At 33.8% G+C, this 288,358-nt stretch overlaps 2 protein-coding genes and 1 non-coding gene across 4 annotated transcripts; 1 reads left to right on the top strand and 2 right to left on the bottom strand.

Moving 5' to 3' along the window:
- Positions 1-66,505: 66,505 nt before the first annotated feature.
- Positions 66,506-193,566, top strand: Phip (PHIP subunit of CUL4-Ring ligase complex). Its single transcript, XM_076858473.2, has 40 exons — positions 66,506-66,678; positions 66,793-66,851; positions 66,987-67,016; positions 67,209-67,268; positions 83,543-83,693; positions 83,787-83,885; positions 106,943-107,103; positions 119,981-120,202; positions 120,478-120,578; positions 125,314-125,384; positions 127,025-127,125; positions 127,213-127,253; positions 127,988-128,086; positions 128,843-128,996; positions 129,425-129,559; positions 140,646-140,774; positions 142,170-142,395; positions 146,097-146,234; positions 146,923-147,106; positions 150,694-150,811; positions 153,041-153,181; positions 154,799-154,875; positions 156,615-156,846; positions 161,284-161,403; positions 163,446-163,553; positions 164,079-164,203; positions 164,337-164,419; positions 165,984-166,095; positions 166,260-166,321; positions 168,355-168,510; positions 169,854-169,974; positions 172,564-172,689; positions 175,600-175,669; positions 175,976-176,026; positions 176,706-176,855; positions 182,623-182,775; positions 184,162-184,325; positions 184,780-185,042; positions 185,626-185,823; positions 188,176-193,566. Exons 1-40 carry the CDS (start codon positions 66,639-66,641, stop codon positions 188,814-188,816), a joined length of 5,472 nt encoding a protein of 1,823 aa, XP_076714588.1. The 5' UTR covers positions 66,506-66,638; the 3' UTR covers positions 188,817-193,566.
- On the bottom strand, positions 86,261-86,367 carry LOC143402704 (U6 spliceosomal RNA). The gene has a single exon (XR_013091767.1). It is a non-coding gene; the product is annotated as a U6 spliceosomal RNA (small nuclear RNA).
- A 26,979-nt stretch (positions 193,567-220,545) lies between the features above and the next one.
- On the bottom strand, positions 220,546-243,595 carry Irak1bp1 (interleukin 1 receptor associated kinase 1 binding protein 1). 2 transcript variants are annotated; one of them, XM_076859987.2, is made up of 4 exons: positions 243,165-243,594; positions 230,324-230,389; positions 222,019-222,149; positions 220,546-221,914 (listed from the first exon to the last, which is right to left on the bottom strand). In XM_076859987.2, exons 1-4 carry the CDS (start codon positions 243,477-243,479, stop codon positions 221,650-221,652), a joined length of 777 nt encoding a protein of 258 aa, XP_076716102.1. In that variant the 5' UTR covers positions 243,480-243,594; the 3' UTR covers positions 220,546-221,649. The 2 variants fall into 2 exon arrangements, with proteins under 2 accessions (XP_076716102.1, XP_076716103.1); XM_076859988.2 differs by lacking the exon at positions 230,324-230,389 and having other exon boundaries at positions 243,165-243,595.
- Positions 243,596-288,358: the final 44,763 nt, after the last annotated feature.

The raw sequence follows: 288,358 nt of genomic DNA on the forward strand, positions 1-288,358 counted from the left end.
GATAAACAAAAATTAAAAGCAAATCAAGGGGCTGGGTTTGTGGCTCAGTGGTAGAGTGCTTGACTAACATGTGTGAGGCACTGGGTTTAATTCTCAGCACCACATATAAATAAATGAATAAAGTAAAGGTCCATCGATGTCTAAAACAAAATTTTTTAAAAAAGCAAATCAATTCCTCATCCCCTACTCCATGATGATGGCTCAGGTATGTGCTCTTCCACTCCCTTTTAGGAAACATACTTTCTTCTACTCTCATCTGCCCTTAATGGTTCTTCCTTTTTCACAAGATGTCTTGGCCAAAGTGCCTGTGGAGTGACTCACTCACACATAGCCATAGATTTTACTTAATTGCATCTTCTTTCTTCTTCACCTCTGGGCACTGACTAACCTGTGGTTTTTCCTTGATACAAAGTTCCTAAAACTCTTGAGAGGAGAGGTTGTTCATTTTATCATGCCCTCTGAGTCTCAGTGACAAGTTGTGGGGGTATAAAAATGTTCTGGATGCCTAAATTACCATCCTGAAGCTCATGCCATACATCTGCCACTCTTTCACCTAACCTCATGGTCATTCCTTCATGATCTCACTGCAGCAACTGCAGCAGGTCCTACTGGCTCAGAATATTCTCTCTGGCTCTCGTTAGTAGCTTTGAGAATATTCAGTGCCCCATCAATCATCTGCCAAGTACCCACCTTAGAATTCCTTAACTTTTTTCCATCTCCATTACACATCACCAGCCATCCCCATGGATATATAAATCCTATCACTATAATGACTTACCCTTGAGCACATGATGCCAGCCACTATTTTAAGAACTTTATGTGTTATAATTCATTTAGGTCATAACAAAGACCCTTTGGTGTAGGTTAAAATTGTGACTAATTTGTTTGATGCTACACAGCTAGTAAGGGACAGAGTACTCTTAACCACTACATTATATTACTGTCTTTATATGAATTGCTCCTGTTTTTAGCCATTTACATACTCATACTCCTGATAAACTTGTCCTTCAATGCCACCAAAACACCCATTTCTTATAGAATCCTTTGTTCTCCCATCCTCCTGGCTTCACTTTCTTTCTCCGCATTCCAGTCACTTCAACTACACTTTCCCAGATTTTCTTAATTATCTAGAGTTCACCTCCTCATATAGTAACTTATTTTCCGAACTCTACCATATACATAACTATTCATTTTCTACCCCTTTCAGATGGCAATCACTGCTACAGAAAATGACTGATTCTGTTCTAAATTCATGAGCTACAGACCCAGCTGGGCAGGTACCACTGCTTTGCAGTTTTTTTCTATCTAACAGGCTCTTTTCCATTCTGTTCAGTAATGATTGCTCTATAATTCTACTTCTTTCAACAATTGTTCTATAATTCCACCTTCTTCATTCTTCCCACTCATCTTCTCAGCAGAAGTCTTAATGTCTAATATCGTAGAACATCATGAATAAACTTCAACTTCCTCCTTTTCTGTCTCCAAATTTTCCTATATTTTTCCTCCATGAGGAAAAAGTGTCTCCATTTTTCTCTAGGCCTCTTAACTTATGACCTTGAATTCATTTTCTGTCTCTTTTGACTTATATGCTCATTACAAATTGACACATCAATTTATGTTTTAGTTAATATCAGCTATGCTATGCTGAAGTAACAACCACCACCACCATCAAATGCAGTGGCTTAATTTAAAAAAAAATAGTTTTAAACTTGATTCCCTCTACCAAATCCATTATGGATCTAGCTAACTCTTCAAGAAAACTATCTTTGTTGTTACTCATAAATTCTGGCAGCTGTGATCTTGTAGTTCCCCACGTCAGCAAGAAGTCCATTTGGTTCCCAGGAAAGAAAAATAGAGGCTCTAGGAAATCACACTGGAGCTCTTCATGCCTCAGCCCAAAAGTTAACACATTGAATATCTGCCCACAATTTATTAGCCTGAACTATTCATTTTATTTGCTTAACATTGTCAGGGGGCTAGAAATGGAGATTTCTTTGTACATGAGAAGGAAGAATATGAAACAAATTTGAAGATCACGTAGAATAGTTTCTTTTACCTTAGGTATCTCTCTCTCTTTCCTCTCCTTCCCCAGTGTCTATTTGTCTGTCTGTCTCTTTCTCTCTCCCTCCTGAACTTTTTGCCTCTATCACCAATTCTGCTGAGTTTAGAATATCTTGAAAAGTGCCTTTCATAGAACCTGGCTCCACTCCACTTGCCTTTTTGACCTCCCTTTTATACAAAATTGTCAAATCACCACAACCTTATTTCTACTCTCAGACCAAGTGTGTTCCCAGACCCTAGAAAAAAATGACTTAGGCATTTTCTCCCCTTCCTCATCATTTCATCTGTGTACCTTCTCTAACATTCCCCACATTCCAGCCACATTGCTCTGCTTGATGATACCCATGTGCCCCATCGTCTCTTCTCAAATAGAAATATTTCTTCCTACAGTGTGCTTTCTATATCCCTGACCTCTGTAGCATCTCTGTTCACTTTTTTAATCCAGCCCAAATTTTATTTTCTTTCTGTACTTTCCATAAGTATTCCAGACAGAAATAAAGCAATTTGTAAATAACTATTTTAACATATATCAATTTGTATCATCATTATTTGCTTGATTACTTCCACCTAAACTATGAGATTATTAAAAGAATAATTTTATCTTATTTATTATATACTCAGCACCTTGCATCATAGTGCCTGATGCATAGAAGGCTTTCAGTAAAATGTTTGTTAGATAGATGACTGAATAAACCAACAAACAGTAAAAGTTCTGAAAACTGATAGTGGAGGGTGTGTGCTACAATTTTTTAAGTATTAACATATTATTATATGTTAAACTACTGGGGTTTTAAAAAATTTTTCAAATTTGTTTTGATTAGTTATATATGACAGTAGAATGTACTTTGATACATGGTATACAATGGAGTATAATTTCTCATTCTTCTGGTTGTACATGATGTAGAATCACACCAGTTGTATAGTTATATATGTACATAGGGTAATAATGTCTGATTCATTCTACTATCTTTCCTACCCCCATACCCCTTCTCCTCCCTTCACTCCCCTTTACCCAATCTAAAGTAACTTTATTCTTCCCTAACCACCCCATTGTGAATTAGCATCTGCATATCAGAGAAAATATTCTGCTTTTGGTTTTGGGGGATTGGCTTATTTTGCTTAGCATGATATTCTCCAGCTCTATCCATTTACTGGCAAATGCCATAATTTCATTCTTCCTTAAGGTTGAATAATATTCCATCCTATATATGTATATAGCACATTTTTATTATCCATTCGTCTGTTGAAGGGCACCTAGGTTGGTTCCATAGTTTAGCTATTGTGAATTGAGCTGCTATAAACATTAATGTGGCTTCATCAATGTAATATGCTGATTTTAAGTTCTTTGGGTATAAACTGAGAAGTGTGATAGTGGGGTAAAATGATACTGGAGTTTTTTAAAAGAGAACACTATATATAATTATTAACATTTGAAGCTGTAGCAGAGTAGCATGAAAGAAACAATGACTAATACTATTATAATGAGTTATTTATTTAACATTGAATACAAGATGGCACAAAACACATGCTAAACAAACTACCATGCAAGGAGCTGAAATATGTTTCAATATTTGTAATACAGTGTCTTACAATAAAGGTCATTTAGCTCTGTCAAATCTGTGAAAGGTAAAAATTTATAGCATCCATAACATAGAAGTGAATTTTAATAAGCATGCGTGAGATGTTTTGAGTGAATTCCCTCAAATATATAATATTAATGCTGGAAAAGAGTCAGCTAACTAATAATAATAAAATTAACCAAATGTTTAAAAATGGTCATTTTAAATAAGCTGAGGAAGTTTAAAATTATTCATCAAAGTTCTGTAAATTTAAATGTGAATAGATAAAAAGGCTTGGGCTATGAATAAAGCTAAAATACTTAAACATTATTTCAACCTTTAATGTTGGGTGTTTCCATATGATTTTTCATATGATAGTTCATTCTATCATTTGCATTGAATTGCAAGACAAAAATTATTATCTTCTAAGTCTTTCTTTCACTCTAAAATATATTGAAATAGACAAGGGGAACTTGGACAAATAAAATAATGTTTTATTCACTTATTTATCAAGTGTTCATACCACATAAAATTTAGCCAGTGTGAACCTTGTTTTTATTAGAAAACATGTTTTTAAACTAGGAATCTTTTATCACCTGTCCCCAAAATGGAGATTATAGATAGGTTTTTCTTATCCATAAGTAAGCTGGTCCACACTCTGGGACTGTTAGAAGGCAGTTGGAGAGGAGCCAGGGAGCATTCAGAAGGGGCTGCTAAGCATGCAGACACCCAGCCAGGTGTCCTGAAATAAGAGTCAGAAACCAAAAGGAGCCGAGGTGCCCTGGGTGAACACAGGTACAGAAAAATCCAAAAGCCAGAGCCAAGGATCAAAGGCAATTGGGAGCCTAATAGACAGTCATTGAGGGGGAAAAAAGAGAAACAAGAGGAGTCCAGATAGCAAAGGTTGGTAACAAAAAAAAAAAAAACAAGGAAAGCAAACACCCTGTTTGCAATGGATTTGTGCCAAAGGAGCTATTCAGATAGCAAGAGTGCCTATTCAGAATTCTGCTGGACATTTCATTCTGCTTCTACTTTTGTTTAAGTGTAATCTCTCCATCCCAGTGTGTTGATCCCAGGCCTTGAAGGCACAAAGAATGGCTTCTGACATTTTAACTTTTACAAACATTTTCTTTCTCTTTAAGAAAAGGTGCAAAGGTCTTAACATTTCTAAATCTAAAGGTAAAAATATGCATCTGAGATTTTCTTTTTTTTTTTTTAATGAGGGACTCTTTAAAAAAATCCACAGAGTCTTTTTTTCTGTATATGTTGTTTCATATTCCTTTCTACATTGTATGTATTTCTCCCACAGAGACAGTAGCCACTGGCTGTTTAGTCATTATGCACTATTCCCTCTCATTATTAGTTAATTCATCTTTTACTAGTAGAAAAACATGGAAAGTATTTAAATCAACTTTTTGCCATTTTGTTTATTTTGTAAAAGATTTTGGTACATTAGGAGAACTCACATATAAATCTATACAACTAATGGTCACATCTTATAGATACTCATCTTGGCAAACTGAAACTTCAAATTTGTTTCCAGGAGGAAATTAGTACCAAGGAGTCTTCCATTGTAGAGATAAGCTTCAAGAGAATTCCCTCCCTACATAACAAAGAAAAAATATCCCAGGTGAGAACTATAAATGTTTGGAGAGAAGTGCTTATCAGCTTTTCTAGGTGAAGTTGTCAAACTGAAGTTGCAATGAGAGATACCTTCATTGGGCATCTATTCTGTACTAGGAACTGTACTTGACCTCTTGTTTTAATGATCACCATAGGATTCTGATAATTAGGATTCTATCATTTACTACCAGTATGATTTAAAAAAAAAAAAAAACAGAAGCTTGGGAAAATTTAAAAGTTTATCAAAGGAAAAAATTTCATGGAATTTTTTATTATAGTAAGGTTGCAGAACATAAGATTAATATACAAAAATCAATTGCTTTCCTATATACCAATAGTGAAAAAGTAGAATTTGAAATTAAAAACACAATACCATTTACATTAGTACTGCCCCCTTAATGCTTGATTAAATCTAACAAAGTATTACTTAAATGCTTGATTAAATATAACAAAGTATGTACAAGATTTATGTGAGGGAAAACTACCAAACTTGGCTGAAAGAAATTTAAGAAGAGATAAATAATGATGATATATTCTTTGTTCCATGGTTCTGATCTCAATATTGTCAAAATGTCAGCTCTCCCCATTCAATCTAAATATTCAAGTCAATCTCAGACAAAATTCCAGAAGTTCATTTGTGCATGTTGATAAACTGATTCTAAAGTTTATATGGAGAATCACAATACAATGTTGAAGAACAAAGTTGAGATACTGAGACTACCAGACCCCAAAACTCACTACAGTAATCAAGATAGTGTGGTATTAGTAAAAGATTGAACAAATAGATCAATGGACCAGAACAGAGAGCCTAGATATAAACTCATATAAATATGAGCTTTGGTAAAGATGCAAAAGAAATGACAGCATTTTCAACAAATGGTACTGGATAAAGTACACATAATTATATAAAATAAATAATCTAGGCACAGAATCTACACTCCTAACAAATACTCAGTAAAAATGGATTGTAGACAAAAATGTAAAATGTAAAACTATAAAACTCTTAGACTACAACATAAGAGAAAATCTAAATTTCCTCAGGATTTGACAATGAAATTTTAGATATAACACCAAAAGCACAAACCATAAAAGAAAGAATTGATAAGCTGAACTTCATCAGAACTAAAATTTTCTGCTCTGCAAAAGACACTTATCAAGAGAATTTTAAAACTGTACACAGGGAAAAAATATTTGCAAAAGGCTAAAAAAGGATTGTTATCTAATATATATAAAGAATTCCTAAAATTCAACAATAAGAAGATAACCTGATTAAAAATGAGCCAAAGCTTTTTAATAAATACCTCACAAAGAAAGTCATACAGATAGCAAATAGCATATGAAGAGATGCTCTGCATTGTATGTCATCAGGGAAGTATAAATTAAAACTGCAGTGAATACTGCTGCACACATATTAGAATGGGCAAAATGCAGACTACCAATAATACCAATTGCTGGTGAGGATGTGCAGCAGCTGTAACTTTCATTCATTACAAAGGGGAATGCAAAATGATAGACACTTTAGAGAACAATTTGGGTGTTTCTTATAAAACTAAATACACTCCTCTAAAGCACATTTCTTCATATATACCAAAGAGAATTGAAAACTATATCTACTTAAAAACCCACATGCAAGTGTTTAAAGCAGCTATATTTGTAATTGCCAAAATCTGGGAGCAACCAAAATGTCTATGAATAGGTAAATGGATAAATAAACTGTGAGAGATCATTAAAATGGAATATTGCTCAGCATTAAAAAAGAAATGCACTATCAAGCCATGAAGAGACATGGAATAACCTTAAATGCATATTGGTGAGGTAAAGAAGCCATCTTAAAAGGCTGCATACTGTATGCTTCTAACTATATGACATTCTAGAAAAGGCAGCATTACATAGACTATAAAAAGATCAGTGGTTGCCAGGGACTGGGAGGGAGGAAGGGATGAATAAGAGGAGCAAAGACAATTCTTAGAACAGTGAAACTACTCTTTATGATACTATAATGGTGGATACCTGTCATTATACATTTGTCCAAACCCATAGAATGCACAACACCAAGACTGAATCACAATATAAACTATAGATTTTGAGTGGTAATAATGTGTCAACATAGATTCATCAATTATAACAAATGTACCACTCTGGTAGGGGATGCTGATAATGTGGAAGACTAACACATGTGATAGGGATGGGGGTATCTTTGTACTCCTGCTCAGCATTGCTGTGAACCTAAAACTGCTCTAAAAATAAAGTTTATATTTAAAAAAATGTTTAACAAAGGCACTGATGCTAGTGAATAGTGCAAACAGAAGTTAAACTTTGGCTCTAAAAGTCAGTTCTCATATTGGGCAAGATAGACATTTACTCTAAGCTTCAGTTTCTTGGTCAAGAAAAATAGAAATACTTGGTTATTAATTGAATGCAGATGTTGGCACATCCATACAGATTGAGTGTGAAATAACAGAAAATACCAGACAGCCTTTTCCAAAAGTAAAAAGTGCAGTGAACTCCAGCCAATCTTCAGACAGTGGCACTATCTCTCTAAGAAGCATTAAGAAGTCCTGGTTAGCCAGGTGTGATGATACACACCTGTAATCCCAGCAACCCAAGAGGCTGAAGCAGGAAGATGGTGAGTTCAAAGCCAGCCTAAGCAAAAGTGAAATGCTAAGCAACTCAGTGAGATCCTTCTCTAAATAAAATACAAAATAGGGTGAGGGGTGTGGGTCAGTGGTTGACTGTCCCTGAGTTCAATCCGAGAGAGAGAGAGAGAGAGAGAGAGAGAGAGAGAAAGTATTGGTTAAAGGTACAAAGCGTCTATTTTCTCATCAGTAATGTGGAAGACTCAAAGGGTTCTTGTGAGGAGTAAATGAGATGATGTGAGGGAAGTATTCAGCTCAGAGTTTACACATAGCAATCACTCAAATGTGTTATACATTATCAACACCATTATTATTCTCCTGAGCCCTTCTCCATTATATCAACTCTTGAATACCATCATAAGAGTCAATATTGCAGTTAAGGAAAGCACCAACAAAGAACTAGGATATTTTATTTATTGTATGAGTTTCATTTTTAATCACTTGTGGAAACCTCCACAAATCTCAGTTTCACAGATGAGAAATTATACACTGGTTCTTTCAGTAAAGAGCTATGCAGCTTAAATGGCACATCTCTCTGAAAATAGGTTTTAAAAATATAAAACTATTAGGTAACTGTAAAAGTTGCTCTTTAAAAATAATGGTTTGCTTATCCCCAATTACCTGGACTATTTTACTTTGTGGGATCCATTCTTCTAAGTAGAGGCCACTGCAGATTGATGATGATTCTTAAAAATTGTGTCCAAAAAAAAAAAAATTGTGTTCAAGTTTCTTAGATCTGGAAACATGATTGACCAGATTTTTGAGGATCAACTCTTTGTTTAAAGGAGTAGGACTACCTCCAGGCTGAATATGGGAACTGAGAGTGTCCTATTTGGCTCCAATTCCCATTTTTAAAACTCATTGAACTGTGAATATCACAGAGTCTAAGAACACACATTTTTGATTTGTGAATAATTTGGGCCACATAAATTTCCCTAATAAAAACTGAAAACAAAAAGCTCAGTGACAATTCATCTCAGAAAAAAAAGCTCAGTGACAATTCATCTCCCTCCCTCCCTCTCTCTCTCTCTCTGCCTCCCTCCCTCCCTCTCTCTCTCTCTTATTAAAACAAGTTAAAGAGAAGTAATAGGCAAATGATTTGTCTGAAATATATTCAGATGCAATCTAGGCTTTGGTTTTATAATTTGAATTGAGTAAGTATGCCCAAAGTAAAACTAGAAAGAAGAGCATGAGGTATAATTCTAACATTGCTAGTACCATGAACCTCTGTATGTAAATCAAGCTATTGTTGAATTAAATGATCCATTGTTCAGGATTGTATGACCTGAAGTGAGAGTCCAGGTCATATTGTATATGTACAATCAATATTGAAATTTTATGGCTTTAATGAATAAGAAAAAGTGAAATATTTTACTATCTTCATCAAACTTTCAAAAGATCATACTTCTAGTCATATTATTTATTATGATGATGATGCTTTTTATAAAGATCGAGTATGAATAATCTAAAAAAAAGAAAGAAAAAGTAAGCTGTTCCAAAGGGCATAACATTTAGAAACAACATACGGTTCCTGTAGTCGAGAATAAGTTCCATACATCAGCCAAAGACATTCACAGAGAGATGAGAGATGAGGAAATAGGATCATGGGCAGGAGGGAAAAGCTTGCCATCTCTCTTTCCTCTGCTCTTCATCTTCTTTTCCTGGGTGAATATAATTTTCACTTTATACCAATTCTAGATATAAAAAACAGACAATGTTGCCTCAAAATGCAAGGTCTTCTAATGTATTCATTTTATTTAATATTATACTAAATTTTATTAAAATGGAAGGGTACATCGTATCATAAAATGTAAATACTGCCTTAATTCATTCAATAGGCATACATTGGGTGTCTTTCTGCCAGGGCAAAGTTCTAAGTGACAGCACCTATTCTCTAATTCATTATCACAACCTAGTTTCGGGGGAGATGACAGACTGAACCCGGCTCCATTTTTAGTCTTGCTCCCCCTAATCTTTTTAGTAGCCAAAATAATTAGAAGATCACATTATATACCTGCTAAAAGTCCTTTAACAGCTTCTCTATTAGTAAGATAAACTCCAGACTGATTTCTTTGATACAGTCCTTTATGATTGTGGCCCCTACCTTTCCAGGTTAGCTCTTGCCAGCATGGTCCACTAACCTTCTTTCAGACTCTCACATCTGCCTAACTTCTTCCCATCTCAGGGATTTACATATGTCTCTACCCTGGAACAACACACACACACCTTTCTTATTTGTCAGTTTTCAACCTTCACATCACCTCCTGGAGAGACTTTCCCTAAAACTCACGTAAAATACATCACTGCACATTTTTTTTAATCCCTATTGTTTTCTTCATTGTGTTTACTGCAGTTTGTAATCATGTCATTTACTTCTCCATTTTTATGTTTCTCCCACTAGATTATATGTTCTATGAAGGCAGTAATGATAAACAGTATGATATTTATCTTAGCAGATATGCAATAAGTGTTGTTGAATAAACAAAAAAGTAAGAGCTGCAAGTCAGCATTTATACAAGCGCATGAAGGCTTAGTAATCAATCTAGATGTAGATTCTAGGAAAGATTTGATGAGATCTTCCAACCAATGTGAAATAATCTGGCTTGGTAGGCCCTATGTTCCCAGGAGAATTTTCTTCACTGACTTCAATGAAATGAAATTTAAAAAGAAGATACTTTGTGACTTCTATCCTATACCCTCTGAATGCCTATAGAAGAAGCTCTGTGCAAGGAGTTTCAGATAGGCAGGGTGTATTTTATAGGAGGAGTAAATTGAAATTTTCTGTGACAAACATTTTATAACTAAGACCTAGAATCCAGGTTTCCTTCCAATTCCTTCCTGTCCCACTCCTACTACACTACTTCCTGAGAGTAGCAAATCATAGACAATTCACATTTTCCTATGGACTTTCTCACAATATGTTCTTTGATTTTCAGGTAGGGCATCTTATGTATATCTAAGCAGGAGGAGGTATGGTATTTGCTTTTAAATTGTGCATGTTATTTTTAAGCACTTGGAATTGTATTAATTTTTATCAGCAAGATTATCTGTTTTAAAATCTCAGTGTCATTGTCAAGGACTGAATACACTGACCTCGAACCCCATGTACATTCCTCTCACATGTTGGAAAAAGTTATAGAAGTATCTGTGCACTTATCTTCACATCCTTAAATTTCTATGAAACCATTATTTACAGATGGAACATACCTATAAACTACACAAAACCACATATTATTTGTCCTATGTGCTAACAAAATTATTTTTTCATGGTTAAATTTCCAGTAATCATTTTTAATTATAATTCCTAGAAGTAAGTAGGTAACAGAATTATAATACTTTCAAAGAGAATCAGTTGAATTAACTAAGTAAGACACTTGCTTCCCACAAGATTGAATTAGGCCATATGAAAATTTACTTTACATAATCTTTTCATGACTTTGCATTTAATTTCAAAGCTAATACAGCTAACCTCTAATTTTAAAAGAATGTAGACATGAATTTATTATTTTCCCTTTGGAGAACATATATATATATGTCTTTACTATTTAAATCTTATTTTAGCAGTGGTGGGAAGTTCCAATAACAGCTTTCTCCAAGGATTTGAGGTTTGGCATTAACCTTAGTAGGTGTTGATTTACTTTCTAATTAGTTTCCATGTAAGAGATTTGGGGATCATTCTCATCACAAACCTAATAATTATCTAGGCACAATGCCTAGATATATATCTATATATATATAGATATATATATATATATATCTATATATATCATATGGTTGGTGAGAAAAAAATTATTTAACAAATATTTATTAAGGGTTAGTTGTGTGACCACTATTATAATAGGTGTGGAAGAGGCAGAATTAATTAAGAAGGGAAAACAAGCATAGGAATCTCATTATAATGAAGAGATAGCTATAAAACAAGCATGTCAAAGATATAAAGTTGGTGCAAAGCTCTGGAGCCATAGAGGTTTTCTAAAAAAGACATTTAAGTTGGGGTTGGAAGTTAAGTAAGAATTTGCCTAGTGGTATAAAGCTGGAAGGTGGATAGAACAAAATTAGGGGAACTGGCATCCCAAGCAGAAGAGTCAAATAAAAGTCCCAGGCTAAATAACAAATGGCACATTGCTCAGTTTGAATATGTTTGGATGAATGACATGATATGAGAGCTAGTTAGTCGACAGTTGTTTATTGAGAGGTGACTAAGAGCACCCTGCTTGATTTTAAGCATTCCAGAAGTGAAGATGGCAGACCCTCAAAGAGATTGCAAGTAACCCCAGAAGACAGATGTTACACAAAGACTTCCATGTGTGATGTGCTTTGAAGAAGAAACAAAGGGCACTATCAGAAAACTTTAGTAAGTCTGGAAGAATAATAATTTTGAAATATCAATAAAGGTTCCATTCTCTCATGTTTGCCCCTTTCCTTCATAAATGCCTCCGTTTCCTTTCTCCATTCCCAAACTCAGGTAAAATAGCTGATCTCATTACCTAAGAAGAACTCTTTGACAGTATGAAGAAAAGAAAGTCTTTAAGGCTTTCCCTGGCTTCATCATAATTGGTCTAATAATTGAAAACATGGAAATGGATGATTGACCTAGAAAGAGCAGAGGGTGCAAAGTGAAAAGAGTGCAGGACCCAGTACAAAGCTGATAGAAAGGGAAGAGTAAAAGAGGATGTGGGGGGCTGTGGCTGTGGCTCAGTGGTAGAGTGCTTGCCTAGCACATGTGAAGCACTGGGTTCAATCCTCAGCACCACATATAAATAAATAAAGGCAATAAAGTCATGCTTTCCATCTACAACTAAATATATATATGTGTATACATACTTATACTTTTTTAAAAATTTTTTTTAAAGCAGAGTATGAGAAGGAGGGTGGGCAAGTGATAAGGAGAGGTGGGCAAGGCCCAGCTTATGAAGGACCACATGGAGTTTATTCTAAATGACTCTTCATCCTCAATGGTTCCTTGGTTACCCCTTCTTTATTGTCAAAACAAATTCATTCCTCTTACCACTCTTCTATGGACACTTCAGAAAGTCCCAAATTTTCTTTCTTAACCTTTTCTATGCCCACACTCAGATAACTGATATGAATTAGCAAACTTAACTATGGGTCATGTAGAGTCATACTGGAAGGGTTTTCTTCCCCTAGTCTGCTTTTTAAATCTACTTTTCTCATTAAACATTTTTGTCAGTTTTATAGAAGTATAGTTTACATAAATGCAACTAGTGAAGTGCAAGAGTCTATGTCAAAGAGTCTGGACAATTGGATACAGGGTGTAACCACCACCACAAACACAGTGTAGAACTTTAGTCACCATGAAGTTACTGCACAACCCCACTATAGTTAGTTCTTTCCCTCTATTCCCTGGAAAACATTGATTCATTTGCTGACAATAAAGTTTAGCCATTTCTAGAATGTCTTAGGATGAAATAGTACTATATGTAGTCTTTTGTGTGTAACTTCTTTCGCTAGTCATAAAGCTTTTTTAAAAATTTATTTATTTTTTTAAAATTTTTGTAGTTGTAGATAGACAGCATGCCTTTATTCTATTTGTTTATTTTCACGTGGTGCTGAGGATCAAACCCAGTGCCTCACATGTGCAAGGCACACTCTGCCACTGAGCTACAGCCCTAGTCATAAAGCTTTATAGAACCATCAGTGTTGTACGTATCAGTAGTTTGTTTCTCTATTGTTGAGTAGTAGGCCAACATATGGATATATTTCAACCTGTTAACTCATTTGCAACATGATGGTATTTTTATTATTTCCAGTTTAAGACTATTTTGAATAAAGCTCTATAAAACATTCCTGTACAAGTCCTTATGAAGACAGTTTTCATTTCTCTTAGGTAAATGCTGTGAACAGAATTGTTGATTCATTTGAAACTGCATGCTTGATGTTATGAGAAACTGCAAATTCTTTTCCAAAGTAATTATATCCCTTTTCCCATTCAACAGTGTGTGAGAGTTCCAGTTGTTCAACATTCTCAACAATGCTTGTCAGTCTTTAATTTGAGCCATTCAAGCAGATGTGTAGTGGTAGCTCATTGTGGTTTAATTTTCATTTTCCTAATGACTAATGATGTGTAACATTTTATGTGCTTTATGTATTTCTTCTTAGATGAAGCATTTTTCAAATCTTTTGCTTCATTTTTAATTGAGTTTTTTGTCTTATTACTAAGCGATAATAGCTTTATATATTTTGGATATAAGTCCTTTCTCAGATTGCGATTTCTCTTTTTATTTACTTAATAGTGTTTTGAAGAGCAAAGTTTTTAATTCTGATGAAATCTAATTTATTTTTTTGTTTGTTTGTTTTATATTTGGTGCTTTTCATATCCTAGTTAAGACATCCTTGCCAAATCCAAGGACAATAAAAATTTGTCTTAAATTTTCATCCAGAAATTTTATAGTTTTAGCTCTTACACATATGTACATGGTCAAATTTGAATTAATTTTTATATATGCTGTGAGCTAATGACCAAAATTAATTCTCAGATGAATATGCTATATTTGTTTAATGCTTATCCTTTCTCCATTATATTACCTTGACCACTCCACTGAAAATTAATCAATCACTCATTTGTAGGTCTATTTCCTCACTCTTTGTTGTGTTCCATTAATCTCATATTCCATTACCTCTTGATAATTGGGAAATAGAGATCTATAAGTCCTTCTATTAAAAATAGCATACTACAGTGATACAGCCATATCAATGTTTATAACAGCACAATTCACAATAGCCAAACTGTGGAACCAACCTAGATGCCCTTCAGTTGATGAATGAATAAAGAAACTGTGGAATGTATACATAATGATATATTTCTCAGTAATAAAAGAGAATAAAATTATGGCATTTGCAGGTAAATAGATAGAGATAGAGAATATCATGGTAAGTGAAGCAAGCCAATCCCCAAAAACCAAAGGCTGAAGGCTGGGGCTGTAGCTCAGTGGTAGAGTGCTTGCCTAGCACATGTGAGGTTCTGGGTTCTACCCTCAGCACCACATAAAAATGAATACATAAAGGGAAAAAAATCTTAAAAAACAAAAACAAACAAACAAAAAACCACCAAAGGCCAAATGTTTTTTCTGATAAGTGGATGCTAATCCATAATGGAAAGAGAAGCATGGGATGAGTGGAGGAACTTTGGATGGGGCAAAACAGGGAGAGGGGTACGGGGGAGGTGGGCAGTGGTAGGAAAGATGGTACATCATTACCCTAGGTTCATATATGATTGCACGAATGGTGTGACCCTACTTTGGGTACAACAAGAGAAATCAAAAATTGTGCTCCATTTGTATACAGTGAGTCAAAGAGCATTCTGCTGTCATATAAAACTAGAAAATAAATAAATTTTTTAAAAAGATGTTTAAGTCTTTCTACTTTCTAATCCTTTTTTCAAGATTGTTTTGACTTGGTTTTTAAAAATTTTTTTTTTAGTTGTTGGTAGACTTTTATTGTATTTATTTATATGCAGTGCTGAGAATCTAACTCAGTGCCTCATATATGCCAGGCAAGTACGCTATCACTGAGCCACAGCCACAGCCCTGTTTTGACGGTTTTATATATTTACATTTCTAAATACATTTTAGAATAATTTTTATGAATTTCTACAAAAAAATATGCTGGATTTCAATTGCAAATATACTAAATCTATAGATTGATTTGGAGAGAATATACATCTTAACATCCAATCCATATAATTTTTAGTTTCTAATTACTCATTGATAATGTATAGAAATTAAATACATGCTTTAAAATGTTAACTTTTTTACCCTGCATCCTTCCTAAATTCATTTATTAGTTCTTATAGCTTACTTATAGATTCTACTGGATTTGTTATCTACATGATGGTAAATCTGCAATTAACATTTTCTTTATAATCTATATGACTTTTACCCATGCTTATTTGCTTTATTGCATTTATTTAAACCTCTGATACAGTGTTTAATAGGAGTGGTGAGAGTGGATATCCTCACCTTATTCCCAGTCTTAGGAGAAAAGAATGCAAATCTGTCACCATGAAGAATTAAGTTTGCTACAGTTTTTTGTAGTACTCTTTAGCATATTCAGTATGTTTTCTTCACTCCTTTGTTTTCTGGGAATTTTTACAATGACTGGGTTGTTTATGTCAAATATTTTCTTCTGTTTCTAATTTAAAAACTCCTAACATTTTTCTGTTTCTTAATATGATGAATTGCATTAAATTTTCTTTCTGTGCTGAACCAATCTTGCATTCCCAAGATAAATACTACTTGGTCTTGGCACATTGCCTTTTTTTAGTATATGTATTGCTAAATGCAATTTATTGACATTGTGATGAGAATTTTTTTGCACCTATATCTTTAAGAGATACTGGTCTATAAAGAGTTCCTGACCCCTTGTAATGTCTGTGTCATATTTTGTTACCAGGGTAATGAGAGCCTTATAAAATTAGTAGTGTTCTGCCCACTCCTACTTTTTGGTTGGGTTTGTATATAGAGTTTGCATTATTTTATCTCTTTAAATTTTTGCTATAATTTGCTAATTAAGTCATCTGGGCCTGGAGTTTTAGGTGTAATTTTTAACTATAAATTCATTTTCTTAAATAAATAATAGTTATTCCAGTTATTTATTTTTTTCTGGAGTAAGTTTTGAAATTCCTTTAAGGAATTTGTCAATTTCATCTAAGTTCCTAATTAAAACAGGCATTAATCTGTCCATATGTTCTTATTATACCTTAATATTGGTATGATCTGGACTGATGGCTATTTTCTATTCCCGATATTATTAGTTTGTGTTTTCTTTCTTCTTCATCAACCTGACTAGAGGTTATTTAATTGTATTCATTTTCTGAATGATTCAGCTTTTAGAGTCATTGATCAAAAAACATTTTTTTAATTTTCCATATTTCTGTTTATCTTAGCTTTATTATTTCCTTTCTTTACATCACGCCTCTTAAGAACCCTTTGTTTCTTAAGGTGAAGGCTAGATCATTGATTTAAGAATTTTCCTCATTTCTAATTTGAGAATTTAAATTTTCCTTTAAATATTACTTTGACTGTGTTGCACAAATGTTGATGTATGTTTATTTTTACTCAGTTCAAAATATTTACTAATTGCCTGAATGACTTTCTCTTTAATCCACCTTTTATTTATAATTATGTTGTTGAAGTTCCAGGTATTTGAGGGTTTTCCAGATATCTTTATTACTCCATTGTGGTTAGAGAACATAGTTTGCATGACCTCAATTATTTTTAATTTGCAAGGATTTGCTTTATGGTCTAAAATATGGTATATGTTGGTAAACATTTCATGGGCACTTTAAAAGAACAAGTATTTTGCTGTTCAGGGGTAGAGTACTCTAAGGCAAGTTAGTTGATAGTGCTGTTCAAGTCTTTCATACTGATTCAATTCCTAATTTTTCCATCACCAAGAAAAGAGTGTTAACACATCTAAATATAATTGTTGTTTTGTCTATTTCACTTTTCAATTCCACCACTTTGTTTTAGACTTTTCAAGATCCATTATCAGATACATGCATATTATGTTGTCTTTATAGTAAACTGGACTTTATATATCTTATCTTTTATGTTATATAATTTTTCTTTTTCTTAATTAGGAACTTAGATGAAATTGACAAGTCTTTGTTTGAATTTAATATATCTGATCTTTCTGGTGATGAGCATTTTCACAGTACTGTGTTTTCCCATCAGTTTAGTTTTTTTTTTTCTGCTTTTACTTTTAACTTGTCTGTATCTTTGGATTTAAAGAGGATTTCTTGTAAATAGCATTTAGGGAAAAAAAAGTCTCTGGCATGTAATTTCAGTGGTTAGAACTGCACAGAGCAATAAGGTAGCCCCTAACAACATGTGACTCTAGAAACTTGAAAAAAGGATGATCTGAATTGAGATGTATTGTAAGTGTAAAATACACATAGAATTTTGATGAGTTTATATAAAACAGAATGTTAACTGTCTCATTAATAACTTTATGTTGATTATATGTTAAATAGTATTTTTGCATAGTTTCTGTCAAATAAAATATGTTATTAATTTTATTTCTTTCCTTCCTTATTTCCTTCTTTCCTTCCTTCCTTCCTACCTTCCTGGGATTTAACTCAAGGGTGCTTAACCACTGAACCATATCCCCAGTCCTCTTTAATTTTTTTTTTTTTTTTTTAATTTTGAGATAGAGTCTCCTTAAATTGCTTAGAACCTTGAGGCTGTCCTAGGACTTGCTATCCTCTTGCCTCAGCCTCCCACGCCTGGAATTACCAGGGTGTGCCACCATGCCTGGCTTATCTGTTTATTCTCTAATGTGGCTACTAGAGTTTTAAATCACTGCTTGGTGTGGTAGAGCATTCCTATAATCCCAGAGTCTGAACTTCCTTTAATATTTTTTATAACACAAGTCTTCTACAATATTTTCAGTTTTTATTTTTCTGAGAAAAAAGAAAGTGTTTATTTTGTTTTTCTACTTTTCAAAGATATTTTTTTCTGGGTATAAAACCCAAGTGAATTTTTTTCCCTTAAACAATCTAAAGATGTCACACCATTGTATTATTATTTGCATAATTTTTTATGTAGTCAGATTTAATTATCATCTCAATTCTTACATATGTGATAGATTTTTTCCCCCCTTGAGGACTTCAAGATTGTTTCTTTTTAGTTTTACACATTTCGAAATTCCTCATGTGACCTCCAGTGTTGTTCTTCTTTTCAAATAGAACCTTAACACTTTATTGACTCTTATGTTCTCTGCCTGATTTCTAACCTTTAAAAGTCTTCTGAGTCTGATTTTGTAAATTACTTATTTTTTTTACAACAGACTGCTTTTTTCTTATGTTTTTTGTGTCTTTTTAAATTTTTATTGAGTACTAGATACTTTGTTGAAAGCAGCCAGAAATGAGATAAATGTTATTTATGCATGTAAATAAACATAACTCTTCTTCAACTGGACCATGAATGCTGAGGTTGATTCAACCTAGTCAGAAGTTGAACTGGATTTTGGTTTCGTTGTTATGATTAGTCTTCACCAGTTTCAATTTCCTCTAGCCTTACATTGTGGTTAGGGTTTGGGATACTATATTGAATGGTTGTTCTGTTTGGTTTTCAATGTTCCTGATCTTCCTTCAACATTAAGCTTTTCCTGTGCAAGTACCCTCCATTGCAGATCATTCTCCAAAATCTCAACCCTTTTCCAGGGGTAGCCTACTATTGCTTGTTATTCAGAGCTTTCTGTCTGGGAAGGGGCAGAAAGATTTTCTGTTGTGCTGATACAGCTCAGGTTTGGTCATAGCCTGGGAGCCTTTGTCTTTTGGGTAGGGCTTTTTCTTGATCCTGTCCTTATGTCATGACATCTAAACCCTGTCTTGTGTTCTTAATGAGATTTGTTCAGCAGTTTCCTGAACCTCTCTTGTGAGTAAGGGTGGGGTTTTTTGTTTTTGTTTTGTTTTTTTGTACTGTTTTTTTTTTTTTTTTTTAACCTGTGTAGCAGCCACAATAGTACTTTATCTGAGAACTGGGAGAATCAGAGTTTGCTCCTTCCATCCTTAAGTGGCTTAAGACTTTTATTCCATGGGGGTAAAGGATCCAGGATGTGCTCATTTCTTTTCTAGTATCACCTACTCTCCTCTTCAGTGAACCTGCACCACTGAAGGAAGTTCTTTCTGGTCTTGTGTCCTGCCCCTGATGGAAACCCATGATAAAGAGTTTGCAAGTTTGTGGCTCCCAGGGATCTACACTGTCGTGCTAGCCCACACTCAACGTTCTTACAAATTTCTTAAAATTTTAAGTGTTCATCTTTTCCCTATGCTGTGCCACAGATGAGCCAGTGTTTATACATCTTCCCTCTCCTTAGTGGCTAATCTCTTTTTGGCTTTCAAGCCTCTTGGTTGTCCTGTAATCTTAGCTCTCTAATGAGCTCAAGATAATTTGTGAGTTTGTAATTTATTGTTTTTCATTGTCATAGTAAAAACAGCACTCTTTCCAGCTTACTATATCCTAAAAGAATGCAAAACTTCATATTCACTACTGAAAGACACTTTTCTTGGTATGTTAATAAATTAAACATTTTCATGTTCTTTTGGTATTTTGATGAATTTCTTTTGTTATCTTCTGACTTGCATGGTTTCTGATTAGAAGTCTGCTAACAATTTAATCTTCATTCCTCTGAACATAATACTTTTATCTCTGAGTGATTTTTTTCTCTATTTTTTATTGGTGTATTCAAATTATCCATAGTAGGGGGATTCATTGTTATGTATTTGTACATGCACAAAACTGAACAATAAAATTGATCAATATTGTTCCCCAGTCCCTCTCCTTTTCTTCTTTTCTCTCTCCTATTGGTTCCTCCCCAGAATTCTACTGGTTCTTTGTATGCTCATTATTTTCTAAAATATTTTTTATGTTTTGCTCTCCCCTTCAAATATTAAAGCTATGCATATATTATGGTTTGATATCATTTCACAGTTCATTAATTCTATATATTTTTCACTGGTTTCTATTTGATTTTGAATTGCTTCTGTTGCTGTGTCATCAAGTGTGCTAATCTTTTTATTCTGCAGTGTAATATGCTATTAATCTCATTTAGTTTCTTTGTAACAAATTACATATTTTTCATATGTGGTTCAATTTTAAAAATATCTTCCATTTACTTCATCATCAAGATCATATTTCTTTTTAACTTCTTGAACATATACATTACATTTATGTTATACACATTTATAAATCTGTCAAAATGAAACCCACTGTTGCATATAAATACAATGCATTAATTAATACATTTGTAAAAGGCATTTTACCATACTTGCCTACTAGTTACATCGTCGCTCTCATCTTTGGGTCTGTACCTGTTCATCGATTTTTCTCCTAATTATGGGTTGTATTTTCTTGCTTTGTGCATGCTTGCTTTTGAGTGGATGGTGACATTGTTAATTTCATATTGTTAGATGCTAGATTTTGTTGTATTCATTTAAATATTGGGCTTCGTTGCTTGGAATCAGTTTGATCCTTTTAAGATTTGTTTTTAAGCTTAGTGAGGCAGATGTAGAATAGCATTTAGCCAATTTGTTCTCATTATTGAAGCACTGTCCTTCTGAAACTCCAGTTAATGCCCAGGTATTAGAAGGTTGTTACACTCTGGCTAGCTGAAACACAAATTAATACTTGCCTGTTTGAGCTGGAGGACTATTTGGTCTATTCCTTCCCAAAGGTGTTTCAATCCAGCATTAGTTAGTTCCTTCTATGCATTTACAGACCAGTACTCAGCCTCAGAACTTGTGAAGAATCCTTGGAAGACCTCTAAAGCACTCTTTCTCTCACTCTAAACTTTCATCTCTTCAGTATTTGTTTCACAAATTCTAGCCTTCCTCTCTCTTAACTCCAAGCTCTGTCTCTTTAACTGAGCGAGACTGCCAGAATTTGTTTTATTTTCGCCTTACTATGGCCTGGAAACTCTTTAAAGGCAGTGATGTGGAGCAGTCAAAAGGCTCATTTATTAGTTTCTCTTCTCTCAAGGATCAATGTCCTGTACTGCCTTTTGTTTAAGTGTCTGAAAAGCTTTTCTTTCCCATTTTCTAATTGTTTAAAGAAAGTGATTAAATATACTCACTTTTACTCTGTCATTTGCAGAAATAGATGTAGCCTATTTAAAGGTTTTAAAGTAGATAGAAAATAGTAAATTTAGTGGTTAAATCATTCTGAAGGGGCAAATGAAGTATTAATTGGAAGAGAGTGAAACTAGAGACCCAGATCGAGTTAAGGTACTAATAGTTCCAGCAACAAATAGTAAGAGCATGAATTCTTGGCAGTAGACATTGCATGGATAAGAAGTCATGAATATAATAAATATTTATAGCAACAGAATCTAGTGACTGATTGAATCTGGGAAAATCAAATGAGATAATGAACACAAGCTCATTTTCAAACATTCATTTAATAACTATGGTGTGCCCAGTCTGGTAGGTTAGCAGACTACAAATATATATAAGACATAGTAACTGGACTGAGAGAATTAACAGATTTATAAATATATTCATAATCCAGTGCAGGGACTACCCTAATAAAAGTATAAACAAGGTTCTATGTCATATCAACAATAGAGCAATAGCAATTGAGGGAAACCAAGGAAACCCTGAAAGAAGAAGTCATATTTAAGATAGCTCTGGGAGCTCTTCAGGTAGGTAAGAAGGAAAGAAACAACATTTTGGGGGAAAAAAGCAATAATTTGAGAATAGGGATTTCTAAAAACTAAGAATTTTACTGTGAATAAAGATTAGAATAAGTTGTATGATCAAGATGTGTAAATATAAAAGCATAATATTATAAAAGCAAGATAGAATTATTATACTTTCAAGGATTACATCTATATGCATGTGCATGTATCATGAGAAATGTGGAAATAAGTTTTGCTTATGCCATATACTCAAAGTAGACTCTGTCATCAGTAACATAGCACAGAAGAAATCAATATTTATACCTACTTCCAATTCAGGCTACAACAAATGCAATTACTTTAAAATGTCTGCATTCATGTACCAAGACAATGTTCAAACAATCCACGTACTTTAAAACAAATAGAAATAAATATTTGAAATGCTATAAGAAATAAAGAAAATGTTACATAGCATTCATTATTTTAAAGTTCCCTGTGTGTGGGTGAATTCTATTGGCAATCATTGCTACACATCAAAATAATGTGTTTTGCTATTGTTGTTATTTGCTTCATATCCCTTAGAAACATATATAGGTCCTTCTTGATATTTTGGTTTCAAACAATATGATATTGATTTTTACTTAATCTACCTGTTTTTCATTTGTAATTTATTTCCTCATATTCCTGACATCCTTTAGTTCACACCTCCTGCTTAACCCTTTCAGGAAAATAAACCTCTGGTCTGTTGTGTTGAGGTAGGTGTTTAGTCACCTGGCAGAGCAGAGGGGTAGAAGTGTCTGCAGGTGTCACTAATTCTCAAAAAACGTACAGACAAATCTATCATGGCCCAATATTACCTCCACCAGGAGAGATGCCAAACAATAATGCCTGAGCCTTGGAGGTTGGGGTGAGTAGGAAATGGATGTGGGGTTCTGCATTGTCAAGCAGGTTTCATCTCTGCTCTTCCCAATGCAACCCCAGCTTCCCTAGGTCTAGTGAGTCAGCTGCCATCTGTCTTTATTCTTTGTAGAGTCCTCTGTTCTGATGGTATTGTTTGGCTCTTGTTCTTTTTGTCCTTGAGGTTTTAATACTTTGTTTTTAAAAATCCATTTACCATTTCTGGAGTGGTCCTTCAGGAGAGACCTTAAAAATGCATGTGTTCAATACTTCCTCTTTAACTGGAAGACTTTCAGCTCATTCTTTTTTAATATCTATGTCTGTGTATTTCATAATGTACATAATATATTTATACAGTGATACATGTGTATAATTTATAAATCAATAAATACCTACATATTACATTGCTCAGTTTAAATTATTTTTTTCTTCTTCTTACAGTTAATAGTATGATTATAAAAGGTTGAAAAACACTGTTCTGTCTGACCTCTAAATGGTGTTGTTTACCAGGGCTCAGAAGTTGGCATTTTTCTCTCTTTATGTTAATATTCTTCCAAGGTGATCTCATTTAGTTAAAATGCTATTGACTTCAAAACTGATATATTGAGCCCTAATCTCTAATCTCTTCATTTAGCTCCAGGTGTCCAGATTTACACTTGATATCATTACTAGGATAGGTGTAGTAATTTGATATCTCAAATTAGCATTCAAAACCAAATTCTTGATGTCTGTACCCACATATCCATCACAAATTGTATCTCACCCAAGCCTCATTCAGCCTAAAGTTTGTATCAAATTTGATTCCCTTTGATTCCAAAACCTAATAATACTATAGTAAATAAAACCTGAAAAGACTACTGTCATACAGCTTACATTCTGTAAAGAAGAGCAAAGAGACAACAAACTGAAAAAAAAATATCTTATGGTTACATTTATTTATATTTATCTAGGTTAAGTGCTATTGAGAAAAATAAAGCTAGGAAAGAAGAACAGATAGTCACAGGGTGGAATGTGCACACACATGTGAGTGGATGTTTGTGTGTGTGTGTGTGTGTATGTGTGTGTGTGTTATGTCTTCTTTCCAGCTTCTAAAGTTGTGTCATTAGTGTGCTCTCTTTTGTGCTCTTTGTCTTTGTGAGTTAATGAATATTAATTACCACTTATTGGAATCTGAGGAAGGTGTTGAGGGAAAGGTATGTGTTCAGCTCTTCATCTTTACCTGGAAGTTGAAGAGTGTTAAGGAAAGGTCTTTATAATAAGATGATAAACAAGTGAAACCAGAAAGAAGTAAGAAATAAGAAATAAGCCATGTAAATATCCTAAAGGAGGGAATTCCAGACAGAGGGAGTATAAGAGACCCTAAATGAGGAGTGTTCTTGCTGTGTTCAAGGAACAAGTCTAATATTGCTGAAATGGAGTTAAGAAGTGAGATGGAAAGGAGGTTGGAGCAGTGGCAAGGGGCCAGATCATTTATTGGAGTAGACAATGGAACTTAGAATTTTATTCAAAGTGAAATGGGAGACTCTTAGATGATTTTAAACAGACATTATTAAAAATACATTTTAAATAAATACTATTCTATGATATCCTATAGAGAGACAAAATCAGAAACAGGCACATAAATTAGAAGCATATAGGCAAGAGATGATGATGAACTAGAATGGTAGCAACGGATGGCACATACCTGCATTTCTGTGAGGTAGGAGGATTTCAAGTTCAAGGCCAGCCTCAGAAACTTGGTGACAACCTCAGCAACTTAGTGAGATCTTGCTTCAAAATACAAAATAAAAAGGACTGGGGATATAGCTCAGTGATAAAGCATCCCTAGGTTCAATCCCCAGTATAAAAAAAAAATAGACGTGTTAAGAAGTAATGGGATACTGCATATGCTTTGAAATTAGAGCCAATAAGATTTTATTGTTGGATTGAACAATAGAAGAGTCAAGTATATTCCAAGATTTTGACTTGAGCAAAATGTAGTTATATTGTTGTTGAGACGATATACACTGAAGCTGGAAGAGATGTGTTTGGGGCAGGGAGGCACAGGAACTCAGTTGGATGCTAGGTTTGAGATAGCTATAAAGCAGCTAGTCAAGTGGTTGTTGAATATGAGTCTGATGTTTGAAGGGAAAGTAGGTGGAAGATGCTAATGGGAACTCATCAGTGTGTATATAGTACTTACAGTCACAAGATTTGATTGAATAACATGCAAACCCTTTTTGTCTCAGACTGAATAATTTCTTTCTCCCTGTAGCTCGTTACCAGATCACTTTTACTCATTGTTCATGTCTCAGGTCTAGTTGTAACTGCCACAGAGAAGACTTCACTGAGCATGGTATTTAGAGGTGCTTCTCTGGCTGTACACTCTACATCACATCACCTCAATTCTTTTAGCATCCCTAAATAACCTGATCTTACCTTTATTTATCTCTTCATCTGCTTATGCCAACTAGAAAGAGAACATTTCTTTCATTCTTATTTCTGTTTCTAGAGTCACAGGTTCTCAAAGTTAATCATGTCAAGGAGTTCACACTCTTAAAATCACTCAGCCCAGCAGCTCAGGAGGCGGAGGCAGGAGGGTAGCAAGTTCAAAGCTTAATGAAGCCCTAAGCAACTTAATGAGATTCTGTCTCAAAATTAAAAAAAGGAAGAAAGACAGAAAGGAAGAAAGAAAGAAAAAAAGAAAGAAAGAAAGAAAGAAAGAAAGAAAACAGAAAAGGCTGGAGATGTAGCTCAGTGGTTAAATCCCCCTGCGTTCAACCCCTGTTTTTAAAAAAAAAAAAAACACTCAGAACTCAAAGAGGTTTTGTTTATGTCTAATATTATTTGATATTAGCAATTAAAATAAAATTCAAAATATTTATGCATTCCTTCATTTAAAATAATAATAATAAACCAATTACATATTAACATAAATAACATCTTTATGAAGAATATTTTGATTTCTAAAACAAAAGAAATAGAAGAGTGGTATTATTTTTCATTTTACAAATTTCTTTAATGTTTGGTTTGCTGCTTAGCTTTTTGAGTTCTTTTTTTTTAAATATTTATTTTTTTTTTTAGTTTTTGGCAGACATAACGTCTCTGTTTGTGGTGCTGAGGATCGAACCCAGGCAGCACGCATGCCAGGCAAGGGTGCTACCGCTTGAGCCACATCCCCAGCCCGCTTTTTGAGTTGTTTATATACCTTAGAGATTAGTGCTCTATCTGATGTGTGAGGGGTAAAAATTTGCTCCCAGGATGTAGAATCTCTGTTCACCCTACAGATTATTTCTTTTGCTGAGAAGAAACTTTTTAGTTTGATTCCATCCCATTTATTGGTTCTTGTTTTTAATTCTTGTGCTATAGGAATCTTATTAAGGAAGTTGGGGCCTAATCCCACATGATGAAGATTAGGGCCTACTTTTTTTCTGTTAGATACAGAGTCTCTGATTTAATTCCTAGGTCCTTGATCCATTTTGAGTTGAGTTGTGTGCATGGTGAGAGATAGCGGTTTAATTTAATTTTGTTGCATATGGATTTCCAGTTTTCCCAGCACCATTTGTTTAAGATGCTATTTCTCTAATACATGTTTTTGGCACCTTTGTCTAATATAAGATAATTTGTAATTTTGTGAGTTAGTCTCTGTGTCCTCTATTCTGCACCATTGGCCAACCAGTCTGTTTTGGTGTCAATACCATGCTGTTTTTGTTACTATTGCTCTGTAGTATAGTTTAAGGTCTGGTATAGTGATGCCACCTGCTTCACTCTTCCTGCTAAGGATTGCTTTAGCTATTCTGAGTCTCTTATTTTTCCAGATGAATTTCATGACTTCTTTTTCTATTTCTAAGAGGAATGACATTAGGATTTTGATCGGAATTGCATTAAATAGGTATAGCGCTTTTGGTAGTATGGTCATTTTGATAATATTAAGTCTGCCTATCCAAGAGCAATGTAGATCTTTCCATCTTCTGAGGTCTTCTTTGATTTCTTTCTTTAGGGTTCTGTAGTTTTTATTATATAGATCATTCACCTCTTTTGTTGATTCTTATTATTTATTGTGAGTGCATGTCCATGAAGGATATAATCATCATTGGTACAGCTAGGTGCCACTTCCTTAATTTATGCTAAAATACCAGCATCTTGACCACTATTGCTTTTGCACAATCAGTGCAAATGCTAACACAGAGGAAAAAGATAAAAACTTAGAATTGTTATGAATGTTGTTCTTATCTCTCAGATGCCTTGAAAAGGTCTCAGGATCCTAGGCATCCCTCGATTATACATGGTAGCCTGGCCCATGGTAGGAAGTCATAAAACTTCTGTAATATAAATAAGGGACCAGATTATTCTACTACTTATGGCTATTATTATTGATAAGACAATTTCTTGCTCTAGAAGTAACTAACTCTTAGCTTTTATCATTTGGTGAGAAGCATTTTACAAGAGAAAAATAAGGAATTATTTAATCAAAAGTACATATCAATATCCTCCTTCACATGAAGCTGTGTAGATATTGCACAGGTTAAATCAAACAGATTTTTTTTCTCTTGAGAACTTATAAACACTACAGACAGAAAGGGCCTAAACATGGCTAATATTGAACATGTGCTTTAAATTACTGAATAATGTCAACTTGTAGAGTGATAGACATGGGTTAGATGTCATTAGTGTCTCTTTGGAGAAAACTTAAAACCTTACTAAATGACATTAAAGAAGATTTCAATAAATGGAAAACTGCATTTAGATAGAATGACTTAATGTTGAAGATATCAACTATCCCTAAATCACTCTATGAATTCACTGCAGTCCCAATCTAAATGTCAATTGTAATAGACAAATAGATGAATGGAATAGGCATAGAAAAAAATAGTTGCTCTATAGAGGAAACTCCTCAAATCAACAAGACTAAAAACCCTAGAAAGATGGGGAAAATACAAAATTTATGAGTTAACAACAATTATATTATCTTCAGTAAATATAGAAGAAAATCAGTAATGAGATACTACTTTATACAAACCTGATGTAGAAAATTTTCCCAGTTTGATAACATGAAATGCCTATGGGGAAACAAGAATGCCTTCCTTCTTGGCTGCTGCCATTTTGGAGAATAACTTGGCAAAGTAATTGCCCATATCCTGTATGAATATCTGATCCCACTTCTAAAGAGAAAGAGAGAGAAAGAAACCTTACAAAAAGTAGCATGTAAAATAATACATTTTTTCACAACATAGTTTATGGAAGTGAAGAATTTTAAACCATTCTTACTTATTGTCTTCCACTAGAGGAACATGTAAGGAATCTGTGGAACATACCATGAATACTACACAAAAATTAGTAGCAACACAGATCTTGAAAACATAATGCTGGTGAGAGATCAAGATGGCAGATTAGATATCATTAGATATCATGCTGATCCAAAGTGCAGGCAGAACTTTCCAGCTTCTTTGAAGCTCAGTATCAAAACAGCTGGAGAAAGCTTCTCAGTGAAGTGGGTGACTAAGGGAAAGCATTAAAGTTTAATATAGGACAGTCAGACACTGGGAAACACTCAGAGATTCTGGTTATTGGAACAGAGGGCCAGAAAGAGTGCATAAGTGCCAAACCTATGCCAATGGTGCCAAAGCCTCATGGGAGGAGAGATGACACAAAGGGAGAGAGAGACACACAGAAAACAAAACTGGCAGAAAAACAGCTATGGCACAAAGCAGCAATCTGAACTTATCTGATGCTGGAGGTACATAGCAGCCAATGCTTGAGAATTGCTCTGCATTTCACAGTTCATAAGCAAGGTGCTACATCTGGGAATCATCTGGTGAAGGTCTCCCTTGACCTAGCCACTTTGTGTAACATAAATCCCTACATTTTTCATTTCTCTGGTAATTACAGTAAATACTGCCACACTGTCCTGGCCAGCATTTACCTTGTGGCTCAATGTGGCCACAACAGAACATCACTGATGAAGGCCCATAGAAGAATACATACAGTGAGGTCCCTTCCATTGCCAGGCATGTGGCACTTCTCCTGCACCAAGTACTCCCCTGGTACACACAAAGCCACTATCTTCACCAGGGAGGAACCTGACCACTGGGTCAGGGACGCCTCAATGCCACCTGGTAGGTGCTCTCAGAGGGCCATTGGCTCTGAGGCATGCTGCATAGACACCAGAGCCACTTTGATGTGCCAGAGAAGGGCTGGGAAAGGACCATATGAAAGGGCACTGGAGCCTGAGCGCCTCAGGTTTTGTGAAGAAGCAGGATGCTGATCCAAATGTTGGAAAAAATTAAATATACAGCAACCCCCTCTTCCATGTGGATCATGTTGGCTCAGTCACTTATTCCATACTTAGAGGCATTCAGCAGATGTGCCACCACAGTTTGAATATTTGCCACGCCTCCATATCTGACAGATTCCCAAACTGGAAGTTCCAGAAAGAAGGTTCTTAGCAAGCAGGAAGCTTAGTCTTTTTTCATTTGTTTTGCTTTCACTCATATTGTGTTCTATGTTTTTATTTTTTTCTTATTGATTGTTTTTTCACACTTTAATCTAATTTTATGTATTTTAAAAATTCTTTATTAATTTTTTAATTGATTTTTTAAAAATAAACAACAATAGAATGCATTACAATTCTTAATACACATATACAGCACAATTTTTCATATCTCTGGTTGTATATAAAGTATGTTCACGCCAATTCATGTCTTTATACATGTAGTTTTTTTTTGCATTACAATTCTTATTACACATATATACCACAATTTTTCATCTCTGTTTGTATATAAAGTATGCTGACACCCAATTCGTGTCTTCCTACTTGTACTTTGGATAATGATGTCCATCACATTCCACCATCCTTGCTAACCCCCTGCCCCTCCTTTTCCCTCCCACGCCTCTGCCCTATCTAGAGTTCCTCTATTCCTTCCATGTTCCCCATCCCTACTCCACTATGAATCAGCCTCTTATACCAAAGAAAACATTTGGCATGTTTGAAAATCTATTACGAAACAGAAATATTGGAAATGAAAGCTCAGTAGCTGGACATAGTGGAGCATGCCTGTAATCCCAGTGGCTCAGGAGCCTGAGGCAGGAGGATTGCAAATTCAAAACCAGCCTCAGAAACTTAGTAGGAAACTAAGCAACTTATCGAGACCTTCTCTCAAAATAAGAAATAAAAAAGAGCTGGGGATGTGGCTCTGGTACCAAAAAGAAAAAAAAAGAAAAAGAAAAAAAGTTAAATAAATAAAAAAGAAAGCTTAGTAAAATCAAATTTTAAAAACTCAATTGAAAGTCTTTCCAATCTACTAGATCAAGCAGAAAAAAGAATTTCAGGGATCAAAGGCAAGATGAATGAGCTGAAATATTCAGAGAGTAATAGAGAAAAGAAAATAAGAATATAGCATGTAAGATCTGCGAGACTTTAAAAGATCAAACTTAACATATTGAGAAAGGAGTAGAGATAGAGGTTAATGACATAGAAAACATATTCAGTAAAATAAGAACAGATAATTTATCTAATCTGGCTGATGAGATGGACATTTAGATACTGGAGGCATTTTGAACTCTAAATAGACATCAGCAAAAAGAAACTCTCAACAACACATTTTAGTTAAAATAAAATGAAACAAAAAACAAACAAACAAAAAGCAAGGAAAAAATATTAAAAACTGTGAAAGGCACCAACTCATAACGGTAAACGCATCAGAACATCAGCAGATTTCTCAGAATATACTCTAAAATCCAGGAGGGCATGGAATGATGTATTTCAAGCCCTAAAAGAAAACAACTGTCGGTCTAGATTATTATATACAGCAAAGCTATCCTTCAGAATTAAAGAAGAAATAAAGCTGGGTTCAGTGGTGCATGTCCATATTCCCAGCAACTCTGGAGGCTGAGGCAGGAGGATCGCAAGTTCAAAGTCAGCTTCAGCAACTTAGAGATGTCTAAGTAAATTAGTAAGATCCTTTCTCAAATTAAAAAATAAGAAGGGCTGAGGATGTAATTCAGTGCTGCATGCCCCTGGGTTCAATCCCCAGGAACAGAAAACAAAGGCAAAATAAAGACTTTCCAAGTTACCATAAACTAAAGGAATTTATGACCACAAGGCCAGCTTTACAATAAATAGATCCATAAAGAAATCCTATGCACAGAAAAGGAAGATAAACACAACTAGGAGAGCACAAGAAAGGACAAATCTCATTATAAAAGTGAATAAATAAAAGAGAATTAGAAATGAATCAAACATTAGAAAAACTACAGAATGATTAAAAATCAACAACAGACCAATAGAATTAAACTACGCTATAGATCAAATGGACTTAACAGTGATCTATAGAATATTTTCTTCTGAAAAAAGCAGAATGCACACTCTTTTCAATAGTTCATGGAATTTTCTCCAAAAATAGATAAAAAAATTAAGCCATAAACCAAGTCTTAACAAATACAAAAGTAAATGGAACAATTTCTTACATTTTATCAGATTATTATGAATTTAGAAATCAACAACAACAGAAACTATACAAACACATAGATATTGAACAATATGCTTTTGAACAACCAGTGGATAATTGAATAAATCAGGAGTGAAATTTAAAATTTTCTAGAATTAAATTAAAATGGAAGTACAACATACTAGAGTCTGTGAAATGAAGGAAAGACAGTTCTAAGAGAAAAGTTTATAGCAATGAGTGTTTTAAAAAATCAGAGATCTCAAATAATAATAATAATAACTTAATGATGCATCTCAAGGTCTTAGAAAAGCAAGAACAAACCAAACCCAAAACCAGTTAAAGAAAATAAATAATAAATATTAGAGCTAAAATTATTGAAAGAGAAACTAAAAGAACAATACAAAGGATCAATGAAATAAAGAGTTGGTTCTCTGAAAAGATAAAGAAGATTGATAAACACTTCATCAAACTAATCAAAAGAAATAAAGAAAAGACCCAAAATAATAAAATTAAAGATAAAAGAAGGGATATTGTAACAGATCCCATTGAAATCCAGAGGACCATTGGATAGTATTTCTGAACATTTATATTTCAGTAAATTGAAAAATCTAGAAGAAATGGATAATTTCCAGACAAAAACCTACCATAACTGAATCATGCAGATAGGGGGAAAAAAACTTTAAAAATCAATGAAAAACAATGAGATTGAAGCAGTAACAGAAAGCCTGCCAACAAAGAAAAGCCCAGGACTAGACATATTCATGGTTGAATTTGAAAAGAACTTTAAAGAACACCAATGCTCCTCAAACTATTCCATGAAATAGAAAGGGAAGCAATGTTTTCAAACTCATCCTACCCGATTTAAAACTGGAGAGGAACACAACAACAAGGAAACTATAAACCAATATCCTTCCTAAATACAAATTTATAAAATTCTCAGTAAAATACTTGCAAACTGAATCAACATTGAAAGTGTCATACATTATGATGAAGTTAGTTTCACCCTAGGAATACAAGAATGGTTCAACATACGCTAATTGATAAGTATAATACAGTACATAAGTAGAATTGAGGATAAAATCTCATGATAATCTCAATAGATGCAGGAAAAAATTTTGACAAAATTCAAGATCCATTCATGCTAAAAGCCCTGAAGAAATCAGGTGTAAAAAGATGTTACCTCATATAATAAAGGCTATGTACAATAAATCCAAAGCCAATATCATACTAAATGGGAGGAAACTAAAAGTATTTCCTCTAAAACCCTGAACAAAACAAGGATGTCCACTCTCACAACTCCTACTCACTATGGTGCTTGAAATTTTAGTCAGAGCAATTAGGCCAGAGAAAGAAATATAAGAAACGCAAGTAGGAAAGAAAGAAGCCTAATTTTCACTACTTGAAGATGATAAGATGATAGAAGACCCTAAAAACTCCATTAGAAGACTTTTAGATCTAATACCAAATTCAACAAAGTAGCAATATACAAAATCAACATACAAAATGGATAGCTTTTTTCTACACTGATAATGAACCAAGGTGAAAGACCTCTGCAGTGAAAATTACGGTGGAAAAAGAAATTAAAGAAGACACAAGAAGATTGAAAGACTTGGATTGGCAGAATTATATATTGTCAAAATAGCCATATTACCAAAACTGATCTATAGATTCAATGCATTCCCTTGTCAGTGGACATTCTTCACAGAACTAGAATAAATAATCCTAAAATTCACATGGAAGAACAAAATACCAGAGTAGCTAAACCAATCCTGAGTGAAAAGAGCAATGGTGGAGGTATCACATTACCTGATTTCAAAATATACTACAGACTCATAGTAACCAAAACAGAATGGTATTGGCTTAAGAAAAGACACATATACCAATGGATTAAAAGAGAGGACAGAGAAACAAACCTGTGCAGCTATAGCCATCTGATTCTTGAGAAAGGTGTCAAAAACGAATGTTGGGAAAAAAATAATAAATTTTAACAAATGGTGCTAGAAAAACTGGATAGCCCCATGTGGAAGATTGAAACTAGATCCCTATCTTTCACCCTGAACAAAAATCACTTCGAAATTGATCAAACCTTAGCATAAATTCTGAAACTTTGAAAATGCTAGAAGACAACACAGGGGAAACACTTCAAGATAAGCATAGGCAATGTGAACTTCATGAATAGGACTTAGGAAATAATAGCTAGAATCAACAAAAAAGATGGCACAAAATTAAAAGCATCTACACAGCTAAAAAAAAAACATTAATAGAGTGAAGAGAGCCTATAGAATGGAAGGAAATTTCTGCCAATTACTCTTATCACAAAGAATTAATAGACAGAATATACAAATAAGTAAAAAATTTAACACCAAAATAACAATTAACCTAATCATCAAGTGGGCAAATAAACTGAACAGATGGTTCTCAGAAGAAGTACAAATGATCAACAATTATTTGAAAAACTATTCAACATCTTTATCCATCAAGGAAATGCAGGTCAAAACTACATTGAGAGTCTATCAAAATGGCAATCAGTAAGAATACAAATAATAATAAGTGCTGGTAAGGATGCAGGGAAAAAGGAACCCTTAGACACTGTTGGTGGAAATATAAATCAGTACAGCCACTATAGAAATCAGCCTGGAGATTCTTCAGAAACTATGAATAAAATTACCATATGATCTAGCTGTACCATTTCTTAGTATATACCCAAAGGAATTAAAGTCAGTATACTACAGAGATACCTGCATACCCATGTTTATCATAGCATGATTCATAGCCACATTATGGAATCAGCCTAAGTGCCTGTCAACAGATGAGTGGATAAAGAAAATGTGGTACATATACACAATGGAGAATTATTCAGTCATAAAGAAGAATGAAGTACGTCATTTGCAAGAAAATGAACGGAATTAAAGATAATCACATTAAGTGAAACAAGCCAGATTCGGAAAATAAGTATTGCATGTTTTCTCTCATATGTGAAATCCATAAAAAAAAAACACACATAAAAGTAGAAGGGAGACTATAAGTGAGAATAAAGGAGTAATGTAGGTGGTGGAAATTATGAAAATATATTATACATATGTAGGAATACAACACAATGAGATTCACTATTCTATATAATAAATATGTACTAATTTTTTAAAAATACTTTGTGAAAGTGGAAAAAAATGTTTTATCTATGAATTTGAAAATATACACATATGAAATGACACTACATATTTCCAAAGATGCATATAAATTTAAGAATGTACATAAACACACTATAATAGTTATTTGGGGAGGAGTTTTAATAAAAAGACATCAATTTATTTATTTGCTTATTTTTTTTAACTGGGAATTGAACCCAGGGGTTCTTTACCACTGAGCTACATCTCCAGCCCTTCCCACCCACCCCGCCTTTTCATGATAAGTTTGAGACTAGTCTTAAGGTTGTAATCCTCCTGCTTTGGCCTCTTAAATCTCAAGGACTGCAGGCATGTGACACCATGCCTCGCTAGGAAGAAACCAATTCAAAATTTCTTTTTTGCCTCACTCATTCAAAGATACTATACCATAAACCAAAGAGTCTACATATATCGCACCTTACATAAGGAAGGAGCATCACATACATCATAGAATGGTAACATACAAAATATTATTCATGTAGTCTGCATATTTAAACAAGGATAATTGAGTAATTTTACTACTTACCTCAGGGGATTTAGAAAACTGTAGAGTTCTTGAGATATGAAAGAAGATCACAATCATTTAGATTTCCTAGTTCCCTGATTGAAACTGCTCCCTGACTATACCAAATTGATTTGTGTCAATTTTTTTATTTGTTTTTTAAAGGTAAGGAGAGAAGGAGGAAGGAAGAGGGAAAGGAAAGATATTTATTTATATATGTATGTTGCTGGGGATTCGAACCCAGGGTCTTGTGTATGCAAGACACGCACTCTACCAACTGAGTTATATCTCCAGGCCTGTGCCAATTTTTCTTTAAAAGTCATTAGCAAAGTTTCTGGTCTAATTGCTAAGTCTTTGATTCATTTCAATTTGACTTTTGTGCAGAGTGAGAGATAAGGTTCTAGTTTCATTCTTCTACCTATGGATATCTAGTTTTCCTAGTACCATTTGTTTTTAAAAAGCTATCTTTTCTTTAACATACATTTTTGGCACCTTTGTCAAGTAAGTCTGTGGATTTGACTCTGTCTTCTATTCCATTGGTCTTCATGTCTATTTTGGTGCCTGTACCATGATGTTTTTGTTACTGTAGTTCTGAAGTGTAATTTCAGATCAAGTATTGTGATGCCTCTTACTTCGTTGTTCTTGCTTAGTATTGCTTTTGCCATTCTGGGTCTCTTATTATTACAAATGAATTTTAGGACTATTTTTTCTAGTTCTATGAAGAATGTCACTAAAAGATTACATTGAATCTATAGACTGCTTTTGGTAATATGGCCATTTTGACAATATTAATTCTGCCTATCCAACAAGATGGGAGGTCTTTCCATCTTCTAAGGTCTTTTTCAATTCTCCTTTTTCAGTGTTCTATAATTTTCATTGTAGAGATCTTTTCACCTGCTGGTCAGATTAATTCCCAAGTAATTTTTTTGAGGTTATTTTGAATGGGATAGTTTTTCTGATTTCTTTCTCAGAATCACAATTGGAGTACAAGAAATGTCTTGATTTGTGAATGTTGATTTTGTATCCCACTAGTTTGCTGAATTCATTTATCAGTTCTAGAAGTCTCCTGGAGGAGTTTTTTGGGTCTTCTAATTATAGGATCATTTCATCAGAAAGAGATATTTTTAGTTTTTCTTTCTATTTTCATTCCTTTAATTTTCTTCTCTTAACTGATTGCTCTGGCTAGAGTTTCAAAAACTATGTTGAACAGGTTTAGTGAGAGTATACATCCTTGTCTTGTTCCTGATTTTAGAGAAAATGCTGTCAGTTTTTCTCCATTCAGTATGATGTTGCCTCTGGGTCTGCATTTGTAGTCCTCATAATGTTGAGGTAAGTTTCTTCTATCCCTAGTTTCTCCAGTGTTTTTAACATGAATGGGTGCTAGATTTTATGAAAGACCCTTTCTGCATCTATTGAGATGATCATATTATTTTTTCTCTTAATTCTTTTCATGTGATGGATTAACAAGAAACTTTGCAACTGCTAGAAGGAAAGATAGATAGGGTCAACACTTCAACATATTGGGGTAGGCAGTAACTTCCATAACAAGATCCTTAAAGCTTGAGAAATAAAACCAATAATCAATAAATGGAATGACATCAAAATTAAAAGCTTCTGCACAGCGAAGAAAACAATTCAGGACATGAAGGGAGATCCTAGAAAATGTGAAAAAATATTTGTTAGCTACTTCTCTGACATGGAATTAATATCCAGTGTATACAAAGAACTCAAAAAGCTTAACACCAAAAAATCCAATAAACCATTCAAAAATCGGGCAAAGGAATTAAACAGATATTTCTCAAAAGAAGAAATACAAATGACTAACAAATATATAAAAAATGTTCAACTTCCATAGCATTTAGGGAATTTAAATCCAAACTACAATGAAACTTCATCTCACTGTAGTCAGAATGGCACTTATCAGGAATACAATAAATACTGTTGAGATGTGTGTGTATGCAAGGAAGGGACACTCACATATTGTTGGTTGGAATGCAAATTAGTATAACCACTCTGGAAAGCAATATGGAGATTCCCAAAAATACTAGGAATGGAGCCACTATACTATCCAGATATCTCATGGCTCGGTACTTATCCAAAAGAGAAATAAAATCAGCATATTATTATGTTACAGTCACATCAATATTTTTAGCACTGCAAGTCACAACAGCCAAGTCATGGAACCAGCCCAGGTGTCCATCAGTAGATGAATGGATTAAGAAAATGTGCCATATATACACAAGGGAGATTTATTCAGCCATAAAGAAAACTGAAATTATGACATTTGTTAATAAATGAATGGATCTACAGAATATCATGCTAAGTGAAATAAGACATACTCAAAAAATCAAGAGTCAAAGGTTTTTATTTCATAGTATAAACTCAAAATAAGTGGGGAAAGGAGGAGGTCAGATAACACAAGGATATAGGGAAGATTAGTGGAGTAGAAGAGGGAGGAGAGATGGGAAAGGGGAGGAAATGCAGAATAAATTTGACAAAAATTATGCTATGTGCCAGAATAAATTACAACAGTAATTCCAACTTTATGTATATCTATAAAAGCACCAATTAAAAATAAATAAATGGATGAAACGAAAACTAGTACAGTAGAGAAAGTAGATGGGGGAGCATGGAGGGGAGGAAAGTGGGGGATTGGAGAATGAAATGGAATAAATTAATTCCATGCAGGTATGACTATGTAAAAATAAACTCTACTATTATGTATAACTATAATGCACTAATAAAAGCATTTTTAAAAAGTCATCAGCAAAGGAGATGCCACCTCTTCTTTTAACAGACTCTTTTAATATTTAACTAAAAACCTTATCAGTAAATTCTTTCTTATGTTCTTACTGTATTTCTAGTTGTTTTCAAGCCTTTTCTCAGAGGAAATGAATAAAAGTTGGTCTACCTCTTTCTTATGGTAATGTTTCAAGTATTAAGAGACAATTATTGTTTCAATTAATTCCAACTACTTCCATCTTTTCTCATGGGCCTGATTTATTCATCAAGGTGAGGAGACATAAACTAGGTGAAATAATAGCTCCATGATGCCCCAATGTCTGCCTAATTGAAAGAGAAATTATTTCCAACTACTGTTGCAATGAATCCTCAAAAATAACAACTAGTGACTGAGCAATACAGTTTAGATATGAAGTGTTTCCCAAAGACTCATGTGTTGAAGGCTGTGTCCCCAACACAACAGTGTTCAGAGGTGGAGTTTTAGGAAATCTCCTAGAACTATCAAGGCTCTAACTTCATCAGCGGATTAATCCATTTGATGGATTAATAATTTGAATGGATTACTGGGATATGGTGGAAACTGTAGGAGATAGGACCTAGTTGGAGGAAGTGGGTGACTGGGGGCATGCCCTGGAGGGGTATTTCTTGCCTTCTCCCACCCCCAGCTTTTTGGCTGACATAAGCTGAGCAGATTTTCCTTTCCTCTGCTACATTCCTCTGCTATGATGGTCTCAGACCCAAACAATGGAGCCCACCCACCGTGTACCAAAATCTCTGAAAGCATGAGACAAAATAAATCCCTTTCCTTCGTACTGTTCTTGTCAGATATTTTGGTCACAATGACAAAAAGCTGACTAACACATTCACCAACACTTTTCTTTGTGAATTTTAATAGCAATCCTTTATGTATATAAAGGTTACTATTACAAAGCGCTGTCTTATGTAATCTTCCTACAACTCAATAATGACAGGAAGGTTGTCATCATTCTCTTTGCATAAGTGAATAATGTGAAGTTCAAAGAGATTAAGAAAACTCGGCTATGGTCACTGAGTTAACAAGTGCAATAGGTAGGGCTTCCCCATGTAAGCCTGTAGGAGGCAGGTAAAGAGCCTGAATGGGAGGCTATCTAGAATAAGAGCAAGAGCATAATTTGTGGCCAAAGAACTTTGATTTAGACTCTAGTTCTGCCACTGGTCTCAATGTGACCATACCAGGCTAGTAATAGCCTTTATGTGAGATTGTAGCGAAGGTGTAATGAACTCCATAAACTTTGATTTTTATGTTTTTTTTTAATTCTAATGAGTTTCACATGTCTGACTTTAAAATTTATTCTAAAATAATTTTTCCTTTTCTTTTGTGTTCCCACATGACCACTTTATTCTTCTTGATATTATATACCTTGTTATTGTTGTTAGTTGTTTGGTTTTTCTTTCTGTTTCTCCTAGAGCAGTATTTATTATACACTCTAGTTTTTTAGATATCATTAACACAATTAAAAAATGGAACCATCATATGACCCAGCTTTCCCAACTAAAATCAGCGTACCATCATGATATATGCATATGTTTATAGCAGTGCAATTCACAAAAGCCAAGTATGGAACTAGCCTGCGTGCCCATCAACCAATGAATAGATTTTTTTAAGTTTTGCATATAAATACAATGGAGTTTTACTCAGCCATAAAGAGAATGAAATTATGGCATTTGCTGGTAAATGGATGGAACTGGAGAACATTGTACTAAGTGAAATAAGTCAGACTCCAAAGGTCAAGGATCAAATGTTTTCTCTCATATGCAGAAACTAAAGAGGAAGGGGAAGGAATAAAAAAGGGGATCTCACAAAAACAGAAGGGAAACTAACAGCATAGAGGAAGGTGATGAGAGAGATAGAGGAAGGTAATGAGAGAGATGGAGGAAGGCAGGGCATGGAGGAGTACTTGGAAATGAAATGTACCAAATTATGCTATGTCTATGTACAAATATACCACAATGAATCCTGCTCCTGTATACAATTATAATGCACTAATTAATAATAATTATAAATAGATGAGAGATCAGAAGAATTCACAGGAATTCCTTCCTAGGAAAGGAAGGAGACCAGGGGAAGAGAAGTTACTATGGGAATGAGATTGCTCAGATTATGTTATGTGTTCATACAAATATGATACAATGAATCCCACTATTGTGTATAATTATAGTATACCAATAAAAACACAAATACAAATAACTAATAAGTAATAAAAAACAGGATATTCACTCTGACACCTTCATCCTTCCTTTTACCATATGATTAATCTAGTTTCAAAATATTTATAATTGAACTAAAAAATAAAAAGCATAGATTTTTTACTCTCTTAGATTTGTGGGTTTGAAGCAGTGATAGATGGGGCAAATGACCAGAGACCCAGAAAGAAATACTTTAATATCAATGTAATTTTTGCAAGTCTATTGACTTTTTGAACCTTTAAAAGTTAATGGCAGCAAATTTTCAGAATGTGTCAGTGAACCACTGTTATGATATCTTCCTCGATTGAACATAATCATTGTACTCATATCCCAGATTTTTCCACCTGGAAGCCATAAATCTTCATAGATGATAAACAATGCATAACTTTGTTTTTGCTATGTAGGGAACATGTGGAAGTCTCTGCCGAACACTCCTCTTCTAGAATATTCCCTATTTCCATCCACATAACTAGCGTGGGTCCAGGGCCTCTCTCCACATTTCCAAAGTTCCCTGTGACTTAACTAGATTCCTGACTTATGATTCTGTTGTGGTTCATGTCCTTGGGTTACATGAACCTACTTAATTCTCCTGTTGTCTGAATGTGGTAAAATTGATATCTTCTCTTACCCATCCAACTAATATCTGTTAGAACCAAGGTTTGCATGGGTAAGGTAATGTCTGTCAGTTGGGCTGCTGAACTGAGTAGGTCAAGTGGGAAAGCCTAGAGCAGGCATTAATGGCCTGGTAAAACTAATATTAAGCTGGCATAACAAATATCTCTCATCATTGAAAGATATAACAAATTTACCTAGTGAGTATAACAGAGTGCATGGGTAAGGCATTAGCAATGTAGTACTGAAAGAACAACCAAGGGAGCTTTCTCCTAGCTGCCTCTGCTTTATAGATGCTGTGACATATTATTATACAGTTGGAGTTGATTATATTGCAATTATTCAGTGTTTCTTCAAGTCTTTAACCCCTTCCCTGTGCTGCCTTAGTTGTAACATTCAAATTGTGTCAGGAATATAAAAGACTGATATACAAAAGAGAAAAAAATATTGAGACATATTGTATTTTCTCAATTCTAGGTAGTTTCTCTTCAGTTAATGTGTGTAGGTTAGAATATATTTTATGATGATATTTTCTCAAAAATTCATCTGCCATCAAAGAAAATAAGAGTCAGTTGTCACTGTCTATGCATGTGTGAACCTGTGTATAAAAGGAGTCTGTTCAACTTGTTTATATGCTGTTTGAATTTTAAGTTAAATTGGGATCTTGTTTATGTAAAGTGAAAGCCTTTCACTAAAGCATCGAACATCTATCCATCAAAGCTTCCAGTTGGCTTTTTAGAAAAGCAAGTTTTAATTTATAAAAAAGGAAAATAAAAATCTCAAATAGGATGTGCAGGAGTGATAGTCTTCAATATGCCTAGAAATTTTTTTGTTAGGACTAACATACTAAGGAGGTCAAGGTTTGAGCCTGGTTTATGAAATATAGTGAGTTATTATGGTATTATTTATAATTGACAGTAACCTAACATAATTCTAAAAAATTCTTAAATTTCAGACAAAAGATTTACTCTCAAGTTATGATTGCTGAAAGAAAAAAAAATCTATGTAACTATATGGATAAAATAATAATAATGTTAGATTTCCCCTTCAAAATCTACTGTAAAGTGAATGAAGTATGTCAAAACTGCTAGCAACTCATAATTGAGGGATTCATGTATTCTGATTGTGTGCTTCTATCAGATCACTAGTTGAAACTAGAGTATCTGTTTTTCAAATACATGGGTCTAAAAAACATAGTGTTGGATTAACTATACCCAGGACTAATTGAATTGTTTGACAAATATTATTATCCTCTTTACCCTTAAAACACTCTGGGACATGATTAGGTTATACACATTTTGATTGAAGGCTCTGTAAGTTTCTACTGCATATTTTTAAAGTATCTTTTTTAGAAAAAGTATTAAAAGTTTTTATGAGAGGTTTCCCCCAGGAAGTCTATTAAGAATAATTGATGGCATTAAATTAGTTTCATTGATATTTTAGGGGCTCTTTCAAAATTATCCTGCAGATTGGGAATTGATTAAGATCAAAATGAGCAGAAATCTCCACCTTTAATATATTTGAAATGATCCAGCTCTGTAAAACTGGAAAACATTTTTTTTTGAGGCTACTGATAACTAAGATGGTAAGAGTGTCAGTAAGCCAATAGAAAGTTTATCTAGGTATGAACTGGCCCTTATATATCCTTGCTTTTCTTCCAGTATCAATTGACATGACTGAGAATATTTAGGTGATCTTTAGTTCAGTGTTACAACAGTGTTTAAACTTTTTATTTTAGAATCTATAATTTTATTTGATTCCATAGGCTATCTAGAATTTGTGTTCTAGGTTGAATACATAGCTCTTGTATCTTTCATATTTTTGTTTTTACAAATAATTGTGTCATGATATGCTAATGTTAATATGATCTTTTGTAAAGCAAAGTTTCACTATGTAAAAATATTTAATTTTTAAAAAGCAATTGAATATTTTTGTTTATCCAGACCCTAGTAAGAAGCAGTGTAGAGTATTTTAGATCATTACTAACAAAGCAATTGCAATTTCTTTGATCTGCTTAAGTTTCAGAGATGGATCTTAAGATAGTAGTCATATCATGCTAAGATACTGCAACTTGTTATTACCACCTGTGCCACAAGCTGCCTGCCATTGTTCAAGGGAAGCCACACGGAAGTACGATCCCCCTGCTTCATCTTATAATTATTATTGTGGCCCACAAATTAATAGAACACATTTAAAGCATTTCCTACAATCATATACTACTTTTTAGATTTTAATTGCTGGTATTAAATTTAGCTTCATTTAGCTACTCAGAAGCTTGAGGTAATAGGATCACAAGTCAGAGATCAGCTTGGGAAACTTAGCAAGACCTTGTATTAAAATAAAAATGAAAAGGGCTGGAGATGTAGCTAGAACACTTTCCTGGCAAGCACAAAGTCCTGAGTCTGATCTCCAGTATCCCCACCAAAACAAAACAACAACAAAATATTTCCTTTAGTATCCTGACATTTTATATCAATATTGCATAGATATATTTTCTCCTTTCAGGGAGAAAAACCTTCAGTCAACACAAATAATTAATTAAATTCATAAAATAAGTTAAATAGGTTTATAAAAAACATAAAGAGAAAATTTTCACCAAAAGTTATGTTAGAAAAACGCAGGATCTGTAACTTGTATTGCATAATTAACATGTCAAATAATCCCCAAATATTAATAATGTAGTAAAATGCTTCAGTGATCAAAGAAAGTACCTTCTATTGAAATATTTTTTTGTATTTTGGTATATTACTGACTTCCTCTCATGAGAGAACAATTTTCTTTGTGTATTATTTAATTCTTGCATTGAAGAAACTGAAATAAGAAATTGCCAAATGGAAAACAGTGTAATTTGAATCAGAGATATGGCATGAAAAAGAAAGGATATGGGGCCTGGGGACGTGGCTCAAGCGGTAGAGCACTCTCCTGGCATGCGTGCTGCCCGGGTTCGATCCTCAGCACCACATATAAACAAAGATGTTGTGCCCGCCGTAAACTAAAAAATAAATATATAAAAAGAAAAAAAGAAAGGATATGAAGGGATGATGAAAAATTTTAAAAGAATGACTTTTATTGCCATTCTTTTTACCAAAGAAAGATCTCCAGGAATAAAAAATGATACCAAAGGAAACCTCAAATAAAAAGTGCTTACCAAAAATTAACCCATATATACATAGACAAATAATTTTCACAAAGGCACCAAGAATACACAATAAGAAAAGAATAATCTCTTTACTAAATTGTTGGAAAAATTATCTGCATACAATAAATAAATAAATAAATAAATAAATAAATAAATAAAACACAAACAAAACAAATGCAATTGAACTCCTGTATTATACCATACACAAAAAAAAACTCAAAGGGCTGGAGATGTGGCTCATGGTTAAGTGCCCCTAGGGTTCAACCAATAAAAAAAAAAAAAATCAACTCAAACTTGATTAAAGATTTATACATAAGACCTGAAACCATAAAACTCTCAAAAGAAAAGAGAAGGGAGATGTGTATGTGCATATGAAGGTAGGAAGAAAGGAAGGGAAAAACCCAAAAGAAAGGCTCCATGACTTGCAATAATTTTTTGTTTAATATGATACCAAAATACAGGCAAAAAAGCCAAAATAACCAAATGGGATAATATAAAACTAGAAAAATTTCTGCACAGTAAAGAAAAGTATTTTAAATCTGAAAAGGCACCCCACAGAGTGGAAGAAAACATCTGAAATCATATACTCAATAAGGTATTAGTATCCAACATATGTATGGGACTCATATAACTCAATAACAATAACCTAATTAATGGGCAAAGGACCTGAAAAGACATTTTTCCAATGAAGATGTACAAATGGTCAGTAGATATACAAGGAGGGACCAAACACCACTAATTTCCAGGAAAAATGTAAATTGAAACCACAAGAAGATATTGCCTTACTCATATTAGGATACAAAAGTCGAAAAAGTCAAAAGATAGGGGATGAGGATGTGACTCAGTAGTAAAGTGCTAGCTAACCTAGCATGTGTGAGGCCCTGGGTTTGATTCCTAACACTATTAAAAAAAAAAAAGTCAAAAGTTAAGAAGCATTGGCCAGGATGTAGAGAAAAGGGAAACATTTATCTGTATGTTGTTGATGAGATAATAAATTAGTTTACCCATTGTGGAGAACAGTATAGAGGCTCCTCAAAAAAATAAAAATAGAACTCCTATATGATCCACCAATCTCACTTCTGGGTATATAAAAGGGAAATAAAATTACTGTCTCAGAGGTAAAATTATTACCTCAAAAATATATTCATTGCAGAACTATTCATAATAGTTAAGGTATGGAAATAATCTGCAAGTATGTCACAGATGAATGAATAAAGAAAATGTCTCACACACAGGAATATTATTTAGCCATAAAAGAAGAAAATCCTGACATTTGCAATCACATAGATAAAACTAGTACATATGCTAAGTAAAATAAGCAAGACATAGAAAGACAAATACTGCACCATCTTACTTTTACATGAATTCTAAAAAAGTGAATTCACAGAAACAGAAAGTACAGGAGTTATTACCAGGGGATCAGGAGTAGGAGAAATAGGAGCTATTAGATAAGGGGTACAAACTTGCATCTATCTGGAGATTTAATGTACAACATGGTGACTATGGTTAATAATAATGCATATTTGAAGTTGGCTAAGGGAGTAGATCATAAGTATGCTCATTACAAAAAAAAGTAAGTATGTGAGGTGATGTATATATTAATTAACCTTATTTTGATAATAATTTCATAATACAAAAAGCATCACAGTGTATAACTTGAATGTATGTAAATTTTATTAGTAAATTATACATTAAAAAGTGCTTAATAAGAACTCTTCAAAAATAAGAAAGTGGACTTTATCATGAACATAATCTCTTTTAGAGGTTCTGATTTGTTAAAAATGACAGAAATAATGACACTCCCCCATATGAATCATGATAGAGTGAGTTATTATAGAATAGTTTAAATGACTAGCCTACATTCTGAGATATGGTACTGTTGTCCAGAAAGAAAAATAGCAAAGAAACACTCTACTGGGAGAAAGAGTAATGTAAATTTAAAAAAAAAAAAATCATTCAAGTTCTGATATAGAGTACAATTGATCTTATCAACTTGGCTCTGTGATTTAGCATAAATAGCTAGTAAACTAAAACCCAGAGGCTTGCACTTGAATAGCTGATCTTGTGAATGGGCAACTTTGTCTTTTAAAAATAAAATGCCTGGGGTTGGGGTTGGGGTTCAGTGGTATAGCACTTACCTAGCACATGTGAGGTACTGGGTTCAATCCCCAGCACCACATTAAAACAAAACAAAACAAACAAACAAACAAAAAAACACCTAAATAAACAATTAGCTTTAAAAAATGCCCATTTCTTAGAAATGTTTTATAGCCTTAAACCAAAGTTTCACTTGAGTATGTTTTTATTTTTTAATAGGAAAAAAAGAAATAAAAACCAAATTTAAGATAGTTAGATTTTTAAGCCACCAAAAGAGCTTATTATTCTGGGGGTAAATTATTAGCTATAATTTGGAATATGGCAGGAGATCATTGAGTCAAAAATGTTCATTCTGAGACCTGGATGAACTGGATTTACCTTCATAATATAACTGTCTAGGAGTGCCATTCTATAGTATTTTGACAATTAGCCTGGTTGTTCTGTTTCACTACTCTGAAAAGGGATTACTATAGCCATAAAAAATAGTTTTGAGTATTATCAGTTTGAATCCTGCATATTCCACAAAGGCCCACATGTTCAATGTCTGATCTCCAAGGTGGCACTATTGGGAGGTGGTGAAACATCTATGAGGTCGGACTTTCTAGGAGGTCCTTAGTTCATTGGGATGTATTGTTGAAGGGGATGGAGAACCTCTGGTCTCTTCTCTGTTCTCTTGGGCTTTCTGGCTCATGAGTGATTTTGCTCAGTTGTGTGTTCCCATCTTGATATAGTGCCTTGCTGCAGGCCCCAAACAATGAGGCCAATGGATCATAGACTGGAACCTCCAATGCTCTGGGCCAGAATAAACCCTTTCTCTTTATCAGTTAATTATCTCAGTTATTTTGTTAGAGTGATAAGAAACTGATTAATTTGACTAATATCAAATAAAAGCTGTGGATTTCAGTACAGGAAAAAATAACATGTATAGAAACATTTGTGTATAATTTCAAGATATTTGCAGCCTGTCCAAAGTTCCTGTGTACCTGGTTCTGGGTTAACAAACTATTTTACAGTGTCACTATGCACCTGCCGTGAGCTACTAACATTTGTATAACTTTTATAATATGATATTCTTACCTGCCAGCAGGTAAGATCTTGCTGATGGATAGAACAGCAGACAGGAGCTTTGCCAGTCTGAGCAAACCCCAGTTGGAACATATCATTCCACAAAAGGAATGCACAAGCCCTAGGTATTAGAGGGTATGTCTCACTGACAGGTCCTAAAGGAGTCAAACCTAAAATTTGTCTAATGTTCAAATTTTTTGTTACTTGATTTTATACTACTTTTGATAAATATATGCTTTATACAAGTAAATGTAGAAGAATTTCTATGTTTTCTCTTTTAAATGGTTAAAAACATCTTTATGACATTCCAACTCACTCTTGTGGGGGAACAAAAAGAACACAAAAGAAAATATGAAAAGAGGAAGAGAATATGGCTGGTTTCCAAGCTTTTCTGCAAAGAATAGTACAGTGGTGAAGAAGAATTAGGCACAACAGTTAAATCTTTTGCTTAGTTTTTTTTTTTTAAACAATTAAGGAATGCATTCATCACAGAAAGTCTTACTGTCAAACTGATCCCAATAGCTTACACTGAAGATCTTTTATGAAGCTGATGGGTGAAAATTATGAGTCAAGCATTGAGCTGAATAAAACAGTAGAAAGCTTCCTTCCTACCCCTCCCAGAGGAAAGCTGTATTGTTTTAGAGTGTCAAAGTCTTAAAGAATTACTAAGAAAAAATAAGCATAATGTAAGAGTCATTCAATTTTGGGTAAGATAAATATTTTAAAAGTTGAAGAATGGACTGGTGTTTCTAGCCAAGACGAAATGATAGGGACTGAATTTCCTTTCTTTCCTGAAACAAACAAAAAACAAATAAAATGTATAAAGGATAGGTTTTCTAGAAATTGGATATCAGGCAAGGAATTAACAGTGATTCTAAGAGACCAGAAATAAATGAAATGAGCACCAAAATTGCCCTAATTTATTGCCTACAAAAGTTTCCAGACTGTTGTGCAGAACTAAGGAGTCTTAATGGAGACTGGCATTGTCCCCAAGTTCAAAATGGTAGTTGGGAGTTCAGAGAGACCAAAACTATTATAGTTTGAAGGCATGGAACTATAATAAAAAATGCATAAACTAACAAAGCTCACTCAAAAAGAAATATATTTTTTTTCTTGGTGGTACTGGGGATTAAACCCAGGAGTACTATACCACTGAGCTACATCCCTAGTCCTTTTTATTCATTTCAAGACACTAAGTTGCCTAGGCTGGCTTTGAACTCATGATTTTTCTGCCTCAGTCTCTGGAGTGACATCTGTCACCCTTTGCAGCTAAAAAGATTTTATTTTTCTTACTGGTGGTGCTGGGGATTGAACCCAGGATCTTATGCTTGTTAGGCAAGTGCTGTAATGTAGAGATACACCTTAGCCCAGAAATAGATCATATCTATTATATAGATTGATTTTTTTTTTTTGCTAAAAATATTTTCATATAGGAAATACCCAGTTAGATACCTTTACAGGTGAATTCTACCCAAACATTTAAGGGAGATAACAATCTTTTTAAAAAAACTGCCAGAAAACTAAAAAGAATGAAATACTTACCAATTCATTCTATGAGGCCAGCTTTACTCAGTTACAATATCCACCGAGAGGCTCTATAGGAACAAAACTACACACTAATATTTTTGATAAACATATATGGAAAAGTTCTTATAACAAAATTGTGGCAATTTGAATCAAAAAATGGATTTCAATGGATTTTTCAGAAATGTAAGATTGGTGTAACAGTCAAAAATCCTTCAAGGTAATTCACCATATTAATAAACTAAAAAGAAAACCATGTGATCATCTTCAAAGGTACAAAAAAAAAAGCATTGAACAAAATCCATACCCATTCTGATAAAAATTCTCAAACTAGGGACTGGGGATATGGCTCAGTGGTAAAGTGCTTGCCTAGCATGTGTGTGGCCCTGAGTTTTATCCCCAGTACCTCAAAAAAAAAAAAAAAAAAAATCAAACTAGGAAAAGAAGAGAAGCTCTTAACCTGGGAAAGAGCCTCTAAGAGAGTCTTGTACTTGATTTTATACTACTTTTTGATTTTTTTTTCCACAAGAAAAATTGAAGTTTGTTTCCCTGATATCCACAAAAAGGAGAGTGTGTGCTCTCAGTATTTTACTCCATCTTTTTATGGAGCTTAGAGTAAGGAAAATAAATAAAAGCCATGCAGATCAGAAATAAAGAAGTGATCCTGCTTTTATTAACTTGTTTCTCCTGTATGGAACATTTTTTTACATCACAAAAAGCCTGTTAGAACTACTATAGTTTAGCACGTTTGTAGCATATATGATCAGTATACAAAACTTAATTACTTTTCTATATGCTAGTAATTAAGAGTAAAAAATTTATTTTTATTGTGTTTCTTAGAAAAAAGCAAAAGAAATTTACTGGCCTGAGAATGGATGGAACCATGGATACTATTCACTATAAGCCATTCTCAGGTAAGAAAACTCCATGCTTAAATTGGGCACAGTGGCACATGCCTGTAATCCCAGCAGCTCAGGAGGCTGAGGCAGGAGGATCACGAGTTCAAAGCCAGCCTCAGCAAAAGCGAGGTGCTGAGCAACTCAGCAAGACTCTGTCTCTAAATAAAATACAAAATGGGGCTGGGGATGTGATTGAGTGTTCCTGAGTTCAATCCTCCATACCTCCCCACCAAAAAAAGAAAAGCCTATGCTTATGCTAGAATGACATGAAGAATGCTCACCTATACTATTGGGTGAATAGGAGTACCCACTTTTGGCCACTCAATTTTGGGCTTTCATAACAAGGTGAATTCTGAAAAGGAAGTAATCCCTGGAGTGAGCTTTTCAAAAGAATAAAATAGATGCTGAGGGCATTATATGACCTAACCTCAAAAGTTATGTACCACCACTTCTATTATTTGGAGCAGCCAGAGCCTACCTAGATTCAAAAGGAAAGAATGCAAATTCCTGCTTCAATGAGGGAGTAGCAAGGTCACATTGTAGAAAAATATGTGGAATGAAGATCTTGGCAGCTGATCTACATTTCTTTGGAAATGCAACTTGTTACTAAGAACAACAAATAAGTTGTTTTTAAATCAGATATAATAAGAAGTAAAGGATAAATTAATAGAAATGGTGTCTGGTTTCCACTAATTTCCTAGTGGGAAATGAGGCATTTGTGTTTTAAAGCTGATTTTTCCCAAACATGAGATATTTAACCATGCCATACCTTACTTGGAAGCTATCGCATTCATTCTGGCTCATTATTAGCCACAGGCATAGAGTAGAATTCAAATTGCTTGACAGATAGTAATGATCACCAGTTCCACTGGGGGTAGAGTAGAAGCCCTTATTTTGCAGTGTTTCTATTGACAAGTTTCTTGAGATAACCTATGCATTGTTTAAAAGGCTAAAGTAATTTCACTTTTAAATACACAGTGCATCAAATTCTTATTCCTATTAAACTAAAGTGTTTAATCTGATTTATTTTATTCTTAGATTATTTGCTATCCCATAGTGGCTTGATTATTCTTCTTAGTCTATATGCAGGTCTTTTTTTTAACCTTCCTATATTTAAAAAAATGTATTATGTATTTAACTATGAATTAAGTACTTTGCTTATGCTATAGGCATGGCTGACTGTCATACCTTCATTCCTTGTGGAAGACAGGAATCAAACAAATAGTTGGTCACAATATGGTAGAGGCTATGAGGAACTAGAAGATGTGTGCCAAGAGGGGTTGTAATGGGAGGTGCAATCTAGTCTTTGAAGTAGTTTGTGATAATGGGGGAGAACAATGTGTTAGGGAGAGAAGGTACATGTATAGGAAAGATCACAGTACCTTTAAAGAACAGAGAATGAGTGGGCAGGGGTTGTGACTCAGCAGTAGAGCGCTCGCCTAGCATGTGTGAGGCCTTGGGTTCGATCCTCATCACCACATATAAATAAATAAAATAAATGTATTGTGTCCAACTACAACTAAAAAAATAAATATTAAGAAAAAGAACAGAGAATGATATTCAGCACCTTTTATATGCTTATTGGCCGGCCATATGAATAGTGTCTTTTGAAATTTTGTTCAAGTATTTTATACTTTTTTAAATTAGGTTATTTAGTTTTGTTAAAAATTAATTTATAAGAGTTCTTTAATATTATATTCTGGAGCTGGGTGCAGTGGTACATGCCAGTAATCCCAGCAGCTCGGGAGGCTGAGGCAGGAGGATCACAAGTTCAAAGCCAGCCTCAGAAATTTAGCAAGGCCCTAAGCAACTTAGTGAGACCCTATTTCTAAATAAAATATAAAGAGGGCCAGAATATGGCTCAGCAATTAAGCACCCCTGGATTTAATCCCTGGTAACCCCCCCCCAAAAAAAAAAAAAATATATATATATATATATTTTTTTTTTTTTTTCATATTCTGGAGCCAGGCGTGGTGTCGCATGCCTTTAATCCCAATGGCTCAAAATGCTTACAAAGGAGGTTCACAAATTTGAGGCCAGCTTTGTGACTTAGGGAAACCCTGTCTGAAAATAAAAAATTTAAAAGGGCTGGGATGTAGCTCAGTGGTAGATCACCCCTCAGTTCAATCTCTAGTACCACAAAAATAAAATAATAAAAACATATTCTGGATACAAGTCCTTATCAGATGAAGGACTGATAAGTATATTGCAAATACATTCTCCCAGCCTGTATCTTACTTTTTTTTTTTTTTTTTTACTGTTTCATTTTGTTTTGTTGATGAATAAAAGTTCTTAAGTTCAGTCAGTAATATAATTTATCTCTTTTATGGCTGGTGCTCTTTGTGTTCTGTTTTCTCACCTACTTCAAAATCATAAAGATATCTCTCTTTTCAAAGAAGACTTGTGATTTTAGACTTACCATTTAGATCTAACAGTCTATTAAATTAATGTTTAATATGAAGACACAGTAATATCAGAACCATTATTTTAAATTGTTCTAGTTATACCAGAGCCATTTCTCCATTTTATTGAATAATGGGCAAAATAATTGAAAATTGAGCAGCTGCATATGTATAGGTCTACTCTCTGGTCTCTGTTCCTCACTTTGTTCATACTAGTAATTTTATGGTTGGTCTTGAAATCTAGTAGTACAAGTCTTTCAATTTTCATTTTCAGTATCATCTCAAATATTCTAGGTCTTTTGTACTTTCACATAAATTTAGAATTGCCACATGAATTTGTCACTAGGGAAATGCAAATTAGAGCTACAATGAAATTCTACTATCTATCTACTAATATTGCTAAAATTAAAGAATGAAACTAGTAAGTGTTGGTAAGAATGTGAAACAATTGGAACTTATAAATTGTTGGTAGCAGGGCAAAAGGTATATAACCACTTTGAAAATATTTGGGATTATCTACTAATGCTGTCCCCCCAAAGAACTACCTTCTTATTCATCAATTCTATCCCTATGCATCCAAGAGAAAAAAGCACATATTTCCACAAAAGACTTGTACATAATAATCTTTCATATAATTATGGTTATTTATAATAGCCATCTTTTTCATAGTAGCCACCAACTAGAAGCAAACCAAATGTCCCTCTATAGGCAAATGTATAAATAAATTATGGTATAGTCATACAATGAAATACCATACAGTGAAATAAAAGCATAAACTATGAATACATGCAGTAACATGAACAAATCTCTGAACAATACGTTTGGGGAAAGAAACTAGGCACAAAAACTAGGCACAATCATACAATACTGTATGATTCATTAACATAAAATCAAGGACAGGCAAAAGTAAGATAGTGGTTTCCTTGTAAATGGTATTAAGGGTATCTATGTGTGATGTAAATTTGTTATATTTTATTTGGGTGGTATACATTGATAAAGATTCATTAAAGTATAGCATTAATAATTTTGTATTTCACTTTATATGTATTTCTTATATGTTATTCCTTAACATAAAAATAGGGGAAATTGCAATAAGACTGGAGAGAAGTCAAAATGGGAGAATGGAATGACAATAAATTAGAAAACAATATCAAATCACATAGAGCCCTGTGAGTATTCCACCTTCTGATGTGAGAATGATAATGAAAACATCAACCTGATTGTTAAAGGAATTATTAGTACTAGTTGACCATCCTTGATATTAACTGAGCTGGGCACTTATAACCTGACGCTAAATGGTGTGTTAATTTTTTTTTTTTTTTTTTGCTTATAGGTGGCAAAAACTAAACATAATCTTTCTTAAGCAAATAAGATAATTTATCATACAGATATTGGGCTGTTTCACACAACCTAAGGTTGGGAACTTGTGTCAAATAGAATAAGAGACTTGAAGAATGTTTGGTCTGGCATTTTTCACTTGGAGAAAAATTTAGTAAGTAGCAAACATATGAAGTAACTGATTAATTTATACAGAAGAAAGGGTTTGATTGTCCAAGTGAACCATACTGTTCTTGGGTCAAATCAAAGATTTTTTTCTCGCCCATAATTATAAAACCAATACTTTTAAGAATTTATCAGTACTCATAACAATACTGAAAGGTAAATGTTATCATTTCCATTTTACAAATGTGGAAAATATAACTTACAGGAGTTAAATTATTCAAATATAGGCGAGTATCTGGACAGTAGCAATGTTGGGGTTTAAATTCTTTTTGCATCCAAAATCCATATTAATTTTATTATACTTCATTGTCATGAAACAGTAGCAAAAGTTAATTTCAGTTTGGAAATTTTGGAAAAATTAGTGATTTTCTCTATACTGTGTGCATTTATATCTGCCCAAGTTTTAAGGACTTTCAATTGTTATGTTAAAGAACTATACACTGGGGCTGATGTTGTAGCTCAGTGGTAGAGCACTTACCTAGCATGTGCGAGGCACTGGTTTCGATCCTCACCACCATATAAAAATAAATTGTTTAAAAAAAGATATAAAAAATACTTTAAAAAAGAACTATACACTCAAGATCATTAAGAATATAAAATTTAGGAGTAGCCTGTGTTGATATATAAGTCCTCTCAAAGATTTTAAAGTCTTTCCAAATGTATTCTGCAAATACATTTAGAATTAATGTTGCAAATGCCTAGCAGAGTGGGATTTGATTTTGTGTTGAGATAGACATTAGAAAATGCCATTTTTAGTCAAGCTAAAATGAAAAAAAAAATAACACACCATTTAGCGTCAGGTTATAAAAGTCAGCATTCTGTTCTTGACAGTAATGTCAAGAGATCTGTGGAAAGGCATACTCGCCCCTACATGTCGCCTGCAAATAGTTAAAAACATTTTAAAGCATTCCTTGATTTCTTAACAGATTAACTTTTATGGATTAAGGCCTCCCAGTTTAAGTCTTTTGAATGAATGAAAGTACTTCCTTTGACTTCTCTGAAGATACAGTAGGACTTCAACAGTTCTAAATCTCTCCTATTTTAAGTTTTAAGAAGTGCTTGAAGAAAAGGTACACTCATGCATTGATGGTGGGACTGCAAATTAGTACAACCACTCTGGAAAGCAGGATGGAGATTTCTCAAAAAATTAGAAATGAACCATATGACTCAGCTCTCCCAGCCCCTGGTATTTTTCCAAAAGAATCAAAGCAGCATACTATAGTTATATAGACACATCAATGTTTATAGCAACACAATTCATAATGGCCAAATTATGGAACCAGTCCAGATGCCTGTCAATTAATGAATGGATTAAGAAAATGTGGCATATACACACAATGGAGTTTTACTCAGCCATAAAGTATAAAATTATGGCATTTGCTGGTAAATGGGTGGAACTGGAGAACAAAATTCAAGGGTTGAATGTTTTCTCTCATATGTGAAAGTTGAAATTTTAAAAAAGGGAGTAAGCAAGCGGGGCTGAGGATGTGGCTCAAGCGGTAGCGCGCTCGCCTGGCATGTGTGCGGCCCGGGTTCGATCCTCAGCACCACATACAAACAAAGATGTTGTGTCCGCTGAAAAACTAAAAAATAAATATTTAAAAAAAAAGTCTCTCTCTCTCTCTCTCTCTCTCTCTCTCTCTCTCTCTCTCTCTCTCTAAAAAAAAGGGGGGGAGTAAGTGGGAATTGAATATCATAAAGATACAGGGAAGATCAGCGGAGTAGAAGAGGGAGGAGAGGAGAGAGGGGAAAGGGGAGGAAATGCAGAATGAATTTAACAAAATCACATTATAAGCATCTATACATACACTATAGGAAATTTCACCTTTATGTACATGCAGAAAGCACCAATCAAAAATTAACAAATAAATAAATGAAAGGAAGACCAATAGAGGAAGGAGGATGGGGGAGGGAGGAGAATAAGGGAAGATGGGGACTGAAATCAAATTCCATGCATGTTATCATGTTGTCAAAATGAAACCAACTACTATGTATAATGCCCTACATAGTATTCTTGCCAAAAATCTTTAACGTTAATTGAATCATGAAGACACAATTTAGTGAAACTCAAACTGAGCAACATTCTGAAAAATACTTTCCCTGGATTCTTAAAAAAAGACTACCAATGCCATGAAAGATGAAAAAGGCAGGACAACTATTCCAGACTAAGGGGAAATCAAGTTATATCAAGTAAATGTGATGTGAGATAATTCTTCAGTCAATATTAGGTATTCCTTTCTTCTTCCATATGAGAAAGTATAAAAATAGTAAGAGCTAACATTTATTAAGCCCTTATTATGTACTTAGTTCTGCACATGGAAAAGGGTTTGTGCATATTAATAATTAGCCCAAGAGTCAGGAGATTGACTGGCTAAGTGAGGGCTCTGGAGCAAGCACTCCTAGGTTTGGTTCCTGTATTTACAAATTACTAGCTCCATGACACAGGATGTTACTTTACCATTCTATGCCTCAGTTCTCTCATCTTTAAAGTGAGGGGATAATAATGTCTTGGGCAGGGGGTTTGTGAGGATTGAATGAGACTATTAAACACTTAGAAAAGTGTATGCCATGTACTAAGTACCCAATCTATGTTAGCTTTTATTATGAATAATACTATCTCATTCAGACCTTACACCAGCCTTATGACTTAGGTCAAAATACTTTTTTTTTTTTAAGTGGTAAGGGGAACTTAACCAGGGTGTTGAGGGCCACAGTCGGGATGACACATGGCATTCTGCCAGAAGGGAGAGGTTGAGAGGTGATGCCAGCGAGCCATTGATGATGATGGTTATGTTAAGCTGTGTATTCAATTGTATATGGACCCCTACTGTCTGGCAATGAGGTTGCTGGGGGGAGGGGAAATAGGGTGGTTCCCGCTGCCTCGGGTGCCCGCTACTTTGGAGTTCCCGAGTTCTCTCGTGGGGTCCAAGGGGGGGAGGCACGGAGCTGGAGGGGGCGGAGCTGAGAGAGTTCCCAGGGAGTGTGCATGGAGTGCTGGTGGAGTTCGGGCAATAAAGTTTCCTGTTTGAGCATACAAGTGCTTTGTGGCGGCTCAGTGATTTGTGCCCAGCCAGACTGCGGCACCAGGGGTGTTCTACAAACATATTACTTAAATTATTTGTGGAAAAATGATAAAAGCAAGTTGATATAATTTCCCCCCAAGGCCACTAAGAGACAGAATTAGGACTTGATTCTTATCTATTTTATTAACTAGTCAAATTTCCCCCTATTTCTCTCCAAGCTAATTTCTTATGAAGATTGCTTAAATAATCTCTGATATGGAACCTGTCAAAAAGCTTTTTGAAAGTTTAAATATAAACTTGCTCTCCAGAATTACTCAGTCATGCTTATTTATCCCCTGAAACAACTTGAGTGAAACCAACAAACATTTCTCATGCAGAAATCATGTTGACCTCCTTCATGAAGAGTTATTCTCTTTTGATGATTTGGCTCTGCCATTTATACAAAAATCTTGGAAAGATTGCAGAGGCTGTGAGCTTGGACAAATCATCTAACTTATTTGAAAGGGGATTTGGACTAGACAATCTCTAGGTTTGTTTCCAGCTCTATTTAGTGGTCTTATGTGTGGAATTGCTCCAGTGGTAAGCATAATGACCCAGACACTTTTTTCCACCTGCTACACAGGACCATGCTGAAGCACAACGCTATGTATTTGGTATCCTATTTACAGTGTATTTGTTTACCTCTGATTTTTTTTAAAATTTTTTTTGTAGTTGTAGATGGACAGAATGCCTTTATTTTGTTTATTTTTATGTGGTGTTGAGGATCAAACCCAGTACCTCACACATGCTAGGCAAGTACTCTGCCACTAAACTACAGCCCCAGCCCTCTCTTTTTGTTGTTGTTGTTTTTAATACTTTAGTTGTAGATGGACACAATAATTTTATTTTGTTTAGTTTTTTATGTGGTGCTGGGGAATGAACCAAGTGCCTCATGTGTGCTAGGCAAGTTCTCTACACTGTGTCACAACTCCAGCCCTTACCTCTGATTCTTTTTTTTTTTTAAAGAGAATTTTAATATTTATTTTTTAGTTTTCGGCAGACACTACATCTTTGTTTGTATGTGGTGCTGAGGATCGAACCCGGGCCACACGCATGCCAGGCAAGCCCGCTACTGCTTGAGCCACATCCCCAGCCCCTACCTCTGATTCTTAAGAGTTCAAAATATAAGGTGGAGATATAAGATATGTAAGAACATTGTACTAAATATTTAGGCATAGGGGAATTTGAGGTGGGTGCAGGAGAAGTGATGTCCATTACTTTAACTTAGGACCACAAATTTGCCATTATTAGGATGATAGTATGCTATTATTTTGTATTCGGTGACCTTCTTTCATCAATCATAGCATCTCTTTATTTTTATATTCAAATAATAACATTATAAAGACCAAAAGGGTAAATTTAATATCCAAATGTCACATGACTTTCTGTTGCTTCTTTTAAATACCATGCTTTCTTTGTTTCCTTCATTTCAATGAAAAAACTATCAGTGGTTCCATGTGCCATATTAGGAACCACCCTAATATAACTCCAGAAATGATCATGGTTTATTTACTCGACACACACATTCTGAGGAAAAAATATTCCTCTTATATTAAGTGCCTGTTGTATTCTGAATTGTTCCATATCACGGGGATACAGCATTCCAAAATTCAGGAATTGTCCTAAAAATCTCTTAGTTTAGTGAGTCAGAAAAATATAAAGCTAAAATATATCCAAATTCTGTGCTACTGTAGAGACATATAGAAGGTTCTTTGGAAGTACAAAGGATGAATACCTAGTTGTTAGCTCTCTGGGAAGAGAGGGGTAAAGTCAGGTTTTCCAAAGAGATAAAGATCCCAGAAAGAGAGACCAGTATGGGCAAAAAATAAAACAGACATTTGGAATACTAAATATGTTCATGTAGAAGGACTGTAAAGTGACTGTGGTCCAGTAGATAGAATTGAGAGTTTGATGGGGGCAGGTAACTATGGATATCATGAGTCATACTAAAGATTGTCTGGGAGTCATGAAGCATCATGGATTGCTTAAACCCATTTAGTAGCTAGTAATATAATTCCATTGTTAGCAGTTTACATTTCCAATCACCAGAGAACTTCTTAAAAAGGGTTCCAATGACATGACCAAACAATTTTCATGGCTTTAATGCAGGGTCTAGAATATGATACTATACTCAACAAGTGTTTAATATGAGATAGTAAATAAATAACTCCATCAATCAATAAAGGAACTAAGTTAGGAGTTTGCTTCTGGAGTACACATCAAACTTTTTATAGAGGTAACAATGAGATTTACTTTAAACTTTCAATCAAAAAGGGGGTAGATAGATAAAACCATATTGTCAAAATGTGGGTAATTATGAGTACTAGGAATTGGGTGCCTATGGGGAGGGGTTGTTATCTTTCTAGTCTCTTTATTTTTTAAAATGTTTAAACTTTTTCCACAATAACGATTTTAAGGGGCTGGGGTTGTGGCTCAGTGGTAGAGTGCTCGATTAGCATGCATGAGGCACTGGGAACCACAGAACCACATACATGTAAAATAAAGATATTGTGTCCACCTAAAACTAAGAGATAAAATAAATATTTTTAAAAAAGAGTTTTAAAAATTTCTCCTGATTTAATGTAACTTGATTTCTAGAAAGATAAATATCTTAATAAAAGAGAAGTAAACTTTTTTTTTTCTTTTGTAGTGTTGAGGATTGAAATTGGGGCCTCGACCATAAAGCAAATGCTCTACTATTGAGCTACATCCCTAGACCAAGATTAAAAATTTTTTTTTTGAGAATTTTAATATTTATTTTTTAGTATTTGGCGGATACAACATCTTTGTCTGTATGTGGTGCTGAGGATCGAACCCGGGCCGCACGCACGCCAGGCGGGTGCGCTACCGCTTGAGCCACATCCCCAGCCCCCCAAGATTAAATTTTTAAACAACAATATATATTTGTAACTTTTTAAAAGCTAAAAGGAAAGGAAAAAACTCTGTACATCTCACAATTTTCTGAGTCAATGCAACTCAACTCTACTTTGTAAGTTTTAATATAATTGTGGCTTAGAGGACTTCTTATTGTATGACTGACTCTTTAAGTTCATACAACAAAAGCTAACTTTTTGGAAATTAGTTAATTTTGAAAATATGAAAATCATACCCTCATTCCAAAGTGTTTTGAAAAAACTGCATAAATCTATATTATACTCAACTGATTATTTGACAAATTTTATGTTAATTTGCTGAAACTTGGTAGACTTTGTACCAAAATCACTTGGTAGACTTTTGTGCCAAAATCAATTAACATACAAAAACAAAGTCTATATGTAATGAGTACATTCATTGTTTCTATGTTAGGCATGGGAATTCTTTCTAGTTAAATTGAATACTATGTACAGCAATTGACTCATTTCTTGCAGTGCATTCAATAAATTGAGTTATTGTTCCTAAATAAAGTCAGATTTTAATAATTGATTGTTTCTGGAGACTGGCCAGACTATCACTGAAACCTCTGCTTTCCAGGTGTACCTGAAACAATCTGGGAACACTGCTGTCTCAGATTAGCTCTCATACCTTGGATCAACTTTGGGTGAGTTATGTATCTCTCTCTATGTGGAATAAAGTGCATAATGGGGGTCAAACTTCCGCTGACACACAGACAGAAAATAAGAATATTGCCACGAAGATACCATAATATTAAGAATGGTATATGGGCACAGTGACAGATGTTAGAGATTGACTTGATGTTTCTGTCAACTCAGTTTTGCTCATGCAAAAGAAAGGACTTTATAGAAATAATGCAGGTCATTTGAACTGTGATAGGTGTTCTTATTTATTTTTAACATTTAGAAAACAATTTATATTAAAATATTTTAGCATTAAAAAGGGAAACAGGAAGATAAAATAATGAGAAAGAAAATAAATGGGGTGATTGAAAGAGGAAATGACCTTTGTCATTATTATTCTAATAGAAGAATGACTTTTAATAGACATTAGGGGAAAATATCTACACTATCGAGCCATGGAAATTTGCCATCAAGTGTAAAACACAAATTGCTTTTTAATTTTTTTTTTTTTTTAGGTATAATGGGATCTAGTCCTGAAAATTGAGTCAGTTTCCAAATCTGAATATATTAAAGAAGGGAAATTAAGCCATATTAACCATAAAGAGGCTTTAGTCAATATAAGTCCTATAAACTTCACAAATTAGAGTCTGAGAGATGCAAAATAATTTTTACAAATTCAGTATATCCTTTGAGTAAAATCTAACATCTGAAGAGGCCATGTTTACCTTGACTTTAGCAAAAGTGTTGAAATAAGAAAAATTTAGTAATATAAAAATGCATGTACACATTGCACATACACATTGTTTAGCACTTCATTTGTTTTTCCTTACTGAAAAGTAGAGGAAAAAAGGAAGACTTTTTCTCCTTTTGACACCAATTGAATAAATTGTTTCTTATCTTTTGTATAGTAGCCAGGACATCTGAAAATAAGAAATGTTGAAGATTTTAACGTGTGATAGTCCCAACTGTAGGAAGCAAAGAATAAATTCATCTTTGCATTTTTAGAGTTCTTAATATAAATGGAAACCTTTTTAAATTAATGACATCTTATTTTTCACATTTGGTTTACCATTCGAAACTCAAGTTTCAGTGATGAAAGAGAATGAAATTTTATAGACACTTTGAGAAAACTGAAAATGTGGGAATATCAAAGGAAATATGGAAATCTTATATATGCATTTACCAAAAAAACCTAAAATGTTGAATGATAAAAATAAGTATAAAGTATAACATGCAAATCACAGAGGTGAGGATGGTAGAATACAAACATTTCTTCCTTCTTGTATGATACCACTTATTCAACATTGTTAAGAAACACATTCCCTAATGATGGCCAGTAACGTTACTTCTGAGGACTGTTGAGAGGAAATAGCACATATATCCTTATTACAGTATCCCACTTAAAGGCTATCTTAGTTTGTCTGTAAACCATAGTCATTTGGTAAGTTTTGATGAGGCTTTAAAAATCCATTATAATCATTTTTATCTGCACCTATATTTTCATGCACTCAAAAGTAAGCATAAAAGTTATGAGTGCAATGGGATTTTACCTGTAATTTCAAAATGAAATTATAAGCTTTTCTTAAAATTTATCACACATCTCAGCTGAAAGATCTACTTGCTACCAATATTATTTTAAATTCTATAACTCTAAGATAGAACTCATTCTTTGTGTTAGCTAATCATTATTTCAATAAATGTGTATGAGCAAATCCATCAAAGGGACTATAACTGGCTGGGGTTGTGGCTCAGTGGTAGAGCACTTGCCTAGCAAATGTGGGGCGCTGGGTTCAATACTCAGCACCACATAAAAATAAAATAAAATAAAGGTATTGTGTCCAACTACAACTAAAACAAAATATTTTTTTTTTTTTTTTAAAAAAAAGGGACTATAATGACAGTCAAGGTGATCTTTACCAAGTGTGTGCGAGCTCACACGTGTGTATTGATATATATGGGGAGGGAGCAATTTATAAATAAGGTTGTATAATTAGGCATCTTATAAGACTTCTAAAACTGAAAAGAACATTTTTTTTTTTTTTAAATTACAAAGTCAGTTAAATCTAACTTCATTCTCAATTTTGAGTTGGACCTTACCAGTCAGTAAACACCAGTTCAGATATTTTTTCTTTCAAACCATTCTCCTTTTTCACCAATAGTATTTTAACTTTGGTGTCCTTGGTTCCTAGTATCTTTTATTATGCACAGATTCCTCATGACTTGTCAGATAAGTTTCTACCTTATTTTTCCATAATTAAAATTATTTTCCTTTTTTTTTGGATTCTTGAAGGTTATGAATTCAAGCATAAGTAAAGGCAAAAGACTGTTTAAATCAAATCTTAATATCACCTTTATAATAGTATGATTTATTTGAAACACAATCACCAGCAACTTTACAGAGCCTCTGCATTCTCCCTCCCCGCATGTCTACCTTCTCTTCTTCCACTGTTCTTTCAGGTTAGCCCACTCCCTGTCCATCAGCCATCCTCCTATGATAGAACAAGCCTGCAGACTTCTCCTTTATGTTTCCTGCCATCTGGAACAGCTTTTTCTACTTTATCCACTGTGTTGCTCCAAATCTAGGGGAAATATGTTCTAAAATTGTTTTTCTCCTTTAATCTTTGTAATTGTACTGTTAAATTCATGAAGTTAGAAAAAAACATAAATTAATCCATGAAGATGTGTATTTCTTTTGCAGATTAAAATTTATAAAAAAAATCTAAACTACTAGGATTATTTAATTTGGAGGAGGAAAAGGTTGAGTGAATTACTAACAACATGTAAATACAGAAGGGATTATATAATCTTTGGGGACCAGATAATCTTTGTCACAGATTAAAAAAAAATGTGCTCTAATTTAAAAGGTTTCTCAGTGAGATGTCAGGGAAAAATGTTAAATAATGTTGAATAACAACAACAAAAGTTAAATAATGGCCTTTTAAAAGTGGTTACCCTTGTTCTTTCTGTAGGAGTCAAATATTATATCTACTCATGTGCTTCAAATTTGATAAATATTCATACTTTGTGAAGGAAGAGGGATGATGCATATGCTGAGAAAAAGGCAAGCATGGACAGAAACACACAATATTGGGGAGCCATTCACAAGAAGAAGTGTGGTCTATTAAACAAGATTGTATTGACAGCAGTTTTACAGGTATTTTGTGGAAAAGGGTGTCTTTTATTTCTGTATTTCATAGGGTAAAACTTTTGCTAGAGAAAGCAGTATAATATCAAGATAGAAATAAGATTTAACATATATTTAACAAGTTTTATTTGTAGAGATTTTTTTGTTATGTATTATTTCCCATACTATATTTCATAAATGTAATGGAATTTTTCAAATTAAAAAATTCCATCTCATCTTATTCTAGAAAGGATAGAACTAGCAAAATTGTACTGGAATAATGGCTTATCAAGATCAAGACAAAAGTTTTTATTAAATGTTTACCTTGTTTCATATGATGCCAAATGAAATGTAGTGATGAACTTCACAGAAACTTTCTCATTTTAAAAAAGTTTCTAATTCTCTTAAAAAGACAGTATCATATAAAAGTATTAGTTGTTGGTTTTCCAAATTTGAACTATTTTTTTTTTTTTGGCCTTCCTATTTAAAATGTATGAAGATCTTTTTAAGCTGACATTTTATTTTTGAAATACAGAAAAAGTTAAGATAAAATAAACAAAAAGGGTTATTGATGGAATCTGAATTATCTTTATATGCAAAAAAGTTAGTTAAATAAAGAACTGTAAAGGTCATTACTTTGGGATCTACATTGTAGAAATTCCAAATAAGATTTTCTTTCTATTTGATATGTATAAACTTTTTGTGTACATACACATAATAAATTGCTTAATAAACTTTATAGTTAATCTATGACACCAGAATTCAGAAAGGTGTTTTATGTTTAAAGAAATTAAAAGATTGTGTGAATTTTTTTTTTTAAATTACATCTGAAGGACTAGCTAAAGTTCAACTTAATATCTGTTGCTAAAAACAATTAGTTTATTTGGCTGTAGAGAAGTTTTTGTCAGGAAATCTACATTTTCTTATAACAAACTTATAGCAATTAGTTCAAAGGCAGTGTAACAACTGTTTTCAAATAGAATATTTTAAAAAGAAACTAAAAATATTGTCAAAGATTAGTAAAATTGACAGGAATATCATTAAAAAATGAAACTTTTCATGAAAATTTTTTTAGAAGCTACATACTAGTAGCATATTTAGGAAAAAGCTTTCATGGCTTCTCAAATGAAAAACATACATGAGGCAATCATAACAGCTTTCCATATGTATATCACTCCCATAAGATATATATTGAAACTTAGAGTAATCTTATATTCCTTGTCATACTTTGGTTTATTTTCCTTTACAAGGATAAAATATCTATTGGTAAGAATCAAACTAATATCATTTCAAATTAATATCAAAATAATAGCATTTCAAAACCAGAAATCCCCAATTAGAATTTTTAGTTCCTAAAATTGTTAATTTGAAGAACATCACAATAATGTAAGATACCATGATTATTTGAAAAACATACTTTTTTAAAAAGTTAAGATAGCATCAGAGAATAAGTATAACTGCAAAAAAAAAAAAAAAAAGCATGTAAAATATCTCTATTTTTTTTTGGCTAACCATCTAGAAGAGGTTACTTTGCCTATAACAATTAGAATAGAATCAAATGTTTTTAAAGATGCAAATATTTTCAGAAATCTAAGATAGCTATGTCAAGAAATAACAGTTATTCTGATAAATAGCCTGCAATAGGACAAATCATGGTAATTTCCCATTTTTATTTTGTTAAGATAGAGTTGCAAATATAATTTTACATCCTATTATTCCAAAGGGGTTGAGGCTTTTCTCCCTCTTCCTTCCATGTATGATGATTTTTGGATGTTTTAGTACAGGGCATTACAACAGTGCTGTCTTGTAGTGCACAGCCCAAGGCAACAGCAGCAAGTATTTCCCACTAGGAATGTAAGGAGCTAGGAGGGTACAAGGCTTGAGGAAACAATCTAGAAAATCACAATACAGCTTGTTGGTCCTTTCCTCACAAATAACCTTTTAAAACCAAATCCATAATATGCATTTTATCATCTAAAAATTTTAAGGAGAATCTTTTGTTAAATGTTAACAAAAGAATGACTACCCTAATTTCCTTTAAAATGCAAACCTTAAAAAGAATTGAACTCTCAAGTCTTTTTGGAAAGTGCTTAAATCATCCGGAGATAAATATCTTTGGTGTCCTTGTTTTCTAACAAATGTTTTTTTCTATTGTTTCCATTAATTTCACTCATATTCGTTTTTTTTAAAAAAAACAAGGCCCTTATCCTCATCAGCAACATACAGATGTATGATTTAGCATATAAAACCGGTAATTACATACTGATTTACGAAAGATTATTTTTTTTTCTCTTTTCGTCAGTTTTCAAGAAGTCTTTCCGTGATTAACTGTAAACAGGAATGGTTTACACCTCAAATTAGAAGCCATTAATTAGCATGACGAAGTCAACGGCAAGATACAGATAATTTAAATTATTTAATCACTAATCACCTTGGCTAAACTGTGGTATACTCTTTCAGTATCCTTCGGGTAGGTTATCGATCTGTCACTAAATTACCTCTAGATCAGTAAAAGATAAATATTAGCGTCCCTTCCTTTCACTCACGTTAACATTATCCCTTCCTGTAAACATTTTAAAAAGCTTTAAGGTTCTTAAATCCCAAATCCCTCATTAGCCATCACTAGCCTTTTTTTTTGTAATCAGGAAAGAGTATCTGAAGTACAAATCAGGAGTTCGCTTTGCCGTGGTTTAACAATAAAAAAAAAAAAAAAAAAAAAATCTTTAAAAAAACGTACGCTTAAGGCAATGGTAGTAATAAAAGAAATATGCAGAGGTGGCTTCAGCAAATAACGGGTTTCCAAAACGCCAAGTGCTTAACAAAAAGCAGCCCGAACCTCAATTTCAATATACAGCACTCCAATAAATTACACAACACTTGCATAGGCTGCAGAAATAACGCAGGACAAGACTTACACAGATGCCAATCCGCAGCATTTATACACATGCACATGGCAAGAGACAGAAACCAAACACTATCATTCAACTCGGGCAAGACAGTGCGATCCCGAGTTTGCCCAGCGTGAGAGTGCTCTCTGCGTGTGTCTGTATGCGCGCGTGAGAGTGCGACCCATCCTGGGGGCATTTCCCCTCTTTGGGCAGTTTTGCTTCATTTGTTTCCTATTTCTGCTACATAGAAACTAACTTCCATCTCAGCCCCAGCCAGCGCCGCTGAATAGACCCAGTGCTGCGGCACCGTGTGCGTCAGATCCCTCCGCGAATCCTTCCCGGCCCCCTCCCTCCCGCTATCGGCCTCCAAAGAGAAAGCGCCTTCCAGCCAACCGGCGGCTTCGGCTCCGACATCTTCTCCGATTGGAAATAAATAAATAAATCGCGCTCCGGGCCAGGAGGAGGGGCGACGGTCGCGCCGTGGCGGGTGCCGGGCGCTGGGGGCAAGGGGTCGGAGGCACTCCTTTTTTTGTCCCCCGGGTGGGGGGACGGGGGCGCGGGCCGAGGACCCCAGCAACCCCGGGCCGCCAAGGCGGCGGACTCCTTTCTGCTGCGGAGGGATTCACGGCGGAGGCGGCTACGGCCGTAGCCGCTGCCTGAGAGTTGTTGTTTCCTCCTCCTCCTCCTCCGCCTCCGCCGCCGTTGCTTGAATGGTGGAGCCGAGGCTCGGCTCGTGAACACACACTGACAGCTATAGGGCAGGCGGCGGCACCATCCCCGCTTCCCCTCGGCGGCGGGGTGTCCCGCCGGCGGCCCCGAAGTGACCCATAAACATGTCTTGTGAGAGGAAAGGCCTCTCGGAGCTGCGATCGGGTAAGTCGGGGGGCTGCGGGGCCGCTGGCACCGGGCGATTCCGCCCGCGGTCCCCCGCCCCCCGCCGCCCGGCCGCTCAGTCTGTGTGTCTCCCCGTCCCTCTCTCCCGCGCAGAGCTTTACTTCCTCATCGCCCGGTTCTTGGAAGATGGACCTTGTCAGCAGGCGGCTCAGGTACGGCGGCGCGCGGCGCGGGCCGGGCCGGCGCTCGCCGCTCTCCGCTCGCGGGCGTGGGGGAGGGAGGCGGCGGCGGCGACGGGGCCGCGGCCCGGGGCGCGGGGCTTAGCTCTCCCCGCTTTGTTGTTGCAGGTGCTGATCCGCGAGGTGGCCGAGAAGGAGGTAAGGGCGGCGGCGGCCCGGCGCGTCCCGCCGCCGCACGGCTGCCCCTGGGCCGCTGCGCCGCCGCCGCCGCCGCCGCCGGGGCGCGGGGCGCGGGGCGCGGGGTCCCTGGCGGGGCGCGGGGCGGGCGGGGGAGGGGATCGGGCGGGCCGGGGCCGGGGGCCGGGCTCACGGGGCGTCTTCTCCCCGCAGCTGCTGCCCCGGCGCACCGACTGGACCGGGAAGGAGCATCCCAGGACCTACCAGAATCTGGTGAGGCATTCACGTCGCAGAGCAAAGAAACTTTTCCCTGAGTCGAATAAAAATTGAATTTCCCGCAATTTTTTACAGAGACAAAAACTTGGCCCCAGAACGTGAAAGCTCAAAAGGCCACGGGGAGGGTTGGTAGGCCGGCGTGGGGGGGTCAGGGGGCAATGGCTGGGGGGACCCGCACCCCCGGGCCGCAGGGGCTGCGGACAATTTATTTGTGATATTTTGTTAATGTGCTAGAAATAAAGATACGTCATGAGTGTTGTGCAGTGCAAGGCCGGAGGAGGAGGGGCCGGCGCGCGCGTCCGTGCGGTCGCGGCGGCGCGCTCAAGGCGGCGGCGGCGGCGGCGGCGGCGGCGGCGGCAGCGAGAGCAGCGCGAGCTGCGCGAGGAGGGAGGGCGCGCAAGCTCGCTCTCTTTGCACGCGCGGCCGGCTCGGCTTTCTCCTGCCCTACACAATAGCTGGTGACTAACTGCTTCGAAGTGGCATTAGCATTTCACAAGCAGGCTATTCAGCCGCTGCGGAACCTTGGCAAGACTTTTTTTTTTTTTTTTTTTTTTTTTTTTTTAATTTGGTCGTCCCTTTCTTAAATTCAGAGCTGGTTTTTTTGTTGTTGTTGTTTTTAATCGGTGGAGTGCGGTATGTGATGATAGTTGGCTAGCGGCGCGTTTTTGCCGGAACATATTTGCCTAAGTGTAAAACCAGAAGTTTTAACAAGCTTTCTCTAATTTTGTTAATTCTCTTGGTATGCCCCCCACTTTTAGTTAAAAACTATTATTGAAAGACATTGGGGAGTTTTGATAAATCAGATATCTACTGTAGGATGGAACTTGACTGATAAGTTTTTTGTGTTTATATTGCGATATATTTTAATAGATTGGAAATTGGAAAATGCCTGTTTTTTTAGTTTTGTGGGTTTTCAACGTGAATATTTTAGTAATTTCTAAAAATTGCTTCCCACAAGTGACCTTCCGTTTTCAGTATTGTAAGTAGAAAAGTAGTTACTGTAAAGTTTAGTTTAAAAGGAGCTATGCTTTCCGTAGTATTTTCTTTGCCTAAACTGATTTAAGTTGTTTATATGAGTGTGTGTGTAGGACAATTAAAGCAGTCACACCAAGGCTTACCAAGCTTTTGAAATTTAGGCAGTGCATTGAGTTTATGAGAGATTGTAACTCCTTTGAGATACTTATAATTACTGATGTTACCTCATCAGGGCCTCTGTAATGATCAGGAAGTTTCATCTAATTCAGAATGAATGTCTTATGTGAAGTGAAGTCATGAGCATAATTTTGATAGCTTTTATTTTATTTTGGGTATAGTACATCTCCTAGCTTTTGTGTGCTTAAGTCTCTTATTTAATGTCAGTTATAGATGATTGCTCACAGCTGTTAAATACTAAGGGTACTTTAGTTTAATAAATCTAATGGAGACTTAGCAGTGTATTCATTTCCACACTTAAATTGTGTCACTTTTCAAATAGTGATTTAGGGTAGTTTTATATTTAATACTTAGTTAAAATGAATTGAGTTTGAAGTAGTTCAAGATTTACTAACCAATATTTGAAATTTTTATTGTTATAAATATTTGACAAAAATTGTAAGTGGATTTCTAAGTCTTCCATGCTATTTGAGAAAATTATCACAAGGGTGATAATATTCCATTTTAAAGATGGGGGGCAGGTTTTACAAAATATCTTTTAAGTGCAAGTCACTGAGAATTGCTGTTTTCTTGGAGACCTTCGGTAGTGTTACTTTTTTTTTTTTTTTTTTTTTTAAATGAAGCAGCTAATTGTGATTCCTTTTAGGAATCATTTAAAATTTTTGACTTTTGATTTAATTGGGGAAGGGGAGAAGTGTTTCTCATCTTCCACATGTTAGAATTTATATTCCTAGTCTGTTTTTTCAGATTTAAAGTACAGTAAGAATTGTCTAAGTGTGTTACTTATCAAAATCAGCCTATTTTGCATGCAAGTGTTTTTTCTTGCTTTCAGAGTTTTCAGCTTACTAGAACAGTCTTGTTGGCATACTCATAAGGCAGTTAAAAGTTATTATTAAACTCGGGAGTTTGATTCATTTTCTCTTTTTCATTCAGCATATTGCTTACTGTGTATACTGGATGCAAGGCACCATTTAAGGTGCTTTCATATCTCTCCAAATATATATTTATGTATGTGGCTACATGGGTTAACTTCATTTGATTTTTTTTTTTTTTTTTTTGAGACTTAGTTTTAAAAATGTTCTGGATTACCAGGTTTTTGAGCACATTTTGTTTTGTTGTTTGATTGATCCTGAAATTTTGTGTCTAAGTGAGCACATGCTCATTTCTTTTGCAGTATTTCCTATTGTTTTAATTTACTCTTATGACTTAAAACAAGTTTTACTTTGTTGTGTATCAAGTTGAATTTATTTAATAATGGTTTGAAGACCATTCGGTGAGTAAAACTAATTTATGTAACTTCTATTTGTGCCTGGGAATGATTGATAATGTTAACTGATAAACTGAGCAGTATTTTAAATGGGAAAATTCAAATGTCAAATTGCAAGTTCTAGAAAAATTAGAAAATCTTAGCAAGTTAGGAAAGGGTGTATATTTGTACTTATGAGTTAAAAAATGGGCACTGATCAGCATTTTTAGTTAGCCTGCAGATAGAATCACAATGATTGGATTTCAGTTAAGAATATGGAGTTTAAAGATCAGTATTAAAGTTGATAGTTAAAAAAATAAAAAATAAAACCAGTGCATTTATTTCAGGTGTGATTGAAGTAGGAAATATTCATAATCCAAGCATTATTTTTGTTTTTGGTATTATAAAATATGACTAATTGTTACCATCTATGTTGACTTTTAAAACATTCTTAACAAAATGAATGAAATTTGGTAGGATATTAAAGTTTGTTTTGGCACTGATATAATTTTATTCAGATTATATAAATTTTTAAAAACATTAATTTTAAAGCAGAAGGGCATTTTTCAAATATTTGTCAGAATCTTATTTTTTAAATGAAACCAAGTATATAGGTGAACTTTTTATAGAATAAGAAAAAAAACAAAACATTTTTTTGGACAAAGGAAAACTGTTGTCATTTGTTTCTTAGTTTGAGTAATTGAACTAGTTGGTTTATTAAGTGTGCTTTCTAGTTGTCACTTTAGAGATGTCTGCATATTTCTAACATCTTATGGGAGAAATTTTTAGTAGACCCTTTAGTAGGTTGAGAGTCAGGAGACATGTATTGTATCTTAAACACTGCTGACAGATTGCAGGTAATCTTGGGAAAATCTTGGCATTTCTCTTTTCCCTAGTTATCTTATTTGTGAAAGAGTGGATTGAAATTTTTCTAATCTGAAATTCTGTGATTTTGAACTAGAAATAGTAGTGTTGTTTTTAAGTGCTCAATTGTTTCATTCTTGGAGTTTAATTTTCCAAAATTGAAAAGTAGATCTGGAGAAACCTTGCACATTAGAAAATCAAAGAAACACTTTTCATAATGTTATTTTTTGGTTGCATTATGTTTTGTAAAGATGAAAATTTTTGAGGCACTTAACTGTGTTGTAGAATACATCTTTGTTGCTCTGTAATTATTATGTTTTCCACATGGTTTAAGTACTGGTTTTCATAGATTATTGGTAGTCTCAAATTCAGAGTTGAATAGGAACCCTGAATAGGATTTACTTAAGTATGTATCTTAAGTATGCATTTATTTAGAGGATGCTGATTAATGTGGAAGTTAACATATAAAACCTAGGAGATAAGTTTTAGAAAAATAGGTAACATGACACGGTTTTAAAAAACATTCTTTTTATAGTAGATGGACCAAATACCTTTATTTTGTATGTGGTGCTAAGGATCGAACCCAGTACCTTACATGTGCCAGGCAAGCGCTCTACCAACTGAAGCTATAATCCCAGCCCCATGTGACAGGTTTTTGAGTCAGGAATTCCCACCCTTTATTGAGGAACTTTCAGGACTTAGTCTATGTCTTTCTGTTTTGGAAGGGATGGAGCAGCATATGATGAGTTACATGTGGGGTTTTTTGGCTTGTTTTTTAATTATCAGTGAAATAGAAACTTAGACTAAAATAGGGCTTTAATATCTCACAAACATAATGAATAAAATGTTCTGTGGGAGTAGTATATGGGGAGGTGCTGAAGGAACAGAACTAAATAATTTCTTACACATTTAATTATTCTGTTAGTACTTGTACCTTTGAAAAAATTTTGAGGCATTTACAAAAATTTTAAATGAAATAAGTACATTAGATTCTTAATATTTTGACTCCCATTGCAAAGTGGCTGAACATACAGGGGAGTTGAATTGTTCTTACGTAACCACATGATGGTGTTTTATATAATTTTTAGGAGACAACATAGTATTGAAAGGGTCCACTTTTCTGATCTGTAAATTGGGTTAATAGTTCCTACCTTTTAAAGACTCTGAGTAGTAATTGATGGGCATGAATCTTGTGCTATATAATATAAGGGTTGCTTTATAGAATTTTAGTAATAGTTTTACAGAACTTTAGTAATGGTAGTAAAGATTGTTCTAATTATATCTTTAGGGTGTTAAAGTTTTCTTTTAAAGCATTTTTATTTCAGAAACAATTATGTATAATTTTTCAAATATAGCAGTTATAGTATCAATAATACCATTTTAAGAACATCAGAAGGTACTATTAGTATATTTTTTAGGATCAGGGATGAAATGATTAAGCCTCAGAAACAAATAAAAAAAATTGGTAAATATAAAAAATAAATTACTTTTTGAGTAGTAGACCTTTAGAAAAAATATGTTGCTAATTCTAAATGTAACTCTTGGTGTGGAACAGTGAACAATAAGGAATATTTGGGTGATTGAAATATCCTGAATTGATGAAGCTTTTTTCTGTTGGTAGTGATCACAAGACAAAAGTAAGGGAGCTTGGCTCTTTCATCTGGCTCCTTCTATGTATAAATTTGTGGAATTCAAAACCACAATAGCTTGTAATCTTCTTAGAAATTATCAGAGAGGTATTTTGTCAATCTTTTGTTTAAAGAGTATATGTTTTAAACAATTTAATAGAGACTTTGGAATTAATTCTTTAGGTTAGTTTTAGGGTAAATAAATCCAGAGTCAATTTTTTTTTAATTCAGAGTTTTTTGAAAGATGGACCCCAAGTTTTTGATTTTGTTATACTTGTTTTGATCTGGAAATTCCTCTCACCTACTGAAGTCATTTTTTTCTTACCCCAATTTTGTGATTATATATTATATATTATGTCACTGTGCAATTGTGACAAAATTGTAGCCTTTGCAACTTAGGTTGGACAAGTAATACCAAGCAGGTTAATTTCATTCTTCTAGTATTCTAGAAGTCATAGAAAAATAACTGTAATATTAAGCCAGCTATCCTTTAGTTAGCAGAGAGTACTATACCATGTCTATTTTACTTTCTGTTTCAGTGAACTTTTTATTGACTTCAGGAAAATCATGTATTATATAAGTATATTAGAAAAAAATTAGAAACTAGTTATTCTAGGATTTTAAGTTACTCTTCTAATTATATCTAAAAACAATAAAGAACGTTAAATAATAGGAGTCAAATTTACCATTTTAGAAATAAATTTTAAATTTGTGAAGATTTTTAGTTTTGTGAGAGGCTCTTTTGGTGAAATTATGAATAATTTGGTGAAAGTTAATTACTTTGGAATTAATGAATTATTGAGTGTATGGGATACAAAGCAGTGTCAGTTAGTATTCCATAGCAAATTGGTGAAAATTATAATTTTTTTATCTGAATGGAATTTGAGAACGCAGTACTGAAAAATCAACAGTTATAATATTGGAAGCTTTATATGCATATAAAATTGAGCATCTTTGGTTACCACAGAGAAGGTAGTCATCAGTTGCTTACCATCCATACTAAAAGTAGTCTTGGAGCTTCAACATTACTGATAGAAAAGGATGATTGAATCAAAAATTTTGATATTAAGGAAATTTAGGTGGTTGTATAGTCTGGCATAACTTATGCTTAAGTTAAAACTGAATTGTAATGAGACTTGTGTTATAGACCCTAGGTTATCTATGGCAGTGCAGATGTTGGTAGCCTATTCCAGAGGAAGTACTAGAGAATCCATGGATTTTGAATGTTAGTTGGCCTGGCCTGTGGTCATATTGGTTTGACCTACTTGATCTCTTTCACTGATACAAAACAGACACACACTTGTCTGGGCAGAAAGTATGATATAAAAATGCAAAAAAAAATAATGGATATCACTTAACTTTGGTTTATTTCTGGGGTGTGGAAATACCAAATTTTAGGCAATTTGGTGAAACATGCTTGTCTGAAAAAATTTCACTGTCATTGTACATGAAGTAATAGTTATTTTGAGTGCTGAAACTGAAACATTACTAAAAAACGAAACTGGTTGTATTCTTAAGATCTTAAGAATTGAAGGATTTTTCCATCTTTAAATTAGTAGACAGTGATTTTTTTCACCTGATTTAACACTAGTGTTAAATCAAAATGTAATGTACAGGATGTCTTAAAAAGGATTTCTTATTGCACAAATTTTGCTTAGCAAATATGACTTGACTTAAAAACGAAACTTCAAATGTTTTGTCACTCGTGTGTGTGTTTATATGTGTTTTAAGTGAGTTTTAGTAGGGTATTCCTAATTTGGTTTGTGGAAACCTTGATTCTGAATAGGTTTTGGTTTTGATTTATAAGCAAGATGCAATCAGATTGTAATGAATAAAATAAGAGTGTTTTGCATTCTATTCAAATGACAAATTTTTATTGGTATTTGTATTGATAATTTGAACTGAATTACTAAATGAGTTCTTCATGGTTGACTAAATTGTGGAAATAAGACTTTCAAGCTGTTGTTTTTTTTTTTTTTAAATTCACAATTACTTAAGAGTAAATAGACCGCCAAGTTTAATTATGATACTTTAATAAGGTTCTATATTAATTCTCATACATTTCTAGTTATAAAGAAATTATAGGCATTTAACAGTTCTGAAAATAGTTAACTTAAAGGATTTGACTTGACATGTAGGCTCTAATAAGTTTTTAGTGATCAAGCTTGTGTGATGATGAGGGGAGATTAAAGTTCTGAGGAGGAATTAGTAATGTAATAAAAATTATAAACTTGTAATTAGGAAACGTGGGCTTGATTCACTTTTTAATTTTTTAAATGTATGTCCTTCAACAAATTGTGTTACTTTTCAACTTCAGTTTTCTTTACTTATGAGATAGGGAATCCTTCAGTTTATTTGATAATGATGTTTAAACAAGTTTCAAAACAGTGACACAAATTAAGTATATCACTCTGTGGAGAAGCTATTACAGCAAAAAAAAAATATGTCAGAAATATGTATTTAGCTATAAAGGTTATAGATAAAAATTAACCCATACTTTGTTATAATAGTAACAGATTTATAATTGTTGAAGTTTGGAAATTTTGAGAATATGAGGTGCTGTCTTATAGAGTAATTAAATAGTAAATAGTTTGTAATTTTATCATAGACTAGAATAGTCATAAAAATAAGAATTGTATTCCATTATACTAGTGTTAAATCAAAATGTAATGAACAACAGAGGTCTTTAGGTTGGACAGAATTGTGAAAAGAAAGTGAAATGCTGAGCTGGGGATTTAGCCCAGTGGTAGATTGCTTGTTTAGTATGTGTGAGTCCCTGGGTTTGAACTAGCAATGAAAACAACAAGAAAGAAATGGGGGAAAAAAGTCCAAAAAACTGACATTTTATGAGTATTGAAGACGTAAGGATGAAGTGAATAGCCAAGACAAGACAGATTATACTGGTGCCAAACATTAGTTGGATCTTATTTTCATAAAGTCTTAATTGATCTAACCTTATTTTAAACAATTTGTTGAAAAGATATTCAAAACTTTTCTCCCTATTTGAGGGTTTTTTTTTCCCACCAACATAAAGGGTCAACATGTAGTTCATGATATGGAGTATAGCTGACTCTCATGGTCAGGTTCTATGCTAAGAACATCATATGTTGAAAATAATTTAATAAATTATGACTACCTTCTGATGTGATGGCTGTTGCATGCCAATTCATATAGATGAGGGGACCCTGAAGTTTAAAAATATTTTCTCCAGCTGGTTGTGGTGCGTGTCTGTAATCCCAGTAACTAGGGAGGAAGTAATCCCAGTAACTGAGGCAGGAAGATTGAGAGTTCAAACCCAGCCTCAGCAACTTATTGAGGCACTTAGCAACTCAGTGAGACCCCCCTCTCTAAGTAAAATACAAAAAATGGCTGGACATGTGGCTCAGTAGTTAAGCGCCCCTAGGTTCAATATGTGGTAACAAAAGAGTGTTTTCTCCATGCTCCTGGTTAGCAAGTTTAAACCCAGGATGTTTATATCATATTTCCTTCAAAATTGCTAATTTTTCTTTAAAAATTACTAAGGAAAGTTCTTAATGATATTATGTCTGGTGGAAAGCAGTGTCTTTCAGATCCTTTATATTGTATTAACTTTTAACAATACCTTATGATAATGGCAAACTTTTCTTGGCTAGAAAGGATAGCTGTTTATATAAAATAACATACTAAGCCAAAAGAAGTTTGTTTAGATAAAGATGCAGGATAATAAGCCATTCAGCTCAGTTTCTTTCCATTTTCCTTCTAGGCTTCACAGTTCACATACTCAAAAGATGATAGTAGTATTCAAATTCCACTTGAAATTCTAGAAATAGTTTTATGCAAAATGTGAGAAAGGAATGATAAGGGTCTATAATTTGGGACAAGATGGACAAGGGATGACGAGAGTTGCCTCTGTTTCACAGAGTTCTGTAATCTTTTCTCTTAGAAACATAGCTAGAACTTTGGTTATTCTTCAGAGGAATAGTTGGTATACTATAGCTGTTTTGGATAAATTGTTTAAGAAACTTGTTTTGTAAGACCTAAGGTAAGAATGACTTAATACATTTTTAAAGTGTTTTTTTTTTTTTTTTTTTTTAATGTAAATAGTAGGTAGCTCCTGAAACCTAAAATCTGACCCATGCTTGCTGATCTGTACTTTGGATAATGTAGCATGATATTTTAAAAAAGGATACCTTTGTTTAATTCATATTTTAACCATTAATTATAGACAGGTAACCAAAGATTTCTTTTTACCATAGCAAGTAATTCTCAATTGAGAATGGAGTTGGAAGGGATATAAGAAGTTTGAAAAAGTTTCCATGAGCCTCTGGTTAAGCCTGTAGAGTAGTGAATCTCAATGGGGTAGCATCAGGGGTAGCATCCATAAAGCAGGCTCTTCATGGAGGGAAGAGATAAACAGGTGTTTGTTCATCAAAAGGGGCATATGTTAAATTTGAGCACAACTAATAAGTGGTCATTTGAAAATTTTTTATAGTAATCAAATTTTAAGGGATTAGTAACTTTAATCCATTTATAACAAATTTCAAATTAAAAAAATAATCTTACAAATGTTAGGTTCGTCACATTGAATTCTTATGGCCATTTTAGGAGGCTTTTTAGGATTGTCAACATATCACTGTAGTTGTATCTTCTACTTTTACCCTTAGACTTTAAAAGAGAGTATTCCCTTTAGCCTATAAGCATTTGTGCTTTTATTCTAGTTTTTTTTTAGTAGGGAAAGTGAATGGTAAAATATATTTTTTTCTGGCTTAGTTTAATGTGTGTTGATAACTATTCAAAATGTCACTTGTTTTTCTCTTGCCCCTAAGTACATAAATACATTTTGAAGCATCAGGTAATTCATGAGGCAGTATGAATGTAAGTTCTAATGCTAGAATATCTTAATTTGACTACCTCTACTATACAGTTATTGTGTGTAACCATAGAATGGTTGCTGTATTTTTTGGGAAATAATTTCTTTATGGAATAGGAATAGTAACAGTATGTAACCACATTTACTGTAGGGCCTGCCTGGCATTTATAGTGTGGAATCAATATGTTAGCTATGTTAGTGGGTTATTAATCATATATTTATGTATATATATTTAATCAAATATTTATACATAATCATATTTATCATACTTAGTTTTATAATTTGGTCATACCTTTATGTGTTGAATATCTTAAAAGTTTGAAAACAGCTACTATGGTTACAGAAAGTAATGAGTCTTACTAAATAATAGTGTGCAACAGATACTGAGAATCCAAATATAGTCATGTATTAAGGATTTTATTACAATGTGACTTAATGTCTTCCTTTTAATAATTTTCTAATAAAATAAAAAGCTAATTTAAACTAAAAGCCTTAAGTTAAAATTAAAGATGAGGTTCCTACTAATTTGGAAATTAAAAGTCATTTGTAGGGCTGGGGCTATAGATCAGTGGTAGAGTGCTTGCCTCGCATGTGTGGGGCACTGGGTTCAATCCTCAGCATCACATTAAAAAAAAGATATTTTTAAAAAGGTCATTTATAACCATAAACAATTTTAACTGTTAAAAGTTGTTTTACATTTTAAATGGTCATAGTGACATGGTTTAATATTTATGAAGAACATGAGTATAATTCATGTGTTTATAAAGAAGGTTTAGAACAAGGCAGTAGAAAAGTATACTTTTATTTTTTAAAAAGTTTGCTTGCTATATGTGTGTGTACATAAAGTAGTTGAGAACAAAAAAATTCAGGGCCCCAGTTTTGTAGTTTCTGGTAAAATAGAGAAGAAAAGCCCCAGATATATAATCTTAAACTCTAAATGCATAATCACAAACTGATGTGAATTAAAAAGGAATCATGGAAAGTGTGCAACAGAGAAAAGAGTCTTTGTAAAGAACAAAGGAAGTTACATTGGAGGGACTATCTGAAGCATATAGAAGAGTTGTTTGGACAAGAGGGGTGTCAGAAATGCAGAAAGTGTGCCACATGGGAAAAGCCTGACAGGAAAGAGTGTAGGTAAAGAACCTGAAAGAAGTCCATTGTAACTGAATTGTGGAGTGAGAGCTAGAGTGGGGAATGGGAATGTGCCAGATAAGTAGACCATTTTAGGAATTTGGATCTGTATCTAAAAAGAGCAAGGAAAGCCTCTGTAGTGTTTTAAGTTTAGAGGTGACTTGATCAAATGTGTGTTTTGGAAAGAATTTTATTTGCAATATAGAAAATAGAGTTGGATAAGGTGGAAGGCATGAGTAAATATGGGAAAGATAGTTTGTTGCGAAGATGATTTGAACTTTTGGGCAGGCTATTATAATGGAGATAGAGGTAGATAGGTTTAAGAATAAGAAGAAAAAGTCAGGTGGATTTGGTTACAGATTGGATACTGGAGGTGGGATAGGTGGGAGGCCCAAGCAGTGAGAAAAGTTATGACTGCTTGTTCCAGTTTTAAGTTTGGAAAGATAGTGTTGATGTTCATCAAAGTAGGGAACGTTTTGGGGGTCAGTGTTGAATTTTGGGAAGAAAAGAGGGTCTGGATTTGGGTTCTGGGACCTAGAACTTTAAGGAACTTCATTTAATGGCTAGGTAGAAGAGGATAAGCCTATAAAGGACAAAGAAGGAAAAGAGATAGGAGGAAAACCAAGGAGTATGGCAGATGTTAAGAGAACGTAGGGTTTGCAAAGGAATGAATGAATGTTCAACTGGGTTAGAGATACTGAGATAGTATAGATTTGTCAACAATTAAGTAAGGTGAACTTTTAGTAAGAGCCCTTCTAATGTCAGGAAGATGAAAGCTTGTATGGAGTAGGTTGAAGTGAGAGTGAGAGATGAGATGAGACTGACGATAGACTATTTTTTAAAAACCATGTTTCTAAAGAGGAAAAGAAAGGGAAAGTGATAGCTGGGGTATTAATGTTGAGAAGGGATGGGTTAGAGAAGTCAAGTCAGGATTTTTGGTTTTTGCCCAAATTGAAAGCAGAGTGAGCATGTTTAAATGAAGGTGGAGATGTTAAGGAAGGGGGGAACATAAGGATTGTGGAGGACTAATTTATAGTTTAGGATTTCCATTAAGTTAGAGAATTTGGTTGTTGGATAGTCCATATAGGTGTTGGTATAAAATACTTTTGAGTTAGGATTCAAAGCATTAGATTAGGGGGATTAGATCTTAGATATTAATAGGGGCAATTATGATAATAAGATGTAGGATAAATACAGATGCTGGTAGCCTTATAGATTTTATGAGAAAACAGTTTCAGCTTTGCCCTCTTGGATAACATATCTTGAAAAAAATCAGGGTTGGGGAAGAGAACTGACTCAAAAGAGTTATTTCTTGGGAGAGCAATGATAATACAGAACATTTTTAGTCTCTGTTTTCACCATTCTTTCCAGAGATCCATTTGTGATCCTCTTGTGGCAAATACCTCAGAGAGTACTAAGAGGAACCAAGTGTAGAGTCAGGCATTGAGATTTGTATCCCTGATGCTTAAGTAAGAATGCTTTATAACTTTGTTTTGTCTAAAATTTTGTTTGAAAATCTGTTTTGTGGCTTTAAAAAGTGACTAAAACCATTAGAATCATTAGACTATGTAAATATAAATTATTTTTTGCTTTATTTTTATGTGTTAGGATAGGTGTTGAAAATGTTTTGGTTTTTTAGCAGTGAAGTAGTAATTTTTACATTTTCTTTTTTTAAAAAATATTTTTATTAGTTATTGATGGACCTTTATATATTTGTTTATATGTGGTGCTGAGAATTGAACCCAGTGCCTCACACATGCTAGGCAAGTGCTGTACCACTGAGCCACAACCCCAGCCCCAATTTTTACATTTTCTCATGTGTTTATTTATCTAATAGTTTATTAAGCATTTAACTTCAAGTACTACATTAGATACCATGTAGACAGATAAACAAGGTTTAATCCTATATCTTTTATATAGGATATGAACAAGTTAACCAGCAATTTTAGTATTAGTGAAAGGGTCTTTTGAATCCCCAGATTGGGCAAGGACCTGTGTGTTTCTGTGAATGAAAATCATAGTTATTAGATTTCCACTGAAGTTTAAGTATCAAGTTATATTAAGAACAATTCATTTGATAAATACTACAGAATGCCAGGAGATGAAGGAACATTTGAAAAGGAATATAATGTCCTACAGGAATACAAAGAATGTACATAAAGAAGAGGCAGAGTTGTGAATAGGTCATGGAAGTCAGTGAGGCATATAGATTAAAATATGAAAGAGATTGAGGTGTGGAAGTGGGTGTGTAAAAAGAAGATTGCCAGCATAGGAATCAGCTTCTATAAAGTCTCAAAAGCTGGAGAAAATATGAGGAGTTTAAGAACTGAAGTGAAAGTTGATTTTTGAAAAATCAAAATATATTATCAAAGAAAGCTTTAGACATAGTGACTCATAAAAAAGATAGAATTCTGCAGTACAGATTTTCAGGTTCTGTACCTGAAAAGATATTTTTGCCAGCAGTTGATAAAACAGGATCATCACAGAACTGAAGTTAGTAAGTAATGAACTTTATTTTCTTGAAGTATAATTTTGGGGGGTGGTGTGGGTACCAGAGATTGAACTCAAGGGCACTCAACCACTGAGCCACATCCTCAGCCCTATTTTGTATTTTTATATTTTATTTAGAGACAGGGTCTCACTGAATTGCTTAGTGCCTCGCTTTTGCTGAGGCTGGCTTTGAACTCCGGATCCTGCTGCCTCAGCCTCCTGAGCCACTGGGATTACAGGTGTGTGCCACCACACACAGCTGAAGTATAAATTTTTAAAGGAATTTTGAGCATTTAAGAAATTACATTGAAATAATTACCACATATAAGTTTAGAACTGAAAGGTACCTTAAAAATATTCTAGACTTTTTCATTTAAATTTTATCTTTTATAACTTTTAAATTTTGTTTTTAATTGACATATAAATGTTTTTACATATTTATGAGGTACAGTGTATGTTTTTTGTTTTTGTACTAGGGATTGAACCTAGGGTACTTTACCACGGAGCTATATCCCCAGTCTTTTATTTTTTATTTTGAGACAGAATTTGCTAAGTTGCTGAGACTGGCAACTCCTCCTCCTTTAATCCTTCATATTGCTGGGTTCACAGGCGTGCACATCCCACCCAGCCACTGTGTTATTTTGATACATATATACCTTATGTGATGATCAAATTAGGGTATTTAGCATATCTATCACCTCATAAATTTATCATTTCTTTATGCTAAGAACATTTAAAGTCTTCTCTCTAGCTATTGTGAAATATTTTGGTAACCTTAGTCACCTTACTATGCAGTAGAGTTGAAGAACATACTGGAAAAGATCAGAGAAAAGTGTAAATATAGTTTTAAGTTCTCATATTTTGTTATATTTTCTTCTAAATACTTTTTAATGTCAGGTTTTTAAATTTTTTTTTTAAGTTGTTGATAGACCTTTATTTTATTCATTTATTTATGTGTGGTGCTGAGAATCGAACCCAGTGCTTCCCATTGGTCAGGCAAGCGCTCTACCTCTGAGCCACAATCCCAGCCCAAATGTCAGTTTTATTTAATCATACTAGCGGTTTCTGGAAAATGTTCTAAGTGAATATGATATTATGGAAAAAAGGGGTGTTGTAGTTAAAGTTTAGAAAATTGTGGTTGAAATAAAATTAAATAGATGTATCTGAAGATTTCTTAATGTCAGTGAACTTTTAAAATCTCCAACTAGGTATGTAGTGTGAAAATTTGCATTATGCATGTTTTATTAGAACCCCTTTTTGTAAAGTTTTTGATTCTGCCAAGACTTTTTAACTACCTACTGTGTGCCGGACTCTGCAGTTTAAAATGATCAAAGTGTGACAGTATGACTCCATCTTATCCACAGCAGCAGTATGTTATGATGAAGAGTAAGATGGGTTTCCCTTTTTGGCTCCAGCTTAGGAGGAAGTGTAATAACCAACTTTTAAAGAATGTCACTCATGGTCTTGTGCAGTGGTGTGTTACAGATAATACAGGATGGAATGAAATGCTATCTACTCCTCATTAGTCTTATCATAAAAAATTCATCTTAAAAACTCATGAACTGGAGAGCAGTTTTGAAACTGCTTGGTCTCAGAACCCTTTACACTAAATATTATTGAGATCCCTTTATGTGGGTTATAATTTATTGGTATTTACCATAATAGTGACTTACCACTTAACACATTAGAAGCCTAGTGAATACTTTCATGTTAATACAAATAATAGTATAAATTTTATAAAAACTTCTGTGAGGAGAGGTGTTGTTTTACATTTTTGTCGATCTTTAGTGTCTAGATTAATACAGGACTATTAGAATTCCATATCAGTTTCTACATTCAATCTTTGTGATATATCTCAAGTCATATATGTAGTAAAAAAGGAAATGCAGTATCAGTGGTATTCATTTTTTTATCTGTAAAACCTCCAGGGGTTTCTAGAACATGCTTTTGAAAACACCTTTAATGGTGCAGTTAGGTACTTAATTGACATATCTTTTATACCTTGGTAGCTGTATATAAAGTGATAAAATAGTATATTTTTGTTCTAATTTAATTCTGTTTAAATTGTGTGGTACTGCTCATTTCTTTAAAGACAAGAGTATAAACATATCAGCATTTCAAAATTGGTTTCAAATGCTAACAGAAATTAATCAGTGTTTTGGAGTTGTTCCTAAAGTTTTTATGGTAGTTAGGTTTATTTTATATTTGAAACTTGCCTAAAGCAAGAGTTGGAATTTTGCCTTTTATAAAAGATTTTTGGTAAGTTATAAAATTCGGTATAGATATTAAGTGTTCTTAAGTTTTGTAATGAGAATATAAACTTGTCAATTATTTAATTCTCTCTTTTTTTTTTTAGAGAGAGAATTTTAATATTTATTTTTTAGTTATCGGCGGACACAACATCGTTTGTTTGTATGTGGTGCTGAGGATCAAACCTGGGCTGCATGCATGCCAGGCGAGAGTGCTGCCGCTTGAGCCACATCCCCAACCCCAATTATTTAATTCTTAATTATTCTGGAGATTTTCTTTATAATATCAGGGTCTCAAAAACATTTAGTGTCTTTTATAGTTGGATTATTTTTTTCTTTAGTTGTTTCTTAAAGTTCATGAAAAATCCAAGTGATAAACTGAAATATATAATGCTATGTTTTTTATTCTTTAGCATTGGCATTGACTAGCATCTGTTAATTCATATATCTTGATACATTTAGGTTACATTAGTTTTTAGCCTTTTTTTTTGGTCTTCAGCGGACTAAGTGATGGTTAGTGCAGCTATTTTTTATGAAACAAGTGGTTTTACATTCCACTTGAGTAAAACAAAATATTGACTAGCCAAAAGTATATTTTATTTAATGTAAAGAATTATATAATTTTACATAACAAATATTTTTGTTTGTCTTTCACATAATAGGTGAAGTATTACAGACATCTAGCACCTGATCACTTGCTGCAAATATGTCATCGACTAGGACCACTTCTTGAACAAGAAATTCCTCAAAGTGTTCCTGGAGTACAAACTTTATTAGGAGCTGGAAGACAGTCCTTGCTACGTACAAATAAAAGTAAGAAAATTTTCCAGTATAATTTAGACATTCTTTTTCTCACTTTGTTTTGTGTCCTATTTTTGTATTCATAAAAATATGTGTGTTTAATAGGCTGCAAGCATGTTGTATGGAAAGGATCTGCTCTGGCTGCATTGCATTGTGGAAGACCACCTGAGTCACCAATTAACTATGGTAGCCCACCCAGCATTGGTGAGTTGAGTTCGTTTTGTAATTGATATCCTCTTGGTAAATAGTATTTGAAAATAAAAGGTTTTTTATTTACTGTGCTGTCACAGAACCTCATATTATATGCATCAGCAATCAAAGAGGAAAGAACTATCAGATTTTTTCTTACATTAATAGTTTTAATAACAAAGTCATAATAATGTGTAATTATGGAACATATACATTGTTCCTTGTGTAAGCTAATTAGCTCTTTAGTGTTTTATTTCTACAAACCTTTTTTTACTAAACTGGATGTTATTAGATTGAAATTAGTAGTGTCAGTATCACAATTCAGATTTGTTACTGTAGGAAACAAAAGCAGTTTGGTTATCTGTAAGTCCTGTGCATATTTTTGTCTATAAAATTTCAAAGAAGAACTGTTGCATATAGGTCTTCCTCTTGAGTTCAATATTTCTTTCACTTCAACTACTTCTAGATCCTTGTTTTACCTGGGATTGATATAGCATTTTCTGAACTAGACTTAATTGCTTCCATTTTCCACCTTTCTTCCTTCCAGCATACTATGTGACACTGTAATAGTAATCTTATTCAGTTCTCCCTTTACTGTGCTTTCTTTTACTCAAGAACATATGAAGAAGTTGATTATAATATTTTTTCCAGTTTTTTAAAATTTTTATTTATTTTTATTTTTTTATTATTAGTTCAAAACATTACAAAGCTCTTGACATATCATATTTCATACTTTTGATTCAAGTGGATTATGAACTCCCATTTTTACCCCGTATACAGATTGCAGAATCACATTGGTTACATATCCACGTTTTACATACTGCCATACTAGTGTATGTTGTATTCTGCTGCCCTTCCTATCCCCTTTCTATCCCCTTCCTATCCCCCCTACCCTCCCCTCTCTCTACCCCATCTATCGTAACTCATTTCTCTCCCTTGTTTTTTTTTTTCCCTTTCCCCTCACTTCCTCTTATATGTAATTTTGTATAACAATGAGGGTCTCCTTCCATTTCCATGCAGTTTCCCTTCTCTCTCCCTTTCCCTCCCACCTCATGTCTCTGTTTAATGTTAATCTTTTTCTCCTGCTCTTCCTCCCTGCTCTGTTCTTAGTTGCCCTCCTGATATCAAAGAAGACATTTGGCATTTGTTTTTTAGGCATTGGCTAGCTTCACTTAGCATAATCTGTTCTAATGCCATCCATTTCCCTGCAAATGCCATGATTTTGTCATTTTTTAGTGCAGAGCAATACTCCATTGTGTATAAATGTCACATTTTTTTAATCCATTCATCTATTGAAGGGCATCTAGGTTGGTTCCACAGTCTAGCTATTATGAATTGTGCTGCTATGAACATTGATGTAGCTGTATCCCTATAATAGGCTCTTTTAAGGTCTTTGGGGACTAGTGCGAGAAGGGAAATAGCTGGGTCAAATGGTGGCCCCATTCGTAGCTTTCCGAGGAATCTCCATACTGTTTTCCAAATTGGCTGCACCAATTTGCAGTCCCACCAGCAATGTACAAGTGTGCCCTTTTCCCCACATCCTCGCCAGCACTTGTTGTTGTTTGACTTCATAATGGCTGCCATTCTTACTGGAGTGAGATGGTATCTTAGGGTGGTTTTGATTTGCATTTCTCTGACTGCTAGAGATGGTGAGCATTTTTTCATGTACTTGTTGATTGATTGTATGTCCTCCTCTGAGAAGTGTCTGTTCAGGTCCTTGACCCATTTGTTGATTGGGTTATTTGTTATCTTATTGTCTAATTTTTTGAGTTCTTTGTATACCCTGGATATTAGGGCTCTATCTGAAGTGTGAGGAGTAACAATTTGTTCCCAGGATGTAGGCTCCCTGTTTACCTCTCTTATTGTTTCTCTTGCTGAGAAAAATCTTTTTAGTTTGAGTTCAAACCATTTGTTGATTCTTGGTTTTAACTCTTGTGCTATAGGTGTCTAATTGAAGAATTTGGGGCCTGACCCCATGTGATATGGCGATTAGGGCCAATTTTTCTTCTATCAGATGCAGAGTCTCTGATTTGATATCAAGCTCCTTGATCCATTTTGAGTTAACTTTTGTGCATGGCGAGAGAAAGGGATTCAGATTCATTTTGTTGCATATGGATTTCCAGTTTTCCTAGCACCATTTGTTGAAGATGCTATCCTTTCTCCATTGCATGCTTTTAGCACCTTTGTCAAATATAAGATAGTTGTAATTTTGTGGATTGGTCTCTGTGTCCTCTATTCTGTACCATTGGTCCACCTGCCTGTTTTGGTACCAGTACCATGCTGTTTTTGTTACTATTGCTCTAGTATAATTTGAAGTCTGGTATCGCTATACCGCCTGTTTCACTCTTCCTGCTTAGAATTGCTTTTGCTCTTCTGGGTCTTTTATTTTTAAAAATATGGAACGCTTCACGAATTTGTGTGTCATCCTTGCGCAGGGGCCATGCTAATCTTCTCTGTATTGTTCCAATTTTAGTATATGTGCTGCTGAAGAGAGCACGATTATAATATTTTTTAAAAAATATTTTGTTGAAGTTGGACATACCTTTATTTTATCTTTATGTGGTGCTAAGGATGGAGCCCAGGGTCTCGCCTGTGCTAGGCGTGCACTCTACTGCTGAGCCACAATCCACTCCCATAATATTTTTAATAATATTGTATTATGCCGCAGTCTGGCTGGGCACAAAATCACGAGCCACTCACAGCTTTGTAGATTCAAACAGCAATTCTTTATTCCCGATCTCACACCGGCCCTCTACAAACACGTACTGGGGAAATCCACGTTCTCTGCCAAGTTCCACGTTCTGGATCCCAAATACTCTCTGAATCCCATGAGAACTCAACGGGAACTACAGGAGCGGGCACGCCTGAGGCAGCAAGATAAGCCCTATTCCCAGCAGGGTACACCTTAAACCTGGTAACCGCCCTAAACCCAAGGAGAGCCCTAAACCCGGATCCGCCCTGGTCCTTGAGCAAGGTCACCTTACATGCAATGTCACTGCAAAATGTCCAAGGCAAGTCCATTTCCAGGAGTCCTTCCTCTGAGCAACATGGGGTACGCTGGCAAGGAAATTGTCATACCTACTTGGCTAATGGCTCTCAGCAGTATTACATCTACCACTAAGTCAATTCCTGACTTTCAGAGACCTTCATATTTTAATTATATCCTTTCCTTGCACCTCCACCCTCCTGTTATGTTCCATCTTTGTTCCTATCCAACTCTTATTTCTTTTTCTCCTGGATAATTATTTACTGATAATCATTAATACAGTTTCATATTTGATCTTTATATATGTCGTTTTCCACTGTTTTACTTTTTTTAAATCTTATTTTCCTTATCTCTTAAAAATGACATTAAGAAATGGCTTTAAAAATATGACGATCTTTGTACTTTGTGTGGAACATTTAGTCCTTTTCGTGTAATTATTGATGTATTTAAATCTTCTGTTATTACTTTGGAAGTGATACTCTGGTTGCTTTAAATAAAAGATTTTTATTTTTCTTGATTTTTCTGCAGTTTGACTACAGTGTGTTTTGGTGTCAGTATCTTTTATGTATCTTGTTTGAACTTATTAGTCTTTTTTAATTTGTAATGTCTTTTATTGAAACTAACATTCTCAGCCATTATCTTTTAAAATAATAGGCTCCATTTTTCTTTCTCTAAGACTTCAGTTGAACAAATACAAAACTTTCTCATTTTAGCCTCTCTTGTCCTCTTTTATGTGTTTTATATCAGTTTGTTTTTCTGTGATGTGTAAAAACATTAAATACCAAGCTGATCATTGATGTACCTTTATGAATACTATTTGATTGTTATAATTTAAGTTAAAAATATTTTTCTCTTCCATTCATATTTTCAAGAAAATCTTACCTCTTTATATTAAGAAATTCCTCGACTAGAATGCCAGCTTTGCCTACTTTAAAAAAAATTTCTATTCATATATTTCTTTGAAATTGCTTAAGAGATGCTGGACTGGTCAAAATGACTATATAGTCATAAATTATTGTCATGTCTTATCACAGTTCACCTGATGTACAGTTTGACAATCATTGTTATAAGTTTTGAACAGGAAAGTGATAGAAAAAGTCATTGATTTTTTTTTTTTTTTTTTTTTTTAAATTTTGGCTGAGTAGTTTTCCTGCATAGTGATGCAGTAATCATTTCAAGCTGTCCAAGTATAGCTCAAAAGAATTTGTTATAGAAATATGAGTGTTTGTCATATTGACTTATTTCTTTGGTTGATTTCGCTTTGCCATTTTCTGGCTACCTTTTAAAAGTTTTCTTTGCTCTTTCTTCGTTCATAGAAACTTAGCATTTTAGCTTTTCTTATGGTACAGATTTAATTGTTTAATATAGATCCCAGATATGAATTTTGATACATTTGGGATAGTTGGGTTTTTAAAAACAAAATTTTAATTTTGGAATAGGATATTATTTATTGAAAAGCTGCATAGGTATTTCAAAGAGTTCTTGTATTCCCCTCATACAGTTTCCCCTAATGTTATAATTTTACATTATCTAGTATATTTCTCAAAACTACTAAACCGACTTTGGTATATTGCCGCTAACTGAACAACAGGCCTTACTCATATTTCACCAAGTTTTTTCACTAATTTTATTTTCTTGGGTATCATTCCGTACTTAGGGTTTGTTAATTTTTCATTGAACATATTGTTATATTGTAAGGGAATTATTTAAGATGGCCAAATTGGATTTTCTGAAATGTTTTTAAACTATATGATAATTATTGGACCTCCTTATTTGAATATCACACATTTGCCTTAAAATAAATAGAATTTTGCCTGTCTGGTATTCCAAAGTAGAACACTGGAAATCATTTTATTTTTAGGCTTGTTGCCTGGATCACTCATTTATTCAACAAGTAAATGTTGATTCCTTATACCTGGTTCTAGACTAGGATGAGGAGTTGCTGGCTAATAAGAACATAATTCTTGCTCTCTTAGAATTGATATGCTATTTGATCCCCCATGCTTAATCTTATTATATCCTTGAATTTATCTCTAATCAAGGTTTCTTAACCTTGGAAGTGATGACTATTTGGGGGTGAGTTAAATTTTTGTTATAGGCTGATGACCTTTGCACTATAGGATGTATTATCAGCATCTCTAACTCTACCCACTAAATGTTGGTAGCACCCTCTCTGGATGGTAGCATCCAGACTATGCTAGTACCTCTAGGACAAAGTTACCATTTTTCTAAACTTTTTGAAATGCAAATATGATCATGCCTTGTCTCCACTTCTCTCTGCAGTGACTTTAAATAGTCTCAGTTGTTTTAATGGGGCACAGAAAATTGACCTTTCCTCACCTGTACCTTGTGCTCTCCAGCATTGTGCAACTGTTTGGCAGTTCTTAGAGTCAGACATGTTTTGTTTTGTTGTCTCTTTGTCTCTTCACATCTTGTATTTCTCTGTTAATTATCCCTTATTTTTTGTAAATTTTAAATGAGCATCTTTTAAATCTTAGATGCCATTGGGTAGGATTAAGTGATTTTAGATAATTCTTTACTATAGTTTTTGACACATGCTTGCATCTATTTATTTACCTTTCTTTTCTTTAATATACTGTTAGGCCTTACAAAATGAGTGAGTTGTTTTTTACTCTTTCTAGGCTTAACTCCTCAGCATTAGTAAATATTAAAGGCTGTGGGTAATTGGTGTAATTGATGCATTGGGGTGGCACAATAAAAGGTCAGAGGTAGGTACGGGGTTTTAAAAAAAAAAAATGATATAATTGGTAGGAAGAAGAAAGACAGTCCAAGGATAGCTTTACAGTAGGGGGGAAAAAAACCTGATTTTTAAGATATTAAGGTTTATGAGTGAATTAGGTTGTCAGTTTATTACACTTGGAATATTAAAACTATACTAATACAATTTAAGAACTATACTTGTCTCAGTGTTTTATGTCACTTTATTTTATAATCAGCTTATAAATCCTGACTGCTTTATATCTCCAGGTTCTTGATTTAAATTATTAACATCAAATTAGAGTTCAGTCTTAGTGTAGGACCTCCAACGTGGTCAGCTATTTCTAACACCCTAGAATTTCCTTTAATATTATTTTCATAACTAACAAAAACCATAACAACAACAAAAAAACAGCCAAAAGATCCCATCGATCTTTTTTTTTTTTTTTTTGCTTTTACTAACTTTCTATTCATTTACTGTAGAAGAGAGAACATGAGTATGTACTTGGCATAGCAGCATTTACTTTCAAAGATATTAATGAATTGCCAATAGTACCTTTTCTGCTTTCTTCTTATCTACATTATGCCTATTTTTAGCTATAGTTTATTCCATATATTTAATTTTACTTCAGTAATAAAGGAACCATGGGTAGAGAGAAATCATGAAAGAAAAACCTTAAAATTTATATAGATTTTAAAGTTAAATTTGTATATTCATTTAATGCATGTTTATTTTAAGAGAAAGATTATAATACATTAAAACAATCTTTTAATGATTTCTTTGCATTTCTCTTACATTTATCATATTAGTAAAATAAACTTTTACTTTTAGATCTTCCATTTCTCATCTTTTTTTTTTGGCATTTTTACCTATATACTTACTTTTTTTTTTACTTACTTTTCTGTGCAAGATTGCTGTTAAGTTCTCTAGTCTTAGTGGGTGAGAATAATGAGTTTTGGGTAATCTGTTTCTTAGAAATGTTGTAAGGAAACAATAAGGAAATAACTTTGCCTTCAATAATATCATTATTGCCCAAATATCTAATAAGTCTGAAATCCTATCTATGTTTAAAATTCTGAGATTCTCTAATGAAACTAGTTTGAACAAAGGCAGCAAGGGAGTCACTTAAAGCTATATGCAAATCTTTGAAGAGAAAGTTTCTTCTACTTTCTCATTTTGAGTGCTATATTTTGCCATGTTTCCAAAACTGTCTTTAAATTATTCCGCAGTTTGTAGTTTAACATTTATTCAATCAGGAAGGTTTTTCCCCTAGACACTTAGATTTAATTTTTTTTGTTATATATTTCTTATTTGTTGGATTGTTTCATTTATAAATATATAAGGTTTAACATGCAGGATGTAATTTGACATTATTTAACATATCAATAAATTATAAGATTTTAAATGTCTTTGGGTTTTTATTCCTTTATCACTTGTTCTTTTCCTAATATTCTCTATTTATTCTTTTCTTTTATTCAGTTCATACTTAGTTCATACCTAGTTAGATAATCTACTCATTACTTATTTAAATGCATTATTGTTTTTTCAGTATTTATTCTTTCAAAGCATTTTCTTCTGCATTCCTAGTCATAATCCTAGTATAACAGTTCTATAATTTGTGCTTTTTATGTAATTATTTCTGATACAGATATTTTGTTTTATTGTCTTGGTCTTTTAATTATTTCCCTAAATTGTCTTCATATTTCCATTTGGCATGGTTTTAGTTTTCTTAACTTTCTTCTCCCTGCCTTTCTTCTGTAGTCTATTTCTTTTTTTCTTTTCCTTTTAAAAACAGACTTCCAAGATGTATTTGTATTTTTGTTTGGGAGGGGGGTTAGTTTATTTCAGGGAAATTAAGTAATTGTTTATTATGATAAAGTACCAAATATATGAAAGAGATTTTACTTTTATTATGCTTAAATTTCTTTTCAAATTATGGATGACCAAAAGGGTGAAACTTTTGAAGAATGACAGTTTCCCTAAGTGAGTTGGAATTACTACTCTTATAGCTGTGTGTTAATTTTTTGGTAAATAATAAAATCAAATTTGCTTTTAGATTATAGATATGATGAGGAACACTCCATCCCTTGTGATTTATCTGGCTAGCAATTTCAGTAGTAATTAGGAAACACTTGCCATTTCTCCACCATCATATATTTCCCAGAATGATTAAGTTTTATGTTCAATTTTATATCTTCGTAAATGAAACAAATTATTCTGATACAGTCTCTCTTTATTTTTAATTACTTCAGGGATTCTTTGAATTAAAGGATTTGAACATTTTTCTAGATATCTTTTGACACTAGTAAGTTCGTAATCAGTTGTAGATATTTATATAATAGTGTAACAATTTTCAGCTCCTTAAGGAAGCCAGAGGGGGAAAATAGTATCTCTCAAGGCCCCAACTTCCTTAATAAGACGCCTGTAGCACAAGAATTAAAACCAAGAATCAACAAATGGGATGGATTCAAACTAAAAAGTTTTTTTCTCAGCAAAAGAGAATAGGGAGCCTACATCCTGGGAACAAATTTTACCTCTCACACATCAGATAGAGCTCTAATCTCTAGGGTATATAAAGAGCTCAACAAGATAAGCAACAAAAAAACAAATAATCCAATCAATAAATGGGCTGAGAACCTGAGAAGACACTTCTCAGAAAAGGATATACAGTCAATCAACAAATATTCGAAAAAATGCTCATCATCTCTAGCAATCAGAGAAATGGAAATCGAAACTACTCTAAGATACCATCTCACTCCAGTTAAGAGTGACAGCCATTATGAAGACAAATAACAAATGCTGGCAAGGATTGGGGGAAAAAGGTACACTCATACACTGCTGGTGGGACTGCAAATTTGTGCAGCCAATTTGGAAAGCAATATGAAGATTCCTTGGAAAGCTGGGAATGGAACCACCATTTGACCCAGCTATTCCTCTTCTTGGACCCAAAGGACCTAAAAACAGCATATTACAGGGACACAGCCACATCAATGTTTATGGGAACACAGTTCACAATAGCTAAACTGTGGAGCCAACCTAGATGTCCTTCAGTGGATGAATGGATTAAAAAAATGTGGCATATATACAATGGAATATTACTCAGCACTTAAAAAAGAATAGGATCATGGCATTTGCAGGAAAATGGATGGCATTAGAGAAGATTATGCTAAGTGAAGTTAGCCAATCCCCCAAAAAACAAATGCCTAATGTCTTCTCTGTTATAAACGGCGGGGTGGGGAGGGGGGACTCAAAATGGGGTTTGGTGGGAGAGCAAGGGAGGAAGATTACCTCTAGACAGGGAATAGGGGTTGGAGGGAATGGGAGGGAGAAGGGAAATAGCATGGATGATGAAAGGAGACCCTCATAATTATACAAACTACATGTATGAAGATATGTGAATTTGGTGTCAACATACCTTATATATAATCAGAGATATGATAAATTATGGTATAATGGCGTATTAAGAATTGTAATGCAAAAAAAAAAACAAAAACAAAAAACCTAACCAGTTGTTTTCAAAAGTGTCCACATCATAAAAGTCAGGAAACTTTAAGAAACTGTCAGAATTGAGAGGGTAATGACAAATTTCCATGCTGTATCCTGAATTAGATTCAGTAAAAGAAGAAAAAAGACATTGATAGGAAATGTGAAATTCAGATCAAATTTGTAGTTGATTATTGTAACAATAATTTCTTAGCTTTAATATATGTACTACAGTTATAATATGTTAACATCAGAAGAATCTAGCTGAAAGCTTATGGAAACACTATTCCACATTATATTTTTGGAAATCTAAAATCATTTCATAAAGTGATAGTTAATAATCATAGAATACATTAATAAATAACAGATTTTCAATGAAAAAAAAATCTATCTTTTTTTTTTTTGTTTTTTTTGTTACCAGGAATTGAACTCTGGGGCACTCAACATCTGAGCCACATCCCCAGCCCTTTTTCTTTTTTATTTTGAGACAGGGTCTCACTGATTTGTTTAAGGCCTCCAATTGCTGAGGCTGGCTTTGACCTGCTTCAGCCTCCTAAGTAACTGGATTATAGGCATGGGCCAAAATGTCCAGCATGAAAGTCTTTAAGATTAGAAGAAAAACTGTAATCAGGTAGATTTACTTTTATGATACCTAATGATTTGGTTGTTGAGGGTCAGTACTTATAGAATGTTTGTATAAAAATATTGAGTTTGGAAAACATTTTGGTACCGTTTATTTTCATAGCAACTCTGTACCGTACCCCTACTTTATTAATGAGAAAAACCAAAGCTTAGAGAGAGAGTACTTAATTCAGTTAGTTCTTTTGTTATTTTGCTTTAGATCTTACACATTTAACTTTATATATCACATTTATATAGCCCCTTTTCCTTTTGCGAATTTCTTCTTTTAAATATTTTATTAGTTGTCAGTAGACTTTATTATTTATATGTGGTGCTAAAAATTGAACCCAGTGCCTCACACATGCTAGGCAAATACTCTACCACTAAGCTACGACTCCAGCCCCCTTTGTGAATTTCTTCATATGTTAATGTTGAACTAGCTGTATCCTATTGATTTGGGTACAGCAGTCTTTTGAATTGTGCCTCAGTATATGAACTCTAAAAACAATAAAACATGGTATATTCTTTCAAGTATATATTGCCAGATAAATCCTTAAATTTAAAAGAGAGATTTGATTTCTTGAGAGAATTGTAAGAATCTTGGTATCAAACCAATTAATTTTTTTTCTGAAATGAAATTTTATTTTTTGAACCCTTTGGTTTCTTTTACTGAATTGGCTTTTTTTTTTTTTTTAATAGTTATATCCTTTCTGCTCCTTTCTCATTGTGGTCAAGAGAGAAAACTGCAATTAATTATCCCAAAGCAAATCTATATTATCCTATTCTTTTCTCCCAAAAACTCTTCAACATATTATTACTGGAATTTAATCAAATATGTCACACAGCTTAGAAGGCATCTACATTTTTCCTTACCTTCTCAGTCTCTTCAACACTTGACTTCTTTATGTGCTTTAGTACTATTGTGATTCCAGCCTGAGGCCATCCATTGTATATGCTGTTTTTAAACCTGGAACATGCTCCCTTCTTACCAGTATTCTTTAGCTGTTTGTTTTTCAGATCTTAGTTTAAATGTCTGCTTTTTAGAGACATCTGCCTGAACTTTCTGATAAACTGCCTCCCACATGTTAGAACTCTTTTGAACTCTTTTATTTATATTTCAAGATTTTCCTATATCTTCTATTTGATAGTACTTAATCATTGTTGTAAGTCTGTTTCATGTCTTTCTTGCCTGATAGACTGCAATCTCCATGAGGGTAAATACCATGTTTTTTTTTTTTTGTCCCCCGGTTGCACTCTTTAGCCTGTAGTTGGCTCATAGGTGCTCTATAAATATTTGTTGACTCCACATTGAATGATTAAAATGTTTGACATAAAACTACATAACTTAAAATACTTTTTTATTTAAAAGAAAAACGTGGTTTGTTAGGTTTACCTCAATGAGAGCCTATGTTTAACATACATATGAGGCCCTGGGTTTAGTCCTTAGCACCACCAAACTAAAAGGAAATTTAAAAAATGTTGAAGGAAATAACTGCAAAAAAGGTATAATATTGAAAATATTGTACCACTGTAGTATTTTGAGATGGCAACAGACTGGTTTCCAGGAAATAAAAGGGGAAGATAAATAATATTCCTAGTAATTTAATGTCTGCTTTTTATTTATTTATTTATTTTGTGCGAGGGGATTGAACTCAGGGACACTCAACCACTGAGCCACATCCCCAGCCCAGTATTGTATTTATTTAGAGACAGCATCTCACTGAGTTGCTTAGTGCCTTGCTTTTGCTGAGACTGGCTTTGAACTCCCAATCCTGCGCCACAGGGATTACAAGCGTGTGCCATTTCGCCCAGCCTGTCTGCCCTTTTTTGATGTGCTTGTTATATACTTGGTTCATGAAATTTTTGGTTTAATTCTTGAGATCATGATATCATTACTTTCTGTATTTTGCTAGATAGTATTTTAGTTTACCTTTTTATACATTATTCATCTTTAATGTTAGCTGCTAAATCTTAAAAATCTGATATTTTTGAAACAGGTACAAGTAAACATTAAAACTGAAAATATTGGGGCTGGGGTTATGGCTCAGTGGTAGAGCGCTCGCCTCACATGTGCAAGTCCCTGGGTTCGATCCTCAGCACCACATAAAAATAAATAAAAGTTATTGTACAACTACAAAAAATATTTTAAAAAACTGAAAATATGAATATGAATTATTTGGAAAGTAGTTAATTTGTGTACAAATTTTTTTAGTGTAATAAAGAAGAGAGAAACATTTAGTGGGTATTGTGTTGCCTGGTTTTCCTTTACTCTTCTCTTCCCCATTACTTGTTTCTCTTTTTTATGAACAAAAACTAATTAGAGGATTATCCTTTTAATGTTGCTCTCCCTTCCTACTTTGACTGAAGATGTTATTTTGTCTTATTCCTTTGTTGGTCAGTTGCTAGTTGCTGATGAAGTGACTGAATGACTCGTAGAAATAGACCAATATGTGTTGAATTATTTTATAGATTATCTCTGACTCTTGAAATATTATTATTTGGTTGTCATTTCCTGCTAATATATATTAGTAACCTCAGAACTTCTGTGGCAAGCCTTTCCATTGTGGCTCTACAGTGAATTATGTGTTTTTCCTTATATAGTTTTCTCCCAAACTATCTAACATTTTTCTCTTTTTTACTTCAAAGTATCACTAAGCTAAAAGTAGCTTAGTGATAGCTTACTTGCCTAGCATTTATTAGGCCCTGTGTTCAGTCCCCAGTACTTCAATAACAAAACCAAAAAACCCTCAGAGGGAGAGATTTTTAGTGTGTGCATGGTACTAGGGATTAAACCTAGAGGTACAACAAAACTTTAAAACAAAATTGATTATCTTATGGCTTTCTAATCAAAACGTGAATTCTTTCTTTATAGCATCTTGTTTTTCAAGCCAGTGTCAAATTGGCAGTGGTCATTTTCTATAGTATAATACATATTTACATATTTTGTACAGTTTTTAATTTTTAAAAAATATTGTTTAATTTTCACATCATTATCCCTAGGTCTGTTTTTATTAGTCTTTAAATTTAAGTTAATCTCTTCAGACATTTTAGGTTTTTCTTTACTGCCTTTTTAAATTCCTTGAAGTAGATTGATCTGTATTTTATTTAATAATGAATTAGAATGAATACATGTCCAACGAAGAAAGCTTAGAAAACAGAAGAGCTCCAAAATTGTTCTCACTGGTTATCTTCTATTAATACTTTGGAATGTTTCCTTTCAATCTTTCCCCCTAATATTGTGTCCATTGCCACACTGTAATAGTTATTGGTAAGAATAGTCCCATATTGGGGATAATAGTCCTTATCTTCAAGGTTGGTTGAGGATTAAATGAGAATATAGGTGAAGTGGTTTGAATAATTTCTGGTGTATAATACAGCATTCAGAAAATATTAGCCATTGTTTTGCAAATCAGTTGCATACAAGAATTGCTTATGTTCTACATATCTTTTTCCACCCTGCATTGTATTTTGTATTGTATTTTGACATTTACTGACCCTCTTTATAGCATCTAATTAGACTTTCTATCATCACATTCTTGAAATCTCAGTGAGAACCTGTTAGTAAGCTCCATATCAGTTTTTTTCTTTATTCATAGCCATTTTCTCAAGGTATTTGATACCTGGCTTTTGGCATAACTTCTGTGTTAGAGATTTATTATTAGCTATGTTTTGTTGTTGTTGCTTGGTTATTTTATGTTTTTGTGTGTGACTCTCATATTCATATCTCCTTTTCATTAGAATACTTTTGTGATTCTTTAAAGCAAATAACATTTCATGTAATTTTATGCCTTTATAGTACATTTATCTGATAGAAATTCTGAAACCATCAACACCTATGACCTTGCAATGAACTTGGAAGGTCATTTCTATAAAAATTTGCTGTCTGAGTGTCTGGTCATGAATATAACATTATTTCTCTGGGAAATTAATTACCACCTAAATTTGGACATGGCACGTATGGGAAATAAATTCAGTTTGTAATTTATTTTCATGTACTCTTTTATGTACTCTTGTTTTTAATTACTATTTTTGTAGTTCTTTCAAGTTTAGTTTTATCAATTTCTTTGTCTTATAGTAATGTATTATTAGTCTTATATTTAGAAAATCTTTATTAATGCAGATTGTGGAAATTAAAATGAAGCCTAGGTACTGATTATCCAGTGTTGAGAGCCACAGCTGAAGGGGCCCCAGCAAACTTCCAGCTATCCAGAATTCACTCTTGTGTATTTAAATTGAGGAACATTTTCTGTATTTATATATTATACATCATAATTTCATAGTTACTTTTACATTTTACTCAAAGAAACCCTGGGAGCCTTTATTCCAAGCACAGATAGAATAAAATTAGTCAAAATGATATTTTAAAAAATGACTTTAATAAAAATTGTTTCAAACAACCTTCTGGTGAAATGTCCTGATGTTTCTTATTTGAACACCCATATTTTCTATATCAAACAATGCCCAGGTTGTACTGAGATACTTTCTGACTTTAAAGATTTTGTCTCTGTATTGCTTTCTCATCTAATTTTTTTGTTACAAAAATTGTTTCTCCAGGTTTTGAAATCTAAAGCTACATGCTTCTTGAATTCATTCATTAGGTTACTATCAAGGCTGTTTTCATAAGTTGGTAGAAGTTATAGTGACTAGTTCTTCTTGGGTCCTCTAATTCTACTATATAGCTTGTTATTGCCCTTAACAGTCACAAAATAACAATAACAAAATAGTAAACTCTGCATTTTTGTTATTTGATAGTGACTTTAATTTTTCCAAATTATCTTTTAATTTTGATCTTGAATAAGTTATTTTGGTTTTGTGTGCTTTACATAAAGTACATGCAAAAGGAGGAAAAGTCTGCATATTTTGATGATGGTATTTCTGCATTAGTACTTATTTTTATCATGTACTTTTCTAGTATCCTCAAAAAGGTAATTGCTAAGGTTATTATAGATGCTCTTTTATAGTAACTTCTTTCCTTTTTTATGAACTTGTTTCAGTAGTATATATTTGTACTGAGAGAAACTAGGGCAGCTTTGATTATGTTAATCTTTTTATAAAATCATCTGCATTGAAAACTTGGACCCAGCCTATAGAAAGAAAGCATGACCGTGTTACTGGACTTAAAAAAATGTCAGTTCTGTGGCTGGAGTTGAGACTCAGTGGTAGAGTGCTTGCCTAGCATGAGTGAGGTACTGGGTTTGATCCTTAGCACCACATAAAAATAAATATATAAAATAAAGGTATTGTGTCCATCTACAACTAAAAAATAAAAAATACATATTTCAAAAAAAGGCAGTTCTTTGCCAACAAATGATTTTAGACTTAAATTTCCAACAAGTTTTTAAAAAACTTGCACTTATCTGCAAAATTAATTAATCAATAATCAAGAATAAGAAGGTTTTTTAAACAATATTTTTAGTTGTAGATGGATACGTTTATTTTATTTATGTATTTTTATGTGGTGCTGAGGATTGAATCAAGGACCTCACATGTGCTAGGCAAGTTTTCTATCACTGACCTACAACCCCAGCCCTGAGAATAGATATTTTTAAATGGAATCATAATGAAGAGGAATACCCAGATATTAAAACATTATATAAGTATAAAATTGAAATTTTGGTAGTGGCATATAAATAGACTTTAAGGCATGTCATTGGCCTAGTGTGTGTGTATGTATGTGTGTGGGTGTATATAAATATTCTATGTTGTGTATATGTGTACATATATATACATATATATATAAACACACACACACACACACACACACACACACATATATATATATATATATATATATATATATGTAATCACAATATAAAAGAAAATAGGATTAGTAAATGGGAAGGCAGGAACCAAATGATCGATTGTTTGGGGGAGGAAAAATACCCTTAGAGACTCAGTAGTGTGTACTAAAATTGCAGATGTATTAAAAAGTTAAATGAGGGGCTGGGATTGTAGGTCAGTGGTCAAGCACTTGCCTCAGCACTACATATAAATAAATAAAATGAAGGTATTGTATCCATCTACAACTAAAACAATTTTTAAAAAGTTAAATGAGAACTTTAAGCCACACACACAAAAAAATTAAGTGGCTATTTATTGTACTGTTTTCTAGTAGGAAGACTTTTCATATTAAAACTAAAGTAGAAATCACAAAGGAAATGAAAAATATTGATTAAAGTGACTGTGTAAAACTGTGGGATGTCAGATAACAACAGAATATGAAAGCCAAGTGTATTGTGGAAAATGGAAATGTTTCCCTAGTAATATAACTGGAGAAATTGAGGTTTAGAAGAGTAACTTGCATAAAGTCTCCACAGTGTCAGATTATAACAAAAATCTTTCAAACTTAAAACCTCTTTCTCATTAAGGAATATGGCATAGCTATTAAGATGCTGTTCATGAGGAAACAGTTTTTAAAATTTATAAAGTGATTGTTTTGGGCAGTAGAATTAAGGATTCTTTCATTTATGCTGTTATTTTCTAAATTGAGTATGAATTAGTATTGTGATTAGAGAAATAAATCAATTCTTAAAAACCACTAGATGTGGACTAATAAGAAGTGACTTGGGAGTTTGATTTATCATCTTACTACCTAGATAAAAAATAGATAAGAAGCCACTGTCTGGATATACTTATCATTATAGCTAATTATGTTTAAGAAATTGAAGGTCTCTTGTTTATCTTTAGTGAGTATATAGAGTTGTGTATATAGACTTTATTTTAAAGATTGCTCTGAAAGATTTCCTACAAATGACATTTTTCACTATTTTGTTCCTTTTTTACTTTAGACTTTAAACAGATTGATAGTTCAAATGAATAACAGTGATTTCTGAAATTTTTATTTCATTTTCTGATCTATTTTCAGAAAATTGAGTAAATGTGTTGTTCTATGTTTTAGTCAGTTTTTGAAACAATTGACTCCATTCCTCTATTCTCCAGGTGAGGCTGAACATAATGGCAAAAGAGTGTAGTGGAGGGAAGCAGCTCACATCATGATCAGAAAGGAGAGAGAGAGAGAGAGAAAGGAGAGAGAGAGAGAAAAAAAGAGAGAGATAGATAGATAGATACAAAATTCTCCAGATACAAAATATATACCCAAAAGCCATGCCCCGAGTCCCACCAACACCACCCATATCCTACCACTTCATTTACCACTGAAGGGGATTAGTTCACTGATTGGGTTAAGACTCTTATAACCCAATTATATCTCCTCTGAATCTTCTGGCATTGTCTTATATGTGACATTTGGGGGATACCTCACATCCAAACCATAACATGTATTCTCCCCTCCTTTGCAAGTTTATATATATGTAGCAGTTGAAATGAAACAATAGAGACATTTTGGAGTTCTTATCAGATAAAGAAATCCTCCATTTTTGTTTTATTCCTAAATCTAATTGTTTTAGTACTATGTAATTTATCAATTTGCCTGATATACATGGATCATCTATTAAACAACAGCCATAATTTTCATCTCTTATTCTAGTTGAAATAGAAAACAAAACAAGAAAATACTGCCCATGTGTAGTTTGTTATGTTGTAGTGGGAGGAGGTTGGAAACAAGAAAGGTACATAATAAGCAAATAAATTTATAGTATCAGGTGACTAATGATAAAAAACAAATACAGAACTACAGAAAGGTGGGTCAAGGAAGGTGTTAAGGAGTAGGCTGCATTTTCCAGTGGGCTGAGTTTAGGCTTAATTGAGAAAGTAATAAACATCTGAGAGAAGACTTAAAAGTGGTTGGCATTCTAGACAGAGGCAAAAAGCCAATTTCTAAGTTAGTAGCTTGTCTGATGTGTTGGAAGAATGGGGTAGGTTAGAATGGATAGGGCAGACCATGGGGAGAAGAAGCAGAGGAGGTCAGAGAGTAATAGGAGATAAGTTTGTGCAGGGTCATATTAAGTTAATGGATAAGGACATTTGCTCTTATTCTGAATGAAATGAAATGAAAAACACTGCAGTTTTAAGAGAGAAGTGATGTTAGAAGGCAACAAGTTAGGATGCATTTGAAATTCATCAGTCTTATTGCAGGAGGTATCTTTCTGACACTTGAGGATAAGAAAGAATTTGCCAAGTGAAAAGGATTTAGCAGTGCTTTGGCAAGCTTTAAGAATATTTCCAAGGAACTGAACAGACACTTCATAGAAGAAGAAATATAATTCGTCAACAAATATATGAAAAAGTATTCAACATTTCTAGCAATTAGAGAAATGCAAATCAAAACTACTCTAATATTTCATCTCACACCTGTCAGAATGGCAATTATCAAGAATATAGGCAACAATAAATATTGGTGAGGGTGTGGTGAAAAGGGTATACTCACACATTGCTGTTGGATCTGCAAATTGGTGCAACCACTATGGAAAGCAGTATGGAAATTCCTCAGAAAACCGGGAATGGAACCACCATTTTACCCAGCTATTCCACTCTGGTTTATACCCAAAGGACTTAAAATTGGCATACTATAGTAACATAGCCACATGAATATTCATAGCAGCTCAATTCACAATAGCTAGATTATTGAACCAACCTAGGTGTCCCTCGATGGTTGAATCGATAAGGAAAATGTGGTATATATACTCAATGGAAGATTGCTCAGCCTTAAAGAAGAGTGAAATTATGGCATTTGCCAATAAATGGTTGGAGTTGGAGAATGTCATGCTAAGCAAAATAAGCCAATCCCACAAAACCAAAGGCCGGATGTTCTCTCTAATATGTGGATGCTAGTTCACAATAAGGTGGGGGGATACTAGGGAAGAATAGTGTTACCTTAGATTGGGTAGAGGAAAGTGATGGGAGGGGAGGGGAGAAGATGTAGGGATAGTAAAGATAGCAGAATGAAACAGATATTATTACTTTATGTATATATGTGACTACATTAACAATATGATTCTGCAACATGTACACTTTATGTATCTATTTTTATGTGGTGTTGAGGATTAAGCCCAGCACCTCACATCTGTGAGGCGAGTGTTCTACCACCGAGTCACAACCCCAGCCTCAATATATGCACTTCTTTTTTAATATTTATTTTTTAGTTATATGCACACAATATCTTTATTTTTATGTGGTGCTGAGGATCGAACCCAGTGCCTCACGCGTGCTAGGTGAGCGCTCTACCTCTGAGCCACAACCCTAGCCCCCCCAAGTATATGTACTTTTAAAGCAAAGTCATGTGCTACTCAATTTAAGTTTAAAACTGTAAATAATGTCATGTAAAGAACTTAATTCTTTGTGTCCTCTTATATGTTTAATCATGCTCATTTTAAAAATTAACATTCTAGTTCAATAAAATTTAAAGAATTCCTATAATCTGAGACTTTTTTTTTTACTCAAAAATCCAATTGTTACACTTTTATTAGAAAGTGAATAATCACCATTTGCTTTTGTGCCATGCAGCTATAAATTAAATTGAACCATTTTGTGTATCTTAATTAAGATTCATTTATTTAAACAATAAGAAAACAAATAACCCAATCAACAAATGGGCCCAAGGACCTGAACAGACACTTCTCAGAGGAGGACATACAATCAATCAACAAGTACACGAAAAAATGCTCACCATCTCTAGCAGTCAGAGAAATGCAAATCAAAACCACCCTAAGATACCATCTCACTCCAGTAAGATTGGCAGCCATTATGAAGTCAAACAACAACAAGTGCTGGCGAGGATGTGGGGAAAAGGGCACACTTGTACATTGCTGGTGGGACTGCAAATTGGTGCAGCCAGTTTGGAAAACAGTATGGAGATTGCTGGGAAAGCTGGGAATGGAACCACTATTTGACCCAGCTATTCCCCTTCTCGGTCTATTCCCTAAAGACCTAAAAAGAACATACTACAGGGATACTGCTACATTGATGTTCATAGCAGCACAAAACAATAGCTAGACTGTGGAACCAACCTAGATGCCCTTCAATAGATGAATGGATAAAAAAAAATGTGGCATTTATACACAATGGAGTATTGTTCTGCACTAAAAAGTGACAAAATCATGGCATTTTCAGGGAAATGAATGACATTAGAGCAGATTATGCTAAATGAAGCTAGCCAATGCCTAAAAAACAAATGCCAAATGTCTTCTTTGATATAAGGAGAGCAACTAAGAACAGAGCAGGGAGGAAGAGCATGAGAAGAAGATTAACAGTAAACAGGGATGAGAGGTGGGAGGGAAAGGGAGAGAGAAGGGAAATTGCATGGAAATGGAAGGAGACCCTCATTGTTATACAAAATTACATATAAGAGGAAGTGAGGGGAAAAGGAAAAAACAAGGGGGAGAAATGAATTACAGTAGATGGGGTAGAGAGAGAAGATAGGAGGGGAAGGGAGGAGAGGGGGGATAGTAGAGGATAGGAAAGGCAGCAGAACTCATCAGACACTAGTATGGCAATATGTAAAAAAGTGGATGTGTAACCGATGTGATTTTGCAATCTGTATACGGGGTAAAAATGGGAGTTCATAACCCACTTGAATCAAATGTGTGAAATATGATATGTCAAGAACTATGTAATGTTTTGAACAACCAATAATAAAAATTTTAAAAAAAGATTCATTTATATACTTTTTTTGAAAGGTTTTTTACTCAATTGTGAGAAATACAAAACATTTCTTCTTATCTAACACCAATAGTTATAGTTTGAACCACCAACTAATTACCTTGGAACTTTTATATATTATTCTGTCTGTGTGGCATATATTTTAGTGCTGTTGCACAAGTTTGTAAAGTGGTTTAATGCAAGGACTCTGCTAGTTATAGTCTTTAGGACATGTTCATAGTGTAGCTACTAAGTAGCTCAATAGTTAACTGGTTAACTAAGCATTATGAAGGGTAGTGTACAATGTAGTTTAAATTATGTTTCACTTATTTGGTACTGCAGATTGAACCCAGGAGTGCTTAGGCACTGAGCCACATGAACCACATCCCCAGCTCTGTGTGTGTGTGTGTGTGTGTGTGTGTGTGTGTGTGTATTTTTGAGACAGGGTCTCAGTGTTGAAGCTGGTTTTGAACTAGTAATCCTCCTGCCCAAGCCTTCCACAATTTAGGGATTACCGGTGTGTTCCACAGAAGCTGGTCTGTTTCACTTTTAATGGGTTTCTGGAAGGTTTTACTTGAACACTTAACTGTAAAGTGATTTTTTTGAAAGGGATATTCTTTTTTCAATTGACTCCCAAAATAGAAATAGTTAATTTTACCTCAGCTCAAATATTTAGTAAAAAAGTTTAGGACAGTAGTAACATTTTCTTACATGTAAAGGAAGTGGTTTTTTTTGTTTTTTTTTTTTTTTAACCTAGACAATACTTTGTTAGCTCTGATTTTTAGATTATTTATATAAAATTTTAATATGTATACTAGTGACTACCTGATCATTGCAAAATGGTAGTTTTAATTATCTCCAGCATTTTCATACCTTCAGAATTGTGCTAAATATTTTCATAAAATTTGACATTTTGAGAATTTTATAAGTTTTTAATAGAAAGAATTAAACCACATCTTGAAACATGGTCAATGTTTGTGTGGTATGTCATCACTTATTTTCTTACAGAACAGACAGGTGAGTCTGAGATGTCAGTAGTTCTTGATATTTGAATAAGATGATTTGAGTTTTCTTAAGGCAGAACAATTGATGTCTGTGGTATTATGTGATTCTTACATGAAATCAGTTTGGAGTCCAAGCATTGGAGGATGTATTTTACCAGTTCATTTCTGTGCAAAAGGAAAATGTGTCAGAGGCCAAACTGTGATGGAAACTTTCTAAGTCTTTGTAAATTAACTTTCTAAATCTCTGTATAACCAGCTTAAGCATAAACATGCCAGTTAGCAACTGTCAAACCTTGTCTTAGACATTCCCAGTTGTTAGAATAGATTGTTATATAGAATTTATATGCTAACAGAAAGAGAAATACTCTTCAAATATAAAGTGATTGCTTTAGCTAAAGAACATTTAAGCATGATATACGTTTTCTTTGAGATATTCTTGCTTTAGAATGTAATATTTAGCATCCATCTTCATCTCTCTTTACCAGGTCCCAAGATTTTTTTTTTCCTCTTTTGGCTTGCAAATGCAGTGTGAGTCAAAAATGTACTGGATATGGCGGGGGGCCTGGGTGCTGAGACTCTTTTTAATACACCTGAGATATTTATGTTTCATCAGCTTTTAGGGCACAATTGTTAGGTCTAAATCTAGGTTAAGTAGTATTTTGTGTATATATTTATTTTTCTTTGGGACCAAATTCAAGTGAGAAAATATAGTGCTAAGGGGCTGGGGATGTGGCTCAAGCGGTAGCGCGCTCGCCTGGCATGCGTGCGGCCCGGGTTCGATCCTCAGCACCACATACAAACAAAGATGTTGTGTCCGCCGAAAACTGAAAAATAAATATTAAAAAATTTTCTCTCTCTCTCTCTCTCTCTTTAAAAAAAATATATAGTGCTAAATATTCAGTGTAGGTGGTATGTCAGGCACAATACCTTCTATTAAAAGATAATCTATAGGTTGTTGATGTGGCTGCAGATCAGTCAACACATATTTATTGAGCACCTTCTTTGTCCATAAGTTAACAGTATAACAAATAAGTTCATTAGTAATTTAGATAAAAGAGATCATTTTGGGCTAGAGTCAACATATATAGCTTTGAGGAGGAAAATGAGCTTCAGTCAGATCTTGAAAGATGGTTAGAATGAATAAATTCTAATTTATTCACTAGAATAAATGAGCCAATGTATTCCAAAAAAAAGAATCATCATACAAGTGTTTAACAAGTCCCTAATTTAATTATTATTTTTTAATAATGCAAGTGATTTATTTCTGTCTTGTTTCAGAGTTTTCTTAAACATTCTGTGTGGCATATTTAGAATGTTCAAATGTTGGTTGATCCAAAAAAAAAAAATCTCTAATTTGCAGTTTTAACTGCTTTTATAAGAAAAACTATATCTTGGGGATCTTTCTAAAGAAATAATATAACACTGCTTTAAGAGTAAAGAAGTCTGGGTTTTAATCTTACCTCATACCTTAGTATGTGACTTTGGAGAGGCCATTTAATTGTTTGCTAATTTACAAAATGAGAAGATGCCTGGCTAAACTTATTTCAGGTGAAATAATTTGTTTTTATTGACTATTTTTGAGACTCTTAATCAGGAGCCACATATATTAGAAAGCATTTTATTTTTGCAAACATGCAAATTAAAATATGTGAACTCTTAAAACTTGAGAATATAAGAAAATTTAATTCTGTTTTATATTAATTTCTCTCTGTTTTCTTGGTAGCGGATACACTGTTTTCAAGGAAGCTGAATGGGAAATATAGACTTGAGCGACTTGTTCCAACTGCAGTATATCAGCACATGAAGATGCACAAACGAATTCTTGGACACTTGTCATCTGTGTACTGTGTAACTTTTGACCGTACTGGCAGACGTATATTTACTGTAAGTAATTTTTAAAATATTGTTTTTACTTTTATATGGTATTTAAGAAATGTTGCTTATACCAGGTGTGGTGGTGCATACTCATAATCCCAGCAGCTTGGAAGGTTGAGATAGAAGGATTGAAGATTCAAGACCAGCCTCAGCAACTTAGTAAGACCCTATCTCAAAATAAAAAATAGATAAAAAGGTATGGGAATGTGCCTCAATGGTTAAGTACCCCTAGGTTGAATTCCTGGTACTAAAAACATTAAAAAACAAAAAACAAAACAAAAAAAACCCCAAACATTGCTTATAGGTGAATGTAAAAATAACAACTAATGGGAAACTGTAAATCCAGTTAAACTATAACTCAATGTGCAATATACAGACTTTTCTTAAATTTGGACTTCAAGTTTGGAGATTTCCTGAAAGACATGTTGTAGCAGTCACAGTTATATTATGGGCCCACATGATGAATAAATGTAGCTCTTAACATTATATCAAATATGTAGTTTGACATTTTATAAAATGTCATGCAATAATTTTAATTCTAAACGAAGGGCATTTCCCAAGTATGTTAAGCAAATTGTAGGAGATTATTAAATATACCATTTTATATTATCCATAGAAAACCATATGCTAGTCTGGGAAAATTCCCTTTAAATAGTGATAGAAACATTTCTGAGCATATCTAATACTCTTTGCTTATGATCTTCTTATCTTTAACACCTCATTTTTTAAAAATATCTAATGCTGTTTTTTTAAAAGTTCTTTGGATTTGTTATTGTTTCTTTTGAATCCCCTCACTCATTCCTTGGTGCTAGAGACCCAGGAATTTGCACATGCTAGGCACGGACTTTATCACTGAGCCAAACCCATCCCTCTCTTTTAACTCGTTGAATGTACAGAAGTAAAGTACTATAACTTTAAGTGAGAAAATTACTTTTGAATATTTTAATTTATTTTCAGATGCCTTAACTATTAAATCCATTAAAGGTAATACTTACTATTAACCACTACTGTGGTTATACTTATTATTAAACACTACCCTGTGGGCTGAAAATATGCATTCATTCATTCACAAAGTCCTTAATTGCCTTTGAAATAAGAAAATGGGAAATACAAGGTAAAATGGTAATTCCCATTTCTGTCTTTGAAGAGAGCAGCTGTAAACTTTGTAGTAATGATAATTTGCTTGTAAACTGAATATATATACCTACTTTTTCTCTTCTATCTGTACACACAGTGTGTTTCAGTAAAATAGCTAAACAACAGGATGAGGGAAAAATTTTCACATACTTCTTTGTTGTTGACTTTAGTCCATTAGGTATTTGTAGAACACTTTCTCCATTAATATTTTCCCTATTCACTTTCACTTCCCCATTGTTCTCTGTGAAACATAAGTGAAATTTTCTAAACTTTCTGACAAGTTTTTTTTTTTCAGAGTAGAGAGTAGGTATCTCTGTATTCTGCTTGATACAGTAATTTGTTCTCATAGTAAATGAAAATAAGTCATTCAAGTTGAATTCTTTCAAAAGCAGTAATCATGAGAAATAAGCGTTATATTGTTTCCACTTTATTTTGAGTGACTATTAAAGTTATGTGACTGCAGTTATGTGCTTGTTACTATCTTATGAGTTATAAAAATTACATAACTTCTTCAGTTTTTTTATATTTTTAGTTGTAGATGGACACAATACCTTTATTTTTTTTATTAATTTTTATGTGATGCTGAGGATTGAATCCAGTGCCTCACAGTGCAAGGCAAGTTGCTCTATTAATTACTGAGCCACAGCCACTATTCAACTTCTTCAGTTTTGATGTTGGTGGCATACCTTGTAGGAATTCTTTATGTTAGAGCCATGCACAGTGGTGCATGCCTGTAAAACCAGCAACTGGGGAGGCGGAGGCAGGAGCATTGGAAGTTCAAAGTCAGTCTCAACAACTTAACGTGGTCCTAAGCAACTTAGCAAGACCCTGTCTCAAAATTGAAAATAATTTTTTAAAAGACTGGGGATGTTGCTCAGTGGTTAAGTATATCTGGGTTCAATCTCTGGTAGAAAAATAAAAGGGATTCCAAGCATTTATCCTACTTTATGAAGCATTTTGTTTTGAGATGAATCTGATACATAATCTCCAGAATTTTGGGAAGGAAAATGCAATGAAATAATGTGCTTGTTACTATCTTATGAGTCAGTAGTAGGATGATAGGTACATAGTTGGAAGAGCAGTTTGAATCAGGGTTTAATAAACTACTGTCTGTGGGTCATTCTAGCCCATCATCTCTTACAATAAAGTTTTATTGATATATGCACACTCAGCTCATTATGTATTGAGAGGGGGTGCTTTTGCACTATCATAACAGAGTTAAGTAGTTGTGACAGAGACTGTATGGCATGCAAAGCCTAAATTGTTTATTATCTGGCCCTATACAGAAATTTGCAATCCTTTTCTAGATATTAAATTCCTACTTTAAATTTGGGAAACAGGAATAATATGTGAAGAGGAAGCTGCTTTCTGGTTGCTTTCTTTAGTTGAAGGCACATAAATAAAGGGAAGAAAAATAAGTAACAAACACTGTACTTTTCTTGATACTGAGGATTGAATCCAGGAGTGCTTAACCACTGAGCCAATCCTCAGTCCTTTTAAAATATTTTATTTAGAGACAGGGTCTTGCTGAGTTACTTAGGTCTTCAGCTTTCTAAGCTGCTGGGATTACAGGCATGTGCCAATGTGTTCAGCCACTGTACTGTTCTATATGGTTTTACCAAGATTCTGAAAAAATTTTTTATTTTAAGTGTGTGATATTATTTGCTGATTGTGCCAAAATCGTACATCTCATTTAGAATTTTTTACTAGTAATTTGCAGTTACAGGTTCTAAAACAGTACTTCAAACATTACTTAAAAACTTTCTTCCCATTTTTATAATTATCACTATAAATGGCAGTAGATTAGATACGTGCTCATTGTTTATATTTTCTTATAAAATGGAATGGATACTGGGTGTTCTCATTCAATTAGAAGCACATGAGATATAGCTCAGTGCTCTGAAAAATCTTAAAAACTAGTAGTATAAAGCTTTAGAATAATGGATCTTGATTAATCAGTGAAAGATTCATGTGAGAGAACACTATTATTATTTATTGAAATAATAATTCAGTAATGGACTAACTAGTATTTCCTTTTGAAGTCTTTAGTACTTTAACACTTTGCAGATTTATTTCTAAGTTAACTGTATAGATGTATTTGGAAGCGTCTTTGAAAGGATTAATTCTCTTGAGTCTTCTGAATAGTCACAACTAGAAACAGTATAATACTATGATTAAGAGCATCAGATTTGGCATTGGAGGACTCTTAGTCACTTAATTTTTAGTAGTGACACTTTGGCAGTTTACTTTACCCCTTTAATCTCTATTTTTCTCTTAGAGGGGAGTAGGTAATAGTAGTGCCAACTTATCAGAATTTTTGTGGATGTACATGAAATATAATTATGATATAATTAGTACTGATTAAGGTATATAGAAAGCAGTCATTAAATACCTGTTGCTGCTGTTAATTTTATGGATAGATTTAAATTTTATCTTTTTTATATTATATTATTATCTATTTTATATTAAAATTTAAATTTTATCTATTTTTTACCCAATTAAGCCTTTATTTATAGGTGCTGCATAAGGCTTAACAGGAATCATTGTAATTGATAAGTGAAATTATATATTTAAAAATTTATCATCATTTTGTGCTAATATTAAAATTATTAATATTTTAATAAAAATGAATGTTTTCCCAGAAGAATAATGAGAAAAACCTAAGGAGGGAGATAGCATAATCTCATACTTTACTCCCTAATTCTCTCTTAACCTTTTAATTTTTACTTAGTTTCAGAATCATTGCCCCCAATTATGTTTACCAAAGAACAAAGTTAATGAATTCTTAGGACTAAGGGAATAATATAAAAGTTCGCTGAGTATAATATAAAAGGCAGAGGTTTCCCGACCCCTTTTATCAGAATTTAAAAGGGATTTTTTTCCCATTTAGATTAAGGTGAAGGAACATAAAATTTTTCCATCAAGATAATGAATTTATAGTGGACAATATGAGTTTATGTACTCTTTTAGTGAACTTAGGAGTTGTCCTTGTGCCAGTAACTCTTCCAGGCTTTGGAATTACAGAATTGAAAGACTTATTCTCTGTCCTTGAAGAGTTCACAAATGTTAAACAGAAAGTATTAATATCATGTGATAAGAACCTTGATAGAAGGTACAAGATACTGTGTTTAGATCTGTAGTGTCTTGTAGAATATCTGGTGCATATGGTAGGCAAACAACAAAAAAATGAATAAACATAAACACATCTATAAGACAAGTTTTTCCCTCTGGTTTGTACTTCATTTACATTTATACTGTTCATCCCATCTCTGCTCCATACTTCAAACTTGCAAAACCTGTTTTTGGCTAAAGCCTTTCTGCTAGTTATTCCCTTTGCTTGAGATTATTTTCTTCCAAATATTCATCTAGCTGATTCCTTTATTAGCAGGTATAAGATTGGTAAAGAAGTCTTGCAGTGGCATGTTTTCCCACAAGATATCAATTAGTTAAAAGGAAAAATTGAAGGGGAGACAAATGGGAGAAAGTTTGGAAATAAACTTCACTTTCTGTGATGTGGTGCACTGAGAAAAATACAATATCTTACCTACGGCATTTGTGCAAAGACAGTATAAGCTGGATCTGGTCATGAAAAAACATTGTATAGACCCAGATTCTGGGTCTTTATACAGACTATAAATTCTGAATTCTTGGTGTGAGACTGGGGTTAGAGAGGATACTGAGAATTAAACCCAGAACGTCATGTATGCTAGACAAGCACTCTGCCAACTACCGAGCCCCATCCGTAGTCATACTTCTATATTCTTTGTAGACTAGTAAGGACATGGATGAGAAAGTGTTCCAGATTGAAGAAGTGTGAAGAGACAGAACAGTTAAATGTAACATGTTGCTGTATGGAGTCATGTCCCAAAAGGAAAAAAAAAAATATTATCTGGAAAGTTGACAGGCAAAATTTGAATGGGCTCTGTGGATTGAATGATAGTGTTTTCTAATAGTGGTTTCCTAACTTAGTAGGCAATTGTCTTTGCTTTAAAGAAATATACACCGGGATATTTAAAGGTGATGGTCATCTAATCTACAGTCTTGCCCTTAATTGATTTAGAAAAAAATTAATGGTAGTGTGTGTGCTACATTGAGATGGGACAGAAGGAGGTGGTGATGGAAGCAAATGCAGTGAGTGAATTTTTAAGAGTTGATTCCTAGATGACGGGAGGCATTTATATGATACTTGAAACTTTTGTAAGTTTGGAATTTAAAATTATTTTTTTAAAGAACATAGGTTGTTTTTAAGAATCATAATCTCTTCAGTATTTTTTTTTTGTAGTAATGGTAAGAAGAGTCAGAGTGTGGTAATTTAGAGGAAGATAAGTTGTGAAGAAATTGTGTAGGTTAAGGAGAAGGAACTTGAAGATATAAGAGGAGATTATTGATATGCAGTAGTTTTTAAGGAGGATGGATAGATGAGTAAGATGAAGGTGAGATGTATAAAAATGTACTTTATTTGGACTGTTAATTAGATTCATAAGTAACATTCTATTTTACAATGTAAAATATTTCATCTGGTGAGTCCTGGTTAGTGATGGGAAAGTGAGTGATAAAGCCTCACAATAGGAAACACTGTTGAGTAGAAACCAGTTAGGGAAAAGGATTGCTGGTTAGGCTTAGCCTCCCAAATAAATAGGGAATTTATGAATTAGCATGCTTAGATTCTTTACCATGATGGTACTTGGCTTCCTAGCTTTGTAACAGTAGGATCAGAGCTAGTGATGGTTGTTAAATTGATAGAGCATAAGTCATTTTTGGTATAGATGCACAAGAGGGCAAGAAAATTGGGCATATGTTGAAATGATTGACACTGTGGTTTACATTAATTTGTGAGGGCAATGAATAGGGTGATGATAGATTGCTAAGAAAGAAAACAATGACCTCTTCTTAAAAAGTTGAACTAAATTTAAATTATAAGCAGTTTTTAGTGCTACCTGAGAATAAACTGCTTTTTAGCTTGAGCCCCAAAATTAAGTTATATGCATGTTGATATGCACGATGTTTTTTACTTTCTTCTAATAACAGTAATTGATGAGATCTCTGACTTATAAAATATTTGATAATAGCAAGAGAGATTAGAATTTTTTGTGGACTCTGCAAGATAACAGTAGACTTTCAAGAAACACCAAATTTTCTAAGATATTTTAAGTTAAAAACCACATAATTACTTCGTTTTCATGTCACAATAGTAATCTTTGATTGGTCTAAAGATTGAAGCTTCTCTTAGCAGACCTACATTTTAATTTTAAGATCATCTGAGTGAGCAAAAGAAAGCTATTTCTAAATGTATGCAGTCTTCTGTTTGAAAAAAGTGAACCATTCTTTGTCATTTATTGTTACATCCTGTAGTGTATATTTTTATTTAACATTTCACATAACTGTCACCTTTAGTCATCTAGCCCTGTTTTTTAACAATATTGGTAGTTGACTTGAAAATGTATATTATTTATATAGTAGAGTGTCTGCCAAATAAGCTGTAGCAAAAAGAACTCTATCAAGTTGTTCTAAAGCTTAAACTTACTTGAGCAACTCATTATTTATTTAAAATAAAGTTTTTTAAAACTTAACCATCCAGAAACCAAGTTTAACTGAATTTGGGGAAAATCTACTAGAATCTGTTTTGTTTTCTCTATCAGATTTGTGGGACTCATGGCCCTGTATCCAAAGTTGTTTCATGAGATTTTTGTGTCAGTAGATAGGCCATTTTTTTCTAGATTTTGAGGAGAGTTGGAATATCCAGTGCATGACAAAACACAAAGCCTCATCGTTCTGTGGTATGTATCTTCATCAGAACAGCAAGGTCAGATGTGTTTCCAGACCTTGCCTAGGATTTAAGTAAGACTTTTATTTTGAAGAAACATTGCTATTTCCAAAGGAATTCACAAAATTTAAACTTTTTTTGAATAGACAAAAATAAAAATTCTATTCAGTAAGAGATCTACTTGTATGTTAGAAGGCAAGGTCATTGATACCACTACCTACATACTGTATTTAAAAATATTAGAAGAAATAACATTGATTCCACAGCAAATATCTGGTTTTCTTCCTCTGTCCTAAACTTCGAGAGACTATTGACTATTTAAAAGTCTAATTTCTTTATCATAGTATGTGTAGCTTCTTTATGTTATAGCATCAGAATCAGCAAACTTATAGGGTACTTAATTAAAGATGTATTCTTTTATTTTTGTGGATTTATCCTTTATTGACAAGATACTTTGACATTTAAAAAACACTGTAAATTTGGTGTCTTATTTGGGGGGTGATTTAAGTAAGCCAAAAGCTGTATAAACTATATTTTTGTATGCTAGGTTTTATGTCAACAGAGAAATGATAACATCTCAGTCAGCACTCTTTGACAATGATTACATCAATTTTACATTATTGGGGCTGGGGTTGTAGCTCAGTGGTAGAATGCTTGCCTAGCATGGGTGAGGCCCAGGGTTTGATCCTCAGTACCATATAAAAACAAATAAATAAAATAAAGGTTAAATTATTTTTTTAAAAAAATTACATTATTGAAAAGTGAAATTAGTGATCCATTGTTCCTTTGCTTGTTTGGATTAAACTAGTTTAACATTATAATTTGATTTAAAAATGAATTCCAAAAAAAAAAAAACGTTTTTAATTTTCTACACTGCCATATTTCTTAAAACCCATTTGTGGTTTCTCAGTTAAAAATCTGCACTAAATGCTATCTCTTTGCAATCTCATCTACTGTTACTGTTTCAACTACTACCTAAAAGCTAACAATACCCAGCTTCCTATTTCTAGCCTAGACCTTCTTTTGTAGCTTCAGATCTATACTCCACATAAACACTAGAAGGACCTGACTAAAATATTGTGACTTTGTCTTGTCCTCCTAAAACTCTCTAGTAACCACCTCACCAGGTTAAATCTAAGCCCTTCAACAGGCTACTATCTTCCTCAGATAAAAACTGTCCAACTTAATTTATTGTTATTTTCATTTCCTTTGACTGACTTAAGCTTTGTACCTTCCACCTTTTCTTACTTTGCCAGTCCCCAGCCCTAGTGGTATGTAGATGGTACCAAAAAGAAATGAGTACTTTGTTTTCTCCTGGGCATTGGAACTTTGCTGAAAAAAAACTATGCCAGTTGAGGTATTTCTAAAATTAGGCTATCTAAATTTAGCAGGTTTTTTACTGTTGCTTTCAGGGAAAAAAAAAAAAAGAATTTTTTTTTCTTTCTCACTGCTATTATTCTGCATTTGCAAACCTTTTTCACTTTTGGTTCATTCCTTTATTACCCTCACATCCCCTTTTCAAGGAACTAACCCTCTTATTTGTTTTAGCTAAGGGTACAATTATATAATTTCTTTCTGATTTACTTTAAAATTTGTGACTCTGCCCTACTTTTTTCCTCCTTCATACCTCTTTAGAAGACATGTATCCCATATTGTTGATATAACACCTTTTCACCATTTCTGTAACATTGCTTTTAATATCTGTAATACTGCTTTAACATTTTCATTTCCTTTGACTGAAAGACTATAATTACATTTTAGTCTATTATTGAATTAGTAAAATTTATGGAACTGAGATTAGCCATATGGAAAGAAAGTTTGTTTTAAATCTGCTCAACATTTTGGTCTTTTTTTAAAGAATAATTTTTGCTAATTTTTAATTCATCCTACATTCATTTAAAACACATTTACAGTACTTTAAAAAAATGTTTTTCTAGTAAATTTCTTTCAACTTAGTTAAATTTCTGCTTGGGTCATCTCTAGTTTCAGATTTCCTTAAAAATAAATAGAGTGATCATAACTAATAATGGATGAGGTAGAAATTGCTTAAGGATGCTTAGAGTTTTGTTTGAAAGTCTGCTAGGCATTCTGGAGTGTGAGATTGAGGTTGGGGGCAGCAAACTATTCTATAGGTCATGAAAGAGGATAATATAGATTTCCCTGAAAGGATAATGAAAAATTTCTCCTTTATAATTTGATAGATTAATTGGGATAATGCACATTGGAGGGAGAATATGCATTGCTTTTTGTTTTCAGCACTTTATTTGAAGAATTATAAAACAATACTAAATTGGTAAGACTACTAAAGAATAAACACAATGACAATTTGGTGGGACTTGATTGGTGAAGAATTTCTGAAACAATTGCCTCTGTTCCTTTCATTAAAATTGACATTTTGGTCCAGTAGCTGGAATGATTTTTTTAAAAAAATATTTTTTTTAGTTGTAGATGGACACAATACCTTTATTTATTTATCTTTATGTGTGGCTGAGAATCAAACCCAGTGCCTCTCACACGCTAGGTGAGCTCTCTACCACTGAGCCACAACCCCAGGTCCAGCTGGGATGATTTTTGTTGTTAACATAGAAAATGTGAAACACCTAGTAAATGTAAAGCAAACTCTTATTCACATTCATAGGAACATCATTTTGAAGCATAATTAGATAACATGATTTTTCTTTTGTCTACTGATGTTGGTATGCTTAAAATGTCATCTTTGTGCTGAATGCAAGTCAGTTTTTTGTTGATATCTGTGGGAAATTGGTTCCAGAACACCTAGGGATACCAAAAATCCATGGATGTTTAAATCCCTTATATAAAATGGTGGGCTGGGGATGTGGCTCAAGCTGTAATGTGCTAGCCTGGCGTGCGTGCAGCCCGGGTTGGATCCTCAGCACCACATACAAACAAAGATGTTGTGTCCATCAAAAACTAAAAAATAAATATTAAAATTCTCTCTCTTAAAAAAAAAGGTGTATCATTTGCACACTCGCACACATCTTCCCATATACTTTAAATCATTCTACTTATAATATCTTATAAAATAGCTACACAAGTAGCTTTTATGCTTTATGTTTAGAGAATAATAACAATAAAAAGGAGTATGAACATGTTTAATACAGGTGTGGGTTTTTTCCCAAGAGTACTATTACTGAACCACAAATATGTATTGCCTTAAATTTTGGAAGATAAGTAAGTAAAGTGAATAAATTGATTTGGTTATGGAATTTTAGAGAACTTGATTTAAAGGAGTATTTTAAATAAAAGCCTTTTTATTAATCAAAAAATACTTATAATCCCTCCCACATGCCATGTGATGTTGTACACCATCTTTCTGGAAGTCATAGTATGCTACTGTTCTTTCTTTGCTTTCCAGAGATAATCAGTGGTACAATCTTCATTTTATTCCTTATAACCATCTCTTCTGATTTTTCTTTTTTGCTGTAATAACTCAAAAAAAAAAAAAATTTTAACCACTTATTCTTTCCCACTTGTATTTTAGCAACTTTGAATTGTTCTCCTACATTCCTAATTCACAGTGATGACAGGATGCTTTTTTGAAAACTCTGAATTTGATCGTGGTACTCAACTGCTTGTTATTCTTCATTGATCCTCATTACATACCATATTCCTTCATCTTTATGCCTTGCTTCACACTGTGAATTAGCTGGCAGACTATTTGCAGTTCTTTGAACTACCCACCTTGTTTCACAGTTGCTTACTTGGATCATACTCTTTCCTCTAGTTGCTCCTTATAATATTTGTACTTTTAAAAAAATTACTAAAATAAGAATATTACAGTCTGGGGATATGATTTATTGATAGAGCACTTGCCTAACCTGTGCATGGCACTGGGTTTCATCCCCAGTAGTGAGGGGAAAAGAAGCAAAAACAAAGACTAAGAATACTATCAATAGCAAAATTGGTGATATTATTCCATATATATCTTTTACCATGTGCCAAGCATTGTTTTAGCTCTTCTTATTACTTGACTCATTTTGTTTTTACAACTCTATGAGAAAGGTACATATGTGAATATTAAGGCATAGAAAATGTGTATAACATGTCCAGGGTTGTACAAGTAGGCAGTGGTCATGCCAGATCATGAACTCAGACATTTGACTCTGGAGTCTGATCTAAACTACTAGACTATATTGTTTCCATTCATAAGACTGTTGAAGCAGCATTGTTTCTGTGTTCTTTCCTAGGCCTCATCTCTTAGGAAAAGCTGTCTGTTCCTTTGTTTGAATCTCTACTGATTCACAGAATAGCACTTAGAACTTGATATTGCTTATACACTTTTGCTTCTCTAAGGCAGGAATACTATGTCTTTGAATATCATCCTTCTGTTGCCAGTGTTGGCACGTTCTTAATCAAGAGGCAGATGGATAAATGATTGCATGAATCACCAAATTGTAAAGGTACAGGAAATCTTAGAAATTATTAATCTTTTTTTTTTTTTTTTTTTAAAGAGAGAGGGAGAGAGAGAGAGAGAGAGAGAGAGAGAAAGAGAATTTTTTAATATTTTATTTTTTAGTTTTCGGCGAACACAATATCTTTGTATGTGGTGCTGAGGATCGAACCCGGGCCGCACGCATGCCAGGCAAGCGCGCTACCGCTTGAGCCACATCCCCAGCCCCTAATCTTTTTTTTTATAGATGAAAAGCTTGAGACTAAATATATGTAATGAGAATACTAGATTTTAATGTGAGTGGTTTAACAAAGTTAAGTTTCATTACTAGAATTTTAGTGGTTGGTAACCCACTAATTTGCCTGAAAGCTCAATCAGAAGAACTGATTTTATAGCTAATTGGAGAGTGGTTTGTAAGCAGTGTTGTCAGAGTCTAGTTTTATATACCTCATGTAGGATGTACTGTAAGAATTGTGTTTGTGATCATTTATATTTCATATCTGTGTCTTTCAGTATGAAGCAGAAAACTTGTCTGGATCATTTGCCTTTGTAGGTTCTCTGAGCACTCATAAAGTATTTTGTTTGTATCTTTGGTTTTGTTTTAGAATTAGATTGGAAAATCATACAGAATTTTTATGTAAAACCAGTAAAACTGTATCCTATAAAGCATTTGGTAATTTTACAAATGTCTGTGTTTTTTATTTTATCTTGATGTTAAGGACTAGAAAATGTAGAAATACTGATAAATTTTGAACCCGGGGGATTGTTACATGCAAATTAATGACACTATTCTTTCTACTTTGAAAAATATTTGATATTTTTTAATACAAGATAAAAACAAGCCATAGAAGCTCTGATCTCTACTTTGATTGTATGAAATTGGAGTGTTATTTCCAAATATGGGTATTATTGGGAAACTCTATATCCTTTACAGTTTCTTCCTGAATTTATGTTACTATAGCAGAGTTAAATAAGTATTTTATTCATTTTTATTGATTTTATACAGATAAGGGTTATCTTTTTTCTGATAAGTGGTATCATGTTTTATGTTTAGCCAAAGATCAATGATAGGAAACTCAGACAGTATTATGTTTCTACCTTCCTGGGTAAAGCTCCCCCAAATAAGCATACATTTCCTTTTTGTATAACAAGATAACATAGATTATATTAGTTACCAGTGTACGTTATATTTGTTTTGTAATTATAACTTTGTGTTACTACTTCAGAGGTTCACATTTATTCATAAGATTCCAGGTAAAGTTTATCTTGGATTAATAGGTAGAGGACCATGGGTGAATGTCAATTATTGCCAACATCCTACTTCTCTAGTTTGCTTGTGGGCACACAGGGTTTTTTTTGTTGTTGTTGTTGTTTTGTTTTTGTTTTTAAAGTGATTTAATTTAATAAATAAGTAACTTTATGATGAGGAAAATTTCTAACAAAAATATTTACAACTTGAAGTGCTTAAAATATAATTGTTGGAAAATGGGCATAACAGGATTTCTTTATCAGTTTTAAGAATTTGAATTAAAACTTACAGGGTTAATTATGCTAATATTCACTTGTATTTTAAGGGTTCTGATGATTGCCTTGTGAAAATCTGGGCAACAGATGATGGGAGATTATTAGCTACTTTAAGAGGACATGCTGCTGAAATATCAGACATGGCTGTAAACTATGAGAATACCATGATAGCAGCTGGAAGTTGTGATAAAATGATCCGAGTCTGGTGTCTTCGAACCTGTGCACCTTTGGCAGTTCTTCAGGGTCACAGTGCATCTATTACATCACTACAGGTAATTGTTTTAATCTCTTTTAAAAACTTTTTGTTGTAATTTAGAGTAAGCTTTTAGAAACTCAGATTTATAATCCTTATATAAGGTTTACTAAAACTAAAAAATATTTGTTTTCTTTAGAAAATTATATGTATTTTGAATAACATAGTAGTCATGATCTTGTTCTGTTCTGGGTATTTTCTGTATTGTTAGTTGTTAATGGTATGGTAAAAAGTGGTTATTTGTACTATATCACTCTGTGTAAATATTTTTATTTTTCTGTGATTGTTTTTCAGTTCTCACCATTGTGCAGTGGCTCAAAGAGATATCTATCTTCTACTGGGGCAGATGGCACTATTTGTTTTTGGCTCTGGGATGCTGGAACTCTTAAAATAAAGTCAGTTGCTATTTTATTTCATAAAATATATTTAACGATTGAAATTGCAAAAGTCAACAATAGAAATCAGTTTCTTTTACTTCTTGAGGAAATAATAGAAATTCCTTTTGCTTGTTCAATGATCTGTTTTTTTTAAGCCCCCCCCCCTTCTATGCTTCAAAGAAAGTTTTCTAATCATAAATATTTTTTTCCTCTCATATCTGTGTCCTAGTTCTTTCCTTTGGGATATACCTGTTTAAATACTATTCCTTTCTATGTGCCATATACTTGTGTCTCAGTATTTTTGTTTGGTGCTGAGAAATGTTAGAGTTACTAATGCTATTCTTCAGAATAATTTTAATTGTGTTACTGAATCTACACATACTAGATTTTATTATAGATCTAGGGAAAGTTTGGAAAACAAATTTTACTGGATAGATGTACACACATAATCACATTTCCATTTGTGCTTTCACCTATGTTAAAATCTTGGTTTGTCAAAACAAGTTGGCTGACAGTTATCTTTTGATTAAGGACACTGAGGTGAAGAAAGGTTAAATGATTTTCCCATATTTAAAACAAGTTTTTTGTTGTTGTTGTTTGTTTTTGTTTTTTTAATGGAAGATCAAAATTAGAACACTTCTTTACTCTTTAGTCCTATGCTTTATATTCCATTTCTTTTGAGTAGATGGACTGAAGAGAAGTGCTTGTATTTATTTGCTCCAGTGATTCCACAGTGTCTAAAGTGGTCATTTTTGCCACTTTCAGAAAAGAGAGTCATTCAGATTAGAAGGTATATTTCAGCAATTATCTGTTTATAAATTATCAAGTTGAGTTGAGTAATTTAATAATTTATATATACATTCATTATTTTAAATGGTAGTATCACATAATTGTTTCCAATTAGTATAGACACAATGTAAGACTTGTCTTAAACCATGTGTATGAACATTCCTGTACAATGGTTGTTATAGGAGGGCATTAGAACATGCTAACATGAATAACATAATACAAGTGTATTTCATTTGAAGAGAAGATTGTGATACAAAAGATGTCTTTGGACTAAACAAGTTGATTTAACCTTAATTGTATTCTTTATATTTAATGTCTTTCTATAGACATTTAGATAAAGGTTGAACTATTTTACTTATTCATTTGGACAGTCATTATAATTGTTACTATATTTTAACTTCCTGGTATCTGAATGCCCTTTGTTTATTACTGTCTTGTTAGAGAAGAAAAAAGTGATAAGCAGTTTTTAAATTAGGATACAAACAGAACATGCAGTTTTTAAATTAGGATACAAACAGAACATGTTTTACAAAATTTTTATAAAAGTTTTTTTTGAGCATTACAGTGCTAACTACAATAATAACTTAGGTTTCTGTATCCTTGAGAAGTGAGTTTTTTATAATGTAGAATCACATATAACTCACTACCTGAATGTAATTTTTTATGATTGATCTCATATAGGCACAGGAATTATAATATTCTGTTGATTTTTTTTTTTATCATAAACATTTCTGGTATTTTTTATTTATTTTGGCAGATTTGTGTGAGAAATTGAACCCAGGGACCCTCTACCAAGGAGTTGCATCCCCAACCCTTTCTATTTTTAATTTTGAGATAGAGTCTGGCTAAGTTGCTGAAGCTGGCCTTGGACTTATTGTCCTCCTTATCTCAGCCTTTTTGAATCACTGGGATTACAGGCATGTGGTACCATGCGTCACTCTGTTAATTTTAATAGCTGTGTTATGTTCTATTTAGTTGTTCCACACTTTACTTAGTGATTTTTTTTCTGTTTTTGAACATTAAAGTTTTTTCTAGCTATTTCTAAATAGTATGCTTTTCTGTTTGCTATTATAATTATCTCTTTAAAAATTTCAAGCCAGTCTCAGATATAAAAATAAGAGTAATCCCTTTTTCCTTGGCTATAGGCTTTGGGGCACTTCTTTTCTTTTCTGTATTTACATATCATTGATAATTGCCAAAAAATTTGGCAGGATATAATTTTGTTACTGTAGTTATATTAGACTTTAATAATCAAAGGCAGCTGGGTGAGAAAGTGCAATCCTGTAATCCCAGCAGCTCGGGAGGCTGAGGTAGGAGGATCGGGAGTTCAAAACCAGCCTCAGCAAAATCCAGGCCCTAAGCAACTCAGTGAGATTCTGTCTCTATATAAAATACAAAATAGGGCGGTGTTGAGGTTGTAATGCAGTGGTAGAGTGCTTGCCTAGCATGTGTGAGGCATCGGGTTTGATCCTCAGCACTGCATATAAATTAAATGAACAAATATACAAAATAGGGCTGGGGGTGTACCTCAGTGGTTGAGTTCCCCTGAGTTCAATCCCTGGTACCAAATAATGATGATAATAATAAAGGCAAAAATTATATTGTGTGGTGATGTTTGTATAATCTAAAAAAGTAACTTCAGAAATTCATCTGTCTACAGTAGTTGAAAAAAATCATTTGAACTTTGAAAACCAAATCTATTGATTAATTGACTTTTATATAGGGTTTATATGTATATTATCAACTCCCACCAGTAAAGATGCTGTTTCTTAAAATGGTTAAACTGAGTGTCTAGTTGACTTCAAAAGCTAGCTTAAGAGACTCTGGAGCAGGACACCACATCCCTATAATCTTAGTGTTTTAGGAGACTGAGGCAGGAAGAATTCAAGTTCCAAGCCAACCTCAGCAATTTAATGAGGCCCTAAGCAACTTAGTGAGACCCTGCCATAAATAAATAGATAGAGAGACAGACAGACAGACAGACAGACAGATAGATAGATAGATAGGCTGGGGCTGGGGCTCAGTGGTAGAGAGTTCCTGGATTCAAACCACAATACCCTCGCTTCCCCCCCCCCCCAAAAAAAAAAAATCTCTGGGTAGAAGAAACCTGTCTTGAGTACATTTAGACTAGGTATAAGGAGAACAGATATATACGAAATATGCAGATAACAATGATTACAGATTTCTGTTAAGCTCTTAGTCTGCCCAGTGTGTACTAATCATTTTACTTTTATTATCATGTTAGTTCTTATAACAGCCTTTTGGAGGAGGTAGGTTCAGTTGTTATCCCTTGTGCAAAAAAACTGAGACATAGGCAGGTCACACAATTAGCCAGTCGTGGTAGAATAGGATTTAAATACAAATACCATCAGGACCCCCTAAACAACAGTTATTCTTAGATCTAGACTATCTAGAACTGTTGAACAGAATTAAAATATTAATAATACTGACATTTATTGAGTTGTGTACTGTATTAGTACTTTACATGGATTAAACTCATGTAATTACCCTGCAATTATGAGATAGCATCTATTGTTAGTCCCATTTTACAGATAAGGATTAGTCTCCTTATCTTGCTTAATGTCACATACCTGATAAATGTCAGAGCTGGAAAGTTAAAAATGGGAATTCTTGAGTTCAAGACGCTCTTTTAAAATATTTCTTCAAATGTGCATTTAAAAATAAATTTTTTGTATATCTTTATTTTTCCCCTTTAAAAATGTAAAATCTGGTTTATAATGGCAGTATGTAGAATTTTTATTTGCATATTCTGGTTGTGTTTCAACTAAGTGGTAGCTTGGCACTTATATGAATAGTTGTACAAAACAAAAATGTAGAGCTAGGGAAGAGTGAAGCTACAATCCATAAGCTTGTATGAAAGTGGCACATTTAGTTGCTCTGAATAAAGTTTGATTTTTAATAGACATTTATTTGTTTATAAATGGTTTATCTATTTACAAATTTATTTCTGGAATTTAGTAAGCACTTTTTGGTACATTCTGTATCAGTAAGAAAAACTCTCCTCCTTGTTCAGTATATATGATTGATAAATCAGAAATATGTTATCTGTACATCTTTTCCCTAAATGATCACAAAACTGAAATCATTTTATATTTTAATGCTATGGATTGTGAAAGTTAAGTAGTGTACTTAGGTTTAAGGACCTAATTATTTTTTGCATTTTCTCCCCTTATAGTCTGAGAAAAACTCGGTTAAAATGTTTACTAACTATATTTTCAAATATAATCAATGTATTGGCGCATCATATACACATTTGTTAAATATACTGGAGCTATTGTCATTACTTGACTTTATAATGTAATTTTAATATGGGAGAACATTTAATGTCAATAGTATTGATGTAAATACAGTGAAATGTAGTCTGTAGTGGACTAGATCCCTGTTTTGAACCAATTTTATAGTTCACATGACAGTCAGATAGCCTTCAGATTTTCATTAAGATAAGATTCTTGCTTTTTTAGAAAAATATTTTGTCACATTAGAAGGAACCAGAGAACTTAAAAATATCTCATACTAAAAAAGTTTACATTTTGATGTAGCAATACATAACCAAAGAGCACCTATTTGCTCATGTTTATCAATAACTTCCTTTTTTGTGGAGGTTACTGGGTACTGAACTTCCTTATATATGTTACTTTATATGGTTGCTATTCTGCATTCCTGTTCTTAGTATGAATAGCCAAGACTTATTAAATTTGGTTGGAAGTTAGTATAACTAATAACTACATGTCTGGTGTGCTAGAGACTTTGGGAGTTTTCCTGTGCAAGAGGTCTGCAGGATCTGATCATGACACACAATAATTTCAAAGTTGTTTTTAGGAAGATTGTTATCATCTGTTGCTTATTTAATTGTGTCCTTCTGTGATTATTTTTTGAAACAGCTCATTTCTGGTGTTTCTGGTCCCTTTAATATGTTTTTAGTTGTTTATTTTTTGTGTTTTAGCCCAAGACCTGCAAAATTTACAGAGCGCCCTCGACCTGGAGTTCAAATGATCTGTTCTTCTTTTAGTGCTGGTAAGATTGCACCTCCCCTTCCTTTTTCACTAAAAGTTGTACATTAGAAAGCTTCTAGTAAAATACATAAAATTTTGGAAAATATTTACTAATGTATTTTAATCATATCCTCATACATATACAAGAGCTACTTAGTAAACAAGAATGATAAATTGAGTTAGAAATATTTCAGTTTTGCTGGAGCTTAATTCACATAACCACATGACTAATATTATTCTATAAGAAGATCATAATGCTCTAATAGAGAATTAATAGTTTCAAAATTTGCTCTGTTACAAAGATTAAGTCTTTAAATGGTTTTCTTATTGATCATAGGTATTTTAAATCTGGTTTACATTTTTGCAGATTTTAAAGGTGTTCTTTAGCTAAGTAAAATAAATTTGATTAATATTTTTATATGCTCTCTTTACTTTGCTCCAGTTCTATTGCTCTTTAAAAAAAAATAGCAGTATTATACTACTGTGCATGATGACACACTTTTGTAATCCCAGCTACTCAGGAAGCTGAGGCAGGAGGATTGAAAGTTCCAGGCTAACCTGAGCAATCTAGCAAGACTCTTTCTTTATTTAGTAAAGTAATAAGGGCTGGGGATGTAGTTCAGTGGTAGAATACTTGTTTAACATGCTTGAGGGCCTGGGTTCAGTCCCCAGTATTGGGGCGGAGCGGGTAGTGGGGAGAAGAAAAAGCTGAATAGCAGTACTAATATGCTATTACCTTTTGAATTTCTGTAGCAGCATTCTGAATGAATGTTAAGAGTTTTCTGTGATCTAGATAGTTGAAATGAATCAACTATGAATGGATCTACTATCTAATGTCCCTAATACTTATTCCTTCCACCTTTATTTTCTGTTTTACTTTATTTCATAATTGTGGATAGCAGTATTACCTGAGTTCAGGGCTAGTAAACTGAAGTGAATCTGTTTTTGTCTCAGTTTCAGTGCTGCTGCCATAAAGACAGTGTTACTTCTAGTAATAACCCAAATTGGCACAATATATATGTGTTTAGTACTCTGAATTTATGCTTTTCTTCCAAAAATAATTTGATTAAGTTTACAGGTCCATTAAGTGGATCATTTATTAAAAGTACTTAAAAATTTTATTTTGAATGTAAGGACTTGACTCTGTGGGAGAGCTTTGCTTTATAGAGGGGAATAAATTCTGCCAAGTAGAATGTATGTGCTATAAGGCAAAGTCTTAGGTGAGTTTGGAGGAGGGCAGTTTCATTTGATTGCCAGGTTTGGAAAGGTTAGTTTACTGAGGGCATTGGGCCTTAGAAATTTCGTAAGATTTTTGACTGATGAGAAATGGAACAACAGAAGGATATCAGCAATGTCAGAGTTAAATGCTGTGCTATCTAGTGAAGATAACTGATAATTTTAACATGGTGAGATTATGTAATCAGTGAAATTGTTTTTAGAGAAAAGGTTTACTTCTGTAAATATTGAAAAATTCATCCTAGTTCAAGCTATATTAGCAAACTTCTTTTCAAATTGCAGTTAGATGTATTATATATTTATGGTAAGTGTAAATGATTTTAGAGTAAAATTTATTTAATACATCTTGTAGTTGCTTGGCTATTACTTAATTTTCAGAGATTTGAAAGTTGTATTTTCTCATAAATGTTTGCTGTTACTTTATAGGTGGAATGTTTCTGGCCACAGGGAGCACAGATCATATTATTAGAGTTTATTTTTTTGGATCAGGTCAGCCAGAGAAAATATCAGAATTGGAGTTTCATACTGTAAGTATTGGTGAAAGGAATTAGATGAATATAACTTAAATGAGACTGTTTATATTCAGCTTCTGCTTTTTATGTATTTATATATAGGACAAAGTTGACAGTATCCAGTTTTCCAACACTAGTAACAGGTAAAATATCTATATTTCTCTAATTTAATTATGTTTTCAAACTTAAAAAAAATAAAGATAATTCTAGTAATTATATTTAAGTTATATAGAAATTAATCACCTAAAATAAAGATCTTGACCAGATATACTTAAGTGAATAGGGCCTTCATATGCATGTAAACATGTGTCTTATTTTTTAATAATGTTAGTTTATTTGAATGCTTTTAATAATAGAAGCTTTTGTATTATAATTCTATAATCTTTCCTACATGTATGAAAGTGTAGGGAAACTTTTTGGTAGTGCAGTATTCGAGACAGATGTTTACTGATGACACAAAATGATATTTTATAAATTTTTCATGTTTGTATTTTAAAAGTAAATAAAACTCCTTCACACTTTGAATAGAACAAATAAACTTTTTTATCATTAGGAGGAATTTTATCTCACTGAAAAAAAATTCACTCTCTTTCTCTTTGTAGTACTGGGGATGGAACCCTAGACTGCTTACATGCTAGGCAGGTGCTCTACCACTGATCTCTACCCCCAGCCCTTGAATGTTATTTTTGAGACCTAATTGTATTTATTTGTAAAATTTTTAAAGCGCATAGAGTTTCAGAAGTTGTTAGATTTATAGACAGGAATTTCTGTGATATTGGATAAAGATTGACTTTTGTCTTTTTAAAACAGGATTTTGGTGCATTTTGTTAAAGCATGTGTGATTTTGGGGGGGATCTTGGATTTCTTTAAAATACAGGTTTGTAAGTGGTAGTCGGGATGGGACAGCACGTATTTGGCAGTTTAAACGAAGAGAATGGAAGAGCATTTTGTTGGATATGGCAACTCGTCCAGCAGGGTAAGAATCAAATTTGAAATAGTATATCTAGATTATTTAATATATATTCTGCATTTGATGGGACTGTTGTCTAAAGCCTTATATCGTTCACAATGATTAATTTTCTGTAATAACTATAGGTATTATAGGAAATAAACACTGTTGGTTGATTTTTATGAAATATTTCACTGCCATATAACAAGAAGACCTGTTGGATTAATTTTTTAATTGGTTTTTTTAAGGGATTCTAGTTGTCCTGTAAGAATACTTGTAACTTTTAACATTTTTTTTAAGAGACCATATTATAATGTTCCATCTATCCTATTAGGATGATACTTATACCCAGTAGCTTCTGTAGCATATTACATGTTATGACTATTATTTTTTAAAAAAATATTTTATTATTATTTACTAGTAGTTCTGTGTAGTTATCTCAGATGGATGGAGAGTGGTGCAGTAAGGAGGGCATTGACAGCAGCACCCTGGCACAGAATTCCTGATTCTAGATAGATTTATAGCAGTGATATTTACCTAAGAACATCTGTTCCTAATGTCTTATGAGTCCCATAATCCTGAATTCAGGAAATCCTGAATTTTCTGACTAAGTGCAGGAACTTATGCTGTTGTTCTGTTACTTCAAACTATTTTTATTTTCGTTAAAGTGATACATATTCATGTTAATAAATATAAATTATAAGAATTTTTTTATTTTTAGTTTTTGTTACACCAGTATTTTAATAAAAGCAGTGTAAACAAATGCTGCCTCATTCCTTTCAGCCAAAATCTTCAAGGAATAGAAGATAAAATCACAAAAATGAAAGTAACTATGGTTGCTTGGGATCGACATGACAATACAGTTATAACTGCAGTTAATAATATGACTTTGAAAGTTTGGAATTCTTACACTGGTCAACTTATTCATGTCCTGATGGTGAGAAAATGGACTTTCTTTAAATTTTGGTATGACTAAAGCTGACTGTAGACTGTAGTTTTTATTAAAACATAAAATATTTTATGTTAGTTTAAATCTCTAGGGTTTTGTGGGTCATTAGGAATAATTTAAAAATGCAGTTAAAACGGTTTAGTTTGGAAATACATTGTGGATTCTTTTTGTGTTTTGGTGTTTAGGAATATGTTAATACTATTCTCATGTTTTACTTAATGATAGCAAAGCTCTAGCCAGTATTATTAACTCATTTTCATTTTTATTTATATACTGACAGATTTGACAAGTTTTGCCAATTTAATAATTCTTAAAATTCCATTTCTAGAAATGTTACTTTTGTCAGTGTTTCATTAAGCTTTTTTTTTTTCTATCTTTAATATTTATAATCTTTTGACACTTCAAAAATATTTCAGGGTCATGAAGATGAGGTATTTGTTCTTGAGCCACATCCATTTGATCCTAGAGTTCTCTTTTCTGCTGGTCATGACGGAAATGTGATAGTGTGGGATCTAGCAAGAGGAGTCAAAATTCGATCTTATTTCAATATGGTAATTATCAGTCTCTTGTTTTTATACCTGTTAAAGTTTGGGGGACTTTTTGACAAAAGTACTCTGCATATTACAGGGGAAATCCATTTAAAAATTGGTTCATATATTGTTTTGACATTAAGTTTTCGCCAATAAAGAATCATTTATTCTATACCTTAATTGGGATACTAAAATTAACTACACATACTACATTACCTATATAATATAATAAGTGGTTTAGTTTTATTAGATTTAGCAGTGAAATTCACAAATATAAAGTGTAATATAGAAAAATGTTTAGAAAACCATGTGGATAAATTAATAACTAGTATTTGTTGTATTAGTATTTGTTGTATTATTAAATTTATTAGCTTTCTTTTAGAGCAACAAAATTTGGTTCCAATACACTGATTTTAAATTAAAACCAAAGAATCATACAGGTCTTTACTTCTATCATGTTTTAATATACTAAATTTTTATTTGGGCTTATGACCTTTTCTCTCCACGTTTTGTTACTTACATGGATTTTGGCATATTTGGTGGAGTATTTGAATTACAGTGGTTTAATTTATTACACTTAAAGCTTACTCTAAGCAGTGTTTCCCTTCCCTATGACCACTGTATGATATATAACTCAAATACTGCTGTTAGTATAGATACATAGTTTAAAAGTCTACTTTTTATGTATTAGGGATGCCTTTTTATAAAGAAAGGAAAGGAAAAAAATATTTTTACACTATCTCAGCATTTTTAAAAAGTGATAGAAACCCTAAACAATAGGTAAAACAATATGATAAATAGGTGGTCAGAGTTCTTTAGCAAGACATTATTTCACAGTAATAGTCATTTGTGAAATATGGTTTGTGAAAAAAAAATTGCATGAAAGTGATGTTTACTTGATTGATAATCAGTAAATAACTTCTATGTAGTCAATTAATGGAAGAAAAAGTAAAATTAGAAGTAAAATAACTTCTATGTAGTCAATAAACAGAAGAAAGTAAATTATATTAGTGAAGAAATTAACTTTGGCAAACATTATGGCTATGCCTTAGTATTCATAAGATAAGAAATAAGGGTTGTAAAATTATCGTTTTACTGAAAAGATAGTGTTGATTATTTGTTCTTAGTGATAGATGGATTTCCTTTGTGATTGCATAGAGATTTTTTAAAAAAACAAATCCACAGATATGCTGGTACTGAATTTTTTTTCTTTGTGGAACATATCTGTATTCAAGGAAATAGTCATTTCTCAGTTGATTTTTATAGCTTCAAAGGAAAGCAGTTAAGAGCTATACATATATTAGTTGCTTCATTTAGTAATTCAATTCAAAGAGCATTATTATACTGGTAGAGTGTGTGAAGAGAAAGTTCTCTCTTAAAATTGAATACTGCTTTCAGTTACAAAGGTGAATTTTCATCAGGTAAGTTGGTCACACGTATATTCTACCTTTTCAACAGATATAAAAATTTCAACACTTGAGATTTAAGTGATTGCTCTTAAGCCATTACGAATTATGCAACCAGAGGTCAGCCATAATATATGGTTTTAAGAAATTAAGTAAGAAATCAGTATTTTAACTGCTTTAAGATTATTTATTGTTTAGGGTTTTAAATGATAAAATTATTTGATTCTTGGTAAGATAGAAAAATTTCTAAAGGGCAAAAGCAATAGAAATAAATTTATGTACTAAGTAGAATTAGAAATTATCTACAGAATCTTCAAACTGTTAGAAAAACAAAACATAAAATAAAAATATAAAAAATATATCCTGCATTTTAAAAAACAACAAAAAATTATACTTTTCTCACTAAAATAAAGGTATTCTCTTTAATATTTTGAATAGTTTCCAAAATGTTTCCACATTCTTTACTTCATTTGGGTCTCATGAAAGTTATATAATTAGGGTAGATTTTTTTATTCTTGGTTTTATAAATAAACTGTATGTTAAAGAGGTGAAGTGCTTTTTTCAAGTTTACCTAGGTCTCACAGTTATTACATGGGCCCATGGAACTTATTCCCATGATTTTTGTCTGTTGGGAATGTCTCCTTCAGTCTAAATGTAGTCATGGTTAGGTGTTTTTTTGTTTTTTTTTTTAAAGCTGTTTTCAAAGTCACTACATAGCCAACTTCAATTTATACCCAGTTAGTGATCTATGTTGGGGTGGGAACATGAACAATTTTTAGAACTCTGTGTGGATCTTTGAGGTATTAAATGATTTTTTTTCCCTACCTTAATTTATGTCAAGTGAGTGCCCAACTTCTTTTTGCTCTTCACTCCTTTTTTCATTTGATTGCTTGTTTATCTATGGGCAGATTAAACATAAAGCATCCAACACTGCTATTATAAATATAAGGAAAAATAATTTTAGGGAGGAACAGAAATTTGTGTCTATTTATCATGAATTTTGAGCTGTGGCTACAGTTACAGTTATTTCTTGTTATTAGCTAATCATTACATTTTGGAGTTAATAAATACCATAAAACTTTGATTCCAAATTTTATCCCTAATGTTAAGTTTTACTTGTAATCACATACTCAATTTAGAAAATATTTTTTGAGTACCATATGGAGGTTGTAGTCGTTCTTCCTTGGAGGGTTTGAGAATGGATAATTTTCATAGAATGCTTCGTTTTTAGTCTAAAATGTTGTGAAGCTTTAGATGAAGCATTAAGTATATTTCATGGGAATGTTGAAATTGAAGCTTATAAAATAAATAAATTCACCATTTGGTGTATAGCAAGAAAATAAAAAATGTAAGCTATAATTTTAAAAGAATGCAACTTTTAAACATAAATTTTGGTTTTTTTATTAAGCATATTTTGAGAATATTGCTTTAGTATTGATTACTGTTTTTTATAATTGAGTTTTCAATTTGAAATTTATATATTTTTATGAAACATAATAGAATTTACATAACAAATCAATATTCTGGATTAATCAGCATTTTACAAATTTTTCTTACCTATTAGGAAAATTGAAATTCTGTTTTGAAATCTTAGAAATAGTAAAAAATAAAATAAAACCAGAACTATATTTTAGAAAGATTTTAAGTGAAAAGTTGAACTTTTAACTTCTAAGTTATAATAATTATGTTTTAATTAAATTTTTAATGGTTGGTTATGAGATGTTAATATTTTAAATTGTATTGATAGGGATCATTCAGGTAAATATTCTTTTTTCCCACATCAAGCCATGACTTATACTTTAAAAATTAAAAGATATGAAGTTGAGAAGTCAGATAAACATTTTTAGCTCTTTTTATGCTTAAACAGTTTCCTACTTTACTTTGTTTTAAAATCTTATAAATGGATTTTTCAATTTGCTAGTAGTTTTCTTCAGAAAATGAATGGGATTATTTTCTTATTTGTATTGCTAGCATTCCTCTTCATAGAGGATCTGAATGATAAAAGCAGTTGGGAGGTGGGTTATTTTTATTACTAATAAGACATATATGACAAATGAGATGATGTTTGTGAAAAAGGCTAATACAGGACATGAAATTTAATAGTTAATATGTGTTCCTTGTATTCCTCCTCTCTTTCACCGTCTCATCTTTAATTAAAAATAATCTCAAACTTGTAAAAGCCCCTCTCTCTCCCCCTCCCCCTCCTCCTTATTGCTCTCTCTCCGTTTCTGTCTCTCTTTCTTTCCCTGCTCCTCATCTCTTTTTCTGTTTCTCTCTTTCACTGAACCAGGAAAATAATAATAATAACTAAAGAAAATGTCCTAGGAAAAATGGACAACTTTATTCCTGTTTTAAAAAAAACTCATGAATTCTGGGCCTCAAGTTTTTCTTATTTAAATTCTTAAAAAAATTTAAAAAAAAACTAGCATCAGTTATTCATTCATGTTTTAGCTGAATAGTCCTTGCATAACTTGAGAAGTCAGGGGAAAATAGTATATATTTGCATATTTTATTGAAGCCCATAGTGTATAGTAAGAATATTCTAAACTAGTTGGGTTTAGTTTAGCAAGCCCACATTTTGACAAGAGGTAGACATTAGTATAGCTTTGTTTTGATCAGAGTTGTTCTAAGCTGTAAAGGCTTCAAACTCCAATTGAATACTAAGAGGCAGAGAAATTATTCCCAGAAATAACTTGAAAGTGTGTGTAAAGTCTGTGGACTGAACTTGATGACCTTGTATTATTGCTATTCCCTGAAAAGAAGTAAGCACATTTAGAAGTTTACTAAAATCTTATATGTTCCTCAAAACAAAGTTGTTTTAGTTGTTTTTGGCCTTTATTTCCTCCCTTAAATTACCACACAGTATAACTAAGATTTAACAGCAAATTCAGTTGAATCCATGTTAATTTGAAAAGATATGAAAGACCTTCTATTTCTTAATATTCAACTATTTGAATACTAGATAGTAAATAAATAAAAGATGTTTGCAATGAGATTTATAGACTCATGTTAGTAACTTTTCTCACGTCTTTGGCACCTTTGCTTTCTCTCTTGCTGTTTCTTTTCTCTGTAGTCCTAGCTATATCTGATTCTTTCTCCATATCTTTCTCTTTCTGTCATGTTTTTCAAAGATGTAGTTGTTGCCTCCTGTCTGGTTTTAATTTTAATTGAAGAGTATAATATGTCTCTTGTGAGAAAGCGATTTTATTGAATTTGATTTTTGCTTTACTTTTGTTGTTTCATGGGTAAATTCCAAATAACAATTTTTATTTAATTAAAGTTTTCCTTATTTTTATAATTGTTCTCTTAACTTTTCTTTTACTTAAGAGATTAAAAAAAAAAAAAAATGTTCCTGTGTCCACTAATCCAGAACAATATATTTCTCCTTGCAACGTTCCAAATGAGCAGAGGCTGCCAATCTACCACTCAGAATTTTTACACATGCATAATTCTTCTGACATTAACATGTTCTCAGTGTTACCCATACTTTAGCTTTAGACAATCACAGCAGCATATATCTAGGAAAGAAAGAAAAAGAAACTCAAAATAGGTATAGGTTATATTGTGGTATTATTTGTGAATAAAAATTTCAAGTCAGTTTATCTTTCTTCTTTCTCTCATTTGTCATTATCTGATAAGATAGTACTATATCTATATCCTGTGTATTTAAAAGGACTCTGAAGGCTTCTGGTCCTATTTTCATCTTGTCTGGCTAAGGAATTATCTTTAGTCTTCTGATCAAAAAGTTAGGTAATGACACTTTCTGTTTTTTGGGGTTCTTTAGATTCTCTTTTGTCTGTTTCTTGATACCAGAAATATTTAAGATTTGTTGCCATCAGTGTTTGTCTTTACAGCTTGTCATACTGTATGTTATTGATAAATTACTTGGATGTAGCATTTCTTGAACATACTCTGACCCGTTATCACAAGAGTGCTTTGAGATTTGATAGTTACTAAACAATGGGAAAGTATGTCAAATTATATAGAATGTCAACATGCAGGTGAAGACATTTTGACTAGAATGTATTTGAGTTCTTACTTTGTGTTAAGCACAAAATATGTGGACCACAAAGAAGAGAAACATGTGGCTGTTTTCAGTCAGTTAATGGTTAGGTTGGATAGATGAAACATACCTGAAATATTAAATAGTTTCAAATGATAGCATGACAAATGAGAATAGACAATTGCTATATCTAAAGGTGTAAGAATCAGTTCAAGATAGATGGTCAGAGAAAGCCTTATTAAAAAGGAAGAATTATGTTGGGCACAGTGGTGAATACCAGTAATCCCAGCACTCAGGAGGCTGAGGCAGGAGGACTGCAAGTTCAAGGCCAGACTCAGCAACTGTGAGGCCCTAAACAACTTAGTGAAACCCTGTCTCAAAAAATAAAAGGACTGGAGATGTAGTTAAGTGATAAATTGCCCCTGGGTTAAATTCCCAGTAACACCTCCCCAAATAAAAAAAAAAAATTAAAAGAATTTGAACTGTGTCTTGAAAGGTAAAAAGCACATTGTCAGTAACAAAGAGAATGTGTTTTTAAAAGTAGGAAGAACATTATAAACATCAAGGTGAATGTTAAAATATGTTTGAAAAGTAATTTAGCTAGGTAATTTGAAACAGATTTTGGAAGTAATGGATGATAAGATGAAAAACATAAATTGAGGTGGGTTTTTAATCGCCTCAAATAAGGAATAGTGAACAGTGTGGTGGTTTTAGTAAGTTATAGGATATTATAGAAACTAAGAGAATAATAGTTGGGTTGCTAGTCATAGCATCTCAGATAGGAAATTCAGTGTGGATGTGGGGAGAACTACTTTCATCAGTAAAGGAAGAAAAATTATATGGGCAGGTAGTGGGAAATTTTTGAAGGGGGAAAAAACTTTTAAGTTTTGGTATTTTGGGTCTGGCACAAGACTGATCACAAAGTTAGGTAATGACAATTTCTGAATGGTAACAAGGAGAAAAGATTTAATAAATGTATTCAAAGTAGTGCACTTGGGGGACCTTGATAACAAATGTATTTTTAATGGAAAGATTAAAACATTGAGGAAGAATTCATTTGGGGAGTGTGTGGTTAATGAGGATTGAACTAAAGGGCACTTTGCCACTGATCTACATATCCAGCCTTTTTATTTTTTATTTTGAGACAGGGTCTTCCTAAGTTGCTGAGGCAGGCTTTGAACTTATCTTCTTTCCTAAGCCTCCTGAGTCACTGGAATTACAGGTGCATGCCAGTATGCCCAACAAGAATTGATTATTTTATTAGTTCATTTCTAGTATATGTTTATTATGTTGAGCTACCTATGTGAAAATGGCCAGCCAGCAGTTGGAGACAAATTAGAGGGGCTAGGAGTAAATAGAAAGAAATGTTGAAGTGTTCTCATGTTCTCAAATGGTTTTTCCTTCTTTATGAAATTGGGATAGCTTAGAAGGTTTAGAACTAAACTGAAAAATATACTTACTTAGTAGAGAAGAGATAAACAACCAGAAGGAATAGGTTGGGAAGATCTTGTTATATTGTGCTAGAGATATGAAAGGAGAGTAAATTTCAAGGAGACTTGATGAATATAATATCGCTATCTTATCTTCAGTATCAGATTATAGATAAACTAAATGCGATTAAATTTGAAGGTGAATTGTTTTTATAATATTTTCCTTTTGACAACAATCTAGAGCTAATCTACTTATCCTTTTTTAAAAATCAAACCAGGCCTGTAGCATTTTATAGCAGTTTGTTTATCTTGATACCATTGGTTTTAAATAGCTGTCCTTAGTTATATAATAACATTATCATAAAGAATTTTCAATACTAAGTTTATTTAACTCTTAAAATTCTTTACACATAAAGAAGAACTTCTAAGAACAATTCTTAGTATAAATTCCATTACTTAGCTATTTGACTCTTGGTATATGAATCTATCATAAAATTATTAGAGTATATTAAAAGGTGTACAATTTTAAATTTTGAAATGTGTTCTAGATAAGATGTTTTCTTCTAATTAATGTTATATATTTTTTTAAGTGCACAAAACAAGAACAGTGATCATGGTCATAGAATTAAAATAATTCCTTAACAGTGTAATTCTGCCTAATCCCATATTTTAAAATTTTCCTGTTTTGTGTTGAGGCCCTCAAGAAGTACATACTTCTTAATGCTCAGATCTGTTTATCTGTGTATTTCTAATGATTTAAATAATTAAGACCCTGTCACTTTAGCATGAATTGACATGTGTACTTCATTTCCACATTTGTTCAGTTCTTCCAATAAGTCTTCCTTAATATCAAATAGTAGTGCATTAGAAAGGAATCTATAATGATCACTTAAATATTCTCCATCATTCCATGGACAGATGAGATGTTTTTGCCCACTATTGGTGAACAGATCTCTTTGGTCTTAGACCTCATTCCTCTGTCTCCATTAATGATTGATCTTTCTGCTTCACATAAATTATATTAGAAGTTGTACATTCTTAAGTACAGTATTTTGTCATCAGCAAAACTTTCATCTCAGAAATTTTTGTATTGAATTTTTTTAAAGTTCAGTGTGAATAAATCTCCAAACTTTCTAACAAAGGTTATACTACTCATTTCTTGTTAATATTTCTATAATTCCTCAGTCTAATAATTTTCTAATAGGGAAATAATTATTTTAATATGTGATCCTCTCATCTTCTGCTTTAAAATATATATATATATAAAATTACCAAGCATATTTTTGTATTTCTTTCTTTTAATTCCTCTTTTAAATTTTTGCAGTTCTTGGCAAATACTATCTCATGGCTTATTTCAGCTATTTCTTGATATTATTTAATGTATATGAGTTTCTTATTATGTGGTCTTTATTTTTATAGGCCCTGGGTAATGTATAATGAGTATTCTTCATTTTATTACAACAGTAATTTATTTAAAAGTCATTTGGAAATTTGTCGTTATTTTCTGTTTTGTTGGAATTATTTTGCTGTAGCAATGCAGGAAGTACTAGTATAAGCTATATATAATATTAAATTTTATGTTGACACATTATTTTGTTAGGCAGTACATTTACTTTATGATAGATCCATATTCCTTTCATATGAATAGAGAAGGTATTTTTCTTTTGATTTGTGAAGGTTTGCCTCATTGTTTTCTATTTATGCATATATATTCAAATAGTGCTTTTATGATTAAATCTTTCCTTTGAGAATTCTTACTCATAAATACTTGACTGTGGTTTTAAAAGATCAAATTTTTTTCAGAGACAAATGTTTGACTTTTAAATCATAGTACACATCAAAAGAGTAGATTTTTAGTTATATAGCGAAAATAAAATATTTGTCTCCTTTGCATCATCAAGTATTTGGAAAGTCTAATCTGCCTTCTATAAGTAGGGGTGTTCATTATGCAAGGAGCCTTTACTGAAGATAAACTTGGTTTTTTAATTAATGTTTTTAGGTACCCTTTCTAATTTGTTCATGAATAAAGTATTTTCTTATAATGCTTTCTTTAATGAATAGTCATTAATCCAAATAATGTAGTTTACCTTTTTTCTTATATAAAAGTCACTGTAGAGGTAAACAGATGCCTGGAACTAAAAAAAAAAAAAATAGTTCTAGACTGCCATGTTCAAAATGGAATGTGATGCTCAATGATCTTAAATATGATTACTATTTTTTCTTTGTGTTTTTAGACCTTTATAAATTCCATCTCTCCCAAAGTATTCTTGTAGAGATCTGCTAACTATACATGTGACAATATTGATAGCATGGATAAAGAGTTGATTAGGCCCACCTACTCCCTCTAAAAAGAAAAATATATAGCAAAACAGCTTAAATATCACAGGACGCATATCATGCTTATGAAAATCTATTAGATTTCCTTTGGCATCGCTGACTTGGACTACTTTCAAATCTTTTTCTTTCTACTATGGTATACTTAAAATTGTAAACCTAGACTTGTAATAGTATTGTCATTTTGGAAGCATTTACTAGAGTGAATTTATAAAGTAGTTGTTTTTTTGTTTTGTCTCTTGTTTTTGTGAAATTTTGAGTGGACTAAGATCACTTAACAGCATATAGCTAAGGGAATTTCTATAATTTTGAGTTTTTGATGTAAAATTCTACTTAGACATAAACTTTGTTCATGTAGTTATTTAAAACAGTCCTTGTAACTTTAAAAGAAAATCTTGTCTAGAAAAACATTGAAAAGTGAAAATTTGAATCCTGATATTTCTACTTACAGTCTGTCTTTTTTGGCAAATGCTATTTGGCTACTAATGCCCTTACATTAATCCAGAGAAATTGTTCTTTTCCTTCTTGTTTTTGAACTGTTTTAAAGTAGACTTATAATCAGTTACCTTCCTCTGTTATCTTTTCATTCTCTAATTTTCTTCATATCCAATAAATAAATCTATTCACTTATGGTTCATTTTATTTTTGTTATGGTAAGTTTTTATGTGCATTATACATTAGACAAGTTTATTAGCTTTCTTGTATATGTTTATTTTTTAAGGAAAGTTATTCATTCTTTTCCATTGTCACCATCCAAAACAACATTAATAAGAACTATTGTATACATTTCTTCTTTTTCAGTAAGTGAAAAGAAAAGTTAGTTGTCTTTTGAGGCAATTCCTGTTTGCAGTATTAACTTCTTAGGCAGAGCCCTTCTTTTCATAGTGATATTTCATCTTTTGACCAAAGTACAAACTTTCCTTGAGAAACAACTGTTCTTCTTCTGAATTTTAACTCACTTGCGTATTTGATGAACTGTGCATCCATTCTTATGCCAGATTTTTAACTAAAGCAAAAAAGTTACTCTTTCCAAGTATTTCGTGGGATATTACTAATAATACTCAATTTGTTCTAGATCAGTGGATACCGGAACAGAAAGGAGATATTTCTTACCTGATAATGTGTATGTGTTCCGATTCTGCTAATCCAGAAATCCAAATTGCATTTGTCGAAAATCATCTGTAGTTAGGGAGTCAACTCCCTATTTCAGTTGTTTCTGAAATTCAGTCCCTAGATGTGCTTTAGATAGGGTAGAATTTTTACCTCTTTCAGAACACTGCTAAAGAAGTTTTCAACTGGAACATAGTCTGAAGAAGCACTGAGAGCAAAAAATTCAGAGTGGTGATTGGCCACCTCTGTTTGATTGACAGGTTGCAGGGAGAAATCCATTCGTTCTGGATTAATGGAACTGGAAAACAGAAAACAGTTATCAGGTAAAAAAAAACTTTTCTTTAACCTTTGAAATTCACCATTTGAAAAATGAGTCAGACCACCAGGGAATTTATTACCAAAAAAATGAATTTTGTTAGCAGTGATCTCTGTCTCCTAATTCCAAGAGTTATCAAAAAATTGCTACAGTTACTACATTTTGTCAGCCTTTGCAGAAAGGGCATGAATGGATGGAAATAGATGAAATGTATGGCTTATTACATTTTAAGTCTGGATTAAAAATGTGAAGCAGACTTCGATGGGTGGGGGAGATTGGCGTTCTTTTATTTTCTGAATTGTGTATGGTCTGTGGATAAATAGGGTTCTTTGTTTTTCAGGGGTGTTAATCTGGCACTTTTCATGAATATTCACCAATTTTATTGTACTGTGCTTGTGCTTGTTATACTTAATCTTCACTTCATTAGGATATATACTTATGCATCTTTTATCATAAAATTCTAATATTTTAGTGGGAATTTTCTGATTGTTGGTTAAATATATTTCAGATTGAAGGCCAAGGACATGGTGCAGTATTTGACTGCAAATGCTCTCCTGATGGTCAGCATTTTGCATGTACAGACTCTCACGGACATCTTTTAATTTTTGGCTTTGGGTCCAGTAGCAAATATGACAAGGTAGAGTATAATAAATATACATCATTTCCTTACTTATTTTTCATCCATGGGTGATTAGGAGTTGTATTGTTTTGAAGTGGGTGAAATCAACATTTTTTAAATCAATAACCATATTTTAACTAGTCTGGTGATTTGTGTTTTAGAAAGGAAGGTGAAGATCGTTCTTAAAATATTATTGTTCTGTAATTAGGTAATGAGTCTGTTAGAGCAAACTAGAGTTGAGTCTTTAAGAACAAACTATATATGAGTTCTTAACTTGGCATATCTTAAACTGGAGATGAAAGATACTGTCCATGGAAGGGCTCTTTGAAATTATGTAAAATTTTTTATTTATGTAAATAATATACATTTTTACCTAGGATATGAATTTTAACTTTTCCTGTGATTCTCTAAAAATTTATGACCCACTTATAGTAACTAATGTTTCTTGTTTTATTTTTACCAAAGATCTTGTGTTTAAAGTTAGTGGGCAAAAGAATTAATTATTTATTTGTTGTGGAGTTATATAAAAGGTTAAAGAACAGCAAAATTTTAATTTGACATTACAAATTAACTAATAAAATTTTGATATCAGATGTATTAGGGCTGAGTGCATATTAATTTTATATAACCACAAAAATTTCAGGGAAAATGCTCACTCTTAGAATATCTTGTTATGTTAGTTTTTATATTAATATTATAGAAACCATGGGGCTGAGGGTGTAGCTCAGTGGTAGAGTATGCACTTAGCTTTCATGGGACCCTGCATTCAATTCCTAGCACCCTAAATAAGTAAATAAACAATGCTTACTATATGCCTAAGGAATTAAGATATGGTAGCTCTGTGAATTGTATGGTTTATGCCTAGATTTGAGTTTACTATTACATTTAAAATTGAATAACTTATTTTTAAAGGTAGCTCTTTTTAAAAAAATTTTGTTATATATGACAACAGAATGCATTACAATTAAAATTACACATATAGAGCACAATTTTTCATAACTCTGGTTGTACACAAAGTAGAATCACATCCTTCATGTCTTTTTATTTGTACTTAGGGTAATGCTTACCATTGTTTTCCACCGTCTTTCCTACCCCTGTGCTCTTTGATATATACAATCTCTACCTGTTCCAGAAAAAGCAACCGCTTTTCTGATCCTAAAATTTAATGTGAAAAATACAAAGTTTGCTTACAATTAATTCAAGAAAAGAAACTTTTTTAATTGGGCCAAGGCTTCATATGTGGGTGCTTAGCAGGCACTCCACATCTGAGCTACATCTCCAGATTCAGAAAATGCCTTTAAATTGTTGCTTAATGCCATAATTTGTATTAAAATGTTTCTCATTAGAAATTTTGTAAATCTTTATAATACTAAATTTTAATTTTTCCAGTCTTTTTTGAACCTTTTTTTACAGATAGCAGATCAGATGTTCTTTCATAGTGATTATCGGCCTCTTATCCGTGATGCCAACAATTTTGTATTAGATGAACAGACTCAGCAGGCACCCCATCTCATGCCTCCACCATTTTTGGTTGATGTTGATGGTAACCCTCATCCATCAAGATATCAAAGATTAGTTCCTGGTCGTGAAAACTGCAGAGAGGAGCAACTCATCCCGCAGATGGGGGTCACTTCCTCAGGTAAGTGCTTATTTTCAGAGACAGCCAAATTTTGTTTTTTTTCCACTGAAATATTGAAAAATTTCTCATTGAATAAAACTTTGTTTTCAGGAAATGAAAAGTAAAAGTGGTGTTTTATAAGTTTTTTTGAATAATGCATAAGAATTATTAGATCATTAAAATGGAGATTTAAGGCAATAATTTTGGTTTATATGTGCTTATGTCTTCTGAAGACTAATAGACTTGTCCCTATATTTGCTTTGTGATGAATCAATTCAATTTTTTTATTCATTAAGCAGCACTTATTGAGAATCTCCTCTGTTCCTGACCTGCTAAGCCTTGGATTTTCAGTAGGAAATTAAACAAATATGATCAGTGGTGTCATAGAATGGGTTAGATAGGTGAGTAAGCATAATTATAAACAAAGGCATAGTGAAAAATTGTGATTGATATTATTGAAGGGAATAAAAGTATGTGAGAGAAGCTATAACTAGGTTGCCTATTCACAATGATGAGTATTTTAAGAAGTGGTCAACTTTTAAACGATTATGAGAAGTAACATAGGGTTGAAGAACGTTGAGCTATTTCAGTGAAGTAATAGAATGTAAAAGTCAAATTGAATGGGAGTTAAAATAATGGAGATAAGGTGTACAGACTCCTCCTTATTTGATAAGTATAGCACTGATTTATTAAGTGAAAATAATGGAGAAGCTCTATAAAGATTGAGCCAGTCATATCATTATGCATTGTTCTATTTTAAACTAGAACAATTTGTGAAATGATTTTGTTTTAAACTAACATAATGGACAAAATCTCCAAGTGGATTTTGTGATGAGTAAATAATGAATTTAAATTTTGTAAGCACAGTAAAATCACTCCCATTGCAATGTAGCAAACCCATCTTATTTTTTTGTAAAGGATTGGTTATGAAATTGTATTGAAGATGGACATAATGGATAGAAAGGGCTGCTCTTGGAATGACACATGCATACCCACTTAGAATGGAGGGTAAGGAAACACATTAAAAGTATTGCCCTTGCTACCACTTGTACAGAGGAGTGTAGTCTTGATATCCTAAGTATGTGAAACTCTTGTGTCTCAGCATATGGATACTGCATAAACTCAAAAGAATTGAGAACAACTAGTATTTGTCTAAGCAGATCTTCAGATTACAGAAATCTCAGTATTAGAGAAATATTGGTCATTGGACTGAAATCAGAAGAATGCCTTCAGTTTGTGGTACTGCAGTGGGCAAGAGTCAAATTTTGCTCAGGTCTCAAAATAGGTATGTGGGCTGGGATTTCAGGCACAGGAAAATAAAGAAAGGACTCATTTATTATTAAAATATCAGTGCACTTTAATTATCATTGCTTTCTTTTTCTCCATTTAATAATATATAAAAAAACTTTCATATATAATATTTAATCCTTCTATCTATAGTATTTTGATCCTTAAAGTTGACAAAATGAAGTTTAACAGTATTGTGTCATGGAATCACAGAGTAATAACTTTACCTCTGCTTCTTGGTTCATTGTTCTTTCTTTCACACCAAGCTATTCTTAGTGTATAAAGCAGACATGAGCTCAAAAATGAACGAGAAACTAGTTTTTAATAGTGGATCACAAAAGAATCTTTAGCAATAATTATGGCTTCATACTGAGTCACAAAATTTTTCAATGTTCTGATTTACAAAATTCAGAGTAAAAAAAAATCTTTACTATCATTATTTTGGATTTCTTAAGTATAAAAATAGAACAAAAGAATTTTTATTCAGAAATTCTGTAGCATCATTATGAACTATATTTATATTTGCAAATCTAGATCAATAATAATTTTTGATTGAAATATAGATAAAAGTAAATCTTGGCTATTATAATAAATTAAATCGAATGGAATTTTGTTGCATTGACTCTGGATAGCACACTTTTTATGTTTCCTCAGTTGTAAATTGTTCTATGCCCAATTACTCATCAATATTCAAACATGACTTCCCAACAGCAAATCAGGAAAGCACATATGGATATTTCAGCTTTGCCTCTGAGCTTTTACAATTTTCTAACCTTGTGATGTGGATAATTCTATTTTATTGAATTATAGTTTTCTCCTGTAAAATGAAATAGCAGGTCTGGGGTTATGGCTCAGTGGCAGAGTGCTTGCCTTGCACATGTGAGGCACTCAGTTCAATCCTTAGCACCACATAAAAATAAGTAAACAAAGATATTGTGTCCATGTATAACTAACAAAAATTTTAGAAAATGAAATATCATATGCTTAGTACATGTAATTTTTCTTTCCTTGTACCTTTCTTACCCCACTACATTTAAAATATTCTTCTGTCTTCCCAATTTAAACCCAATCTAAAATTCTGCAGCAATTAAGTTTATATGCCTGCACATCGAATATTAACTGCTCCTTTCTTTACTCCCATGGCATTTTCATATGTCTTATATTCTTATATTTTATTCAGCATCATCAAAATTTTTTTATATATATAGCATTGTATTATCTTTAGAAAATATTAAGATTCTTAAAGACAGTACACGTTTTTAAGGAACTAACTATTGCCCAAGCTTTCCTTTATGTTACATACTGGGCTGATTACTAAGATATGTATAGATTGGTATGAAATTGAAAGGGGTTTGCAGCTGATTCTATCAAGAGGTATTTTGGGAAGATTTTATGGAGTAAATATGAAGGTTGCTTTTTAGTTGATGCTTGAAGGAGGAGTTAGATTTTATTATGCTTATCCTTAACAGTGGAAATTCTGTGGTCAAGTAGTATTTTCTGTTAGGAAGATAGAAGTGTCAGGTGGTCCTCTGTGATTATTATGGGTAAAAGTTGATGCTAGAAAAGTAGGATGAATCAAAATACACAGAATTCTTTTGGGTCTTAGAGCCTTTGGACTTGTTGCGTACTATCTGGAGTGAACTTTTTCTAGCTTTGCACATGGCTAATTCAAGTCTCAGTTAAAGCATTAACTTCTTAAAAACAACTTCTGTAAGTTCCCAACTCGACACAGATATTACCCATCTCTCCCCATACCCACCCTTTCTTAAGAATCTTATCACCCTCTTTATTTTAGCATCTTTCACAATGTTTATTTATCTGTAGATATATTACTTACTTTCTACATCTGGATGTTAGCTCCTGCAAGGTGAGGATCTTGACATCTCTTGTTCACCACTGTATCCCCAGTACTTACCATAGTTATAGCACAAAGTAGACAGTCAAAAATTTGTTGCATAAATGAAGCAGTAAAGTTGTTTTGAGAACATAGGTAATGAGATTTTTTTTTTTTAAGAAACTGTGCTCTAAATAGAAATTTTACTTTTGCCACTTCCTTGATGTATGAGTTTTAATAATTATTTTAGTTTTTGTTATCTTTAACGTAGAATTAATAATACATACTTGATTAAATTAACAATTATGAGTGCCTGGATGTTGGTAAATACATAGTAAAAGCAGTTATACTCACGCTAATCATTACCTTTAATGGACTAATATGGGGTTATGTATGTGTGCATGCATCTCTCACACACTCTTTCTCTCGATGTCTCTCTTTTTTCTTTCTTTCTTTGCTTTACTCTTAGCATTTATAGTTGTTAATTTTAGGTCTTTTAACCAAACAAAATTTACATTTAATTATAAATTCCAAGGTTGATGAGTAAAATGGTTTGAAGAGTTTCTGAAATATTCTTAATATCTTTGTGCTTATGTTATAGGATTAAACCAAGTTTTAAGTCAGCAAGCAAACCAGGAAATCAGTCCCCTGGACAGCATGATTCAAAGACTACAACAAGAACAAGACCTCAGACGTTCTGGTGAAGCAGGTATTGGTAACACCAGTCGCTTGAGTAGAGGTAAGCAAAAGTTCTATTTTAAGTGAAATATTTTAAATTCTGAAATATGTTAATCCATAAAATGAAATATTGGGCTGTCAAATGATCATGTTTTTGTACATAGTTTAATGTCCTGAAAATGTTCATAATATGAAGCTTTAAATTATAGATACTGATTTTTTTTAATGTGTGTATTTTTTCAAGTTTTCTGTAATAAAACATTAGAAATGAATGTTTTTTTTGTGGGGGGGGCAATGCTTTGGATTGAACACTTAGTCTTGCACATGCTGGGCAAGTGCCTTATTACTGAGCTATATTCCCAGCCACATTTTCAATAACTCATCACCCTTATTGTTGCTTTTTATAAAGCTTGAAAAAGCCAAAACAAATTACTGAACCATAAATGTCCTTCAGTTTGATTTTGCTTCTTATGAAGTAATGATTTTTACTTATAGTGCTTGGGTCTTAACAGTTCGTACTTAAGATTCATTGAATTAACAACTGAATAACCATAACCATATTTTGTTTTTATCAACCTTTTGTCTGTAATTTAGCTCCTGATTTAATAATTTAATTAGTGGCTATAATATTGTGTTTCATATGAACAATAGAACAATTTTGACTTTTTTTCTCCGTTTACAAACTAATGGAGAAGTATGACTAAATAGAACTTACCATACTAATTTTTTTTTTTTTTTTTTTAACTTAGGATCTGTAAGTTCTACCTCAGAGGTTCATTCACCACCAAATGTAGGACTAAGACGTAGTGGACAAATTGAAGGTGTACGGCAAATGCATAGCAATGCACCAAGAAGTGAGATAGCCACAGAGCGGGATCTTGTAGCATGGAGTCGAAGGGTGGTAGTGCCTGAGCTGTCAGCTGGTGTAGCCAGGTAAGGGAATTGTTAATTTGTATATACCATAGTTGCTTGCTTTCGTTTTGAATTATAGTCTTTAAAATATCTTTTCAGCCTTATAATTTTTTTAAACTTATCTGAAAAGCTAGTATTTTAAGCTATTTCTGACTGTAGAAAAATTTTTAAATATGTTCATTTCAGGAGTAAGTCATGTAAATGGTATGAGATGGAATGTGCCAAGATGAATGGAAGGAAAAACCCATTAATTTGAACTTACCAAACAGGAGATATTAAAATCTCCTGTTTGAGTAGCTTAAGATTGATATATAAAATAAATCTCAGTTTGTCTTATTTATATCTTAAACACATTTTATATACTTGTTATTATTTGGGGTTTTTAATGAATTTCACTAATTATATATATCATATTATTCAGAGGCATAAAGAAAAACCATTTGCTGGAAAATATATAACTATTTTGTATATCAAAATTTTTAAATTTTAAAATATGCATTTATGGATTAAAATTGATTTGACATAATCCTCTTCTCATACTGTGTATTATGGGGAACTAAAATATTTATGAATGAGGTCCTTATGAATCTAAGTTAATACTGGTATACTATAATTAAAAGTGTAATATTCTTTGAGAATTGGATTTTAAGACTTTCTAGTTCTTAAAATCAAAATATAATAGTAATTATATAGTTAACATTTTTAGATTTAATCATACAGGTTAAGCTTTTTGATTGGACAATACTTAGAATTTATTTGGGGATTTAGGATTAAATATCTACCTAAGATATAAATGTGAGTAGTAACTTACCTTATGATACAGATGTCCTTAATAAAAAGTTAACTAACTCATACATTTTTATTTTTAGTTGGCTCCTTTCCCAGTTTTTAATTCTGATGTTGAAAGGGGGTCTAATAAATAACGTCAACTTTTCAATACGAATTCTGAACTAACTGATAACTAATAGAGGCGAATAAGACACATGGGAAATCAGAATGTTACTTTTTATTTCTGGTACAGTTTTGAAGGATGTGATTTTTATTTGCAGGAGACTATGCTTCTTAATACTAAACCTGAAACATAAGTAGCCGATGGTCATCATATTTTTCTTCCTATGAGACATTTGGTTTATCTGTTTGTTTTGTACCAGGAATTGAACCCAGGGGCACTTAACCACTGAGCTACATCCCTAGCCCTTTTTTATTTTGAGACAGGGTCTTACTAAGATGTTGAGGCTGGCTTTGAACTTGTGATCCCCCTGCCTCAGCCTTCCAAACCACTGGGATTGTTTGCTTCTTAAAAGTGCAAAGCAGAATATATACATTGCAATTAGTTGCACAGGGCTGGGCCATCCTAATCTGGATTTTCCTTATAGAGCATACCAGTTAATTAGTAGATGCTTACCCTGGAGAGGAATGAGTAAAAAGGTATGATTGCTCACTTGCCTGAGGTTCTGCACATGGAAGGAAACTTGAGAAATAAAGATATTTCTCTTTAAATACTCTACCCTTTTATCTCTTTACCATTGTGTTTAACCATTAAGCCCAAGGTCAAGCAAGGCTCTGGCTTTCTCTTTAGAGGTTATTTTTAGTTTGGCCTTCCTAGATCTTGTCCCTAACACTTTCTTTGGGGATCTTTTAGAAATTGCCCCTGGTAGATAATTTAAAGTTTGATTCTAAAAGGCTCTTAAATAAACCAGACTAATTACTGTGAATAAAATTAAATACAAATATTTTTAAAAAGGGGCTAATATCTTTAACATTATAAATAACTCTTAAAGCTCAATAATAAATAATACAGTCCAGTCAGAAAATGGATAAAAGACATGAACAGACCTTTTACTTAAGAGAATAGCAAATAAACACCTGAAAAGATATTAAAGTCATTAGCTACTAAGGAAATTTTACTGCATAACCTATCTGGCTAAAATTTTTAGTGACAGCACCAAATGCTGGGGAAGATGTAGAGAACATTGGATTCCTTAAGAATTTTTTATGAGAATATAAAATGATAGAGCCTCGCTGGAAAACTGGTCAGCACTTTCTTAAAAACTGAAATATGCCTTGTAACCTAGCTGTTGCTTTCTTGTTACTGTATCCAAAAGAAATGAAAACTCATGTTCACACAATAACCTATATACAAGTATAAACAACTGTCTTTGTAAAAGCCCCAAAGCCAGGAAAAAGTTCAGATGTACTTCAGTGAGTACATGGTTTAATCAATTATACATCCACACTGTGGAATACTACCTTGGTGTAAAAAGGAAAAACCCATTGATACATAAAACAATCTTAAAAGATTGTATAGTATATGATTCCATTTATGGAGCATTTTTTAAGATTATGAAAGAGAGATGAAGAATAGATTTGTAGTTGCTAAGATTGTGGGGGGAGGAAGGGCTGAGGTGTGTTTGATTAAAAAAAAAAAAAAAAGGACACCTCAAGTAATCTTCCTGCTGATGGAAATGTTCTGTATATTGACTGGTGTGATGGATTTTCAAATGTACACTTATGATGAATTTTCATAGAACAAACACAAAGAAGTAAATAGAAATTAAAGTGAGAAATCTGAATAAGATTAGTGTGTTATCAGTATCAGCATTCTAGTTGTGCTATTATACTATAGTTTTGCAAGATTGAGGGGAACTGAATAAAGGATACAAGAAATATCTCTGAATTATTTCTTATAATTGTATCTGAATCTACGAGTATTTCAATAAAAAGTTTAATTAAAGAACAAAGAAAAGTTAAATCCAAAGCCTGTCATTTTCACAAGTTTAAAATTCACTCATTTTCCCTTTATAATTATGATGAGACACATTGGAAAAGTTGCTGTTAAGTAAAATAACATTGATATCTAGTCATAAAGTATCAGCAATATATAGGTGCTCTGCATTTGAATATTAAATCCTTTCCTATTATGAAAACTCCTGGGAGAATTGAAAGTTCAAAGATTCAATACCTTTGCACCTCAAAAACTTTGAAGTTGTAAGGAATTAAAGTGAAAAAATAACATTCTTGTCTCTGTGAGTTCAGATTTCATGAAATCAAAGTTTAGAATTAGTATCCCTCAACTTTTTCTGTTCAATTTCATCTTGATGCCTGGATAGAGTTTTTTTAGTAAGTCATGCCTAACTCGAGTCTCACTGGAAAGAAAATAATGTCTTTCAGAGCTTAAAGAGTTATATTAGTTCAACCTTAAGACTCTGTTGAACCTCAGTTTTAAGGATTCCAGCTATCTGTGTGGTGTACAAGATTATCAAAAATACAAATCCTATACTCAATTTAAAAAACAGAAAGTCCAGTTTCTAATCCTTAGGATACTTACCCTAAGAATAACTGTGGTCGCAGAATCTAATACTTGATTTGCCAAAGACCACAGCAGAAAAAGTTTTTCTTGTAGTCTACATCTTATCTTTCCAGTATGCCAGTCATTTAATGCTAGATGTCCTGAGCCTATGACTTAAGAATTTAAACTCAGAACTTTATCGCATGCTTCCATTCAGAAAGAAAATATGAGTAGCATTCTTTCTCTAAAAGCTAACATTCCTTTTGGGGGAAAATCAGTTGCGAAATTAACATGTATAGTTTTTAATATTCTCTTTCAGTCGGCAGGAAGAATGGCGAACTGCAAAGGGAGAAGAAGAAATAAAGACTTATAGGTCAGAAGAAAAAAGGAAACACTTAACTGTTGCAAAAGAGAATAAAATACTTAGTGTTTCAAAGGTAAATATTAATTGCTTTGATGTTTAATAATTTGCTCTGTAAGTATGATGACCTTTTTTTTTTAATTTGTTGTTTTTAGATATATAGGGTGTATTTTGACACATCATACTTACATGGAGTGCAGCCCATTCCATTTTTTTTCCCATTCTTGTGTTTGTACGTAATGGGGAGTTATACTGGTGATGACTATTTTAAGACCCCCCTTTTCAATCACAAATGTTAATACTCTAAATGGGATAATTAATGAAATAAAATTATGTAGTTAAACTCCTGATTATCTCTTTGTATCTATGGTTTATCATTTAATTTTTTTAATTCTACATTTCCTGCCTTCTAACATGCCATTTCTTCAAATGCCAATTTGTATATATACTCATTAAATCTAATAAATTATAATCTGCCTAAACATGAGCTCTTTAGTTCAGTCTTGCCTGCATACTCTAGAGCAATGTTTTGGTTTTTTTTCTTTGTTATATCTTTTTGTTTTCACTTATTTGTTATTGTAAATAATCGCATCTGCTAATACTGCCATAAAAGTTCTTAGTTTTCCCATTAAGAGGGGCGGATTGTCCCTCTTTTTCTGCCAGGTTCTCTGTTATCCTACTCTGGCAAAATTTTTGGATCCAATGAATTTCAGTTGGTCATACCCTAATCAGAGAGAGATGTAAGTACTTTATTGTCAAGGAATCATAAGAATCTATTGTCCTGCCTACTTTGCCCTTAGTTAGCTTGAAAATCTTTGAGTCTAAAGTCATGGGAAATTATATGAAACCTTAAGTCCAAGTTACCACCTAAAGAACAAAGTTAACTGATTTTCTGACCCAGCTCACAGTGACTTAGTTTAATTGGAAATATATCAAAATTTTAAAGTGAATAATCCAGACCTCGTATGGCACCCTAATTGTTGAGGACTGGAATTTTTTCATTTTTTTGATATTCCTGGATTTGACTCAGGTCTCAAACTACCAACATCCTCCTTTAAGGTCATAGGATGGATGATCAAGAGGGGAAGTTGCAAAGGGCCATGTGTGTTCTCCTGAGGAAGGCTCTTTGATGTTGCTCAGTAATATTGTACCAGATTCCTCATTGGCCAAAAGTGTAGCCACATGATAGCCCAATAAATAAAGCAAATTGTTTTTGTTTTTTTGTTTGTGGGAAAGGGAAAGAAGTAATATTGGTTCATGGCTGGCTTTCTCCTTCACTGCATCATGTATTGAGGCATTTAAAATGTTTATGTTCTTTGATTTGGAATTTATGTTTTAGAAGTAGGTATTATGGATAAAGCTTTAAAAAATCAGTAAGAATTTTTAATGACACAGATTTGAGTAAGTAGAAATGTTTGTTATATGAAAGAAAAAAGATATATTAAATTCTTAAAAGTGGATTGGTCAAAATTAGTCACATTGTCATTGAACATTATTTTCTTTTTATACCTTTATATATTTCCTATATATTTCCCAAAATTTCTACAAAATTATGAAACCATTTAGTAATTCTTTTACAGATGATCTATGTGGAGTAAATCTTGTATCCTTGTATATGAATATTTATTTCATTCTCAGTTGTGATAGTATTTTTTTTTAACTTCAAGACTGATTGATTTTTTTTCCATAATTTTCTACAAAACTCTACTTATATATTTCATGGATATGTTACTTTCTTATTTGCCTTTGAGATTGCTTTATTAACTTATTTTTTCAGATGCATATTCTTGTTTGTTGAGTTAATCTCTGTCACTGTGTGGATTTTGTCAGGTGTTTCATTATTGCTTGTTTTCTCATCTATGACAGATGACCTCTCGGATTTATCTCCAGTAAAAGAAACATAGACAGGATAGTTTTGTTTTTTTAAATCACTGTTTTGTTTTCCATTTGGCCTCTGCCTGTTATATGTGCCCCATAGTCCATTGTTCTTTTTTTTAAAATCAGTTCTATAGATTTGGTGTAAGTACAAAATAAAGAGTTCATTGTTTGTCTTAGTCTTATATCATGAATCTTCACATCACTTACTTGGAAAAAAGATATTTTAAACTTATTAATTAGCAAGTAAATTTCAGTGTATTGTCTTGTGATTTAACTTGATGTATGTTGAAATATAGTTCATACTATAATCTAGTCCATTTCCATGATATATATGAATGAGTTCTTTAATAATGAAAAAATGAACTTTTAAATTAAGAAGTCTATTCTTTAAGCTTACTGTGAATAAATTTCTTTTTATTTTTTTTAGAATCATGCTCATGAGCATCTCCTGGATCTTGGGGAATCCAAAAAGCAACAAGCAAATCAACATAATTATCGTACAAGATCTGCACTGGAAGAGACTCCTAGACCATTGGAGGAGATAGAAAATGGCACTAGTTCTTCAGATGTAAGATCTCAGCACTTTGATAACTTTCATGACTGACTTCTAGGCATGGCATATATATATTCATAATCTTAAATCCATAAAACAAATCACATTATATATGAGTTCTGAGGTTCAAAGGTGTTTAGAGTTCAGATCCACCTAACTATTAAATGGTATAGCTGGGATTAAATGCAGGTTCCCTTTACTTTAATACCAAACTTTTAAAATAATACCATGATGCACTTGTATAATGTAACTATAAGAATGAATCAATAGGTTTTTGATAGTTTTGGTTAGTTTTTAAGTACGGTAACTGTTTAAAGCCTTGTTGGTGTATGTGTGCATGTATATTTTTTTTAGTATTCGTCATTTATAATTGCATCCATAAATTTGTCCCTTCTAAAATATACATTCTCTTAGCAAAGGCAATCAGTTTGTAGTCATAAAACCAATCTTATTTAGTACTTAAAACCATGTCCTTAACCTTTCTTCCCTCATCATCACTTCTCTTCCCCTTTAATTAAGTCAGGGTTTCAGAGATGTTAACAGCTATTCACTTTTGGAGCAGTGTTTTATCAAGTGGTGTTAGACATTATGAGAATTCTCTAAGTATATTTTCTATGAACAGGGCAAGCTGTGAACAGTGGCATGGACCTGTAATTTTCAGAACTCTTTGGAATTGTCCTAATTCACATTTTTCATTAAGACGTCAAAATGGGAAAACTTTCCTCCAAAATATATCATTTTATTTAAATCACAAATGAATAATACATCTCATTATCCTCTTGAAGAATGGTCCAAATATGCATACCAAGTTTTAACTGTGAACCATAATAGAAAGTTGTCTTAGCTTTGGAATAAAATGATCTGGCTTCAAATTAAGCCTTACTGCTTACTAGTTGTGCTGCCTTGGGCAAATTTCTTAACCTTTCTAAGCTTTAATTTCTTATATCAAAGCTGCTTCTTACCACCAACACAGTTTTGTTGAGACAGAATGGGATGATATAGACAAAAGTGCTTAGAGTCATTTCTGACATACAGTAAAAGCTTAATAAATATGAAGGGCTATTGTTATTGGAGCATAAAGTTTATTTGAGCAAAGAAGTTATATAAGATTTTGTGACCAAAAACCTGACTTTTTTTGAAGAAAATGCCTTCACTAATTAATGTTTACTAAGGAGAAGTAATGTCTTGCTATTTTTTAATCTTTTTCCATTTGGATAAGAGATGGATTATCCTGTTTTGTATGATAAAACTATTTTAATAATAATAGGCAAAACATAATGTGCCTAACTTTAATGTTATGAAAGTATATACAGAAAAAAAGTCTTAATTTTTTAAAGGCCCAGAAAATAGAAATTAATTTCAAATATAAACTGGAATTTGATATCTTTCAATTTAGAAGATATGAAGCTTTTTTAAAATGTTAATTATCTGAGAGTTGTCTGAATCTAGTATTATTATTGAGTATTATGTCTTCATATACATTAATTGTCTTACTTTTTTGAGTAAAATTAAGCTGTGTTAAGGTTTTAATTTAAATATTCCAACATCATTAGTATTTTGTCATTGATATTCTATAATCACAGTATGTTATTTTCTAAAATGATTTAATAAAATATGTCTTCAATGTCTTAGGAAGGTGAAGTGGTTGCTGTCAGTGGTGGAACTTCTGAAGAAGACGAGAGAGCATGGCACAGTGATGGCAGTTCTAGGTAAATGAATTTTGATTTCTCCAAATATTATTATAAAATCACTAGAAAGCTGTAAAATTTTTTCCCATTAGCAGGACATTTCAAAAACTAAAAGTTTTCTTCAAAGATTCTTTCAGTTTTTCAAAATTTAGGAAATTTTTTTCTTTTTCTATTTTCTCTATAGAAATATTTTTTTGGAAAGTGCAATTAGATATGCAAAATGATCCATTTAACTGCCTACTTGGTATTGTATTTTCTGAAATCTATTATGTATAATCTGAATTGTATGCCAGTTTTTAATTATTAATTTTTGTTTTGTTTGTACCAGGCGTTGAACTCATTGGCACTCAACCACTGAGCCACATCCCCAGCCTTTTTTTGTATTTTATTTAGAGACAGGGTTTCACTGAGTTGCCTAGCACCTCATCATTGCTGAGGCTGGCTTTGAACTAACAATCCTCCTGCCTCTGCCTCCTGAGCTGCTGGGATTACAGGATGTGCCATTGCACCCGGCTTATTACTGATTTTAAGACATGTTTAAGCATAAAATTATGAAAGTAACAAGATCTTATAGAGTTAACTATCTTATATGATGGGATTTATTGAATACTATCAATAAATTCTCTTCTAGCAATAGGAATAAGCTTTTTTCTATTATTTGCATCTCATTTGATCATGTAAGTGAGGATTGCTTTGATATTGGTGGTTCACATTGTTAAAGGACTGATGGCCACAACTGACCTTGTAAGACAAGAAGGAATAAATGCTTGGAGAATGATAATTATTCCCACCTCGATGGCTCTTAAAATAAAAGTGCCAAGAGAAGCATTAAGTGGAAGCTATAAGAGTTACTTTTATTAATCCTAGAATTGAGGACTTTCCAATTTCCACAGTAGTGACTCCACAGATGCATGTGGTTATATCTAACCTGTGTTTGAAACATTTCAGTAAAGGAAATTTTTTGCTTTGTTTTTGCTCAGCAATGCAAATGAATATCTCAAACCAAACATAGTGTATTGTATTGAGTGCTTTTGGCTTTAGCAGTTGAGGACATTTTTTGTAGTCTGGCATTTGTAGTTATACTGGCAGAAGATACTCTGTAAGAGCTGAGTACTGCTGAGGAGCAACTTGAGATTTGGAATGTGCCATTTATAGTGGCAAAGAGTGGACTCAATGTAAATAAAATGCTCATGAATAAACTGAGGCAAGCCTGTTTTAGAATATAGTATCTGGAAACATTTTTTATTTAAATTCTTAAAAATCATTTTAAATTTCATAATGAAATCATACTAAAAATATTTTAGTTATGATTTTTACCTGGGATGATTTTTATAAAATTATTCAAAACGAAGTAGTTAAATATTCTCACATACTAAAATTAAAACAGAAGATAACATAACTAGATTATTTTGCCATAACATCACTTTAGTAAGACAGATCTAAAAGGTAATAGAAAAGAAATGGCAAATATGGTACATAAGTAACACCTATATTTCTCTGAATCATAGCATGCTTTGAAGCATAAGATGTTCCTAAAATGTAGGGAGGTAGAATAATCTTACCTACATGAAATATCATTTCTTCACATGCAAAGTAAAGAAATTTTGAAGATAATTTGAAAATTAAGAAAATATTTTAGAATCTTTAAGTGTGTACTATTCTGTTATTCCTTTTTCTCTTATAATCTTTCCCTTTTTATTAAGCAAAGTCTTAAACTATATGCTCTGTTTATATTTTGGAAATCCCTTCTTTTTTCTTAGTGACTACTCCAGTGATTATTCTGACTGGACAGCAGATGCAGGAATTAATTTACAACCACCAAAGAAAGTTCCCAAGCATAAAACCAAGAAAGCAGAAAGCAGTTCAGATGATGAAGAGGAATCAGAAAAACAGAAGCAAAAACATATTAAAAAGGAAAAGAAAAAAGTAAATGAAGAAAAAGATGGAGCAACATCACCAAAGAAAAAGAAACCCAAAGAAAGAAAACAAAAGGTTGATTTTAGAAATTGTAAATTTGTGTTTTCCTTTATGAAAATTACTTAAAGTATGCATTTTTAAAGCGTAGTTGAACTTAAATATCATGAATCTTAATGATTTCTGTTAGCAAGTAATAATAGAAAATACTCAGATGTATAAAGTATACTAAAATACATCTAGGTTACACAAGTTTTTAGATGTTTAACATGTAATAGGGTTTACTCACAAATATAAGTAAATATTGAGCATTTAATTTTAATACAGGAACAGATTTTTTTCTTGATAATCTGATGGGACTTATTTATATATTTTTGTAAAAAACAGTTGCTCTAAAACAAAGTATATTTCTACTTAATTGAATTCATGTTTAACCACTCTAATTGTTCTTGCTAAAAATAAACAAATTCTAGGGAAAACATCACATAATAAAAAACAAAACTTGTTATAGTTGACCACAAAGCAAATATGAATTCAATGCTGAATTTTTAAAATAGGCTTGTTGTAACAAGTCTTCATTAACTTACCTAATGTGTGAGCCATAATTTTTTCGTCCTCAGGTGAGAGTAGTATTGATTTGTTAAGTCTGGATAATTCGAGAGAGAGCAAAGAAAGTAAAAAAAAAAAAAAGGAAAAAAAATGATCTCCTCTTATGGAGTTGAAATTCTCTAACCAGGGAATGAATATAGCGACTGTTTTAATTTTTGTTCCAAAGTACATGTAGTATGAGGGCCATGTTATCTGCTTTCTAAAATACTATAATAGAGAATCATATTTGGTTGAGTTTGTATTTATTTCAGCTTTATAATTATGAATTACTTTAATCTGGATTCCATAGCTACTATTTTTGTCACTTTCTTTGTTCTTTGTTAGGGCAATCTTTACTGAAGAGAATGCCACATTTGCCCATAGGTTTATTTGTTTGTTTGTTTGTTTTGTATTTGTGAGTGATGATAAATATATTCTGAGTGGTTGTTTTATGTGATAGATTGGTTAATGAAATTGATTTAGCCATGTGTCTGTCTATTAAGGTAAATAATCTTTTTCATCAGTTTTGATGAACTTTTGAGATCTGCCAGTAATATATCACAGAAAGAATGTAATTCTTTGGTTCCAAGAGCACAGGTTGCATTATCTGGTCTTAGTTTGATAGTTATCCACAAACTAATATTGTGGTTTCCTTCATGCATGGTCACATTTGAATCTTCTGTTTACTGTTTGGCATATTTTCATTTCACTGTTTTGCTGTGACAAAGTATCATGACAGGAGCTGTACATGGAACACACTTTATTAAGGTTAAGATGCTATAGCTTATTGTCTTGAGTTTGAATTTTCACATGTCTACCAGTACATCCGCAATAGATGGCACTATTTTATTACTTAATCTTTAACTTAAATAACACAATAGTATTTCTATTTATTTTTACATATTTACTTTTGAGGTGGAGTCTTGCTATGTTGCCAAAACTAGGCTTGAATTGGCAATCCTATCAGCCTCTATAACTAGTTGGGATTATAGGTGTGTGCCACCAGGCCTGGCTTAGTATTTCCCTTATGCAGAATTACAGAGTTAAGAAGTAATGTTATTACATGTGTGAACAAACAAAAATATTTTCCCATAAGGCTAATTCTTTTATAATTAAGCAAAAAAGGGAGGGGTAATAGAAAATAATAATTAAAACTAAAATTCTTCAGAAAAGTAGTAAACATATCTTAGGTGATGTACTCACATAACATATACATCTATTTCTCATGTCATTTGGAGCTCTGTATATTAAGTCAATAAATATTTATTACAGTTTATAAAATAATATGATTTAAAAGAAAATGTAAAACATAGTGCTTATTCCAAAAATTATGTGGCCTGAACAAGATGTTTCAGTGCCCTTAGATAAAAATAGAGGAAATGTTATGTTGTCTAATAATATATTTCATTGAGAGATTTATTATAGAGATAACTCAAAAATTGAATGGGAGCATGTTTTTAAAAAAAAAAAACAACAACAAGGTTTTAATATTTTTTTTGTTATAGGTGACACCTTTATTTATTAATTTTTATGTGGTGCTGAGGATCGAACCCAGTGCCTCATACATGTGAGGCAAGTGCTCTGTCACCTGAGCCACAATCCCAGCCCAAATGGGAACATCTTAATGTTAGGGTTTCAGAGAAGATCTCCTAGAATAAAAAAGATTTGAGTTGGGCTTAGAAGAATTTCCATGAATGAAGAAGATAAGAAATCAGTTAACTATACCTCCCCAAGTAAGAAAATCTCAAATCATGAAGCTGGAAAATTTGAGAAATACTCTATTTTAGCACCACACACCGGCATTAAAGTCTTCAACACATATGCCTTTAGGGAACATTTAAGATCCAAACCATTACAGGGTCTAACTGTTTACAAATCATATAACTGTTTGGATATGATTTGACTTAATAATGTATCTCAAATCTCGTATATGCAAAACTTAACTTCCCAAGCTTTCTTCTCAAATATGCTCTATTCCACCATCACACTGATGACAACTCCTGTCTTTTGAGTTTTTTTATTCCAAGATTTCTAAAGTTATCCTTAATTCCCTTTTTTTTTTTTTTCCTGTTATGTTCAACATCCATTGTATCAGGGAATTAATCTGCCCTGTCTTCTAAATTTATTCAGTATTTAACTGTTTTGCATCACTTTCACTGTTATTACACTGGTGCAAGCCTCCATGAACTATTGTGTTACTACAATAGCCTCCCATCTGTTTTTCTGCTTCTACCCCTTTTTTTCTAGGTCTAGTCTCTAAAGCAGGGGATGATAAACTTTTCCATATAAGGCCAGCTACTTCACCTTTACAGACTTATAGCAGCCATAAATAATACATGAATGAATGCGTACAGCTGTATTCTGATAAAGCTTGATTTATAAAAACAGTTGGCAAACTGAATTTGGACTGTGAACCATGACTTGCCAATCCCTGTTTTAATGAGTACATAGTTAAGTTCTTCTACCTAAAATTCTCTACCTACAATTCTCTCATCTCCCATATAGGAAGTATGAAAGACCTTTACTTCTCCCTTATTCTCCAAGATGAGAATGCTCCTGATGTGTTTGAGAATCATGGTAGTGTGATTAATAAAAAGAGGAAAATGTGTAATGGGAAACAATTATAGTAGTATCTGGCAGTACTGGGCATGGTGATGTGCACTAAGTTCCCAGTTACTTGGGAGGCTTAGATAGGAGGTTCACAAACCAGGGCCAGTCTGGACAATAGTAATTTAAAAAAAAAAAAGTTAAAAAAAATTACCTGCTGCCAGTAGTGTTCATAATCATAATCTGTGGTATTGCTTCTTTCGGTCAACATTCCATTAACTCATAGTGGTAACTACTTTGTTTAAAAAAAAAAAAAAAAAAAACTCAACAGAATGAAATTTAGAAGTCTTAGAGCATATACACTGAACCACAACAATTTAAATCAGTTGCGTAAAGTTTCTCTAGTTATAATAGTAGGTTTCAAAGGCTCTTTGTTCATTTTTACTAAGTCTAAGGACGCAATAACAAGACTGTTAAGGCTGCTTGTAGGTGTTCAGCAAAGTTTTTCAAAAACCCTTTTCTCAGAGGCATAGTTTTACTTTTATCCATCAAATTTAAAAAGTAAGGGACATGGCTTAACAACATTTCATTTGGGGTCAGGGGAACTCTGATTTTCTTTTTTGGAAGGAGCTTAACATGAGCCAAGAATGAAATTGCTATTTAAGAAAGGGAGAGGAGAACTTATAACTCAGTGGCAGAGCACTTACCTAGGATGTGTGAGGCTCTGGGATTTGACCCCCCCCCCCCCCAATACAGCAAAACATAAAAAAGGGCAAAAGAAGGGGAGAGGAACATCCTCGGGCTATTTAGAAGTATAATGTCAAGCACATGGAAACAATTAGCTTTCTGTATCTTATAGGAATACTTAACCCATATGAGAATATCTCATTATTTCTAACACTAAAAATAGAAATTTTTAAAATTCAAATTATGTCATAATTTGTTATAACTAGTGTTTGTAAAACTGATACTTTTTTAAAATTTTAAATTTTGATGGACCTTTATTTTATTCATTTATTTACATGCGGTCCTTAGAATCGAACCCAGTGCCTCACATATGCAGGGCAAGTGCTCTACCACTGAGTTACAACCCCATCCCAAGACTGATAATATTTTTAAAGGGAGGAAACTAACACAGAGCTTACACTTCAGGGTTTGTGGGGATGTCTTATATGAATGTTGTCTATAGATTTTGGTTTTTCTGTCTAGTTTTTGTCAATGATTTGGATTAATTGAATAATTGTTGCTGATGCCACCGTTTTTTTCTAGAGTAAGATTTTTAATGTTTAAAGAAAACAATTTTTGTACGAAAGTCCTTTTCTTTAATGATCTCTATTGTGCTTCTTTGTATAATATTACTTTACAATGTTCCAAATTTAGAGATTGGCTGTGGGAGAACTAACTGAAAATGGTTTGACATTAGAAGAATGGTTACCATCAACATGGATTACAGATACTATTCCCCGAAGATGTCCATTTGTGCCACAGATGGGTGATGAGGTACTTTTAAACTTTTTAATTATTCTTTGTTTTTTGTTTTGCTTGTTTGTTTGAGTAATAACCTGGAACATTTTATAGTTCTTGAAACACAACTATAGAAGATTACAACAGATTTATACAAATAACTCATTCACAGCTGTGTATGGACAAAGTACATTTAGGAGGAAAGGGTTAACAATAATCTTTTTTAAGACTGCTATAAATTTTTAATCATCTAAATATTATAAGAGAAAGGAAGCTTTGTTGACATTTATTGCCAGGTGTGGTGGCACGTGCCTGTAATACCAGCAACTCAGGAGGCTGAAGCAGGAGGATCACAAGTTCAAGGTCAACCTGGACAATTTAGCCAGACCTTGTCTCCAAAAAAAAAAAAGGTTGGGGATGTAGCTCAGTGGTAAAGTCCTTCTGGGTTCAGTCACAAGTAATGCTTTTTTTTTTTTTTTTTCTTTCAAAACAAATATTTATTTTTTTCTTTCTAAAGGAATATATTAATATATTTGTTTCCCTTAATTTAAAAATTAAATATATAGCATGTTACAATAAAATTTAGCTTTTTTGCATATAATTTTATTTCAAAATATTTCTTTTACCCATATGTTCATATTTGTTTCTAAAATCTATGGTCTTAGAATAAGAACTATTATTTATTTTATTTAAATTTTTATCTTTGGCAGAGTAGGGATCAAACTCAAGGCTGCGTACCAGTTAGGCAAGGGCCGTACAACTGAACTATACTTCAGTTCTCTAAGATTATTACCCCTTGCTGGGCATGGTGTCCCTAGCCTGTAATCTCAGTGTCTTGGCAGGCTCACATCTTCAAAGCCAGCCCCAACAACTTAATGAGACCCTGTCTCAAAAAGTGGCTGGAAATGTGGCTCAGTAGTTGAACCCCTCTGGGTTCAGTTCCCAGGACCAAAGAAAAAAACTGGCACTCCCATTTTAGGCTGTGTACTTATAAATTTAGAATGAAAATGTAAGGATTTAGATCATGAGTTCTCACCCAGGGTCATATTTCCTTATTTTATACACAGACATAGTGTTATCTGGTGTCTGTTAACATGAGTAACAATAATAAAAACTGAAAAACGCTGCTTTCATAAAGCACTCTAATTTGTACTAAAGTGGTAACTGACAGTTAAACAAGGAAAACAAACTTAATACAAGAGTAACTCTAAAGGAAAGTATGGAATAATTTTTTTTAGAGATCCTGTTTGCATCAGAAGATTTGAGGAACTTGGAGCATTACCATGTTGTTATGGTGTAGGTGAAATATAATGATTGGTTTTACAGATCCTACAGCATTAAAGAGAGACTAAATATATTTACTATGGTATTTCAAGATTGTCAGAAAGTTTGTAATTCCTGATTAAATGATTTCCTTTGAAATTGTTTCCATTTTATTTTTGGGTGCTGGTTTTGAATAGTTAAATCTTTTTTATTCAGCTCCATTCCTGCATTTGAAGTTGCAGACAACTGAATTAGTAATGAAGAGAGTGAAAGTAATAGGAAAAGTGGCTATTCCAAAGTATTACTAAGATCTTAATAGCATTTTTCAACAAGCTTTTTAAATTTGTAGTACTGAGAATAATACTTGGTGTCAAACTATTGTGTTCAAGTAATTGACAGTTGTTAGACATCACCTAAACTTGATCTTTATGAAATGAGAATAAACATATGCTGCACTGTCTAACTACCTGCTAAAATGTAAGAAAAAAGTAGGTGAACATGAATTTATTATGATTACTGGTTACAAGTGACTTTTATTTTGCAAGAGAAATTAACTTATTTTGAACCTAATAAATGATGAACTAAAAAAAAAATAATGCCCCATCTTAAATTTCTAAGTGTGTACTAATGTTATTTAGAACACTTTGGTTATGATTAAGTGATGCTGAGACAATTTAAGGAATTGAGGGGGGAAAGTCAGTATCAAAATTTCTATTAGCTCAGAAGACATGAGATTTTCTCTGCAATTTTAGTTGATATCTTACATTCTTGGAAACATCCAGATTTTAAAATTGTGGCTTTTATCTACTTTTTAGGTTTATTATTTCCGACAAGGACATGAAGCATATGTTGAAATGGCCCGGAAAAATAAAATTTATAGTATCAATCCTAAAAAACAACCATGGCATAAAATGGAACTACGGGTATGATATTAAAGATTTATTTAGGGGTCATGGAAAAAAATGTATTAAGGGTTACTATTTTCACTATAAGAAACTGAATCATGAAGTTCCCTTGTTTAATTGAGGTGGTTTTGGAGATTATAAAAGGGTTTGATTTTTCAGTCAAAGAAACTCAAGATTGAGTTTATATTCACTGATAAACTTTATAAATTGCATACAAAATTTGATCATAGTGAAAATTAGATAACACTAATGTTTAAGGTAGACTTTATTTTGTCATCTCGATTTTATCAGCAATAGTTCAAAATTATCTTGCATTCTTTGAAATTATGTTAGAAAACTATTATACTTTTTTAAAAATTGCAGTACAACCGGTAAACCATAAAGTGCACATCTTAAATACATAGCTCAATTAATTTTTACATGTGCACAGAGTAATTACCATGCAGATGAATATTAAAACCAAGAAATGTTTTCTTAGTTATGTTCAGCAATCTGTTTTGTGGTTTATTTTGTAAATGTGATTTCTTATTTTCTGTATCTTAGGAACAAGAACTGATGAAAATAGTTGGCATAAAATATGAAGTGGGATTACCTACCCTTTGCTGCCTTAAACTTGCTTTTCTGGATCCTGATACTGGTAAACTGACTGGTGGATCATTTACCATGAAGTAAGGACTATTCAAAGAACCAGTGGTTTCTTAGTATTGTAGATTATTTTTCATGATTCAGATAAATTTAAACATGTTTTGAATATTTTTTCTTAAAATATGATCTAACCAGTTTGTTTCTATTTGTGCTTAGATACCACGATATGCCTGATGTTATAGATTTCCTAGTCTTGAGACAACAATTTGATGATGCCAAATATAGGCGGTGGAACATAGGTGGGTAATATATTCAGAAGTCATGGATGTTTGATATGTCTTTTTTTTAACCCAACAATTGATTTATTCTTTTTCATAATTTAGAAAAAGATGTTTTGCCATTAATAATAATGTTAATAACAAAGTATGATATGTATTAGAAGCATTTTTAAGTTTTGTTTAAATTGAAAATACTTTAGTTGATGCTTAAGTTTCAAACCATTTTATCTCCTACATTTGGTAACTTTTTATAAGATTCTTTATAATTTTTTTCAGCCTTTTTACATGTTGAATTAAATATTTATCCAAAAATATTAATAACAATTCATATTTGATATCAGAAGAAGTCTTGACAAAATGAGTGATAATTTGGATTGAGATTAAAGCTAAACTGACTTTATTATTTTTTGTTATTGTTATTTCTGTTATAATTTTTAAAAGTAATATTTAAAAATAATGTTATAAACAAGTTTCAAAGAAACCTTGAAATTATAAATATTTCCAGGCATTTAAGTTTTGTTAGTTTATGTACAAATGTTTGCTATGTATTAAGTAGTTGTTCTTGAGAATTTGAGATAAAGCCATTGTCATCTTGGAGTGCAGTCTGGTATGAAGATGGTACGTATGGTTTAGCAAAGCCCATCAATTGGTATATTAGTTCTTTTTTCTCCAGTGTCGTTGGAAGACATTGGCATGGTGATTTGTCGTTTATTGGTCTTGGTAAACTTAGCTTTAAATAAAAGAATGGGCCATGTGCTGTGGCGCACAACTATAATCCTAGTGGTTTGGAAGGCTGGGGCTGAGGCAAAAGGATTGAAAGTTGAGGGCCAGCCTCAGCAATTCAGTGAGACCCTGTCTTAAAAAATAAAAAGGAGTGGGGGTGTGGCTCAATGGTAGAGTGTCCCTGGGTTCAATCCCCAGTACCAAAAATAATAATTATTATTATTTTTACTTTAGCCTTTCCTCAGGAATTTTTTTTTTCAGTTTGGGGAGAGGTTACAGGGGTTTGAACTCAGGGGCACTCAATCACTGAGCCACATCCCCAGCTCTTTTTTGTAATTTATTTTGAGATAGGGTCTCACTGAGTTGTTAGCACTTCAATTTTGCTGAGGCTGGTTTTGAACTCTTGATCTTCCTGCCTCGGCCTCCTGAGCTTCTGGGATTACAGGCATGCATCACCACTCCTCTTTTCCTCAGAAATGTTTTAAGGCTTACTTTGAGAAACTTCATTTTTTTACTTTATTATTAAATCTACAGATACTGTTCATTATGGTTAAGCTTGTATTTTCCAATTCTTCTTCTTTAACCTAATGTCATCAGTCTGTGTAGGCTTATAAATAGGTCTGTAAAACTCATAATTACCTTTACTGGAAAGCTTATGGTGTCAAGAACACTATTTATAAAATGATAAGTATGCATATTAAATATCTCTCCCCCTACAGTGTTACCGATTTAACTCATTTTTTAATTAAAGTGGGTCACTTTCTATGTTGCAGTTTCAGTGCCTTAGAGTTATACCTTAGGAAAAAACACAGTTAGCAAACATACGTTTCAGAGTAATGAGACAGCCTCTTTTCTTGTCCAGGTGACCGTTTCAGATCAGTCATAGATGATGCTTGGTGGTTTGGGACAATTGAAAGCCAGGAACCTCTTCAGCCTGAGTACCCTGATAGTTTGTTTCAGTGCTATAATGTTTGGTAAGGAAATACTTGTATTTTTTTTTTTTTAATTAGGCCAGTCTTGCTTTGAAATATTTCTCCATTTATCAAGAAAGGGATATATTTCTTGAAAACACTAAAGGAATTATGTTATTTATAAAAATTGTAGATTGTTTTTAATTTAAAAATTTCCTTTCTTAAAGCTGGGACAATGGAGATACAGAAAAGATGAGTCCTTGGGATATGGAGCTTATACCTAATAATGGTAAGTATATGTTAGACTTTATGCATCAACCTTATGAAGTTGATTTCTTAAATAAGAAATGTGGTTTGTTAACTCACTACCACATAAGGTTGTTATGAAGATTTAACAGGAAACATTAATTCAGCAAATACTTGTTGTACACCCATTATTGACCCCAATGGTTAGGGAAGCTCAGTAGTAAGCAAGATAGACCATGATCCTTACCTCTTGGAATTTATAGCATAACAGGGAATATTGAAATTCATTTATTACAGCAAAATATGAAAGTTTTTAATTAGTTATTATTCATTCCTAAAAATAAGTATTTTAGGTACATTTTTTTGTAACTCCAGCAGAATACTTAAGAGTATAACATAATAGTTAAAAGGTCATGCTTTTGAGTCAGATATAGATTCATATCCTCACACTGCCATTTTTCTATGTGATTTTGGCAAGTTCCATAGACTTAAAGCCTCAGTTTCTTAGGACTCAGCCTTTGATTATTTAAACAAATACCTTTCTTATAGGGCTGCTTTGAGGATTAAATGGCATCATGTGTATAAAGTGCTTATTATAGAGCCTGACACATGTAAGAGCTCAATGAAGAGGTAGTTGTTATTAATAATAACCATCATCTTGCATATTGTCTGACACACTCAGGATTTGGGAGTTAGCCCTAGGCAGTGAGTATGACATCTTCCTTGTACTAAGAAAAGGTGGGTATGGCTGAAGCATGGAGATTACATTTTCCTTTTATCTTATTACCTGTTTTGTTTCAATTTTTAAAAAATAACCACACATACAATTAAATATGCCTAAAAGCGATGAAAGGGACATATGCAGATTACTAATGTTTATTTTATAGAAAGTGGAATTAGGGGGACTTCATACATTATCTTTTACATTCCACATTGTTTGAGTTGTTAACAATGTGTTACTTTTGCTATCAGATAAAAATTAAGATCTTTAAAAAAGAATAAAATGTCTGATTTGTAATATAGTAGAAATAATCATTTACAAATGGAATCGCTGAGTTGTTATTGTTACTCTAAAAAGTCAGAAAAGATAGAACTCTTGGAGAAGTTAACTTAATCTGTTATTAGAGCCCTTTAAAACTACAGAAAACCAACTTGTAAACATTACATGTCTTATCTGGTTTTGTCCCTCTTCCCTAATGAAAGTTTGAATTTGAAGTCATGTTGGACTATATTGAGTTCAGTAATAGAGCTAATATGAGAATAGTGAAACAGGTATTGTAATACCTTATAGCTCTTTATAAATGAATTGGTGACACTGATTTATTAAACTTTTCATATATAAATATGTCTCTGTGTGTGGTGTTGGTGGGATGTTGTTTTTGTTATATTTGTGTGCAGAAAGAGTTTAGTTACAGTGCAAGGAAAAAGAGTTTTATACACAAACATTGGCATATTTCTAGGATGAAGTCTAGTCCAAATATTACCTGGCATATTTGTAGATTTTTGTCATCACCACCCTCTAATGCTTTTCTTAGCTAAAATGTTAAAGCTTTAGACATGTGAAAAGCTTACTTTTATCACTTCAGAGCAAAAAAACCCAAAAAACAAAAAACATACATACAAGGATTATCTATTAGTATTCACAATTCTGTTTCTACATTAGAAAAATTGAGGCTTTGATTGAAGTATTTTTGAGAAATGTTTTCTTTAGTTTCACCTCAAGTGTGGTTTATTAAAGTAAATGTGGCAATTATGAAATGATTTAGAAAACTTTGAAATTTGCATCTTTTTATAGAACTGTTTTCTCTTACCTGTAACTAGATTACAGAGCAAGTTTTCAGGTATAATTTTGGAGGAATAATCATGATCATTTAGAAAATAATTTATCAATTTAGGATCCTTTTTAAAATAATTTAAATTTTATTGACCCTTGAAATATATTTTCCTTTACGAAAATGAAGAATATATTTACCAAATCTTTATAAAATTAGACTTTAATTTTGTGACATCATTAAATTTACTTTCTAAAGGTAATCTAAACACTAATTGCCAAATTTTCACCTATCTATTTTTCAGCTGTATTTCCGGAAGAACTAGGTACCAGTGTTCCCTTAACTGATGTTGAATGCAGATCATTAATCTATAAACCTCTTGATGGAGAATGGGGTACCAATCCCAGGGATGAAGAATGTGAAAGAATTGTTGCAGGAATAAACCAGTTGATGACACTAGGTAACTATGAACAACACAGAAGTATAGAAGATGAGGCGGGGATGCAGGGGAGCAGGAAGCAAACTACAGTAAAAATACTATGCCAACAAAAAATAAATAAATAAATTCTACAGTGCTTTTCAAGCATTTCTAATAGGAATCTTTTCTTGAATGAGCTCTTAATGCAAGATTTAAGTGTGTAAAACAGATATAAATCACATTTCTCAGCTGAATTTCAGAATAAGGGCCTTTTATAAATGCCAGAAGTATCTGAAAAATCTGGATCCTCCACAATCCAGTTTGAAGAGCCTTGGCATATTCAAACCGACACATAAATTGGAGGAGTATTGGAAGCTAGATTTTAAATATATAAACAGTTGTACCAGTTTCCCCCAAACTATATTAATCAAACATAAGAGAATCTTTTTAAGGGGAGAGAAGGAGTATGAACTGAATTGTATTGTTTAAAAAAAATAAGCAATAACTACAAAATTTGATTATCTAGACTCGGCTCCCAAAGTAACTCTCAGCTAGTTTGGTGGCTTATATCAACCCATTCTGGCAGTGAGTAATCAGCTTCAAAAAGTTTAGAGACATGAGTAAGAAGAGTTGAAGATAATGGGAACACAGATTGTAGGATATTCAAATCTGAAGGCTTTTGTTTTTTGAGGTGCTGTGAAATCAAACCCAGGGCCTTGTACATGGTAGGCAAATGCTCTATCACTGAGTTATATCCTCAGCCCTTGCAAAATGACAACAGTTTTGTAAAAGTGGCCCTACAAATACTGTCGTAAGAAGTAGTTTTATATGTGAATGAATAAAATAATAGAGAGAGTAGTTTTAACTATATTCTGGTTTTTGCTCTACCAGTTTACTTTGTGTCTTTGAATTGAGTCAAAAACTTCTGAATCTGTTTCCTTCTCTCTCATTGCCTAATATTTCACAAAATAATGTAAGAATGAGATAAAGTGGTAAGGTTTGAGAAAGGTCATGTTCAAATGCAACATGCTAATGATAGAATTCCTTTATCAAATACACAGATTCAGGATGACTGGCTATCAATTGAAGAAATATGTGTGTGTTTTGAATAAGTCAGTTTTAGGAATTTTTTTATAAATTTATTAGGATATTTGTCTTAAATTTGTCTATGGATTAAAAAAAAGAAATCCCCAGAAATTTACAATGTTAATGTAGGTTTAGTAAAAAATGACACTCTTTATGTCAGTTAAATTATGTAATTTTAATGAAAAGACAATGCCAGACTGATGTCCATGTGAATTAGGACTTAATCTAAAATTTGAGCAGAATTCCTTTTGAATTATTTTGAACATAAAAAAATAAATTTTAAAATTTATTTATTTTAGATATTGCTTCAGCATTTGTGGCCCCTGTGGATCTGCAAGCTTATCCCATGTACTGCACTGTAGTGGCATATCCAACGGATCTAAGTACAATTAAACAAAGACTGGAAAACAGGTTTTACAGGTTAGAATCATTTGATGTGGACACTACCAAAAGGAATCTAAATGATTCATTCTTTCACTCTTTGGCCAGTCTTCTACAGCTTTGTTCTTAACTTTTTATGTTTACAAATGTACATATAAATCACCTGGGGAACATGTTGAAAGGATCTGATTTAGTAGATTTGGAATAGGATATGATATTATAAATTTCTAGCAAGTTGACTATAATCTTGATTCTGCTTGTTTAGTTGAATGTGATTCCTGGATATAGTTTTTCTAGATGTAATATTACTTCATGCTCATTTTCTTAATATAAATCAAACCAAATTATTTGCTTTTCTCTCAATAAATAACATTAGAATTTTTGTTTCTTCATAGATTTTTCTTAAAATATCAAATATTACTTATCTTTACTTATATTCAGGTTATGAATACTTTTGAAAAATGCAATTAGAAAAGATGTAGTTTTTCATAATTGAAGAATAGTATGCCATAGAACTAGAGTTAAAAAGCAGATATAATTTCAACTAAAATTTGTTTTTTTCCAGTTAACCGTTTTGATAAATATTGAGTTCTTAATCTTGGACAGATTTTTGCAATTTTTTTTTCCCCAAAAAAGACATTACCTGAAGTGTTTTGTCAAAAGCTAAGTTTATAGTTTTCTCCATAATAAAATTACAATTTGTAGTTTTTTGTATATTATTTTTGCCCTGGCAGGACAATGATATTATAGTATTGCACCGGAGTTTTCTTTTTATGACTAATTTTAAATTCCACAGTTTTTTTGCATTCTTTGTGTTAACTTAGGAAGTTTTTATTCATAATCTATACTTTTCTGTATAAAATGTGCCTTTTTTTTTTCCTATAAACAGTTTTGGGGCACTTGAAACTGAAAATGTCATTTGTTCTTCCTTATTAACAGGGTTTCTCAACAGCAGCATTACTGACATTTGGGGCTGGAAAATTCTTCACTGTGAGGGACTTTTCTGTACTTCTACCCTTTAGATGCCAATAGCAGTCCCTATTTTTAAAGTCTAAAATGAATCTAGACATTACCAAATGTATTCTGGTGGATGAGGCACTCCTAGTTGAGAACCATTGCAGTAAAGAAAACTAAGATGATAGACTTTAGGTTTAAAAGATTTTTCTGATCTTGCTGTGTGTGCTTGCTGTTGAATCATTGATGATTTGTCAAAAGCAAGAGATGAAAAGGAAATCTCCTGTGACCCCCATGATATGTTTCACTCAGCCATCTACTCTAAGCATTTTTCAATATCTCGTAGAAGTTTTAAGATAAAAAATAAAGAATAAATTTATAACTGTATTCCTAGAACTAAATTACTAAAGGTTAAGATTTATACTTAGTACTTCAGAAATTGGAACAAGACATGGGAAGATTAGAGGGAGAGAGAGAAAATACACTGGTGGTTGGACTATAGCTGGAAAGATAAGGAGCTGACATCTCTGACTATTGCTGTTATGTTCTTTCTCATAGAAACATTGCTGAACATGATAATTGCTAAAGTGTACTTAATTATTTCAATGTACATTATAGCTTAAATAGACTTTTTTTTGCATTAGCCAGTTTGAAACTTGATATATACATAAATTAGAAGTCACCTATTTTTTAACCTGATAATATAGTTGTAAACTTGACTTGTGTTCTTACGTAATATAGTGATGCCTTCATGTTGTATTTCACAGCTTAAAATTTTTTTCCCTTCTTCTTAAAGTTTGTGTTTTTCCTGTCTGATTTTTTCAGTGTCTGTGAAACTACTAGTAATAGTAGTTTGCCCTGCTAGTAATAATCTAGTGCCCTATTTTACAGTTTTCTATGTGGTACACTGAAGATGTCTGTGATTCTTTTATTAGAATGAGCGTTGTGAATCAACTTGAAATGTGCATTTTCTTTATATGCTTCTATATCCACAATTATATGTAACTTTTTAAATGTATTCTTTATTAATTCAGGCCACAATTGGATGATATTCTTAGAGGTCGATTTTTTCTTTACTTTCAGAAATAAAATTACAAAGCACCAGAACAATTTAGCATTGTCAATAGAATGTTTAGAAAATAATTCTCAGTTTTCTTGTAACATACTCATGTTTTTATGTTTTTTATCTCTTAAGCAGGCTATTGATTACCTTCTCGTTTTTACATGTCATTTGATTACTAACTCTATAATTAGATTAAGATTGTTTCCTTTTATATATACAAGCTAGAGGTATTTATTTATTCATTTATTCATTTATTTATTTATTTATTTATTTATTTATTTTAAGACAGAAATATGTAAAGCAAAAACTAAGAACTTGTTTCTCTGGCTCTACTCCTACCTCTTCCCCTATAGACATTTCCCTACTGAAAAGTAGGCATTGTTAATTGTCTAGTGTCCTGTTCTAGACATTTTCTTTATAGATAGATAATGTCACTCCTCTTTTTTGTCCTCTAAAACAAATGGGATTGTGCTTTTTGAAAATAGCTATTTAAGATGTGAATGATGTAATTGGATTAAGACTGAAATTCAGAAGTTAGAATGTCTTAGTTTTAAATTGTGTATACATATTTCTAAATATGAGGTTAAGACACATATTTTGTTTTTTTAAAGGCGAGTTTCTTCCCTGATGTGGGAAGTTCGATATATAGAGCATAACACACGAACATTTAATGAGCCGGGAAGCCCAATTGTGAAATCTGCCAAATTTGTGACTGATCTTCTTCTACATTTTGTAAAGTGAGTTACTTATTCATATTTAATTATAATAGCTATGATTAATGGCTTTTAAAATGTAAAATGTCAGACTGTAAAATACAATAATTTTCTACATGTATAATGCTGTCACATAAATATAGTTCCTCAAAATACAAAGCCTGTGTACTAAGAAAAAAATTTGTAATGTAAAGGAAGTGCACTAAAATCATTTAGTCATAAAATCATAAAGATGCATTACATTTGTATTCTGTAGTTAAAAAAAACATTGATCCTTTTCTCCTTTCTCAGTTCATTGGATAGTAATAAAAATCAATTAAACATGTAATTTTTTATCTTCATTAGCTCTCTCAATCTTACAGGTGGTAAAGATCATTAGCTAAAATTTTTGATTGAGTGAACTAATTGGAGGTAACATATACAAGATTTTTTTTAGTATATAGAGATGAGAGAGAATTTTTTTAATATTTATTTTTCAGTTTTCGGTGGATACAACATCTTTATTTTTATGTGGTGCTGAGGATCGAACCCAGCGCCCCACACATGCCAGGCAAGCATGTTACCGCTTGAGCCACATCCCCAGCCCATATATATACAAGATTATTAACAGGTATTTAGGTAATCCAGTCAGATACTGAATTTTCAAAAGTCTTTTTCCTCAATTAGGTTTATTTCCTTGTGTATTGATTCTATAGCAAGAGTGATAACTTTGGTTTAAGGCAAAAGTACCTTTTCTTCCTTATTTTGTGATTTTATATAGCCGTAAAATAAATTGAGCCTTCTATATTGAAGCCAGACACATGAATCATGTTTTGGTGCAAAAGATTGTTCTAATTTTCTATTGATTTTACTATTTATATTAATATATATTATATTAGATTTTCCCCTTCTCCTTTAGGTTAAGAAGAGGTAACAGTGTATTTAAATACCTTAATTCAGGTATTATCAGCTTCCACTTTTACATAAGGGCATTATTCAGGCTTTTTTCCTTAACTTTTCCAGCTTCATTCTCTTTTTTTAATGTAATCTTAGGATCTTTTTTCCTGGGAATATTTGTTGTGTGTGTTGTGTTTTGTTTTTGTTTTTGTTTTTTTTTTTCTAAGAAATGCAGGTAGGTATAAGGGAAAAACAAAACAAAAACAATTCCCAAGATAAACTCTGTGTCCTTCCTCTACATTATTCTCTAAGAACTCTTTTCCTTTCCAAATGGTTTTAGGGACTTTATTGCTATGCTTTTGTTCTTTTTCAGTGAATTTAGTAATCAAACATTAGTTAATTCTAGAGAACTCTTTGTAATTTTACAAGTGTTATAAGCATATGTATATACATCTCTTTTCAGAGATGAATTCACAGAATCACATGATATAAAATATTCATGTCTCATTGAAGTAATTTAGATGAAAATTGTTTTTACATTTTAAATAGTCTGAAAATGCGTTTCTTTCAGATTTTGAAATGCAAATTAAGGTAATATTTCAAGCATTTATATTTATGTATTTAAAAAATAAATACCTGGTACATGTTTAATTTGTTAAAAAACATTTTTAGCTGACAGTAATTTTGAAAATGTAAATTATTCCTTGAAATTTTGATCATTGTATTTTTAATTGAGTTACTTGGCAAAATTTCATGCTCTCAATGTATACAAACTAATATGTACTTGGAGATAGAAATAATCATATTTTTACCCTTTTAATACAATTTCATAGGCCAGTAAACATGAAGTTGAAATACATAAGGAATACTGCGATAAATAACAAAAGAATTGTGTGAAAGTTTACATGAGGACAGGTCACTTCTAGTTTTGAAAGTAGAGATTCAAATACACAGAAGTATTTAAGAAGATGTTATGAACAAGGTAGATACTGATGTATTCAGGATAAATTAGATGAAAAGAAAGCCATTCCAGGGTTAAGCAGTAGCCTAAGGTAGGAAAGTAAAGCATTATTAAGAGGAATATTAGTTGGTGAAGTAGTCAGTATAGGAGTAGAACTTGTAGGAATATAGTGCTAATTGGGGACAGAGCATGGTGGACATTAAGTGCCAACCTGAGGAACAAGACTTTTATTTACTTTTTATTTAAATATTTATTTTAGTGCTGGGGATTGAACTGAGGGACACTTAACTACTGAGCCACATCCCCTTTTTAAAATATTTTATTTAGAGGTGGGGTCTCACTGAGTTTCTTAAGGCTTGCTAAAATGCTAAGGCTGGCTTTGAGCACACGATCCTCCTGCCCCAGCCTCCTGAGCCTCTAGGATTACAGGAGGAAGTAGACTTTTAAAATATAGAAAAGAGACAAAAAGCATAAATAGCATATTGGCTTATACCAAAGAGAAGGTGATGAGGGCATAATTTGTGGAAGTGAGAAAAGCATAGATGCCAAGATATTTTTGAGAATAGAATTCTGTTTGGACTGCTCTTTGGGTTTTGAGAAAGCAAGGGACAAATAGTGAAAATCCAAGATTTTCATTACTGTTAGAATGGTGTGCTGTTTTAAAAAAATAATGAAAATTAAAAGAGGAAGAGATTGGGGAGTGACAATTAGGTTTAAACAAGGAATTTTAGGTGAATGGTGTCAAAATGACTAAGGACAAAAATTTTTGGAATGTCTCTATTTAAAGAATGAATAAAGGAATGAGAAGACATGGGGTGTATTAGCTTTACCTTGAAGCCAAAGGAATGGAAGACAGCATTCCAGGCATAGCAGCAACCTTAGCAAATTCATTTGGGAGTCAAAAATTGGGTTTGACACAATTAAATAATCCAGGGGGAAGGATGACACAGGGTATATTGTGTGTGTCTTGGGTATCCATGTCAATAAATGCAGAAATGCTTTAGCCTCAATTTTACCCTTAAAATCTGGTTTTAAGAACAAAGGAAAAAAAAACTCATGACTTTAGTCTTACTTATTAACATTTTCTTGCTATTTAGGGATCAAACTTGTTATAACATAATTCCACTTTATAATTCAATGAAGAAGAAGGTTTTGTCTGACTCTGAGGTATGTAATATTTTATTATGATTACTACTTATATAAAAAAGAAATTTATATACATACATGTTACAGTTTTCAAGTAAAAACTGTTCTGAAAATTGTTTGCTCAGTACTATTATTAACTTTTTAATAAAATGGTATTCAGTATTTTATTGTTAAAGTTACAAAAGGGAGACTTTTTAATGGGTCATTAAATTACCCCAGCGTATATATTGAGTTTTCTAAAGTATAAAGGAAATAATTTCTAAATACACTATTGAGTGTAATGAAACCTAAAATGTTTTATAAATTTGATTTATTCTGGCTTCAAAGGAAGAAGAGAAAGATGCTGATGTGCCAGGAACTTCTACCCGAAAAAGGAAGGTAATTAATTTTTGTTTTTTGCAGAGGTACTTTATATGAATTAAAAATGCATTAAGAGCTTATTATTAATTTTTTAGCAGTCTTAAAGGCAGATTAAGTATTACTTTCAAATCAATTCTAACGTTTGTCAGAACTAGGTGGATGCTATGGATTTTTCTGTTGTTGTTGTTTGTATTACTATATGTTATAAATTGAACATTCATAATTTGAAAACAAAACTCATAATGCTCCATGGATGCTTAAAAACTTTCATATTTTGGAGCATTTGGTTTCCAGATTTTTGGATCAGGAATGCCTAACCAGTGAAGTCTGCAATTAATCCCAAATCCAAAACACTTCAGGACCCAAGTGTTTCAAGTAAGGGATAATCAACCTGTACCTAATTGTGTAAGACTTCGTTAAAAATTCAAAATTAATCACATGATGTGGAACATGCCTATGTCTTCATATACTCTAGAGGCTGAAGCAGGAGAATCAAAAGTTTGAGGCCAGTCTGGGCAATTTAGGGAGATCTTTTCTCAGAAATAAAAAGGGCTGGAGATGTAGCTCAGTGGTACAATACTTGCCTAGCATGTCCCAGGCCCTGGGATCAATACCCAGCATGGGGTGGTGGGGATGGTGTACAATTTGTATTGTATAAGTGCTGTTTTATTAATATACTTGAATATTTTCATTTCAGGACCATCAGCCTAGAAGAAGATTACGTAACAGAGCTCAGTCTTATGATGTTCAAGCATGGAAGAAACAATGTCAGGAATTGTTAAATCTCATATTTCAGTGTGAAGATTCAGAGCCTTTTAGACAGCCAGTAGATCTCCTTGAATATCCAGTAAGTTATTTTTGAAAATATTATCTGTACTTTTAGTTTGCTACATATCTTATATATAATAGCGGGTTATTTATATGCCTATAATTTATTTCTTCATTATTTCACACATGTTCTTACTATCCATTTGGTTATATAGAAAAGCTAAGTTAAATAGTGTAATAAAATGGAAAGAGCCCTGACTTGTAAGTATCTAAAGAATTGTATTATAGTCTTGGCTTTGCTCTTACTAGTTTTTTTATCTTTGAGCAAATCACATATCTCCCATCTGTATATTATTTTTACTAATTTTTCTCTTTCACACACTAATTTCAAGAATTTTATCATAGCTAGGAAACAAATAATAAAACTTTGTTATAGGGTTATAGAGAAGAAATAAGAATATATATATGTGTGTGTGTGTATATATATATATATATGTGTGTGTGTGTGTGTGTGTGTGTGTGTGTGTGTGTATAGTTTTCAAACAGTGAAGCATTATAAACAAATGTAAGGTGGCATGTTATATATTCTTTTTTTAAGTTATGCCAATGTATGATCTAAATTTTTTTTGAGCCATCATAGCAATCCAAATTTAGCTTAGTGATTTTTATTCCTTTAACAAGTTATTAAAGATTGTATAGTTCAGATAACATGCATGATTTCAAGTGAAAATATAAATTGATTTATAAGAAATCATAACCTAGATGTGGTATCATCTGATTTCATTATATTTTTTTAATTGATCCTTTTTAGTTATATATAACATTAGGATACATTGTGACATAATCACAAAAGCATGGAATATAACTTGCTCTTTCTCAGTCCCCAGAACTTATCTCCTCTCTCCCTCTACTCCCCTGGCTCTACTGATCTTTCTGAAATACATTTGTGGCTTTTTTTTTTTTTTTTTTTTTTTAATTAGTGCCTTGTGGATATACTTGATGTTGGAATTCACTGTGCTATATTCATGTATGTATATATGAAAGTTTGGTCAGATTCTTTTTCCCTTTTTCCATCTCTTCTTCCTCCCCTTCAATCCCTAATCCTCTTCATCTACTCTAGTGATCTTTCCTGTATTTTGATGAAACAGGCCCCACCCCCCTTTTTTTCTTTCTGTCTTTTGTCAGTTATAGGTGAATGATTTGGTCAAACATAGTGTAGTTAGACTTTGCTGAAGATGTTGTAGACCTTTTTCCTAATACTTCGTACTAAAAATTTGTAGACATCAGATGTAAAACTAGATTCTGAAAGGTGGAGACAAAGTAGATAGACTGGGCTCTCAGGACCAACTGAATAGTGCATTCTCCTGGGTTTTGCTTTCTCATTATATATATCCCACTCAAGATATTGGGAGAAGCTATTAACCTAAAAATGCTAATAAACACTGATGATAAAGGTCCCTCAGTTAGCTCTTTTTTTCTCTAGAAGAATCAGCAAAGGGCCAGACTAGCAATACAGAAAACTGATACACACTGCTGTACTTCAGCCAAATAACAGAAAAATAACTGTGCCCCTTATACCTTTCCCATTATCAAAGATTAGTGGAGAGGCCACCTTTTTTTCTTCCTTCAGATACCAGTGGAGACTATAAGGGAAATAGAAAGTTCCACCCCTCTGGCAGTAATGAGGTACCTTTCCTCTTTCTCGTTATCATAGTGTCAGTAGAGGTCTAATGGAGAGTTAGGCCTTTCATTACCCATAGTGTGGGTAGAGGCCCTGTAGGGAACAGTAACAAGGCATTACAACCTAGGTGTTATCAGTGGAAGTCCATGAAGGAATATGTGCTCCTATCCTTTCCTAGCAGTAACAAGGAAATCCTCTTCACTAGAACCTGACTTTCAAGGCAATATTCCCTCTCCTCCCTCTGTCAGCAGCACACAGAGGAGGCCACCAACTAAAATACAAGCTTTTTTAAAGAATCATTTTTATACCCAAAATATGCAGGTTTCAATAAAAAAATCATTTATTCCAAGACCTAGCACAATATCAACCCAGTTGAATGAAAAAAGTCAATCATTAAGTAGCATTATGAAAATATTTGAGTAGTAAAAATCATACTTGAAACAAAAAATAGTCTCAACAAAGCTCAGAACTAAATGAGATCTGGGGTTGTGGTTCAGTGGTGGAACGCTTGCCTAGCATGTGTGAGGCACTAGGTTTGATTCTCAGCACCACATACAAATAAATAAAGTCCATTGACAACTAAAAAAAAATATTTTAAAAAAAAAACTAAATGAAAATAATAATATTAATTACAGGAGAAAACAGAAAAGAATCTGTGAACTTGAAGATCAAAAAATAAGGGATGGAAAAGTTTCTGTATTACACTAAAGCTGGTAAAATGTGCTTTTACTTTAATTAAATATAATTTTGAAAGTTACATTTAAAAATTATAGCATCTATTATGATTCTCAGTGTATGTAGAAGAAATATTTAAGACAGTTACATCATAAATGAAAAGAAAAAGGAACATAGCGGAGTGGGGAGGTTTCTCTACTTCACTTGAACTGGTAAAATTTTGATGCCAGTAGTCTTTGGTGTATATATATATATACCAAAATGTATTTAAAATACCTAGAATAACCATTTTAAAAAGCTGTTCAAAGAGATACAGGCGAAAACACTAGAAGTAAATCAAAATGGGAATTCTAAAACTTGTTCAGGTAACACACAAGAAGGTTGGGGAAAAGTAAAAGACAAAAAAGGTAGAACAAAGAGAATACAAAAGTAAAATGACAAACTTCATTGAAATGGTACAGTGTGTCTCCAACCACAGTGAAATCAAACTAGAAATAATTAACAGGAAATTCTCCAAGCACTTACTAACTGAACAAAGCACTTGTAAATAATCCATGGATAAAACAGTTCTCCTGGGAATTTTTTAAAAATTACGTGTAACTCCATAAAAATGAATACAACATATCAAAATTTGTGGTATACAGTTAAAGCAATACAAAAATTTATAGCACTAAATGTATACTGAAGAATGCATTGGAAGTCTGCAATCTGCTTCTTATTTAAGACTCTAGAAAAAGAATATTAAAATAGACCAAAAATAAGCAAAAGGGAAATAATGGACCTGAAATCAGTGAAACTCAAAAACTAAAAGAAAAATATCCATGAAACCATAAGCTTGTTCTTTGAAAAGATCAATAAAAATTGACATACCTTTATTAAGATTTCCAAAGCTAACATTAGGTGCAGTGGCATGTGCCTGTCTGTAGTTTGACCTACTCAGGAGACTGAAGCATCAGGATTACTTGAGCCCAGGAGTTCTAAACCAGCCTGGGGAACATAACAGAACCTTCTTCCCTCTCCTAAACATGATTTATGAAGCTAAGAGAAGATACAAATTGCTAGTATTGGGGATATAATCATAAACCTTGCACATATCAAAAGGATAATAAAGGAAACATTTAAACTACTACAAACAAATTTGACAACTTAGATGAAATGGACTAATACTTAAAAACTACCACAACTCATTCAATATAAAATAATAATTTTGAGTAGCTCTGTAATGATTAGGATGTTTAACTTGGTTTTTTTTTGGTGGTTGGTTGGGTTTTGGGTGGTGGGGGTGATTCTAGGAATTGAACCCTAAAAGTGCTCTTCCACTGAACTACATCCCCAGCCTTTTTTATTTTTTGAGACAGGTTTTTGCTAAGTTGTGCAGGCTGGCCTTTGAACTTGGCATCCTCCTGCTTCACCCTCCTGAGTTATAGTTGTATGCCACCATATCCAGCAGGAAATTTAACTTGCAGTTCAAAAATTTCAAAAACAAGAAATCATTAGTCCCACATGACTTCACTGGAAAATTCTACCACATATTTTAAAGAAGAATTAATAAAATTCTTCACAATCTCTTCCAGAAGATAAAATAGAATGAGCATGTACTAACTCATTCTGTAATTCCAATATTATCAAAACCAGACAAAAATAGTTCAAAGGAATAAAATGCAAAAACTCTTAATAACAGCAAATAGAACTCGGGAATTTAAAGAGTGATTATATACTGTGACCAAGTAGTATTTATCCAGTGATGTAAAGTTAGTTCAGTATTCAGGAAGCAGGTGGTGTAATCTGTCATTTTAACAAGCTAAAGAAGAAAAACCACATGATATCAATTAATAACAGAAAAGGCATTTGACAAAATTTCATACTTATCCTTAAAAAAAAGGACATTTTAGATAGGGTGTAGTAAAATCACTGTGTCCATAAAAGCAACTAAAAATAAGCTTGAAAGAAAGAAAGTTATTGTCCTTGTCCCAGAGAAGGTGGGGGTCACCCTATACCACAGGGAAAGCACCAGGTTTTGGTTAGGTGGCAGAAGGCAAGAGCTATGAAAAAACTTAGCAACCTTTTGTTGGGGATTTCTGTGGGAAAGGCGCAGCAAGTCAGAGTAAACAGCTTAGGGATTAAAGCCAGAGGTGCTCTACCACTGAGCTATAACCCCAGCCCTGTGGGCTCTGGAGTATACAGGTGGTCTCTAGTTATCTAGTCTTGGATAACTAGATAATTATTATCCAAGACTAGATAACTAGTCTTGGATAGTTATCTAGGATCATTGAAGGGCAGTAGAAATGTTGACCTGAAGTTTGAGAATTGGAAAAGGTGGTAGTTGGAACACTATATTCAGGTTGGTTTGCATGTTCTCAGTTTAACCCTTTAGTATCTTTTATAGCTCACTGGTAAAGCACCCCTGGGTTTAATCCCCAGTACAAAAGAAAGGAATTGGCTAGCCCTGGAAGAGCTCCCCCCATACCCCCCGCCAGGTCGGTAAGGCCACCAGATGCCAAAATACAGACAATATAGCAATAAAATTGATCCTGTGATGAATTAGATGTCAAATAGACAAAAACGAATTATTTTAAAAACATGTCACACCCTTCATGATACAAATTAAGAAAACTAAAAACAAAGGGGTACATTCACAAGGCAATAAAGATCTATTAAAAAAACCCATAGCTAACATTGTGCATAACAGTGAAAAACTGTTTCTCCTGTTTTAAGATTGAAAGCATTTTAACTATTGTGTTCAACATAGTAGTGGTAATACTAGCTAGTGTAATTTTAAAAAGGAAATAAGCATATATGTTGGACAGGAAAAAATAAAAAATTTATAAAGGTAAAAATTTCATCTTACATTGCACTTTCTTTACTTTATGATCAAACATATTACCATACTTTAAACTTGATTGTACAAAATATAATTGTTATACTTCAAAAAAATAGTTAAATCTTCAAGGCTATTGAAAAGATGCAATGCTTTTTGTCCTTTGTAAAATATATCCTATTTTGATAATGTTATAATCTTACAACATATTGTGATCATTATCTGTTGCTCTTCTGCTTTCACTTGCCTCATTTATTCCTTCCAGGCTTTTGCCTTATTTTACATACAATTGGGAAAATAGATACCTCGATCAATTTGGTACTCCTATATGGAATCAAGCACACTTTGTGAGAACTATTTACATTCATACTTCTTGATTACTTCAAAGCTCCCAATTATTGTACTGAAGTTGACATTATTAGAACTTCAGCCTTCACATCAATGGAATATTACCTTACTTTTATTGTTTATGTTTTATCAGTTATAATTTAACAGTTGTGTTTCAGTGAGTCAATAGCATTTAAATTTTATGTTTTGGGGCTTTTTTTAAAAAACAAGAGCAATTATTTACAGGTCTAGAGCTTCTACTCATCATGAAATGCCTGTGTGAATCCTTGTACTGAAAATAATGCTTTGTGGTAGTAATAATACTGCCTGTCTTCTCTCTCCTAGGACTACAGGGACATCATCGACACTCCAATGGATTTTGCTACTGTTAGAGAAACCTTAGAAGCTGGGAATTATGAGTCACCAATGGAGTTATGTAAAGATGTCAGACTTATTTTTAGTAATTCCAAAGCATATACACCAAGCAAAAGATCAAGGGTATTTAATTTTATTTGCTTTATGTTTATCTAAAGGAAAAGTATATTAAGTAGCCAAATGTTGCCTTCTTTTTAAATAGAGTAAAATTAACTTTTTATTGTGTTCTCTTTTTTAAAAATTTTAACTTGTTATATATGACAGCAGAATGCATTGCAATTCATATTACCCATATAGAGAACAATTTTTCATATCTCTGGTTATACACCTAGTAGAGTCACACCATTTGTGCCTTCATACATGTACTTAGCATAATGATGTCCATCTCATTCCACCATCTTTCCTATCCTCATTTCCCTTCCTTACCCATCCCTCCCCTTTGCCTTTTCTAGAGTTCATCTAATCCTCCCATGTCCCCCACCACCACCCCCACCACATTATGAATCAGCACCCTAAAATCAGAGAAAACATTTGGCATTTGGTTTTATGGGATTGGCTAACTTCATTTAGCATTATATTCTCCAACTCCATACATTAGCAATAGCCATATTTTTATTCTCTTTTAATGTTAAATAATATTCCATTGTGTATGTATACCACATTTTCTTTATTTATTCATCTACTTAAGGTCATCTAGGTTGGTTCCACAGTTCAGCTATTATGAATTGTGCTGCTATAAACATTGATGTGGCTGTATCCCTGTAGTAAGCTGTTTTTAAGTCCTTTGGGTATAGACTGAGAGGAGTGGGATACCTGGGTCAAATGGTGGTTCCACTCTCAGCTTTCCAAGGAATCTCCATACTGCTTTCCATACTGGCTGCACCATTTTGCAGACCCACCAGCAATGTTTGAGTGTCCTTTGTTCCCCACATACTCACCAACACTTATTGTTTATATTCTTAATAGCTGTCATTCTGACTGTTGAGTTCTTAATAGTGTCCTGCTACTCCTTAGTTCCTCTATGAAGTAACATTGGGGTTATTCTTTGGTGTTTAGGAATGGCTATTTTTCTTGAAGTAGTTTGATTAATATCATCTACCGTTCTTTTTCCAAAGAATGATACGCAAAGAATGATACATGACAGTGTAATGAGAAGGAGTAGATGCTAAATCTAGGTAGCAATGGAAAATGAATTCAAACCCTCAGGCATGGTTTTGATATGATAAAGTTAATAATGAGTAGTTTTGTCAGTATGCACCATCTGAATTCAGAGTAGAACTTTTTAAGAATCTCAAATCTTGGGAAATTTCTAATACAAACACAAAATTAATGGTGAAAATTTTTTAGTTTACTTTACCTCAATAGAGATTGGAAAAGTAATATAAAGCAATATTTAAATGCTGATAAAATTTACTAGAAAAATATTTAAGTTACAAAATTCACTAAATGGGCATTTTCCCTTACAGAGTGTTTGAACACAGTGTTGTGGGTTGTTTTTTTTTTCCATAGATTTACAGCATGAGTTTGCGCCTATCTGCTTTCTTTGAAGAACATATTAGTTCAGTTTTATCAGATTATAAATCTGCTCTGCGTTTTCATAAAAGAAATACTATAACCAAAAGGAAGAAGAAAAGAAACAGAAGTAGTTCTATTTCCAGTAGTGCCGCATCAAGGTATTTAATTTCTTTTCAGTGGCATTAAGTAATCTATAACTTTGTCATCTAAATGATAGAATTTGGTGTTTTTTAATACTTCCTTTACTATTCCCTATATTGCAGAATGATATATTTGACATGCAAGTTCCTATGATGTGGAGGATTTTTAATCTTTTAAACTAAAGCTTTACTAGTGTAAGTGCTTAAATTCAAACTGCTAAATCTATACAGTAAAACAGCATTTTTAGGGTAGTGATGGCATCATGCTTTCTGTCATATAACTGTAGCATTTATGGCAATCCTTCACTAAATATTCACTTTTCAAAGGCTCACAACCATATGAAATCCACTACAAATCTCATATTTTAACATATTTCATAATAGTACAAATATTGAATCCAACAGTATTATAAAACTATTTTATTCACTCATAGAGCTGTAAGAATGATGAACAATGTGATCTTACTTACAGCCCTGAAAGGAAGAAAAGGATTGTAAAATCCCAGTTAAAGTCAGAAATCTCTACCTCTCCATTTTCTACACCTACACGATCAGTACCACCAAGGCATAATGCTGCTCAGATAAATGGTAAAACAGAATCCAGTTCTGTGGTTCGAACCAGAAGCAACCGAGTAATTATAGATCCAGTTACCACTACTGAGCAACCATCTACTTCATCAGCTGCAAAGAATTTTATTCCAAAAGCTAATACATCTGCAGTGCCAGGGAAAACAAGTAAGACAGTTTCTAAATTGAAGGGTGTATGATGATTTTTTTTTAAGATTTTACTTTGCAGTGGGCTTGGATAATTTCCTGCAGATGCTATTGTCTTTTACTGGCTTTATTGTTTTCTCCATTTAAAAAAAAGTTTTTAATAAGAAAAAGAAAATTGATGTGTAAGAATATCAATGTAGAATAATGCTCAATAATAACAACAAACTGACCCAAACTGCCTGAAGTTAAATTCTAGTATATAGACGTGCTAGCAGTTTGCCAAGGCTTGCTTTCATAATCTTGAACTGCAGCTTCTAAAGAGGCTGCAACTGTTAAGATTGTCTCCTTGGGTATGCCTTTTTCTTATTAGAAAGTAGGTTTCTTGGACTGGAGTTGTAGCTCAGAGTTAGAGCATTTGATCTGAAGCAAAAGGATCTGGGTTGGATCCTTAGCATTGGGGGAAAAAAAAGAGAGAGAAAGAGAGAAAGTAGATTTTCTGAGGAAATTTTTAAGTATCCCTTAAGTTTTGACCCTTAGAATAATTTAAGCAAATCATATTAGACGCAGTCCCAAACTTTTTTAATCTTCTCTGTGTGTGTTTTAGTACTAGAAAATTCTGTGAAACATTCCAAAACCTTGAATACTCTTTCGAGTCCTGGTCAATCCACTTTTAGTCCTGGCACTAGGAATAATACTGCAAAAGAAAACGTGGAAAGGGAAAAACCCATCAAACGTAAAATGAAATCTTCTGTGCTTTCAAAGGCATCCACTCTTTCAAAGTCATCATCTGTTACTGAGCAAGGTAAGATGTTACTTGTATCCTTTTGAGTATAGTAGATCTTTCTTACAAATGATTTTTTTTTTTTTGGTGTGGTTGGATTTTTATCTACTTTTTGATTGCCTGCTTAAAAATCATATAGTCTTTATTAGTTGATAAATATAGTAAGACACCCTTTGATTTGCAGTTTTATGTCAAAAGCAAACTATTTGTCATTAAATTTTTTTAAACATATGGAAATAATAACACATTCTAAAATAAAAGACTTTTAATATATTTCTGAATATTACAAAATCTAAAGAAATAGATCCTCGGAGTTTAAAGTATATTTAGTTAACCTATTGAAACATTCTTCACTTTTCTAAAAAAAATTTTTGATTGTTATAGATTATAAAATATAATATATACTCACCGGACACATTGACACATGCTTGTAATCCCAGCAGCTTGGGAGGCTGCAGCAGGAGGGTCATGAATTCAAAGCCAGCCTCAGCAATTTAGCAAGACACTGTCTCAAAATAAAACATAAAAAGGGCTGGGGATGTGGCTCAGTGGTTAAGTGCCCCTGGGTTCCATCCCTAGTACCCATGCCAGCCCCCCAAAAAATACAGTACACTAACCTCTACTAATTCATTATGGTTGTCTACAGTCAGACTTCCAGTTTAATATATAACTGTTAGTTCCTTATAGTTAAGCTGCTGAGTTCTTTTGAAGTGCAATTTTTTTGTTCTAAAGGTTTTATGTTTGAAAGATGGAGAAAATAACTCAATATACCATATGGCATGTTAAAACGATATATATTCCTTACCTCAGACAACCCAATAATAAGCATTTTGTCTCATGACTTCCAAACTGTGTCTAAGACATTTCTTCTTCAATGTTTCTTTGTAAAAACCTCACTCAATTTAATATTATTGGTGAAATGTCCTCATATTGATTAATGGCATTGAGATCTCCTGTTTTCATAAGCTTATAATCAGGAAGTCATCCTAGCCTTCTCTTCAGCATCCATATCTATTCAGTAGTCTTTAGTTTTTGTTGTTTCTGCCCCTATTGCATAGCTTAAATCAATTCTCACTTTTGACCTTATTTCGGGCCTACATAATTTCTTAGACTACTTAGGTTCCCTAACTAGTCTTTCTGTTTCATTTTTCAGCTCTTTCTTACCCAATCCACCTTCCATATTGCATCCAAAGTAATCTTTCTGATCACTGATCTTTAGCACGTGTGTGCACATGCACATACACAGAATTAAAATCATTTCTTGCTCAAATAATACATGGAATCAGATTTTAATTTTTCCTTCCCAGCTATTAAGCAAGACTTTTCATTCCTTGGCTCTTGCTTAACAAATTCCAGGTTTCCTTAATGTTATTTCTCCCAATTATGTCCTAGCCACCCGAAACCACATGGAAGCACCTAAATGTCTTTGTCTTCCCCCTGCCCCCATTTTTGAAGTTTCTTTTTTCCTTGTAGTTTTTTAAAGATCTATTTATTACCTTTCAAATTTTGAAATATTATCTCCAGGAATCCTACTGTGTTCTTTTTAGGTACAATCAAGCACTTTCTTCTTTGTTTCTGGAAAATCCTCTTTACTACTATTGTGGTACTTAACATGTTGATAAAATTATTATTTTTCATGTGTCTTTGTCCACAGAAGAATATGGGCTCCTTATTTTTAATTAACTTATTCTTAAATAACTTGTATTTGGCATATGGTGAATAATAAGTGTTTGAATGAATAAGCAAGTGACTGTGAATGTTTGCATTTTTTAATCTGATTGCTTTCTAAACCAAATTTCAAAGGGTTTATTGGCCTGACTTATGCTAGTCCTGAATCCTAGAGAAATCAGATGTATATAATGATTAGGTTTTAGCATTGCAATACTGGAGCTCCCAGTTTGATTTATATGAAAATTTTGAGTATTACAAATAATCAGGTATAAGGAAGAATGGTACAGAAGTTAAGACATTTAGCTGTGCATGGTGGCTCATGCCTGTAATCCCAACAATTTAGTGAGACCCTGTCTCAAAATAAAAAGGACCAGGTATGTAACTCAGTGGAAAAGCACCCCTGCATTCAATTCCAATACCAAAAATATATGTACATATACTCATTAATAGTGATTTATTATAAATATTGACACCTGATAGTAGAAATAAGAGACCTTTGCTAATTCCAGCTATCGTCTAAGTTATTATTTGCGCTGAGCTTTTATTTCCCTCAAGAGGCTATCACTAACCATTAAAATCTTTTGCAGCTGTTAGCTCTTTGTTGGATCATGTTATTACATATAAGTGTTCCTTATTGACTGGTTTGAGGTTCAGATAAAGAAAACAATTCCATATATTAAATGTGCTGTTGTTCCTTTGTAGGAGATTGTAAGAACAATGCTCTTGTACCAGGAACCATTCAAGTAAATGGCCATGGAGGACAGCCATCAAAACTTGTGAAGAGGGGACCTGGAAGGAAACCTAAGGTAGAAGTTAATACCAATAGTGGTGAAATTATACACAAGAAAAGGGGTAGAAAGCCCAAAAAGCTACAGTACGCAAAGGCAGAAAATTCAGAGCAAAATAACATGCATCCCATCAGAGATGAAGTGGTTCCTTCTTCAACATGCAATTTTCTTTCTGAAAGTAATATGGTTAAGGAGGATTTGTTACAGAAAAAGAGTCGTGGAGGCAGAAAACCCAAAAGGAAGATGAAAACACAAAAACTAGATTCAGATCTTATAGTTCCTGCAAATGTTAAAATGCTAAGGAGAAGTAACCGAAAAAAGACTGATGATCCTGTTATAGATGAAGAAGAAGAGTTTGAAGAGCTCAAAAGCTCTGAACCCCACATGAGAACTAGAAACCAAGGTCGAAGGACAGCTTTCTATAATGAGGATGACTCGGAAGAGGAGCAAAGGCAGCTGTTGTTTGAAGACACCTCTTTGACTTTTGGAACTTCTAGTAGAGGACGAGTCCGAAAGTTGACTGAAAAAGCAAAAGCAAATTTAATTGGTTGGTAACTTGAACCAAAATATTTTACTTCAAAATCTATAAAACAGGTACAGTTAAGGAATAAGTAGAGCTAACATTTCTGCTTCCTTGCTGCTATGGTGGATTAGGGAATGTTATGATTTGACTTGCAAAAAAAAAAAAATCTTAGAAGACACTTCACTTCTTTAAATGAATATATATATATATATAAATATATACATATATATTTTAAATGTTTGCTATTTATTGCCCTTAGATAGGTTATACATTTCCATATTCATTTCATTCACTGTTTGAAACATAAGAAATTGAGGACCTATAATGAATTCCTGATTTATTTATGAAAGAGACAGTTCTGCTACACTCTTAAGGAGCATAATACTCCTAATGATAGAACATTTCATATTAAAATGAATTATTTTTGATCAAGCAAGATACATTTTTTTCTTGAAACAGAGGTCATGCCCCTAGGAAGACAGATGTTACATAGAGTAGCAGTAAATTTAAGGAATGTGTTTCCTCTAAAGATAAAATTCCTACCATTTGATTCCCTAAAAGGTTTAATTTTAGTTACAGAACGTTCATCTACAAAATATCTAGAGAAGGCTTTTGCTTTATTCCATTTCTGCCAAACTCAAAATGTGCTGATGAAAAGGAAACATATCCACATTGGAAAACATTTGACTGTCTAATTTTTCAGACCTTGATTCTTATATCAGTCTCTCAATCTCTGTTTATTGTGCCAAAGACTGAGAATCAGTGCAGTGGAAAGCCTGTTTTTTGACTGTCAGGACAGCATACACTTTTCAATATTGGAAAGGCTATATATTCTAAAGAGCAAGTTATTAAAGAGTTATGCTGAGATATATTCTTTTTTTGGTACTAATAGTAGAAAATAATGCACTGGCGGGTCCTTTGACAGAGATGTCTTAGAGAAATGTTTTAAGTGGTTAAAGGATTCAAGGAAGATACAGGAAAAAAGGTATGGGATTTGATGTTTACTTGTTGATCTGGATTAATGTCATTTCTAAACTTTAGACATATCTGATAGGCTAAAATGACTTACAAAGAAATGTGTCTGTGTGTGTATGTGTATATATTGATAAATGGGTATAATTAAATATATATACAAACACATACTTATATACTATTACCCAGGTATAAATTCCTTTTTTCAGGATTTTTTAGATAGTGGTAGAATAAAAATAATTTTAAAATGTCATACTTTATAGTTTAATTTTAAGGGGAAGATTGGTTATTTTCAATTATTAAAGGTTAAAATAGGCCAAATCACTTTTTATGCAATCATGTTTTATACAGTGGTCTCATTGCACATTGTGTTTTTTCTGCACTTTTTACGGTATCCTTATCACGCTGGTATGTCAGTATACACCCTAAAGAAAAACTCCATTTAATGATTGTGCCTTGTATTCTATTATTTTTTGCATCATTAGTAAAATTAAGTTGTCTATTGTAAATGATAACTATATGACTTAGGAGAATGTATTACTATATGTACTGCTATGGAAAAGGAAAGCAGTTATTTATTTGTTTATGGTACAGTTAGTTATTTTATACCTTAAGAACCAACATAAATACCATTTCTATTGTTTAAAAATTATTGTCCATTTTTTAAAAAGTTTAAAGAATGTAGTATTTTCTGAGGACTGATATGGTACAAAAATGTAACCAAAATTTTCAAATACTACATTTTTAAAAAGCAAGGATTGGAAAAATATGTATCAGCATGACCCTAATGTAGAAAAATAAAGTCTTTAATTGAACCTTGGCAAAATATATAATAATTATTCTTTACTTATTTCCGATAAGTTAAATGTTAACTGTCATTTGACTGTCTTGAAGAAGAATGAAAAGTGATGCATTTTGGCTTTTTAGATCATTTGTAACGAAATTTGTACAGAAATCCTCCTGTGAAATTAAGTAAACCATTTTCCAGATCTTGACTGGATTGCTGTGATTTTGCAGTTGAATAATAATTTCAAATTTTTCAGGTTTTTTGTATATTTATTTTTTTCTAACAGATATATTTAACTATATAATTGAAATTCAGTAGTTAAACTCTTCATAATGCAGAAATGGATGGCTTGGTTATATAGAAAAATGAATCTTTCAGTTACACCATTATTGAAATTGTATGTTTGAAATTTAAGGCATTAAAATAATTAGTTGTTTTTGAAGGCAATCTATTTGAAAATATAATTTCCTGATGTTATCTGCATTGTGTTATAAAGAAAGGATAGACTATAAAATCCATTTTTGTAAAAAAAAAATGTGTATAGTTTTGAGGTGTGTATAGAAAAAGAAACAGTGCACACAGTCTTAGAGTACCTCTATATAGTGTATGGATTAGCTCCAACTCTTGAGCAGAAAAAAGAGTATTTGCCATCTTTCCTATAACAAGTAAATGTATTGTACCTATTCTAAAGATACTGTATATTTGACCATATTTGGACATTTTCATACACTGGTTTCTTAGTAAAGCAAAATTACTTGGATCAGATTATTTGTAACAGAAACACTTAAAAATGTATTGGTAATACCAAATATATTTTTATAATTTAGATTCTATACATTGCAAAAATTGAATTAAGAAATTTAAGTCATTGCCATGTTTTTGTTTTGTTTTACCACTTGGAAAAATACCCTCTTTAAGACAGTAAAGTTATGTATGTACTGTTTCTAAGTCAGAATGAAACATTAGCATTTGTCTTATAGGTGAGCAATATAACAATCTCAAGTTTGCTGCAAGTTTCTGAAATATAACTTGTTACATGCATGGAATGTGGAAATTAATTTACATGTTGATGAATACCCAAGCCTAAATGTTCTCTCTTCCCTAATATTCTCAAGCCCCAGATGAATCTTACAAAATTTGAATATGACCACTGAGTAGTTTTAAATATTCAATCCAATGATAGTCTTATAACCTTTGGCAATGGATATTTAGCATCTTAAATTTTATTATTTGCAATCTGCTATTATAGCATGGAACCATTTTTTGTATATATTTATGAATTAAATGAGGCCTTATTTTCAATTCCCAAATTCATTGCAGACTGGTGGCATTATTACAAAACTGTCTTTCCTCCTTAAGTTTAATTAGAAAAATCATAGAATATGTGTGAGCTTGTTTAGGTCACATCTGAGACATAGAATTGACTGAATTAAGTATCACCTGGAAATGAATTAAGTTTAAGAAACAGTAAGCAGAGAAAAGATCCTCATACAGCACGTATGTTAATATCTAAAACTGTCCCTTATCTGCAGTGTAGCAAATTGTCTAACAAGTATATTGAAATGACATTTTATCTTGTTTGATATTAGCATTTACCTGTTACAAAGTATTATTCATAATGTAGTTTCTCCAGTTAGAAGTATTACTTTAATTTTGACATTCCATTGTATTCGTTGATGCCTATATATTTTTCTCAAGTATAATCTGGAAATAATTTTGATTTTCAGTTTTCTATCTAAAGAAAACGTTATTCTGAAGGTTTTTGTTGACTGAAATTTATTTTTGAGTACGTTGAAAGGACCAAGATACTTGAGTGATTAAAGGGCTATAAATGTTCATCTTAAATGCAGGAGATGTATGATTTTAAAAGTTATAATAGAGGAATTACTTTATCTTCTGTGGATTACAGGTCCCAATTTACATAGAAAATGTTTCTAACATAACAGGTTAGGCAGTGGTTTAGTTTTATTTAGGTAAGAATTTATCTTCCTATTAAAGTTGGAAAAATATACCTTTCCTTGCTTCCATCTTTGCACTCCCGCTTACTTTCCCTGTTTCCAAGTGATTTGCGCTAAATTAATATTACATTTACTAAGAAACTATTTTCTTAACTAGCAAAGCACTCCAAATGAAAAGTCATTTTGAACTATGTACAGTACCCAGGAAGAGGTCATTGAGTCAGAAGACTGTAAGTACCACTTTGAGCACTCCAGCGATAAACCTTATACACACTACAAAAGTGAGTAGAAAATCTGAGCTATAAATATATATTTTTAGTTTTGATAGCTGTTTTGGAATACTTTTTTAATGCAGATAAAATTATCAGGAAATTAACCTTATATGGCACAAACCAAATACATAATATTGTGTGACTGAGTTTCTACATTCAAGGAGATAAGAAAATAGGTTCAAGATGGTATGTAGTACACAAGCGTATAAAGCAGATGCATACAAATGCATACACATACTGGTTACTGAATGTGTGTTTATTTATCACAATGATAGACTGTAAAATGAGACAAAATAAAGTTACATTTTTGGACCATATTAAAACTGCAAGAAGACAGGTCTTATAAAAAAGATCTTTTAGAAAACTGTTTAATCCTGTCACAGGATATTTAGACATGTGTAGAATGTAGCTCAATTTTTAAAAAGTAACTGACCTAGAGGGTTAAGGTTGAAACTGACACATTTTCAAATTAAAATTATGCTTATTTTGTACAGAAAACAATGTTAAACACAAGCAAATCTGTTGTATGTAATAAGTAACAGAGTTAAAAACAAATTATTATTTAGCTTTATTGAGGTTTTTGGGTTTTTTTCCTTCCAGACCTGGAGTATCATGTTATAAACAGCAGTCTCACACCACAATAGCAGTGCCCTTTCTTTTTGTACATATTGATTGGAACTTTCTTTACTGTTACGTGGACACTTTCTATGTTAGTTTTGATGCATAATTCTTTGAATCCTTTTATACAAACTAGAATGTATGTGTAAGAATTCCTGTCCCTGCAATGTAGTAACTATAAACTTATTTTTAAATAAATAGAAAACTTGTTTTTCTAAGCTCTTTTGTAAAGTCTCATGATTTCTTTGTTTTTTATTTGCTCTTTGTAATATACAAAGCTCTTGATACATAATTTTAACAGACAATTTACCAAAGTGGTTGTTTGGCAGAAGCCATTATAGTAATGCTGGTTCATTAAAATTTCCAGTGTCCTGTTTAGAGAAATGTTAAAATCACTATCAATTAAAGGAAATTGAGTATCCAAATGTAATTTAATTAGAAAAATGACTGAAGATTAAAAATAAAAACTCATTTGCCCTTTTTAGGTGTTCATATAAAATAATTTTATTGCCAGGCATGGTGGCACACACCTCTAATCCCAATGGCTCAGGAAGCTGAGACGGGAATATCACGAGTTCAAAGCTAACCTTAGCAAACATGAGGTGCTAAGCAACTCAGTGAGACCCTGTCTCAAAAAAGAATGTGGCTCAGTGGTCGAGTGCCCCTGAGTTCAATCCCTGATACAAAAATTTTATAAAAATTAAGAATTTTTATTAACTTGTTACTAGAGTGAGTGATAAATACTTCAGTATTCATATTTTAAAGATATATGTCAAAAAAACATGCTATATAAATGTTTTCTCAAATGTGAAATTTCTGGGAAGAGTTTTGAAGAATGAGAAAATTTAACTTAAAAAGCAATGTACAGATATTGAGATCTATAAAGCTGTTGCTATTTTTCTAGCAGTTTGCTCAGATCGGTATGCATTTTTATTAACATCCTAAGACTCTAATTTTCATATGAAGAATAGTAGATATAAATATATAAGAATGTGTCTATAATAGATTATTCAAATTAAGAACATAAGGAGGAATTTCTGATTTTGTGCTATAATGATCATTTCTACCTAAGAAGTTTTGTTAAACTCCTAAGTTAATCGAACCAGGTACCTTTCCCATCCCCCTTAATATATGCAAATACTAATACCAATTATATACTTAGAAGAACCAGCCAAGTGAAATGCATTTTCAGCAGCCACTTTTTTCTTTTTTTAGTATCATCAAGTTGCCCAATCTGGCATCAAACTTGTAATTCTGCTTCAGCCTTCAGTTGCCACCATCCAGCTAGCAACTGCTTTTTACTGATTTCTCTTTTGTTGTAACATCAACTATGATCTGAGTTTCCTCAATATTTAAGAACAGTAAAGACCAAAGCACAAAAGCTCTGATCCTTGCGATGTGGTACTTAGTAACTCTGCATTCAATGTATTGTTCATGTATTGATTACTGTTTGAGGGAAAAGAATGGTGGAAATGATTCATTGAAGTACCTTTCTACCTAATTAGACATGTTAGTATACTGAAAAGTACTGGACTTAGAATTAGAAAAATGGAAGTTTGACTTGTCTTAATGACAGTAAAGAAGTAGAATAACCCCAGCAAGATTATTACATCTTTGAGCTTCATTTTTCTCATGTGTAAATCTTTTAAAAGTTGATTAGATTATTGACAAGGGCCAATTAAAATAACCTGTAATTATCTCATTTGTGTATTGTCCTCTGTACCCATGATTCAGTCTTGGCTTTTCTGTTTAGTCCCTATAGAAAATATACTATTTAATGTAAAGCTTCCAGGCAAGCTGTGTCTTATGGCCATAACCTGATTATAGTAAATGTGGGATTTGCTGAATCCCTGAAAGGAGTTTTGACTGTTGCAAATCTATTGTTATAAATTGTGAGTCAATTTGAAATATTTGTTTGCTACTGATGAGAAAGAGAAATTAATTACTTAAGAACATGGATGTCTAAGAATAAGTTGATTTATTCAAAATGAAGTAAAATATCTTAAATATAGATGACATTAATTTTAAGGAAAATTTTTTTACATGTGGAAATTTGCTTTTTTTGTTGTTTTGATCTTTGTTTCTGATACATAAGTGAAAAAAGAAACAAAACTATTCTTATGAGATATAGAATCTGCTACCTGAACAGATTTATAAAGAGTAACTCAATCTCCTTTTAAGACTTTTTATTTAAAAATATTTTAAAGTTTTTATTTTATTTATTTATTGCAGTGCTAAGGAGAAATTTCAGGACCTTGTACATGCAAATATATGAGCCACAGTGGCCCTGAGCCAAGGACAATAGACGGGGCAAGCAGCACACAGAAGCAAAAGCCTGGCAGGAAGATGCCGAGGAAGAAGATACATGGGAAAATTGAGGCTTTGAAAAGCTATCATGCATAATAGGGAGTCCAGAAGGCCATGTGCATGCCTTGTGCTAGATGCTTGAGACCTGAGAAGACCCTGAGTATTCACCTCTCTCTGACCTTTAGGCTTCACACAAGCATGAAGTGAAGAAAGAAAGTTGCAAACACCTTCCCTAATAAGCATTGAATTAGTCCTCCAACACAGAGCCAATCTGCAATTATGAGTTAACATAATTTAGCTGTAAGCTTGTTCCCCCAAATTTGTTAAATAATTTTATCTAACTTTTTACATAATATTTGTGTGGAAACATTTGTGAAAGAAAATAGGGAGCCCGGAAAGGCTGGAAAATCCAACAGACTATAATACAGGTGTGACCCTTAAGTGAAAGAAGGAGGGGAGGTATGTTGGGTGAAATATCCTCAACTGCTGCGTAGCCTAAGGAACATTTGGCAAGGATGTTGGATCAAAGTTGACCATCCTGGATATGCATGCCAACTGCATGTTCAGCATTGGCTGGGAGCAGTCTCTAACAATTTCAGTTCATAATTAATGCATCATATGCAAATTAGTATACAGTGGTCCATATGATGTAGACAGAAGTTCACATTTGAGTCATGACAATTCTTCCTATAATACCTGTTATAAAAATCTATAACTGAACTGTTAGAATTCTAACAGTGGTACCTATAAAAATTTATTCAGCCTGTTAAGCTAAATGTCATAATCATAATCATCAAAGAAGGGACTTGTTCATTATATGTAGGCTGCCAGGGTTACCAGCACCCCTGTAGAGCAGATTCCTGCTTGGAGGTGTGAACCGGCTGGGAAAATAAACAGTCTGAAAATAATAAGGAGCAGAAGACAAGGGACAGAAAATGGTTTTAAAAGCAGGGCACCGGGTTGCTCTTCCAGCCCTCATGGGAACTGGTACTGAACACGGAAAAAGGGTCCAAGACCTTTATTTAAGGAGAAATATATATGTTTCAGTGTTGCAGGTTTCTTGAGGAAAGCAGAATAAGAATGGGGAAAACAAGTTGTTGGGGGCTTGACAGGTTACGCCCATCTCCACGTGGATGCATTTGAACCTAGGGACTATGAGCTAAGGCAGGACGCCAGCATGATCTGGGCTTTCTCCAACCTGGGAATTTCACCCAGGAGTTCTCAGAAAAATAGCCTTCCTACCTTATAAGGGCTCAAACAAATCCATAATTTATATGTGACTTCCAACAGTAGGCAACGGACAATTTATTGAAAATTTTTCAAGTAATTTTATATGTAAATGCCATATTCACAGCCTTGAAATTGTTTGAGTGTTGTCTTGAGTTAATTTTTACATGAATGAGGTCACCAACCAAATGACAGCAGAAATGGAATCTAGGCAAAACAACTCCAATGAACACAAACACAGGTATGTCAAGATTCTGTGTGAATATACCTTTGCAGCCTGGGAGGACTCTATTTTCATTTCTTATACAATTTGGGTTCACCAATATCCCTGGTGTGCAAAAAGAAAACATTTTTGAAATGTGAAAGTACTATATAAATAATTTTAATGTGTTGGATATTGTGATATCACAACTCAAGATAATGACTAATCTCTAAAATTTAGATTGATTTTCAGGCAAAATTTTAAAAGAAGTTAACATTTTGGGTTAACCTCTGCATAATTCAATATAAAGGCAAATTAAGAAAACCCTTTTCTCAAGTGTGAGAAAAGTTTTCAATGTTCTTTTGCAAGTTAATAGCATTACCTGGGAGTTAATTAATAAATATATTAATTTGTTAATCCCCACCTAAAAGTTAATTTAGGGGAATAGTTTAAATGATCTAGATTAAAAGTGAAATTTTATCTTGGGATATTTCATATGAATTAAGCATTTGGCTTAGTGTAACATTGTGATGATTAATATATATATATATATATATATATATATATATATATATATTGTGATTATCAAGGAGCAGTAGAAAAATGTCAAATATAAAAGGATATATCATCTGCTTACTTCCTATTTTGTCCAATATCAGTATTTTCAAGAAACCATAACAAATGCCTATATTCTATTCCTTTAACAAATAGTCGAAATATTGCTAGAGAAAAAGGAGGGTTCACGTAAAATACTTATTATTTAGTTCATTCTCTTCACTTTTTGGTCTAAAAACCTTTTAAAAGATGTAGTCATCTCCCCAGTGATGGCTTTTGTGCCATCACAGTCCATTTTAGACAATGTTTGTATAGCATATGTATAAACGTGCTTATAGATGCCTGTGAATTATAAGTATCTAAATATTTCTGTAGCAAATTGCATATGCAGTATGCAAGTGTAAATTCACACAGCACATTTAACAAATCAGGAGCCTGATGCTAATATTTTTTTCTCATATTTGGTGTTATACTGTCTTTTCAACCAACAGTAATTTTTAATATTTCTAAGATGTGTTCATGTGTTTTATTCAAAATATAATTCATTTTCATTGCTGAATAGTATTTATTGTGTGAACACATCACTATAACTATTCTGTGGCCAGAGATAGGGTGGTGGTTTCCAACTTTTGCTATTATGAGCAACCCTGCTATGGACATAAGTTCCTGTATTTGCTTTTGTACTACTTCAGTCCATTGCCTACACTGCTGGTGATGTTGGTAATGGTGATCTGCATGTGTGTATATGTGTGTATGCATATATCCAGTAGGTCTAATTCTTATGACTTTGTTTCAACCTGCTGGTTTGGAATAACCACCTAGAGTAATGTTCTGGATGATCTAAAAGGATCTCAAGATATGTAATTTACTATTATAATAATTGCTAGTCACACAATTTCTTTGGAGCTATACATGAAAATAGTGATATTGCAAAGTGTGTTTCCTCCTCTTCCTTTTTTTCAACTGAACCTACCTGTTATAGATATGAAGTATTCCTCAAAGGCTTATGTGTGGAAGATTTAGTCCCCAATGCAGCAGTGTTCAGAGGTGGGGATATTGAGAAGTGATTGGATCATGAGGGCTCTGACCTCAGTGGATTAATCCATTGATGGATTAATAATTTGATGACATTAGTGGGAGTTGATGGAAACCTTATTTTTTTTTAAAGAGCGAGAGAATTTTTTTAATATTTATTTTTTAGTTTTCGGTGGACATAACATCTTTATTTTTATATGGTGCTGAGGATCGAACCCAGTGCCCCGCACAGGCCAGGCGAGCGCGCTACCGCTTGAGCCACATCCCCAGCCCTGATGGAAACTTTTTAGGAAGTGGGGCCTACATGGAGGAAATAGAAATAGGGTATCTCCTGGAAGGATATTTCTCGTCCCTGGCCACTTTGTCTCTCTCAGCTTCATGGCTTCCATAAGGTGAGAAGCTTTCCTATCCAACTCCCTTCTGCCATGATGTTTCTGCCTTTGAATCAGCCCAACATAGACTGATACCCATGGAACTGTGAACCAAAATACATTTTTCCTCCTCTAAGTTGATTTTCCCAGGTATTTTTTCTAGCAATTAAAAGCTAATACACCATCCCTGACCCTCTCCACTCTGAATTCTGGTCTACAGATGCTCTCAATCTGGTTAGATGTGACAATCTCCTACCACCGAAGTTTTCCAAGGGAAAAGAAAAGAAAATTCTCCCCTGAGAGGTTGTTCCAGAAAAAAGTTAAAGTGGTGAAAAGGGCATGGGAGGAAAAGGGCATAATCTTTGATCATGTCACTACCATTTATGAACTGTCAAGTCACTTTCTAGGTCTTCTTGCATATCTAAAAAGGGCTCCTTGATTCTTGTACAATCTTATGTAGCCTTCCTTCTAGAGTGAGGAAGATAAAGGGAAAAATAAGCCAAGAAATTTCCATGTATTCCACAAATATTTAATGAACACTTAGTATATGTTATAGTAAGCTTTTTTTTTTTTTTGACACAGTTTTGGAGGACTGTGACTCAGTCCACAGATGAATGATTCTATTGCACTGTGCTCCAGGTGAGGCAGAACATCATGGCAGGAAGAGTGTGGCACAGGAAAGCAGCTCAGGACAGGACAATTGGGAAGCAGAGACTTCACAGGATCCCCAGGGACAAAATATATATTGCAAGGGCAAGCCCCCAGCAACCCCCTTTCTCCAGCCATACCCTCCCTGTCTATAGTTATCATCTTTAATAGTAGATTAATGCACTGACTAGGTTAAGGCTCCCATAACTAATCATTTCACCTCTAAACTTTCTTGCATTATCTTTTTGAAGACACCTATTATCTATGCCATAATACTATGTCCCAGTTGCTGTGCTATGTACAGAAACTAAATTCATGGCCTTTGTCTTAAAGGAGCTCACAGACTACAGCAGTGGTTATCAATTCTGGCTGCACACTGAAATCATATAGGGCAGGATTTTTTTTTTTTTAAAAGTGGGGGTGGAATGCCTATCTGTGTTCCCTACATCCTGGCCATGTGAAATTAGACAAATCCACTCATGTCCCATGTAATAACATTTTGATCAATGACAGATAACATATAAAAGGTTGGTCCCAACAGGCATGGTGGCACATGCCTGTAATCCCAGTGATTTAGGAGGCTGAGGCAGGAGGATCACAAATTCAAGCCAGCTTCAGCAAATCCACCAAGCCCTAAACACCTTAGCAAGATCCCGTCTCAAAATAAAAAAGGACTGGGGATGGGTGAAGCACCAATCCCCAGCACAAAAATAAATAAATAAATAAAGGTTGATCCCACATAACCTATGTGTTTAGTAGGTTATAACATCTAAGTTTGTGTAAGTATAATCTACAATGTTTACACAACAAAATTGCTTAAAGAACCATTTCTCAGATAGTAAACCTGTCATTAAGCAGGGAATGGCTGTACTTAAGCTCTCTTAGGGTTCTGCATGGTATGTTGAAGAAAATAGAAGCTACTTCACAGGGCAGTTTGAAGTAATCATTGCCATGGCCCTCTCATCTCTCAGCTGTAGCCATTAATTCAGGGAAAGAAACAGGAAACTGGACGAGGTGTGATGGTAGATGAAGAAAAGACAAACAGACACACATAGAAAGAGGTAGAGTCAGGTAGGACACTGTTCTTTATCGGAGAAACAGTGACCCAGAGCTAGTTCAGCACATTTATTGTATAGGTTTAATCAAAAGGTAATTCGTGGGTAAGTTTTAGCAAAGCAGGCAATCTGAAGGATGCAGGACTGGTGAGACATTAGGGTCATCTTGTTATGTTCAAAATTTTCTATCACTGGGAGTTGATGCCTGAACTCAAGGTGCTAACTGATAATCTGCGCCTTTACACAGTTTCCTCCAATGGTGTCACCATAGCAACTGAGCCATCTTGACCTGCACTTTTGCACAGCCAGTTCCCAATGCAAACACAGCCACAAGTTAGACCATGATTTAAATCACCACTCTCCACAATTCCTAACATTGGTTTACCCTGTGCCTGGTACAGGGTATGCAGGTAACAGATTGCTTCAAGTGGAGTGGAATCGATGGTGGCCACATTGCTGGAGTTGTTACAAAGAGTAATGTGAAGGTGCAAGGGAAACACGAGGGTCATCTAACAACTGAGGTGGCTATTCTGGAAGATATGATGTTATGAGTTTTTAATTTAAAGCTGAGTTTAGTTGAACAAGCATGAGGGGTGGGAGTGGAAAGAGAAGGAAGGCCCTCGGGGATTAGAAACATCCCAGACAGTACAATGTGTTCAATTCTCCTGCAGGACATTAAAAAAGGAGGGAGTGCAATAGGCCATTCTGAGGGGCTTTGAAATCACAAGATGGGATTGATCTTAATGATGTCAGTTATCTATTGCCACCAAAAAGTTTTAAGCTGGGTTGAATGTGATTAGAGCCATGTTTAAGTTAGGTTACTGAATCCTGGCAAGTATTTACAGTGACCTGATTTGGGTACTGGAATAGGGTGATCAGCTGGGGCAATGACCTGCTCTCAGGCAGTCACAGTAAGAAATGGAGTGGCTGACAAGGGAGAAAGAGGTCAACTATACAGGTGTTGGTAGCAGAAAAAGCGTGAGAGATGCAAAGGACACAATTATGCCATCTCGACCCTGGCACTAACAGGCGAACAAGGGAAGTGCCAAAACCTATAGGGATGGGGATCTCAGTGTGGAAACGAGGTTCTGGTAGACTTTGTAAAGGGTCCAGTGATTCTATAAGGCCTTGGAGGCAGGTTGGCAGAGTAGGTACAATTCAGACTCCTGCAGCTGTGCCTTGGCAGTGCCAGTCCCCTATCCCACTGGGTGTGCACAGTGGTCTGAGGGTGCATCACGAGCTTAATCACCCTGCCCAAACCAGGGGCCCATGGATTTTGGCATTGGGGGGGGAGCAACATAGGGGCACCCCCACCTCCACAAGAAAATCTTAACTAAGCTTCTCCAGAAATCTTCACCATAATTGATCTCTTAGGACTATCAACAGAAGAGTCTCTACAAAAGAGTTCAATGTAGTTGAACATCCTATTTCCTATTGCTGTCTTACATGGCCACCAGCCTGGAAGAGATCAGCACTCCAGGTGCCGAACGCCCTTTACTAGTTTTTGACAAACATTTATCCAGTATAGTAGTTTGTAGAAGTATGTTTGCAAATGCAGAGTTTGATAGTTAAGAAAAACAGATTCTTTTAACCAGGCCACTGGCCTTGGGCCAGAGCTTCACAGAGATGTTTACATTTCAATGTTAAGAGAAGAGGTTACCAATTGGGCTCCATGGTTATAGCTGGCAAGGGAAGGGGAAAAAGGGGAGAAGAAGTTCTCCCCTTCTCAGGTGCTGTTCTTGAAGGGTTAACTTGCCCAAACAGTGAAAGAAAAAGCTGCTTTTGTGTGAACTTCCATAGATTGTGAACTTCTGGCCCCTTCCCTTACACTCTGGGCATAAAGTTCTGAAAGGACCTGAACTTGGGGTTCAGGGATTAATTGATTACAGCGAAAGCTGTACCCTCTGAACGCTGCTGTTGCCAAAACTAGATATTGGTATCTTCGGTGCCCTGCCTCATCTGCCTGTATCAAACCTCTCCTGTCCCTCAGCCACTGCTTCTGCGGGGCCCAGACTTGGGGAGCTCGCACCATCGCTGTGGTCACCTTCCCCCACAAGAGAGGCTCATCCCCTTCCCAGACTTTGCCCGGGGTGCCTTGATTCTGACCCCAATAGGAGGCACATACCTTTTGTTCATGGCCATGCATATGGATAAACACCCCGGATCAGAGCAGACAGGAGGAATCTCCTACTCCTGGGCCTCCGCACCAGAACTTCTCCACCGATGACAGATTTGAGGAGAAAATATGATGAGAGCAGTATCTTGGTCTGTATCATTCCAGGGTATAAGGGCGGGGAGGAAGAAGAAAATGTAGTGTGAATTGCTGTTCTTTGAGTCTGAGGGAGAGCCATGTTTTTGTCGGACCTCCTCAGGGTCATTTTTGGTTTGCTTTGCGCTTTTTCATTTTCACCTTGGTCTCCTTGGTTGATGTATCACTTTCTCTCCTATCCAATTTCTTCAGGCATTTTGTAACTGTTGCAAATCTAGGTCTACATTTGTATGTTTATAATACTTCAAACAGGAACTACTGATTCAATGGAAATCGATTTTTCTGTCAAATGTTACCACCAAGTGAATATTTTCCACAAATAGTTTACTCAACTGGTCTGTCCTGTTCTGATGTTGTTGAATTAAATTCTGAGATTTGTATTTCCTTTTGAATATTCCACAATACCCTGGACGTGGTAGATTGCAATTTCTTGATAATCAATCACTCAGGGACTTCTATTGTCTTCCTCCTTCCTCTTGTGAACGGAATGACAGTCCTGCCACCTGCCCCCACCAGCAACTAACTGTAATTTCTCTTCTTTCCAGTCTAGCAATTCTCCTTCCCTGTGGAATTCTAAAGTTTCTTCTATTCTACTACCCAGATAAAAATCAAAGCCTTAGTTGGCTTCTGCCTGTCATTCAGATTAATGTCCATCTTGTGTGATCCACCTGATTTTTTTCATTCTTAATACTTTTCCCCCATGTCCTTGTCAGAAACAGAATACTATAATAAAAGATGTCATTTACAGATATATTATGAACTTATCAAGCACACAAAAATAACATCAAATATCTCATTGGTATTCAAATTTCTAAAGGTCTCCTGCTATAAACATTTTTGTTGCTTTAATGTGTTTGAGGATCCAAATAAGCTCCATACATTACAACTGTTTACTGTCAAAATTTTAAGTAATCCATATTCCCCCTGCTCCCCAACTGGGATTCATGTTATCATATGTACCACTGGAATAAATTATTTTTAAGGCCCTTCTCTTAGTGAAAGGTGGGGACCTACCAGTGATGTACAGGTTTAGACTTGAGGAATCCTGCAGTTATGCCATTAAAGCTCAGCTTTTTGACTGAAAAAGAGCACAGGGATACTGTTTCATTAATTGTGGTTTCATTCAAGGGCACTCTCAGAGCACTTAATGAAAGTCACATACATATACATGACACACAGTGGATTTGCCAGGAGACACTAAGTTAAAATCTTTGTATTTCAGCAAAAGGGAAAGATGTGCTAACCTTCAGGCTAGTCTTTTATTTGCTTTCTTTCCTTATTAAATCAGCAATTCCCCCCGCCCAATATGTTCTTCAGTACCAAGACTGGCCTTTCATGCTTTTCCTCCTTACAATTTTCTATCAATGCTCTCTAATAGCCAAACACTATGTTTTAGTCAGCTTTTGTGTCACTGTGATCAGCTGAGGGTGGTTTAAAAGAATTATCCCAGGGTAGATTGTCATAGCAAAGCACGATGTATGCATATATAGAAATACCACAGGGAAACCCATTGATTTGTATAATTAATGCATGTGAATAATTAATAGTAAAAACTATTGCAGCTGTGGGTTTAGCTCAGTATAGTAGAGTGCTTGCTGGCATGCTTTCTGGGGCTGATCTTCAGCACTGGGAAAGAAAGTTATTGCACATTGATTTTCTACCCCATTACATGTCTAGAACCAGAAGTTCTTTAATAAATGTGCACACTGAATCAATCTGGTAGGCATGTACTGAACATTGAGTAACAAGAGCTATCTCAGTTACCAGATTGATGAGATTAGATCATCAATCTCAACTATCTATCAAGCTATCTCAACTTTTTATTTTTATATGTGTATATGACATAAAAACATTCTCAGTAGTGACTTCTAAACTTTTAACACAGAAGATATGAATTAAATGGGTCTCAGGATTTCAACCCCTCTTCAAGTAAGGATCTTCTGTTCCTAGCAAAGGAACCTTTTCTTGTGATCTAAGCTTTCTCTTTAATTAATTACTTTTATTACAAATATCAAGTGGGCTTTTTTAGGGACACACAATTTGTATATAAACTAAAGTCCGTGGAAATTTTGGTGCTTGAAACAGGATTTTTATCATTTATTTTTAGAAGAATAGTTGTAGCTGTGAAGGAATCAATAATCTCATAATGTTTCTAATTACTTTTCAGTCCAATAAGAAAAAAATGTAAATTGACTCAGGCAGTGGTAATCAGGAAAAATACCCAGTGTTTCCAATGTAGGTATTGCTAAAGGAATTTGCACATCAAAGTTAATAAACTTCTTTTTCCTCATTTTTCCCTTTTGTATTATACAGAGATGTACGTTGGAAGTCTTATCACTATGGAGAGGTCTGCAAATAGTGCAGTAATGTTTTTGCAGATCTATATTCTGCTAGCAGCTCTATCAGCAAAGAATCTCATCTCTCAAGTTCATGATGATGAATCTGTTCAGAGTCTTCAAGGAATAAAAAGATTTTACTATATTGTAGTTCTGTCTTATTTTCCTTCATCCTTAAAAAATAGTTAACTATCTTTTGGAGGTGAACTTTACCTATTATATAAGATAATAGTTTAGTTTTTCAAGGACAGAAAGTAATGTGCTTAATCAATATAGTGGATTCTGATAAATAAAAGTTATAAAATGATGTGCATTTTACCACTTATGTTGAAAAGTGAAGTCCTGGGATAGAAATTCCCTGAGGTAGTGATATAATCATCTCTTTGTAAATATTTGAAAAAACAACTAATCTGAGATCAGTATGCCTTCTTACTTTGCAGAGGATGTTCTTTAATGAAATTATAACCCCTTTAGATTTTTCTTGGGGAGGTAGGAGAAGGTGACTCAATAAATTATAATACTACATGTACTTATTGAGATTAGTTCATAGTGTTCAACAATATTTTAATGAAGACTTAAAAATTGCAATTAGACGAAGAACAAACAGGAACACTTTAAATCTTCAAAACTGCTTTGAGTACTAGTGAGCAAATGAGGACAAACAACTTTGGAGAAAATAATTTTACTTAGTAAGCTTAGAAGATAAAATGTAATTTTTGAAAAATATTTATTTTGCCTTTTTCTTAAAAATAACATTGAAACAGTGATCTCAGTCTGTTCTTTGCATACTTTCTTTCATCTGAAATATCTCCATATAGTTGGAAAATGAATGAGGTTATTCAGCAAAGACTATTTAACCTTCAGTTTATTCCAGCATACATAAAATCTTATAGATCTTTATTAATATATATTTTACTTAACCTTTGGGAGAAAGAAATCACTGAGTTACTATCATTATTTAAGCTAGACATTGTGTTTTAGTGTTGAGGTAGAGTATGTTCAATTTTTTTTATCTCCCTAAGTCAGAATTTTACCTGAGAATTCATGATTTCATTAGCAAATTGATGAACTCACAGGACACCTGAGACCCATATTAAAATATTATCAAATCACACTTTTAATGCTGAATATTGTTATAGGACTTAGAAGTCTTTTAACTATTAGAATAGACCAATTTTGCGATATAGGAAGAAAACTCCAAAGTGTTCTAGAGGTGATTGATCAACCTATAAAAAGTGTTGTTCTAATTTATTCCCAAATATAAATTTAATCTAATTTTATATTCTTTTTAAACGTGTACAAAATTAGAAAAGGCTTATTCATGGGAAAAAGAAATTGGTTGTAAAGAATAATGCAATTATAATAGAAATGCAGGAAAATGTTATGTGGACAGATTAAAAAATTCTATTCTTATGATAAAATAATCTGAAATCATGATATTCCAAGGAAAACTGAAAATTAACAGGACATGATAAGGAGTGTATGTCAGTTGATGTATTTTATATTTTTGTCTCATGGGAGACGTTTATTTTCTTACCTTTACACAAACTCCCCATGGTTGTATAATGACATGAGATTTATATGATATAAATATTCTTTCAGATTTTGTATTCAAATCTTAATCTGATTCCTGATTTTCATATACTCTTTCCAGAATATATTTGTATTTAGATATTTTTACAAAGAATAAAGGAAGTTAGGAAAGGTCTTTTAGGAAGTTCATCAGGCGTCTAGAGGTCTACCTAATACTTATAAAATCCCTTTAATTTCTAAATAAAAACTTTAAAGGGGTAATTACTTTCTGGTTATAAAGAGGCAGCTGGATGCAGTGGCACATGTCTGTAGTCCCAGCTACTTGAGAGGCTAAAGTTTGTTTATTGGAGGAATACCAGGTCAGCCTAACCAAAATGAATAAATAAACAAAGGCATAAGTAAATAAATAAAGCAATCAGATTCACTTGCTTTAAGTTATAAGTATTAGTAATGATGGAGATATGTCAAAGGAGTAATTCCTTTCTTTTTTGATAACTTTATATATCTATGTGTCTAAATTTATGTAAATGTTTATATACTTTTTCAGATAGTAGTGTAATCCAATTTAATAGCATTAATACCACTTAGAAATGAAAAGTGATTCAAAAATAATTACTGGCATAGGACCTTATTGACCACAGGCAGCTAGGAAACAGATGGTTTAATGGGTTGGACAAATGCAAGATAACTATACAAAGTCCATTTCAAACCTTGAAAATAAACTTAGTTTTTACATTTTCATGCTGATTTGATTCAGATTTTTCCAACAATAAGAAAAACTAGGAAATAATTAGGTAAGTTGATATTTATTTATTTCAATATTTGTCCCAGATTATTTTAGGTTCGACTGGAAAAGAATAAATATTTTGGACAAAGTATAGGAAAAAAAACCACTGTACTGTGGATAACATGATACACCTTACTTTCTATGATTGAGACTTGACAAAGGATAAAGTTTTTTAAAAATATTTATTTTTTAGTTGTAGTTGGACACAATATCTTTATTTTATTTATTTATTTTTATGTGGTGCTGAGGATCAAACCCAGGGTCTCATATGTGCTAGGCAAGCACTTTACCACTGAACCACAACCTCAGCCCCAGGATAAAGTTTTAAAATCATAAAATCCAGTTTTTTCCCCAAATCAGTAATAAAAACTTCTGCATTCATAATAATTTATCTTCTTGGTGGAAAAAAAATGAAAAGATTTTGTCTTCAGTTATATATAGCATCCTCAATTATGTCTCACATGTGTGTGCAAGCTTTGGGGCTGTTTGACTAAATATCACAAAGAGAATTGATGAGAAATAGCAACTTTGTATGTGATCCAGGATAGGAAAGAGAGAGAGTAGTCAGAATTTTCTTTTTTATTTTTCCCTTAATGAAAAATATTCTAAATAAAACTTTGCTAATTATCATGTGTTTTATTAATTTCAAGCACTTGAAAAATTTTGGCCTTTGCCATTCTTCACAGATGCAGTTGCTTGCAAGTGTAGCATTACAGGTACACTACATTCCATAGCCTGCATAAGGCCTGGGTTCAAGCCCAGGATTTTGAAAAATTCTTTAGATTATACAGGTTTCTTTCTAGTCTTGATGTTAACCTAAGTATTAAAGGGTGTACAAAAATATGGATAAGAATTCTGTTAAGACTGAAAACAGCATTAAAAGTACTACCTCCATATAGACTTCTAGAAGTGATGTTACAGCATCTACCCGGGCCATGCTATCTTTCAAGAAGATATTATGTTATTCTGTCTGCTGCTGCCTGTCTACCCCTTTTTGAATATTCTAGTTTACACAGAGAAGCAGGGTGGACCCTGCTGTGGTTTTTTCACTCTTCTCGCCAGCAGGGCAGCTCTCCTGGGATGAGAGAGGGAATCTGTCCAGTTCTCCTCAGAGCTGCAGGGGTTCTCAGTGAGCTGTGTGTGGGTTGCAGTGTTGTTTCCAGGACTCTCACCTAACAGTATGGCAAAGCATTAGTGCATAGTGGTCAGTGAAGTGTCTAACCATTTAGGTAAAGCATTTATAAAATGTTTGATTTAATATTGAGATCATCAATTCTCTATTTCTTCTTGTTCAAGTTAAGCATTAAGTAATTGGATATTTTGAATAAATGCAATGTTTAAGAGGAATACTATTTTGGGAGACTGAATTCTCAGCACATCTACAGAATAAAGCCAATATAAACATTTTTCAAATATATATTTGTGGTTTACAAATAAATGCTTTTGAAAGGTTTCAGCTGCATATACAAATTGATTTAGTTGCAGACCATTTGAATCAGTATCACCAAATCTTTATAATTTTAGGAATGGTACAATGAAGATGAAGAAGAAATATTTACTTTGCAGTGAGGTATTTGACAAATTAAAATGAATTTATTATTTAGTTGATATTCAGCATTGAATCAATCATACATTACATCCTGTTCCATATAGAATGTTATGCCTTGAACTTTTCATGATTAATTTAACATAAGTGGAAAAAATTCTTTTGATGCTATTTACTTACTTGTGCTAGAGTTGATTTATTTGGATCATTACACTAATTCTTTTAAAATGAAATTAGAATATCACTGATTCAATAGAAGGAAAAAATGTAATTGGTTTTTGTGTGCCACACATTCATTATTGCTATAAGGTACAAATATGATTTTCTAAAATAAGCTTTGGAAGCAAAATTAATGCCAATGGAAACAAATTCAATTAAAGCATTTGTTTATTAATAGTTATAAGTAAACTGAATTTATTATATGCAGTTTTCTAGTGGCTACAGTCAGAACTTCAAAAGCGACTTTCTCTAGGCATACTGTTATGTAACCTGCTTGCTGGTGAAAGAGTATGGCACAACTGGTACTCACCCTCGGTGGCAAGAGGAGGTAAAAGACAAAGATACATGTATATAGTCATTTCAATAAGCCTGAGATTAATTTAGGTTTTTGTTTTTGTTTTTGGTGGTGGGGAATGGATCTGGGACCTCATGCCGGCTAGGCAATTCGTGTACTATTGATCTCTACTCTTAACCCACAAATTCCTTCTTAATAAAGGTAAGCTTTAGAGAAATAATACTTTTGGTGAAAACATATATGGTTTAAGAATACATCTGGAATCAATGTCCTGTGTTTCCCTTCTCCACTTCATGTTAATGGCAGTCAGCTATAGTGCTATTAATGATCTCTTTTGTTTGGGAACAAAGTAGAATATCTGACAGTCAGCTTTTTCTTTCCCTCTTATTAGCCAGAAACTGAGAAAATAAGCGTCTCCAACATGGCCTTCTTTTGAGGAGTTCATAGTCATATAGAGAAACAGATGAAATATAACTAGGAAGTAATTAATGTGATCACTATAAAACTGATGTATATATGAAGTGTTGAAACTATTTACCTATTTTTGACTTTGTCCAAAATTGTTTATCAAAGGAAAATGAGCAAGATAGGTGACAGAATCATTATTTTGAAAGACATTTTCATTTTTAAGGGTGGACATGCTTCATGCCCCACACCAGATGATAAGCAACATGGCATTTGGAAGATTTAATTCAGGGATCAATAAATTGTTTCATGATCATTCTAAATGAGCATTTTCTCTTGCCACCTGGGCTTTTCAGCTGTTAGTGTGTAAACTATTTTTGGTTTTTGTTTCTGTAATATTATCTCTTGTCAAATATACTGAGTACATGAAACTCTAATAAATCTAAAAAACCTATATAGCCAATAATATATGTTCATTTATGGGTATAGACCGAGGAGAGGGATACCTGGGTCAAATGGTGGTTCCATCCCCAAATTTCCAAGGAATCTCCATACTGCTTACCATATTGGCTGCACCGCAGTCCCACCAGCAATGTATGAGTGTACCTTTTCCCGCACATCCTCACCAACACTTATTGTTGTCTTCATAATAGCTGCCATTCTGACTGAAGTGAGATGAAATCTTAGAGTGGTTTTGATTTGCATTTCTCTAATTGCTAGTGATGAACATTTTTTCATATATTTGTTGATAGATTGTATATTCTCTTCTGAGAAGTATCTGTTCAGGTCCTTTCCCCATTTGTTGATTGGGTTATTTGGTTTTTTTGGTACTTAGCTTTTTGAGTTCTTTGTATACCCTAGAGATAGTTCTCTATCTGATGTGTGAGGGATAAAAATTTGCTCCCAGGATGTAGGCTCTTTGTTCACCTCACAAAGACTTAAAAACAGCAAACTACAGGGACATAGCCACATCAATGTTCATAGCAGCAAAATTTACAATAGCTAAACTGTGGAGCCAACCTAGATGCCCTTCAGTGAATGAATGGATTTTAAAAAATGTGGCATATATACACAATGGAATTTTACTCAGCAATAAAAGAGAATGAAATCAATCGTGTGCAATCAAAGGATGGCGTTGGAGAAGATAAGGCTAAGTGAAATTAGCCAATCCCCCCAAAAACAAATGCCAAATGTTTTCTGTGATATAAGGAGGCTGACTCATAGTGGGGTAGGGAGGGAGAGCATGGGAGGAATAGGTGAATTCTAGATGGGCGGAGGGATGGGAGGGAAAGGGAGGGGGTGGGCATTAGAAAGGATACTGGAATGTGATGGACATCATTACCCAAAGTACATGTATGAAGACACAAATTGGTGTCAACATACTTTATATACAACCAGAGATATGAAAGGTTGTGCTGTATATGTGTAATAAGAATTGTAATGCATTCTGCTGTCATTTATTTAAAAAAAATCAATAAAATGTTTACTTAATCTTTTTTTTCTTCTATTATAATAGAATCAATATACAAAGTCTAAAGCCAGTATTTGTTCATTTTGATGTGAAATTGGTGATCATCCACAAGTTACATGGCTGAGAATAATTGTTTTAAAAAAAATCCATGATGAGAGAAGATGGCGATGAAGGGAGTGCATCACCCCCGCCCGCCCCCGCCGTGTACCGCATCACTGAGGAGGAGAATGACGAGTTAGAACGGCTAAAAGCTAGCTTGTTAGGAATTTCCAGCAAAATTGGGGTGCTCCAAAACCTAGAGGAAGGATTTCCATCACATGAGGATCAGCTATAGGGGCTCAAACACGAGAGATTTGTCTGCACGGAGGGTCACGCTGCTTATTCAGCAATCGCCCCGCGACTACAGTCTGCGGGGCGCGCTGGGAAACGACGAGATAGCAATGCAAAGATACAGCGCTGCGGATTCTGTGGGCTCCTGCCAGCTGTGCAATTACTGTGCACAGTGCTTAATTCTGGGTTTGAGACGGGGAAGGAATCGGTCCGATTCGGTTCTCCACACCGGTCAGACCACAGAGGAAGCCAGCAGCCACCATCTTGGAGAGCTGACGTCACCATCCCTGTTTTCGACTGATCGCAGCTCATTCAGCTATAGAACAGGTAATTTCAGGCTGCCATTCGCCTGCGTCTTGCAGACAAATTACTCAGGCTCAGTGCTAAAGAACCCGTGGAGAACACACACCGAGCCCGGATCGGCTGCATTTAAGCTCCGGTATGCCTGCTTCTCATGACTCAGCACTAATGATCCTGCTGAAATAACTGGTCAGCCCTTCTAAACTTACAGAGGTAAAAGCCAACCAAGCCTTCATAGGCAGTGGCCACAGGATTGAAACGGGGCTTGGGAGAGAGACAGTCAGGACCCACCTGTTGCATTGGTCAACTGGCAAAGGGAACGAACGGTCACCATTTGCTTGGGATACCATCATAGCAGAGAACTGACGTCACGGGCGGAGGAGAGAACTTCACTGAAACTAGCGACAACAGCATCAAATAAATTTATAAGAGTAAACAGTAACTCAGCAATCAAACAGAACAAGAAGTAACATGAGCAGCATAAAAAAGCAAGGAAGAAAGGGAGTACAAACAATGAAGGACAGCCTAAATATTCAGGAGGACCTAGAGTCACCAGAAAAATGGTCATATAAAGAACTCAAGGAATACCTTAGACAGATGGAATGGAACCTTAAAGAGGATACGAGACAGCAAATCCAAACAGTGAAAGAACACATTGAAAATGAATTACATAAACAGATAAAAGAAGAAGTAAAGCATCTTTATCAGGAGATAGAGATTATAAAAAAAATCAAACAATAATTCTAGAAATGAAAAACGATAAACCAAATTAAAAACTCAATTGAGAGTATCACTAACAGAGTGGAGCAAGTAGAAGCCAGAACGTCAGATAATGAAGACAAAATATATCATCTTGAAAAGAGTCTAGCCAACTCAGAAAGGCTGGTAAAAAATCACGAAAAAAACATCCAAGAGATATGGGATAACATAAAAAAAACCAAACCTACGAGTCGTCAGGATAGAGGAAGGTACAGAGATTCAAACCAAGGGAATGAGTAACCTTCTGAATGAAATAATTACAGAAAACTTTCCAGAAATAAAAAAGGAAATGGATATACAAATTGTAGATGCATACAGGACACCGAGCATACAAAATCACAGTAGACCAATGCCAGGACACATTGTTATGAAGATAGCCAATATACAGAACAAAGAGAAAATATTAAAAGCTACAAGAGAAAGGAGGCAGATTACATTCAGGGGTAAACCAATAAGGTTAACAATGGATTTTTCATCATAGACGCTGAAAGCAAGAAGATCCTGGAATAACGTATTTCAAACACTGAAAGACAATGGATGCCAACCAAGAATTCTGTATCCAGCAAAATTAAGCTTCAGGTACGACAACAAAATAAAAATCTTTCATGATAAACAAAAGCTAAAAGAATTTGCAGCCAGAAAACCAGCATTGCAAAGTGTCCTGAGCAAAACACTACACGAGGAAGAAATGAAAAACAACAACCAAAACCATCAGTGGGAAGTGCCTCGGTAATGACAGAGGGCAGGGGGGAAAGCTAATCATGGAGAAACAAACTAAATTAAAAAAAAAAAAGATAAATAATCAAACATGGCTGGCAGTGCAAACCACATATCAATAGTAACTCTAAACGTTAATGGCTTAAACTCTCCAATAAAGCGACATAGGCTGGTAACATGGATTAAAAAAACAAATCCAACAATATGTTGCCTCCAGGAGACACATCTAATTGGAAAAGACATACACAGGCTGAAGGTGAAAGGTTGGGAAAAAATATACCACGCACATGGTCCTAATAAGCAATCAGGGGTGGCCATCCTCATATCGAATAAAATCGACTTCAAAACTAAGTTAATCAAAAGGGATAAGGAAGGACATTATATACTGTTAAAAGGAACCATTCACCAACAAGACATAACAATTATCAATATTTATGCACCAAATAATGGTGCTGCGACGTTCATAAAACAAATTCTACTCAAGTTCAAGAATCAAATAGACCACAACACAATAATTATGGGTGACTTCAACACACCTCTGTCACCATTGGACAGATCCTCCAAACAAAAGTTGAATAAAGAAACTATAGAACTCAATATCACAATCAATAACCTAGACTTAACCAACATATATAGAATATATCAACCATCATCAAGTGGATATACTTTTTTCTCAGCAGCACATGGATTCTTCTCAAAAATAGACCATATATTATGCCATAGGACAACCTTCAGTAAATAAAAAGGGGTGGAGATAATACCATGCATTTTATCTGATCATAATGGAATGAAACTGGAAATAAATGATAAAAGAAGGAAGGAAAAATCCTACATTACATGGAAAATGAACAATATGTTACTGAATGATCACTGGGTTACAGAAGACATAAAGGAGGAAATAAAAAAATTCTTAGAGATAAATGAAAATACAGACACAACATATTGGAATCTATGGAATACAATGAAAGCAGTTTTAAGAGGGAAATTCATCGCCTGGAGGTCATTCCTCAAAAAAAGGAAAAACCAACAAATAAATGAGCTCACACTTCATCTCAAAGCCCTAGAAAAGGAAGAGCAAAACAACAGCAAATGTAGCAAAAGGCAAGAAATAATTAAAATCAGAGCGGAAATTAACGAAATTGAAACAAAAGAAACTATTGAAAAAAATTAACAAAACTAAAAGTTGGTTCTTCAAAAAAATAAATAAGATCAATAGACCCTTAGCCATGCTAACGAAGAGAAGAAGAGAGATAACTCAAATTATTAACATACGGGATGAAAAAGGCAATATCACAACAGATGCTACAGAAATACAGAAGACAATTAGAAATTATTTTGAAAACCTATATTCCAATAAAATAGAAGATAGTGAAGACATCGATAAATTTCTTAAGTCATATGATTTGCCCAAACTGAGTCAGGAGGATACACACAATTTAAACAGGCCAATTTCAATGGATGAAATAGAAGAAGCAATCAAAAGACTTCCAACCAAGAAAAGCCCAGGACTGGATGGGTATACAGCGAGTTTTACAAAACCTTTAAAGAAGAATTAATACCAATACTTTTCAAGTTATTTCAGGAAACAGAAAAAGAGGGAGCTTTGCCAAATTCATTCTATGAGGCCAACATCACCCTGATTCCGAAACCAGACAAAGACACCTCAAAGAAAGAAAACTACAGACCAATATCTCTGATGAACCTAGATGCAAAAATCCTCAATAAAATTCTGGCGAATCGGATACAAAGGCACATCAAAAAAATTGTGCACCATGATCAAGTAGGATTCATCCCTGGGATGCAAGTTTGGTTCAATATACGGAAATCAATAAATGTTATTCACCACATCAATAGACTTAAAGATAAGAACCATATGATCATCTCGATAGATGCAGAAAAAGCATTCGACAAAGTACAGCATCCCTTTATGTTCAAAACATTAGAAAAACTAGGGATAACAGGAACTTTCCTCGACATTGTAAAAGCTATCTATACTAAGCCTCAGGCTAGCATCATTCTGAATGGCGAAAAATTGAAGGCATTCCCTCTAAAATCTGGAATAAGACAGGGATGCCCTCTATCACCACTTCTATTCAATATAGTTCTCACACTGGCCAGAGCAATTAGACAGACGAAAGAAATTAAAGGCATAAAAATAGGAAAAGAAGAACTTAAATTATCACTGTTTGCGAATGACATGATTCTATACCTAGCAGACCCAAAAGGGTCTACAAAAAAACTACTAGAACTAATAAATGAATTCAGCAAAGTGGCAGGCTATAAAATCAACACGCATAAATCAAAGGCATTTCTGTGTATCAGCGACAAAACTTCTGAAACGGAAATGAGGAAAAACACTCCATTCACAATATCCTCAAAAAAAAAAAATACTTGGGAATCAACCTAACAAAAGAGGTGAAAGATTTATACAATGAAAATTACAGAACCCTAAAAAGAGAAGTAGAAGAAGATTTTAGAAGATGGAAAAATATACCCTGTTCATGGATAGGCAGAACTAACATCATCAAAATGGCGATATTACCAAAAGCTCTCTATAGGTTTAATGCAATGCCAATCAAAATCCCAATGGCATTTCTTGTAGAAATAGAGAAAGCAATCATGAAATTCATATGGAAAAATAAAAGACCCAGTATAGCAAAAGCAATTCTAAGCACGAAATGTGAATCAGGCGGTATAGCGATACCAGATTTCAAACTATATTACAGAGCAATAGTAACAAAAACAGCATGGTACTGGTACCAAAACAGGTGGGTGGACCAATGGTACAGAATAGAGGACACAAAGACTAATCCACAAAGTTACAACTATCTTATATTTGATAAAGGAGCTAAAAGCATGCAATGGAGGAAGGATAGCATCTTCAACAAATGGTGTTGGGAAAACTGGAAATCCATATGCAACAAAATGAAACTGAATCCCTTTCTCTCACCATGCACAAAAGTTAACTCAAAGTGGATCAAGGAGCTTGATATCAAATCAGAGACTCTGCATCTGATAGAAGAAAAAGTTGGCTCCGATCTACATATTGTAGGGTCAGGCTCCAAATTCCTCAATAGGACACCCATAGCACAAGAGTTAATAACAAGAATCAACAAATGGGACTTACTTAAACTGAAAAGTTTTTTCTCAGCAAGAGAAACAATAAGAGAGGTAAATAGGGAGCCTACATCATGGGAACAAATTTTTACTCCTCACACTTCAGATAGAGCCCTAATATCCAGAATATACAAAGAACTCAAAAAATTAGACAATAAGATAACAAATAACCCAATAAACAAATGGGCCAAGGACCTGAACAGACACTTCTCAGAGGAGGACATACAATCAATCAACAAGTACATGAAAAAATGCTCACCATCTCTAGCAGTCAGAGAAATGCAAATCAAAACCACCCTAAGATACCATCTTACTCCAGTAAGATTTGCAGCCATTAGGAAGTCAAACAACAACAAATGCTGGCAAGGATGTGGGGAAAAGGGCACACTTGTACATTGCTGGTGGGACTGCAAATTGGTGCAGCCAATTTGGAAAGCAGTATGGAGATTCCTGGGAAAGCTGGGAATGGAACCACCATTTGACCCAGCTATTGCCCTTCTCGGACTATTCCCTGAAGACCTTAAAAGAGCCTACTACAGGGATACTGCCACATCGATGTTCATAGCTGCACAATTCACAATTGCTAGACTGTGGAACCAACCCAGATGCCCTTCAATAGATGAATGGATTAAAAAAAAGTGGCATTTATACACAAGGGAGTATTATGCAGCACTAAAAAATGACAAAATCATGGAATTTGCAGGGAAATGGATGGCACTAGAGCAGATTATGCTTAGTGAAGCTAGCCAATCCCTAAAAAATAAATACCAAATGTCTTCTTTGATATAATGAGAGCAACTAAGAACAGAGGAGGGAGGAAGAGCAGGAAGAAAAGATTAACATTAAACAGAGACATGAGGTGGGAGGGAAAGGGAGAGAAAAGGGAAATTGCATGGAAATGGAGGGAGACCCTCAATGTTATACAAAATTACATATAAGAGGTTGTGAGGGGAAGGGGAAAATAAACAAGGAGGGAAATGATTTACAGTAGATGGGGCAGAGAGAGAAGATGGGAGGGGAGGGGAGGGGAGGGAGGATAGTAGAGGATAGGAAAGGTAGCAGAATACAACAGTTACTAATAGGGCACTATGTAAAAATGTGAATGTGTAACTGATGTGATTCTGCAATCTGTATTTGGGGTAAAAATGGGAGTTCATAATCCACTTGAATCTAATGTATGAAATATGATATGTCAAGAGCTTTGTAATGTTTTGAACAACCAATAAAAGAAAAAAAATAAAGTGTGATTCACTGGAAAAAAAAGAATACAGAACTGGATCTCAACTATACAGGAAATAATAAAGATAATGATAGTTTGCTTTTAAAAAAAATAAATAAAAAAATAAAAATAAATTCATGATGATTTACATATTTTTTAAATTTTTTTAATTGTTGATGAACCTTTAATTTATTTATATATGGTGCTGAGAATCAAACCCAGTGCCTTGCACATACTAGGCAAGCGCTCTGCCACTGAGCCAACAGTCCCAGGCCAGAAATAATTTTTGATTGGGATGATGAAGCCAGAGTTCCAGAAGAGTGGCTGAAACAAAAAATCCTCCTAACAAGCAAGTTTAAAGCAGTTTTATTTTGCTAAGAAAAAATAATACAAATAATCCTTCCTGAAAGACTTCTATTACCTCTCCTCGAAAGTGGTGTCTGGATTTGGATCAGCCACTGTTACTTCTAGTCTATTAAGATACCTGAACATTTTGAAGTAATACAGGCCACATTAAGTTATGAGTTGATGCTGTTTGGTTGCAAATACTGTATGCACAATAGTAAATATTCATGTTATCTTAAAACTAATTTATATTTGTTTCTGGAATGAATAATAAAAGTATTTGCTTTCTATTAAATTTTATAATGTGAACAATCATTTACTAATTCTTGGTTTTGACCTCATGATTCATGCTTTATTTTTTAGGCTATTATAAGGACTCCTCACTATGCAGTTCTTCTCAAAGAGTCTGATAGATGTGGGATTTCCTTGGCTAATTACATTCCAGAGGAAGATATAACAATAATTATGGGATATGAGGTACAGCATCTTGAGTTACAAAATTTTTTTCTAGGTCTTATTTATTTACAATGAACTCAAATAGACTGTTAAATGAGAATACTGATAAACATTTCTAATTTTAATTTTTTCTAGTTGTAATTGAATAAAATTTCAAACAGATACCTTATTTTAATAGCATTTCTTTTTAAAAAGGAGTTTAGATGACATTAAACAAAATAAGCAAAGTTCAGAAAGTCAAATATCATGTTTTCTCTCATATGTGGAAATGAAAGGGAAAAATAGAAAAAAGGGATGTCGTAAAAGTAGAAAGGAGACAAGTTGGGTAGAGGAAGAGGATAAGGAGGAGAGAGGAGAGAGGGGGTATTGGGTAATGAAACTGATCAAATGATATTATTTGCATGTACAAATGATACCTACTTGTTCTGTATCATTAGTATGTACCAAAAATTTAAAAAGAAGCTTAGGATATATTGGGTGTGTTTCTTAGTTAGAAAAAAAATCCTTTGTCTTTCAGAAAGTAGCAATTGTAATTTGGAATTTTTGGAAAGATTTTTTAAAAAGTTAGTTTTATCATAAGACATTCTGTTCTGTTGGGATTAGGTTTAGGAAAGGTTTATTCCAGTAGGCTTTTGTTGTTTAGGTTCCTTGCATAATTCATTGTGAAACTCCAGTGCATGCTTGTGTCAGAAATTAACCTTATTCAATTACAACTAAATTTGAGAACTTTAATCTAGGTGTACAGGATGCCATAGATAAAACCAGTCTAATTTCTGAAGGATTTCTTTCCGTAACCACTCTATGGAAGTGCAAGATTACATTCTACAGATTTTTTTTTTTGAAGCAACAATCTTTATTCTTTTAATTTAAACAAGTGCTTGCTAACTAAAAAAAAAAATTTGCCTTAGGTATTTCATGCTCAATTGATAATCTTCTTTATCAAATATGATGGAACCCAATATATTATGAAGCCCATGGCTAAGAACAATCTGCCCACATGATTAAATTTTAGTTGTTTCAGGGCTACTTAAGAAAAGTAAGTAGTGATGAACATTACATCCTGGAATATGTTGTTGGAAAGAAATATTGATATATGTTGGAAAGAAATATTGATATAAAGGAAAAATTCTATGTCCTAGATGTATGGAAAAATTCTATGTACTACGTGAATGGAAAGCATATGGTGTAACAGACTTGTGATATGATCGCTTATAAACAATATACAACTCGATAGCAATGGTTTGTACTTGTTAAATAGCTTAAGGATCATTGTATATCAGTGTATGACCCTGCTTTGTTTAAATAGGTAGGCAATACCTTTTTATGGCTCTCAAGTACTTCAAATGTGGCAAGGAAGTGCATTTTAAATTTTTAAATTTTAATTTCAAAATTGATACTTGATCTAGTTACTGGATAACTTAAACATGTTTGGAACAACTTGGATATGTGAATCAGTTCTTCCAACTTCTCAGTATAGGAATTTAATACAGATCAAGTATTTATGATAAAAATTTAGCATATGAGTTGAGATGTGCTGTAACATAAGATATACTGGATTTTAACAGACTTAGAACAAAAGAGAATATAAGTATATTGTTAATAATTTTAAAAATATTTATTATATACCAAAATGATAATACTCTGGATATAATGACTTAAATAAAATACATTATTAAGATTACTTTTAACTGTTTTTCTACTTTTATAATACACGTACTAGGAAATTTTGCATTACACATGTAGCTTGTAGCACACAGGTGCTAGTATCATCTAACAAGCACTGTAGAAGAGAGTCTAATTCATACATTATGTCAATTTTGGGCATCAATATTTTCCTAGTATACCTTATTGTCCTTTTATTCAAAAGTATTGTTTATCATTCTTTTTGTTAATGTTGTGAAGTTGTTGGTCTGTGTCTTCATAAAATGGTCTGGATCTAGTAAGAAAATTATCAGATATGTTGAGAAAGAGAGTCTTCTATCAATTTCCTCTTCCCTACATTTCTTGCTAGGTGTGACTACTCTTTACCTGAGCTATTTCTAAGGACTGAGTTTGCAGTGAGCATCTTTGAAGGAAGAGGCAATGCCTTCTAGGATCAAGAGGTTTGCTTTTGTTCATAATAAAAAGCAGTGAATTTTTCAAGCTCCGTAGTCCTCAGCTATAAGAATGTGTAGTTATGTTTACGGCTATATTGTGCTTCCCTATGTAACGAGGGACAACGGGAGCCAATGACAATATGCTGATGTTCATGCTCCTTTGTTTCTGATCCTGGAGTCTCATGTATTCTGTCAGCATCTAAGAAACTGTAACAGGCTAAATTACTAGTTTGTAAATAACCAAACTCATGAATTTAGAAAATTATTAGGTCTGATGGGATGGTAAGATTTCCTTTTATATGTAAAAATTTTAAGTTGTGGAAGCCTAGTTTTTATATAAAATGTGGTGTCATATAAGAACATGGATGAAATAAAAGTGTCAGCTTTTTCCTATATTGTAAATATCATACATGCACTTGTATGAATTGTTGATATACAGAAGTGTGCATATATTACATTTATTTCCCAAGAACATTTCTCAGTTAGTTCTTGAAAAGAAAAGGTAAACATTCTGTGGAACTATATTCAAGGTCTTAAAAATCTTATAAAGAAACACTTTATCTATTATACAACATATGTACTCAGGACAAAAGGAAACTTTATAAAAAGTACAAAAATAGATAAAAAAATACAAATACAACATATTTTGTTTGGAACTTTAGAGATGTTTTTTTTTCTTCTCTTTCCCTTTTACCTCAAAAGTTATAAGTACTTTTGAAGCAGCATGTATTGTTGCACTTGTGATTTTTTGTTGTATAGTTAATGAACTTGAGGATGACTGATGATTATCTGGTTGGCCATCCCATTCTTTTGTTTCTTCTTCTTTGATTAGTAAAGGTTTTCCTAGGGTTTGGCCAACAAGGTTACAGACTTCTTGAGCTTTGCGCCATGCATTCTCAACAGCAACAAGACAGGCTTGCCGTCTGAGGAATTAAATGCAGAGATTATTAATATGGCATTCACTGAATAGTTTTGTTTAAGCAATTAATAATTTAGTTAATAATAATAAAAATGTGCTTAAACTTACCGAAGATTCTCAACAGAGCCTGGAGTATGATAGAATTGGGGTGGACTGATGACAACAGAGCTATCTAGCTTTTCAACGAGGAAATTACAAATATTTTGCATCTTTCCAAATTCAGTAAATGTAATGCAAACCTGTAAATGAAATGACACTTGGTATTATTTTAATGTCTGATGTACTGTTTCAAATTTATTTTTTTTAAATATGAGTAAAAAAAGTAAACCTAGATTATAAGGTCCTTTTATATTATATAATAGAAAAGAAAGATTATTTGATACTTAAATTATTTTGCTATTAAAGGACTCTTGCTTATGAATTTTGAAATTTATCTATATTGACCTGAATATTTAAAATTCATTTATTCAATTTGAATTTCTATGAAATTGGAGGATTTCCCCTTCAGTTTTATTTTTTGGCTAATTTCTAATCCTGATAACTTTTTCTTTTTCTTTAATCTAATCTATGCCATTAGATACTGATAAGCAGCAATTACATCATACTTCACTGCTGCCACTAGTCATTTTCACATCTATGTGCAGAAGCTAATCTATTTGACTATGTTCTGCATTGTATAAGTTGAGGTCATCTCATACATTCTTTGTCTTTACTACTACTACTCTATTAATCATACTATGATCTATATGGACATCTTCTAATATCATAGTTTATTTTTTAGTTTTATAATTTCAAATATATATAATAGTACAGTTAAGAATTTGAAGAATTTCCAGTCATCAATTACCTAACTTCAAAAATGATCACATCATGGCACCATTTATGTATTTATTTATTTTAAATACACTATATATATTTTAGTGTAAAGTTCTATGACTTTTGATAAATATGTAGAGCTCTGTAACTACAATAATAGACTTGTTTCTCTAAATTCCCTCAAAGAACCCCTTTATTAAATCAATCCTTACCTCTGGCAACCATTGGTCTGTTGTTCTCTTGTTATACATTGAACTTTTTCTGAATGTCATATAAATGAAAGCATACAATATGCACCTTTTTGAGACTCACTTCTTCCACTTGGCACAATGCATCTGTGATTCATCCCTATTCTGGCATAATAGTGGGTTAATTTTTTTTAGTTGTAGATGGTGAATAGTCGGTTAATTTTATATTCTGTTATATGAATATAAACATAGTTTTTTTGAAAACACTTTAGTTGTGTCCAATTTTTGGCTATTATAAATAAAGATGCTGCTTTGTCAAAGTGTTCTAGATCCTTTGAATTTCTACATGTATTTTATAGTCAGTTTGTCAATTTCTATGGGAAAAAAAAAGCCTAGCTGGGATTTTTTTTTTTTTTTTAAACCTCACTAAGTTGCTGAGGCTGGCCTGAAACTTGCAATCCTCCTGCCTCAATCTCCTGAGTCATTGGGATTATAGGCAAGCACCAAGGTGCCTGGCTGCTAGCTGGAATTTTGATTAGAATTGTAATGAATCTATATATAAATCACTTTTGGGAGAACTGATATCTTAATAATATTGAGTCTTTTAAGTCATAAACATGGTTTCTCCATTTACTTCTCCTTGCAGTTCTATCATTTTTGTCTCAAGTATTTTGAAGCTTTGATCTAAGTATTTAGGATTGCATGTCCTCTTGATTAACTCTTTTTTAGTATTATGAAATTATTTTCTTTATTTGTGGTAATATTTTCTTCTTTGAAATCTACTTTGTCTAATATCATTTAGTCACTCTACCTTTCTTTTGATTCGTGATAGCATGGTCTGTCTTTCCTCATCTTTTAACCAATGTGATGTGCCTTCATATTTAAAGTATGCTTCTCTCAGACAGCATATAGAGAGAGTTCACTTTTTTATAATCTGAAACACTTGCCTTTGAATGAAGGTATTTGGGCCATTTACATTTAATATGATTGTTGATATGGTTAAATTTAAACCTCTGATCTTACTATTTATTTTTGATTTGTCTCTGTTCCTCTTTTTCTCATTTTGTTTTCTTTTGAATTGAGTATATTTTTTATTAAATTATTTATTCTAATTTGTTATACATGATGGCAGAATGCAATTCATTTCATATTACAAATATAGGAAACAATTTTTCAAGTCACTGATTGTACACAAAATATTTTCACACCACTCATGTCTTCATACATGTACTTAGGGTAATGATGTCTAACTCATTCCACCATTGTTCCTACCCCTTTGCCCACTCCATTACCTCTGGTTTGCCCTTTCTAAAGTTCCTCCATTCCTCCCATGTTCCCCACCAATGCCACTGAGTCAGCATTTTCATATAAAAGAAAACATTTGACCTTTGGTTTTTTGGGATTGGCTAACTTCACTTAGCATTATATTCTCCAACTCCTGGATTGAGTATATTTTTATTATTCTATTTTATATCCTTCATTGGCTTATTAATGATAGTCCTTTTTGCTATTTTAATGTTTGTTTTAGGGTTTACAGGATACATGTTTAACTTATCAAAATCTTCCAAGAAATGTACCATATTTTTATATATAAGAACTTCACAATACTTTACTTATATTTTTTAAAGATTTATGTAATAAAAATATCATATATTAACCATATAGTTAACATTTTCAGTACTCTTCAGTCCTTTATGTAGATTCCTGTTTCCTTCTGGTCTCTTTTCTTCTGTCTAAATGATATCATTTAACATTTCTCATAGTGCGCATATATAGGTAATGAATTATTTCAGCTTATTTAAACACTCTTTAATTGGCCTTTGTTTTTGAATAGTATTTTTGCTGGATATAGAATTCTAGGTTTATAGTTGATTTTCCCTCTTAGTTGGTTAAATATGTTAATTCTACTGCTTCTTCCCTTGCATTGTTTTCAAGGAGAAATATGTTGCCTTTGTTACTTGGTATATAATGAATATTTTTCCCTCTGGCTATTTTATTACTCACTGTTTTTAAGCAATATGATTATAATGTGCACTTGTATATTTTTGTATTTGTTGTGGTTAGGGTTGATTAAACTTTTTGAATCTGTGGTTTTACAATTCCCCTTAGGTTTGGAAAGTTTTTGGTTCTTATTTCTCCAGATGTATCCTTGTCCTCCATTCTCTCCTCCACTGGGACTTAAAATTAAATATATATTAGGTCACTTGCAAGTTGTCCCTCAATCCATTGATTTTTTTTTTGTCTTTTCTTACTGTGTTTTGTTCTAGATGTTCTTATTGCAGTGTCTTCAAATTCACTAAGCTTGGCTGTGTAATGTCAACTTTGATATTAGTCCTATATTTCTTTTTTTCACACTATAGTTTTCATCTCTGGAAGTTTAAGACTTTTACCTCTCTCCTCTCCCTTACTTAATTTTTGAGTGTATATAAAACAGTTCTAATAACTTTTTAAAAATATTCTTTTTAGTTGTTGATGAACCTTTCTATTTATTTATTTATATGTGGTGCAGAGAATCAAACCCAGTACCTCATACATGCCAGCAAGTGCTCTACCGCTGAGCCATAACCCTAGCCCTCTAATATCTTTCAATGACGTTGCCAATTAATTTTAACATCTGTATCAGTTCTGCAGTGGTTTGACTTTATTTTCTCTTTATTATAAACTTTATTTCTCTGCTATTTTGCAGGCTAAGAATATAGATTGAATCTATGGGCAAAATTTTATAGAGGCAAATATAAAATCCCAGTTCATTTTGAATCAGTAAATAAAAAAATAAGATGGAAGAAATATGATTTATTGGGAGAACTATGATTCAAAAAGCAGCATGTGAGAAAGACTGTTAATTACTGACCAAGGCTATAAGCTAAATAGAACAAAGTGATGCAAATGCCCAAAAGCTAATTCAGTCTATGTGTGTTACTAGGAAAAAATATTCTAGAGTGAGGATAATAATCATCTTCCTCTAACATGAATAGTCAAATCACAGCAGGACACTATAGATGTAGATCCTTTAGGAGGAAATTGACTAACTCAGGAAAGAGTTTGTCATATAAGAAACAACCAAAGAAAGCGAGGATCTTTACCCCTAGAGAAGACAAATGTAGCATCAATATGATAGTGAGCTTCAGCTATATACTTCAAGAAAATAATTAGCTTTTTTTTTTCCTTCTGGAAGAGATACTCTTAACAGTAGACAGGTACAGTAAGTCAATTTTGGTATAAGGTTAGAAAATGTTGTTTATTAGATGTCTGAAATGCAATGGGTCTTATGTATAAAATATTTCAAAAGAAAAATGAATAGTTAAAACAAAGATTGGATGAGATATGGATGGAAAATGCTCAACATATGATGTTACTGGAGTCCTAGGCTAGGGTCCTGACTCCAGTGGTCCCAAAAAGACCATGTTTGGCCACTTGTCCCAAACACCAAAGAGAAAAGGTACATGAAAAGCAGGAAAGGATACTTTAATCAATGAGGCCATGCTGGGAAGGCAAAGTGAGATCCAGCTTCTCAGTCCTATCTTCAGAGCACACATGAGTATAGGTTTAAACAGAGGATGGAATGAGGTAGGGGACAAGAGGTCTGCATAATTAAGCAGATTTGATTAAACTGTAGTTTAGTTGTTCATTCTCTGAGTTCTGTTTCTATTAGGTAGTGCCAGAGATGTCTACCACTTGAGAGGGCAATTTCCTCTTGTTGCTCAGGAAATTTATCCACCAGACCTGTAATCCTAGAAAGGGGTAAAGAGGGCACACTTCAGTTCACATGAGATGGATGACAGTTCCTGCTGGGGGCAGGGAGCAGTCTCATCATGGGATGTTATGGTTTAGCCATGAGGTGTCCCCCAAAAGCTCATGTGTAAGATAATAAAAGAACATTCAGAGGTAAAATGATTGGGTCATGAAAACCTTAATCTAATCAGCAGGTTAATTCACTTGAATGGATTAACTAGGTGGTAAGTGTAGGCAGATAGGGTGTGGTTGGAGGAGATAGGTCCCTGGGGGTGTGCCTTTGAGGCTTATATTTTGTCTTTGTTGAGCAGAGTATCTTCTTGGTGTCCTGAGCTGCCTTGCTCCACTACACTCTCTGCCAGGATCTTTTGCCTCACCTTGGGCCCAGAGCAATGGAGTCTGCTATCTATGGACTGAGACCTCTGAAATGGTGAATGCCTAATAAACTTTTCCTCTAAAATTGTTTGTCATGTTTTTTGATCACAGTGGTGAAAAAGCTAACTAAAACATGGAATAATTTCCAGGAAGGTTTAGGACAAGCTTGAAGACTTATAGGTGCCACCCCAGAGGTCTGAAATAAGAGTTGCTGTAAATGTTGTCTCTGTCTTCAAGACAAACAGATAAGTATGGTAAATTTAGGGCTAATAAACCTTGTATTACTATAAGGTTTTATTTATTTGTTCTTTTTAGATATATATAACAGAAGAGTATATTTGACATATTATACATACATGGAGTATAACTTATTCTAATTAGGATTCTATTCTTATGGTTGTACATGATGTGAAGTTTTTTGATAAACACTCCTTAGAAGATTAGTATACCAATGTACAGAACTAAGCAGGAACACAATCCAAAGTTTAAGGTAATAAAGGAAACAAATATAAAATAAAGGCAGAGATGTTAAGCTTTCTCTTGCTTTCAGTTACCCATGACAGCAACTGCAGATCTAGGTAAAGAGTCACTGCTTTTAGCAAAGGCAGCCTCTCTAAGTCCCAGTTATAATGGGAGGCATTCAGGAAAAACAAGTGGGAACAGGGAGGGGGAAATTCTTATGAGTGCTACACTACTTTTTCTTTTGATATACATTAGTGAATGCCTCTAATATTTCAGGCTTTAAAATCTCTCTTGACACTGAGATTATTATAAGAAAGAACAAAAGAAGTGACAAGTATACCAATATAGGAATTTCAAAGCCCGGTTTTTAATCCAACTCCCACTTCCCACACATATTCACTCATCTACATTTAATGAAGTCATTTAGAAACTTTCTAACCTTCAACATGTTTATTCTTAAACCAAAGGGGAACAGCCAAGTGGTGGGAGGTTAGCTAAAACATCTTTAAAATGCCTTTCAGAATGAAAATTTCAGATATTATGTGGAAAAGTAATGTCCATTAATCTTTTAAAAGTTTATAATGGACAAACCAAAAAACTGCACACATTTTACATATACAATTTGATGAATTTTATAGTAATCTGTGTTACCATTACCACAAGGAACATAATGAAGACCATAAACCTATTTATCACTTTGCAATGTTTTCCTGTAGTATTTGCTGTTTTGTTTTTCTTTCTGTGGTAAGAACATTAAAACATGAAATCTACCCTCTTAAATTCGTAAGTGCATAATACCAAACTAATTATAGCTACTATGTTGTAGAGTAGATATCTAGAACTTATTCATCCTATATAACTGTAACTTTATGCCTGTTGAACAAGATCTCCTATTCCACACACACCCCCTTCACACTCTATTTTCTGCTCCTGTAAATTTGGATATTTTAGATAATATCTACTACTGGTGCTAATCTAAGGACAATCATGTATTGGATTGTATAATATAATGTGAGTTCTGGTTTCCAGAGAGCTCTATACAAAATGTAATCAGATACTCTCTTAAGAAAATTGAATATAATACATTAAAAAGGCAAGTTAAAGCAGAAGGAAAAGGAGGAGAGTTTAGTTAAGTCATCATTTAGTTATTTCTTAAAACAAGCAGCTCTAATGTACTCTTTGTACCTGAAAGTTCAATCTCTATAAAACTCTGTGGTCTGGAAAATATGCCAGTTTTTCACAAAATATGAGACTATTTTTTTTTTCTCTCCTCTTTTCTTCTTGATATACCCTCACAATAACCCTCTTTAACTAAGATAACTTGCTCCTCTGTGTTACAATCTGAAGCTCTTAACAGGTAGTATCTACTATTAAAATGCTATAGCATACTCCCAACTTTCAACCTCTGTAATTTAGACTGTTCTTCATTTTGTTTTGAAAGATATTTTTTTAGTCCCCACTAGTATACTTTTGCCAAATGGATCACTAAAATCATAATAAATAATTTTAAATTTCCTTGAAATAGTTACATTAAAATGGTGAAATCACAAAACTGTTAATAGGAGATAACAAACAGAATATTGTTTACTATCTCAAGAGATAAAAAGACAGGATTCCAGTTTTTCACTCTAATTCTTATTATATGCCCTTTAAGAAGTCTAGATCTAAGTGATCTAAACCTAATAGAAAAATTAGAGAAAAAATAATCTATCTCTGCCTGAAGATAGGACCAGGTGATACCTTGAGGTACTTCCTACTTCTAAAAACAAAGATTCTCTGACTGGGTAAACAAGATTCCAGTCTAACCTCATTGTTCTTTTTCTCCTGTGACAAGGAGGCAACATGGATTAAGCACATACGCCAAACATGTGGTTTCAGAAACATATTCTGATTCCATAAAAAATATCCTAATCATCACACTTTAAAGGAAAGTAAAAAGCTGAGGCAGTTGTAGGCTCTAAATAATGTTATCATCAATTAAGTATACTTAAATGATTCCCTCTTTGTGTGTGTGTGTGTGTGTGTGTGTGTGTGTGTGTGTGTGTGTGGTGCTGGACACTGAACCCAGAGCCTCACAGGCAAGTGCTCAACCACTGAGCTATATCCCTAGCACCTTCTTTTTAATTTGTGTAAAGGAAAAGCAGTTTTTATTTCAAATAATACTTATTAAAACACAGTTAAGTTGCATTGTGGAATAAAAGAATGTTAAAATGTGTTTCAATCCTTTATGACTTTTTTCATTTATTCTTTTTAAATTTTACTTGTTCATTTTAGTTATACACGACAGTAGAGTATATTTTAAGATATTTATACAAACATGAAGTATGTCTTATTCTAATTTAGATCCCAGTCTTGTAGATGTACCTGATGTGGGGATTCACTATGATGTATTCATATATATACATAGAAAATTCATGTTAGATTCATTCCCTTGTCTTTCTTATTCCTAGACCCTCCCCTTTCCTTCATTTCCCTTTATCTAATCCGCTGAATTTCTATTCTTCCCCTCCCTACTCATTTACTCTTTATCTAAGAGAAATTTCTTTCCTGTAGTATTTCCTGCTCACCAGGCAATAATTTTACTAAAAGTTTATTCAGCTGGTATTTAACTGCTATTTCCCTGTTGCTATTTTTATTGCATTTTAAATAACTTCTCTTAAATCTCATTAAATATATTTAAAAGATCATCTATATAACATCAAAAATTATTTTGAGAAAAATAATCTTTTATCAAAACTACGAGAAGCATGTCTCTGGTATATTTTTTTGCAAGAATAAAACTAAATGACAAGTTGTCTCCACAAAATCATGCTGTTTCCACTTATTTGCTAAGTACATACTTCTGCTTCCATGTGATAAGCATTTTCCACTCTTCTAAAATCCTTTGTCACAGTTACATTTTCTGCCTGAAACAGAAAGTACAAGAAGATGATTACTAAGTGTGTGGCTATTAAATATAATTGCTCTAAGGCATAAACCAGAAACCTGAACTTATGAAAATCAGGAAGACATAAGAATTAAAAAAAAACACAAAAAACCCTGTATTGCATGATATTTTAAAACTGTCCTAAAAGTGACACAAAATAAATTAAGAAACCTACAAATATTTGCTTAAAATTTGATCATAATTATATATTTGTAGAATATAAAGAAAGTATGAACTTAGGGAAGCATAATATGAGGAACTGTTTGTACACACTGCATAACATATTTAATGTTAGAGGAGTCTCAGTATTTTTAAAATTTACTTAGTAATAATACACAAAAAATTTATAAGTAACATAAACTTACTGAATACCTATTATTTGTACCTTTTGGCCAAGTTACCAATTTTTTTTTTTTTTTTAAACTCTGGGGATTGAACTTAGGGGCACTTGACCACTAAGTCACATCCCCAGCCCTATTGTGAATTTTATTTAGAGACAAGGTTTCACTGAGTTGCTTAGAGCCTCACTTTTGCTGAGGCTGGCTTTGGACTCTCGATCCTTCTGCCTCCCTCTCCTGAGCCTCTGGTATTACAGGCTGCACTATAGCGCCCAGCAATTTACTCAATTTTTTTGAGCCTTAGTTTCTAAATTTATAAAATCAGGTTAATATCTAGTTTAGTTTAAAAAGGCTGAGACGAATGTTTTCTCTGATATAAGGGAGGTAACTCAAAATGGGGTAGGGAGGAAGAGCATGAGAAGAAAATTACCTCTAGATAGGGAAGAGAGGTGGGAGGGCAAAGGAGGTAGAAAGGGAATTACATGGAAGAGGGAAGGAGACCCCCTACGTTATAGAGAATTCGGGTATGATGATGTGAGGAAAAAAAAGAAGTGGGTCACATTAGATTGGGTAGAGAGAAGTGATGGGAGGGGAGGGGAGGGGTAGGGCGTAATGGAAGAACAGCAGAATAAAATAGACATTATTATTGCTGTGGGTATATTTGTGACTGCATGACCAATGTAATTCTGCAACCTGTACACTCAGAAAAATTAGAAATTATATCCCATCTGATTCAAATGTATGATATGTCAAGATCATTGTACTGTCATGTGTAACTAATTAAAACAAATAAAAAATAAAAAAATTTCAAACAACAAAAACACACACAAAAAATAAAAAGACTGAGAACAGAATGTATATGTATATTTTATGTATATCACATAAAATTGCTATGAAAATTTAAGCTGTATGTAAAGTACTTGACAAAAAGCCACTCAGCAAAGTAGATGTTATACTATTATGATAAAAATGTTTCTGAAGCTGAAGCAGAAGGATCATAAGTTTCAAGGCCAGTCTCAGCAACTTGGCAAAGTTCTCAGCAATGTGATAAGAATCTGTCTCAAAATAAAAAACATAAAGGGCTGGAGATACAGCTCAGTAGTAATGCACCTTGGGTTTGATCCCCAGTACCAAAACAACAACAACAAACAACAACAACAACAACAACAACAATAAAACATTATCCTAAAAAAAAAAAAAAGGGAAAAATTATGCCCAATGTGATTCAGATCATTAAGGCCATACCTTAGTTTCAACAGGTCAGATAAACTCCTCCTAAAGCCTTGGAGGCAGGATCACTATTCAGAGCCACCAGGAGAAGGACAGCCCCCTCCACCCCGTGTAGAACTGTGGGGGTGACGCTTCTGCTCTAAGGTCCTAGAGGACAGATTATGGAACTAAAGAAAATCATTCTCAAGCCTTAAGGTCTAATGGAAATTGCCTTGCTAGGTTTTGGAGTTCCTTGGAAACTCTCACCCTTTTCATTTTTCTTATTTCTCCCTTTTGGAGTATAAGGAATGTTTTTTATATTCCCATCTCACCATTGTATTTTGGAAGTACATTACTTGTCTAGATTCACAAGTGATTTAGATGATATTTAGATGACCACTTCAGAGTTAATACTGGAATAAGTTAGACTCTGGAGATCATTGGAACAGTATGAATGTATTTTGCATGTGATAAGGTTATGAATTTGGTGGTGAGTGCAAGGAACAGGGATGGAAAGGTTTGAATCAAATTGTCTTCTCAAAATTCTTATGTTGAAGCTATAACCCTCAATATGATGTTAACTGGAGATGGGGCCTTTGGGAATTAATTAGGTCAGGAAGGTGGAGTCCTAGTCTTATGATATTAATTTCATGAGACTGAGACTCAAGGGAACTTGATCTCTCAGGCACCAGGAAAGACCCCCTTCACCAGAATCTGACCATGCTAGCATTCTTATTTCAGACTTCCAGCCTCCAAAACAGAAAACAAATTCCTGATGTTTACGCCAATTAAAATTTTTTTTTCTAAAACAGTGAACTTGGGCCTGTTTATTTTTAGAAAAGTAATATTAAAACTTTTTTTGATTCTCTAGGTTAATACTGGTACATAATTCTAATAAAAAAGTTAAATTTATTATTTAGTTTTCAAAAAAGTTTTAAAATTCATCCTTGGGAACAAGTATAACATTTTATAAAATTCTTTGTATCTTTCAAAATATATGTTAAATAAATATATAATAATTATTATGTCAAATAATAATAGCAAGTTGTAAGGAAGATGGCTGTATCTAAAGTTTAAAATATAAACTAAGTATAAGCAATTGATATTATCCAGAAAAATTCTAAAAGCTTTAATCTGGTATATGAACTGAAGTTCCAATGGTAGCTCTGTTATTTGTCATTCTCATAAAAATATTAATGTGAATTTTTAAAATTAAAACAGTAATGCCTGTTCATTGTTGAAAATTTAGAACAAAGATAAGTATGAAAAAGCACTGTGTGTATACACATATATGGCTTATAATCAGTTTTTTCACTGATGTTAACAAGTTATTTTTCTGTCATTTAACATTCTTTTATGATATGTAAATATACTTTTGGTCCACCTTTGATATCACTTTTTTCATTTTTTTCTCTACTTCATACATATAAAACTTCTGATTAAAAATTTATTATAGAAACACTTTTAGGAAAGGAAGCTGGAAAGAAAATATCTTATTTTTAATAGTGTTATTTAAAAAAATATAAACATGTTAATTAAAGAAAATCTAATACTAGAGAAAAAGACAAAAAGTAATATCCCCAAACCCCATTACTATTAATATTTTAGTAAAAATTTTACTAAACCATCTATCATTGCATATAAATATATCTATATCGGTGTCTATATTTTACTGTTTGTTTTGTGGTACTGGGGATTTAACCCAGGGAGCTTAACCACTGAGCCATGTCCCCAGCCCTATTTTTTAATTTTGAGACAGGGTTGGACTTGTTTGCATAGGGCCTCTCTAATTTTCTGAGGCTGGCCTTGAACTGGAGATCTTCCTGTCTCAGTCTCCCAAACTACAGGGATTATGGGTGTGTACCACCAAGCCTGGCTAGACTTTTTCATAAATACATCCTACATTCTGTTCTCAGCCTTTTTAAAATAGACTTTTTCATTGGGATAATATTAAATTTAAAGAAAAGGCTGAGGTAGGAGGACCACAGGTTGAGACCAGCCTTAGCATGTTAGTGAGGCCCCAAGCAATTTAGCCAGATCCCAAATAAAATAAAAAGCGCTAGGAACATGGCTGACCTGAGTGGTTAAACATCCCTGGGTTCAATACTCAGTAGCAAAAAAGAAGGGGGAAAAAAAAGCTGCTAAGCTGGTATAGAATGTCATATGCATCAGTTTCAGACTTCTCTGATCTTATTATCTTAAATTATTTTGACAGCCAGGCACAGTGGTGCGCACCTATAATTCCATCAATGTGGGAGGCTGAGGTAGGAGGACTGCAAGTTTGGGGCCAGCCTCAGCAACCTTCGAGAGCCTGTCTCAATAAAAAAGGACTGGGGATGTGGCTCAGTGGTAAAGCACTCCTGGGTTCAATTCCCAGTTCTAAAAGAAAAAAAAGTTATTGTAATGGATTTGGCCAACATTGGTGCATTACCATTAACTAAGGCCCAAACTTTATTTGGATTTCATAAGTTTTTACACTAGTGTCCTTTTTACTATTCCAGGATCAAATCCATGATACTATATTACATTAATTCATCTCTTTTGATCTGTAACAGTTTCTCAGTCTTCCCGTTTTCATGATCTTGAAAGTTTTGGTCATATATTTTACAAACCTTAATTTGGTTTGTTTTGCATTTTTCTTGTGGTTACACTGAGATTATCTTAGGAAAGAATATGATAGAAGTAAAATGCCTTTTTCATTACAACATATCTACATTACTCATGATGTTAACCTTGGTCACTTGGTTAAGGAAGTATTGCCAGGTTCCTTCACTATAAAGTTACTATTTTTTTTCTTTCTATACTTTATTAGAGGCAAGACATTAAGTGCACTCCATACTCACTCAATAAATACAGACTTTAGGATTGAAGTTGGAACCTATAGACCTTTGACATACATCTATCCTTTATTTTTTAAGCACTTCTTTTAACTTTCTGGTACAGTATGTCAGGCTCATGTACTTTTCCTGCCCCAGCTCTAAACTTGACTATTTCTTCAAGAAGCATAGTACCTTCTGAGATTGGGATTTAGGACCAAGATCTTAATGCTACAACTGTTTACTACCACTTAAGAGTTATTCCTTCTAGGCCCTCTTTAGTGGAAGAGCTAGATGATGTATCCTAATGCATACATACATACATATCTAGGATTGTTTCTATATCTTTCCATCTTTAGGAAGGTAAACATGGGTTCCTGCTGATTTTTTCAGCTCTAAGTCAGAATCAAAGAGGTCATTATAACTGTCCTATCTTTAATAGTGAGAAACCTGGTCCTCACCATCCACCGTCCACTTATTTATTCAATGCTAGTATACGTGTAAAGCAGATTCAGAATTGTTAATGTACACCCCCTTGGAAAACAAATTTACCAACTAGAATATAGGGTTTATGTGCCTTTCATTTTTATCTTAGAATTTCCAGTAAAAAACACCATTTTCCAAGGCTACTCCCTTCCTTCCCACAACACTTTCAGCGAAGTAATGCCATTCATTTGTAATAGTTAGGTTTATGTGTCACACTCTGAAATCTACTTTTGGATTGATCCTCTTACAGCCTATTTAATGCCTTTTTTTCTACTTCACATATATTAATGTTCACTCTTTGTGATCTACAACTCTATGGTTTTTGACAAATGCATGAAGTTATATATACACCATGCCAGTACCATGCATAATAATTCTTTCACTTTAAAGTTTCCTCTGTGTATCCCTTTTACAGTCAACCACTTGCTTCTCCAACAATCCCTATCAATCACTGATCTGATTTGTCTCCACAGTTTTGCCTTTTCCAGAATCACATGAATGGAATCCTTTTGGGGCTCGTTGTCTTCACTTAGCAATATACATGTAAGTTTCACTCATGATGTTCTATAAATTGATTTCTGTACTTTTTATTGCTGAATAATATTCTTTTGCATAGATATATCACACTGTTTATCTATTTGCTGATGAGAAACATCTTGGTTGCTTCCAGTTTTAGAAATTACAAATAAAGGTGCTATTAACATTTAAGTGAAGATTTTCATATGGACATAAATTTTCAATTCACTTGGATAAATTATCAGAGGTGCTTGTTTCTATGATAAGTCTACATTTAACTTTATAAGAAACTATAAGACTATCTTCCAAAGAATACATCATTTTGCAATTTCACCAGCAATGATTGATTGAGAACTACTATTGCTCTACATCCTCTTCAGCATTTGGCACCATCATATTGTGTTCTAATAGGTACACAGTGATATATCATTGTGGTTTTAATTTACATTTCCCAAATGACAAGTAATATTGAACCATATTTTCATGTATATATTTGCCATTTGTATGTCTTTGAAGAAATGTCTGTGTATATCTTTTTGCGAATTTTATTGAGCTGTTTGTATTATTGTTGAATAAGTTATATATATGTGTGTGTGTCTATATATATTCTTGAAGTTCTTTGTCAGATATGTAATTTACAAATATTTTCTCCTAGACTTAGATTGTCTTTTCATTTTTCTAAGAGTTTTTTTCTTTCTTTCTTTTTTAGTGGTGCTAGGGATTGAACCCAGAGCATTGTACATGCTACGCAAGTGCTCTACCAACTGAGCTACATTCCCAGCTCCCTAACACTGTTTTTCACAAAGCAATTTTAAAAAAGTGATAAGGTACAATTTATCTTTTTTTTTTTAGTTTATGGATTATGCTTTTGGTAATAAATCTAAAAACTCATCTTCAAACTTAAGGTCCCATAGATTTTTTTCTTTTACTTTCTCCTAAAAGTTTCATATTTTACTGCTGGGAAAGACAGTTTTGTTCATTCAGGTCTTAAGTCCCTTCTCAGCTGCCTGTGGTCTAGAACTTGGATCTAGACCTTGGATCTAGATCTTAGAATACTTCTTTGCAAGAGATAAAGTATCCTCATAGCTTATGCTGGGCACTGAGTTTATTGCCTTGCATGGGAATCTTTCCCTATTTCAGGCTTAATGTGGAATCCTTTTTTCTATTGAGTGTGTGTATTGCATGGGGCCTAGACAACTCCATTGCTATAGCTGTCCCCACTGGGGAAAGGATGGGGTCTTTTTTATAGCAGCAGAAGAGATAGACATGCTGGCCAATTCCCCTGTGGAGGGATTTGCTGACTGTGGGAGATTGATACTTACTACTGAAGTTGATTTTGCTGTTTGTTCTTAATGTGAGTAAAGTGTTGCTTTATCCAGTGCTTGACTGCTTGTGTTTTCTTAGTGACTCCCAAACCAAGATGCACTGGAAGAAGTACTCAGATTCCTACTCTGATAATAAGCAATGATGCCACTTGCTTAACATTTACACTTAAGTGTATTATACATCTTGAACAAATTTTTATCTAAGGTGTGAGCTATCATTCATTTCTTGCACATGGACATTGGAGTATTACAGAAAAGACCATCCTTTCTTTACTTTAGGCCCTAGCATTTTTCTCTCTGAAAAAGAGAAAATTATTAGAAGCAGTAAAACAGTTACTTCATTTAGCCCAGTGATTCATAAAGGGAAGCTTGAGAAATTTTGAAAGCAATCTATATAAAATAGCTATCTTTCTTATCAATATAACCACATATTTGCTAAATTTTGAAAATACAAATGATATAGGGAATGGGGAAGTGAAAATTGCCTGTTGGCAATCACTAAGAAGGTCTAAGGGGAATATAAACAATGCTTCCAAGAAAATACAGAAAGAACCCAAAGTTTTTAACAGAATTACAGTTTCTAAGTTTCTAATTAAAAAGAACCTAACTGCATTCGCAACTTGCAACCTTTACTGCTTGATTATTGAGCTTTAACTGAAGGTAGCTCTAGCCCAACTTTAATTCTCTGGGTTTCCTATTGGGGAAAAAAATAATAAAATAGCCAATTACCATGTTGCCCTTGTTTCACTGATCCTTTTTAGAACAATTTAGCATCAGTCTAAAACCTATTAAAAGACTCCAATTTACTCCTCAGTTCTGAAATATTCCTCAAGTCCTTTGCGATGCATTCTTTGCTGTAGCATGCTATATAAACCTGAGTCTGTTTCCTGTAGTTATATTCCCGTTTAGCTGGTGGGCTCCCATGGAGAGTATGAGATCTGTTGTATATGTATAAGTTGTATATCTATAAGTGGTTCTCAACCAGAGGATGATTTTGTCCTCCAGGAGACATTGCCAACGTGTAGAACATTTCTGATTATCACAATGTAGGAAGAAAAGCACACTGCCATTACATAGTAGAGAGACAAAGTGACCAAGTGTTCCCATTAGTCTGGAAGTGAGGAGGTTCCTAAGACATGAGAAAATCAGTTTCAAGTAAATAGGCACATTTTGGTTACCCTATGGATATGGGCCAGGAATGTTGCTGAACATCAATGCGTAGCCCTGGATGACAAAGAATTAGATGATACAAAATGTTAACAGTGCCAATATTGAGAAACCATGCCAATATCACGTAAACCTAAAAAATATTGAATTATACAAGCATAATTCACTAAGTTTTCCCAATTAAGCACTTTTATATATAAATACAATGAATTGGTCAATATGGGAATAACATTAATAGCCAGTTGTTTTCATAAAAAGGCAAACATAAAGAAAACCATAAAACTTTACAGAAAAAATTACTGAATAAATGGACTAGGACACAATACTGCAAAATCAGCAATTATCCTAAAATGAACATATAAATATAATGTAAAATATGAACAGAGAAGTCTTATTTGTCCTATAGGATTTCCCACTATCTGGAATTTCTGATTGTATTCCCATTTTGCCATTTAACGTGTACCACTCCTTGCAGATAGGAAATCATTTCAGGGGAACAATAACGAGGTCAGAATTCTCCCTCAAAGATTTTATAAAGATGTTAATAATTTAAATAGTGTGCTACTAATATAACCCAATTCCAGAACATCTGAAGACTGCAAAAAACAATAATCGGGAACATTTTAAAGCAACAGGTAAAAAAGGCAATATGGAATTCTCATATCGTAGATTTTTCTCTTCTCTTTCAGAGCAGAAGTCCTATGATTCAGAGACACCCCCATAAGTCTTTATTGCCTTGATATCATGTCTGACTTGCCCCAAGATTAGGTTAAAAGATGGACAGATATCCAAATCTAAACTGGTCTACTGCATTTCCCTGGCCACAAAGACAGTTTAAATTATCCAGTTAGAGTGAATGCAGGTTTTTTTTTTTTTTTTTTTTAACATGGATACATTAATAAGCACAATTGTCTTTTTAAGATATAGTATTTGATGTAAGGCTTCAGATTATTGCAGTCATTTTGTATCATGCAGGAAGATGCAGGTGAAGCCAAGGGAACTACATCAAAATAGAGTCTTGACCATATTATACTTGATTACTCATATTACTACTTTTCAGTTAGGTAAAGAAATATTTTTTTATTAGTAAAGGTAGTTTAAGATAGGTTCCTGCAAACACAATAAGGAAATGACAGACTTCAATACTTTGTCTCAGTACAGTTATTTACAAAACTCTTATTCTTATACCAAGGTGAAAATAAAACATAACATTTAATGCATTTTCTAGGGTCCCTTACTATTTCAGACGTATCAGTTAATGGCTATATGACATCACGCTTAGGAAGGACCCAATAAGCATTACGTTGAAAGCAGAAAACATACAGAAAAGATGAATGAATTTGGGTAAATAAAAATTCAAAATTTTGAATATTCACAAGTATAAGCTAAATTATATGATAAATAAGAAACTGGGAGAAAACTTTTGCAATATATGATAGACATAAACTCTGAACAATCTTAATTTTAAGGTTCTTCTAAACTAACCAAGAAAAAACAATGGAAAAATAGGAAAGTGCCTGGAAACTAATATGAAAAAAGTTTAACTTCAAATGTTAAAAAAAAGTAACAGAATAATTTTTTAGACTTACTGAATTAACAAAATTAAGAAACAAAATACTGCCTGCCATGCCATGGTGTGGTATAACTTATTTTCCTAGAGTGTAATTTTTCATCAACCTTCAAGTATATATATATCTATATTCCATATAGATATATATAGATTATATATATATCAAATATATATATAAATATACACTCACTATATATATATGGCAGTTAATGTCCAAAGAACATTAATTAAGGATTTATATAAACATTTAGCTATAAGTACATCATTTTTTTACCATTCTTAATAATAAAAAACTACTGTTAATATATATGTTCTATCTGTTCCATTATTCTCTGTCTTAAATTGGGTGACTCCAGGACCAGATCCTGGGACAAAGATTTGAGTACAGGTGATTTTGAATATGATCCCATAGAACACCAGAGTGGGAAGAGAGACAGGGAAGGAAAATAAGCCATTGTCAAGGAAATTACTACTATGGGTAACTCAAATTTAATCCTATAGAAAAACCCTGCAACTGGGGTGGAACACATGCCTCCAAGTTTTTCTACTCAAGGAGTGAGGAAGCTGGGGTCTCCTCAGTCATTCCAGTTTCATTTAAGCCTTCAATTGAAGGCTGTTAGGATGAGGGGTTAGGAATTTCCAAGCATTATTGTCTGGCCTCACATGCAGGCAGGATAAATTCTGGTAGCCAGGGAAAACTTTCATTTTCAGGCAAATAATTCACATATGTTGGCAGACAGAAGTTGGGCCTGCATGCATACAAATGTGAAATGCCAACAGACAAATGTGAAATGCCAACAGATAAATGTGGGGGTGATCAGTATCATCTGCTCAATCACCCACTGCCAAGAGAATAAAGTAGCAACATACTTTAGTAGTCAAGAGCATGGGCTTTGAAATCAAAGTTCTTGGAGTTTAAACTCTGCCACTTCCCATATGTGAATAATCGCTCTGGTCCTGAGAGTTCTCATCTGTAAAACAGCAATACTGATTTTATAGGGTAGGAATACTAAATGAAATAGCATTTGTAAAAGGCCCAGCAATAATAATTAATAATATCTAAACTCTTCAGTAGGGCACACAAAGTTTTCTCCATGTTCTGCCTCTAGCTTTCTTTGTCAATCTTACCTCCGATTCTCCTTTATGTCCCCCAGGTCTTCTGTGTCCTAGCTATTCTGAATTGCTTATAGTGCTCAGAACATATATGCTTGCTGAGTTCTAATGAGGAACAGGAATGCTTTCCCTTCAATTATTGTTTAATATTTGACAGAAGTGTCACTTCTTTTATGAGATCTTACTGAAACTCCTCAAGTACAATGAACATTGTTTTCTTTCTTATTCTATTACATACATACTTATATTATTCTGTTTCATTTGTGACTCTTCAGCAAATTGCCCTTATAAAAGAGGCTCCAGTAAACTGCCTTGCCCCTTGACTATGTATACCTTTGTGGTGCACATGAACACAACTCATGAATGCAAAAAAGCCCTTTGCTTTGGGGAGGTTTAATATATACAGACAAGTAAATCAAGAGTTACACAGGGTGATACATTTTATTAAGGAGTAGAGTATCATATAATAAAGACTTGTGTTATACTGGGAAGGGAATGCCAAAAGGTGTGCTTGGCCTGGGGAAAGAGGGGAAAAAGTTAGCTAGACAAAGAGAGGAGAGAAAGATGACAGGAAATGAAGAGAGTTAAGTTCCATATATTAAGCAAAAGAGTTTAAAAGTATGAGGAGCCTTTTAAGTAGGGGTATGATACTTATAAAACTTACAACCCAATATTCTGAAGTTTAAAATGAATAAGGACTTTATGAATGCAAGTAATTCATCCTGAAAAGTAATATAAATGATTTTAATTTATTATTTATTGAACAAATCATCTACATGATTGCCTTCCTTCATTAACAGAGATAATTTGGGAGATTACTATCCTTTGTCTTGTCTTAATCATCGAATCTTAACATAATTACTCTAAACTAGACTTAGTAATTTATTTTGTTTTACATATTAGAAGTTAGTGACACGTGGGCCCAGTTTATATTTTATGTAAATGACTTAATTCAAACAAGATTATGGCACTGGTAGCAGGTTTTTAAGAAACATTTTTCTATATAGTAAGCCCATTTTATTCACATTATTTAGAATTAGCATTTGAATTCTTCTAAATCATAAATCTCTTTTGAGAATTTTTTCCTAAATGACTTAATAACTCTTATTTTTGTAAATGCAACACAACCATATTTTCCTTATTAAAATACAGACTTGCTTTTCAGGGCTATGGCATTTCTAGCAATAGACTGGAAGCAAGAATGACTGCACTTTTACAAACTCAATGTTACTCTGCATCAAGTAAGATCTTTGTTCTTTAGAATCCAAGTACTTTGAAACAGTTTATGTCTGTTTTCCAATTTTCTTTCATTCTAATTATCTGGAGCCTGGGATAGTTGGATGCAACCTAGATTTTGATTTCAGAACACAGAAGATCAAATACTGCTATGCTAAAGTTCAGAGCATTACTTACCTTCATTAAATCTAGAAAATGGGGATATTAAAACATGATTAACAGGGTTGTTGTATGGATAAAATAAAGCTGGCTCATTTTTTTTTTCTTAGGAGTGGGCTTTAAGGTAAGATTTATTAAGTGATTTGTCTCATGGGCATCTCTGTTAAGTAGAGGTATTTCACATATGTCACATCCACAATACACTGGTTTAACGGTTCTAAAAAAATGTTAAAACTAAGAATGTTGAAGAATTTTGGGGGGAGTTTTTATAAACTTAAAATGGATGCTACCTCTTCACCTCCTGCAATACTGTTTACAAAAAAAATAGTGAAGAACCACACATTACAAAACTTTAACGTGCTTTGGAGGAAGCAGGTCATGTCTTATTTGCTAGTTCCATGATACAGAGTAAAAATGACAAAAAAAAAAAGGGCGGCGGGGGAAGAAAAAGAAAAGCAAACTTAGGGCCCAGCTTTCTACTTAGCCAAGTATTTACATCTAACATTTCAAGTTTTAACATTTCATCAAATGTAAAAACAAAATCACTGCATATATGGCCAGATAAAAACCTACCCAATCTGCATTTTTTTTTTTTTTTTTGAAAGTTCACTGAGGTCAAGAATTGCTTTCATCTAGAACATGGAAAGGTCAAAAAGATTCACTTGGCTAGGTCGTGGTGCCTTCAAATATGATGCATCAAAGGCTTTCCAAACGCCCAAGCATCTCCACACCGGCATCCCCACCACAGTGTTCTGTCAGGGCCCTCCACCCACCCTTTTGTGTCGTGAGGCTGGAAGTTTCCGCTGTGCTGAACTCTCACCTGCAATCCCTGCTGCTGGAGACACTGCGTGATGTAGTCTAGGCGACGGCCAACACTCTTCTTAGCCTCCGACGCTGCCTCCTTGGTGCTGCTCACTCGCACTGCCACTTGTGCCCGGTCAGGGCTAGCAGACACCTCCGCAGTGCCGCTGACGTGCACTTCGCGGGTCGCGGCTTGGGCCTGTGTTGAGGAAAGGGGGCGGCAGACATTGGGCCGCGTTTCTCCGCCAGTGATCAGATTGTTTTCCTGGCCCCGATCAGCCCAGGGAACCAGTTCTACGAACACGCGCGACGGAGGGGGCCGCTGCAGCGACATAACTAGGGCCTCTGGGTTTCCATGGCAACTCCCGGCTGACCGCGGCCGACCGGAGTAGTGCACCGCGCAAAGGATGCCGGGGTGGGGTGGGGCCGAGCTTTTCCCCGGAGTTCCGCACGCCTGATAGAAAATCTTCCTGCGTTTTCTTTCTGAGGCTTTGGCTGAGCATCTAGGTATAGTTAAGATGTTCACTCTACGACCTTCAAAAATCTGAGCGCACTTTCTCTGTGGCCTCCCCTTTAGTTAGCTCCGCCTTTCCACACAACCTCGGCGTCCTCCCTCGGCCTTCCGCGCCCGGGGTGGGGGGAGTGGCGGAAGTGGGGAACGGGCTTTGCCGGACTGCGCCCGTGTTTCTTTTGGAAATTCTTTGGAAACTCTTGGAAGAATTTCCCCTTCTTCCAAGGCCCCATCCTTTTCTTACCACTAAGCAGTGATCATTGTGAAAACAGTCTCCTGACTCACCCTTCATTACTGTTGGAATTTTATCAAGAGAATAGGGGGGGGATGTTAATAAAATATAATAATAGTGGTAATAAAAGATTAGAACGCTTCTCTTAAAGGAATCTGAAAAAGCCAAGTAACAGTCCTCATGCAGTTTATCATTTTTCTTTTATTAGTATGGTAATTTGACAAATCCGATGGTACCTGCCCTTCATTTGATAAAATATTTTTATCAGATGAAAACACATGATGAAAAACTTTAAACTCACTTTAAAAGCTTTCCCTAATCCAAAATAAGTAAATAAATAAATAAAGAAAGAAAAATCTTTTTTTCCACACTTGAAGACATTCAAGATTTTTCTTAAACTTAAAAAATTCGTTTTCCCCAATGGTGATTGTGGGAGAATATAGTCTCCAAAATGAATTATTGAATGAATGATCATTATAAGCAAAAAGCAACAGAAGTTTGAAGTATATTTAGGCTATGCTAAAAGATTTCAAATCAATGGGAAATGATTGAATAAATGATATAGGGAATTGGTTAGCTATATTAAAACACTGAGCTATATCTTGCATTATACACTGAAAATAACATTTCAGTGACCAAAAAGGAAAAAAATAGAACTGGAAAAACATGTAGATAAGTATAAATATAATTCTGAGGACGAGAAGGGCGATCTCAAGCATAATCTCAAATGCAGCACCAATAAAAGAAAAGTCTGAAAAATTTGGCTTGCAAATTTTAAAATGACAGTAAGTAAAGCAAAAAAGAAGTAGTTGAAGGAGAGAGGGAAATAAATTGGAAAAATATTTGTAGCATTCATCATGTATGAAAGGCTAAGGTCTTAAAATTAGAGTGCTATTACCTGAAGAAACAAATCTAAAGAAAAAAAAAAAGAAATACAGAGGTAAACTGCTAATATGTTTGGACTGACATGACAAAAACCATAGACTGACTTTGATGCTTACACAACACGAATTTATTTTCTTACAATTCTGGAGGTTAGAAGTCCAAGGTCACTATATCAGCAGGTTTGGTTTCTTCGGAGATTTTTCACTTTGGTTTGCAAACATCTGCCTTCAAATGACCTTGCCTGTTTTATGACATTACTTACTCTGTAAAGGCTTTGTATCTAAATACAGTATTGGGGTTGACACTTCAGCATGTGAATTTTGGGAAAGGACACAATTCAGTAACTATAATCCAAAAGAGCAAAAATACTGATAGCCCTATGTCATGAGAAAAAGTTTATCCTCACTGATAAAGAAATGTGAATTTAATCACAGTAAAATATATATCTTTTGAACTATCATTTTGTTCAAAATAAAGTCAGAATGGAGAAGAAAAGATAAAGGTAAGTTTTAAAGAAGGATGTATTGGCAACAGAACTATAAAATAAATAAAAACAGATATGCCTAAGAAGATTCAGATTTTTCAGGGGAGAATTAATGAGAATTATTGTTTATTTATTTTTTTAATCTCACAATGACCTAGTTATCTGAGTCAAGGCTGAGCCCCTAGCAACCATTCTGAATAAAGAATGACTCTATCAAGTTGGTTGGATCGATAATGTGTGTGTGTGTGTGTGTGTGTTCCCCTCTGCCTGTTCCCCTTCATCCACTTTACTGATCTTCTATTTAGTTACTGTTTTTTTTTAAATTGGTGCTTTATTTATGTATTTATATACATAAATGTGGAATTTGTTGTGGTATATTCATTACAGGTACATAGCAATATTTGGTCAATTTCATTCTGTAGTTTCTCCCTTTTCCCATCACTCTTCTCTCCCCTCTATTCCCTTCCTTTACTCCATTGATCTCTCTTCTATTTTCATGGGATTACCACCACCTTTCCCCCCTTATTTTGCTGTAGTGTCTGCGTATGAGAGAAAACATTCGACTCTTGACTTTCTGAGTCTGGCTTATTTCACTTAGCATCGTGTTCTCCATTTCCATCCATTTTATCAGCAAATGCCATAATTTCATTCTTATCAATGACTAAAACTCCATTGGTGTGTGTATGTGTTTGTGTTTGTGTGTATCACATTTTCTTCATTCATCTGTTGATGACCATCTGGGCTGATTCCATAACTTGGCTATTGTGAATTGTACTGCTATAAATATTGAAGTGCTTTCACACTGTAGTATGCTGACTTAGGTTCTTTTGAGTGAATACCATGGAGTGGGATAGCTGTATCATATGGGGGTTCCATTCCTAGTCTTTTTTTTTTTTTTTAGAGAGAGAGTGGGGGAGAGAGAGAGAGAGAGAGAGAGAGAGAGAGAGAGAGAGATTTTTTTTAATATTTATTTTTTAGTTCTCGATGGACACAACATCTTTGTATGTAGTGCTAAGGATCAAACCCGGGCCGCACGCATGCCAGGCGAGGGCGCTACCGCTTGAGCCACATCTCCAGCCCCCATTCCTAGTCTTTTGAGGAATCTCCATACTACTTTCCAAAGTGGTTGTGCTAATTTGCAGTTCTACCAACAATTTATGAGCATACCTTTCCCCCCATCATCATCAACATTTATTATTATTTGTATTCTTGAAGATTGTCATTGTAATTGGACGTGAGACAATATGTCAATATGGTTTCCATTTGCATTTCTCTGATTGCTAGGGATGTTAGACATTTTTTCCCCATATACTTGATGACCTTTTGTATTTCTCCTTTTGAGAAATCTGTGTTTAGTTCTTTTACCCACTGTTAAGTTTTTTGGTGTTATGTTTTTGTAAAAAATATTCTGGATATTAATCACCTGTTGAAGGAGTAGCTGGCAAAGATTTTCTTCCATTCTATTAGCTTTTTCTTTACAGTCTTCTCTCTTTTGTTGTGCAGAAGCTTTTAAATGTAATGCCATCCCACTTTTTGATTCTTGATTTTATTTCTCAGGCTTTAGGTGTCTTTTTAAGGACAATGTCAATATGTACAGTGCCAATATGTTAGAGTATTGAGCTTGTTTTCTTTTAACAGTTGTATTTGGTCTAATTCCTAGGTCCTGGATTCACTTAATATGGCTTAAAAAGTCAAGTTTCATTCTTCTATGTATGGATATCCAGTTTTCCCAGCATCGTTTGTTAAAAAAAGGTTCTTTTTTCCAACATATGCTTTTGGCACATTTGTCAAGTATCAGATAACATGTGGGTTTGTCTCTGTCTTCTATTCTATTGGTCTATGTGTCTGTTTTGATGCCAATAACATGCTGCTTTTGTTATTATAATTCTGTAGTATAATTTGAGATCAGGTATTGTGATGCCTCCAGTATCACTCTTCTTTCTCAGTATTAATTTGGCTATTCTGAGTCTTTTATCTTCCATATGAAATTTTGGACTGTTTTTCCCTAGTTCTGTGAAGAATTTCACTGATATTTTGATGGAGATTGTATTGAATCTCTATATTGCTTTTGTTAATATGATCATTTTGATAATATTAATTCTGCCTATCTAAGAACATTGGAGGTCTTTTAATCTTCTAAGGTCTTCTTCAATTTCTTTCTTCAGTGTTACATAGTTTTCTTTGTTAGGGGTCTTTTACCTCCTTGGTTAGATTTATTCCCAAATATTTTTTGATGTTATAATGAACAGGATAGTTTTCCTGATTTCCTTCTCAGCAGACTCATTATTGGAGTATAGAGAAGCTATTCATTTTTGTATGTTGATCTCATATGCTGCTACTGGATATTAATCACCTGTTGAAGGAGTAGCTGGCAAAGATTTTCTTCCATTCTATTTGTTTATCATATCTAGATGTCTTCTGGTGGGGTTTTTGGGGGTCTTTTACATATAGGATCATGTCATGAACAAACAGATAATTCGACTTTTTTCCTATTTGAATCCCTTTAATTTTCTTCTCTTGCTGATTGCTCTGGCTAGAGTTTCGAGAACCATATTGAATAGGAGTGGTAAGTGTGAACATTCTTGTTCCTGATTTTAGAGGAAATGCTTTCAGTTATTCTCTGTTCAGTATGATGTTGACTTGGGGTTTGTTGTATATATCCTTTATAATGTTGAGGTAAGTTTCTTCCATACCCATTTTGTTCAGTGTTTTTAACATGAATGGGTGGGTACTGAATTTTGTCAAAGGTTTTTTTCTGTTTCCATTACATTTCTTGGTTTACATGTTGACCCAACAGTGCACCCTGGGATGAAATCCACTTTATCATGCTGTACTATCATCTTAATGTGTTTTAAAATGTGATTTGCTAACATTCTATTTCGAATTTTTGCATCTGTGTTCTTCAGGGAAAATGGTCTGTAGTTTTCTTTTTTTGATGTGTCTGGTTTTAGTATCAGGATGATACTGGTCTCATAGGATAAATTTGGGAGTGTTCCCTTTCTTTCTGTTTTATGCAAAAATTTGTTAGTTCTTCTTTAAATGTCTGGTAGGACTCCACTGAGAAAACATCTGCCCAAAATTTGAGCTGAATTTTGTGATCTCCTTCTCTGTCTTTGTTGCTCCTTGTCACATATTTAACTTGGTCTGTTTTTCTTTCCATTTGTTTTTAAGGAAGTAAACTTATAGTCTTTTCCTCTTCCTCTTTCAATTTTTGTTACCTCTCCCCACTAACCTCATCCTAATCAGGAATCAGGGTCAAGGAACTCTTTTCTGTATTTTCTGCTTGGCTAACCAAATTCCCAGTCCCTCCAAGCCTCAAGTGGTGCAGTATTGAAGTGTTAGAGTGTTTACTTTGTAATCAACCTCTCTGCTCAGCTATTCTTTCACTGTTTTGTTTCTGGTCTATGAAGGAGTTAAGGATTGTTGCCCAGATTTGTTTTGCCATCTTCTGAGCTCTGCCCATATAACTTTTTGTATGAGCTGAGAGAGGTGTTTGGTGTGAACTTAATGGGTGGTGTGGGGATCTAAGTAACTGTGCATGCAAATAGCTCTCTGGTTCATGTCATGCTTGGTGTCCCAAGATGTACCATTTTCATCTTTTGATAGATTTCTGATGTGCTGTCTGGTGAAAGTCTCATAATTTTCCAAATTATGATTTGGAAAATGAGGGCAAAGTAAAGATGTTTTCAGATATAGATTGAAGGGAGTTTCCCACCTGCAGACTCTCACTAAACTATTACCATAGTACATGCCTTTGAAATATTAATAAGCTGAAAAGGAAGGCATGAGATAGAAGAAGCAGTTATAATATTTAAATTTATTAAAATACCCCCAGGAAGCTTAATTTAATTACTTAGTAAAAATGATTCTTTTTGTGTGTGATTAGTTAAATAAAATGAAACTAAAAAACTGGACAGTTAAAAGAAGAGGAATGATATTCACTGAATTTGGTTCAAGCATCTTAAGGTTCTTGTTTAAAAGATGCCAGAGGCAGTGGACCACTTTAAACTTTTTTATAATACTTTGTAGTTAGTTACTTAAGAAAAATATATTAGTAAATGAAAAAATAAAAGGAGGCAGAAAAGAAGGCTCACAAGAACAAGAGAAGATTAAGATAGCACAATGTTGTAGAACTACAGTTTGTAAAATTGTCAAAAAGAGAAAGTGACTCATAATGTCTAGTGATACAGACAAGTAAAAATTTGAGGATAGAGAGAGGCCTATACAACCTGGTATTTATCAGATTATTAGTGACTTTCCAAAGAAAATGTTTGACTTGGAAATAGAAGACAAAGGCTAAGGCATGAATGGGTGTCTAGAAAAAGGAGAAAGAGATAAATATTTGTTGATATTGTCTACAGTGAGTATTTTTTTTTAAGAAAAAGTAATTGGATTCAGACTTTCCAGAAATGAAGTGAGATAATATCCTATCTTATCTCACAAATATCCTGGACACTCTAAATAGCTCTTTTTTGACGTTTCTTATTATTTCCAGATTTTTTTTTATTGCTTTCTTATGAGTTGCAGAGATTTATCTTCTGGTACCTTAAATGATACAGGTAGGATAGGATAACAGTCATAGGGTGTGCAGTATGAACCATGGAGACTTTCACCAGTCAGGCTTAATTACTGTGTCCTCTTTTGATACAGAGAGTCCAAGTTTAATAATTATTTCTTCACCTTGAAAGTTACAACTTCATCCAGAGAAAGTATTCTCAAGTACATGTCTGCTCTCTGGGGGAAAATAAACATAAATTGTCCTACCCATTCTATCATATTGTTCGACTGTGCTGCCCTATATTTTATTGCTGGATTAGATCTTACCTGATTTTGTATATATGCTTGACTAACCTCTTGGATACTTCTATTTTTCATGTAAGCTTTGGTTTCAATACTTTCTCACTCTGATCATTTTCTCCCCTTTTAACTTCACATCACTGATTTGCTTTGATATTATCTGGCTTATTATTCTTGATTTTTATGTGTTTAGTTTCATAATGTCATGACTTAATATTTTAATTGCTTATGCAAAGCACTAAATGTCCATTTAATTAAGGAAGAATTCATTTATAAATTAAGTTACTGTAGTAATAATAAAAACAATTTGTTGTAATAAAATTACATTTTCTACATATTCTAACTGAAGTACATTATTTGTATACAAGAGAATATAATAATAATAATATAATAATAATAATGTAACTGTACATTATTTGTATACAAGAGAATAAAAATATTGGACAATTTGCAAGTTTAAGCTGTGAAACATTTGGGTTAAGACAGCTTTTTGATAATTAGTCTCTTTGAAAGTAGTGGATTGGAGATAGTTTTGCTCATAGGTATTTTAACCTCCAAAATTTAAATTCCAAATTCTGGTAGTTTCCAAGCTTATAGAATATTGCAGCACATAAATTGACTAGGGAGGAAATTTTATTTAATTTCTTGAGAAATTATTCTGTAGAAACAGAATAAATGATCACATTTGTATTGAAACATCCTGTAAAATTATAAAAAATCAAAGAACTATTTACATAAATTGTTTCTCTGCTTCCCAATTCTACAAGTTCATTTTTTTATTCTTGAAATTTGAGTTTAATTTTTTTTTGTAATTCTTTTTATTAGTTCTTCTTAGTTATACATGACAGTAGAATCCATTTTGATAAAATTGTACAAGCATAGAATATATCTTATTCTAATTAGGAACCCATTTTCATGGATAGGCACAATGGTGGGATTCACTTAGGTATTTTCATGTGTATACATAGGAAAATTTTGTTAGATTTATTCTACTGTCTTTCCTATTCCTACCCCCATCCCTTCCCTGCATTCCTCTTTGTCTAATCTACTAAACTCTTCTTCCCTCCCCCACATTTATTGTGATTTAGCTTCCATGTATCAATGAAAACATTCAATCTTTGTTTTGTTAGGGGGATACTCTCCAGATCTATACATTTACTGGCATATATCCTAAAGTAATTGTTTGTTATGGATGAGTAACATTCCATTGTGTATATATGCCATATTTTCTTTATCCATTCATCTGTTGACAGGCACCTTGGTTGGCTCCACAGCTAGCTATTGTGAACTGTGCTGCTATGAACATTGATGTGGCAGCAATGTAGTATGCTAATTTTGAATTTTTGGATATATATTGAGGAATAGGATAACTGGGTCAAATGATGGTTTCATTCCTAGTTTTTTGAGGAATTTTCTTACTGCTTTCCAGAGTGGTTGCACCAATCTGTAGTCCCCCCAACAATGTGTGAGTGTATCCTTTTCCCCACATCCTTATCATTACTTGGATTCTTGATAATTACCATTCTAACTGGCTTGAGATGAAAACTCAGTGTAGTTTTAATTTGTATTTCTCTAATTGCCAGTGATGTTGAACATTTTTATTCATCTATTTCTTGACCATTTATATTTCTTCTTTTGGGAAAAGTCTGTTCAGTTCCTTTGCCCATTTATTGACTGGGTTATTTGTTTTTGTGGTGTCAAGTTTTTGGGGTTCTTTAAATATCCTGAAGATTAATGCCCTATCTGAGGAGCAGGTGGCAAGATTTTCTCCCTTTCTGTAGGTTTTTTCTTCACACTCTGGATTGTTTCGTTTGTTGTGAAGAAGCTTTTTAATTTGATGCCATCCTATTTATTGATTTTTAAAATTTTATTTCTTGTGCTTTTACAAGTATATACATTTTAAAGATTTATTATAACTACAACTCTTTAAACATGCATAAGGTAAATGAAATCTTGGTTAGCTGGGCAATCATTAGAGATATAAGAAGGTAAGGGAGATGCTAAATAAATTAGTAAAATTGTCAAAGAAAAAATATGATATACAAAATAAAGTAAGAGAAAATTCTGTAGGGAAGAAAATACAGAATTTGGAAGCTTGAAGATGCATAATATCATTTTACAGATGAACAAATAGAACAGTTTTTAAAGTCATGTTTCTCAGGTTCCTGGAAGAGCAAGTCTACACATGCTCTTTCTATTCTGTCTTATTGCCTTTGAATAATCAGTGATTATTTGCACTACATCAAGAGTCTATTGTGTTGATAAAGGTCTTCCACAAACAAATGAACAAACAAAAAAGGGATTCACCTCTAGCATCCCTTGACTTTTTTTTGTTGTTGTTTTTAATTTTTTTATTTTTAGTTGTTCAAAATATTACATAGCTCTTGACATATCATATTTCATACATTTGATTCAAGTGGGTTATGAACTTCCATTTTTCCCCTGTATACAGATTGCAGAATCACATCGGTTACACATCCATGTTTTTACATACTGCCATACTAGTGTCTGTTGTATTCTGCTGCCTTTCCTATCCTCTACTTTCCCCACTCCCATCCCCTCCCCTCCCATCTTCTCTCTCTACCCCTCTACTGTACTTCATTTCTCTCCCTTGTTTTTTTCCCACTTTCCCCTCACTTATTCTTATATGTAATTTTGTATAACAATGAGGGTCTCCTTCCATTTCCATGCAATTTCCCTTCTCTCTCCCTTTCCCTCTCACCTCTCATCCCTGTTTAATGTTAATCTTCTTCTCATGCTCTTCCTCCCTGCTCTGTTCTTAGTTGCTCTGCTTATATCAAAGATGACATTTGGCATTTGTTTTTTAGGGATTGGCTAGCTTCACTTAGCATAATCTGCTCTAATGCCATCCATTTCCCTGCAAATTCCATGATGTCGTCATTTTTTAGTGCTGAGTAATACTCCATTGTGTATAAATGCCACATTTTTTAATCCATTTATCTATTGAAGGGCATCTAGTTTGGTTCCACAGTCTAGCTATTGTGAATTGTGCTGCTATGAACATTGTTGAAGCAGTATCCCTATAGTAAGCTCTTTCAAGGTCTTTAGGGAATAGTCCGAGAAGGGGGATAGCTGGGTCAAATGGTGGTTTCATTCCCAGCTTTCCAAGGAATCTCCATACTGCTTTCCATATTGGCTGCACCAATTTGCAGTCCCACCAGCAATGAACAAGTGTACCTTTTTCCCCACATCCTCGCCAGCACTTGTTGTTGTTTGACTTCCTAATGGCTGCCAATCTTACTGGAGTAAGATGGTATCTTAGGGTGGTTTTGATTTGCATTTCTCTGACTGCTAGAGATGGTGAGCATTTTTTCAAGTACTTGTTGATTGTTTGTATGTCCTCCTCTGAGAAGTGTCTGTTCAGGTCCTTGGCCCATATATTGATTGGGTTATTTGTTTTCTTATTGTTTAATTTTTTGAGTTTGTATACTCTGGATATCTGAAGTGTGAGGAGTAAAAATTTGTTCCCAGGATGTAGGCTCCCTATTTACTTCTCTTATTGTTTCTCTTGCTGAGAAAAAACTTTTTACTTTGAGTATGTCCCATTTGTTGATTCTTGTTTTTAACTCTTGTGCTATGGGTGTCCTATTAAGGAATTTGGAGCCTGACCCCACAGTATATAGATCGGAGCCAACTTTTTCTTCTATCAGATGCAGAGTCTCTGTTTTGATATCCAGCTCCTTGATCCATTTTGAGTTAACTTTTGTGCATGGCGAGAGAAAGGGTTTCAGATTCATTTTGTTGCATATGGATATCCAGTTTTCCCAGCACCATTTGTTGAAGATGCTATGTTTTCTCCATTGCATGCTTTTAGCACCTTTGTCAAATATAAGATAGTTGTAATTTTGTGGATTGGTCTCTGTGTCCTCTATTCTGTACCATTGGTCCACCAGCCTGTTTTGGTACCAGTACCATGCTGTTTTTGTTACGATTGCTCTGTAGTATAGTTTGAAGTCTGGTATCACTATACCACCTGATTCATTCTTCCTGCTTAGAATTGCTTTTGCTATTCTGGGTCTTTTATTTTTTCCATATGAATTTCATGATTGCTTTTTCTATTTCTATAAGAAATGCCGTTGGGATTTTGATTGGCATTGCATTAAACCTGTGGAGAATTTTTGGTAAAATCGCCATTTTGATGATATTAGTTCTGCCTATCCATGAACAGGGTATATTTTTCCATCTTCTAAGATCTTCTTCTGTTTCTCTCTTTAGGGTTCTATAGCTTTCATTGTATAAATCTTTCACCTCTTTTGTTAGATTGATTCCCAAGTATTTTATTTTATTATTTTTTTTGAGGATATGATGAATGGGGTGGTTGTCCTCATTTCCATTTCAGAAGATTTGTCGCTGGTATACAGGAATGCCTTTGATTTATGCTTGTTGATTTTATAGCCTGCCACTTTGCTGAATTCATCTATTAGCTCTAGTAGTTTCTTTGTAGACCCTATTGGGTCTGCTAGATATAGAATCATGTCACCCGCAAAGAGTGATAATTTAAGTTCTTCTTTTCCTATTTTTATGCCTTTAATTTCTTTCGTCTGTCTAATTGCTCTGGCCAGTATTTCCAGAACTATATTGAATAGAAGTGGTGAAAGAGGGCATCCCTGTCTTGTTCCAGATTTTAGAGCGAATGCCTTCAGTTTTTCTCCATTTAGAATGATGCTAGCCTGAGGCTTAGGATATATAGCTTTTACAATGTTGAGGTAAGTTCCTGTTATCTCTAGTTTTTCTAGTGTTTTGAACATAAAGCGATGCTGTACTTTGTCGAATGCTTTTTCTGCATCTATCGAGATGATCATATGGTTCTTCTCTTTAAGTCTATTGATGTGGTGAATAACATTTATTGATTTCCGTATATTGAACCATCCTTGCATCCCAGGGATGAATCCTACTTGATCATGGTGCACAATTTTTTTTGATATGCTTTTGTATCTGATTCGCCAGAATTTTATTGAGGATTTTTGCATCTAGGTTCATTAGAGATATTGGTCTGTAGTTTTCTTTCTTTGAAGTGTCCTTGTCTGGTTTCGGGATCAGGGTAATGTTGGCCTCATAGAATAAATTTGGCAGAGCTCCTTCTTTTTCTATTTCCTGAAATAACTTGAAAAGTATTGGTATTAACTCTTCTTTCAAGGTTTTGTAAAACTCTGCTGTATACCCATCCGGTCCATGGCTTTTCTTGGTTGGTAGTCTTTTGATTGCTTCTTCTATTTCCTCCTTTGTTATTGGTCTGTTTAAATTGTGTGTATCTTCCTGACTCAATCTGGGCAAATCATGTGACTTAAGAAGTTTATTGATATCTTCACTATCTTCTATTTTATTGGAATATAGGATTTCAAAATAATTTTTATTTATCTTCTGTATTTCTGTAGTGTCTGTTGTGATATTGCCTTTTTCATCCCATATGTTAATAATTTGAGTTCTCTCTCTTCTTCTCTTTGTTAGCATGGCTAAGGGTCTGTCGATCTTATTTATTTTTTCAAAGAACCAACATTTTGTTTTGTCAATTTTTTCCATGTTTTTTTTTGTTTCAATTTCATTGATTTCTGCTCTGATTTTAATTTTTTCTTGCCTTCTGCTACATTTGCTGTTGTTTTGCTCTTCCTTTTCTAGGGTTTTGAGATGAAGTGTGAGCTCATTTATTTGTTGGTTTTTTCTTTTTTTGAGGAATGAACTCCAGGCAATGAATTTCCCTCTTATAACTGCTTTCATTGTGTCCCATAGATTCCGATATGTTGTGTATGTATTTTCATTTATCTCTAAGAATTTTTTGATTTCCTCCTTTATGTCTTCTGTAACTCATTGATCATTTAGTAACATATTGTTCATTTTCCAGGTGATTCAGGATTTTTCCTTCCTTCTTTTATCATTGATTTCCAGTTTCATTCCATTATGATCAGATAAGATGCATGGTATTATCTCCACACCTTTATATTTACTAAGAGTTGCCCTATGGCATAATATATGGTCTATCTTTGAGAAGGACCCATGTGCCGCTGAGAAGAAGGTGTATCCACTGGATGATGGTTGATATATTCTATATATGTTGGTTAAGTCTAGGTTATTGATTGTGTTATTGAGTTCTATAGTTTCTTTATTCAACTTTTGTTTGGAGGATCTGTCCAATATTGAGAGCGATGTGTTGAAGTCACCCATAATTATTGTGTTGTGGTCTATTTGATTCTTGAACTTGAGGAGAGTTTGTTTTATGAATGTTACAGCACCATTATTTGGTGCATACATATTGATAATTGTTATGTCTTGTTGGTGAATGGTTTCTTTTAACAGTATATAGTGTCCTTCTTTATCCCTTTTGATTAACTTAGGTTTGAAGTTGATTTTATTCGATATGAGTATGGCCACTCCTGCTTGCTTCTGAGGACCATATGAGTGGTATGATTTTTCCCAACCTTTCAACTTCAGCCTGTGTATGTCTTTTCCCTCAGATGAGTCTCCTGAAGGCAGCATATTGTTGGATCTGTTTTTTTTTAGTCCAAGTTACTAGCCTATGTCGCTTGATTGGTGATTTAAGCCATTAAAGTTTAGGGTTACTATTGATATATGGTTTGTACTTCCAGTCATGTTTATTTATTTATTTAAATTTGGCTTGTTTTTCCTCTTTGGTTATTTTTCCCCCCCTTTACTGAGTTACCTCCCACTGTTAGTTTTGGGTGCTGTTTTTCATTTTCTCTTCTTGTAGTGTTTTGTTCAAAATGCTTTGCAGTGCTGGTTTTCTGGCTGCGAATTCTTTTAACTTTTGTTCATCATGAAATATTTTAATTTCATTGTCAAACCTGAAGCTTAATTTTGCTGGATACAATATTCTTGGTTGGAATCCATTATTTTTCAGTTTTTGAAATATGTTGTTCCAGGATCTTCTCACTTTCAACATCTGTGATGAATAATCAGCCGTTAACCTAATTGGTTTACCCCTGAATGTAATCTGCCTCCTTTCTCTTGTAGCTTTTAATATTCTCTCCTTGTTCTGTATGTTGGATATCTTCATAATAATGTGTCTTGGAGTTGTTCTATTACAGTTTTGTATGTTTGGGGTCCTGTAGGCTTCCCGAATTTGGCAATCCATTCCATCCTTCATTTCTGGGAAGTTTTCTAAGATTATTTCATTCAATAGATTGCTCATTCCTTTGGTTTGGGCCTCTATACCTTCTTCTATCCTAATGACTCTTAAATTTGGTTTTTTATGACATCCCATATCTCTTGGATGTTTTGCTCGTGGTTTCTTACCAGCCTTTCTGTGTCGACTATACTCTTTTCGAGTTGATAAACTTTGTCTTCATTATCTGGTGATTTGACTTCTATTTGATCTAGTCTATTTTTAATATTATCATTTGAGTTTTTGATTTGGTTTATGGTTTCCTGCATTTCTAGGATTACTGTTTGATTTTTTAAAAAATCTCTATCTTCTGGTAGAGTTCATTTTTTGCTTCTTGAATCTGCTTATGTAATTCATTTTCAAAGTATTCTTTCATTGTTTGGACTTGCTGTCTAATGACTTCTTTAAGATTCCATTCCATCTGAGTCATGTATGCCTTGAGTTCTTTCTCTGTCCATTTTTCTGATGCCTCTATGTTCTCCTGTAAATTTAACTTGTCCTGCATTGTTTGTAATCCTTTTTTCCCTTGTTTTTTCATGGTGTTCATGTTACTTTCCAACTCTGTTTAACTGCTGTGTTTCTGCTTTCTCCTATAAATTTGTTTTGGTTTTGTATATCTCTGTGGTCTCTCCTTTGTGGTGGGAGACTATGTCTAGAGATGTTGGGCTTTATTGTAATTTAAAGCTGATTCATTCGATTCATAAAAGGCTTACGGATTCTGTAGGCATATAGTGATCTGTTGTTTGGTCTTAGGACTTTATGTTTGGTTTGGGTGCTATGATGGTATGAAGGTTAGTATTTCTTGGCTCCTTTGGAAGATTGCTCTACTGAAGGGGGATATTAACAGGCGAATGGATCAGGGTATTTGGTAATAGCTAGGTACTTAGGAGCCCTATAGACAGCCTCAGAACATTCACCTATTTGCATTTAGAAAACTACCCGTAATGAAAGTTGTAGTGCTTGGGATGAAAGTTAGGGGGAAGGGGAAGGAAGGAGTCCTTAGAGAGAAAGAGGGAGAGAAAGATAGGTAGAATAAAGGAGAATGGAAAGAACAATAAAAATTGAAAAGGGAAAAAAAGATAAATGAAGTCTTAGAGTTCTATTTTCTTCTCTTCCAGTACCCGGAGCTGTGCCCTCTGAGCCGAGCTTCTGCCCTCTATGTGCAGGCAGCAATCCCTGTAAGGCGGCTCCTCTTCCCCTACTGGTCGTCTCTCCAGTCCTGTTAGTCCAGAGCTGTTTCTCTTCTCCGGCCCCTCCTCCCCTTCCTCCTGCCATCCAGTCAGTCCCCGCTCACACCGTCAGTTTAATTTTTCTGGACCCCTTTGGTGGCACGCCCCTGGGAACTGGTGGCTAAGGCCTTGGGTGTCGCTGCTGGTGGTAGGGGGAGTTGGGGGTCGGGAGTCCCCTCTGCTTCCCTCGGCCCCTACAGTCACGTCCGTGGAGCTCTGGGGCGAGATTTTTGAGGTTTCCTGGCTGTATGTATCTGGTGGGGATGGGAGTCACACACCTGTTAAAGCCGATTCTGCTGGGAAGGTATCCCATCCACCGAACTCTGGTGACGTCAGCTCTCTGCTATGGAGGGCCCCAGACTCCTTGCAGAAGTGTCTGATGGGAGGGGTGGGTCTGTCCTGTTTCTGGTCTGTCCCAGTCTCGGTTTCAGCTCCGATCCGCTCTTTCATGAAGGCTTGGTTAGCAACCTCTTCAAAGGGTCTCTATGCCACACATGGTATCCAGCAGTGCTGAAACGCCTCCTTCTGCTCTGGTCGCCAGGCAGTGGGGGCCCGGACCTCTGCACAGGGTGGCTGAGATTCACCCGTCCGGGGCAAGCTGTCACCTCAAATAACTCCACATTCCCCAGCAAGGTCTCACTTCAGTGGAATTTTGCTGGGAGTTTCTCAGCAGGTAGAATCCGAACATTCTGATGTGTCTTTCTGTCTGTGTGGCTGAGGAGGTACTGAAAGCGCTGCCTCCCTGCACACCACCATGTTGAGTCCCATCCCTTGACTTTTTTAATACTCTTCTCGTTCTACATCCTTATCTCTAGTTTTTTCCCCCTTTTTTATCATTGCATGGTAGTTATTCATAACAATGGGATTTATTGTGACATATTCACATTTGCACACATTGTAGCAGTATAATGTGGTCAATATTATTTTCCAGATCCTCCCTTTTCCTCCCCTATGCCCTCATCCTGGTCTACTTCCTCTACTCCACTGGTCTTCCTTCTATTTTCAGGAGATTCTCCCCACACCATCCCTGCCCCTTTCTCTCTCTAGTTTCACATATGAGAGGAAATAACGATTCACTTTCTGAATTTGCTTATTTCTCTTAGGATGATGTCTCTAGTTTACCAGCATATGACATAATTTAATTCTTCTTTATGGCCAAATAAAGCTCCATGATGAATATATACCACATTTTATTTCTTTTTTTTTTTTTTGGGCGGGAGGCGGGTACTGGGAATTGAACTCAGGGTCACTCGACCACTGAGCCACATCCAAGCCCTATTTTGTATTTTATTTAGAGACAGGGTCTCACTGAGTTGTTTAGCACTTCACTTGTGCTGAGGCTGGCTTTGGACTGGTGAGCCTCTTGCCTCAGCCTCCTTATCTGCTAGGATTACAGGCGTGGGCCATGGGACCCAGCCACATTTTCTTTATCCATTCATCTGATGATGTACAACTAGATGGTTTCATAATTTGACTATTGTGAATTACACTGCCATAAACATGGGTATGTATGTATTTCTGTAGTTCTGGCTTTAATTCCTTAGGATAAGTACCAAGGAGTGGTATAGCTGGGTCATGTGATAGTTCCATTTCTAGACTTTTGAGGAACCTCTTTACTGATTTTACCAATTTAAAATCCCATCAACATTGTAAAAGTTTTCTTTTCCCTCACATTCTCTCTAGCATTTATTGTTATTCATATTCTTGATGGCTGCCATTATAACTGGAGTGAGATAAAATCTCAGTGTAGTTTTGATTTACATTTCCCTAATTTGCAAAAAGTTGTTGAATATTTTTTCATATATTTATTGGCCATTTGTACTTCTGAGAAGTGTCTGTTCATTTGCTCATTTAGTGATTGGGTTTTTTGTTTTCTTAGTACTAATTTTTAAGTTCCTTATGTACTCTGCATATTAATTCTCTGTCAGAAGAATAGCTATCAAAGAATTTATCCTGTTCTGTAGATTCTCTCCTCACACTCTTAATTATTTCCTTTTCTTTTAAATTTAATACTATTCGTTTGTTAATTCTTCTTATTATTTTCTGAGCTTTAAAAGTTCTATTGAAAAGTTTGTTTCCTGTGTCTGTATCTAGGAGTGTTGACTCTAGCAGTTGCAAAGTTTGTGTTGGCTTGTGTGCAGGGTGAAAGATAAGGATCTTGATTCACTCATCTTTATATGAATATCCAGTTTCCCAGCACCATTTGTTAAAAAGGCAGTGTTTCTCCAGTATGTGTTTTTTATGCCTTTATCAAGAATCAGATGACTGATCAGAGTGTGACATACAGAGTAAGGATAATATTTGATGGTGAAATTTTGTTATGTTCTCTTATCCTCTTTTTGTTTGCCTTTGTTCATCTCTCTTAACACACATTATGTATGTGTCTGTTATGGATTATGATGATGTATTTCTTGCTGTGGGGTGGAATAAAAAATTGGGATAGACTGCATTAATGTTATAGAGTATAAGAAACAATATTAGAATTTTTATGCTACAAAGTATAAGAGTCTATATTAGAATTTATTATTTTTGCTTACAGTACAAAGGGGAGGAAAGATATTTATAAAAATCAATTAGGAAGGCTATTGGCAAATTCAACAATAAAGTGCTATTGAAAAGGATTCCTTTGTCTTCAAGTTTTTACATTTCCCAAGTTAAAGAAATGTAAATTAGTTATTTTGAAGAAAAAAAAGAATCAGATGACCATATTGCATGGGTTTGTCTCTGTGTCTTCTATTCAGTGCCATTGGTCTGTGTGTCTGTTTTTATGCGAGTACCATGCAGCTTTTTGTTACTGTAGCCCCGTAGTATAATTTGAACCCAGGTATTGTGAAGCCTCCAGCATTGCTTTTTTTTGGATTAGAATTTTTTTTTGGCTATTCTGGGCATTTTTTTCCTTCCAAATGAAATTTAGAATTCTTTTCTAGTTTTGTGAAGAATGTCATTGGTATTTTGATGGAGATTGGATTTAATATACATTGTTTTTGGAAATATGTCCATTTTAATAATATTAATTATGTCTATCCATTAACATGGGGTTCTTTCCATATTCTACTGTCTTCTTCATGAATTCAGTTTTAACCTGTACTTAATTTTTTATCTATATAATGAGAGCATTGAAGAAGCCTCTTTAATTTTAAAAGTAGAGTCAAAGATAATACAACATGATCAATGTTATCAAGTCTTATAAAAAATGACATTGTCTAAATGGACACTTCATTGAGGATGAGATAGGAATTGCAGTTAAACCCATGAAAAGATGTTTAGCATCATATTTCACTAGAAAATTGAAAATTAAAATAATAATGAGATACCATTATGCACATATTAAAATAACCAAATTTCAAAACACTGATAATACCTACTGCTTGTGAGAATGTGGGGCTACAAGAATGCTCATTCATTTTTGGTAGAAATGCAGAATGACACAATCACTTTAGAAGTCAGTCTGGCAGTTGCTTTTCAAACTAAGGTTTTTCTTACCATATGATCCAGCATTTATTCTCCTTGATACAACACCGAAAATGAACCCTAATGCAAATAATGAACTATTAAGGATAATAATGAATCAATCTATGTTTATTGATGGTAATATGTATCCATATAATACAGCATATTGATAGTTGGGTAGCTTTTATCTGTATCTATATCTGTATCTAGGAGGGTTGGGAGACAGATATATGGAAACTGCTCCGTTTTCTTGTGAACCTAAAACTGGGTTTTAAAAATAATTTTATTGGGAGGGAGGGAAGATGGCCGCGAAGGGAGTGCAGTAACTCTGTGTACTGCGTCACTGTGAGGGAAAATGACGAGTTAGAACGGCTAAAAGCTATCTTGTTAGGAATTTCCAGCAAAATTGGGGTGCTCCAAAACCTAGTGGAAGGATTTTCATCGCACGAGGATCAGCTTCAGGGGCTCAAATGCGAGCGATCTGTCCGTACGGAGCACTGCTTGTTCGGCAGATCGCCCCGCGGCTGGAGTCTGCGGCGCGCACTGGGAAACGACGGGCTGGTGGCGCAGAGATACAGCGATGCTGATTCTGCGGGCTCCTGCCAGCTAGGCATTTGCTGAGCTCGGAGCTGAATTCTGGGTTGGAGACGGGGGAAGGAAACGGTCCAGTTCGGTTCTCCACACCGGTCAGACCACGGAGGAAGCCAGCGGCCACCATCTTGGAGAGCTGACGTCACCATCCTTGTTTTCGACTGATTGCAGCTCTTTCAGCTATAGAACAGGTAATTTCAGGCTGACAATTGTCTGCGTCTCGCAGACAAATTGCTCAGACTTAGTGCTAAATAACACACGGAAACTGCTTCTTGGAGCCTGCTCCTATCAGAACACGCACCGAGCCCGGAGCGGCGGAGCTCCGGCTCCCGGAGCTGCTCTGGCCCAGGGCTATAGAACCCGCGGAAACTGCTTCTTGGAGCCTGCTCCTGTCGGAGCATGCACCAAGTCCGGAGAGGCCGAATTCTGGCTCCCGGAACTGCTCTGGCCCAGGGATAAAGAACCCGCGGAAACTGTTTCTCGGTCCGGGTCCTGCTGAATACTGTAGAGGCCAGAGGGGCGGAGCAGAGCCGTGGCCGGAGCCCGGAACAGGCCCAGCGACCCGCCGGCCTGGTGTCGCGTCGCCCCAGCTAGAGCAGGGGCCGAACAGAGAAGCCGCCCGCGCCCGGAACAGGTCCAGAGACCTGCCGGTGTGGTTGTCAAGAAACCCCAATTGGAGTAGGGGGAAAGCAGATCCTCCACCCGCGTCCGCAAGGTAGGCAGGCCTGTGACAGACTGGCAGAACAGCCCCAGCGGCCTGCCGGCGTGGTAGACACGTCACACCACTTGGGGGAGGGGCAGAGCAGAGCCCCTCCCCGAGCCCGGATCAGGCCCAGCGGCCCGCCAGCGTGGCAGTCACATCACTCCATTTGGAGTAGGGGCAGAGCAGAGCCGCCGCCCGAGCCTGCAAGGTAGACAGACTTGCGACCGACCGGCGGAACAGGCCCAGCGGTCTACTGGTGTGGTAGGCACATCACACAAATTGGAGGAGGGGCAGAGCAGAGCTGCCTCCCGAGTCCGCAAGGTAGGCAGACCCGTGTCCGACCGGCGGATCAGGCCCAGCGGCCTGCTGGTGTGGTAGACACGTCACCCGTCATCCCAATTGGAGTAGGGGCAGAGCAGAGCCTTCGCCCGCGGTCGGAGCAGGCCCAGCGGCCCGACAGCGTCGTAGTCACGTCAACCCAATTGGAGCAGGGACAGAGCAGAGCCGCCACCTGGCCCAGAACAGTTCCTGTGACCTGCCGGCGTAGTAGTCAAGACACCCCAATTGGAGTAGGGGCAAAGCAGATCCTCCACCTGCGCCCGCAAGGTAGGCAGGCCTGTGACAGACTGGCGGAACAGGCCCAGCGGCCTACCGGCGTGGTAGACACGTCACACCACTTGGGGGAGGGGCAGAGCAGAGCCGCAGCCCGCGCCCAGAACAGGCCCAGCGACCTGCCGGCGTGGTAGTCACGACAACCCAATTGGAGAAGGGGCAGAGCAGAGCCGCCGCCCGCACCTGCAAGGTAGTCCGATCCGCGACTAACTGGCAGAACAGGCCCAGGGGTTCATGGACGTGGTAGACACGTCACACCAATTGGAGGAAGGGCAGAGCAGAGCCGCTGCCCGCGCCTCCAAGGTAGGCAGACCTGTGACCGACCGGCAGAACAGTCCCAGCGGCCCGCCAGCGTGGTAGACAGATCACCCCAATTGGAGGAGGAGCAGAGCTGCCGCCCGCCCCTGCAAGGGAGACTTTTCAACTATACAAGAGCAATATAAATATATAGGGGGAAAATTTCAAAAACACAACAGTTTCACTAAGCAGAAAGAAACACGAGCAATATGAAAAGACAAGGAAAGAAAGGACCACAAGCAATGCAGATCAACTCAACTTTAGAAGAGGTAATAGCTGCAGCAGATGGAATGTCAGATAAAGAATTCAGGATATACATGCTGCAGATGATCTGGAGTCTCAAGGAAGACATTAGACAGCAAAATCAGACAATGAAAGATCACTTCGACCACTTCGACAATGTATTACATAAACAAATCCAAGAAGTAAAAGATCAACTATACAGGGAGATAGAGGTAATAAAAAACAAACAAACAGAAATCCTAGAAATGCAGGAAGCAATAAACCAACTTAAAAACTCAATTGAGAATACTACCAGCAGAGTAGAACACTTAGAAGATAGAACATCAGACAAAGAAGACAAAGTATTTCAACTTGAAAAGAACATAGACAGCTCAGCAAAACTGTTAAGAAACCATGAGCAGAACATCCAAGAAATATGGGATAATATAAAGAGACCAAACTTAAGAGTCATTGGGATACAGGAAGGTATAGAGGTCCAAACCAAAGGAATGAGCCACCTATTCAATGAAATAATATGAGAAAACTTCCCAGACTTGAAGAAGGAGACAGAATCCCAAATCCTAGAAGCATACAGGACGCCAAATGTGCAAAATCATAAGAGATCCACACCTAGACACATTATAATGAAGATGCCCAACATACAGAATAAGGAGAGAATTTTAAAAGCTACAAGAGAAAGGAAGCAGATTACATTTAGGGGTAAACCAATCAGGATAACAGCTGATCTTTCAACACAGACTCTGAAAGCTAGAAGATCCTGGAATAACATATTTCAAAAACTGAAAGAAAATGGGTTCCAACCAAGAATCATGTATCCAGCGAAATTAAGCTTCAGGATGGAAGATGAAATTAAAACCTTCCACGATAAACAAAAGTTAAAAGAATTTGCAGCTAGAAAACCATGTCTTCAAAACATCCTCGGCAAAACATTACAGGAAGAGGAAATGGAAAATAACAATGAAAACCAACAGTGGGAGGTAGGACAGTAAAGGGGGGAAAATAATCAAAAAGGAAAACAAACCATGTTTAGTAACATAAATAAACAAATATGGCTGGAAGAACAACCCATATCTCAATAATAACCCTAAATGTTAATGGCTTAAACTCACCAATCAAGAGACACAGGCTAGTAGAATGGATCACAAAACAAGACCCAACAATATGCTGCCTACAGGAGACATATTTGATAGGAAAAGACATACATAGACTGAAGGTGAAAGGTTGGGAAAAATCATATCACTCATATGGACTTCGGAAACAAGCAGGAGTGTCCATACTCATATCAAATAAAATAGATTTCAAGCCAAAGTTAATCAAAAGGGATAAAGAGGGACACTACATACTGCTCAAGGGAACCATACACCAACAAGACATAACTATCATAAATATATATGCCCCAAACAATGGTGCAGCTATGTTCATCAAACAAACTCTTCTCAAGTTTAAGAGTCTAATAGACCAACATACAATAATCATGGGAGACTTCAACACACCTCTCTCACCACTAGACAGATCTTCCAAACAAAAGTTGAATAAGGAAACTATAGAACTCAATAACACAATTAATAACCTAGACTTAATTGATATATATAGAATATACCACCCAACATCAAGCAGTTACAATTTTTTCTCAGCAGCACATGGATCCTTCTCAAAAATAGATCATATCTTATGTCACAGGGCAACTCTTAGACAATATAAAGGAGTGGAGATAATACCATGCATCTTATCTGATCATAATGGAATGAAACTGAAAATCAACGATAAAAGAAGGAAGGAAAAAACATGCATCACTTGGAGAATGAACAATTGGTTACTAAATGATCAGTGGGTTATAGAAGACATCAAGGAGGAAATTAAAAAATTCTTAGAGATAAATGAAAGCACAGACACAACATATCGGAATCTATGGGACACATTAAAAGCAGTTCTAAGAGGAAAATTCATTGCTTGAAGTTCATTCCTTAAAAAAAGAAAAAACCAACAAATAAATGATCTCATACTCCATCTCAAAATCCTAGAAAAAGAAGAGCAAAACAACAGCAAAAGAAGTAGAAGGCAAGAAATTATTAAAATCAGAGCTGAAATTAATGAAATCGAAACAAAAGAAACAATTGAAAAGATTGACAAAACTAAAAGTTGGTTCTTTGAAAAAATAAATAAAATCGACAGACCCTTAGCCATGCTAACGAAGAGAAGAAGAGAGAGAAATCAAATTACTAGCATACGGGATGAAAAAGGCAATATCACAACAGACACTTCAGAAATACAGAAGATAATCAGAAACTATTTTGAATCCTTATACTCCAATAAAATAGAAGATAGTGAAGGCATCGATAAATTTCTTAAGTCATATGACCAGCCCAGATTAAGGCAGGAGGATATAGACAACCTAAACAGACCAATATCAATTGAGGAAATAGAAGAAACCATCAAAGGCTACCAACTAAGAAAAGCCCAGGACCGGATGGGTATACAGCAGAGTTTTACAAAACCTTTAAAGAGGAAATAATACCAATACTGTTCAAGCTATTTCAGGAAATAGAAAAAGAGGGAGAACTTCCAAATTCATTCTACGAGGCCAACATCACCCTGATTCCTAAACCAGACAAAGACACTTCAAAGAAAGAAAACTACAGACCAATATCTCTAATGAACCTAGATGCAAAAATCCTCAATAAAATTCTGGCAAATCGGATTCAAAAACATATCAAAAAAATTGTGCACCATGATCAAGTAGGATTCATCCCTGGGATGCAAGGCTGGTTCAATATACGGAAATCAATTAATGTTATTCACCACATCAATAAACTTAAAAATAGGAACCATATGATCATCTCGATAGATGCAGAAAAAGCATTCGACAAAGTACAGCATCCCTTTATGTTCAAAATGCTAGAAAAACTAGGGATAACAGGAACTTACCTCAACATTGTAAAACCTATCTATGCTAAGCCTCAGACTAGCATCATTCTGAATGGAGAAAAATTGAAGGCATTCCCTCTAAAATCTGGAACAAGACAGGGATGCCCTCTCTCACCACTTCTGTTCAACATAGTTCTCGAAACACTGGCCAGAGCAATTAGACCGACGAAAGAAATTAAAGGCATAAAAATAGGAAAAGAAGAACTTAAATTATCACTATTTGCAGATGACATGATTCTATACCTAGCAGACCCAAAAGGGTCTACAAAGAAACTATTAGAGCTAATAAATGAATTCAGCAAAGTGGCAGGATATAAAATCTACACGTATAAATCAAAGGCATTCCTGTATATCAGCGACAAATCCTCTGAAATGGAAATGAGGACAACCACTCCATTCACAATATCCCCCCCAAAAATAAAATACTTAGGAATCAACCTAACGAAAGAGGTGAAAGACTTATACAATGAAAACTACAGAACCCTAAAGAGAGAAATGGAAGAAGATCTTAGAAGATGGAAAAATATACCCTGTTCATGGATAGGCAGAACTAACATCATCAAAATGACGATATTACCAAAAGTTCTCTATAGGTTTAATGCAATGCCAATCAAAATCCCAATGGCATTTCTTATAGAAATAGAGAAAGCAATCATGAAATTCATATGGAAAAATAAAAGACCCAGAATAGCAAAAACAATGCTAAGCAGGAAGGGTGAATCAGGCGGTATAGCGATACCAGACTTCAAACTATACTACAGAGCAATAGTAACAAAAACAGCATGGTACTGGTACCAAAACAGGTGGGTGGACCAATGGTACAGAATAGAGGACACAGAAACCAATCCACAAAACTACAACTATCTTATATTTGATAAAGGGGCTAAAAGCATGCAATGGAGGAAGGATAGCATCTTCAACAAATGGTGCTGGGAAAACTGGAAATCCATATGCAACAAAATGAAACTGAATCCCTTTCTCTCGCCATGCACAAAAGTTAACTCAAAATGGATCAAGGAGCTTGATATCAAATCAGAGACACGGCGTCTGAAAGAAGAAAAAGTTGACTACGATCTACATACTGTGGGGTCGGGCTCCAAATTCCTCAATAGGACACCCATAGCACAACAGTTAATAACTAGAATCAACAAATGGGACTTACTCAAACTAAAAAGTTTTTTCTCAGCAAAAGAAACAATAAGAGAGGTAAATAGGGAGCCTACATCCTGGGAACAAATCTTACTCCTCACACTTCAGATAGAGCCCTAATATCCAGAGTATACAAAGAACTCAAAAAATTAGACAATGAGATAACAAATAACCCAATCAACAAATGGGCCAAAGACATGAACAGACACTTCTCAGAGGAGGACATACAATCAATCAACAAGTACATGAAAAAATGCTCACCATCCCTAGCAGTCAGAGAAATGCAAATCAAAACCACCCTAAGATACCATCTCACTCCAGTAAGATTGGCAGCCATTATGAAGTCAAACAACAACAAGTGCTGGCGAGGATGTGGGGAAAAGGGTACACTTGTTCATTGTTGGTGGGACTGCAAATTGGTGCAGCCAATCTGGAAAGCAGTATGGAGATTTCTTGGAAAGCTGGGAATGGAACCACCATTTGACCCAGCTATTCCCCTTCTCGGTCTATTCCCTAAAGACCTAAATAGAGCATGCTACAGGGACACTGCTACATCGATGTTCATAGCAGCACAATTCACAATAGCAAGACTGTGGAACCAACCTAGATGCCCTTCAATAGACGAATGGATAAAAAAAATGTGGCATTTATACACAATGGAGTATTACTCTGCATTAAGAAATGACAAAATCATAGAATTTGGAGGGAAATGGATGGCATTAGAGCAGATTATGCTAAGTGAAGCCAGCCAATCCCTAAAAAACAAATGCCAAATGTCTTCTTTGATATAAGGAGAGTAAATAAGAACAGAGTAGGGACGAAGAGCATGAGAAGAAGATTAACATTAAACAGGGACGAGAGGTGGGAGGGAAAGGGAGGGAGAAGGGAAATTGCATGGAAATGGAAGGAGACCCTCAGGGTTATACAAAATTACATACAAGAGGTAGCGAGGGGAAAGGGAAAAATAATACAAGGGGGAGATATGAACTGCAGTAGAGTGGGTAGAGAGAGAAGAGGGGAGGAGAGGGGAGGGGAGGGGGATAGTAAAGGATAGGAAAGGCAGCAGAATAAAACAGACACTAGTATGGCAATATATAAATCAATGGAAGTGTAACTGATGTGATTCTGCAATTTGTATACGGGGTAAAAATGGGAGTTCATAACCCACTTGAATCAAAGTGTGAAATATGATATATCAAGAACTATGTAATGTTTTGAACAACCAACAATAAAAAAAATAAAAAAAATAAAAAAAATAAAAAGCAAACATTTCCTTAAAAAAATAGTAATTTTATTAATAATTTATTAATTAAATAAAAATTTAATTTCTAGCATTGTGTTTTATTTAGAGTTAAATGGTCTCAATTTTTAAGATATGTGAACTGTGAAATTTATTTCCTCTGAGACGCTTTCTTTTTTAAATTGAGAGTTTCTCTCTTTTTATATACATATGTATCTGTGTGGGTATTCCTTTATATGTGTGTCTATGCCATATTTATGTTATGCCACCTATTTTGTGGCTAACACACACACACACACACACACACACACACACACTAGGAGAAATGCCAGGAAGAAAGAATACAGTTAGAAAAAAAGCCATGTAATATGGATAAGAGGCTGGATCCTTTGGAAAAACATGAAAAATTCCATGGTGTCACATTATCCAAGAATTTTAAATACCACAAATATCTTATTTACAATATTTAGCTGTTTTGGAATTTTGGCAATGTAAAAACACATTGTATTGAATCATTTGTGTGGTTTGGGAAATCAAGGTAAGGAGCTTCATGTAGAATAGAAAAGTAGCAGCTGCAAGAAGTGAAATGTGTGAAATCAAGAGTTCTGTAGTTGTTCATGAGAATGCAAATTCACAGGATTAAAAGCAATGGGATTTCCCTCAGGAGTTTATCTCAAAGACAGGATGAGGATTCCATTGGCCAGATGAGATGACTGGATTAATAGGACAGTTATTTTGATATTTTTAAAAGGTATTCAGCATAGTGCTTGACACATGATAGTAAATAAACTTAGGTAAGCACTGAACTCAATAGTACTACATGACATTTGAAGCTGAGACAGTCTTGAATTTGAGGATTGTCTCTGAGCAAGATAGTGGGGAAGCTTTGATGAACAAAACTCTTACATGATACTTAACAGCATATTACCTAATGAATATTCCATTCACCCAGTAAGGGGACAGTACCTGTTAGTGGAAAACTCAAGCCATGTGCCCACAAGTATAAAGGTAAGACATATAATCTTTTCCCCCTCAGAGTTGTAGAAATCATGCTTATCACATTAAGCTTAGAAAAAAAAAATACATTGTAAGTATAAGATTTCCAATATAAGATTTCCCAAGAAGGCTTGAGATTAGATAAATAACATTCTGAGAATGGAAATAGAACTAAAACATAAAAGTGTCCTCTGAGAAATATGTTTGTGAATTCAGTAGAGTCAGAAATATTGACTAACAAGATATGGAGGTGAATGAAGTGCTTTTGAGATGTAATGAATATAAAAATAGAGAAAAAAAACATAATGAATGTCTAACATTTTTGGATTTCTCCCCTTTCACCACTATAGTCATTGTCTTTCTAAACAGTTTTCCTATCTCTTCATTTCTAGACTTTCTTTCCTCAACCACAGGTATATATAGATCAGTGACCACTAAAAGAAATTTGATTATTAGCATCAGCAATTTGATCATTGGCATCAGCAGCAATCTTAGAGTTTAATGTGATCTTTTGAATCAAATTAAAATTTCAAATCTGTGAACTTCAAGGTCTCCTATGAGTTGTTCTAGACTTTTTAATCTAACCTTTTCATCTGCCTTGATTTCTTTTATAGTCAAATAAGTTTAATGATTCTCACATCTAGCAATTTCCTTTACATTTAACATCCAGCTCACTAGTCATCTAACTATGAAGACAATGCTCCAATTTCATGTTAATCATTCCATGTTCTTTTCTTCTCCCAAAAACAATTAGTTTTTTTTTTCTTAGAAATATCAGGAAATAAGGTACTGGGTAATGAAACTGATCAAATAATATTTTTGTATTGTGTACATGTATGAATATGTAGCAGTGAATTTTGTTGTTATGTATAATTATAGTGCATCATTTAAAAAAGAAATGATCAGGAAATGAAATGATTATAAATGTTTGGACAATGTGACTGGTTTAGCATAAGTAGCCTACATAAAATATCAAGATTTAATAAGATAATTTTTAAGAGAAACGGCCCCCCCGCCCGCTCGGCTCTTGGCCATGCGGCACAGAGGTCCAGTCCCGCGGCGGCCACCTGCCCAGCTCTGCAAGCGATCCCTGGCGGCCCAGCGTGGTGAGAAGGGTCCCCTCCTGGCCCGGCAGATGGCCCCCGCTCTCCTGGCTCTGCTAATGGCCCTGCCCACCCGGCAAATGGCCCCCGCCCGCCTAGCTCAGGAGGCGACGTGAAGGGAATCTAACCAAGCCTTTATGAAATAGCGAACTGGGAACTAAAACCAGAGATTGAGCCAGACCAGAGACAAGCCAGTTCCACCCCTCCTTTCAGACACTCTGGCAAGGAGCCAGGGGCCTGCCATAGCAGAAAGGGGAAGTTACCAAAGTTCGGCCAACGAGATTCCTTCCCAGCGGAATCTACTTTAGCAGGTGTGTGACTCCCACCCACATCAGATACAAACAACCAGGAAACTTCAAAAGTCTCTCCATGGGCGTGACCGTAAGGGCCAAGGGACTCCCGACCCCCAACTCCCCCTAATGCCAGTGACATGGGCATGACTGTAGGGGCGGAGGGAAGCAGAGAATACTCCCACCCCCAACTCCTCCAACCGCCATCTGAGAGGGCCTGACGGTAGGGGTGGAGGGAAACAGAGGACACTCGAGACCCCCAACTCCTCCTACCGCCAGCGGAGTGGTCGTGATTGTAGGGGCTGAAGGAAGCAGAGGGGATCCTTGACCCCCAACTCCCATTACCACCAGCGGTGACACCAAAGGTCTTAGCCGCCAGCTTCCGAGGGTGTGCCCACCAAAGGGGTCTGGAAAAATTAAACTATTGACTCCCAGACCACAGCTCCACAGCACTGGAGCTTAGATGAATGACAGAGAGAGTGCTCAGTCGTTTTGGAAATAGGGCACGCGGTGGGGCTGAAAGTGTAACCAGATCCTTGGGGAACCGCCTCCAGTGAGCAGGACCTGGCTGGCTGGCAGGAGGAAGGGGAAGAGGGGCTGTAGAAGTGAAACAGCTCTGGACCAACAGGATTGAGAGACTCCCAGGAGCCGCCTTACAGGGTTTGCTGTCGACACATAGAGGGCAAAACTCAGCCTGGAGGGCACAGCTTTGCCTACGGGAAGAAAAGAAAATGGATCTCTAAGATCTAATTTTATTTTATTTTATTTTTTCTCTCCATTTTTCCCTCTTTCCCCTTCCAAGTTTTATTGTTCTTTCCATTCTCCTCTATGCTATCTATCTCCCTCTCCTTCTTTCTTTTCAAGAGCACCTTCCTTCCCCTTCCCCCCAACTTTCATCCCAAGCATTACGTCCTCCATTTCGATTAACTGTCTAAATGCAAATAGGTGAATGTTTCGAGGCCGTCTATAGTGCTCCTAAGTACCTAGCTACTACCAAAACCCTGATCCAATCGACGGTTAGTATCCCCCTTCAGTAGAGCAATCTTCTAAAGTAGCCAAGACATACTAACCCTTATACCTTCATAGCACCTAACCTAAAGACCTAAGAACAAACAACAAATCACTATATGCATACAAAATCCGGAAGCCCTTTATAAATTGAATGAATCAGCTCTAAAGTACAATAAAGCCCAACATCTCTAGGCATAATCTCCCTCCACAAAGGAGAGACAATAGAGATATACAAAGCCAAAACAAATGTATAGGAGAAAGCAGTTACAAAGCAGTCAAACAGAGCAGGAAAGTAACATGAACAACATGAAAAAACAAGGGAAAAAAGGATTACAGATAATGCAGGGCAACTTAAATCTACAGGAGGACCTAGAAGCATCAGAAACATGGACAGGGAAAGAAATCAAGGCATACCTAACTCAGATGGAACGGAATATTAGAGAAGACATGAGACATCAAGTCCAAGCATTGAAAGTATATTTTGAAAACGAACTAAACAAACAAATTCAAACTGCAAAGAACGAGCTTTACCAGGAGATAGAGATCTTAAAAAAAAACCAAACAGTAATTTTAGAAATGCAAGAAACCATAAACCAGATTAAAAATGCTAACGAGAATATTACAAATAGACTAGATCAAGTAGAAGTCAGAACATCAGATAATGAAGACAAAGTTTATCAACTTGAAAAGAATATAGTCAACACAGAAAAGATGCTTAAATCTCACAAGCAATCTATCCAAGAGATATGGGATCTCATCAAAAAAACAAATTTGAGAGTCATTGGGATAGAGGAAGGCACAGAGCTTCAAACCTAAGGAATGGACAACTTATTAAATGAAATAATCCTAGAAAACTTCCCAGAGATGAAAGATAAAATGGATTGCCAAATCCTGGAATCCTACAGGACCCCAAACATCCAAAACCGTAATAGACCAACTCCAAGACATATAATTATGAAGATAGCCAACATACAGAACAAAGAGAGAATATTAAAAGCTACGAGAGAAAGGAGGCAGATTACATTCAGGGGTAAACCAATTAGGTTAACGGCCGATTTTTCATCACAGACTTTGAAAGTGATAAGACCTTGGAACAATGTATTTCAAACGCTGAAAAATAATGGATTCCAACCAAGAATACTGTATCCAGCAAAATTAAGCTTCAGATTTGACAATGAAATTAAAATCTTTCATGATAAATAAAAGCTAAAAGAATTCGCAGCCAGAAAACCAGCACTGCAACGCATTTTGGGCCAATTCTACAAGAAGAGGAATGGAAAAATAGTGCCCAAAACTAACAGCGGGAGGTATCTCAGTAAAGGGGGAGGAAAATAACCAAAAAGTAAAAACTAGCCAAACTAAAATAAATAAATAAATAAACATAACTGGAAGTACAAATCATATTTCAATTGTAACCTTAAATATTAATGGACTAAACTCACCAATCAAGAGACTCAAGCTAGTAACCTGGATCAAAAACACAAATCCAACAATATGCTGCCTTAAGGAGATTCATATGATAGGAAAAGACATACACAGGCTGAAGGTGAAAGGTTGGGAAAAATTATTCCACTCACATGGCCCTCGGAAGCAAGCGGGAGTGGCCATGCACATATCGAATAAAATCAATTTCAAACCTAAGTTAATCAAAAGGGATAAAGAAAGACACTATATCCTGTTAAAAGGAACCATCCACCAACAAGACATAACAATTATCAATTTGTATGCACCAAACAATGGTGCAGTAACGTTCATAAAACAAACTCTCCTCAAGTTCCAGAGTCAAATAGACCACAACACAATAATTATGGGTGACTTCAACACACCGCTCTCGCCATTAGACAGATCCTCCAGACAAAAGCTGAATAAAGAAACTATAGAACTCAATGACACAATCAATAACCTAGACTTAACCGACATATATAGAATATATCAACCATCATCAAGTGGATACATGTTCTTCTCAGCAGCACATGGATCTTACTCAAAGATAGATGATATATTATGCCATAGGGCAACTCTTAGTAAATATAAAGGTGTGGAGATAATACCATGCACCATATATGATCATAATGGAATGAAACTGGAAATCAATGATAAAAGAAGGAAGGAAAAATCCTGCATCACATGGAAAATAAACAATATGTTACTGAATGATCAATGGGTTACAGAAGACATAAAGGAGGAAATAAAAAAATTCTTAGAGATTAACGACAATTCAGACACAACATACTGGAATCTATGGGACACAATGAAAGCAGTTTTAAGAGGAAAATTCATTTCCTGGAGTTCATTCCTCAAAAAAAGAAAAAACCAACAAATAAATGAACTCACACTACATCTCAAAACCCTAGAAAAGGAAGAGCAAAACAACAGCAAATATAGCAGAAGACAAGAAATAATTAAAATCAGAGCAGAAATCAACGAAATTGAAACAAAAAACCATTGAAAAAATTGATAAAACTAAAAGTTGATTCTTTGAAAAAATAAATAAGATTGACAGACCCTTAGCCAAGCTAACGAAGAGAAGAAGAGAGAAAACTCAAATTACTAACATATGGGATGAAATAGGCAATATCACAACAGACACTACAGAAATACAGACGATAATTAGAAAGTATTTTGAAACCCTATATTTTAATAAAATAGAAGACAGTAAAGATATTGATAAATTTCTTAAGTCATATGATTTTCCCAGATTGAGTCAGGAAGATACACACAATTTAAACAGACCAATAACAAAGGAGGAAATCAAAAGACTACCAACCAAGAAAAGCCCTGGACTGGATGGGTACACAGTGGAGTTTTACAAAACCTTCAAAGAAGAATTAATACCAATACTTTTCAAGCTGTTTCAAGAAATAGAAAAAGAAGGAGCTCTTCCAAATTCATTCTATGAGGCCAACATCACCCTGATCCCAAAACCAGACAAAGACACTTCAAGGAAAGAAAACTACAGATCACTATCTCTAATGAACATAGATGCAATAATTCTCAATAAAATCCTGGTGAATCGAATACAAAAGCATATCAAAAAAATTGTGCACCATGATAAGTAGGATTCATCCCTGGGATGCAAGGTTGGTTCAATATACGGAAATCAATAAATGTTATTCACCACATCAATAGACTTAAGGATAAGAACCATATGATTGTCTCGATAGATGCAGAAAAAGCATTCGACAAAGTACAGCATCCCTTTATGTTCAAAACACTAGAAAAACTAGGGATAACAGGAACTTACCTCAACATTTTAAAAGCTATATATGCTAAGCCTCAGGCTAGCATCATTCTAAATGGAGAGAAACTGAAGGCATTCCCACTAAAATCTGGAACAAGACAGGGATGACCTCTCTCACCACTTCTATTTAATTTAGTCCTTGAAATACTAGCCAGAGCAATTAGACAGACGAAAGAAATTAAAGGCATAAAAATAGGAAAAGAAGAACTTAAAATATCACTATTTGCGGACGACAAGATCCTATACCTAGAAGACCCAAAAGGGTCTACAAAGAAACTACTAGAACTAATAAATGAATTCAGCAAAGTGGCAGGATATAAAATCAACATGCATAAATCAAAGGCATTCCTGTATATCAGCAACAAAACTTCTGAAATGGAAATGAGGAAAACCACCCCATTTACAATATCCTCAAAAAAATAAAATACTTGGGAATCAACCTAACAAAAGAGGTGAAAGATTTATACAATGAAAACTACAGAACCCTAAAGAGAGAGATAGAAGAAGATCTTAGAAGATGGAAAAATGTACCCTGTTCATGGATAGGCAGAACCAACATCATCAAAATGGCGATATTACCCAAAGTTCTCTACAGGTTCAACGCAATGCCAATCAAAATCCCAATGGCATTTCTTGTAGAAATAGATAAAGCTATCATAAAATTCATATGGAAAAATAAATGACCCAGGATAGCAAAAGCAATTCTAAGCAGGAAGTGTGAATCTGGAGGTATAGCGATACCAGATTTCAAACTGTACTACAGAGCAATAGTAACAAAAACAGCATGGTACTGGTACCAAAACAGGCAGGTGGACCAATGGTACAGAATAGAGGACACAGAGACCAATCCACAAAATTACAACTTTCTTATATTCGATAAAGGGGCTGAAAGCATGCAATGGAGAAAGGATAGCATCTTCAACAAATGGTGCTGGGAAAACTGGAAATCCATATGCAACAAAATGAAGCTGAACCCCTTTCTCTCGCCAAGAACAAAAGTTAATTCAAAATGGATCAAAGAGCTTGATATCAAATCAGAGACTCTGTGCCTGATAGAAGAAAAAGTTGGCTCCGATCTACATATTGTGGGGTAGGGCTCCAAATTCCTTAATAGGACGCCCATAGCCCAAGAGTTAAATACAAGAATTAACAAATGGGACTTACTCAAACTAAAAAGTTTTTTTCTCAGCAAGAGAAACAATAAGAGAGGTAAATAGGGAACCTACATCCTGGGAACAAATTTTTACTCCTCACACTTCAGATAGAGCCCTAATATCCAGAGTATACAAAGAACTCAAAAAATTAGACAATAAGATAACAAATAACCAATCAACAAATGGGCCAAGGACCTGAACAGACACTTCTCAGAGGAGGACATACAATCAATCAATAAGTACATGAAAAAATGCTCACCATCTCTAGCAATCAGAGAAATGCAAATCAAAACCACCCTAAGATACCATCTCACTCCAGTAAGATTGGCAGCCATTAGGAAGTCAAACAACAACAAGTGCTGGTGAGGATGTGGGGAAAAGGGTACACTTGTACATTGCTAGTGGGACTGCAAATTGGGTGGCCAATATGGAAAGCAGTATGGAGATTCCTTGGAAAGCTGGGAATGGAACCACCATTTGACCCAACTATCGCCCTTCTCGGTCTATTCCCTGAGGACCTTAAAAGAGCATACTATAGGGATACTGCCACATCAATGATCATAGCAGCACAATTCACAATAGCTAGACTCTGGAATCAACCTAGATGCCCTTCAATAGATGAACGGATTAAAAAAAATGTGGCATTTATACACAATGGAGTATTACGCAGCACTAAAAAACGAAAAAATCATAGATTTTGCAGGGAAATGGATGGCATTAGAGCAGATTATGCTAAGTGAAGCTAGCCATTCCTTAAAAAACAAATGCCAAATGTCTTCTTTTATATAAAGAGAGCAACTAAAACAGAACAGGGAAGAAGTGCATGAGGAAAAGATTAACATTAAACAGAGACAAGTGGGGGGAGAGAAAGGGAGAGAGAAGGGAAACTGTATGGAAATGGAAGGAGACGCTCATTGTTACAGAAAATTACATATAAGAGTTTGTGAGTGGAAAGGGGGAAAAAAAACAAGGGAGAGAATTAAGCAACACCAGATGGGGTAGAGAGGGAAGATGAGAGGGAAGGGGAGGGGGGATAGTAGGGGTTAGGAAAGGTAGCAGAATACAACAGTCATTAATATGGTATTATGTAAAAATGTGGATGTGTAACCGATGTGATTCTGCAACTTGTAATTGGGGTAAAAATGGGAGTTCATAACCCACTTGAATCAAATGTATGAAAGATGATATGTCATGAGCTTTGTAATGTTTTGAACAACCAATAAAAAAAAATAAAAAATCTAACAAAAGAAAAAATAAATAAATTTGACTTCCTCAAAAAAAAAATTTTTAAGAGTTTCTAAAGATAAACTTAAATATGAGAAAAGCTGTCTTTGGTAATTCAGAAGAAATTTGAGTATCTTAGAATGGCTTAGGCTCACCAATACAAGCAATAGTTATTATTTAATAGGATTTTAAAAGAAATCTGATTAGTAAGGTATTCTGAATATTTTTGATTTCAGGATAAGTAAGAAATTATTTCAGCTCTCAAAACACAATGTTCTTTGGTTTTTCTCATACCAATCCTGCCAGCTGGTAATTATTTATGGAAATCCTGGGGACATATGTATTTGAGTATTCAGTATTTTGGCAATGTAATATCCTACCCCATTAATTTTTTTCTTGTTTGTTTGTTGAAGGTTGATATTAAGTCTTATAGATATATTCTTTGATGATGCAAAGTTAAATTTTGATTTTCTAAACTGGCTTTTCCAACATTGCCTTTTTGTAATGGCCAGGGGAGGATAGACAATTTAATATTCTGTCATCTCCTGGTCATTTGCCTAATCCTCCTGCTAAGGTAAGTATACCAAAATCGTGACAATTCCCACAAATTATTAAGTGTTTCCTTGTGTGTGTGGGGGGGGAACTATGAGCTTTAGGATTACAGAACTGTGTTGGATGTTATTTTCTAGACCTTTGATCTTGGAGAATTTACTTTTGTTTCTGAGACTCTGTTTCCTCATTTGTAAAATAGATATGATATCTACCAGTTGTAGAGATTGCTAATGCTCATCAATATCCATGTTCTCTTTTTCTTTCTGGGCACAGCTACATTTCATCTTTCAGCCTGCCTTGTAGATTGTGTTTCCATTGCTGAACTCTTATAATGAATGTAAGAGTGGAAATAAAATGCACCACATCCTTGACCCACAAAAATCTTCCCTGTGCTCTTTTCTCTTGTTTATCCATTTGCTGGCTGATGGGGGACGACTCCACAGACCTTTGAGACATAAGAACTATATAACAGAAGGGGCCTGAATCAAAGCCTGCTGCCAGTCTCTGCCACTTAATCAGATGAAAGCAAGAAATAACATTTATTATGTTAGCTGCTAAAACTTCGGGGATGTTTATTTCAGAATTTAGCCTACTTTGATATACCTAGTAGGATTAGTAAGAAGAGTACACAAAGAAACTTTGTAGAGTTCCTGATACAAATTAGGTGTTCAGTAAATTGTAGTTATGATAATAATGATAATAATCATGTCATCTTCATTATCATCATATTTCTTTACAAATATAAACATGTAAGCATTCAGGTATTGCATGTGCTGAGGATTTTCCAAGTGACCAGCCTTCTTCTGCAGGATCTGAACCAACAGGACTGACTTTTTGCTGCTATCACAACTAGACTCATTGTTACAACTTTCTGGATTCATTGGTGGAATGTATGGTTAATGCATTTAGTAATAGATTTGAGGTTACATAGTCCTTTTGATGACTTTCTAATTTTATTATTTATCATTGCAACATGATACCCCTAATTTAAGTCATATCGTATACCTATACCTATAATTGTGTACCATTCAGTATCTATGAGAGAGAAAGAGAGAGAGAGAGAGAGAGAGAGAGAGAGAGAGAGAGAGAGAGAGAAAGGGAGAGAGAGAGAGAGAGAAAGAGAGAGAGAGAGAGAGAGAGAGAGAGAGAGAAAGAGAGAGAGAGAGAGAGAGAGAGAGAGAGAGAGAGACTGACTAGTTTCAGTGCTGTTCATTATAGCATTATAATGTGAGCCACATGCATAATTTAAAATTTTCTAGAAGTTACATTTAAAAGTGATCAAAAAGAAAATACCAAGTAAAAAGAATTTTAATAAGACATTTTAAACCTAATATATCTAAATAATGTCATTTCAACATATAATAAATATCATTGGCATTATTTTTGGTGCTGACTGAAATTAGTGTGTAGTTTATATTGACAGCACCTCCCAATTGGGCTAGCTTAATTTCAAGTGCTCAATAGTAACATTTGTATAGGGACTATTGCATTAGACAGCTCAGGAGGGAATAGGCAAATCAGAACAGTATTTGCAAAAAATAAAACTTAAAAATCATTTGCCACTGACTTTGCATTATTCACATTTTATTTGTATGTGCAGGATAGCATTATTTTTGTTGTTCTGATAGAAAACTTGGGAAAACAAACATCTACATCTCCAGGTCCGGGAGGTGAGCATTTTACATATGAACTGCTATTATCTGAAGTTACAAATCCTGAACCTTCTGTAGCTTCATCTTCAGTGGTACTTTGCATATAGAAGGTTCTTACTGAGAGTCACTGATGGGGATGATCAATATTCACATACTTATGTCCTAAACATTCATAAATTTATAATAAAAATATTTATAAACTATATAGAAAATTTAACATTCTGAGTATATATCCCAAGGGAGGCCATGAGCTTGAAATACAGTGACTTCCAAAGTCTAAGAAGCAATAAAAAATTTATTTTTCTTAAGGAAGAGCTACTTACTTGCTGCTTACAATTTTCAAAGAAAATTTAATTTCTTTGTGTAAAATGTAGACATTAGAAATCTATTACTGTGTATTACAGTGCACATCTATCCTTGTTTCAATGAAAACACAGAAACCAGTCATTTTTCAGTATACAAAACAAACAAACAAACAACAACAACAAAAAAAACAGTTCAGTTCAAAGACATTGTATCTACTATTGTAAACAGTGTTTGAATAGTATCGTTACTTTAAAGATGACAGGCAGTCACTCCTGGGAGTGAAATAATATGTTGCTAGTTTGAAAGAAAATGGATTATTCAAGATGTCATATCATGAAAAGAAAATAGTGTCTTTGATATCCATAACTCTAAAAGAGAATTAATTTAACACATGTGCTAGAAAAACCACAGATGCATTTGATGTTTAGAAAATATAGAGTTTTGAAAAAAAAATTACTGTTTTTTTTTCCTAGCCTCATAGGCAAACTGGGGGAAATTCAGGGTGATATGAAAATCAGGGGATATGAGGAAAAAAATTTATAACTATATACAGTTTGTTAAGTAATAATGGGAAGGAACAGGTCATATTTAACATAACTGCATATTAAAATTACAGATAGTTTGCTTCTTTTTACTGGGCTCATCTTTCTTAAAATCTGTTCAAAGAGGGACAAATAACATTTAACCATTATGAAAAACTTCCCTCTTCTCCAAAATTATTGACAAAACTGAATGGTGAGTTCCCTAGGTTGCCAATGAATCTATTTTCCCAGTCTCCTGGGTATGATGATATTTATTTGGTCTCAGAGTCTGGATTAGATCACATTTTTAAAAAGAATAACCTGTTGTCTCCATTAATTGGAGGCCTGTTGTTAACCTGCCAGAGTAGAGGCCATTTGAATTTTTCTGGTTTTCTTCTTAATAATTAGTTGGTCTGGACCTTTTGAAAACTGACATTTTTTATGAAGGATATCAAGTTTAGACCTGGATGGGCTACAATTGATCGCTGGTACATTTCTTTGTCATTTGGGGAAGAAATCTATTTGAAACTGACAGAGATCATTTGTATTTTAGGCCTGTTTCTTAAAAGTGTCGGAATCACCTGGAAGATTATGTAAGATTCAAATTTCAGGCCCTGCTCCAGATCTTTTTAATTAGTTTTACAGGAAGTGCAGCCTTTAAAGAAGTTTCCCAATTGCATATTTGGGACTTGAACTTAGAAATATGAGATAATTTCATGGGTAGGGTGTAAATTATGATATAATGTGGCCACTATTTTTCTTTAATTTGAAACTTAGTAACTTGAGACTTCCAGTTTAGCTAAATTCATCTGCTATTTCTCTATTCACCTCTTGCCTACCAAAATACAAAGAAACAGTCTAAGCTTCCTCATAATGTATATGGTATAGTATTATGGTCATAAACTAGGAGCTGAGGCCCAGCTATTTGTTTCTGATTGAAGTGAGGGCTTTAGAGTAGCTATTCAAAAGCCAAGCCATCATTTCTGGGAGTTGTTTCCTGGCTTTTAACATCCTTATAGTCATTAACCTAGTTACTATTAACATAATGAATATAGCATATAAATAATAAAACTATTCATTAGAATACATTTTGCAATGTTTTATTATTAGAATGTATACCTAGAAGTTATACTTTTTAAAATTAGATATTCTATGATTATTTTTCTAATAATTTTTAAGGCCAAGGGGCTATTAAATGATGCTAGCCTTTTTGTTTATTAGTTTGTTTTCATTTCTCTTTCATAATGGGCCTTATCCACCTTTACTACATCTTCAAATTTTCCTTTCTCTTTAGCAGAAATGGTCTTTCACCTCTTTGAGCACTTCTTAGAAAATTCTGAGAAGCTGACTGAAGCATCTGGGTGCTGCTTCTTGTACTCCTGGCGGCAAGTTTGCACAAAGAATGCATATGATGACATTTTGCCTCTCAGCTTCTTAGGCTCTCCTTTGCTCATGTTTAGTTGTTTTTCCTCAGCAAAACACAGAGTTGCCCAGTGCCCATCCAGCTCTCCCTTGCCCCACGCTGTCTCAATGGAGCTCAATGTACTGCAATGACTGTGAGAGTCAGAGTCAGACTCAGCCTCCTCACTCTCTCTGGGCTCTCAGTTTTTTTTTTCTTAAATGTTTTTTTAAATTAGTGCATTATAGTTATACATAATAGTGGGATTCATGATGGCAAAATCATACATGCATGGAATATAATTTGTTCCATTTTAGTCCCTACTCTTTCCTTTTCCTCCTCCCTCTGCCTGTTCCCCTTTGTCCACTCTACTATCTTCCTTTTAATTAGTTACTGATGTTTTAATTGTGCTTGATAGATATACATACACGTGGAATTCATTGTGGTATGTTTATATATGTACATAGCATAATTTGGTGAATTTCATTCTGCAGCTTCGTCCTTTTTCCATCTTTCCTCCCTCCCCCTCTATTCTCTTCTTCTACTTCACTGATTTCCTTTCTGTTTTCATGGGATCATGCTCTAGTTTCTGCATATGACAGACAATATTTGGCCTTTGACTTTCTGAGTTTGGCTTCTGTCAATTAGCCTGATGTTCTCCATTTCCATCCATTTTATCATCAATGCTATAATTTCATTGATTGAGTAAAACTTCATTGGGTATATTTATTGCATTTTCTTTATCCAGTCATCTATTCATAGGCATCTGGGCTGATTCCTTAACTTGGCTATTGTGAATTGTGCTGCTATAAACATTGATGTGCCTGTAGGTGATTATACTCTTTAAAAAAATTCCTGATTATATGTAATTATTTGTTTTAAAAATTTTCTGTGTGTGTGTGTGTGTGTGTGTGTGTATGTATGTATAAACAGTTTTTGTAAGAAAGCTTAAAATCTTTTCTCCTGCTTTTTTGGGGTATAATTGACAAATAAAAATTTTATATTGCATATTTTAAAGATGTACAGTATATCTTGATTTATGTATTCAGTGAAATGGGTTGTGATACACATACATAGTGATGTAATTACTATAATCAAGTTAATGAATACATTCATCACCTTAGTTACTGGTTTCTTTGTGTGTTTGGTGAGAATATTTAAGATCTACTGTCTTGGAAAATTTCAAGTATACAATATGGTATTATTGATTGTAGTTGCTATGTTGTACATTTGATTCTCAGAACTTACTTATATTTTAACTAAATGTCTGGATTTTTTCTAAAGAGAGAGAGAGAGAGAGAATTCTAATATTTATTTTTTAATATTTGGCGGACACAACATCTTTGTTTGTATGTGGTGCTGAGGATTGAACCCAGGCCGCACGCATGCCAGGCGAGCGCGCTACCGCTTGAGCCACATCCCCAGTCCAATTTCTGGAATTTTTGATGAACATCTTCATCTCTTTATTTCCCTCAGCCCCTGTCCCCACCCTGGAAAGCCCCATTGTACACTTTGTTTCCATGAGCTTGGATTTTTTTAGATTTCATATGAGTGAGATCAGACAGTATTTGTCTTTTTGTGTTTGGCTCAGTTTACTTAGCATAATGTCTTCCAGGATCACCCATATTGCTCCATGTTATTCTTTCTAAAAGACTGAATAATACATAACATTCTACAATATATATTCCATATGTCTACACACAAACATATAAACACACCACAGTTTCATATATACATCTGTCAGTGGGCACTCAGTTGTTTCTCTTGACTATTCTTGACTATTATGAATAATGAAGCAGGAAACATGAAGGTACAGATATCTCTTTTAAGATACTGATTTTATTTCCTTTGGATAAACACTCATAAGTGGAATTTCTAGGTCATTTTCTTCACATCCTTGCTGACATTTGTGAGATGCTGCTTCATTGTGGTTTTTAGTTATATGTCCCTGATTAGTGTTGTTGAACACATTTTCATGTATCTGTTGTCTTCTTTGGAAATATCTATTCTGATCCTTTGCTCAGTTTTAACTTTGGTTATTTGTTATTGTTTTTTGCTATTAAGGTGTATAAATCCCTTATGTATTTTTGGATATTAACCTCTCATCAGACATGTCATTTGCAACTATTTTCTCTCATTCTATAGGCTTCCTTTCAATTGTGTTAATTATTTCCTTTGCTGTGCAGAAACCTTTTAGTTTGATCGAGTACCACTTGTTTATTTTTAATTTTGTTACCTAAAATGTTTTTGTTTTGTTAAGTAGACTTAGGCCTTAAATGCTGTGGATGTAGTACCTGATGCCTGAAATTGCCTTGGCTTTTGGGCAGATTCAATAAAATCTTTTAAAAAAACATATAAGGAAGTTTTAGCTTAAATTATCTTAAAAAATGAAAAATTGTGTGCTTTAACTAATTTTTAAAATACCATACCTCATTGCATTGATTTTACTTTGTAAAGAATAAAAGATGTGGAAAAAAATTGGTTTCTTATAAAAATAGGTTTTCTTTCAATTTTTCTTATCAAAGTAAGTACTTTGCTTAAGTAGGATAAAAAAATGCAGGTTTACTTCTGTAAATCTTCAGACACTACTAGGTGTGATACCTCCTTTGGGTCTGCTGTAGGTCTCTCAGAAACTAAAGCTAAATTGGTTCTTTGACATGAGGAGCAACAGATGGTACAGTCTCCTTACTGAGAGAGTAGGGAGAGTAGAGACAGCAATGAAATGGTTCCTTCACTTTCATCATTTTTTGCTACAATTCCAAAGTTCAATATTAGATTTAGGATATTTTTCCATAGAACATAAAGTATGTAATCATGCCTTTTGCTACTATTTGCAAATGCCTAAAGTTATACATTTTTTACCTTTGTGTTATGGTCAATTTGAAAAAGAATGGTTTCATTATATAATATTGTCTACAGGTTTCTTGGATTATTCTGGCATCATATGACATCATTATTAAATTTTTTATGGCACTAAGAATTGATGTTCCTCATAGAATTTAAAACTAATTTAATTATAATGTTCCCCTAAATTCAAATTTTAATGAAGCAGAAGAAACTGATTAGATTTAAGTGCAAAAGTTATCTACTAGGAAAAATTGTTTTCTAAATTCCTCAATTTATTAAAAACAATAAAATGGCTCTCTTAGGGAGTCATTTGTGCACCTAGTATGGAAAGATATATGTATGTATATAATAAAATTTAGGGCAATGCATATTTTTGTTGCTTTGCTGTCTACAAAACACTTCAATATTGACTGTTTTACAGAACTTTTGTGTGGAAAATGATACTCTGTCCTGCTGACTGGAAACTACTTCAGATTGTTTAGTGACTTGAGAGACCTTAAATTAGTATTCTTGAGCAGTCGTTCCCAACACTGTATGTTACTGTTTAAGTTATGCTTTGTAAATATTATGGCTCTTCACATGATTGTAATATGTATTTCTTAAAAACTTGCTCCCCATAGTGTGCTAAGTTGTTATTTTTCCCATTTATTCACTGCCTTTCCCATAGGAGGATTATACTTCCAAGCTCTAGAGTAGGCTATGTACTTTTCTTTGACAAATGTGACTTATATACTGTCTAAGCAAAAACTTTACTTGATATCAGTTATTTTGCCATTGCTCCTTTCTCTTTGTCACAGAAATGGTGCATCATAGGTAGGACATCTTCCTTCAGTGTGGATCCTAGCATGAAGAAAATGTGTGAATCAGAGTCACAGCCAACCTGCAGTCAACATGGGATATGGGCCAGAAATAAACCTTTATTATTTTAAATAACATGATTTTTGGTGTGATTTTAAAAAAATAATTGATTAATTTTGCTGGGGATTGAATCCAGGGCCTCACATATTCCAGACAACCACTTTACCACTGAGCTACATCCCCAGCCTTAGGGATTATTTTTACCATAGCATGAACTAGCAAAATCTGACTTCTCAGACTAGAATAACTTTTATTGCAAGGGAAAAAAAAAGAGCAGAAGGGGTCTTAGGTTGTGATATGATTCAACTCCGCTCTGCTCTGCATACTTCCACTTCTGCCTAAAATTGCTTCAATACACTTAGAGTTTTTGTTCTTGAGGATTTGAACTAAGAGACAGAATATTGTGTTCAATTATGACAAACTCTTAACTGAAAGTCTTATAGAGCAATGTTTGGAGTTGGCTGTGTAAGCTAAAGTTATGAGGAAGTAGAGGTATAAGTGAGAAGAAGAAGCTGTTATACAGATCATTAAATCAGTCAACATCTACTAAGAGCTTTTTTAGGCCAAATATTGCTCCAATCACATCACAACCTTTATATCCATGCTGTGAACAGGGCCATGTTGAGACTTACCACTCCAATGAGCGCTGAAAAGATTATGGTGCTTTGTCACTGCTCCCCCAATGCAAGCACAGACCTAATATAATTTTAAATAATACCGATGATATTATAAAATCCCTACTTTGATGACTATTTGAAAACTTTTTTCCTGTCGAACTTTCTCAATATATATATATTTTCTGCAGTGCTGGGGTCTCAGAAATATTTTATTATTTTATCTTGATGTTTTGCTATTTCACCAAGTACATACTTATTCTGCCTATTGTATAATATATCATGACTAATGAGGTTAGATACTGTTATTCCATTTCAAAAATAAGGAAGTGGAATCTTCAAGAGGTTAAGCAGTTTTTAAATGGTAGCTAGTAAGTGTTAAAATTGAGATTCAAACTCAGAGCTATTAGGTCTATTACATACCAAAATTAAAATAGTACTCAGCCACAGTGGGAAAAAATGGTCAGAAGCTACTGAAAGAAAGCAAGTAGGAACTCTGCTCCTAGTCTTTCAGTTTCTAGCTCTTGTGTGGCCTGGCCATATTTATAATATCTTTATGTGAATACTGGAGTGGAAGAAAGGAAAGGGAATCAAGGAAAATGCTTGTATCTATTGCTTCTGGTGTTACTCTTTGCTAGAGGTTTCCTAAAGCAGTTCTGTTTCTTAGTGTTTTACTAGGCTTTAGTGAAGTGACCTGTTCAGATTTTGCAGAAGCCCTCTTTCTCATTAGACCACAGACATGAGCCCAGGTAGTGAAACCAAGGTAGATTAAATAACAGCTATGTAGAATGTGTTAAAATTTGTCAACTAAGACTTTTTTGGTTGACCAAGTATTTAAAAAATATTTTTCATTTATTTTTGTTCTTTTTAGTTATACATGACAGTAGAGTATATTTTGATATATTTATTCAAATATGGAGTACATCTTATTCTAATTAGGATCCCAGTCTTGTGGATGT

This window comes from Callospermophilus lateralis, chromosome 6 (assembly GCF_048772815.1).
Source record: "Callospermophilus lateralis isolate mCalLat2 chromosome 6, mCalLat2.hap1, whole genome shotgun sequence".
Taxonomy (NCBI): domain Eukaryota; kingdom Metazoa; phylum Chordata; class Mammalia; order Rodentia; family Sciuridae; genus Callospermophilus; species Callospermophilus lateralis.

What these genes read in the sequence shown, in the direction of transcription:
- Phip (XM_076858473.2), top strand. Translation starts at nt 66,639, where the DNA reads ATGTCTTGTGAGAGGAAAGGCCTCTCGGAGCTGCGATCGG. An exon ending in ATATAGGCGGTGGAACATAG is followed by an intron (nt 164,420 to 165,983) that starts GTGGGTAATATA and finishes TTTCTTGTCCAG; the next exon opens with GTGACCGTTTCAGATCAGTC. An exon ending in GGAGCTTATACCTAATAATG is followed by an intron (nt 166,322 to 168,354) that starts GTAAGTATATGT and finishes TCTATTTTTCAG; the next exon opens with CTGTATTTCCGGAAGAACTA.
- Irak1bp1 (XM_076859987.2), bottom strand. Translation starts at nt 243,479, where the DNA reads ATGTCGCTGCAGCGGCCCCCTCCGTCGCGCGTGTTCGTAGAACTGGTT. An exon ending in TCCAGCAGCAGGGATTGCAG is followed by an intron (nt 230,390 to 243,164) that starts GTGAGAGTTCAG and finishes TTTCTGTTTCAG; the next exon opens with GCAGAAAATGTAACTGTGAC. An exon ending in CTTATCACATGGAAGCAGAA is followed by an intron (nt 222,150 to 230,323) that starts GTATGTACTTAG and finishes TTTCATTTACAG; the next exon opens with GTTTGCATTACATTTACTGA.